This window comes from Phyllostomus hastatus, unplaced genomic scaffold (genome assembly GCF_019186645.2).
Source record: "Phyllostomus hastatus isolate PE091 unplaced genomic scaffold, TTU_PhHast_1.1 phas_contig_17, whole genome shotgun sequence".
In the NCBI taxonomy this organism is placed as follows: Eukaryota; Metazoa; Chordata; class Mammalia; order Chiroptera; family Phyllostomidae; genus Phyllostomus; species Phyllostomus hastatus.
The window spans coordinates 4,247,684-4,536,041 of record NW_025333664.1 but is presented as its reverse complement, the minus strand read 5'-3'; positions in this window follow the sequence as shown (position 1 = coordinate 4,536,041).

Genomic DNA, 288,358 nt, shown 5'->3' with positions numbered 1-288,358 from the left:
CTGCTGTCGCGTGAAGGGAGCGAGTTCCCAGCTCTCAACACGAAACGAGCCCAGGCAGGCGTCGCTGGCACCTGCGGGCTCCGGCAGCACTCCAAGTCCAAAGCCAGCCCCAGTGTCTCGCTTTCAAGTTCGTGCAGCCACCTTCCACTAACGAGAATCATTCTTAGTCTTTCGATTTTTTTTTTTTTAAAGTGAAAGTGTGTGCGGAAAGTCGGGCATGAAAGCGGATGAGGCCAGCACCAGGCGGAGAGCCAGGGGAGCCGGCTGCTGCACTTAGGGGACGGCTGGAAATTAGACGAATTAATATTTCACTCTCGGAGTCTTTAGGCGTTACAGCCAGCGATGCATACTGAGAACCTGAGCCCTGGCCTCTGTGGCTTTGACATTTCGTAAGTTGTGTTACTAATTCGTACAGATCTTTCAGCCGTCTTTGAACACTGGCTCACCTAGTTCCACGGCTCGCTAGCTGCGCATGACCTTGGGCGTGCTGACCTCTCTGTGCCTCAGTTTCCCGATCCTTAAAATTAGCATGAAATAGTCTCTGCCTTGTGGAGTGATAGTAAGGATTAAATGAGAAAATACATAAGATGCCAGGAGATTCCTGGCTACTGAAAGGGACTGCAAGCTAAAACATTTAGCTCTTATTATCGTTAGTATATCCTAATCATCTTCACATTTAATCCTCAAAAACTGCTGCAAAGCGGGTGTGAATGAAAGAAGAAATGAGAGCCCTGAACTCTAAAAGGACTGGCCAATCACCACACATCCAGTGAACAGCAGAGGCTGTTCTACATCGTGATTGACGGCTCATGAGCCTGTAAGCACACGGGCTAGAATGGAATGGCGGCCCTGCTTTCTATCCATTGGCTCTGCAACTTTGGGCAAGGTCTCCACCTCTCCATGCCTCAGCCCCCTCGGCGGTGAAATGGAGCTCATAGGATTGTCGTGACAAGTCAGTGTAATGAGCAAATGCTTGCAAAGTACTCGGCACAGTGCCTGACCCACAGGGACCGCTGTCTAAACATTGCCTGTTATTCTTAGTCAACCCAGGGCTGACTCCTGAGTTCATCCTCTTTTCATTTTACTTATTTAATCCTTGAGACTTGCCCACTTCTGAGGATCCCTGGAGCGTGCCTATTACAAGTATCAATCCCCAGGTCTCGCCTTAGACACTTTGATTCAGCAACTTTGGAGTAGATCGTAGGAAAATCCATTGTAAGGGACCCTGGTGGTCCCCTCTCCAACCAACCAGGTATTTTATGGCCCAACAAGGGTAGCAGACTCCACACCGCATGTCCTCACCCTTAGGAGCTTGTGTAGAATTAGCTGTAGAGTTTTGGAAGGTCCACACACCTAAGCCCCACCTATGGACGATATAGTGTAAATGAGGAATGGGACACAGACAGCTGTTCTTGTTGTTTTTTCCATTTAATTCAGTAATCCCAACTGCCTTTGCCAATGGGGAACATGCCACTCTACCCACCCAGTAACGTCAGTTTGTGTAACCCTTGGTCTGACTTGCAGGCCCTGGCTGGGTTCTCAGATGTGTGACCAACATTCAGAAAATAATCCCCAGATCCATGCAAATGGAGCCAGCATCTTGCTACTTTCAGATTCTCTGGGTTGTATACGTCAATGGGAGGGTATCAGAACCAAACCTGTAGACCACTCAGCTTGAGTTAGAATTCTAGAAACATTCCTTGCCCAGTGAACGAATTTGAGTAACAACATCGACCTTCCTGGCATCCCTTTCTGTTCTGCCTCGCCTCTTAGAGACTGTAGAGATTTACAAAAATAAGATCTACAGAGATAGTGGGGGGTGCTCATAATGCTCTCTCTGTAACGTTCCCACCCTCAGTGCTCTGCTCTCCAAACTCCAGGTCAGGCAACCGAGGCTACCTCCCTGTAGCGAGCCTAAGACCCTTTCACCCTGTGGTTGTGAGCCTTGGCTTCTCAGAAAACACCTGATGGGAAACTGGAAGGATATTTTATCTATCACATGATGATACCCCATGCCCCAACCCATGAAATCCTGTAACTGCTAAGACTGTCTTATGTTGTCTTCAAAATAGTCAGTCACAGAAACACACAAGTGCGTGTGCAAAGGAAGTCCAGGGGTTGGATCCAAAACGAAGGGCATTCTCTCATGACTTACCAAGCGTCTCCCTGTTATCGCCAACTCAGTAAGTTCTCAGTGAACAGTGATGGAGTGATGGTTTGATCTGCTAGCATGACTTCTGACATGTATTTCCAAAGAGCATTTTCCAAACTCTGGATAAGATGGCTATCTAGAATGTGTTAATGCTTTACAAAATCGCTTTTCTTTCTTAAGTTAAAATACATTCCGTTAAGCCCCGAGAATTTATTCTACGTTGTAGGAATACCAAGCAAAATAAAAAATACATTCTCAGCATTTTCAATCAGATACTTTAGTCATCATGGCCTCAGTTTAAAGTGATGATATTGAAGTTTTCAGAACTTGGAAATTATGATATTTTGTTGTTGGAACTTGAAGGTAAATTAAAGATGAGGACCATTTTCTCTATGTTCGTTCTCCTCAATGGGGGGCTGTTTATCACTTACATGGAATAATTGGAGAAAAAAAATAAGGGGCAGCACTTGTCCTAAAACTTGTTTTAAGACAAAACTACCTACAATTTTAAGTTAGAGATTGATTAAAACTAGGACCACTGGCCATGATTCCTTCAATGTGAAGGCTGCCTCTCCACTCAGACCCGCCTGCTTTCATTTGTTGCGTGTGGGTCACTGGCCAGCAGTGACCACAGAAAGCTGTGGATGGCTCAACGATAAACACACGAGAAAAAACACACATGCACAGAGACAAACTAGTTTCTGTGGGGAAGTAGGGACGAAATGGCCACCCCCCCAGTGGGGAGCGCGCTGATTTACCGTCCATACCTGCTTTTATTAGGCTCATTTTGCATAATAATTCAGGTAAAGTACAGTACTCATTAGGGGGAAGTAAGGAACTATAGAAAACAAAGAACTGTGCCGGTCTATTGAGTCGGGGGGTCGAAGAGCTGTAAGACTGAGGAACAAACTAACTTCCTCCTAAGACCCTTCTCATTCAACTGAGAGCATTCTAAACAAAGAAGGTTTCACAGTAATGTACATGTTCTTTCTTAGGCCTGATCACCCCGGGGAATCCGCACTTCTCAGTACCGAGCTGCATCACCCTGTCATTGTTTCAGGCTTAGGTGGAGCAAGGGAACTAAGGCAACTGGGAGACAAGGAGGTTTTTTTCCCAGATTCTGAGAACTCAGGCTATGTCAAAGCCGAGGAGCGAGGGTCCATCACCCCCTTTTTGCTGCAGCCCCCCCCAAGTCCTTCTTTGGGGGGCCTCCCAAAGTGATCGTGCCTGTCTTAGGTTGTTCCCCCCGTGGGGAATCTTACCCGTCTTTGGCTAACCGACCAAGCTTTTTGGGGTTCAGTCATGAATAAAGCAGCAGAAGCAGCATTCCTGCCAGGAAGATAAGCTTTTGTCTCCTTGCTGGCTTAGGGTTCCAAGGGCGTTCCCTTAGCCTTAGCCTAGGCGGGGATTTCAGCTTCTGATACCAGTCAGGGTGGTTCCCAACATTCATTTATATGTTTTCATTCTTTCATTTATTCATTCTTTTCTCTTTCAAACCCCGTGCACTGAACATGAGATTTAGTGCTGGAGACACAGGTGAATGAAACCTGTACAAAGAGGGAACCAGAGACCCGAAGCACCCTGGGGTAAATGTGAATTCGGCCGATATTGACTGAGCGGCTCCTGATGGTCAGTGGTGTGCTAGGCTCTAAAGAGACAGCTGCGAAGAAGGGAGACAGAAGCCCTTGCAGAGCTTACAGAACTTAGAGGAGAGTGGGACAGAAAACAGACACCTGAATAACTAAGCAAACAAACGCCACCAGTTTCTATGAGTCCTACACATGGTCATGAGATAGACTGTGGCTATTTTCAGCCAACGGGGTAGTTAGAGAAGATCTCTAGAGAGGTACGATGGGATCGGAGAACTGAAGGAACTCAAACGCCAGGACAAGAGAACCGTTGAAAAGACAGGGAAAGAATGGTCCAGGCTCACAGAAGCACCTTTGCAAAGACGCCGTTCCATGAATGGTCACAGAGAACGGAGACAAGCCCGGATAGAGTTCAATACAACAGGATGGGGAAGGGACGATCCCATAGATATCGTATGTCTTAAGACATGACAACAAATTTGATGTTCATTTAGATTAGAACTATAATATTCATGGCTGGTGTGATATATCCAACAGCTATTTACTGTATAAAGGATCCGAACAACAGGAAGTGATAGATATTTTATGTAAGACTGTAAAAGGTACAAAAATGATTTCAGGTTTGCCGACGAGTTGAAAGCAGGGTACACAGAACTCCCATTTATCCTTTGCCCGGGGGCCTCTTTCAAGTTTCTCTAATCGGCCCTTTGATTCGCTTGGAAGAAAAAGCGCTCTGTCCACGATCCAGCCCAGCACCGGCTGACAGCCCTCTGATCTCCTCCGGTCTGAGACGGGCCCCTAATCTCCCCTTGACGTTCATTTTCAAAGCTTACAGGTCTGTTATTTTGTGGAATGGGGTTTCTTGAGTATTTCTAATTAGACCAGGGTTTTCTGTTTGTTTGTTTGTTTTTCTTTATTTTGATTTTGCCAGATTATCACAGATGGGATGTTTTGTTCTTCTAGATTTTTTTTTCATTGCCGGTACAGACTCGGACCCCCTGGTCAAGGTGGGGCCTGCCTGGTACTATTGCACCTACAAAGAACCCCTTGCAATGAATACTATTTTGTGGAGAAATACGTTGAGACTAAGTAAAATCCCATTCTTCGTATCAATTTTATCGCTGGATTCAGCACCACTGATAGGTCTTGTCTGAATTATCAGCATGATTATGACTATGAAACGGACCCTTTCTAATCACATTTCCTTGTACAGTTATTAGTTTGTGTTTATGATATATTCAAACATTCGTTTCTGTGAATATGGACTTGTGGGTTTATTTACTTCAGTGAGTTATTATCTCTTGCCATCTTTGTTCATTTTGATGCTCAGGTTGTCCCTGATTGGGAGGAGCCTCATCAAGCTCTCTATGCATCTTTTCCACGTGTCTTCATCCTTCTTTGAACATTGTATTGCTTTCTGGCTCCAGACTATCTTGTTATTTTCCTGACCTAGACCTGGGAATATGCCATTTCTCTGATAAGCTTGCTCCCTTTCAGTAGAGAAACGGTGTTTAGGAAACAAGGTCTGGACGCTAGGGGTGCTCATTGTCCCTGGGATGCCAGTGATCTTAGTATCTCAAGTCAGAGAATCCACATCGAGGCCCCCAGTCCCAATCTAACAACACAAAACCCATTCCAGCTCTTCCTCCTTCTGTATCTGGTCCTCCCTGCTTGGGTAGCGAGAGTCCTCACTGGATTATTTTTTCATCCCACTGCCAAGCCCAGCTCAGATGGACCACCACTGCCCATCAGACTGAAAAAAAAAAGAAAGGAAAAAAGAAGGGAGGTGGACATGAAGTTGCTGTTGCCTAATCACTAAATTCATCACTAAATGAATGAATTTGGTGATTCCACAGTGAGAGTGTTCCTATGGAATTTATTTTCTTTCAGGATCATTCCATTTCCAAACCACACCCAGCCTCTTTTAATCCAAAAGTGTTAGTCAACCACTAAGTTCCCTCCTTAGAATCCTTTGGAGAGCAGTATCACTGCTATGTCATTCTGACCTAGCCAATGGCTCCAATGGCTGTATCTTCCTTTCAGGAACTCCTGTGCTAAACATCGTATGTGGGCAAGGTTGTTGGGAGGTATTATGGAGAGTACATGTCGGTTTTTCAACCAGACATGAAGGAATGTGCTTTAGCAGAAAGACTGAGTTAATGACTGTGTCTCAGGAAAGACTGTGATGAACATCGTACGGATAAACTGCCTCCAAAGTATGAAGGAGGGGAAATGGCTCTCTCTTGAGATTATCAGCGCTGTTCCTACCAAGGCTCAGTTTGTATTCTCTGTTTCAGTTTACCTGAAGAACAACTACATACCTAAGAAAAGATGAAACTGTTCGACTTAATGGAATTTGTTGAAGGCCTCAAACTAAGCACATCTAACAACAAAAAATAAGATCCATGATGGAAGTTTCAATTTCCTTAACAGCCTACACTATTTTATTTTCTGATGCCAGACACAAATTTACCCTAAACTCTGTCCCAGGGATTTAAAAGCATGTGTCTGAGATATTGACTGTAGCTCAATAATGGATTTTAAGGGACCATTGGTTTTCAGGAATGTCCTAGAGAGGAAATTCGTGATTCACTGGACGGGTGGTTCACTGACGAATGCGTTGAGCTCCTTTTATCACCAGAGCCAACGTTTGACCCCAGTGTCCCCGTTATTGATGTATCCTATCCAGTTCCAAGTCCTGCTGCTTTGTTTCTCTCTTTGCACGAAGGGAGGGTCAAGTCAAAGAACGTGTACAAAGGACCCATGGACAAAGAGAATGGGGTGGGGGGAGGATTCAATGTGGGAGGTGGGGGCGGGTAGGTCAGGGGAGAGTAATGGGGAAAAAATGGGAACAACCATAATTGAGCAATAATAAAAAATATAAAAAAAGAACTCATTCGGCCATCCACTCCATCAATCAGTCATTCAAATACCAACAAATTGTATTCCATCCTATCAGCGTGGATATAAAGATGATCATGAGACATATATATTCATTCAAAATGCTCATGAGTACTTATTACATGATGGGAGCTGTCCTTAGTGCCAGGGATGCCACAGCGAACCAGGCAAATGAAGTTTGCAAGGTAATGAGTGCTTTCCAGAAAACAATAAATGCTATCGAGACAATGAAATGGGCAACGTGAGAGGTGTTGAGGAGCGCCTCTTACAATTTGATGGTCAAAGAAGGAAGCGCTACTGGATCTGACCAATGAGAAAGAGTCCCCCGTCTGAAAAGGCTTTGAAAAGAGTATTTGAGGCAGATGTAGAGTCCATTCCTTTCTGAAGAAAGAATACAGCACAGCTGAAAATTCCAGTCTAGGACAGAGAGCGCTCTTACAGAAGGGTGTGTGGGGAATTCAGGCACACAGAAAGCAGTGCGTTTTGACGAGGGGCTGGCAGAGCAGGAAACAAGTAATGGAGATTAGGAAGGCCTCACAGAAGGGTAATAGTTCAGAGATCTTGATGATGTATTAGAGCTTCTTAAGCAGTTAAAAAAGGAGAAAGACATGAAGTCTAATCATGCTGGAGGAGAGCTGAAACCACCCAGCACGTCCATGCCTGACCAGCGTGGCTCAGTGGGTTGAGCATGGTCCTGCAGAGCAAAAGATCGCTGGTTCGATTCCTGGTCAGAGCACATGCCTGGCTTGCGGGTTCAAACCTGATTGCGGTGCATATGAGAGGCAACCGATCAGTGTTTCCCTCCCTGTCTCTTCCTCCCTTCCCCGCTCTCTAAAAAAAATAAAATAAAAATAAAAATATATCTCCCCCAACTCTTTCTTAAAAAAAAAAAAAGAAAGAAACTGGTAAGCACACTCGGAGCTTGTAATGGCAACGAGTGTGTGAGTGGAGCCGCGTGGAGAAGTTGGCACAGGAGGGCGTGTTATTTGTTCAGATCTGCACTGAGGACTTACCATTCAACTGAGATGGAATGTGATTGCCGAGATGTTTGAACACATACAGGAATGAGCCCCCCAAGTCCCTGAGGTCTGTGGGGTTCAGCGGTTCTCACAGTGCCCTAAATTCTTAGGAGGGTCCCAGAGGCTTACGCTAAGGAAAGAAGGGAGGGGGCCCGGGAAGACATCAAGCATTCCCACCCCAAGGGAAGCAGAGCTCCTGATTTTTTTATGTTTTGGGCATTTGGGGGTTATGTTATGCTTTTTCAAAGAAGGAATTCCACTCTTCAATAAAAAAAATAACATACAAAATGACACAAATCTAAGGGTCTCACTCCTGGCTGTGGCAGCACGGCTTCCGTGAGGCCCGTCTCGCCCTCCCCACCCACCCACTGTGCCCTCGTTGCTGCGGAGCACCGCTGTCGCCCTAGAACGCATTCTCCTTCGAAAACACTGGGAGGGACCAAGGTAGCTGGGACTCCATCAGAGATTGGCCGTGATCGGTGTCGCAAAATAGTCAGTAGCAGAAGCACCTTTTCCCCTTGCCCTGTGTTCCTATTTCGTCCCTGAGTAGGAACTTCTCCCGTTTAGCAGTAGGAATAGCAACGCCCGGTCTGCTATCCAACGCCACGCTTGTTGGGTCCGTGCCACTTGGATCTGAGCATGCGTGGTGATGGAGCCTCTTCTTGCTGCTTCCCTGGACAGGCCTGTGCATTTATTTGCCCAGGTTTCCGCTCCAGGACTATAAGCACTGGATCAGTACTGTGTGCGCTGGAGGCAGGAAGGTTGTGATTCTGACTATCCGCATGAGTGTTTGCTTATCCAGTGAGGTGTCCGCTGCACCCGTGACACCCGTCTCTTCTTGGGGACAGACTTCAGGAGACACCGCAGGGCTCGCCGTGGCTGCGGTGTGAATACCACCCTCTGGACTGCAGCTCATCATTGTGGAAGTCCAAGGCAAAGGCTAGAATTTTGTTTTCTATCCGTCTGACTCTTCTCTTTGCTTTGCAGTTTATGCAGAACTCAGAGGGGAAGAGAAGGGGCATGGTTTATTATCTCCCAAATCTCAATACATGACACAAATCAATAGATAATTGGTGCTGTAGCCCGAAGAAGAGAAATTTCGAGGTCTAAATGGTCGCTCATCCCTGACTTGCCTTCCACCATTCTGCTGTAGACACTGAGAAGATGGGTCATCTCACAGGATTTATGTCAGCAATCGTTACTGAGTCCTTCTGTTGGCCGAGTCTTGTGCGGAGTGCTAGTGGGATGTAAACATTTTAATAGTTCGGCAGAGGAGGTCAGATCTGTGTGAGCGGGCCATTTCCGCTCCATAGCAGGGCCGTTCTTGACTCCCTCTCATAAATCAGCCTCCGCCCGACCTCACTCCCCACCCATGCTTTTGTTCTCTTTCTGTTTAATCACATCACAGTCGGTCCTCCGTATCCGCTTGCTGCATCCTAGGATTCAACCAACCGCGGATCCAAAATATTTGGGAAAAATGTTATGTGGCTGTTACCGATGTGTACCGTGTGGTTAGGCCTACTGTAGTCGAGTCGGTGCTGAGTAGGTACAGACTTTTTTCCTTGTTATTATTCTCTAAACAATATAATGTAACAACTCCATGGTGCTGAAGTTGCGTTAGGTATTATGACAAGTAATCTAGACAGGGTTTCAGTACACCAGAGGATATGCAGAGGTCGTGTGCTAATCCTGTACCGTTTTGCATAAGGGACCTGAGCATATGTGGGGTTCGGTGTCCTGGGTGTTCCTGGAACCAGTCCCCTGGGACAGATGCCAGGGGACAGCTGTATTCTACTTGCTTTGCTCCATTTGTCACGATGAACCATCACCTCGTTTATTTCATTGGCATGTATGGGTGGTCTGAAATGTCAGCTCTGTGAGGCCTCCCACACGGCCTGTTTCGGTCAGCCCTACACCCTTCCAAAGTAGAATTGGGTAGTATTCGGTCACTGTGTCTACAGTTCAGAGAATTAATGAACTTTAAATTAATAGTAGAACATTGCTTGATAAGAAAGTCAGTGATGAGGTGTGGTGACATGTTGCACTTCCTCCTCGGAAACTCAGGAAGGGCTGGGAAGAGCAGGCGGCATTGCAACTGGGCTGGAGCGGGCTGGGCTGGGGAGGGCAGAGAGGGAGGCACGCCGGGTTATAGCGCAGCCTGAGAACAAACACGCCCTAGAAACTGCAACTTGTGCTTTGATTCAATGTCCTGGCACGTGATTAACCTTGACGTCTCGCCGATTTGTACATATTTCCGGTGGTATGAATCTACGAGTTCTTTCCAGTCATGCAAAGAAATTTTAAAATACAGTCAAATTCTCTTCTTGGGTTCACGCAGAGAAGACTCATGGTGCCCAAGGTATATTTTTTTCCTCTTTTTTTTTTTTCTTGTAGAAGCAGCTCTCTGTCTGACATTGAAGTGATTCTGTCCCAGCTGCAAGATTGTGGGTCAGGTTTGAGCAACAGTTCACTGAACAATAATTTTCTTCAATCGAATCTCGCTCTTGCTGGGGAAAAGCGCTCTGCAGCGGTGATACCGAGAGCCCGAGAGGAAGAGCTGTCCGTCCTTGCGCTTCCCTAGTCAACACGCAAGTGCTTTGTGTGGCCGCCACGGAACACCATTCATTAAGCACCCAATCGTCTAGGTTTGGCCAAGGCTTTGGCTTTGGACAAAACAAAACAACTAGGCATTTCTACCCCTTTATACCAAGAATCTATGAACAAATCCTATCATAGTGTTTTTAACACTGTGTCACCTATTACTCATTGTTATGCTTGACATCCCTGTGGGATGATGGGCCTTTTCTGAGTGTGAACTTGTTTTATTCTCCTTGGTAGTCCAGGTGCCTGCCACCCAGAATGGCCTAGAATATTTGCTGGATGAATGGGTTTTGTAAATGGAAACATGAACAGGCATCAGGCAAAGCAAATCATCATAAATACCGAACATATAAAGTATATTTGCATGGTTTCTCAAGGCTAAGGAAGAAATTCTTACTGTCCATCATAAAGATAGCTATTAAAAACCTTGTTTAGGCTTACCTTTAAAAATGTTGCTATGTACGCATATAGGATGAGACCTAGAGAACTGACGGGTTGGGGAGTCAGGAAGAAATGCGAGCATAAATTTCCTAGCACGCACACTACGTTTTGGTTCCCATTGAATTTTTATTCCCTTGTACCAAATGCACATTTAGTAACTATAAAATCAACTTTGTATTCTTTTAGTTGAATGTCTTAGAATTCAACTACACAATTGATATTTTTACCTTGATAATGTATTTTGTGACAAGTGTCCCCATTCAGTGATCATGTCATGTCAAAAAATTTTTAAGCTGTTGAGCACATGCTGTATGGCATACTATTCTGACAGGTGTGATACCACAGGGAAAAGGTAGGCTCGTGCTTATCATTAAGCGGCCGAACACGTTGTTAAGTCTAAAGACACCGAGCAAGTATTAAGCAGCGTGGCGCTTGCACAAAGATGTCTGCAATTAGCAGAAGCTGGAAATAACGATCGCAGACCTGAATGTCTCTTCTATATTGGGTCACTATAAACTGAAATTCTACTTACGATTCTCAAAAAGAATTTGTGAAGCTTGCGTGATTGTCATTCTCTTGACCCAGCCCGGCTAGAAACTGGAGGATGTGTGCGTGCAGCCCTCCCTGATGGGGTCCAGCTGGGGCCCCGGGCGGTCTCCATGACGACTGCCCGAGGGCACGGGTGTTTCTCCAGGGACCTCGCCGGGACTGAAGGCTAGGCGACAGTCCTTACTTCCTCTCCCCGCGGGACTAAGCCGAGCCATCCTCCTCTCTGAGGTCCGAGGGCAACATTCGTTTTCGTCAGCATTGCAGAAGCAATGATCTGTATCTCTCAGATATCAAGACAGTCAAGTTTTCTGACTCAAAGCACAAAACACCATTTGATCTCACGAAGACCGGAAAGGAGACTTTTCCGTGTGGCAGCAGGGACAACTCAAGGGGCCGAGGCAGGAAGACAGCTGGGACTCAAGCAGGCGAGAGAATGGGGAGGTGGCCCGAGGACCATCTTTTCTGTGCTCACACTGACTTCATTCGGTTTTGTTTCCCTTCCCTGCTCCGCAGAGCGGGTCCGGCACTGATACCCTGCATGTTCTCCGAGGCAGCCTCTTGGTCTCCCTCCGTGTCTCTCCCTCTGCCTTGTGACAGTCACTCCTACATCCATCTCCCTGCTTTCCCAGGAACAGATCCCCTCGTGCCGTCCGTGTATGGGCCGGCAGTAGGATCAGTGTGTGTGTCAACCTCGGTTGCACTGTCTGTGGCATGGCACTAACCTCTGACAGGCCGAAGGTGTAATTTGGGAGAAGTCACCTGGTGGCAGCCTAGTGGACTGCCGCCCGCGCGCCTCTTACTTCCATCGCGAGCTTCAGGCTTCACCGGCACCAAAGCAAGGTCCCTGGGGCTAACGGGACCCTGGGGTGAGACGGTAAATGAGCCAGAGTGGGGGCCCGGGGCCCCGACACCACGCAGCACTGTGACAGCCCTGCAAGGCCAGCTCCCGGAAACTCCTGTGAGAGTTGAGTCCTATCTTTTATAAACTACTCTTAATTTTTTTCTCCTGTATTAACTCCTTAACTTAATACTAACTGATAAGTATACTTTCTCTTGTAGTATTTCTACCTTTTCATCATTTTCAAATTCCCTGGGAAAGACCCTTCTCCCTGATCCTTACGGCTGCTTGCGAAGCTCCCTCCTGTTACAATAACATACCCCCCGCCCCGCACCTAGAGAGGGAACTGGCCAGGAGGTCCCCGTGGATGGCCGGGCGTCCCAGAGGTCCCCGCGGGGTGCACAGGCCCGCGCGTGCTGAAGGGGGACTCAGATGTACGTGTTCACTGCGTTGCAGGGATTAGGCCCTGAAACCTGGAAAAGGTTTCTGCCCGGTTCAGAAAAAAATATTCTGCTGGGGACGGAAAAAACCTGGCATTGTGTTACCCGAGAGCGTTGTTCTTAGAGAACGCATCACCCGTGACGTACAATTACTTCCGAGGGTCAGCGGGTTCAGAAACAGTTTAGCGGCTGTCTCGGGGCTCAGTCAATAAGACGTCGTCAAGGGCTATCTGGGGAGCAGCCTTCATCTTGAGCTGGAGGCCCGGGGATGGCCATGACGTCTCTTCGTTGTTTATCTGTCAGAGCCGCCACCGAGGGAAGATCCTCGGGGTCCAAGGGCCAAGGCTTTAGCCCATAAGGATTCTTAAGTTTGCACCACAACTTCTCAGAAGGGAGAAAGGGGAGAGGTGCTTACTTCACAGCGCGTGTCTTCCAAGGTTTAAAAGCGGGACACGGTGAACCAAGTTCATCTCAAAGGCAGATCGGGTTAGGCTGCGAACCCAGCTGTGTGCTGATGCATGGGCATCAGAGAAAGTCTCGGCCCTATTATACTTAATAGGGATGGCGGGGGGCGGGGACCGCTAGGGAGTTTATCCCATCACTCAGCCACTGCCCTCACCCTTTCCCATCATCAGCCACCTTTCACTGTATCTTTTTTATTGGAGACGGTTTCTTTGGTTCACCGATAATTGGAATGCTGGCCCTCTTTGCCGGTCTATAAATTTGGCTGTTAGCACATTTATGGCTGTGTCAGTTTGACACACTATTTCAGCCATAAGGACTGCTGCATGAGCTGATTTGTTGAGGGAAGGCAAACATTTGGAATACCATGCATGATCAGGGATAACGGAAAAATCGGCCGTTCAACATTGCCTGTGTCTGCATTATCGCTCCTACGTGTCAGTAACAGGGGCAACTTGATACGTATGAAATAAGTATCAACTTGATACTGAGAAATAAGTATCTCAGGGCCATTCTTGTATGAAGTCTGCACTGGAGAAAGAAATACGTGGACCCCAAAAAGTAGTGGACTTGGTTTGAATTCTGTCTCTGTGATTTAATATGCTATTCACCGGTCACTTACTAAGGCTACTTAAATGTAAAGACTCTTTAATGTTTGTGTGTCTGATGTAATTTTGAGCTCTCTTTATTTTTCTCATAATTTTCGTTGCTAACTTATTGGTCAATATTCAGAGAGGTGGGCTAACCCAGTGGCCAGGGTCAGTGGGCTGAATTCATCCAAATCCAACTCCACTTCTCGCTGTTGACCCTGGGCAAGAGCCTTCAGGACTGTGAACCCCAGTGTCTTCTTTGCAGCGCAGTGGTGCCGACTGCAGGCCCTGCGGCCTGGGTGTCCTGGGAGAGGTAACTGAGCTCAGAGAAATACGTGGCCCCTTGAATGCAAACTGTCTCGAGTGCTCATTAGAGACTTCAGCTGAGCCTTTGTTTGTGGCCGTTGTGCAGGGTCATGAGAAAGCCTCCCAGAAGGTATTCACCTGCTCGCCCGACACAGAACTGAACTTGACCCCACGGAAGCGTGGGGAAGTGTGAGTCACAGACCCGTCTCAGCGATTTGCCGTACGTGGCCAGCATAAAACTCAGGTGGAAGAAGTGTAGTGGGACCATCACATTGTTACTGAACACAGACTGTGTCAGCTCTGTATTTTCTGACAAAGCGGATTCACAGGGCCCAGCCCTGCTGTCTTTGCTAAGACCACCTGAACGCTTAGCCCACGGGACAGAAGTTAAAGACAGATAGACTACTGGGCACAAAAATACGCTGTTACCCACTGTGGGAGAAATGGTGTGTTTTCCACTGTTTTTAATGTTATTTTTATTTATTTTTCCCTTTTTATTGAATGTATTGGGGTGACACTAGTTAACAAAATGATATCGTTTTCAGGTGCACAGTTCCTCCACTATGTTCTTATTTCCAACAGATTTCTATTCTTATAGAAAAAAAAAATGATCACTACAGATGTCCAAGGCATTCACTTCTAATAAAGTGCTACTTTTTTATTTTTGCAATGTGCCATAATCATCCAACCACAGATGCGCTTGTCCATCCACCTACCCAGTAAGCGTTGCTGGAGGAACTGCTGCATCGTCGGCCCTGGGCCACGTGCTGGGGATGCAGAAGTGGGTACCGGGCCTGGTCCCCCTTCTCCTGGAGCTCCTCTGAGTGAGGTTTGCAGATGAGCTCCTCCACCTAATGTAATGGGACAAGTAGTTAATGGTGACAGCTGAAGGACCCTCCAAGAGCAGGGAGGAGATGTCCTCTGTGCGCCTGGAGGGGTAGAAAAAGCAACACAGGATGTGGAGACTGAGTTCTGCTTTGCACAGGCCGGGTAGAAACAGCGGACAATGCACAGGGATGGGTCCCACGGGAGGCCGTTGGCTCTGGGCTTCCTCTCCTCCCCTGCCTCTCCCTGTGAGACTTACCTCCAACCTCATCTCTCTTTGGCATCTTGTTTTTCTCATCTGTGCAATGGACACAGACTGACAGAGACAGTCTCAGCTAAGGATCCCCCATGTGGCGCTGTTAAAATCACCTAAGCCCCAAGTCAGACAAGTTCTTTTTCCATTCATTAACTCACCCTGTGTTCATAGAGCCTCGTGTTTATGAAGCAGCTAGTCTGTGCCAGATGCCATGCTGGGAACTGCAAAGGAAACACACCATGTTCTTGATATCAGGGGAGACGAACATAAATGACCACTGTAAAAAAATAAAGCAAATATTCCAAAGGAGTACTTATAACAGAGGCAGCCAACTTACTAAAAGGACACGTCCCCAGAGCAACTGAACTGCAATGTCAAGGACGAGGTGGAAGAAGGGGAAGCTAATTAGGGAAGAGAGGGAGGGGCCGTGCCTGGGAGAGAAAGAACGTGGCCGAGATTCCACAGATTCGGACTCTCCGCGGGTGGGGCCAGCACAGCAACGTTTTAAACGCTACGGGTGACCTGGACGTCCCTACGTCTGCCCATTTGGGTTGAGAAGCTCTTGTTAATGATCCTCATGTTTTACAGGGCTGTTGTGTTAAGCCAATAAAAAGAGGCTGTAAAAGTCCTTAGAAATGCTAAAAAATATTTTACACCGGCCGAGTGCTGTGTATCCGATGGCCCTCAAGGACCATTGGAGAAGAATTGTACTCGGGGCACTCAAATGGAAGAACCCTGGATGCGACCATAAATTTAGGGGAGTACTCATTTTTCAAACCCAGATCGACATTTTATGTCGTTTTAGCCACAGTGACAGGACTTTTACACTATTTATCTATAGCTTCTCTATTTCCCATGTAATAGGTTTTGTTCTTCAGTGTGAACACGCATGGTGTGTTGGGAGAGCGAGGGACAGTGTCTGGTGAGGAGGATGGGGCCAGGAATGAAAAGGGAAGCTCTGGCTCCTTGCCAAAAGAAATTGAGCCTTGCAGTCCTGAATTAGACACCTGGTAAAAATGCATACACCGTCTTGTTCTATATATCCTATCTCAGACCTGAGGCTCCTATTAGTACTCGAAATGGACAGGTGAGCATGTCCAGCCAATGAAAACAAAGAAGTCCAAAAACATATGCATCCAGCAGTGTAACAGAGCTTTGATTTTTACTGATGTATTTAGACCTCGAACTTTACATATGCAAAAACTAAATCAACCGAGCATTTAGGTAGCTTCGATCCTTAGTTAATTGTAACACCAAGCTGTGTATCTAGATCTGACAGGGTTGGGCTAAGATAATAAAGAGGTACATAAGGTCCCGAAGAGCTCAAGTAAAATACCAGGATGGAAATGCCAACCTCGGATGAAGAAGAAGCAGCACAGTGACCAGAGTCCCTGGCATTTTCAGGGGTGAGGGGCATTCTTCACCAGACAGAAACCAGACAGGCTGGAGGAGGCACCATGTTATAGTTCACGCGGGCACAGAAATATAATATGGGCATTTGAATGCCAGACTACAGTATGAGTAACTTGATTTGCGAACGTGCGTGAGTAACTTCACCTCTCAGTGCTGCATTTCTCTTACGTCAGATGGGGATGGTAGAGTGATAATGAGGATTAAATGAGACATGGAAGTTAGAATGCTTGATCCATGCACAGGTGCATCCCAAATAATTTATGTAAATACTCCCTCCCTCTACCCCCCGCCAAGGGGGTGGAACAGAACTCCCTACCCCTTAACTCCATCCAGCGGCCAAGAGTGGCTTCTTTGCAGAGAATACACTATAAACAGCAGGGAAATAAAATGTCATTTTCCCATAGAAAACACTGACCAACACTTCCCACATTCAAGGTCAACATCAACAGTAGATCAAGGTCAGAAGATCAAGGTCAACATCAACAGTAAGAAATTATAGAAACAGTATTTACCGTTTATACGATAGGGTAAGAATGGCACTTCACCCCCTCGGTCTCCCTCTCCCCGAATGTGCAGCCCCCGTCTATTTGTAAGAACAGCAGACAAACCCAAATCCAGGGTATTCTACAAAATGCCCGATGAATAGTCCTAAAATCATCCAGGTCATCAGAACGAGGGGATGTCTGAGCGACTGTCACAGCCTAGAGCAGCCCCAGAAGACACGACGGCCCATTGGAACACAGTTTCTTGAGTGGGATCCTGAGACAACGAAGAGAAGGAGAGCAAGGAGGAGGGGGAGAAGAAAAGGAAAACAAGGACCTTAATAACATGAGATGTCAACAATGCAGGGAAATAGATGAGGGGTGCATGGGACTCTCCGTACCATCTTTGCAAACGTTCTACTAATCCACGCTAAAGTAGGAAAGTTTATTTAAAAAAAATCTTGGCACGAGGCTCGGGCCATGGTAAGAACTCAATACATGTTCTCACCTTCGCTTTCATTTCCTTCTTCGCCTTTCTTTTCGGTTTACAGAACTTGCAAACTTCACTTTAATTAGCTTTTAGAGGTCGCACCTCAGTAGTCTAATCCCACATACGTACACGTATATGTTTCTCAAACTGAATGCATATGGAATTAGGTATGCTGACTTTGCTGGCCAATACAGTGGCTTTAAAGATAAAACCATTTTATTACCTTACTTTAAAAGAAGTCAATAAATTGGACCTCCTCTAAATAAAAAAAAAAAAGAACTTTTGTTCTGGAAAAGTTTTTGTTAAAAGGATGAAGACCCAAGCAACAGGCTAGAAGAAAATATTTGCAAGTTACTTACCTACTGGAGGATAAAGGATATATAATGAATGGTCAAAATGCAACATTAAAATGAAATCCATTTAGAAAATGGGCAAAAGACATGCAGAGATATTTCACTAAAGAGGCCATACATAAGAAAGAAGCACATAAAAAGATGTTTGTCATTTTAGCCATCAGAAAATAAAAATTAAAGCCACAATGTGATGTCGCTACACAAATATTAGAATAGCTAATTTCTTTTTAAGTGACACAACCAAATGCTAGCAAGGATGCAGAGAAACTGGGTTACATGTATGTTGCTACTGGGATGTTTCTTGAAAAGCTCAACATGTGACTGTACAACCCAGCAATAGCATTTATCCCGGGGAAAAGAAAATCTATGCTCATGTAGGAACCTGTGCGTAACTGTTGATGGAAGCTTTATTCCTAATAGCCCAAAAGGGGAGATAACCCCAGTGCCCTGTAGTGGGTGGGTGGTTACACTGTGGTGTGTCTAGGGAAAAACTACTCAGCAATAAAAAGAAAGGAGTGATTGGCACACACACTCACCCAGAAGACTCTCCAGAGGAACATGCTGAGTGGAAAATGCCAATTCTAAGTGGGTACATATTTCTATGACTTCAATTGTGAAATATTTGAGATGAATGATAAAATTATAGAAACAAAAAAGAAATTGGTGGTTGCCAGGAGTTACAGAGGGCTATGGCAGTGGGAAGGAAGGGGGCGTGGCTACACAAGGGCAACGTGGACTCCCCCTGTGGTGATGCAATGGTTCTCTATCTTCAAGGTCAACGCCAGTGTCCGTGAAAGGTCAGCATCCTGGTTGCGATTCTGTGCCACGGTTCTATAAGGCGTTACCAGACAAGAAACCAGGCAAACACACAGAAGATATCTTTGTATTGTTTCTTACAACTGTGTGCAAATCTACGATGACCTCAGAGAAAAGGTTAAATGTCTCAACAGTTATACCAGTGTGGGTCTTAGTGCATTGTTTATGCAATTAAGTTCATTTTAACCCACTGGCATTTATGGACAGGATTTTTTAGTACAATGAGGTACCCCAGGGACCCACTGACATGTGTGTGATTCGTCTGCTACAGAATGATGAGGGTAGAACGTGGGAGACCCAACCCCTGGACCGGGGATAAAGGCGGGCGAACCCTCTTCTTTTCCCCAGCCCCAGCCCCAGCATCACCCTCATTAGCAGAGGGACTTCCAGGGGCAACACTTTGACACTTATGACATCTTGATGACATCCCTGAAGTAGAAATGACCTTTTCCAACTCTCCCTAAGATAGATTTAGATATAAATATAGATGTTACAGATACAGAATTATAATTTCCAGTGAATTTATTACAGTGATATGAACTTTAGCTTCTTTGCTGGTGAGAAATAGCCTGAAGTAGTTAAGTGATTAACAACAAAGACCCATTTGGGTCCAGAGCAACTGATTCGGGACCCGGCGGGGCTGTTCACGAGCTGTGTGACACTGAGCAGGTTAATCGCCCTCTCTGCCCCTTTCTCTCCTCCTTCGTAACATCAGGACAATACATATGACGTCAGAGGGTCAACATGAGACTTGAGTGAACTCATATCTGTAAAGCCTACGTACGGAACCCTGCCCCCAGCGGTATTTGTAGAATGAATGCACTGTCTGGATTTCCTGTGTACTTTCTTCTGACCCTAGTTTAGGAAAGGAAAATAAATTCACTCTCAACTTCTAGCCTGGCCCACTTACAGATGGATATGCCTACTTGCAAATGCTCACAAAGAATTGGAGTCCTTTTATGAGAACAAATCAAGTAACAACAATACCGCCATCAAAACATAGGATTCGAATGCTTCGATTTGTCAAAATGTTGTTCTTCATTTACACTTTTAGCAACTTGGTTTTGTCTTCCTCATTTCCATGCTCACGTTCACGATGACCGCCCTTGGGCTATATTTCACTGTGATTATGTCGCCGGTGTCGAGGGGACAGATGCTAGCATCGGATCTGTCCGTGGAGCATTACCTCCCAGTTTGCTGGGACCCCCACTCCGCTCCTCATTTTGGACCCATAAACTCCCTGGGACATATCAATCAAACTATCAACTGTGTTGTATTGAATCAGGAAAACAGGATCGAGATATCAAAAATAAAAATATGTACAATTACTCACAGCCGCAGAGATGACATTAGCGCCGGCAATCTGCTAAACAGCACGGTTGATAACCAGAAAATGTGGACCCCTTCGCTGTCAACCTCGAACAGTGTCATTTCTCAGCGTGGCAGCTGAAGGGATGCTCTGAGATAATCAATTCATTCATCTTAGCCTCGTAACTTTGCAAAGGAATAATGAGATGTGAGTAAGTGGCGCCAAAAGATAAAAAGAACTCACCACCAGATGTCTCTATGTTGTAAGGCAATTAACAAAACAAAACAGAAAGAGATTCAAAAAGAGAGTTGATTTAAGACCGTGGCTCTTGTCTCTGGGGGTGGCTTTGCACCCCAGGTGACATTTGACAATGCTGTGCACGCATTTTGTTTCTTACAACTCGGAGGAAGGGAGGATTTCACCGGGATCTAATGGGTGAGAAGCCCGGGGTGCAGCTAAACATCCTTCTTAACGAAGAACCGTGTATTCCCAAAACGTCAATAGTGCCGAGGTTGGGAAACGCGCTGGGGGGCATTTGATTTGCTTGATTGGCATTATAATGCACCACGTCTCGACTAGCCTTCTCCCTTTTTCCGTGTGGGAGGGTAGAGGGCGGTGAGAACAATAGGAGACAAAACGCATGTTCTTCCAGCCTCCCGCAGACACCTCTAGTGCAGGTCCTGTAGTGCAGTGTTCTTCACAGCGTAATTTTCTTCCGGCTGCACTGTTCTCCTGAAATGATGATGCCTCGTTGAGAGCCTGGCAAGTTCGTTTCCATCTTAGTGCACCTCGTGGTTACACGGATCTGCATAGGGACTAACATGCATAGAATTGTGCACTTACGTTGCGTGGCTCGTGTGGTACTCAGTAGAAATTACATTCAGTGTTTGCCACCAAGCAACCCTTTAGCCAGTCCTCCATCTGAAGTTCTTTATACAGGTTACAGTTTGAAGTGGCTGGAAGGCTGGATGGTACTGCCAAGTTGCTTTTCTTGTTCTTAAGGAGGAATTCAGAGGCATTTCAAACTGAGAAAGCCGGCCCATTCTCTTGTCCTAGAATGACTTCTAGATTGCGTCTAATGTCTTGCTTGACATCCTCCTTCAAAACTTTGTTAACATCCCAGTTTCTTTACCACTGCAGTTGGGTGCTTGCTGAAGCCACAGCCTCCCATGAAACAGGGGATCAATGGGTCCTGAAGCAAATGTTTAAACGCAGTTTCCTCGCACCCCTTTAGAGGTCATGGCCTATTACGATGAGCACTTCAGATCATTCATTCAACATATACATATACATACATATATATACATATACATATATATATGCTACAGATACATATATATGCTACAGGTACATACCTATATATCTATGTATATCTGTATCACAGAGATCCATAGGCATGTGTGTGTGTTTATTCCAATGTGAATACAAATTAATGATCAACTACAGAAATTAAGTTTAGAAATGTGTATAGTGAACCTAGCAAAGTAAAAATACTATGATGAATGAACAACAAATTAGAAGGTGGCAGAGGTTACTGAAAGAGGTCTTTATTCATAAAACTGAGTAAATCAAAACAGTAAAACTCTAAGTGAAAAATGGCTGGTGTGGCTCAGTAGATTGAGTGCCTACCTGCAAATCAAAAGGTCATGGAATCAATTCCCAGTCAGGGCACATGCCTGGGTTGTGGGCCATGTACCCAGTTGGGGGCACATGAGAGGCAACCTACTGGTTTTTCTCTCCCTCTCTTTCTCCCTTCCTTCTCCTCTCTCTAAAAATAAATAAATAAAATATTTTTTAAAATGACTCCTGATACTTAATGTTCTGTTTACATTTTCTGAATTTTAGAGATATTAGAAAGATCTGGTTTTTGAAGTGGAATAATTTATTTGCCTTTGAATAACTTTTCTGTACATTTTTCTGCTTGTTTCTCTAAGTTTAACAGAATATTTAATATTTTGTGTAGTAAAGTCATCTATATGTCCCTAGAATATTTCTCTTCTCATCTTCCATCCATCCACTCACCCATCTGTGCACGCGGGTTTGTAGAGACATAGCTGGAATAATATTTACACAGTGTTGCTTAGGCTATTTATGCATGATTAGATTTGGGGCTGATTTTAAATGTCATATTTTTATTTTCCTTCCATTATTTCTTCATTACTTTAAGAAATATTGTTTGAGGAAAATGAACCTTATTGTTTTAGAAAAATCATGGGCTGACACTTCTCTTTTTAAAACAACTTTCTTCCCAGTTTTACTGAGCTATAATGACCTATGTCATAACATTATCCTATACACCTTAGACTTACAGTCTGTATATCAAAACGTTACTTTTAAAATACAGTTAACGTTATTTGTTTTTAGTGTGCAAGTCTATGAATGTTAGCACATGTGTAGATCTGTGTAACCACCATCACTATCCAGGTCTGCAAAAAACTGCCTCATGTTTTCCTTTGCAGCCACGGCCTCCACCCTCTCAGCCCTTTCAATGACTGACCTATTCTTTATCACCTAATTTCAATTTTTTGCAAATGTCTTTGCAATGGAATCATAGAGTGTTTGGTCAGGGTTCTCCAGAGAAGAGAACCAATGGGATGTACAAGGATTATGAGGAGTTGGCTTCCATGACTATGGAAGCTGAGAGTCTGAGAAATCCCACGCCCCACGGCGGATGAGCTGGAGACCGCGGAGAGCTGATGGTGTAGTCCCGGTTGGAAGGCAGGAAAGGACTGATGTCCCTGCCCAAGGCAGTCAGGCAGGGAAGTGTCCTCTTACCTGCAGAAGGGTCACCCTTTTTGTTCTCTTCAGGCTTTCAGCTGATTGATGAGGGCCACCCGCCTTAGGGAGGGCCATCTGCTTTCTGGGTATTGACCTCATTGCCACACTCAAGCCAAATTTCCTGGGCCTCACCTGAAGCCGTCTTTTGGAAACTGAAGCTACCTTCTGGGCTTTGTGCTACCATATTCTCAGTCCTAGATATACCAGAAGAAATACAAATAATATAAATACAAATATAAATCATAAATGCCTTCCACCATTTCTTCAAACCAGTTTCAGGACCCTTAAGGAGCTGTCCCATGTCTTCTGTTTAGGTTTGATAGCTACATTCAACGGGAGAGACCCCGCGGGCTGGGCTTACACCATATTGCCTGGAACGGGAGCCCTGTTGCTTCTTCAAAAGATTTTGAACACACCTGGGACAGAATAGTAACAGTGGTTAGTTATGTGTAGTTCTGGCATGAATGATCTTTTTCTTCCCGCTACTCTTGTATATTTTATTTTAAAAATATAAATTCCCTAAGAGGGGAAAACAATGAGTAGATCATTCTACAATCTGTATGTAAAAAGACAGGAAGGACTTCTGTGACTTATCCAAAAGACAAAGTTGAGAACAGAAAACAGAAACCATAGGCCTTCTACAGTCCTGCTTATCTCCGCTTCAAGTCCACAGAGGTAATTCCCCGGAATGTCATCCTGGTCGACCAGATGTCCTCTTTAACTCTTGGGCTAAGTAAGGGTATCATGAAGTCTAAGGGAAAACACAGAACTGGAGAAGGGTGACTTAGAACAAAAGTTAAAGGAAAGCATGAGAGCAAACACACTGTATTAAACCCTATCTTTCACAAAGGAGTGAAACAAAGCCTGCACACCCTGGAGTGATTGAGAGGCACCCGGCTTTATGCTGGGCACAGTCATTTCTCTCGGCTATTAAAGATCGTCGCGTATCGCTGTGCTCTTTGTTTTGCCTCTAAATGAACTCCCTTTACTCCCTTTAGATTCATTCATTATGCAGTGAGATGCTAGTTTAAAAAAATTCTGTGGAAGAAGTGACTAATATATTTGCCCAGACCAGCTTTTGTGCTAACTGGATTTATTTGTCTGTGCCAATGCACACTTACAAAGGTTTTCTCTAGTGAAGGCAAAATCTACAGATAGGTGACCGGGGAGGACTCCTAAGTCAAAAAAACCACTGCAGGTTATAAACTTGAACTGCATGGGTCTAAGGCAAAGCTTTGAACAACTAACTCTGGGGCAGAACTATTAAAACCTTTCATTCTTAAGGGCATTGATTTATAATGAGTATAAAATGACAATGAAGGAACTTGTCGATTTTACTTGGGAATTTAAAAAATCATGACCTCTCTTCCTGGTTAATAACTGTTTAGCATCCACGTTCACTGGATGTTGTGGAATCTTCTGTAGTGAAAAGAATGTGACCTGTGCCTCCTGAGCTTCAAATCCTCTGCTGGATGCTGGTGGTCACTGGACCCAGGCACCCTTTTATAGACCAGTGAGGGTCCTTCCTGATGAGGCCATTGCTGGACAATGGAAGGAGGCAGGTGTGACCAAGTTAGAGACATTGAAGAGTGAATTTATCCTGGGTTATCCAGGTAAGCCCAGTGTAATCACAAGGACCTTTAAAAATGAAGAACCTCCTTCAATTTGCATCAAATAAAGGGTTATGATTATGATAGAAGAGGCAGAGAAATCCTATGTCAAAAGGACTCAACCCACCACTGAGGATGGAGGACGGAGAAAGGGGCCATGAGCCGGGGGATGTGAGCCATGTCTAGAAACCAGAAGAGACAAGGAAACGATTTCCCTCTAGAGCTTCTGAGAAGGATATGGCCCTGCCACCTCCCCAACGGTAGCCCAGTGAGACCCATGCCGGTCCCCCAATCTACAGAATTGTAAGATAATAAAGTTGGATGTTAAGCTACCAAGTTTATGGTAATGTGTTATGGCCCCAATGAAAAACTAATACAATATTTTTATTATTTTGTGTGAGTTTGTGCCTTTTGACATATTTTTATTTTAAATGGGTTTTTTTCTGTGAACTAATAGAAAATAGTAGTGTGTGGGGAGGCTATTTTCTTCCTTGCCAAAATAAAATAGGATCATCCTTGTTAGTCCTCTAATCTCCCTGCTTCATTACCTCTGCTTTCCATCTCTTCTTCCCTTCTCTCCTTCCTTCCTTTTATAAACTGTCAGGACATTCCGCTGTTGGCATGTAGACAAAGTCCATGCGTTTTTTCCATGGACACCTTCCACCTGTGTCCTTTCCAGGCTGGTCCTCCCCCGCTCCCAAACAGAGCTCCATCCCCTCAGACAGCGGCTCACCAGCCTCCAGGAAGCCACAGCTCCCAGAGTTCCTTCCTGGGAAGGTGCAAACACCCGTTTCCCACCAGGCACCTGCCTACTGGATCAGCATCACGCAGGGAAGCTCTGAAAATCTGCACGTCTGCAAGGAATACACCCATCAGGGAAGCATGGGAAACGCCCTTCCAGCAGCACCAAGCTGTTGATGTTCCCTGTCCTTGCTACGTCTTCCCGCCCCACCATCCGTACTTGAGAGGAAGCACTGCCCTGCCTGGAATGCCCTCCCTCTGCCCTGGTTCCCTCCCAGACTTCCACTGGCCAGCTCACGGCCTCAGCTGATGTCAGTGGGTTGCGTTCTCACCCCTAGGAGAGCTGCCCCGCTGACCCGGGCTCCTCCGACCACACAGAGCACTGGGCATGAACTACAATGACGGCACTCGTTGACGTTTTGTCGTCATCTGTTGGCCTTCGTCAGCAAATTCCAACCTTGCACATAGGCATTGTGCCTTATGCATTTTTCTCCCGGGAGGCCCAGCACCCACGCTGAAGACCTATGTGATGCTCAGTAATCCTTATTAAAAAAAAAAACAGTGGGAAGAGGGAATACCTGAGCAAATTAAACAGGAGAGGCATTGCGTCAGGAGATAATTCTCGACTTTCTTTTAAGCACTGTGCTCACTTTCACTCGAGTGCCTCGGGGACCCAGTGTAGAGAGTCTGTCACAAGGGCTGTCTGAGGAGAGAAATCTGGTATATGGGTTTTCTGTGTTAGAAGGAAGTCACGCCATGTCAACTTGACCTTCAAAAAATATTTTTATGATCACTAAGCACTTCTCACCATTTCCACGAACAGCACCGTGGTCCAGGCTCCCGTCCTCTCTGGGGCCCCCGGCAGCTCCTCCAATGTGACAGGCACACGGACTTTTACCGTCACGAACTCCGCTGCGGGAGATGCTCTCCATGTATCAGGGCACATGTGTTTCTTGGCTCAATCCCTCCCAAAGAGGTTTTGCCTGACCAACCTTATCTAAAATATTGCTCCTACCATGTGCTATGAATTAACCCTGTGTTATTCCTTTTCTTTTTGCATATTTACATAAATTATCTATGATATATTTACTTGTTTGTTCTTCATTTGCCAGACCAATTAGAATATATGTTCCATGAAGGCAGAAATGTTGTCTGCTTTATTCACTGCTCTCTCTTCAGTGCCTAGAATAGTTCACTGTATGCAGGAGGGATTCACTACCTGTAGTAGGCGATACATATAGTAGGCGCACTGAACAGTCGGTATTCAAGAACACCATGTGTTGAATGTTGCATCTGGGCGTAGTGGAATACCCCACAATAACCATGCAGCCTAGCACCAGACACAGGCACGCAGGACACATCAGATATATTTTTTAAAGACTTTATTGATTTATTTTTAGAGAGGGAAGGGAAGGAGATAGAGAAACATCAATGTGCGGTTGCTGGGGGTCATGGCCTGCAACCTAGGCATGTACCCTGGCTGGGAATCAAACCTGCGACACTTTGGTTCGCAGCCCACGCTCCATCCACTGAGCTACACCAGCCAGGGTGACACAACAGATATTTTAGGGCATCATTCTGAATGCTCCTCAGTGTCTGCCTGCGCTTGCTCAGATACAAGAATTGGATGGATGTTCTAGTTGTGTATGGTTATTACCTAGGAAGGCATGTGCTCTTTCCCTTGCGAGGGTGGGCCCCAGCTTACTGTCCAGCACAGACTGGGGGAGGGGGACATGGCTCCCAGATGGGAGTCCAGTTTAGCATTTCCCACTCCCCTGGGATGCTGTCAAAAGCTGATGAAAAATCACGTAAGCCGAGAGTGAGCAGTGGTGGGGCCTAGACAGTGCGAGGCACAGAAAGCTTGTGTTTGCGCGAGGGCTGCGTGCCCCATCTCCAGCCTCTTCGAGACATTCTGTTTGTTTCAAATCCCTGGAGTGGAGGGAACCGCCCATCTGCATGGTTAAAAAAAAACTAACTGCATAGTAACTCTGTGATATCAGCCCCAGGACTTCTTGCTGTTGTTGCTAGTTGTGGGCCCTTGCTGTCTGTGTTCTCTCCCCACGGAGGAGTCTCTCCCTTCATTTCACTGCTGCTCTGCGGGGATCACTGAACTCGGAAGGGTTTCTCACCTGGAAGCCTCTTCCTTTTTCATTTTCCTTGTAGGCTGTAAATGTAGCAACGGTAGTCGTATCTCTTAGACAATGACTTCCATTCTTTGCCTTCCTCAGTTTTGCCTTCTGTCTTTGAAGGCTCGGGTGTTGCCTAATTGCAAGAATAAAAAGTATACTCTGGGGAAGAGTGTCCTAGGCTGCAGAGTATTGTGTTGGGAGTTACTTTTATGTTGGTCCCCTGACCAACAGAGTGGCGAGGGGAAGCAGAGTTTGACACCCCAAAATATGCCTTTGGGGAACACTGAGTATTTAAGCCGGTTAGTTTTTTCAAAAACCCCAAAGGAGTCTTTTATCTCCCTCTTACCTGCCTAAAGGAATTTAGATTAAAAAAAAACTGCTTAAAGAAAGGAAGCTATCCCTTAGAATGACTCGTGAGCAAAGTGTGGCAGGCAGGAAGGAAGCTGACAAAGTCTGTTCTTAGACTCCCCGCTGCGCCCTGTTGCATGGGGCCACCCCCCAGCAAGAATGTGTTTGCAAATGTTTGCTCCTGCTCACCTGCTTGTGAACTGCTCACCCCCCTCTGAAGTCCTAACACTCCCTCCCCCTTTCTTCTCAGCTCAGACTGGAATATGAAAGCCTCGACTGACCAGTTTGTCCTGGGGTTCCCTGTTCTCAAGACACCCTCTTATGTACATACATAAAAAATGTGGTTATTTTTCTCTCGTTATTCTATCTCATGTAAATGTAATTACTAGGCCAGCAGAAAAACTGAGAAGGGTAAAAGGAAAATTGTTTTTCTTGTCCTACAGTAATCATACCTTGGGTGCCAGAGTTATCCGTTCATTCACTGGACGTGAACAGCTCTCCGACAGTGTGTATCTGATGGACTTTCCCATAATCCACCCTGCCTTTGAATTTGAAATTATATTTTGAAAGCTCTTAGGTGTCTGGACCCATATTTTTTTGCCTGTAAAGGAGTAAAAGAAAGAAAGAACATGTCAGAGAGATCCAAGAGCAGCCCTTCCTTCTTCCCGCACCCATCAGTCTTCCGTCTTCAAGTGCGCCGTCCGCTGAGACACAGTGTCACTCGTGCTTTGAACTTCCCGGTTGGAAGGACAGGGGGACTGAAGGGAGTTGATCCCGTATGAGACCTTGGTTATTACAGGGCGCTAGTCTGATGAAACCCGGCTTCCAGAACATTTCAAAGTCGGTGCATGCTGTGGAGAAGGAAGAAACTTGCCTCTCCACGTCCAGGTTCTCCGGGCTGGTCTAATGATCAAGTAGACACGAGACCGAGTAACAAGAGAAAGTGACCAAATTTAATATGCATGTACCTACGGGAATCTCACAGACACGACAGAGTCCGAGACCCACAGACGGGAGAGGTTCCCGGGCAGGGAGGGACGTGGAAGTGTACGTGGCACCCTGAGTTAAGGACGGGGTGAGGCCCCTTGGAGCTTCAGGGGAGACAAGGTCATCCGCAGGACAATAGGAGCAGATGTTCAATAATTAGAAGTTTGCCCTTCCTTAGAGACAGGTCATAAAATGTTCTTTCTGGCGGTAACTCTTATTATAGACAAGAACCCTAATTAAAATTTTGAAAGAGACGCAGGAGTTTCTTGTGAGCCCTGAGCTGCTTGACGGGTTTTGGCGCAAAATAATTCACGTGAGGAAGTGGCACGTCTTGTCTGTACCCTTTAATGCTAGTCTAAGGGGACCCACTCGTTCTAGTGTCCCTGGCATTTTCTTGGTTTTAACACTGAAGAGCATACATTCTGGGCAACCCGGGACAGTTGGACACCCTACAAATCATTCAAACACAAATTTAACTGCCTACTATGTGCCAGGTCTCCCTTAGGGAGACTCACGGGGTAGGGGGGGAGGGGGCTGGTTAGCAAGTCCTTTGGCTCGTCCTCATCTGCATTCTTCTTCCTTATGTTTACATAAACCTTCAGAGGTCGCCCTTTTGTTAACGATTTCACATTCCTGTCTGGCCTTGGCTGTCCTGAACATCTGACCCTCTGTTAATTTGATTCCATTCTCTGACATGACCTTGTTCTTCCATAAATCCAAAATGAAAATGCCGTTTGGAGTGACAATGAAAATCGGACGTGGGCGCGCCCCGGGGAAGACAATAGCTCACCTGGGGAAAGAAGGGCCGAGTGCGGGGCGGGCAGTGGGGGGGGCAAGGTGGGACCGGGCCCTGCCACGGTGCACAGAAGGTGCCCGCGGATTTGCACAAATGCTAGTAAAATGTCAAAAGCAGGTGTTCCTTTTTTTCTTCCGTCTGAACTTCAAGCTAACGTGGGCATTGAGCTAAATCCCTCCCAGGTGCTGGAACAGTGTGTGGCTGAGGATTTCAGAGGTAATTACTGCCGAACGCATTGTACAGCCAGTGCGCCTGCCGGGTAGGCGTTAGGAAAGAGCGTGCGGCGGGGGCGCAGAAGAATCGGGGGGCGGGCACGGTTCACCATCCATCCCAAGACCTCTTAGAAAGCTCACGGAGGCCACCAAAAGCCAGCCGCGGAGCTAAACATCTTCACAATATGGTCAACAACACAAATGGTGCAGGAGGGAGCGCGAATCCCAGGAAGACCAGCAAAGGGTTCTGGGTCAGAGAAAAGGCCAGCACGACCCTGAGAAATCCAGACTCTGGACCACCAGTCCCGGCCCGCATCAGGCTCGCAGCGAGGTCTCTTGTAGTGAGGCTGCATGTTCAGGTATTTAGATCTAGATATTTAGGTCTTGGCCTGGGTACCTAAGAGATACATATACCTGGTCTGATTGTCTGAAATGAAAGGGTGAGAGACAGGGTTATTCAATGCGGTCATTTATTTATTAAAAGGTAAGCATTTCCCAGGCTCGGCCTCGGGCCTCGGCAAAGGATGGAGAAAAACAACAGCAACCCCAAGCGCCCCGCCCTGAGGGAGCCCAATGGCAGGGAGGCAGGGCGAGAGCCATGATGCAGTCAAATAGTTCCCCAAGTTCATAGAAAGCCACCCACGTGAGGACCTCACGGGGGAGGGAGGCCAGCTTTTGAAGCGCGTGCTAGAAGAACTTGAACTAGCTGGGTGGCCTCTCTGAAGAACTGGAAATCAGGCCGAGGGGCTGCCAGCTGTGCTTGTTCAGCGGGCAGTCTGTGTTTGGCTCTGCGCTCGGCTCTGCCGGCGATTTCTTGGTTATCGCACGTCAGAGTTTGGAGGTGGGTATTATCCTTCATCGATCCCTCCCTCTTATCTACAACCTTAGGAGGAATGTCCCAGCATCATCAATAACCTGAAGGAAGAGTCTGGAAGGAAGGTAGGAAGGTGAACGGGAGCAGAATCTGTCACCCCCAAATATGCCCGTTGGCAGAGGATGATTTTAAGCGAATCATTTTCAGGAAACAGCAGGTACAGGGAATGCTTTGAGAGCTGAGCTACTACCCGTTTGTAAGGGGCATTTCTAAAGGAAGTCCCCTTCTGCAAGGGTGTCTCCCTCTCTACAGCAGGAGGAGTAAGTCTCTGGAAATGTGTTCATGACAAAGCAAGGACTTTAATCCGCGTGGCAGCCACGCCGCTGTTTGCCCCGCTTGGTCCGGTGACCTCCCGACAGTGACTTTCTCTGCCATTCCCAGCCTTCGCTTGTCCTTAGAAACGGCTTGGGCCACTTCCGAGAGTTACTCAGTTTTCCTGGGAATCTTCCACGTACACAGGAGATATGCACATTATCAAACTGCTGTTTCTTTTTCTCCTGTCGTTTATCCCGTGGGGATCTCAGCCACGAACCACAGGGGGCAAATGATTTCCCTCCCCTGAGCCTCTCTTTGTACCTCTGTCACTAGGGCCTCCGATACTACAATCGCCCCCACCCTGCAAAGACTAACAACTCAGATATTAGTTGAATGAACCGGTTTGTTCCCAGGACGCAGATTGGAAAGTCCGGCTGGGAGAGGTGAAGCCGTGCGCGTAGTGCCACAGAGCTAGTGAGAGGCAGGCAGGGCCGAGGTCGGAACCAAGCCCTCTGTCTCCAGCCCCAAGGGCAGAGCAGGAATGCATCGTGCCCAGAGGACACAGCAAGTGCATAATGCACGCTCCTGCCGAGTTCAAGGCTTCGATGCCTCTCCAGTGCATCCTGGAAGGGATGCAACTTCCCGTGCCCAGGCAGTGCCTTCTGCCGTGGCTGTCCCGAGAAACATGTATTACGAGGGGTAGAGACGGGGGTGTCGTCCTGGAAACATGGTCTCTTGAGACCTCCTGTCTCGCCGATAAAACTGCAAAGAAGCGTGTCCAGCCTCCTGGCTCAAGACTGAGACCCCCGGTGTTGAGTTGCCTGCCTGCTCACCAGTCCTCTCGGAAAATCCCACGAGCGCCTTCGGAGAGCCACGCCACGCAAAGCCACGCCACGCCACGCCACGCCACACCACACCACACCACGCCACACCAAGAAGCTTCTGCGCAGCGCAGAAGCCCGAGACCTTGAGGCCTTGCCCCATGGACTCAAAACATTTCTTTAAGACACGCCGCAGCTACGTATGAAAAACAACTACATAAATTAAAGTGCTGTTCAAAGTGCCTTTATGCTTTCCCTCTTCCTCTTGCTTCAATAGCTGCAGATGCCTGAAACAAGCAGCTCCCTTTACTAAAACTCGCTGGGAAGCGTATGGAGACGGGCCCCCGTTGACCCTGTTTCAGGCACCTCTTTGGAGCCTCCCACTTCCAGCCCCGTGAGTGCTGAAGGGCTTTGGGTTTGGCGCCACCAGAGTTCACGTTCCGTGATAAGTGTGTGTGTGCATGCGTGTGTGTGTGTGTGTGTGTATGCCAAGTCCCCCGTGCGTCTATATTTCTAGGGTTCCCCGTCCTTTGCTTCCAATAGTCTTCCCTGTACCCCTGGAGGAAGCTGTCTCAGCTTCTATTATAATGAGCACTATCATATAGCAAACACGCAGTTTAATAAATAACCATGCATTTTTAAAAATAACAAGCTCCCCAGAATTGGCCTTTACTTAATAATCACAAACACCCAGCTTATGAATATTTCATACTCCCTCGTTTCTGCCGACAGCAGAAGCACCCTGCATTTCTATAGCTCCGGATTATGCGGGAAACAATGGAAAGCATATGTTTTGTGTGTTTTCCTGAACAATTTCGCGATGGAAGAACACCTGGCGGCGTCGAGCATAATGTAAGAGACAGTCGCCTCTTGTGAGCCGAGTGCTTGAAATAAAAATCTCAAGTGGCAAGTTGTAATCCAAACCACAGTAATTATAGGAGACTGTAGAGAAAAGGTATACATTTGCGATTCATAAATCTAAATGAGCCTATCTGCAAGTAAGTAAACTTTATTCAATTTTCCACAGCAACTACCCCCTCAGCACCGTCACCCCCAAATACCGCAGGCACTGCGCGGCTCAGATGCTGGGAAGCGTCGGTTTGCGGTTCAGTGACGCCGTTCTTTGTTTTTCCCCGTCTTCCCTCAGTGCGTGAGCGTGAGGGTGGTTGTAACTGAGCGCACACACACGCCGCTAAGCGGGCGTGCGGAGTGGGGAAGCCAGGTGCACGTGGGCCACGGGACAGCCCCGCCCCCAGAAGGGGCGTGTCCCCCCCTCATTGAGAGTCTCTGCGGTTCACTGCCAGGAGGGTGGGGCGCGGGGGAGGGTACAGGCATCGGAAGACACTGGGCACTTTCTAGAAGCTGGAGAGAGCCAGCGTGGTGACAGCGTAGGGGAACAGCAGCGCGAGAGGGCCCCGGAGCCGGATGGGGCAGATCCTGGGGAACCAGGACCTTTGAACCAGGTGCCTAGGAACGGCCACCCGCTACCGAAGGGCGTGAGGCCAGGAAGACGGGATGTGAGTCACATTTATAAGGATCGTGAGCATTGCAGCTGCTGAGTGCTGAGTGGGGAGCGGGGAGAGAGGAGGGAGTGAGTGAGTGAGTGAGTGAGTGAGTGAATTCAGGGCAGAAATGCGGGAGGCCCAGAGGCCTGGGTTAGACGAGTGAGAGCGAGCCGGGAAGAAGTGGGGGGGCGCGGGGGGCCCTATGGGAGTGACGCACACAGACAGACGTGAGGGACTAGACGTCGGCCGTGAAGGAGGAGAGTGTCCAGGGACTTCGGCATGAAAGACGTGGCACACCAGGGAGATCGCGAGTTCTGTCTGGGCCTTTGTTTCACATTCTCCACTTGACCTCCGGGGAACGCGCGGCGAGAGGGGAAGAGCGTGTACATTAAAGGGCCGCTTCCACGTGGTGCTTCACGATGCCGGGGCTTCCGTCCACGCGTCCACGTCCACGGTGAGGGCCAGCCTTATCTGTGAGGCTCACGGGTCTCTTCCCAGAGCTGCGACGTGGGGACACAGACCAGGTGCCCCAGAGTGAGTCTCTCCCAGCCCACGAGCAGTGCTCCGTTCTGCGTTCCAGGAGTCCTGGGGTGGGGGGCTGTTCTTTCCTTATCCTTTCTTTTTCCCTCCCTTCTTTAAAAAAAATATTTATTTATTTTTAGAGAGAGGGAGAGAGGGAGGGAGAGAAACATCAGTGTGAGAGAGAAACCTTGATCGGGTGCCCCCTGCATGCACCCCGCCCAGGGACCAAACCCACGGCCCAGGCATGCGTCCTGACCAAAATCGAACTGGGGACCTTTCCCCTTACGGAATGGCACCCCACCAACAGCGGTCAGGGCATCCCATCCTTCCTTACATACCTCTAAATGCTTGCCTAAGTTTCTCACCTGTGAGCTGCTTTATGAAGCTAGACAAACTGATGTTCAACTTCATAGGAGAACACACGTCTGTAAGAACAGCCAGGGGAACGAGTAAACCCCGAGAAGGAAAGCTCTGAGGCGCCCAGCCCTGGCAAACGTTACAGCCTGGAGAGTCTCAGCAGTCGGGTCACTGTGACACGGGTGCACGCACAGACTGACAGGCCAGCAGGATGGAAGGGAACGCCCAGAGAGAGTCCCTAGTGCCTGTGAAAATCTAGTGTATAATGAAGGTCGCATCTCGGAGCGCTGGAGTAAAGAAGGACTTTTTAACAAATGATGTTGAGACAACTGGGCAGCCACTTGGAAAAAGATAAAATTGGATCCATATTTCACACCATGTATAAGAATAAACTCCAAATAGATTAAAGACCTAAATGGAAAACAATGAAACCGTGCGAGCGCTGGAATCAAACATGCGTGAGTTCCACGTGAATTGTAGGGCAGAGAAAGCCTTCTGGCTATGACCCCAAAGCCAACGGCAGAAAAGACTGATACATTTTACTGCAAGGAAAAAGAAGTTCCGTGGAAAAAAACAATCGGAACAGCAGAAATGAAGTCAACGAGAAGTGAAAACTGGGAGAAAACACACACGGCATATGCCACGGTCACAGAGCTAATGTCCCCAATAGATTTAAAAAAAAAACCCTCTTAAAAATTGATGCACAAAAGGCCAAAAGCTGATTTTTAAGATGAGGGAAAGACGGGGACCATTCACAAAAAAAGATATAAAAATGGCCCTTAAACTGAGGAGGGCGCAGTCACTCACAATGAGAGAGGAAAACGAAAACCCACGTGGAATCGCTCCGCCGTGCGCGCGGCACAGGTTACGCGGCGTGACGCTGCATTCGCTGCTGCGGCCGTGGGAGGCAGGGACCCGCGCACACTGCTGCTGGGAATGCCGGCGGGTGTGACCCCTCCGCGGCGGGACCAAGCAAAATCTATCAAAACGGCACCTGCACAACATACCTTTTGCACTGTGGTTCCTCTTCTAGGAATCAACCTCGGAGGGCCACTCCCGACGGTATGAAAACACGCATGCACGAGGTTATCCACTCCGGCCAGGTTCATCATTGCAACATTTTGGAGAAAGCCTTAAGGCCCATCCCTGGGAAGGGTGTGGCGTAAGTGACAATGGAGCCGCCACGTGGAGTATTGTGCCACTGCAGGAAGATTGAAAGCAAGGTCTAGAAATGGATTTGGACTGGCTTCCGGAATGGGCTGTGAAGTAAAAGTAACAACGTGTAGGGAAGGATCTATAGTATAGTTTCCCTCGTGTAAGAAAAGGGCACTATAAACGTACACAGGTACCTGCTCATAAACAAAAAATGCATAGGTTGCATAAACCAGAAACTAAGTAGATCGGTTACTTCTGTGGAGTAGGTGGGGTGAAGCTGGAGAGGAGTGGAGAAAGGGAACAGAGTAGGAAAAAGAGAGAGACCCTTCTCCGAGTATACCCAATGGTAGTACATTGACCCCTAGAGCCATAGTAATAAAAAAATTACACACACACACATAAACAACATGTAAGCAAAAAATATAAGCAAAATCCACCAAGATGTGAGGGGAACCCAATGGGGAATATAAACAGTAACAAATGAACCTAATTGCATCACAATGAATACTAATTAATAACACAAATAAATCTTGGAGATGCAATGTACCTCATGGTGACTATAGTTAATAATAGAGTAGTTTATATTTGAAAGTTGCTAAGAGTGTAGGCCTTAAAAGTTACCACAAGAAAGAAAACCAACTGTGACTATGTGTGGTGACGCATGTTAACCCAACTTCCTGTGGCGATATTTCACAATATACATGTACATCAAATCATTATGCTGTGCACCTTAAACTGGTACAGTATTACACATTAGTCACATCCAAACGGACACGTCTGTATGTGGCTTTGAAAACTGGATTGACAATTTTGAAAGAAAACAGAGACAGAAGTTGAAATGTCAGTTTCAAAACTTCTTATCTATAAATTGACAGCTATTCTCCCCACTATGTATGATTTCCTAGTAATATCACATGTAGGCACCCTATGATGACTACATTTGTTATAAGAGAAAATGGTACCAGTATCACGAAGAAAAGAAAAACAGCGTAGGATCATTCAAAGGAAAAGTGTGTTCCCAGTACCGTGTAACCCTGCGGTTGGCAACGTTTTTCTGTAGAGACAGAAAGTCGTGAATATTTTAGGCTTTGTGGGCCAAGAGACAGAGTCAATATTATTAGGTATTTTTATCAAAAGAGAGAAAGTAGTTTTTGACAAAAGTCTTTGATGAATTCCAAAACATAAAAATAATAATTTTGTTATTGAATAACAAAATGTTACTGTTAAATATATATATACGTATTATTTTGTAATTCAGAGTCAGTGTCCCCTCACCAGGGCCAGGTGGCCCAGTGGGTGGGAGCGCCGTCCCATATGCCGAAAGGTTTCGGTGTCACTCCCCAGTGAGGGTGCACACACGTCAGCTGAGGGTTCCATGTCCAGTCAGGTGCACACGGGAGGCAGCCAGTCAATGTTTCTCCTGCTCCCTTTTCTCTCTCTCCCTTTCTCTAGCTCTAAAGTCAGTGGACATGTCCTTGGGTGAGGATTAAAAAATGTTTTAAAGTCAGTGTTCCCTATCATCATACTGATTGCATGTGTTCAACTGTAAGAAAACATTCTCAGGCCCTGGCTGGTGAGGCTCAGTGGACTGAGTGCTGGCCTGGGAATCAAAGGCCGCTAGTTCAATTCCCAGTCAGGGCACATGCCTGGGTTATGGGCCAGCTCCCCAGTAGGGGGCGCACAAGAGGTAACCATACATAGGTGTTTCTGCCCCTCTCTTCTCTCTCCTTTGCCTTACTTAAACATAAATAAATAAAGTCTTAAAAAACAAAGAAAAGATTCTTAGTTCTCCAAAACCAGGTGGCTAGTGGCTGTTGCCCGCCAGGCCATAGCTTGTCAGTCCCAGACCTGACCGTGAACACCGACCCCCGCTCTCACTCAGCTCCAGCCATGGTGGTGGCCTTCCCTCGCTGAAGCCCCAGGTTTCTCCCGGCTGCTGGGCCTCCAGGCGTGCTGCCCCTCCCAGGGGCGTGACTGTCCAGCTCCCCACTTGGTGGGTCACGTCATTCACATCTCAGCCCTAATGTCAGCTTCTTGGGTGACACCCAGAACGCAGGGGCCAGCCTCCAGCTCAGCCACTTTTGATCCCATCGACAATGTAGAGTCCCTACAATATCACCTTATGTATTTGTTTTAATGTGTTTCTATCTGTGCCTCTTGTTGCAAGTACAACGTGCAGAGGGTTAGGGTCTGGCTGGATCCAGGGAACTGACCACAGCTCGGCTGCACACAGTGGCTTCTGGATAAATACTTGACTCAGTAATGACGGAAGAGAGAAAAAAGGGATGCATGCAATGCCCATGTTGCATATAGAATATAAGGAACATTGGGCAGAAAAGACAGAAGCCACAACAGGTACTTCAGATGGGACGCCCCCTACTAGTCCGCTGGGATCCTGCAGAAAGCGGCCAGCCGCAACCGCGTAATTGTGTGGTCAGAGCATCCGCGTCAGGCCTGTAGTTAACTTGCCTTCGGCCTGCAATCACTGCTCGTGTTTCCTCAAGTTTCTGGACTGACCATCGGAAGTGAACGACCATCAGATCGGATGCCAACATTCACATGCGCTTCTCTGCGTTCTGTGCAAACCGCGTCGAGGAAAAGTAGCCCAACACATTCTCATTTACAATGGCATGACCCTCCAGCCCCTCGACTGACCAGGTTGTCCAGCCTCATACGCGAGTTTCTATGCAGAAAGATCAGATGCTGTGCTGGTGACCGGTTGCCTTGCGAAAGGAAAGACTCGCTCTTCTAAATGGAAACCCCGTTTCATTCTGCACGGTACAATGCAGTCGGCTTAGCACCGAAACTTAGTATAAAAAGCTGCTAGGTATGCAAAGAAATGAAAAGGGAACGGGAGGCTAAAATTAGAAAAGATTCTAAAATTATAATTGTCACAGGCTTCGGGGAGAAAATGAGCCACCTTACCAGACACTGCAGGGAGGAGCAAACTTGCAAATTAGGTGTATAAGGAAGGAACCTCAACCCAGACAAAAGATAAACAGGAAAGAACAAAGTCAGGCACGGCTTCTAATTAACCTTGAAGAGATCGGCTCTTTGATGGATTAAGTAGCCTGCCGGGAGTCTGTGTCTGTCTAAAATGATCAACGACTGGATTGAACGTGAATTTATGTGAACTTTAGGATGCCCGTTTGTAAGAGCCACACACATGAAAACCTGTATAGAAGACCTCTGTCTATGAAAGTCAAATAAGGGAGATTTTGCTTCCCTTCGATGAAGCTGTGAGTGTCATTCAGATTGTTACAGTGCCTGCTTTGTTTCAGAGTCATTTGAACAGTGTACGTTATTTTACAAATACCAAAAGTAAGGGAATAGTTTTGCTACTGTTCAACTGACTTCCTTGTCTGAGCCATGTTCCTGCCCTTGTTTTATGCATATAAAGTATCACATAGTTATGATAATAGTTACCATAAGTATTTGTGTATTCTGTGTTTTCTTACCGCATCACAAACATTCTTAGGCTGCGGTGTCGTCTTTATTGTTCTCAGTTTTTTACGACAACTGAGTAGCCCATACCGATATTACATGATAGTTCGTCTTATGTTTTCTCCTAACTTTTCTCTACGAAACTATCAGTAAAGCTTTTACATTGTTTTTGAAGGGGAACCATTTTCAATGTACTGCTTGATGACGGACTAGTCTGAAAATAATAGCCGTGCGAGAAGCGAATGGCCCACAAATGTCATGCCGAAAACACCCGTGTTCTCTGTATGTGCATCTTCACTTTCACGTCATAAAAAAACAGTTAGAGGTTGAACACTGTGTTCTGTACGTTATAGTGACATTAGGCCCAACCTCGCCTCCTGGTTTCTCCGTGAGTTTTGTTTTGACACAGTCACTGTGGCTCCTGTTCCTCTGTATCAGTTTCTTTAGGTAACTTGCTGTTCTCTGAAATCAGTATCCTGATGAACTTGCGTTCTGGGTGTCAGCTGTCTTCTCCCACCGGCAGGTACGTGTGCTGGGGGCCAGGACCGGGCCTGGCCTGGTCACGGCTGTCTGTCCAGGGCCTGGGTGTGGCTCAACATAGAGTGCACACTCGAATCAATCATTGTGCCCTGCCCTGATCAGGAGGCAAAGGTCGTTTGGAGCGTTGGCCTGGACACCTAGAGGATGTGGGTTTGCTCCTGGTCAGGGCACATACCTAGGCTGCAGGTTCGATCCCCAGCTGGGGCATGAATGGAAGGCAACCGCTCGATGTTTTTTTCTCACATGGGTGTTTCTCTCTCTTTCTCTCCCTTCCTCTCTTTCTCAAAATCAATAAAAACATATGCTTAGATGAGGCTTAAAAATAATACTAATAATCGTGCCCAAATGACTAAATAAGAATTAGAGTGCGCGCTGAGCGAACAATTGAGCCACGTTACGAGTCCCAGAGCTCAGACTGCAGAACTGCTCTCTCCATGCAAAGTGGAGCAATAAACCCCTGTGCCCTCTCCTTTCCTCCAGTCCCCCGCTGTGGCGACATCCGCGAGTCTTTGTTTCTTAGAAGAACTATAACTTGCTTTTCCCTGTTGCAAGGGACTTCCCAGCTCCTCCAGAAACAGGCAGAGTTTGGTTCCCAGGATCTAGCAGTAAACGAGGCGCAGTCTATGGGCGCTTGGTTGTTCTCAGCTGCAGGTATCATGACACGCGGTCGTATGGCACCATTTAATAACATTTCGGTGCCGTGAACAGGATGTGGGTTTCGAAATCATCTTGGCTAATGCCGTGATCTTAACTCCACAAATTACCAGCGTGCATAATTTTGTGCAAGCTACTTGGTCCTCTCTGCCTCAATTTCTTCTGCAAAATGGGGGAAATCGTAAAGTCCTCTCTGATGGTGGTGGGGAGGACTGAGATTAAGATTAAGATTAAGTGTGTATTTTGTTGTGTATAATGTACTCCCATGTATAGGGCACACCCAGGTTTTTTGGCCCAAACTTTCAGGGAAAAAAATTTTTGCCTTAAATTTTTAATTCAATTATTTATTTATTTACTTATTTATATTTAGAAGCAAACTGATCATCATATTCCAGGGTATTATTTTTCATATGGATACTATTATTGCTTTCTAGAGTTAGCACTTTTTAAAAAGATTTTATTTATTTATTTTTAGAGAGAGGGGAAGGGAGGAAGAAAGAGAGGGAGAGAAACATCAGTGTGTGGTTGCCTCTCATGACGCCTCATACTGGGGACCTGGCCAGCAACCCAGGCATGTGCCCTGACTGGGAATCGAACCTGTGACACTTTGGTTCACAGGCCTGCACTCAATCCACTGAGCCACACCAGCCAGGGCTAGAGTTACACTTTCAATGCATATGCATAAATAAAAGAATGAAAAATATTTATATATATGTGGAATTTGTACTACCCATGTATAATATGCATCCTTATTTTTCCCTCAAAATTTGGGCAACAAAGTGCACATGATACATGGCAAAATATGGTACATTTTATAAAAACTGCTTATACAGCTGCATTTATAGCTAATACTTGGAGTGGTGCTTTGCATATAGAAAACATTGTGCAACTAATAACCATCATCCTCATCGTCACGACATAAGGGTCAGTTGTTCTGCAAGTAAGAGATTGCAAGTAACTTCACCAATAGAAGGGAAATACCAGAGTTTCCAATGGCCCTTTAAACACAAACAGGACACGCCCAAGGCTCTCCCTTGAATGCCCCTCCTACTTATTTGCATTGTAATGTGCTCTCTTCACTGGGAGATGGAAGGAAGACCAGCGGCATTCGTGCCAGAAATGGTGCATAACTCTGAGTTTGAGGACGAAAACGCCTCCTCCATGCGCATGTCGCTCGCCGTGTGTGCTCGGGAGGGGCTGGGCATGTGAAGTGCCACCACTTTTGACCATAAAAATCCCAGGAGCCAAATTATGTACATTCTTGTGGAGCTCCGGAAGGAGTGCCCCGCCAACCAGTGGACATAATGCATGTTGTTGATGTTGTCATGAAGATTCTTAAGTTTCTGATAAAATGGCTTCTTTCTTTAGGCAATCACTTTAGGACCCAAGACTTCTCCTTGGAGGTGAAGGAGATGTACGTGTTTACCTAGACTCATAAATTTAGTGAAAAGGAAAAAAAAACGACCCGAGGCAAAGAAAGACTCCTTCCTCCGACGCAGAGGGCACTCAGACGCGGCAGCACACCCTCCCTCGTGCGGCACGTGCTGGAAACCCTTTAACGAGAAACACAACTTATTGTGCTGACTCCCCTCCCAGCCTTTCAAAAACAATGTTTTTTCCTTCTCAATACTGAGTAAGTCCTGAGGAGCTGGTCGAGTCTGAGCCCGGATTAAGAACCTGTGGCCGTGGCTGGGGGGATAATCCGTTCTGCACGCGTATCATCTCAGGCCATAGAGGAAAAAACGTCACCCACCGTAGTTTCCCTGGGGATACAGCGGTCAAGTTCAGCTATCCGGCGCTGAGCAGCCTACTCCAAACCAGAAGAGCTTATTTGCCACTCATGCAAATTCCACTCTGGCCATGTAGCCGTGAGAGGCCAGTCTCTTTAAATGCTGACTCGGTAATCCAGACCCGTCCCATCTCTCCACCCCAGCACCTCTCCATGCGTCCCCTGTGGTCAGCCCCGGAGGGAAAGACGGGGCAGGACGGGGCCGGGAGAACACACACCCATTCTTTTATGCTTCCATTTGCTTACGACAGCCGGCCCAAAGGAGACATGTCACACCCCACCCAACCACAAGGAAAGGGAAGAGGTTCGAGGGGAGAACCACACAGCTCCTCCGTGAGCAGTAGCGTGTGGTGATACAATGAACCGAAACGTATTCTGAGAGAAATGAGGGCTATCAGATGTTCTGCAGGGAAACGCAAACAGGTAGGACGTTTCGCTTAACCTGAGCACTGTGGATATAATATGGCCTTTTAAATTCCCCGCTTGGAAATCCTCCACCCACACGAGCCCAGTGCCAGGTCTGAGAAACCACTCTACCAAGAAGTGCGCTTCTCTCCGCGTCATTCAGGGTCTGTTTTTTGTTGTTGTTGCTGTTTGTTTATGGTTTTTTTGTTTTTTTGTGGGGTTTTTTTTTGCAAACTTGATGGACCGCAGAATAATTCCTTTCTATTACCCCCATAAACCTAATGTCTCATTGAACCACATTAGGAAAATAGTGCATTAGGCATTTTGAAACACTGTAAAGAATGACAGAAGGGGCACTTAGTAAATATTTATTGACAACATTAAATGAATGAATTGGGAGTCACTTCTCAGACTCGGGGACACACGTTAAATCAAAAGTCGGGAACCAAGGTTCTATATGACACCTGCATCGAAGCTGTACAATAAAACTCCGAGGTCAAACACCTAGCTTTTGATTGTGAGATGCTCCCTACTGATTTTGATGGGGTTTTGCTGTCTCCCCCCCGGATGACTTGAGGGGTGGTTTGATGTCATCAGCCCATGACGTCATAGTGGGATCATCAGGGCATTGTGCTCAGCGTGTACCGTTACCATCGACCTTCTACTTCCCTCCACGCCTGAACCTAGGGGTGGAGAACAAGACCCCCTGGAGAGCACAGCATTGCCTGGGGCAGGAGCCGTGTGCCAGAGGGAGGTCCACGCTGAACCCTCACTAGCCCGCTGTGGGGGGACTCGGCTGCAGAGCACTGCTGGAACACCAGGAACACACCGGTTCGGCGAGGCCCTGCGCGGCCATCGGGCACCGTTGCGGCGGCTAATGGCCTGCCTTGGTCCACAGAGTGGCTGGTTGTTGGCAGCCAACCACAGAACCTGGGAGGGGAAACCACTACGGAAGCAATATTATTTCCCATTTCTACGCTCCAGAAGGGTGGTTACGCTGAATGATACCCCACAGAGGAAAGATTAAATATCATAACATAATGTGCATGCTCTGCACCAGAAGTTATCACTCTTGGCACCGGAGCGGCAGATGGCTGGCACTGGCCATTGCCAGGCGGTGTTAAGTGGGTAAGCGGTAGTGAGGAATCGAGTCATCTGTGCAGAGAATGACAGTAACGAACTGCTTGTAATGCTGTGAAAACTCAATGAATTTGATTAAACACAGATTGCAAAACTGTTTCCTGGGCGACCACTGGACGCAATCAGTTATGCTGGAAATGTGCTCTCTCCCGGTGACAAATCTGACAAGAAAACCACTGCTTCTGTTCCCAATCTGTTCGGCATCTTGTCTAAGGAAGTGACAAAAAGCCCCCCCACCCACCCCAGCCTCCTGTCCTCAGCAGGTCCATGTGCCTATAGCTGTCTGACTCTGCTGGAGGGTTTTCTAGAAGGGTCCAGTTCAGCCCAATAACACATCATCTCGGCCCTGGGGGACACATTTGTGTACAGTTGTCATCAGATCTCCCTCCTCTCTTCTCAGAGACAACACTAGCTGTATTCCATCAAGGTGCACACAGTATAGTTTATTCCAGATGCGGAGAACCAGTAGCAATAACGCAGTCACCGGGTAGTTCGTGTCTGAAGTTTGCCAGCTTGTGTCGGGGGTGCAGAGAAGGTGAGCCTGGGGAGGCATTTTAGGCGAGGGCAGCATCATACCAAGTTCCAGAACCCACACTGGTTTGCCAACCCATATTTCCATGTGACAAATGCAGAAATTGAGTCACCATTTTGATGTTTAGCAGTTTGATGATTCTGTCGACTCTTAACGCTGAGCAAGTGGACTCTGCATGATCGGTGCCTTTGGAAACTTTTTATGTTTCCAGTCATTCATTTTTATTGTACTTCACAAAGTTCTGTGACGGGTGGGGAATTTTCCTGCAGACCGTGGGAGAATGGATCAGTCGGAGCTGCCCAGGCAGACTTAGACTGCATTTCTTGCAAGATTTATGGCTTTACACAAATGACTAATCTATCTACATTTCCGTTTTCTCAATATTTGATAAATATTAGATCATATCATTATTAAATAACTAGATACAAGAGGAGCCACTCACATTGACTATTGAAAAATCACTAAAATATTTAGGTGTTCCATCCCTTACTCACGGGAGCTGGGTGCGAGTCGATTGATCGATCACGCTCAGTGTCTCAGGGGGCTGAGTGGATGAGTCAACGCACAGACCTGCTTCCTTCCCGTACTCGGTGTCCGCGACAAACACTGTTCTGAGCATGTGCCTGGCTACAAACGTAGTTCCGGCTGCTGAGGACGTGCAGGTGAACAGCACTCGCCAAGATGCTGGCCCACAGGCAGCTAGCATTTTAACATGGGCTACGATGGATGCGGAACAGCTATGACTAGTGAGTAAGCTCCTGGATCTACCTGAGACTGAAGGTTGCTGTGGGAAAATGGGAGACCCGAGCAGGTCAGGGAAAGAGGGGGCATCGCCAGTGCGGCGGTCCCATGGAGCCTCTAGGTCAGAAAGCGACATTAGCAAAGACGTGGAGGGGGTGAAGTTAGCCACGTGGCTGTCTGGAGAAGTGACATTCCCAGCAGAGGTCACGGCCAGGGCAAGGTCGTGCGTTGACAGGTGTCTAGTACATTCGAGAAGCCGCATGGAGGCCAGAGCAGGTGAAGGAGAAGGAACAAGAGAAAAGCACCTAGATGAGGACAAAGAAGCATCTGGAACCAAAAAGGCCATGTGGGGACTTTGCTTTGCACCCCCAGTGAGATGGGCACCATCGGGAATTTTCAGAGAAAAAGAATGACATAAAGTAAAAGAGAACTGACATGGTTTTACTTGCAACGTGAAAGACTCTAAGGTTACTGCAGCAACCCAGGCACCAGGTGATGCTGGATCCAATCAGGGTGGTAGCAATGCAGAAGGCGCAAGGTGGTCGGATTCTGCTTCTATTTATAAGGCAGAATGAACAGGATTTTCTGACATATTGGGTATAGGGTGTGAACTTGAGAGAGAGAAAGATAAATCAAGAAAACGCTCAAGGGACTTGGCCTGAGCAATCGAAAAAGCCCTGTCGCGCGGGCAGGTGCAAGCGGCGGGTCGAGCAGATTATGCGGTGGAGGGTGGGGGAGACAGGGGACAGTGTCAGTGTTGCTTGGGACGTGGTACGTCACACAGTCTGTGAGACGGACATTCCAGTGTCTGACGATGTCAGCCACGCCACTGGAGTCCAGAGTGTGCAGGAAACATGAATTGGGGAACAGCTAGAAATAAACAAATGAAAAACTATGAGGCGGAATGAGGTGACCAGAGGGGAGAACGCAGGTGGAGAAAAGGACCAGAGGCCGAGATGGGAGACCCTCAGGCCTGAAGACACTGGGGGGAGAGAGGAGAAACTGATGAAGACCTAGAAGGTGTGATCGATGGGGCAGGAGGGCAGTCAGTGGAGGGCGGGGCTTGGGACGCCACGCGGAGAAAGCGCTTTGAGGAGGAGGAACACATCCGCTGTGTCCGAGGCTGCTGATGGTCGTCTTGGATGAGGACGAGACCTCAGGATTCAGAAACTCAGCGCTCACCGACGACTGAGTGGCGGTGGGATGGCTGGTGGATGGGCAAAGACAAAAGTCACACGGCTACAGATTCAAAAGAGGGTGGCCAGTGATACATCCAAGACGGGGAATATAAGCAAGTCTTCTGGGGAGTGTCTAGCACCAAGGAGCAAATGCTTATTTGTGGCAATCGCTATTAACAGAATCGGGGTCAGGAGAGACAGTTCAGGGACATGTTTTAAGAGGATTTCTTCTGGGGAAAACACCCAGTGAGTATAAGAGAACAAGTCGCAAAGAGGGGAGACGAACCCCGAGGTGGAACTCGGGTGAGCACGTTGGGGGACTAAGTGGGGGGGGCTGTTAGGAGGGGACCGTCGCAGCAGAGAGCAGCTCAGAAACCAGATCGGAGCCCCCATGTGAACGGCCGGCGGGACTGCCAGCGCCTCTCTTCTCGAATTCTCCAAGGGTTGTTCACCGGGCACACGGCTCAGGTGTTTGTCTGTGAATGCAGACTTCTCTGTAATCATCACCGAAACATTTATGTAAAAAACAAAATATAAATGTGCACATACATATACACACACACAGATATCTTTGCCAACTCGTGTACGTATTTTATGTGTAAATATACATACATATTTGTGTTTTATAATATGTGTGCATTTTTACTTTGGACATTTGAATTTCGCTATGCATTTGTATGATGTACAGTATGTTTCGATATCATGGTACTGACTTACATCAGATATCACCTCGGGCATAACACGACAGGGAGAGTCTGGTCGCCCACGCCGCGGTCCATTGCAGACCTACCTGTCGGTGGGTGGTTTTCCTCAGCCGTTCAGGGTCCCAGGCTTCTTCCCTCTTGTGCCTTTGCCTTCCTCTAGGGTCTTGGAGAAAGTGTATCTTTTTTTTAACTATGCTGGCCTGTCACACCTACACACCTATGTCACCTCTACTCACACCCAGTCCCACGGCACCTCTCAGATGCAAGGCAGCGAGGAATGCAGCCACGGTTACTCACGCTGGCCCCTCCCTGCAGAACTCCGTGCCGTGCCAGGAACCACGGTCTTGTCGCCCAGCCAGCCCTCTGCTACAGAGAATGGACCCTTCGGGGCCAAAGGCAATTGTATCGCTATCTGATGCTCTTTGCCTAGGTGATACTTGAAAGAATTTTGAGGCCTCCCATACCGAGAAAAGCAAAGACATAAGAATGTTCCGATGCGACTTAATCTTCGATCCATTAGAGCCCTCTGAATACCCATTAATGTGAGAGAGTTTTCAGTCCTTTGGTTTTGTAGAATTTGTCAGCCTGGAAGTCTGAAAATGAATTGCGACTCTTGTCTTAGCCAACCTCTCATGGCTAGCATCCGTTATGTATTTGGGCCACATGGCCTTTATTGCTTTCCTCTTTACAAGGTCGCATTAGTGACCAGTGGCGATAATAAAGACCAGTTGACACCAATGCCATGCAAAAGGATAATAACAGGAAAAGCATGTCCTGGGACGGCCACTAAAATCAGACGTGGGCTGAAGACTGGGAAAGTAACCTTGCCTCTTATAACTGCGGTCACATAAAATATTAAATGTTTTCTCCATTTTTGTTCTTTAATCACATCATACTCATCACACAGACATCTTTACTTGAATGGTTTTGTGACTTCTTTACTTGATTAATTGATAGAAATACATAGTATAGAATAGTTTAAAATATTAAATTAAAATCTTCACTTTTCACTTACAATTATAGATGTTAACTTCCACGCCCCAGGGAAAGGAAAGGGAAGACCAAAGTTCTGTGGTCCACAGTCCAACTCGAGGCAATTTTTATTTGTCCGTCGTACCTGGATAAACTGGGAGAAAGCACCTGGGCTTCCAGAGCCCCAGCCGTTCCTTCTCCTGCCCCCTCTCCTGTCAAAGGCCTATTTTCATAAACAGCCACACTCTCTAAATCTTGGAGGAGTGCAATATTAACTAGTCTTATTTTTTCCTAATCACTGGCTCATTTAACATGAAAAAGTAAATGGCATCCTGGCTTATTTCATGTATTTTTTATATTGCTTTTTTTTTACTAAAACTGTAAAAGAGAAAGGCCTTAGGTATCATAACCCACGAGCGTGAGTGATGAGCTTGGGGCAAACGCTCCGTTAATCGTCGGGGACACCGTCGCGGGCTTTACACGCCTTCTTTATGGGGGTAATAAAGACGGGGGATATTTGGGCATTAATTTTTCACATAAAATGTTAATGAGAGGCATAATTGATGACTGTTCTTCCCTCTCTGGGTTTTGAAAGATAGTCCACACTGCACTTCTGTTTACCCTGAGGAGGATTTCTTAAGCCATGGAATCCTAAAGACTAGCTAACAGCTGTTTTCATGTTTCTAATAGATTTTTGCTTAATAGGTGGCCAAGAAAACACCATAAAACAACTCATAGCTGAGATGTAATCATTGATAAGTATTATCAACCAAAGGGTCATGGCATTTCGCAATGGCAACTGCCCGCAGCCTCCTGATGCTCTGTGCTGGGTTTCATTTGACTCTACACATGTCGTCGTACACTTGTTGACTGCCCATCTGTTATAAGTGTATCGATACCTATCAATTGGTAGGGTGTGCTGCAGTTGGCACAGCACGGGGGGTGTGTTATCTCGGGCTGGGCTCCCAGGCAGACAGTCTGAGATGCAGGCAGAGACGCACCCCAGGCGCGTGCTCGCGGGAAGGAGAGGCAGGCAGCTGGGCCGGGAAGCGTGAGAAGATGGACTGTGCCGCAGTCACAGTGAAGGTCTGAGCCAACCTCCTGGGGACTCTAAAGCTGAGATGGCTCTTCTGGGGTGTCCTGAGCTGGGGTCAGGCCGATGGGCCTTTGCGTTTCCCTATTGACCGGTCATGGAGGGTGGGCAGCCCTTGGGAGGAGGCATGAGCTCGGGGGCGTCTCAGCTGAGGCATTTGCAACAGCCCTGCAGCATGTGGGTATTGTCCTCCGTGCACCACCGTGTCTGTTTGCCCAAGCAACTGGCCACAGATTTCTTTGGAGGGTAACTGGGGGGATCACTACTGTGTGGTGGTGGGGGGGTCCTTCCTCCCAGGAACCCGGCGTCTCCTTCTATCAAAGGGTTCCCCATCGGAAGACTGGCTTTGTTGCAGAAACTGGGCAAAGGGTCATGGCATTTTGCAATGGCATCTGCTCTCAGCCTCCTGATCCTCTGTGCTAGATTTCATTTAATTCTACTCATGTCCCTGTACACTTATTGACTGCCCATCAGTTGGACGATAGAGAAAAATTCTATTAATTATCTCTATCATTCTCTGGCTCTGTGGTTGACACTGAACTTGCCGCTCGTTACCACGCTCATGTTCCCTTGGTTTCTGATGGCTAAGCTCTGCTCCCTGGCTTCTATGTTTGGAGGTTCCCTTGTTCCTGTCATTATCAACTGCCTGAGTAGTGTATCTCTTCCCACTAACCTCGGTCTACTGAGAACGGCCGCTGCTGAACCTCTCCATGACCCGGGCGCCTCTCTCAGCAGTACATCCTCTAGAGCCTTGGTAAAGGGCTGACACTTCGGGGGCTTCTTACCTTCTGCTGGGCCTTGCACATCTCCTACGCCAGGGCACACAGCCTCAGGGCTAGCCACGGGCACGGGGCTGCCTCCGGCCCTCTCCGGACTCAGCTGGGAGCTGCTGCCCTGAGTACGCGACCTCAGCTGGTGTCTCCATGGGCCCTCCGAACTTGACCAACTCCTAGACAGTCGCTCTTGACACAAGGCCTCTGGGTGTGGCTGTCCATCGCCTGCTGCTCCGTGTCTATCAACGGAGGGCCTCCAACCGGGGCAGAGAAGCTGCCAGTCCCCGTGGACTGGCCCGCCTGGTGTCACCTGCATGCCTACCGAGCGGGGGTAGGCTGAGAGCGGGTCCGTCCCAGAATGCCATGGACCCCCACCCTCCTTATCCAGAACTCCAGAACCGAGCGTGTTTGTCAACAGCAAACACTTCTCAGATTGTTACGTGGTGCTGGTTGATTTCCAGAGTGCTTCCAAGGTTAGTTGTTTCTTTTCCCCTCTCCATAGTGGCTCTTCCGGGAAAGGATTCGCTCATTTCTGTGCTTGATCATGACTCACCTCTTGGAGTCTTCTTTTAAAATTGGGGAGCTAGCCCATAATCTTCCAAAAGGTAGGTTAGAGCCAGTTTTGGTTGCTTAAAAGCAGAAAACCCTGATGGATAAAACGATTGATGGGGGGGATTGTTTTATGAGTTAGCACTTCAGAAATGGGCTTTGCTCGTTTCGTGTTACAAAGCACTTCAGACAAACACATTTTCTCTCTATTTTAATATATATTACCCTTTTCCTGGTGGGTAAGCTCTTGAGCAAAGACGTCAGGAAAATCCCAAGGGAAACTCCACGGTGATGTTAAGTATCTGCTCCCGTCAGGGCATGTGCATTGTTGACAGGAAGCTCCGAGAACTCTTGCAACGCGACCAAGTGGGGCTTCGCTAAAGACTGCAAGTGGGGAAATGCAAACCAGACACCAATCCCAGGACAAAGGTAACATTGGAAGACCCATCTGAAAGGCTAATTCATGAGAATGCTCAACGCTCGAAGCAAGAAAAGCGTTGGAAACGTCTCCGTAACTACTTTGTTTGGAACGAGATGGAAGCCGACGTCACTCTGTAAGGCAACCCAGAAAGACGGAAGCTGACGATCAGTTTCCGCAGATCGTCAAAAGCGGGGTGCAGAGGTTGGTTTGAGATTGTACAGAGGCCCCGGCTGTGGAGCGGGCAGCTGCCTGCCAGCAGAGGAAAGCCAGCTGCCCACACGTCACACCTGATCTCCAGAGAGCCGTCAGCTGGGGTGCGAACGGCTGGGAGGCAGGATGACCTTGGAGTGGATTGAATCGGCTCTGACCTTCCAGCAGAACCACCCCTCCGCTTGTCAGGCCATTCGAAAGGCAAAGGGGAAGGGCCTAAAATAATTGCACTGGAGTCTCTTCTTTTCTTTCGGCAAACTAGGCACCCCCATGTCTAGAGCCATGATGAAGACACCCTTCCTTTCTTGGATTGTATCAGAGCCCCGCGTCCTTGGAAGCCAACCAGAAGTTCCTTTTCTTTGCTGTGAAGGTCAATGGACACAGGAATAATCATTTTTTTTTGATAGTTTTGATGAAAAAAGTGAATGGTTCTGCTCAGAAGCTACACTTGAGCCTTCCTCTGAGTAATAATCACCCGGAGATCAGAACATTTCCTGGCCGCCCTTTTAGGATCTACAGGAGGGAACTCTTCAAAGGCCTCTCTCGGCAGCCAGGACTTCAGCTGGCTGCCTTGTTCTTGTCCAACTAAGTGGATGTGGTCCTCACACCCCAACATGCTTCCGGCTTTGCAGGGAAAGCGAGCCTTTGCGGGCATGCTCACATTCCAGAATTTAGTAGATGCTTCGGCTTGAGGAGGGGACTAGTTGTAACGGTGACAAACATCGCTTTTGATTCTATCTCTTCTCCCAGATATCAACTTTTTTTTCTATACCTCCCTTATATCCGCAGATTAAACTTCAGCCACCCCCGGTCTCCCCAGCTGTGCTGACGATCCAGCGGTACTTCCTGTGAGCATTGGTGGAAAGAGGGAAAATAGCTCCATCTTGAAACCTGGTGTCGGAGGCAGTTTAGTTTGATTCTTACAAGTACATGTGTGCACGTGTGTGGGTATACGTGTGAGTGTGCCAAATGGTTACATTCTAGTCAGTAGATAAGGCAAACATCCTCTAGTGTTGGAACAGTTGCTACGTCTTTGGATGGACGCCAGATAAAACAGGTGACTTGTGTTTAGGGACCAAAACAAACACCTTAAACATTAGAATCCTGCGCACACAAGGGTTCTAAGATTGAAACCTGAGGAGGAAACACCAGATTCATGATTCCCATTCTCGGCCCAACTCAAGGCTGTCGGGAGCAAAAGAGCCAACACCATTTTCTTCTTTTTTTTTAAGATTTTATTTATTTTTTAGAGAGGGAAGGGAAGGAGAAAGAGAGAGAGACAGAGAAAAACCAATGTGCAGTTGCTGGGGGTCATGGCCTGCAACCCAGGCATGGGCCCTGACTGGGAATCCAAGCCAACACCATTTTCAATTAGCCATTTACCCACTTTGGATTCTTCCTTTTCCATAAGCTGGTAAGCACATACAGATGAATTGCATTGGTTTAAATATGTGTGTTGCACCTACATGCTATATTCATAATAAGCACACACAGACACACACACAAACTACAGAGCAGCGGTAGCCCACTCTCCTACCGTGGTTTTTCCCTGTGTGTTATGGTGAATAAAGAAAAAAAACCCTCACCGAGACATTCCAAAGTCTCTTTTCTATTAAACACGCAGCGGTGAACTTCTCTAGTCAAACAAATTCGAAACGGGCCGTTGTCAAGAGCCCTTTGGTCAGGTAGGCGCACCTGCCCCGCCCCACGCATTAGCCTGTTTGTTTGAATGGTTTCATTCCCACAAGGTTTGTGATTGTGTGTCTATGTGCATGTGTCATAAAGGACGGGCGGGGCAACATGCTCAGAGAAGTCAAGAATGCTTTCAGATGCTGGATGAAAAGCCGGGATGGATTCCGTCAAGTAATCAGCCACTCAGCTTTGTTTGGAGCTCAACACAACTGGCCTTGTCACGACTAAAAACTCATCTGCCATTAACATCAACAAGGAGGAATCATTAAAAAAATTTCTTAATGAGTGTGCCATTTAACCTTGCATTGTCAAGGTGAGCACTTTGATTAATGACAGGCGTATTCAGCAGTAACTGCAAACCCCTTTGAATTCCCATAAACGTATTGAATGTCCCACCCTTTTGCCGTCGCAAACAATGGCGCCCTTTCGGAGACTCGCGGAGCTAGAAGGAGGTTAGGCAACGCAAGTGAAGGGTCGCTAGCAGATTGGCAACCTTTCTTTCCCGCTGAAAACACAGGTGAGTTCACCATCCGTCTTCACACTGTTCGTGTTTCTGGGGTCAGCCTGCGGTGACTGTGATTTGTCTCCCGAACCACTGGGGGGTGGGACAATATGCACATTCTGGGACCTGTGCTCAGATCTTTTTAAAAAGATTTTATTTATTTATTTATTTGTTTATTTATTTATTTATTTATTTATTTATTTATAGAGAGAGGGAGAAGAAAAGAGTGAGAAACATCGATGTGAGGCAGAAATGTCAGTTGGTTGCCTCTTTTATGCCCCTCACCGGGGACATGACCTACAACCCAGGCATGTGTCCTGAGCAGGAATCGAACCGGTGGCCTTTTGCTTTATGGGATGACGCCCGGCCTACTGAACCACACCAGTCAGGGCCCTGCTCTCGGATCTTAACTCCATAATTGGTGGGTGGTAAGATTGGGTACTGAATTTTTATCATTCTCCCAGGGATTCTAAGTCAGAAATACTACCTGTGACCGCACTACTCACATTATTATTACCTGTAATTATTAGCAGAGATTGAGTAAAGCCACCATCGGGACTCAGCTGTTTCTGTTTGCAAGCTCTCCGAGGGGAAGTCCACCTACTGCTATTTTTTATGTGCTTTCCTGATGAAGTTTTAGCCTCCATTCATTCATTTATTAAACAAGTATTTCTTGGGCACTGACTATGGGCAAAGCTGTCTGAGGTGCTGAAAACTAACAAACAGAAAACGATACCGTGAGGGAGTTTGTATCCTGGTGACAAAAGAGGACACAGCATTACCCATGGGTGTGGAACACCGGTGGTGAGGGACAGAAAGCAGGGTCAAGGGTAAGGTGGGAGATATCGGCTTTTCTTTGAACCTGGGCCAACAAGTTGGAATTCCCTGTTTACCTGCACCTCGGCCGGAAAGTACAGGACGCATGGAGGAAAGCAAAGACAGAGAAGGTGGTTCGGGAATCTTGCTGCACAGCCTCAATGCAACCATGCCTCTCTCTTCCAGTGAAATGGGATAAGCTATCCCATCTACTCCCCTGTTTCTGGAAGTGGCATTGCAGGCTCCGGGGGCATACACATATTTATGGCCTTTGAAATGAAACCACCAATTTGCCCTTATTAGGGTTGTATCAGTTCTGACCAATGTTGCAAGTGGATAAAAGGGTATACTTCTTTGTACCTTCACCAACACCAAGAAATAGGAAAAAAATGTTAATATCTCTTTCTCTTTTCAAACCAGTGACATCACTATTATATGTAAATATTTTTTATTCCTAGTGAGATGCCTCTTTTCCCCATATTAAGAATTTAATATAGTTCTTATTTTTAGAACTGCCAGCTCCTTGATTCTAAAGCCTTTCAAATATTCGGGTGTCTATCATTTTCTTATTGATTTTTAATAATGCTTTATATATTAATGTGTTCCCTCGTTGACAATCAAAATTCAAATTGCAAGCATTATTATTTATTGAGCTCAGAACAATGCTCAGCTCTTCACATACTATTTAATTGTCCTACTTGAACACTAGGACATGTTATCATGCTTTTCTCTTCACCCTCCACTCTGCAAGACATTCCCTCCGCGAAGGACGGACAGCAGCTCAGGGAGATGGACCTGTCAGGGCCTGCACGAGAGCTGGTGTGCAAAGTCAGGTCTGCTCGAGCCCGCGCCCGCCTGTAGGCGTGCTGCTAAGACGCATGGGTTATGATTCCCTCTCTACCTCCCAGTTCAGGGCTCAGCACACTGCCACCACCTGATTCTGTAAATGAAGCTTTATTGTAACAGCCATGCTCGTGCGTCACCTGCTACTTTCCTGCTGCAAGGGAAGACTTCAGGGGTTGGGACAGAGACCCGATGGCCTGCAGAGCCCTAAAAGATTTGCTGTCTGGCCTTGGCTGGTGTAGCTCAGTGGGTTGAGTGCGGGCCTGCGAACCAAAGGGTTGTCGGTTTGATTCCCAGTCAGGGCACATGCCTGGGTTGCGAGTCAGGCCCTCAGTTGGGGATGCGTGAGAGGTAGCCACACATTTGATGTTTGTCTCCTTCTCTTTCTCCTTCCCTTCCCCTCTCTCTAAATAAATAAATAAATAAAATAAAAATTTTAAAAAATATTTGCTGTCTGGCCTTTTCCGGAGAAAGCATGCCTGCCCCTAGCAGGAGCTTGTCAACCCCTGAAAACCATACAGATGCTGGATCTCCTAGGTCTGCCTGTGATCGCTTGATATCTTGTTTCCTCAAGATTTCTACCTGCAATTAAATAAGCAAGCTCATCATGCATGCGTTTTAGCTGTGCACTGTCCAAGAATGTGATTCATTACCGGTGCAGATGTTAATTCAAAAGCTAACAATTTTTTATTTCCAGAATGCCCTACCACGGTCCTTCTTATTTATCAGTACCCTGTCTTACTTTAAGGATAGAGTATCCTCTTGACCATCATTAAGGATCATTATTTAACTTTTTAAGGATGTTGTTTTGAATGAAAGCCGTTCTGTCTTCGAATCAGGCGTTCCTATGAAGGTCTACATTTGTCATTTCTGCAAGTGACGTGGAGCCCTTTCAACAAAGGTGTGTAGGTCCCACTGAACGGCTCAGACAGACTGTCCTTCCGCTGGCGTCCCAGCCCACCCCCGACACAGGCGAACCTAGCAGCCTGTCCAAATGCCCTGCCAGCCCCACCCTGCACACTGGCGTAGGAAAATGGACCCTGTGTGTGTGTGTGCATGCACACACGTTGTTATGTCTGGGTGCTCTGCCGCCTCCCTGTCTGATGGGGGTGAAATTCCTCCGGGTCCCCACTGCCATGAAAAGTCACTGTACTTACAAGCTGGATGGACATGTTTCCTTTCATCTGGTCACAGTGGAATTTATTCTAGCCAATCGTCTCTGGCGTTTGGCCGTGAGAGGCTGGTCCCTTCCTGGGCATCAAGGCAGGTAAAGCCCTGGTCTCTTTTTTTGTTTTTTTTTTTCCTTTTCTGAGTTGGATAGGAACAAGTTTGTGAGATCACGTGAGCTAGAAGACTACACTACACAAGAACTGATTGTTCTTAGTAATTTTTAGTACTTCAGATGAAGCGCAATGGAACTTGTTAGAAAGTCTCATTTGCTAAATAAGCTTAAAGCGACAACCGGACTCCAGAACAGAACGTGGAGTACAAGTCCATCATAGCAAAGGCCCCTCACACGTGTGCCGGGCAGAGCATGCTGGGAACATCCATCCCCAGTCTGGCACATTTCAAAGGGACGGTCATGAGCTCCCCTGCATCAAAAAGATAACAACCTACATAGAAAGGAGGCTGGAAATAATGTCACATTGTTGACGGTGGTCTTCAGGCTTTGTCACGGCTTCCAAATGGAAGAGAGAACAATGTGAGGGTGGCTCTATTCAGCGGGGGAAAATAGTAATGATGAAAAGTCATAAGAAGGCATTACTTAGTTTAAAGGATGAAATATCATTCTAACAATTAGAGGTGTCTACAAATTGAATAGGTCACCTTCTGAAAATATTAGATCATTTTAGTTAAAGGCTGAATTTCAAGATGAAAATAAGCCTTCTTTTGAATCCGTAACTCTGTGACCCGGAGCAAATTACAAAACTTTGTTAAGCTACAAGTTCTCAATTTTCAAAGTGACATGAACAATGGTAATATTTAAAGTAGGATTATAAAGATGAAATTCTTTTATAATGAGATGTTCCTAGAACAGCACACACTCCATAAACACGGTCACGCTGCCCTTGATGAGCGGTGAGCTGCCCGTCCTCCAAGTATCCAGATGCAGCCCGGACGCTCTCCCACCTGGAACAGCATACAGGGGATTCCAGTTTGCGCTGGAGGCTGAGTTAGGGTGTTTGGTCCAGTCAGTTTTGCTCGTCACCTATGAACTGACTTTGAGCTTCATATCATTTTGAGTTATTCATCTCGACAAATATTTATTGACTACCCATATGTACCAGGACCAAGCTAGGTGCTAGAATGCCAACTGATGAGGAGATAAGATAAATTTTTGGTCTCACAGAGCTCATATTGCAAGGGGTAGAAGAGGTAAGAAATAAACCTTAAAAAGCAAAAAAAAGCATTAGTGATAAATTCTATAATATAATGCAATATCTAATCTAATATTAATATCATATTAATATAATGTAAAATATATAATTAATATAATATAATAGATTGTGACTGGGATGCCCTCTCTGAGGAGGTGGCATTTGCCAACGGTGAGGGACCACCTTTGTGAGGAACATAGGTAGGAACATCCTTCTCAGATCGAGGATTTGCTCTAAGTGTCCCTTGTGCACAGTCTCCTCCATTGATGGGCACCACAGAAGAGCTAGTGCAAAGATTCCTAACAGAGAAGTAAGCTTGGAGCGGTCCCGAAATTAAAGGTCAGTGTGTCTGAAGCACAGAGGACGAGCGGGTGTGATGTCCGCCCGCCCATATCCACTTCTCCTCTTCTTCTGGGCGGACACAGAGATACCACTTCACAGGATTAGACGGAGGCATCAGCCTTGCCTGTCCAATGAAATGCAAACAACAACAATGTGTGTTCTTCCCCCGGGGAACAGGGAAACACCACTTGGGATTCCTCAGTCTCATTCTGTTCCTGTGGGTGTGACTGGGAAAGGTCTTGTGCTGAGACAGCTCATTCACCAAATAGAAAACAGATGTCTCAGAAAGAAACTCTATGAACAAGAAACAAATGTCTCTTATGTTGAGCCACTGAGAAAGTGGAGCTGTTTGTTACCGCAGCACAACCTACCTTATCCTGACTAATTCAGGGAATGACTAGTATTAGAGAATACAGTTAGAGATACAGGCCAGGACCTATAGTGGGTTTTGTAGGCCAAGATAACATGAGGATGTGTAAACAAATGTAATGAACACCTCTTGGACAGAAGGTGAGTTGGGTAATCTATCAGCTACCGATTCACAACCTTGTCATAACTCAGCAACTCTCAAGCCCCAACTCTCAAAATGTACGTGATCGGCTGGAGGATGGTCCTGCCTCCTCACCCTGTATCAACTACACCATGACAGAAGAAAGTCAGCTGAATGTGTTTTGTGGGTTTAAGGGCAAAAAGAAAACAAGAAAGAAAATAAGAGACAGATGTCATAAGTCTTCCAGGGATGCCTTTCTATATCCTCTTCACCTCCTTAATTGTTTTTTTTTTTGTACTATAATCATTTTTCTATTTTTGTTTTGTTTTTGTTTTTTGACTTTTGTAACGTATCTTGCCAAAAGATATTTATCAAATGAAGAATTAATTTATAAATATTTGTTGTAATTTTCTTCTTCTATCTTTGGATTTCCTCTCAAAGAAGGAAAAATTGCTGAGTTCCAAATTTAATTAAATGTACACCTGTCTATGTTCTAAATCTGACTCAAAATTAACAGTAATTTAAAAGAAAATAAGGTAAATACCATATTCTTCTATTATCAACAATCAAATCACATTTTACATCATGTATAGAAGTCATTGGACACATGACCACATTTAATATTAGTTTTAAAATGTGTTTGCTGTGTCCTAGAGCAAGGGACATAAAGGAAAGAATGAATAAATGGTACTTCATCAAAATAAAAAGCTTCTGCATAGCTAAAGAAAACATTGGCAAAATGAAAAGAAACCAACCATACAGAAAAAAATATATTTGCAAATGGTACCTCCGACAAGGGTTTAATCTTCAAAATATACAAAGAATTCACACAACTCCACTCCAGGAAGACAAACAATCCAGTTAAAAAATGGACAAAGTACTTGAACAGACACTTCTCCAAGGAGGACATACAGAGGGCCCAGAGACATATGCAAGGATGCTCAGCATCACTAGCCATCAGGGAGATGCAAATTAAAACCACAGTGAGATACCACCTCACACCGGTCAGAATGGCCATCATAACCAAAGCAACAAACAAGAAGTGTTGGTGAGGATGCGGAGAGAAGGGAACCCTAATGCACCGCTGGTGGGAATGCAGACTGGTGCAGCCGCTGTGGAGAGCAGTATGGAACTTCCTCAGGAAACTGAAACTGGAACTGCCTTTTGACCCAGCAATTCCACTGCAGGGACTATACCCTAAGAACCCTGAAACACCAACTCAAAAGAACCTATGCACCCCAATGTTCATAGCAGCATAATTTATAATAGCCAAGTGCTGGAAGCAACCCAAGTGCCCATCAGTAAATGCATGGATCAAAAAACCATGGTACCTTTACACAATGGAATACTACACAGCAGAAAGAAAGAAGGAACTCCTACCCTTTGTGACAGCATGGGTGGATCTGGAGAGCATTATGCTAAGTGAAATAAGCCAGGCGGTGAGGGACAAATACCATATGATCTCACCTATAAGTGGAACCTAAGGAACACAACAAACAAGCAACCAAAATATAAGGAGAGACATTGAAATTAGAACAATCTGACAGTAACCAGAGGGGAGAGGGAGAATGGGGGAAAGAAGGGGAAAGGTCACCAAGGAACGTGTCTAAAGGACCCGTGGACAAAGCCATAGGAGGGAAGGATTGATGGTGGGAGGTGGGGGTGGGCAGGGTGGAGGGGAGTGGTGGCAGAAAAGTGGAGACAGCTGCACTAGAACAACAATAAAACATTTTTTAAAGGAAAAAAAAATGTGTTTGTTACGCTGATATTATTGCCTGAACTTTATAGTGGATTTAGTATCGGTGGGCACTGACACACACCAGGCAGAATGCTAAGTACTCTATCTTCTACGTCATTGAACCTTCACGGTCATACTGTAAGGTACATTGCTTCGCTATGCCATTTACATGCGAGGAAATGGGGCTCAAGGAAAGCTTAACAAGTGGTCTAAAGTCGCACAGCTCATCAGTGGTTGACCGGAAACTGAGTCAGGCAGTTTGACCGAAGATCCTACGGCGTTCCTGATTATGAAAACCACGTGATAATGTGAGAAAGCTGTCGAGGAGAGCGCTTCCCTGAAGTCAGGAAGGCGACGCACTTCCAGAGGGACCACCCTGTGAGCTGGGGAGTTCTGTGACATTTTCTCCATCCTGACATGGAAAGCGAGCTGCGGGCCCTGGGGACAGATGTCTTACTGAGAATACCTTATTTCATCTCTCCGAATCTCTATTTTCTTGCCTGTAAAATGGGAATGACCACAGCTAGCACAGAGATTCACGATGAACACCAAATGAGGTCAGGTAGCATAGACAGGGCGAATAGGAGGCATTGAATAAATATCAGTTCCATGAGTGAACAAGCTCTTTATTTCCTCCGCACCCCTCGCTGGGACCTTGGGGACGAGTGGTACCTGTGTGTGAATCGTCTCACACTCCAGGGACGGAAGTTGCTGCGTGTATGCAATGTGATCATTCTTTCTGGAATCCAGAAAGGTAAAAAAAAATACTTTTTTAAAAAGATTTTATTTATTTATTTTTAGAGAGGGAAGGGAGGGAGAAAGAGAGAGAGAAACATCAATGTGCGGTTGCTGGGGGCCGTGGCCTGCAACCCAGGCATGTGCCCTGACTGGGAATCGAACCTGCAATGCTTTGGTTCGCAGCCCGCGCTCAATCCACTGAGCTATGCCAGCCAGGGCAAAAAAAAAATTTTTCTTTGATTTATTGTCTCCACACACACAGGCCTGTGCCCTGAAGGTAAAGCAGGCAAGGCAGTCATTCCCGCCCACCCGGTGATGGCGGTTTCCTGAAGTCACACAGCGTGCCCCACTCACAGCTCTAGTAAGTCAGAGGGGCAGGACCAGAAGCCGTATTCTTGCCTCCTTTTCCAGGAGTTATCCTACTATATCCCCTCGAAAAGATACTAGTTTATTTTTTAGTTTCTCTCAGCTACAAATCACTTTATTTTTCCTTTCCCCCCTCAATCATTTTAATGGACAACAGGCTACAGAGGAAGTCTGTGGCTCACTGTCAGATCGCCTTTGGCACATGTTTCTGTCTAAATGAATCTGCAACACGGACGGGAGAAAAAAAACATACAAAGTAGAGGTCCATATTGACCCTTCCAGGGTGTCGGCTGACACCAGATGTCGGCTGAAGGCAGCCTTGGGAGGTGGCTTCACCGGGGCACCCTGCAAACAACTGGGAGGTGCCGGGTGCCTCTCTGGGTTCCAGGCCCTTCTGCATTCACATGAAAAGGGCATTTTGCTCTGTCTCTGTCCCGGCTTTCATTCCATTCCTGCAGTTCATGGCCGCGGCAAACCCTGAGCACCATTTGATGTTGAATGTGTGCACAGTGTCTATGGCGTCTTGACCTTGACCTGGAGGCTCTTCTCAGCCCTGGAAACAAGCCATACTGGTGTGCACTTATGTGGAGCACAAGGACGTCAGGAGCTGTTTTCAGGATTTCTGGAAAATCAAGGGAAGGAGCTAGAGCTGAGATGTTTGGAATGATTGCTATACCTGATCTCAAAGGGCTCTGTGAGATGTTGGTCCAAGAACAGTATCAATGTATCTCTTAATACCTACTTGCATGGGCCTTTGGCGAGTAGAGAGGGAGGTGTCCTCTCTTCCCGAGCCTGCGTTTGTCAGGGATACGAGGGGAGGGAGGGACCGGCCTGCGTGCTCCTTACCCTCCATCCACCTGTCCAATGATGCTGAGGTGGTCCATGACGGAAGGGCCGGCAGTGTCACCCACTGCACGCCCACACATTTTATTTTATTTCAGACGCACCAAGTCTCAGAACGTTCATGCGTTTGTACAGCTCTAGCTGACAAAATTCTATCAGGGTCCCAATGATAAGACAAAGGACAGGGGCCAAATAGGGCGTTTTCTGAAAATATTTCAAGAGTCACCACTTGGTATCCAGTCTCAGGGGCACTGTCCTCTGCAGCAGCGATTTTTAACCTTTTTTTTACCACATGACACTTATAATCTATTAACTTAAATTCTACAGCACACTAAAGAATATATTCTATTTTGCCGATCTGACCAAAAACATAGGTGCAATTTTGATTCATTCATACTGAATGACTGTTGTTGGGTTGGCTGTTGTCATTTTGTTTTATTCCACAATCTAAAGGAAAAGAGGTCAGTGCCCCTGATTAAGCAGTGATATTGCATGTGCTTGTGCAATTTAAAGATTCTCGTGGCATCCTGGTTGAAAATCACTGCTTTGGAGACAGGTCTTGACTTGAAGGATAAATATGGGGATTTATTACAAACACAGAGGGAGCAAAGCGAAGATTTGTGCTCTACAGAAAAAAAGAAGGAAAAAATGGGGAGTCCACAGCCAGAGTGAATTTGGATTGATTTGCAAAGCAGTTGGTCTGGGGTCTTTTAAGACTGTCAGCCCAGGAACTGGCCCTTTCTCTGCAGACTAACCTCAGCTGCCATTGGCCCCATGTAGGCGAGGCCGTGAGAGATTTTTAACAAAGTTCTTAGAGCCGGAAGACAGGGAACCAGAGTCATATGTCATCCTAACGCTGTCCCGTTTATCCCCTGTGCCAACCTTATTGTTGTTGCTGTTGTTTTTATGTGTATAAAGTAAGACTTGCACTGTGAGCGGAAGTTCTATGGGTTTTGACAAATGCATAGAATCGTGTATCCACCACCATAACCATGATACAGAAAATTCCCATCGTTCAAAAAACTCCTTTGTGTTTCTCTTTGTAGTCAGTCCTTCCCTTTACCATCAAACCAAGACAATGATTCACCTGTTTCCCACCCTACAGTTTTTCCTGTACAAATGTGTCATGTAATTGGAATCGTACATTTAGCCTTTTCACCTGGCTTAATGCCTTTAATATTCATCCATGTGGGTGCCTGAATTAGTAGTTTGATCTTTTTATTACTGAATATTATTCCGTTGCATGAAGGTACCACAGTTTTTTATCTATTCTCCAGTTAAGACAGTTCCCACTTCCTAGAGATGACGAGTAACACCACCATAAACATTTCTGGATAGGTTATGGTGTTAGTATAAGTTTTCATATTGCTTCAATAAATATCTAGGACTGGGATTGCTAGGTCAAATGGTAGGTGTGTGGTTAACATCATAAGAATCTGCCAAAATGGCCCTAACTGGCATGGCTCAGTGGATTGTGCATCTTCCCACAGACCAAAAGGTCACCAGTTCGATTCCCAGTCAGGGCACGTGCCTGGGTTGCAGGCCAGGTCCCTGGTTGAGGGCGTGCAAGAGGCAGTCAGTGGGCGTATCTCTGGCACACGGATGTGTCTCTCCCTCTCTTTCTCCCTCCCTTCTCTATTCTCTAAAAATAAATAAATAAAATCTTTAAAATTAAAAAACAGAATCTGCCAAAATGTTTTCCAAAGTGGGTGTGTCTATACCCTTTTTCTCCCGTCATCAAGGAGTAAGTGCGCTGATGGCTGTGTATCTTGAAAATGTCAGGTTAGTTTTTCTTTCTTTCCTTTTTTTTTTGTTGTGTGAAGTGTAGTGTAGTGTCTCATTGTAGATTTAATGAACATTTCTCTAATCACTAGTGATGCTGAGAAGCCTTTCATGTGCTTATTTGCCAACTTGCCAACCCTCTATCTTCTTTAGTGAAATATCTGCTAAGACTTCATTGTCAAACGAATTGTTTTTGTGCTGTTGGAGTTTGAGAAGTCTTTACATAGTCTGTATAAAAGCCCTTTGATATGTTTTGCAAATATTTTCTCACAGTATGTGGCTTACCTTTTCATTCTCTTAACTTTGTCTTTCAAAGAGCACAAGTTCTTGATTTTGGTGAAGTCCAATTTATCAGTTTTTTAAAAAATGGTGTGGATCATGTGTTTGGTGTCATATCGAAGAAATCTTTGCCTAACTCAAGGTCATAGAATTACTCCCTTGTGTTTTTTTTCCTAGAAGTGTCTTGTTGTTAGATTTCATGTGTCAGACTAAGGCCCAATCTGAGTTAATCTTTGTGTAGGGTGCAAAATATAGATCAAGACTCGAGTTTTTGTGCATATTCTAGAAAAATTTGTTGAAGAGCATCCTATCTGTACTTAATTGCCTTTGCACCTTTTTGAAAGTGAATCAACCGTAATGTGTGTGTCTAGTTATAGACTTTCTAATCTGTTCTATTGATCGACATGTCTACTTCTCTCCAATACCATGCTTTCTACGCTTACCGTTGGGTACCTTCCTGCACGTATATTGTCTTTCACTGGAAAACCAAATGTCATTTTTTCCACAAAAATCTATATCTCTCACTTTTTTCACTGCATGTATTTTTAATAGTACTTTGCTCTCTCCTTTCCCTGTTTCTTTAATTTTTACTTTTAGAATTCACAAGCCAACCAGTCTTAAAAAGCTATATACTATTTGGTTCTATTTATAAGACTTTCTGATAAAGGCAAAGGTACAAAGACAGTAAACAGATCGATGACTGTCAGAAGTTGGATGTAGGAATGGTGAAATAGGCAAAGCGTGATTTATTAATTTTTTTAGGGAGGGAAAACTGTTCTGTGTGATGTTATAATAGTAGCTCCAGGACATTATGTGTTTGTCAAAAGCCCATATAACTTTATTTATAACACAAAGAGTTCATGCATGCAAATTGAAAATACAGCATGTAAGAGTTTGAGGTACCCCAGGATGGAGTAGACCATGACAAAAGAACCTAACTGTGTCACGAACATATGAAACAGGATAGGAAAAAACGTTGCTAATCTGAGTGACTCGGGATGTGAGCAGGGTCTGTAACACTAAAGGCAAAAGGAATTTCAGGTCAGCACCGTACTTGCTAAAGGCATTTCCCACAGGAATGGTAGTTAATTCTGAAACCACTACATGAGTATCCTGGAATGGAATTATTAAGTAAATGAGTGGCGGATGAGGAAGACCAAGGTTCTCTTTGGTACAGTAGGAAGTTACCATCAAGCAAGGGAGAATACCAGAACAATCCAGGTGGTCATGGATTTGACTTGGAGTTATCAGCATGAACTCTTGTTTGGCTCAATTTAGATACAGATAAATACACATATAGGAATTTTTATAGATATGAGCATATACACAGATTAGTATGTACAAATACATTAGAATCAAATCTTTTACAGAAAAAAGGGTGTTATAAATATGCCAAGATTCCATGTTTTAAAATCATCAATTAAAGGCTCAACAAGTTAACATATCTGCCTTGGTGAGTGTGTTGTTATTATTAGGTTTTTCTGAAATTCAGTGGAAATGGAAAAGTATTGCTTAGTTAGAACGATTTCATAGATACCCTTTCTTTTTTTCCAACAGGGGAGAAATGCGATCATATGCAATTCAAGCCAGCAGCGCGAGGGAAGCAGTGAGATGACTTGTGGATGTGAGCTTGGGAAGGAGCCATCAGCCCGCAAGGTGACAGATGTCTTCGCCTGACCCCAGAGAAACTCAGAGGGAAGCCTGGGAAGAAGTGTTGCATCCGGTGCAGCCATGAAAACCTCCTGTCCTTGAGGCAGAAGCCCACTTCTACCCGCCACTCACCAGCTCTGTGACCAGAGAGCCTGAAGCAGTCAGAGAATGACTTCAACAAATGTATGTACCACACTTGCCTTTGAGGTTTGGGGGTTACGTTATGATTGAGCTTGGAAAGCTCTTAGCAGAGCCTGGCATGGACCAAGCAGGGGTGATCATTCGCAATCTGTCCATCAGGTTCTGAACTTGAATCTGTCCATCAGGGTCCATGACCAGGCTTCTCCTTTCATCCCCCTCTCTGAGGAGAGGACACCAGTGCCTCAGATACAGTCTCAGCTCATTGAGAAGGAAGCTGTTTCCTCTGACCACCCCCACTCCACCCCACCCTGCTGCTGCTTTGGGAAACCATGGTCCTGGTCAGAGCGATGGCATGGGGAACCATCTCCTGGGCAAGTTAGCTCGCCCAGCTGTGCCTCGGTTTTTCCATCTGTAAAATAGGGATAATACAATGTCCACCATATAAAGGCAAATAAGAGGGTGAACTAAGATAATGCATGCAAAGTGCCCAAAACAGTGTTTGGCACATAGAAAATATTCACTTTGTTATCATTATGTTTTAAGAGTCATTATTAGTGTCAAAAATTATCATGAAGCACATACCTAATACCCTGGTTGCCTGGTAGCCTTGCCATTAGTCTGCTCCCTAACCGTGTTTTCTCCAAGAAAGTATGCCGGAATGCTAGGAGGTGAACTAATATTGATAGGGTAACAGAGAGCACCCAGTGTATCTTTGAGAGGCTATTGCTTTCATTGTAAAGGAAAGGTCACGTGGACTGTTGGGTGAACTATTGAGACGTTGGCTAGCAGACCTCAGACACAAGCCTTGTCTAAGAGATCATGGAGAATGCTGCTGGGGGGGAGGAGGGGAGAGTGCAGAAGGACCGGGAGAGAATGGAAGGCCAGAGGACTGAGTGTCAGATGGTGTGAGGTCGTAGCCTGGGAGCCAGCGTGCCATGGAGGGATGCTTGTGCGCTGAGAGTAAGCGTGCTCACATGCAACGTGTTTGCTTTCCTGTTAGAGCCTCCTGCCCCACGACCCACCTCCGTCATGAGAAAGTGCGTTGCCCTCATGAATATGTTGGACCTATAGGGGCCTGTAAGAAGGTGACCATGTTGCCTGGGTGATGGGATGTGGGCAAATAATGGCTCATGCACAAAAAAAGACATTCGGGGCAGGTAACCTCTCGACCTCATTTCTTATTCAATGCAGAATTATAGAGGAAATATTGAATGTTTCAAACATCCATAAGGCATGGGGTGTAAGACTCATGCTCCTCACGCTCATTATTACTAGATCTTACATGATGTCTCTGTGCTGAGGCAAGGAACTGGCATATAGAAAAGTGAATGCATGAATGCCTGAATGAACGAATGAATGAATGAATGAACTAATGAATGCATGGATGAATGAATGAATGAATGCCTAAGTTCACAGCTGACATCTTGGTTACTTCTGTCTCCTGCATTGTGTACGTAAGTAGTATTTCCTTGCAAACTACTCAGGCATCATTCGTAGTTCAGGCAGTTTTCTAGCTGGTCTTCGTAGCTGAATGAGAATGTGTGTTGGACCAGATTCCTTGAAATACATTTTACCCACACATGCTTTTATCAGTGTATTTTCCCTTTAATGCATTTAACATGCACTCTCCCAGGGAGTCAGCACTGCCCTCCTGGATCCCTCTCGTTGGGCAGCGGAAATAGAATAGACACAGGGAACAAACAGAATAGCGTCACCTGTGCTATGAAGAGTATTGAAGAGGGTGTCAGATGGCTTTGGGGTCGATGCATGAGTGCATTAGCCATAGGTAGTTTGGGGCAGAGCCGTCTAGATGGAGGAGCACGGGGACACGGATGGGGTGGGTGAGACAGAAGGAAGGTGAGGGCCCGTACTGGATGGGGTACGAGGAAGAGGGACGCAAGGCGGGGTGAGAGATGTAGAGAAAGATCGGTGGAGGGCTAGATTTCTGTTCTGGGTGCAGTAGGAAGCCTGGGGGGGGTTGAAACAGGAGACTGGCACTATCTCATCACCAGAGTGTGTGTTTTCCAATCAACAGCACCCCTCCCCTCTGCCGTGCATCTGTCCGTCCCCACAGAACCGGGCTCAGCTTTCAGAGCTGCATCTTCCAAGGATGCACCTGGTGCTCGGAGCAGATAATAGCCTCCTCCAAGGTCATGCGGGTAAATGGAAGAACGGAGGGATTTTACAGCAGGGCAAGTGAGCATTGGCCGCCTCTCGCCAGGAGCTCCGTGTTTAATAGTTGATGAAAGGGAAAGAGGACTTTTCAAATGTCACTGCCGAAAGACACAACGCGGTCCTGTGATTTTTTTCCAGTACTCTCAGCAGAGTAAGCGAGAACTCATCTTTGGACAGAACGGGAGTGAAATGCTTTTTTCTTGTTTTTCTTCCAAGTCTATCTTCTACCCAGGTCTTTGCTGAGCCTGCAGAGGCACCAGCCAGGCCGGCTCCTGGGGCGGTTAGTTAGCTGATGACGTGCCACCTGGGGAAAAGGTCGAGGGAGAGATCAGGGCCGAGGGAGCGCGGAGGGGCTGTAGGACTCAGAGGGAAGGGGCGAGCCACACCGCGGGTCTCAGATGGCTGGGGTCAGGGGTGCCGGAGGCGTGTAAAAAGGACTTTGCCATGTTTACACTTTTGTGAAATTAAATCGTGTGCCTTGATGTAACCTTGCCTACTTTCTGGAACAGTTCAAGTCAGTAGTTTTCAAGTTAGCTTCCATACGACTATTTTTTTGATTATGTGAATTTATTTCTGTGATAATATTATAGTGTGTGTTTAAAACATTTTATTAAATTTCATGCTGTTTTATGGAATTCTTAAAGTAACATTCCGAATCGTTTATGAACTCTAAAAACAAACGTTTACTTAATTTATTTTATAAAGCATTGTTGGTCTTTATAATTCAGGGTTGCTTAATTTATTCCAAACCATATTGAAAACAAACACAATAAAAACACTCTTTAAAATCTGGCGGCATTAAAACACTCACTAAATAGAATACATAGAATAGATCCAAATGAGATAAGAAAAAGGCCGTGTTCCCTCTTCTTGTTCACCCCTCAATTTCATTCATCGAGCTTTCGGTGAACACACATTGGTTGAGTTTCTTCTGGGTACCAAACAATGTGGTAGGTGGGGTGTAGACATTGGTGAGTAGAACAGGCCTTGACCCTATGAAGGCAAGGAACAAAGCACAGGTGATAAACGAAGAGACTTAAAAGCAAATGAGAACAGGGTTAGAAATTGGGTTGAACGCTAGAGCACAGTAACAAAGACGGTGGTACCAGCCTGAGGAGGTGGCATGCACTGTTCATTGCCTCCTTCTTATCCAAACCTCCCTTTCCTGTGTGAAGACTTATCGAAGTAGTAAATGCTATGTACTCACCAACCACATATTAAGAACACGCAATAGAGGTAAGATCCACCTAGGTGCGATTAAGTTTCTGCAACTCACACAATCACACAGAAATGGCTGATGTGGCAATTTGGAGGACACCTGGGAGATGGGCTTGTTTAACATTCAGACCTTGTGAGATGCAGAAATGTACTTGAAGAGCCCCGTGGAAGACCTCTGAGAGCAACGACCATCATACCTGAGACGGAGTGCAGCGAGTCACCCCTGTGAATGCATTGGAGGAAGGCACGTTGTATTTATCAGGATGCTATTAAAACATGAGAAGAAATTTTAAACACTATGATCTCCAATAGGAGCCTCCATGGAGGGAGCCCCAGGCAGGCCCACCCAGGTGCTGGCTGTGGTTCGCAAGGCCCCGCTCCTTGGAGGACAAACCTGTGTCGCTCCTCCACGCTGGGCCGCAGCAGGAATGTTACTGCCTTAACCACAGGGAATGGTTTCTCTGAGCGACCCCGGGGAAGCCAGGCAGCAAAAGCTTCTCATTAGGAGAATAGGACCATAGTCTTAGAGTTAAACACTTTCGAACATCTACCCTGACCTGTTTAGTTTAGTATTAAAATCCACCAGCTGTAACTTAAGCATCTCACTCTAGGCAGTTGATGGAGGGCAGTTACATGTCCCTAGGTTGGCCAATGTCAGTTCTGGGACCTTTGGTATTTCTCTTATAATGGGCCTTCCAGCACAGCAGCTTCTGAAGTCCTGCCAGGTGGCTAGTTTTGAGTTCAGAGGTGTCGTCTCAGTCCGTTTGGGCTGTGATGACAAAGTGCCACACAGACTGGGTGGCTTCTAAACAACAGAGATTCATTTCTCCCAGTTCTGGAGGCTGGCAGTCTGAGGCGGGGTGCCGGCCCGGTTCCGGGTGCTGGACGGCTGCCCCCTCACCGAGGCGAAAAGAGAGTAAGGGAGCTCTTTGGCATCCTGTTCATAAGGACGCTGATCCCATGCATGAGGGCTCCACCCTCATGGCCTACTCCCCTCCCAAAGGCCCACCTCCTGATACTATCGCATCGTGGGGTGGGGTTTCAGCAGGAATCCGGGGCGGACACAAGCATGCAATCCATGACACCCAGACATCCGATTCCAGAGACAGCGTGAGAGCAGGAAGCACGATGTTACTCAGGCTTACGCTGATTACGTGCTGCAGTGATCATTTGGGGGATATACTAGATTCAATAAAAACGGAGTTACTTTCTTCTTTTTACTATTTAAATGCAGCTACCAGAAAATCTAAAACTACGTCTGTGATCCCCATTCTGTTGATGTTCTGCATCTCTGTCTCCGATCGCCAGCACTGAGGTACAGGAAGTTAAAGGAACCAGGAAACCCCGTTTACAAGTTGCACAGCCACTTGAAAGCTGCGAGATGCGGTCACAGAATACAGGGGGCTCAGATCTGGGTGGTCGGGTGTGAAGTTCTGGTTGTGTTTTCCGGAGAGCTTGGCTTCTGGAGACATGGAAAAGTCACTCACTGGAAGAAAAAGGCCATGTTCACTCAGTGTTTGGGGGCCAAAAGTTATCCACACTTATAGGCTTCCAGCTTTTCTCCTTTCGGTATGTCTTTCTTTTCCTGTGGGGCAGGTTTATGACGCATAGAATATAACCCTTGAACTGCATGCTTCTTAAGACCATTGACAAATAGTTTCTGACTAAGCTCACGGAGAAAACTTTAGTAAATATGTTATTTTTACCTAAAAAAATGCCAAACAAAAGTGCTTTTTTTCTTTAAAATTTTTTTTCTTAAATGACCTTTTAGTAAAATTGACTTTTTATGTATGTTCGTGATGCACATTTCTGTAGCAATCAGCAGTAGAGTTGGTAAATGTGGTGCTATAGATTAGCTGATCTTCCTTTGCCTTTTCTTTTTTTCATGGAGATTTATTTCGGTCAGGCTTACGAGGAAAGTGCAAACCTGTACCATTATTCATTTGCATCACAATAAATAAGCTTCATTACAAGGGGAAGTTTTCATTTATTTGTAGAAATACATTCCTTGCTGATTAATTTCATCTTTCCTTCATTTTTAAACTCCAGAAGATTTGCTTCAAAACCCAAAGATCAGGTATATTTCATTCTTTATTGAGCAAGTCACAAAAGAAAACACATTTATATTCCTCAGGAAGCAATCATGGAGATACTTTATAGCTCATTTATACCAATATCAGACTAATTCAATGACAAGTCAAACATGGTACCCTTTAATCATGGGAAATGCTAACGTATTTCAGTTGAATAAATTAAGGGCAATTAAGCAAAAAAATGAGCCACACACATGAAGCTCATTATTAGGTTGAGGGATCCTTTTAATTTACTAGAATGGTTTGCTTCCATCTGCCAGCTGCCTGTTTTGCCCGACAAAAATCAAAACACCTCAAAGCACTGCGGGTGTTGGGTAAACTTGACTTAATAACTCACGTTGGCCTGGTCCTTGGCATCTATTATCGTGGTGAAAAATAATATGCCTTGTCTGAAGGAAAGATGCAAGTTTAGACCTTCCAGAAAGATCCCGAATAATAAAACAAACACAAATCGGGTTCCATTGTCTGATTCATGTTGGAAAATCAGCTCAGATTGGGAAGAAAGAGGTTGGACATCGGCCGTGGATTCCTGTTAAAAGACACAAACACCGTGTTGGCTGCCTTGTAAATATGGGCGAGACACAGAGGGGCATGATTTGCACAAATGCCTGTTTTGAGCACAGATGTGTGTGAATACGTGCCATTTTTCCTGAAACTGTTCAAAAAGTCTGTAAATATTTATTAACACTGCCTTAGTATTCTGAGGGTGCTGCCAGCAATACTCAATGAGGGTTTTTAATGCACGCGTGTTAGAGGAAATTGAGTCAATCATGATTTATTTTTACCAGTGGCTGCCGTGAGTGGACTCGATAGCATCGATTATCCGAAACAGTGGGTGCATTTAAAACCGAGTGGGTTCTCCAGTGCACCACGCTGGTTGGCGCCACACTATGCGTGTGTTAGAGGCCACTCGTTAGCCTTTCTCTACGTTCACACGCAAAGGTTTGCATTTCCTGAGAGTGTGGCAACTTTCGTAGTGACAAACATCTCAAAACCGTGTTGGGTGACTGATACGAATTTTCCATGGACTAAGATTTTCAGAAATTATTGATTGAGTGTCTTTCCCCATCGTGAGTGTTGGGGACACAGGGGTGAGGAAAACGAAGACCGCATGTGTCTTCTCCTCGGGAGGCACAGAAGATAACGTCACAGACGCAGTACGAATGGTGTCCTGTCCGTGAAGATGCCAGTGGCGGAGGGCAGGCACAGCTTCGGCCACAGTGGGTCAGCCTCTCTAGGGAGGCGATTTTGATTTTCTGCAACTATTTATTTTGAAAACCCATCCAATCTACAGAGCTGTTGCAAAAAATAGTTAACTTTGTATGTTTTTCACTTTGCCTAACCAATGGTGAATTCGTCACCATGTATGGTTGCTGTGCACCTCTCTGTATCTCTCTGTATATCGTTCTGATCCAACTAACAGTTACAGGCACCTTGACCCTTCACTTCTAAATACCTTAACAAGTATCTTCTAAGAACAATACCATTATAGAAATCTCGACATACCGACATCCTATTTGGGACATTGAATATGGATCCAAAACTAGAATCTAAAATACAATCCCTATTTTAAATCTGCCAATTGGCCCAGAACTGTCTTTTCCAACAAAAGACAGTGACTCTGACGAAGAGCTGGATGATGAGCCAGACACAGCCACATAACACGGGCCTTCTGGGAATAAACACAGGAAGGACAGGCATTTATAAAAATTATAAGAAAATTATTTTAAGAAGACTTAAAAAGATAGTTATTAGCCAGTACTCTGGGGATTATAATACTAATAAATAAAATCTGGTTTTAAGTATACTAAATAAATTGTGAAGTTTTATGTAAACTATGTAGTAAGTCAGATTGTCAAAATCGGGTTTTGCTCTGCTGTACCCACCCACTCCTTACCTGCTCCTTGAAGTAACCTGCCCAGGAGCCCCGTGACTGGGGTGTAAGGAAATCATTGGCTGAGGGGTCCCAGGTACGGATATGAGGCATCTGGCAGCCATTTCTGATAGGGGAGCACTACAAATTGCCACCCTGAGCTGCACCTCGCACATTACCCAACCAAATGTTTTTCTTTCAACAGGATTCGGAGGGAGGAGGGAGGTATTAGCCACAGAACTTAATGGACTGAGGTGCCATTACCTATTAAATAGGACAATTTGTATGAGAAATGAACATTTAATGTACACGTGTAGACAATGTAATCCACTTTACCTTACTTACACACACAGATGATTCTGATTGTAACAGACCTGAGGGCCCCGTTTCGCCCATTTCATCCACGGAGCACTGTGTCTGCGCTAATAACAAGAGTGTATTTCCCCAAATGAACGTAGACAGGAGGCAGCCTGGCCCTCTCCCAAGGACGGAGGTACCCCTCCAGGACCTTGACAGGGACCGAAGGTCAGCACGCCCCCGTCGGGGCCGTGGAAACTTTGTAACGTCTTTTATGTCCAGCAGAGGAGCAGCCTGGAGTGTCTGAGTCTTCCTAACCTTTGAAAATTATAAACCAAATTCGAAGCATCATAAACCATCTGCTACTTTCAATGCGATGCCTACAGAGAAGCCTGAGCAAAGGGCAGATGGAGTTCCCCCGCTGGGAGAGAGCTGCAGTTAGGTTTTATTCTCTTGCTTTCGCCTGAGCACTACCAAAGATGTAAATTCCTCCTCCTTCGACACAGCCCCCTCCTGCCACTCTTGACTTGGTCACTATTCTTGACGGTGTATTCTGTATTTTTTTAAAGTACCAAAATATGAGAGTGATGGGAGCTCTAAACATGCAGATGACTCATGTACATTTTTAAGTCTTGTTTTTAAAGATTTTATTTATTTATTTTTAGAGAGAGAAGGGAGAGAGAGAGAGAGAAACATCAATGTGCGGTTGCTGGGGGTCATGGCCTGCAACCCAGGCATGTTCCCTGACTGGGAATCAAACCTGCGATGCTTTGGTTCGCAGCCCGAGCTCAATCCACTGAGCTACACCAGCCAGGGCCATTTTTAAGTCTTAATGACACTTACAGCAGCATTGAAAATACCTAAAAATGACCCGAAAGAGCAGCAAGACTGGATGACTAAAAAAATTAACCTCGTAAATATTAAGCTACGCTGACCACAATACAAGGGAACGTGGGTCCCCTCCCCTGATGCCAAAGGGGGTCTGTGGGCCAGGGGAGGAAAGAACATGACAAGTTGAACACGAACCAGAAAACGGAGTGCAGGATTACACTGAGAATGGTCCCTTTTGAACAAAGCCAGCGAGAGCTGTGCATGTCTGTGTGACACTAGAAGTTTATTTGTTCGTGGGCATGTGTGTGTGCGCCTGTACCTGGGTGTGTGCGCCTGTACCTGGGTGTGTATGTAGAGCAGAGAGGTCCCTCCATGGAAAGACGACATGGTTCATACGTGTTCTCTTTGATACGCGGTAGTGAGACCTGCCAGGGGTGGGGAGGGGTCCCTTCTTACACTCACGCTTGTGTGTTTATTGCTTTAAGTTGGGCCTGTAAATTGCCATTTAAAAACAAGGGATAAATCTAAGGAAAGAGATATAAATGGAAGGGCAGCAACTCCTCGAGTCAAACCCCGTATTCGTTGATCATGTCCCATGGTGAACAGGAAGTGAAAGTTGAATGTGGTCCAAACTCCTGAACTCTCCAAAAGGTCATTTGGGCAATTATTCGTTTAAATAAAACAGCACCGCCAGCAACCCACTTTCCTTTCAAACATGTGGGTATATTAGCACTGAGATTTTGGATGATTTAAATGAATGACTTGCATGGCCTAGGCCATTTAAAATGAGGTTCTAACCATCGTGATGCTAAGCTTAAGTTATTCAGAGCCATGCTTTCGTAAGTTTTCATTTACTGATGGTAATTCAAGGAAATTTTTTAAACTTCTCATAAAGCAGATTTTCACGCAACTCATTTTCAGTCGAAAGCCAGAGGATGACCTCACCATTGGTGGTGAGAGCGTCTCGAACAAAGGCTTCAAGACATCGACTCGTTAGACCCATGACGTTCATGTTTGTGCCTTCTTTCTGGGTGACCTGGTGTAGGAAAATACAACTTTGTATGGTTGTTGTTGCCTCCCTGTTGTTTTTCCAAAGCTTCAAAAATTACAAGAGGCGTCAAGTTCTCTCCCATCCTCAGTACCGGCTCCAGCAGCTGAGCAGGGTTGGACAGGAGGTCATGACCCTGAATGTCCTACCAGCAGTAGCCTATTGCCCAGCCCACAGCCACACAGAAGAGACCGTAGTGTCTGAGGTTATTGGTGGCTGTGCTGTGGACTCTATGGCTGCACCCTACAATGAGGAATACACAAGGGGTGTCATTGTCCACCTGTGTCTTCCTTGAGTTTAGGGGACGTAGGAATCAGCGTTGGATGCTCCACAGTGGAACGTTGGGAGGAGAGAGAGGCCAGCAGGGGGCCGAGGGAAGGGCCTGTGCGGCAAGCAGATCATGCCTGTGTCGTGTGCACGACAAAGCTGGGAGCTTCCTGGGCCCAGACGTCAGCGGGCCTGAAGGGGCTCTTAGTCAGAGACACCCCCAAGCAGTCGTGGCTGACCAGCTGAAAGGCAGCTGCATGGATGTTCATGAGACAGGAGATCAAACCACTTTCCATTTTAATAAACTTTTCTAAGCCAGAGAGAGGTGGGGGAGAGGCCCCCCAAGAAGACCCACAGATCCTGAGGTGCCACAGAGAGGCAGACCCCCGGAAGGCCAGGCACTGAGGGCGAGGCCGTCACTCGTTCCAAGGGCACGTATTTGGAGGCTCCCCGTGAGACAAAGCCCCCCATAGTGGTCCTCCACTCTGCGGAGAAGGTCCGAACCCAGATCAGACAAGTAGGGCCTTTTCTTTCCTTACAGCCTCTCTGTCCTCCGTGTCCCGAATCCTGTAGCGGTTGGATGCAGCATCTGGTGAGGAGGAAGGGACAGCAGACAGGAGGACAGAAGAAGCCACTCTGCCCGGCCCTCGTAAGGGTGACAAGCATCACAATTACGGACAGATTGGGGGTCTCCTATAGCATGGATGAGCCTTTTCAATAGTCACCTGGCTGGCGTAGCTCAGTGGATTGAGCATGGGCTGCGAACCAGAGTGTCGCAGGTTCGATTCCCAGTCAGGGTACATGCCTGGGTTGCGGGCCACAGCCCCCAGCAACCGCACATTCATGTTTCTCTCTGTCTCTTTCTCCCTCCTTTCCCTCTCTAAAAATAAATAAATAAATCTCAAAAAAAAAAGAGTCTTTAAAATAGTCAAGTGACCATTATTCTAAAGGAAGGGCCAGGAAAAAGCGACGTGTCTTTCTAAAGACTTCATCCAGGGGAGAGAAAAAAAGAGCTATATACAGAGAAGGAATTTGAAGGAGCGGAGGGAGAAAGGATCATTTTTTTTTCTGTTAACATTCTACTAAGTCCACCTTGTTCGATTCGGAGTTATATATTGCTGGTTTAATGGAATTCCTACAGCCTGATTTAAAATTTTTATTCTCCTTCATACATTTCTGAAAACTGCTCTGAGGAAAATCTCCAGTTCTTTAAAGTATTGTGGAATCTTCCAGGAGAAAAAAAAATGTCTCCTTCCTCAGTCCTTCGGTGAACAATAGATGCACGTCTGCAAGAGAACCCTCGACAAGGGAGAGTGACATTAAGGAAGGGGCTTTATCAGCAGAGATTCAGGTGCTTATTCAACCTGTAATTTCTGCCGCGATGAAGAGAAATTATGTGTGAACAGCAAAAAAATGAGTTCTGCCTTGCGTGCCATCAGCTGCACTTAAAAATGGTAGATTTTCATTAAAGCGTCGCACAGAAGCCATCAAACCCATGAGAAACAGGGACCCGGGTTGGGCCTTTCAAAAACGAGTTGGCCGCGGGGCTTGCTTCGTTTGAAAGAAGTTGCCAACAGGGCAAGCGCTGCCTGTTGCGTTTTCGTGGGGAAGGTCGCGATCCTGTGCACTTCCCGGGAAGGAAGTCTTCCATCTGGAAGTGGGGTTCGGAGACTCACCACCCCGGGCTCCCCAGGTGGGGCCTGCCTGGCTTTTATTTTTTTTTAAAACGTGTTGTTGTTTTGTTTTTGTTTTTTTTTATTTTAAAAAGCTCTGTGGAGGTATCACTGACATTCAGTCCCAGAAATATTTTTAAAGTGTAGTTTGGTAGAATGTTGCGTACGTGGCCCCCTGCAGACCCGTCACCGCAGTCACAGTAGTGGATGTGCCCTCCATCCCTGTGTGCATCCTCACGACGTCCCGCCCGACCCTGCTGCCCGCCCAGTCCCATCCCTGCACAGCACCCGGTCTGCTTTCCGTCGCTGTGGCTTGTGCTGCACATACACTGAATGTTCAGTGTTTGTGTCCCCCCTAAATTCACAAGCGGAAGCCCCACTGTGATGTTATTAGGGGGTGGGCCTTGGGGGGAAGACTAGGTCCCGAGGGTGGAGCCCTCATGAATGGGACCAGTGCCTTTGTCCGAGTGCCCCGAGAGCCCTTTGCCTCACCTTTCCACCACGTGAGGTCACAGCAAGAAGAAAGCAGTCCGTGAACGAGGAAGCAAGCTCTCACTGGACACCAGATCTTCGCCTTGAACTTCCCAGCCTTGAGAACTGTGAGAAATAGGTTTCTGTTGTTTATCAGCTATTCAGTTGGTAGGAGTTCTGTTACAGCAGCCCAGATGGACAAAAACATGTTAGTCTACATTTTCTGCAGATTTATAAAGGATTTATACAAAAGAGACCCCTTTTCTCTGTCCTCTTTCACAGACATAGTCATTTTGAGAGCCTTCGGGGGGTAGCAGGTATCAGCGGTTCATTCCTCTGGATCGCAGGGTAGGACTGTATGGATGTACCACTGTTTGTCCATTCCTGCACGTGCCGATGGATATGTGGATTGTTTCCATTTTTTGGCTAGTGCAGATGAAGTTTCTATAAGTATTTATGTATAAACTTTGCATGGACATGCACTCTTCTATCTTAAATATATATCATATCATAGATATATATTTAGGTTTTCAAGAAATTACCAAACTATGTTTCTGAAGTGATTGTAATCTTTTAATTCCAACATCAGGTTATTAGCATTCCAGCTTTTTCACATGCTTACCATCGCTTCGTGTTGACTGTCCCTTTCATGTAAACCATTTCAGTAGATTGTAGTGGTATCTCACTGGGTTTCTTTATGATGTGCTGATTTATCTGTATATTTTCTTTAATGAAGTTAGTGTTGGTGCAAATCTTTTGCTACCTTTTTTTTTTTGGTTATTCGCTTTCTTCATTATTGGGTTTTGAGAGTTCTTCACATATTCTGGACATAAGTACTTTATGAGATATGTGCTTTGCAAATATTTTCTTCCAGTGTTTTTATTCTCTTAACATTGTTTTTGAAAAGATGTTTTTCATTTTAATGAAGTCACGTTTATCCACTTTGTCTTTTGAGGATTTTCTGTATGTTTCCCGTCTCTCTAGGATTATTGTCTTTCACTACCTGTGTCCAGTGATTTGAAAAACATTATTTTTTAAGTATTGTGTCTGGTTTCTTGGTTCTTTCAAGGGAGAATGTCAATGCACTTCCTATTATTCCATTTTGGCAAGAAGCAAAAGCCTGGTGTGTTACTTTAAATGTATTTTATGGCCAATAGCTCACAATCTAAAGACTTCACATAATAATCCACATATTTGGCATCCCTGGAAGTCATCTGGCCTCACAGTGGTCGCATTCCCACATGCAACAACAGGCTGGAGCTGTGTGGCCTCCAGTGTGGCCACCGACCCACTTACCAAATTCAACTTTCTGATTCAGTTGGTAAAAAACAATATTCATGACTACAAGATTATTCCGTTCCTATATGCACCCAAATATAAACAGATCTCTACATCATAAATTGGATGAGAATTTTCGTCATTCAATAAATAGCCATCCTTTCCTATTAAGTGAAAAGAATGCCCATCTGATTGGCATGGTGCAGTCAGTACTACTCTCTTTACTTGCAAAGAAAGGGAGAAATGGACATTTTAAAGCCTACCTACCAGGCATTTTCACGTGTAACAGTCAGTTGAATCAATGCACTCAAGTCCTAAAGCAATGCTATGATTTATTCATTCAAATGCATATGTATTAGCACTCAGCTCACCGGGAGATTGAGGTGGAGATGGAGAGTATTAAGATGCTGGTCCTCCCTGGCGGCCACCCCATAAGACACTCGGCCTTCCTCCTGTCAGGTCCTTGCCTCCAGGTCTGAGGGCTGGCTCATTGACAAAGAATATAATTACTTTTATCAATGAGGATGTCCTGGGGCGACCAGATTAGGCAAGTGAGACATCACTCTAATTTGGAAACAATGCAAGTATTATCCAGTTGCTTCAGAGACCAGTGGGCTCTCGCCTTGGCATGTGTGGATAGAAATACCTTCTCTACTTCCCTCCTTAAGGGGTCTGGCCTAGTGACTGTGCCAGGACTGGGGAGGGATACAATACAGACCGAGTGGCCCCCAAAAGACCCGGCCCACCTGGGCTCACAGTCTGGTGGGGGGAGGACAGCCGGGGTTTCTATTCCATGAACTAAACTTGAGAGGGTCTCAGCGTCTAAGATGCGAGCCCCCCATATACAATGGGCAGTGATTTCTTCCCCATCCTACCCGATTGTGTTAGGATCAGCCTGGACAAGGCACGTAAAAGTATTGTACAAAATGAAAAATACTGCTGAGTGCAGAAGCAGTCTGGCATGCTGTGAAACGATAATGTCGACGACAATGAGGGTAAGTAACCCCGAGCGAATGCGCATGGCGAGCGAAAGCATCGCCCAAAGCATCGCCCAAAGCACTGCGCAATGAGGAGCTCAGGGAGTCCTCACAGTAACGTGATGACGCTGAGCTACTGTGACCATCCCATTTTACAGATGGAAAAACCGAGTCACGAAATGACTAAGTCATTGTCCAAAGTCTGAGCAGGAGGGTGGCAGAAATGGGACTGAGGCCAGGCAGGAGTCTCTGAGTCCAAGTTCTTAATTACAGCACCCTGGTCCTCACAGTGGGAGAGCTGGTTTGTCCAAAAAAGAGAATTAGAAAACATTTGTTTTAATGGAAAAAAAATCAAGTGAGCTGTTAAAGGGTTTTAGAATACCATCTCAACAAAGTTTTTTTTTCCTTATAGCAATTTTAATAATAAGGTGTGTGTTTTTTTGTTTTGTTTTTTTAAAGGTAGTCCTTTTTTAATATTTCTTTTTTTAAGATTTATTTATTTATTTTTAGAGAGGGGAAGGGAGGGAGAAAGAAAGAGAGAGAAACATTAATGTGTGGTTGCCTCTCACATGGCCCACAACCCAGGCACGTGCCCTGACTGGGAATCGAACCTGCGATGCTTTGGTTCGCAGCCCGAGCTCAATCCACTGAGCTACGCCAGCCAGGATAAGGTGTGTTTTTTTGATAGAAAAAATCCAGAGCAAAAGTAATTATATTGGATTTTAATTATCTGTTTAAAATTTTCTCCAACATACCACAGTCACCTTTAGACCAAAATTTTTTTTCTAATATAATATACATTGAAAAAAAAATGTCAATTACATTTCTTCAGCTACAGTTTTATATTAGTTTCAGGTGTCCAGTGGTTAGATAATCATATGATTCACAAACTGGTCCCCCAATATTCCCAGGACACACCTGGCACCGTACATAGTTGTTACACTATTCTTAATGATATTCTCTGTGCTGCACGTCCCATCCCCAGGACTATTTTGTGACGGCCAATCGGTGCTTCCTAATCCCTTCACGTTTGCCACCCAGTCCCCGAACCCCTCCCCTCCAGCAACCATCAGTCTATTCTCTGTATCTCTGAGTCTCTTTCAATTTTGTTTGCTTGTTTATTTTGTTCTTTCGATTCCACATGTAAGTGAAATCATATGGTATTTCTAACAAAGGTGTTTTAGTAACTGCACCCTCAAGTTAATTTAAAGGACACTGTGGGCACCATAAAAACTCAAAATCATTTCAGCAGCACCAACGACAGAACCAACTCACGCTGTTCTTCAGACGAAGCCATGGGCCCAAACCTAACTGCCACGTTTCACGTCAACTGCCCCAATATTAATGGCGTGAAACAGACTCGTGAAACATTACCATCCAATGCTATAACTGGACATTGGGAGAAAATGGTGGGACAGAAATACATCTCAGGAACAAGGGTTGGTCTCGTTTAAGACCACTCTAGTTAAACTACTCCTGTAGTTTAACGTAACGAGCCATGTTCAGCCTTGGTGAGCAGCCAAAACATGCCCATCCTCCTCGCCTAGGCAACATTCGTCAGTTTCCATTCAGAAAGCGCATCATTCTGTTGTGATGTTTGCAGCAGGAAATCCCGCCACTCGTTAACCAAGCGTGTGTCTTAGCTGCCAAACTTGGTAAAGCAGAGGAAAAACATGCTGCCACTGTTTCAGGATCCAGCTTTCTAGGGATTCTTGGCGTGAATGGAATCCTAATTTCTGGGCTTTTTTTTTACGCGCAGAGTTGACACTAGTTAGAGTGAAATCTGGCCGAAGCTGCGCAGCAACATCTGGCAGCTGTTCAAGAGCCGTGTTGTTCGAGATAAAAATGAGAAAACATAAGCAGAGGACACAGACGTGAAGAATATATCAAGTCACAGTAAACTAGAATGAAGCTCTGTGGGCTTTTAGGGCTGAATGGGTTCTGTTTACAGGCTCGGAATTATATAGGTCAAGGAGCCCATTTAACTTAGGAAAGAGGTCTTTGCATTCAGTGTACCAAGGCCAATAGCCTCTTCCTTTTCCTACCAGTTCATTTTCCACACAAGGGCAGGTCATTCCGGGCCTCGTAAACACGGTAGGAGTTGAGCTCTATCCGAAAGCACCAGGAAGCCCTGGCTGGTGGTGCCTGAATGTGACTTGATTAGTATCATGTCTCTCAAAACATCCCTCTGATGACAAGACTCGGGTTTTGCATGTGTAAAAAGAACATCATACAGCGAAGTCACTTAGGAGCATTAAATAAGATAATTCACAAAAACTGTAGCGCATTTCCCATTCATCACCTTCACCCAGTACTTATGCCCATTTCCAACATGGAAGCATCTCTGTCCTTGCTCCTACATTAGTCCCTCCTCCACGGGACTGCAGCTCCGTGGGGACAGGGGACACACTCAGCTTGGCAGACACCATGATCTCGGTGGCTTGCACAGAGTAGGAAATGAGTAAGCAGAACCTAAAGGAATGAATGGATGAATAAATAGATACATGTGAACTCCTTGAAAATATTCTTGCTGAAACTCTCTTCCATTACATGTGAATGTTTGATTACTGACGGGATCTCTCACCTGGCCTTGGTCCCATAAAAGCAGCCATTGGTTTTTCTTGCACACTCAGTTTCTCTTGTCCACCCGGTTTTTCTTGCACACTCATTGCTACTGTCTCGACCCTCTTGCAGTCTCTGGCGCACAGCCCTTAAATACAAACGCTTATAGAATACGTTAATGTGTGAGTCGCCCTGTTATAGCAGAGAACATCCCTTGAGTCTTTTAAATTGTTAGTAAATACTTCTTTTATTTGCCAGTCTCCTCCTCCAGGAGAGGGGCTCCCTGAGGGTGGCCCCCATGTGTCTGTGTGTCCCCTGCCCCTGCAGGGCCCCTCAGAGGGCCTATGGTTTAGCAAACACCCAAAACAAATTGTTCTCCAGATGACGTAGCAAACAGGAGTCACGTGCGCAGTGAATTCATCTTCAGGAAGAGTTTCGAAAAGAACTCGCGTTCCGTTGTCAGTTTCACTTGTGTGTTGCTTTATTTGTTCTGGAGGAAAAGCCTGAAAAATCCAGAGGTTTAAAAATGTTGTGCCTTTTCAATTCACGCCCTGGAAAATCTCAGGAGGCCCTCCCTCCCCCTTGGCGTTCAATAGGCCAGTGACATTATGGAGCGGAAGGGGCACCTGGCGCGAGTTACTCAGAGCAGCGGGCCAGGCAGCTGCTCGCGCTCTCTGTCCCCGGTTCGGAAGGGTGGGGGATCGGCGGGCGGTGGTGACAGCGCCAGGGGGGAAGACAAGATGAATCGTCGCCCTAAACTGCATAAGCTGTAACATCTGCAGCCCTGCCTTTTTTTTTTTAATATTTTATTTATTTATTTTTTAGAGAGGGAAGGGAGGGAGATAGAGAGAGAGAGAAACATCAATGTGCGGTTGCTGGGGGTTATGGCCTGCAACCCAGGAATGTACCCTGGCTGGGAATCGAACCTGGGACACTTTGGTTCCCAGCCCGCGCTCCATCCACTGAGCTACGCCAGCCAGTGCAGCCCTGCTTTTGATGTGGCGGCGGAGCCCACGCTGCCTGCTGGTGGCAGCCGGGCACAAATGGGAGGGGGAGAGAAAGACGGCCCATTCTAGAAAGCTGGAGGGCAAATTCCAGCTGAAGAATAATACAGGACTGGAAACACCGTCTTTCGGTGCAGAAAAGAGCTCAAGAGAAATATAAAAATATAGAGGTGGATATAAAGAAACATATTCATAGATTCAAACATGTAACTGTGTCAAAGTACAAACACCCTGCCATTCAGTGGAAGAGATTCCTTGCTTTCCGGATAATTCCCACGTCTTTGACCCACAGGCTATGTGGGAGTACTTCTCATCTCTTGGGGTCCAGGAGGAGAGCTCGTAGGAAAGCTCCATGGGAGAGAGGGTGGGGTAGGGAACTTGTAGTTATGAATATAGACCGTGGGACCCTAAAATCCCAACACTTTAAAGCTGGGAAGCACTTCACAGCTCCTCCTCCATGCTCTTGAGTTTTGCTCATAGAATTTGAGACACGTCCGACTTTATTCCGGATTGAAATGACTTGGAGATGATGGAAGTATTGATGGTTGAGAGGCAATCTTGACTCTATAAAGTTTTACTGAAAATCACCCTGAAGGCTTCCTGCCCACACCCGCTGCTTCCTCCCGTTGCTGATCAAGAGCGGGTGAACGGAGTCAGTAACGGGGAGAGAGCCCGCCCGGCCGCGGGCGGATGCTTTCAGGTGAAGGACCAGCAAGGTGATGAACTCCGCTGAGGTTAAGAACCAAACGATGCCCATCAGCCTTCTGAAAGGGGGCATGTAGAGTAAAAACAGGGGTCGCAAGGCACGGATGCTGTGACTTGTATTGAAGGGAACTCAACACCACGGCAAACACAAGTTTTCTTGACAAGCTGTACATCCGCACGCAGGCACGCGCACCAGCATCCTGATACCCCAGGGAGAACGCGTCAGGTTTCTCTCCTTAGAACGGTGGTCCTCGATCAGACATGACTTTGACATCTGAAGACATTTCTGGTTGTCACAGCCGAGGGCAGAGATGTGTTATTGGCATCTGGTGGGTGGAGGGTTGGGATGCTGACGGTCACCCTACAAAGCCCAGGACAGCCTCTGGATGCCCAGAGGCTGAGAGAGCATCCTGAGCTGACCCCACCCCACCCCCACTAGAGGAGGAGGCAGTCCACACACTGCCGAGCAGCAGGGAGGAGCAGGGCTTACAGGGCTACATCCAAAACACTGAACGGTGAGTTAATCCCTGAGCACGGTTAAGCCACTGGAGCGATCAGAAAAGCTCCAGCCAGAAAGCACTGGTGTGGCCACCATGGGGGGCTGTCCCTCAGCCCCCCTTAATCAGTCCAAAGCTGGCCCAGGTTGTGGGTGCAGACATCCTAACTCTGAAAAGAGCTTGCAGGGTTTTATTACTATTGTCATTATTGTGGCGTTGTACAGAACACATTCATTGCTCAACCAAGATTGTTGGTTCATGTGGCAGTGTAATGACTAGGCATTTCAAACAAGTAATTATGAGTAATTAATTTGTTAGGTCATTAAACCTGCTAATCCTTAGATCAGTGGTTCTCAAGCTTTATGGGCATTGGAGGTACCTGGTTGAGCTACGGACTTCTGAGTCTCATCTCCAAATTTTCTGATTCATTAGGTTCCGGCTGAGGCTGGATAATTTGCGTTTCCAACAAGTCCCAGGCTTTGCGCTACGCGGCTCTGGGGACCACTTCTTGACAGCCACTTGCAGGATGATGCGTTTGTCCGGGTCCCCCCCCGGGGGTCGTGGAGTTTCAGGAGGAGATCGTTTCTGCGCCATTTCATACCACACGTGCTCCGCTTTCTCTTCGTGCCTTAAAAAATAAGCAGAAACCAATCCTGGTTATTTAAAAAATATGATTCCTATTTTTAGAAGCAGATGTATTTTCTGAAACAAGAGGATAAGAACGTGTGATTAGTTGCTGGTTAGAACACCGCCTGTGTTTTCTTCACAGGAAAGGCTGTATTCACTGGCATTCCTGGCTAAAAAGAAATTATACTTCAGTCTCAATATGTGAACCCACACACACACACAGAGAAAAAGACTTGCGAAAATTTTCGATGGTCTACGTGTTAAGACTAAGAGAGCAAAAATTCCGTTTCCCTCGGATGAGGGTGTTTCAGATAATCCTTCTCAACAGTTAGGACATGAACTTGTTTTAGAGCAGAGTTGTAAACATTGTTCTTTCGAGCCAGATAGTAAGTATTTGAGGCCCACAGCCCATGCTGCGGTAGCAGGAAGGCAGACATTGGCAACATATAAATGAATGAGCATGACCGCATTCCAATAAAACTTTATTGACAAAAGCACCCAGTGGGCCAGACTTAGCCTGTTGACTATGTTTGCAGATAACTATGTTGGAGTGAGAGACCCCCATCTGACACACCAGATATCTAGTTGTGGTACCCAGATCTGAGTAGGTGCTTTAATAAATACCAATGCCCAGGACCTATACCCGGGTAACCTGGTTTCCTCCCTCCAAGGTAAGGCCTGAGCATTGCTCTATCATACTCCCCCCACATTGGACTCTGGGTGCTGGTAGACGTCTCAGGGGCAGAGGTGTGGTTCAGAAACTCACTCAGCATCCACCAAAGGCTGATCCGTGATGGTGACAGGCTCTGCTTTATACCAGCTGGCTTCCTCCCAGTCGCCGTAGGGACTGCCTCACTGCTGGAACACACAGCGCAGAAATGCCGGAGGGAGCCAATGACCAACTCTGACCAGCTCCCTGGCCTCCTGAGAGCCAAGTTGGGGCTCATTTTTCAAACCATTGTTAAGGTGTGCAGGGCATCTTCATAGATACAGCAAATCTCCTCTGATGAGACTCACACCAGCTCTTAGAGTCAGTAGGGCCTCTCAAATTTGATGGGAAGACAGGTCCCCGAGGGATCACACTAACACGCTGGGCCCGAGTCAGCAACCTGAAGTGGGCCCACGACTTTGCACTTCAGACAGGCTTCCAAATGGTGCCAGTGCAGCCGGTTTGCAGACCACGCTTTGAGCACCGATGCCTCCGAGGGCCACTCTTTGATCTGCTCTGGGGGGGTGGCTGCCATGACCTTGACACGCCCTCCCCACCACCATGTCCCACAAAATGTATTTGCGGATGCCACAACCCCATAGTTAAGCCAGAGTACTGCAAATGTACTAACCCAGCATGGTGAAAATCCACACTGGGTGTTTGTTTGTTTGTTTGTTTGTTTGGTCCTGAGTGGCGTAACAAGCCAAGACAGGCACAACAATATACTGATGTAGACGGAGTGTTTTATGATTTGTAAATGGCCAACCATGATTTATGAGGTCGTGTTGGATAAAATGGCTCTTTCCCATGTTTCGTTGTGTTGCTCTAGCCTGTGTGTGCCTCTGTTTTTGCTGAGCATCCATAATCAGCGGAAGTTTTTGCCAATGCTACAAGACGACGCTGTCCCCCCTTGTTTCCAGTGGAGACTTGAGTCTTTAATGCTTCCATTGTGGTCTGCAGTGGTATCATGGGGAAAAGGTTGACTTTGTAGCTGGGCGTGTTTTCTATGCTGTGTAACAAATTGCCGCAGAATTAGTGAATTAAAATAATGATCCTTTATCATCTCACAGTTCTTGGGCCTCGGTAGCTCAGGCACAGCTCAGCTGGGCCTTCGTTCCAGAACTTGGCCATGGTGCAAGGCAGGGGTCAGCCAAGGCTGTAGCCTCTTTAGAGACTTGACTGAGGAGCGATCCACTTCCAAGCTCCCTCAGGTTGTTGGCAAAATTCATTGCATTTCTTTCCTGGCGATCAGCCCTGGGTCACCCTCAGACCTGCGGGTCCTAGGGGCCAGCCACAGTGTCTCAGCGTGGGGGCTTTCTCAACTTGACCGCTCCCTTGATCAAGTCCCCAAAGAGAAGCTTTTGCTCCAATCTGAGAAGATAGAGCCTTATATCATGTGCTCCAGTCAAGGGAATAACATCCCATTACCTCACCTGTAGTCAAGGGGAGGGGCTTGCACAGAGGCGGGATTCCAGGAAGGAAGGATTACTGGGGGTCATCCTAGAGTCTGTCCATCACAGTGGTGGACAGGCTTGCCTTTCATGCATCATGGACAAGTTAGAGACTCAACCACTTTGGAGAAACAAAGGAACGAAAAAACTAAAGAAATAACGGTCAAGTATTTCCCAAATATGGTGAGAAACATCAATTCATACGCTTAAAGAACTCAGCGAGCCCAAAGCAGAGTTGGCACAAATAAGACCACACCTAGGCACATCAGAGTTAAGCTGATAAAAAGCAAAGATCAAAAGAGAACTCTGAAAGCAGCCAGGGAACAGCAAGGCATCGCACGCAGAGGAACAATCTTCTCACTTCTTACTCACTCACTTCTTATCGCAAACAATAGAGGCCAGGAAACAGTGGGACAACAGCATTCGTGCTCCGACAGTGGGGACTGTAGTCCCGACAACACGAGTTAAAATCTACCTCCGCTGCTTAGTGTCTGGGTAGCCTTGAATAAGCTGTTTGATCGTGCCATGTCTCGATGCAGTGCCCTTTTAACTGGTAATATTAAAGTTCCCTCTCTTAGTGGGTTGTTGAGGAGATTAAATGAGTTACTAATATGTGTAAAACACTCAGCACCTAGTACATAATGCAAGCAATATCAATCTTTGCTACTTATTATGAAACTAAAATCATTATGATCCATTTCAATACTTTTACTTAAATTTAAATATTCATATATAATCTGCTTGTATAAAGATAAAGAAACACATGTTTTTAAAAAATATTTAAGAAAAATAAGAATAATTCCAATTGCCAACAGCAGCAGGAATTTTCTGAAGAAAGAATGGCTTCCAAAGTGACAATTACTCGGTTATCCTCTCAGGCTGGAGTCAAAACATTTTCACAGCAAGCGGAACGTCCGTCCGCCCCCAGCAGCTCCCGGTTGATTCCCACGAAATCTCTCACTCTCTCACCTCGAGCTGATTCCCCGGGGAAGGTTATCAGCAATCAAATTCTTAATTGCTCGATTAGTCCAACTCACAAGGCTCTCTTAATAGGCCACCGAATGCACCTCTCACAGAAGCGCTCGTATTGGCAATGTAAACACAGAACATTGTCCCAGCAAAGCAGAACTGAACCCTGCCGACTCCACTTGACCATGACCCCCCAGGCCAGGGTGGAATCCACGGGGAGCCTGACAGACACAGAATAGGCCTCCCATGAAGGGCATTTGGGGAAGTGGGGGCCAAAGGATGCGTGGCTTCAAGTCACCCAACCTTGGTGACTGACTTTTTAATTTATTTTAAATTTTACCCTTTGCAGCAGCATGGATGGACCGGGAGAGTATGTGCTAAGTGAAATAAGTCAGTCAGAGAAAGACAAATGCTGTATGGTTTCACTCATATGTGGAATCTAATGAGCAGAATAAACTAGCAAACGAAATAGAAGCAGAATCATAGATACGGAGAACAGACTGACAGCTGTCAGAGAGGACAGTAGGGAGGCTGGGTGGGAAGGTGGAGGGATTAAGAAAAAAAAACCTCATAAACAGGTAGCAGTGGGGTGATTACCAGAGGGAGAGGGGAGTGGGGGGAGGTAGGAGAGGGCAAAGGGGACAGATGGTGACGGAAGGGGACTTGGCTTGGAGTGGTAAACACATCATACAACATACGGATGATGCTTTATAGCATTGTACCCCTGACACCTGTATAACTTTATTAACCAATGCTACCCCAAGAAACTCAATAGAAAATAAAAATGTTTCATGTATACTTTATTTAATTGTGTAAATATATGTTGTGCTTTGTGCTAGCTTTTCTGCTAGACCCTTTGGTGTGCACAGAGAAGCCTCTTCTTTTTATTTTTTTACTTTTTTAAAGATTTTATTTATTCATTTTTTAGAGAGAGAAGAAGAGAAGGAGAGAAACATCAATGTGTGGTTGCCTCTCACACGCCCCATACTGGGGACCTGGCCCGCAACCCAGGCATGTGCCCTGACCCTTTGGTTTGCAGCCCGCACTCAATCCATTGAGCCACACCAGCCAGGGCGAAGCCTCTTCTATTGAAGGTTTATCTTAAGTTTTCCTTAATTTGAAAGTAGAGAAGACAGTAAAACTGACGGGCTTATAAAATTAATAAGATGAACAAAGAAAGAAGAAATGAGAAGGGTTCAAGGTTAGAAAGCAAAGCTTATACCAGAGTCTACAGTGGGTGTTTAGGGTTCTGTTGAAAACTCTGGACACCCTCCCAGGGAACACATGTGTACAGAGCATGCACACAGTTAAGACAGTTCGCCCGAACACGAGGGTGTGTGTTTATTTATCTCTAAGGCCAGTAGGTGAAAAGTCAGAGATCTCTTAGACCCAATATGCAAGGGTGGCAGCTTTTGGGAAAACTCGGCTTAAAAGGCTTAAAATGATGTCCAGTGTCTTAGCATCATATGGCCCCGTATTATTCGCATAACTCCCTCATGAGGAGTGACTTTACAAAATCCTTAAACTAGGTTATCAAAGGGAAACATGAAGCTTATATGTAAATGTAGGTTTAATTTCAGACAAAGCTCCTAATACAGTCTCAGGTGCGAGTCTCCCTCTTAACCCTGCTGCCTCTACTATGTTGGCCTCAGATTTAGGTTCCACTTGGAAGCAAGATGGTACATGCCAGCTTCACACCTGAATTCTCTCAGGTTCCAGTTACACTGAGGCCACAGTCCTGACTCTTGTTGGGGGTCTGCCCATCCTCCACTGGCTTCGTATCTGAAGCTGACTCTAATCCCAGTCTCAATTGCTCATGCCCCACACTTCTGGCCTAACTGAGACTAATTCCTCCAGCCACAGGGATTGACTTAGAGATGAGTATGTGACCTACCACAGTCATTGAGATGTCATGAGAATCTGCTGAGGCTTCCAAGAGGTAGCAGACACTCTTTCCCTCTGGATGAGAATAGGAGAACCATGTAAGGGTTGGAGCTGCGGCAGCCACCTTGCAACCTTGAGGAAAGCATCTGAGTTTGGAACAAACATGTGGGGGTGCGAGAAAAAGAAGAGGAAAACGTGAGAGAGAGGGAGGGAGAATATGCTAGCGACATAATTTGAACTTCTGATCGAGCTGTGCCTGAAGCTGAGAGTTCAGATCACGTTATTGTGTGACCTACTTCATCTCCTTTTTGTTTGAGGCAGTTTGAATAAGACATAAATCAAAGATGAGTGACTGGCACACATCGCCTGTCATGGATCCTCAGAAATATTCTCATGTCTACAGGTGTTCCGGAACAGATGATTTTGAGAGCCTTCTCCAGCGCTGAACTTTTTTGTAATGCGTGTGGTAAAATGGCTTTTTAAAGTTGCAGGTGTCCCATGGATTAGTCCTTTATTTCACTGTGGCTACCATGCTTCTCGGAGTCTACGTAGCTGAATATGTCAGGAAGTGCCTGAGGCCTTTAGGATCCGTATCTCTGGTTGTGCAGACACCCTAGTTGCTGACTCCCCATTTTAATTTGGAAATGAAAAGTATTTCAAAACTTGACTTTTTTATAATCATTACAGGCTGCTCATTGCAGATCAATTTCTATTGCTTTTGCTCCATATTTTAAAAAATTATTTATGTAGCATCTACAATTAATTCACAATGCTTTTCCATCGATTTGCAGGAAGCTGAGACGCATCTGAGTTCATAGACCGCGGGGCCATAAAATGAAATACGAATCAATTAGTGATTTAGGCATCACGTTAGCTGGGGAAGAGTTAGACCAGGTGAGTGACAGGGCATTAAGAATGACTCTGGGGGCTGGAATCCACAGGAAGTTCCTTAGGCAGTGAGGTTCTCCATGGGATGTAGCGCTTGACCAAGGAGTGAGGGGCAGACAGAGCAAGGCGAGGAGCACCACGTGGACAGAGCACGGGGCTCACCGGCCTCCCTCCGCACCCCTCCACGGCTCTCCTAGTGAAGAACCCCTTCTGCACTGACCTAGGGCACTGAGCAATTTTCCCCAACAGTTTTGTGCTAATGTAACCTGATTATGTTTCCCTTATTTGTGCTTTATGTCTCCTGACTGTAAAACTCACTCCAAGGCTCCCGTGCCTGAGGATGCACGCATGCCTCATTTCCCTCAGCTGGGCCTCGTCGCCCTTCGACGTGATGTATTTCAGACAGGACACATCTATTTCCTCTGGTCTGGCTGGAGGTGGCGGTGACATTGTCCTTGTGGACGGAAGGGGGGCATGTTCAGACATGCAAAACAGGCTGCTCCCCAATCAGGGTGCCCGGGATTGGGTCCCCAGTGTCTCTATGAACCGATGACGTGGCTCTCACGGCTCAGGGCCTCAGTTTCCCCTTCCCTCTCTGAGGAACTGTTGAGACCCGGCGTGCTTCCCTCACAGGTATGGGGGTGAAAGCTGAGTGTACGCTGAGTGAAAGCTGAGTGCGAGTGTGTCGCACACCTGTACCTCTCTGACGGGCACATGTGCTGCCATTGTTCACACACGCGGAGAAGAGGTGGGCGTTGCAGAGGAGAAGGGCATCCCGCCAGCCCCTCATCTACTTTCTTTGCGCCATTTCTCATGAAAGTCAAGGCGGGAGACAAAATCGTCCTTTGCAAGAATCTCAAACCATTCTGCATGCGCTTGTCTTTCAACAGTCTTGGTATCTAACTCCAGAGACTGTTTCTGGCTGCCAAGCCCCATGCATAAAGTTCCCATCTGGTTCTATACAAACCCCAGAAGGCGCCAGTCAAACCAAATGCCAAGCAAACATGGAAGTGTCTGGACGAGGACACTCTCTTCCAGGCTGCTTAGCGGCTCTGTCCACTCTTGGCCACGTCGCCGTCCAAGGAGAGACGTCGGGCCAGACCCAAGGGGCTTCTGTCCTGCGTGGGGTCCTTCCTTACAAAGCCCACTCAGCGGCACTTTCTCCGGTTCTTCCTCCTCCACTTCCCTCGTAGTCGTGGGGATGCAGCCTGTGGACGGAGATGACAGAGATGCTTTATGGGGCAGGAAGTGCATTGAGGGCCGCGTGCGGATTTGTCGGTGTGAACACTAAAGCAAGCCCAGAGGGGACTCACTCTGGAGACGTGCCACAGACACGCCCTGTTTGCTTCGTTTACATCAAAGGACGATGCCGTGGCTCGAGGCAGAGCTCTCTTTCTCCGGTAGGTTCCGGAACGTTCCTCTCCTGGTTGGGGGACAGCTAAACCTGCAGTTCAGGGACTTGGAATACCGTCGTTCCTCTGGGCCCTGACGCATTGTCTCAGTTCCCACCTCCGCACCAGCTAGTCATGTAGCACCCTCGCCTCCTACAGGGTTCTGCGTGTTCATAACTATGTCCTGCTTTTGCCATTTTTAAGGCCATTCTTTAAGGTGAAGTGTATTACTTAAAATATCGGAAGGAACACATTAAAAAATACTTATTTTAATGATGAGTGCATTGCAAAAGAATGTTATGAGTCACGCGAGAGCTATATCCCAGCTCCAGGCCACGCACCATGTGCTCTGTGGGCCAGTGGGACTGGGCCGCCCTGGGCCCCGGGCACACCTGCGGGGGCTCAGGCCCTGCCCCCAAACTCAGGGTCTGCACCTTCACGAGGCCCCCGGGGATCTGTGCTCACCCTGGAGTCAGAGAAGCCCCGCCTGAGAGGGTTCATGACAACCACTTTTAGTATAAAATTAGAGCCCCCGTTTCCCATAATAAAAAGAAAATCTCCATGTGTGTTCAGCTCTGTCTTTGGCTTCCATTGTGACGGTGTCAGAGCAAGACATGTTAATGGGGACATAATGCAACTTGTCACTCTATGGCATTCTTCTGTCATTCTTTTCAAGCCGTCACTGGGAACAGATCTTTTTTTAACGTAATTCTCTAGTTTTATTTTTATTTCTCTCGTTGAGTGTATTGGGTGACGCTGGTTAATACACGTATATAGGCTTCGGGGGTGCGATTCCGTAATACGTCATCTGTATCCTGTATTGTGCGGCCACCGCCCGAGCGATGCCTCCTTCCGTCACCATTTCTACCTGCCTCCAGTCAGCTGACGAACGGTGACACGTGGCCCAGCGAGCCCGGGCCGGACGTGACCGCTGTGTGCCGTGGCCCCACTCCTTAGGTTCCTGCCTCAGCAAAGCTCACCCCGTAAACTAGGGGTGGGGACCCCCTCTTTCCCACAGCAAGCAGGGTTCCCCACCCCCTGCCGCCGCTTCATTCCCTTTTCTTTTGAGTGGCGGGGAAACCGCTTAGTTCCAGTGCCTCCAATTTCTCGAAATCAGGGAGAAAAAAAAGATATAAATGTGAAAAAATATGTCTGTCCCCACATAGGTTTGTTTGTTTGTTTGTTTTTCAGTCCAGGTATCACACTGATTCTATTAGGGACAGTGAGTGCTTCAAAGGTAGCCTGGTGAAGAAAAGTAAAGAATGCATCACTCTAGAAGAGCGAAGCAACGTGAAACTCTCTTGTTCTATATTTCTAAAAGAAACAAAGATGGAAGTTACCGTATTTGAGTAACTGTGCCAACAGTTACCTGTGTCAGCGTGAGTTCCGTTAGAACATCTAAGACAGAACAAAAGAAAACCGACACTACAACAAAGATAATCACTCGCACCCACAGAGAAGAGCCGGGTGCCGGGTTCTGGGAGAAAAGTCAACGCGTCGGATGGCGGGAAACTCCTTTCCCGAGTGTGCCTCTGTCCGCTCGGCCAGGGACATGGAAAAGAAAAGTATTCACACACAAGTGCACACAAAATTAATATGAACTACCATGAAAAAAAAAAACAAACTCAGAAGAACGTTGCTCAAGAATTGCTCCCTTGCAGACGACCGGCCCAGGGATTGGAGCAAGCTTCCCCGATGTGCCCTCTCCCCAGGCTCCCGGTCCAGGCTGGCGGGGAGGGTAAAGTTGTCCCAGGAGGGGGTGTGCCCAGCTCCCCATGTCTGTCTGCAGCGTCTGCGTCTGACAACGTGTGGGAAACGGGTGCCTTCTGTGTCTTTCTTGCTCAACAAACGTGACTTACCAGGGGTTTATTTGGTTCCTTCCTGTGGTTCTGGCTCCCACCCCCACTCACTGAAAATATTTAACAGACTAGAACCTTCTCTTCTTGCCTTTAACTAACATAAAATGATTTCAGAGTAACAAAGTGCACACTTGGATTTGACTAAGTGGGCGTATTAGCAGAAGAGCATGTTTCGTGACCCATTCCCTGCAGTGGCATTTCCACCCCCCCCCCCAGCACAAGACAAGGACAGGCAGTGCCTGTACTGAAATGACAGTCCATCCTGCGCCTTGCTGGCGTCTCGCTGGCTCCTGATTTGCTCTACAAAGGATCTCTTAGAAGGCGAACACAGACCTTTGTTTATTTTCTTCTGGGCATTGCTTAGATAGTTAAACATTTGCAAGTAGTGATTCAGCTTGATCACAGCTGCTGGGATGTAGGAGGAGCCATTTCGGGGAGACCTTCTGAGGCGGGGCTTTGGGAGTGGCTGCACCCCGAGTCCTCCGGAACACTGCCTTTGTCCCCACCGCCGTCTGCCCCGGGATGTCGCTGGTGGTCAAGATGCCGTGTGCTGGGCCTCGCTCTCTCCCTCCAAGCTGTGAAATGCTCCAGTTTCCGAGTCTGGGTTTTGTTGTGTTTTATTTTATTTTAAGGAAGGACATTTTGAAAAGAGTTCTCTCTGTTCCGTGACAGTCATTTTCGGAGTGTTCTGAGTCTCTTATTAAGCCATTGTGTCCCTTGTCTCGGAGCGCAGTGTACCGGCGCCTTAATGAGACGTCCGAGACCCTCCGAAACGCTTCCCTCCACAAGGACCTGACGTTCAGGGCTTGTCAGTCACGTGGAGTGGTACTCGATAAAGAAGTCATATTATACATTCCGCCGGTGAGTCTGTGTACAGTGGAGGACGGGGTGGGGTTGGAAGGGGAGAAGGGAGTCAGTTTAATGTATTTTAAGATGAGACAAATTATGTTTGGAATTAACGAAGCACGCCATCATAATCACATGGCTGGTACGCCACCCCACCTCCCAAACTGGGCCTGGAACCAGCTGCCACGTGGGCCTGTGTAGCTTGGAGTGAGCGTTCAACACCTTCACCACCGTGGTCGATAACAAGCTAGTGCTCTAGGATGAAAGAAGTCGGGCCCTGACCCGTGAGGTTGCAGCAGAACTAAGAAAAAAACTAGACGTGTCCTCTGCCCGTGCGTCCTTTTCTGGGGGACGTCACAGATTTGGGAAGGTGGGGCGACGTGGAGGAAGGCATCCCCAGCCCCCCACCCATGGTCTCCTCCTGGCTCAAAGTAGCGTTGGGAGAGCGAACACAAAGGAAACGGGTGTCTGTGAAACAGCTGGCACGCAGCCCCAGCTCTCGTGCCTGACTCGCTTGCAAAAATAGGCAAGCAGAGAATTTCACACAGCCAATATGCTCAATAAATATCCGAATAAATGAATTTGTGACTGAAATATGTATGTGTTTATACCCATGTGCGTGCACACACACACACACACACACACACTTAAAATGTGTCTGGAAGTCTAGAGAACAAAAGCATGATGTTTTGCACTCGCTGGACGTGAGCCCATGCCCAGGCAGCACCTAATTAAATACCTAGAACTACGACGACCTTTGTCACGACATTTTCTTCCATTTCACTACCGTTGACCTTCTCACCTTCGTCTCGTCACTCTTACTTCCCTGTAAGAATCCCCAGGGAAGAGGATCTGGTCATTTCCCTGGAAAAGCCACACCCGCGCACGAGCCCCCAGATTCAGGCCCTTGTGGGGGTCCCTGTGCAGTGAGATGTTTGGCCTGGTCCCCTTGGGATGACAGTGGTCTGTTTTCTCTGCCTGCGGAGGGGAAGTTTGGCGAGAACACCCGCTGTGCGCCGACAGCCAAGATGATCCACGGGCACCGTCCAGGGCCTCGCGGCCCAGGACGGGAAGCCCAGTCACGCACGGGCTCCTGCTCCGGGACCACGGACAGCTGTCCTCCGCCCCTATGCATTTGCGCCCCTGATCTGCTGTGGCCTGTGGGGTTCTGACTATCTCAGTGTTGCCCAGACTGGAGAAAAGAAATCTCCCTGCAGGAGGCCAGCGGAAAAACAACCCTTCCATATGGAACCGATCCCTGGGAAACCCCACCGTATGGAACCTAGCACCTTACGTGACTTTAATAGTGTATGTATTTGAAGTGCTGGTTTTAAATTAGTTTCAACACCATACCTTTTCAAGATAGCTCTTAGCCCTGGGTGGCATAGCTCAGTGGATTGAGCGTGGGCTGCGAACCAAAGTGTCGCAGGTTCGATTCCCAGTCAGGGCACATGCTTAGGTTGCAGGCCATGACCCCCAGTGACCGCACATTGATGTTTCTATCTCTCTTTCTCCCACCCTTCCCTCTCTAAAAATAAACACATAAAATCTTTAAAAAAATTTTTTTAAAAAGACAGCTCTTGAAGTCCACTTTTAAATTTCTGGAGTATCTATATGTTACTGAAATCTGACTGATCAGGTGTTTTGAACTATCATTGCTGACATGAACCCTCGTGATGCCCCTAACCTGCCACTGTAGGGTGCCCATCCCCTTTTATTATGAATTAGTTTGGTTTACATCAGATCTCACCTATACCAGAATCTAATCTCCATAAGGACATGTGTTAGAAGGGACTCTTACAGTTGTCAGTGATAGAAGCCCAATTCCACCAACATAATCAAACAAGGAAGATATTGATTCACATAACTGGAATGCCAGAGCTAGATTTTGCTTCAGGTAGGGCTAGATCCAGAAGCTCAGCTCAGAAAAAAATATTGGCTTCTCAGATCCGCTTTCCTCAAGGTTGAATTAATCTTCTGGCAGCCTTTCTCCATGTAGCGTGAGAAGGTCATTTACTAGCCCAGGCTTACACTCTGCCAGTTTATCAGCCCAAGAGATAGCACCTTCTCCTAACAGTTTTCGTGAATATCTCTGGTAGACCGTGGGCTCAGCTGGGGTTCGAGTCCCAGCCATCGATCGGAGTTGGCGTCTGAGGAGTGTGGTGCTCTGATGCTCTGAAAGGCTCTGTTGGAAGCACACGGAGTGCGAATGGAACTGAGCAAACCATCTGCAAAGGAGGAAAGGAGGAAAGGAGGAGTCCTTTCCCAGGAGGAGGAGGGAGGGGTGAGTTGGCGGCAGGCGGAGACGTGCCTGTCACGGAGCAGAACTGTGCCCGCTCCCACCCTTCCTCATGCTGTGCCCCTCCCCCTCCAATGTCTCACCACTAACACCCCACTGATGATTTCCGTGATTTCTGATGAGCAATAGTTGAGAAAATACATGTAAATCATATAGTCCAGGTTTCCACGCTTTTTAAAGTAAAAAGGGCTAGGAGCACACTCTCCACTAAAATGCTAGTTCTTTTAGTAGTAGAATTACCATTTAAATGTCATCTTTTTGAAGTTTAGTATTTTGCCAGTAAAGCCTAATCAAGTATGGGATGAAATAATACAATGTGTTGTCGATTTTGGTTCAAATGTGTAAAATGCTTTTTAAATCAACATCTGTATTTTCTAAAATTAAAAGTACCATTTAAAGACATTTTATACTTGATCTATCTTCTGACAAAAATATGTGCCCCCTTCAATGTTAGAAATGGATTGGTAATTTTGTCCTTTGATGAGAGCATGTAAAGTAGGGGAAAAGCAATTATATTTTGCACTTTGAGACAAACATTTTACTCTTCCCATTTCTGAGTCAGGAGATAACGCTGTGGTCGAGTTATTATTTGTATACACAATATTAAAGGAAGAATATTAAATCTGTCGCCTCCCTTCCCGTTTTCCTTTCTATCTGCCCGTACGTCCCCAGCGGTGTCAGCTCTGATATGTTTCGCTATGACAACCACCCCCCACAGTCCGCGGGCTCAGCGCGGTGACCCGGGGAAGCTACCTGTTGACAATAGCTCAGCCGCTGTTTGCGAAGCGAGCACAGGCCGGCACCCAAGTGTGACCCTTCAGCAGCTGCTTTGATATTAAATGTCACCGAGCACAGCATTTGTTCGCGTGCCCTGACAACAGTGAGATTACAGAGTGCCGTTCGGCGCATGCGCTGCCTGAAACAATAACCGTGCCCTGAGTAGTGCTTGGCTGGGTCCCCCATCAGAAGTAGTGCAGGTGGGTACGTGTTCAAGAACCAACGACTGTGTCCCGGCCACGTTCAATCCTATCCCCCCCCATGCAGGTTTCGGAAGAACCAAAAACGGAAAAGATAAAAAACAAAACAAACCAACCAACAAACAAAGAAACCCCTGTATTTTGGAAAAGGCCAACATGCATGCTTCTTGTAAAAACCAAGTGAGACCCTCAAACAAGAGACAATAGCCAAGTCCCTGCTGTCATCACACAGAGAGGTGGCCCGGGGCAGCGTCACGGGTGTCAGCAGTCCTCCCACATGTTGCCTGGCTTGGTGTATTTTGCTGCTTCTTAACCGTTTCCATGAACAAGCCTCCAAGAAGAACAAACTTGCAGGCCCCCCTGCGTGGGAAGATTAGCCCACAGCAATGGTGTATCCTTTCAGCTTTATGTTTTGGTTTTTAGAGATGCTGTCGGCTGTTTTATTTTTTAAGTTAATAATTTAACTATAGTCGACGTAAAATATTATGCTAGTTTCCGGCCTACAGCACAGGGATTTAACATTTGTGTGCCTTAGAGAGTGATCCCCCCCGTAGTCAGGTAGGGTGGTTGCTGACCGTATTCTCTCCGTCGTGTGTCACAGCCCCGTGACTTACAACCGGAGCTTCGTACCTGTGAGTCCCCGCCACCCTTCTCACCTGTCCGCCATCTCTAAGCTTTCTATTCTATCCTAGAAGCCACATACGTGTACACCTTAAATATGGGCATTTTTATTCATCAATTCGACATCAATAAAGCTGGAAAGGGCGATTGAAATGTCTCACTCAATACAATAAATGTGCTTCTTAATATAAACTAGCGTGCAAAAATATTTATTCGCGTTTATTCCCACTTCACTGGCTTTTCCACCGAATCTTTAAGGAACAAGTCTTGCAGCAGCTGGGTCTGTGTGACTGTCACTTGACTCGCCATGTCCCCCACCACGCGTCCTGTAAGCACCGAGATCCCGGGGACCGGAACTCTTCACGGCTGAGTCCTGGGGCCCAGGCGGGGCTGGACACAGGGTCAGTGCCGGGTAAATGTTTGTTGAGTGAATGAATCAAGTCATTAACATGCCGCGTTTATCACCTGGCTTCCGGTTTCCTCTCCCCAAGGAGCTGCCTGAAAAGCACGCTCACCACAATGCAAATTGAAGCCACGGTTCGGAATTCACCGAGACAAATTAATGAAACAATTTTCTCTTCGCTCCTGTGGTTTTATTAGGTGGATTACGGGTGCGGATGATTTCATGGATCAAATGACCACATCTGCTGGGTCTGTAGACTCTGGACTCAGCAATTACCCCGCTCACATGATGAATGGGGACAGGGAAACGGAGCGTCAGCGCGGCCGTGGGAGCCTCCTGCTTCTGAGACCCGAGACCACGCGGGTCTGCGGGAGAAGGGGTCTGGGGAAAGGGCTCCGCTCTGGAGGGCCCCTCGTCCCTCCCCGCCCCCTCCATATGTCCTCTGCCCTCTTGTCCCCCCCTCACGCCCCCGAGCCCATCCATCCATATTTTTGCACACCTGCATTTCCGCTCACGGGGCCTACCTGTCGTCTGCCTGGATCGCTTCTCGAGCTCCGGAAAGGTGAGCTGGCGCTGCTGCCGCGGCCTGTGTCAGAGTACTGACCGAACCCCGAGCGTGGCGGAGAATTGCCGGTTTAAACTATTCCCATAATTCAGAGACACTTTTAAAGGGAGAGTTGCCTTCGAGAAATTCAACACCAAAATAAAATAACAGCCAAGGGAGTCTGGGCCTGCCTTTACTGAGCACATCCCAGGTGCTCGGTGATGGGCACCGCTCACCCAGTTACCCGTCACCCCGACCTGGGGCGGGGGGTGGGGCACGTCGTCCTCTGCGCCGACGCCGGGACAGGGAGGCCGGGGAACGTGGGGCCTCGTGCCCTGCATCACAGGTGAACCTGGGCCGGGTAAACCCCTGGCAGAGGAAGGGCCCACGTGCACACCTGCCCGGCTCGGGAGCCCGAATCCCATCACCGTGTTCCACGCACCGTGACTGTGTGTAGCCAGTCCAGGGCGGCAGGACGGAGGGCACCCCTGTGAGCACCGTCTAACGGGGGGACCTGGAGTCTGCTGTGGAGACGGGGGCTGCGTTCAGGTCTGTGTGGCCAGGTGACAATGGCCGTGAATCGTGCTAGGACCCAGGTCCGAAGACCTGAACAGACCCAAGTGGAGTACTGTCACCCTCGGCCTCTTGGTTGGGTTTTAACACCTCCAAACGCTACAGCCAGCCTCTCATTGTACTGGAGTAACGTGTCGTTGAAATACTGTGATTGGGAGGCTCCAGTTAGAAGGCCCCTCTTAGAGGCACCGCCACCCACATGACCGAGCTGTCACCTTGGGTGAGATGTCACCAGTGGGCTGAGACTCATTCTCATCTTAAATCTCCCCTCACAATGCGAACATTTCCCACGACGGACCACACGTCATTCTTTAACCACCATGTTCCCGCTTCAACCCGGTCCCTTGGGGTAATGCCAAGAGTTCCAGTTTACTTACATCCAACCACCTCAGGTGGGTGTTGACCATCTCCAGTGGGAGGAAAGTGAAAAGATTCCCCAGGTGCGCACAGATAGGATGCAGCGGAGCTGGGGTGTTAGCTCCGGTCCTCAGCTCGTTCCCCTGGGAGCTGCTGTGCCACGCGAGGGGGTTTAGAAGTGAGTGTCCCGACAGATTCTTAAGACGGGCACACGGAACAGGAAAACTTATCGGTAGGAGGTAGGAACGAACAACCGCTTTCAGCAGAGGCGGCTGTGAATCCATTGAGACAGGGAAAGTTGGTCAGACATCCTGATAAAAAAACGAACCACAGTTAGGAAAAACGGCCATTAAAACAACGAGAGGGGAAATAGCTTTAAGTTCTAGGTGAACCAGAACTGTATTTCAGCAGCTGTTCCCTGGGAACGTGGGCATGCCCTGGCTTCAAATGAAAACGTACATTTTCTTAATCACGTCACCTTGCCAAAGCCGTCCACGGAGGACGGAGCAATTGCGTGGTCCCTGCGCACGGTCAGAGGCGTCTCCCCCGGCAGGCCACGCCTGCTTCGCCCCGTGGCTCTCCCCGTGGGTTCACTGCTCCCTTCTCCCGGCTTCTAGAAAACACAGGCAAGAACATCTTCCGGGCCCTTGATCTCTCCGAAGGCCCACTTTGACCTCTCAGCGGCTCCTCTTTCTGAGCAGGTGAAGTTCCCTTTCGGAGCTGATACTCAGGCTGCCCTTGACCGCTGCTATTGCGGCTCTCCGCTCCGGGTCAGCCGCGGCGGCAGCCTGCACTTCCAGATGAAAAGGCAGACTGTGGCGGGAGGAACTGGCTGTGGAGGGGCCACGGTTCACCTGAAATCTAGGGGGGCATTTTTTCCCCACGGTGTCAGTGTCCACGGTTTCTTTCTGGGCTCAGATAAGGTCAAGCCGCAGAGGGAGGCAAAGGCGTAAACAGAGGCCCCAAGAAAGAAAGCGACTGTTGGTCTTCATTTTATCCTCTTCCTCCTCTTGAAGACCTCCCCCCTTCTCTTCATTCCTCCTCTAAAATTTGCCCTGAAATTGAACTCGGTGGATGGCAGAGTTAGTGATTCATTATTCTCTGGCCAAAGAACATTTTTCCTTTTAGCTGCAGGTCTTTAGAAGTCTCATTTTAATGTCCACAGGCGCCCCATGGATAGAGTGAGACAGAGGATGTCGGCAAATGGCCACTTAGCCCATTGCTGTGCGTGCCGTCAGAGGGGTTCAAAGGCAAGCTGAAGTCCGTGGGAGAGGGACAGGGGAAGCGGTGCAGACCAAAGCTGTTCGGCCCAACCACGCGGAGGGCCGCGCTTTGAGGACTGGGGACGGGAGGAAGGCACCAGGAGACAGAGACCTCAGCTCGTGATTGCTTACCCTTATTCTATACTAATGAATTGGAAACTCTTAGTTACATGGATGGTGTTCTCAAAAAGTATAAAGTTCCCAAATGTAGCCAAGGAGAAATACACAGTGAACAGCCGCATGGAAAACAATGGAGGCAAAGCACTGGGAGATGAGTGAGCACATCTCTAAAGGGCTTTGTGACTGATCCACTCCAGTTCCCAAAGCTGCGCGATCTGCTCCAGCGCAGAGCAAAGGAGTAAAATATTCCTAATTTTATGAAGCATAATTCTGAGATGGAAATGAACAAGGCTATACATGAGAGGATACAAGATATCCATCTGATGTGTCAATATTGACACAAAAATAGATATTAGCCAGTTCAGCCCATTACTAGGTAATAAACATGATTATTTGTTCGTTTGTTTGTTTGTTTCTGCATTTGTGTCAGGGCTACAACATAGCAGTTAGGCGGTCATATGGTTTACAGAGGGATTCTCCGATATTTCCAGTCCCCACCCGGCAGCACCCATACAGGGTGGCACAAAAGTAGGTTTACATCTGTGAGTATGCAAAACACAGAGGTTATTCTCATGATATTGTTTATTAATTACCGTGTTACTTTCCATACTAACAGCTGGAGGCCTGTTTGCCACACCACGTCGTTATTACAATATTCTTGACGAGGTTCCCCGTGCTGCTCCGTACACCCCAGGCCCGATGCGTGACTGCCGGTCTGTACTTCCTAACCTCTCTACCCTTTCCACCCAGCCCCCCGAACCCCTCCCGTCCGGCAACTGTCAGTCTGTTCTCTGTGTCTATGAGTCTGCTGCAACTTTGTTCCTTCATTCGTTTTGTTCTTTAGATTCCACATATAAGTGAAATCCTATGGCATTTGTCTTTGTCTGACTTACTGCACGGAGCATAATGCCGTCTAGGTGTGTCCGTGCTGTAGCCAATGATGCGATTTCATTCTCTTTTTTATGACTGAGTCACAGTCCATCGTATACCTGCACCAGCACGATTTTATCCACTTGTCTGCTGATGGGCACTGGGGTTGCTTTTGTATCTTGGCTACTGTAAATAACGCTGCAGTGAACGTAGGAGTGCAGGTATCTCTTTGAGTTAGTGTTTTTGTTTTCTTCAGGTAAATACCCAGAAGTGGAATCATTGTGTCATAAGGCAGTTCCATTTAAAAATTTTTAAAGAACCTCCATACTGCTTTCCACAGTGGCTGCACCAATCTGCACTCCCACCAACAGTGCACTAGGGTTCCCTTTTCTGGTGTCTTCGAAACACTTGTGTGTTGGTTCATTGCTGATAGCCACTCTGACCGGTGTGAGCTGATACCTCACTGGGGTTTTAATTTGCATTTCTCTCATGATCAGCGACATTGAGCATCTTTTCGTATGTCTATTGGTCATCTGTGTGTCCTCTTCAGAGAAGTGTCTACTCAAGTCTTCTGCCCATTTTTGAAAATGCATTGTTCATTGTTTTGGTGTTGAGCTATATGAGTTCCTTACATATTTTGGATATTAACCCCCCATCACATGTATCCCTGGTGGATATCATCCTGCATTCAGTAGGGTATCTTTTCATGTTGTTGATGGTTTCCTTTGCCGTGCAAAAACATTTCAGTCTGATGTAGCTTATAAGACACATGTTATACCGTGAAGTATGGTTGATATCAAGAATATTAAGAAGCCCTGGCTGGCATAGCTCAGTGGATTGAGCACGGGCTGCAAACCAAAGTGTCGCAGGTTCAATTCCCAGTCAGGGCACATGCCTGGGTTGCAGCCCATGACCCCCAGCAACTGCACATTGATGTTTCTATCTCTCTCTTTCTTCCTCCCTTCTCTCTCTTAAAAATAAATTAATTAATTAAAAAATCTTAAAAGAAGAATATTAAGAAGTCTGTATGTTATATGTCTTAAACTAATGAATTGACCAATTGATGGGTTGATGTGCCTGAAAATCACATTAAGATGTGAGGAAACCACTGTTGGAGCTGGAGACTTCAAAGATGCCATCCAAAGATGAGAAATGGTGAGGAGTTTCTGCTGGAAAGTTATAGAAAGAACTAGAATTAGGGGACGTATTCCCACCAACCCTGGGGAGCTGAGCTACTCTGTTGAACACAGCCCATCCCGGGGAGAAGCTGTGTGTGGCTGGAAAGGCAAAGGGAGGGAGGGATGCAGGGGGAGAACACATAATTAAACCTACTGATGAATAAAAGGCATTTACAAAATTAAATCTACTGATGAGTAAAACAATTAAATCTGCTGATGAATAAAATCTACTGATGAATAAAAACACATAATTAAATCTACTGATGAATAAAAGGCATTTGGTAAAGTCTATTATCATTATGATTTTAAAAATAGGAATCCACAGAGGCTTTGTTCACAGGACACACCACATCAGACCCCAAGCCGAAACAGGTGGGCATTATCCGTAGAAGTGGAGGCAAACCAAGGGACCGCTGTTATACAGCACCGTTCTGGAATTCCCAGCCAAGGCAACAAGCCAAGGCGTGAAATGAGACTTTCTGATCCACGGCCACTGCGGTTGCCGGGGGTGACAAGCTGGTGTCGTCTCTGACCCGGGAGCCTGCCACCCTCTCATAGCCAGGTCCCGCGAGGTCCTGTCGCTCCCCATCCTCGCCGGCACTTGCTGTTGTCGGTGACCTGCATTTGGGCCACTCTCACAGGTGTGTGGCAGTGTCTCACTGTTGGGTCCATCTGCATGTCCCTGACGACGCAGGAGGCGGGCTGTCTTTCCGTACACTCATTTGCCGTCTCTGCATCTTCTTCCGGGAAGTCTGCCAAGGTCTCCGGCCCGTTTTTATTTAACCGGGTTATTTGTTTTCCTATTGTTGAGACTTGGTTTTTATCAGACGTGCCTTTTGCAAATATTTCCTCCCAGCCTGTGCTCTGGCTTTGCATTCTTTTGACGGGGTCTTTCTCCGAGCAGAAGTCTTTAGTTTTAACGAAGCCACCTTATCAATTCTTTCCTTCAGGGATCATGCTTTCGGCGTCACATCGAAAAAGTCATTGCCAAAACCAAGGTCATCTAGATTTTCTCCCGTGTTAGCTTCTAGAATCTTTACAGTTGTGTGTTTTCCATTTAGGCCTGTGACTCATTTTGAATCAGTTTTGTGAGGTGTAAGATCTATGTCTAAATTAATTTTTTTTTGCATGTGTGGCTGGCCAGTTGTTCTCAGTCTTCCAATTTAGGGGGGAAAACGGCATTTAACAACAACAAAATAACACGTACCTACATAAATACCATCTAGATTTTACGTCTGTTAACATGTTGCCCTAGGGGGACTCTCTCTCTCTCTCTCTCTCTCTCTCTCTCTCTCTCTGTCTTTTTCTATCTCTCTCTCCCCACGTTCTCTCAGAACTGCACCCTCATCTCTCTTTCTCCAGAAACAAGACAATCTTCTCTTTTGTGCCTAACACGCCCATGCATTTGTTTTCACTTTTCATACATATGCATATATCCACAAACACCATCCAATTTTGTGTTGCCTGTTTGCAAAATTTACATAATGATATCCCCGTAAACTGTCTTCTCTGCAGTTTGCCTGCTGTTGGACCCCATTACGCTTCTGAGAGTCGCCCAGGTTGACACCTGTAGATCCGGTTCATCCCTTTTATCTACAGAAAAGCATCCTCCTGTGAAGAGGCTACAAGCTGTTTCCCCACCTTCCCTTCGAGGGGTGGTTAGGTTGTTTCCACAAATACCAGTGCCATTTTCCAAGTGGAGAAAATTGGGCTCACACACAGCACTGGCATTAAACAGCAGTGAGAATGTTTCTGTTTTGCACTTTACAGGCAGAGAATAAGGTCATCTGGATTGACAACAGCGGTTAACTGGGTCTGAGACTTTCCCTCAACAAAGTGAATTTACCTCCTCGTTATTATCTCCCTGGGAAGTTAATAAAGGTCAATTACACCATAGCGGTGCAATTGGTGGAGGTTGGCAGTGTTCAAACATTTGTTTTTCCTTTTTATGTGAAATTGAGTTGTTTCCTTTGTGAGATCTAAACATCCCACCGAAGCCAGTTTCTGTCCACTCTCCCGCGTGTCCGTATGCATGCAGGAAAAGGGAGACGATTTCTTCCAGCCCCAGTCGTGAGGTGCTGAGTGATGATAGGCAGGTGCTGGAATTTTCTGATTGTTTCACCGACCATGAATATTATCAATTGATTTAAAGCAGCAGTTCTTAACTGGGGGAAATTTTGCCCCCCCCCCCAGGGAGGAAAAAACCATGTAGCAATGCCTGGAGACATTTTTGGTTGTCATGACCTGGGTGGGGAGGCTGCTATGGGCATCCGGTGAGGAAAAGCTGGGGATGCCGCGGAACCTTCTAGTGTGTGGCACAGCCCCCATAACAGAACCACGCTGCCCAAAATGTCACTAAAGCTGAGGTTGAGCACTTCGGATTTCAAGAAGCAGGAGACAAAATCACATATTTCTGCTGCCGTCTTTATTCCCAGAGGCCCCTGGGCGGCGACTGACTTCACACCGGATTTGGGGGATGAAATGCATTGCTACAAGGCAGATGGAATATTCTTTGTGTCACCTGCCCGCCCCTGCCCAGTTACTGCCCCCCCTCCCCACCACCACGGTTTTAATTCCTCTCTTTCTTCCCTGCTGTGGAATGCCCAGCTGCCGATCAAAGCTCTGCCAGCCCCAAGCCTGGGACCCTTTGCAGATACACCCGCATTGCCTGGCTGCAGGGGCACAACTTGGCAGGCTCTGCCTTTCTGAATTGGGATCCCCCGCCGTGGGCTTACCCACCTGGCAGCTGCCAGTTGCCCAGGTGGGCAGTGAGAGTCCAAGGTGCTCCCGCCGCGGTCAGTGGGCCGTCCGTTCAGGTTTGGTTCAGTTTGACGGGGTCTGACTTCCTGAGAAGGTGACACCAGCAATGATTGTGGTCCCACAGTCGAGGATGGAAAGGGAGCGAGGGAAGACCTCTCCAAAGAGTCCACAGTACGAAGGGTACGAAGACAGAACTTAAATGGGGCCTGGTGATGCCCTCACGCCACAGAAGATGATTCTAGGCAGCAGGACTGGCAACCGCCAGAGGCCCGAGACGGCGGCAGACCCTCAGCTGCAGGAGCGGCAGAGAGAGCCGCGGGGCGGGTGGAGGACGGAGCCAAGACGGAGGGCTGCTCGGGCCTGTGACTGTGTGGGTTCCGGGAGACCACGGCAGGGCCTGGGCTTCTCCTTTGTTCGCCCTCGTTTCCTCCCCCCTGGCTAGGCGAGCGTTTTATTTTTAAACTCTTTTCCGAGTGACCTATTTTCTTTTCCTTCAACCATTTTTATTCCTCTTCTCCCTTTAGTATCTGGGGGATAAAACAGAATGCCTAAACTCTAACAAGCACCTGACACTTGTAAATATGTTGAAATAATTTATTTCCAGCTCTTACCCATCCGAATTCCATTCAACTAGCCTGAAATTAATGAGCTCCCCCTACCCCAGTGGTACAGAGATATAATCGACATACAGCACTTTATAAGTGTACGGTGTTTGGCAGAATGATTTACCTTCCATGTATTACAAAATGATCCCTGCAATAATTTAGTTAATATCCATCATCTCATATACATAAAAGAGAAGAGTAATGTTTTTTTTTTACCTTGTGATGAGAACTCTTGGGATCTACTATTAACAACTTTCCTGTACATTCCACAGTGCTGTTAACCATTTCCATCCCCAGCACTTATTTATGCTAAACAGGGAGTGTGTCCCCTGAGTCACCTTCATCCAATGCCCCCACCCCCACCTCTGCTAGACACAGATGTGCCCTCTTTCTCTCCAAGTTTGGGGAATGATGCGATTGGGGCTCTGTTTTCTTTGGGGGGGCGGTGGTTCCTATGACTCTGACGGCTGCGCACTGAAGATGGAAGGGGCCCCCCCAGGCGAGGCTGGCAGCTGAGGGGTGGGCCATCGTCCCTGGGGACAGGAGGGGGACCCAACGAGGGGGGAGCAGTAAGAATGCAGAGCAGCGGGTGCACGCGGCCACGTTTGGGAAGCAGAAAGAGAGCGCTACAGACTCGCAGGGGAGGACCGTGGGGCAGAGAAGGACCCAGGACGAGTCCAAGGTCTCGCACGTGACCAGCACAGTCAGGAGTCACTAGAAGGGGGAATGCCAAGAAGAAAACAGGTGTGGTTCCATCTTGAACGCGCTAAGCTTGAGGAAGGTGTCTTCCTGCGTGTGTCCCGAAGGCGCTAACTATAAACGTCCAGGACCCGGGAGAGAGCTCAGGACTCGAGACAGAGCTGTGGCACTTCTCAGAGGAACTCGAGAGCATCGGAGGCTCAGAACAGAATTTCCAACACGAGAAAATCCCAGGACGTGCCTTTACAACCTCTGGGTTCACAAGTTTCTTCCCATCGGCGGCCCCTCCTAGGCAATGGGGCTGCGTGTGGTCAGAGGGAAAAACCTCCTTCTTTCTCCCCAAGTCGGTTCCCTCACCCAAGAGCCAGACCCGGCGTCTATGCTGTGCCGGCGCAGACTCGGACACGGCCTGAGCTTCTGTGAAGACATCCTGTGTTTAACGTGTGTTGTGAGTGGGGCCCTAAAACTTTACCACCTCCCATAAACATGTATTGTTCTTCTGGGTTTCCGACCGCAAGCAGAAAGTGCTAGTTAGTGCCCCGTCCTGTATTCCTTGAAGTCCGTCACTGTCAAAGACGCAGAGCATATTTAGCTCGTGAGCTGGGGCATGGAGGCCCCCAGAGCAAACAGGTTTGGAAGGAAAGGGGCGTGAGCCAGCGTTCTCTGCAACGATTCTTACCTGGTGGACCGGTCCCCATCCTCGGTGCATTTTTCTGTTCAGCTCCAACAAACTCTGCCCGCCACATGGTTAATACAAATTCTAGCGACATACTTCACTCCTTCTATCGTACAACTCAAACCTCATTACGCGTTCATTGTATTGCAGTCGGGATTTGGGTTTTTATAACCGTTTTCTCAAGTGCTGAGCACTTTACACATTTATGACTTTTATGACCAATCAATAAATTTTATCCACCTATGATTCGGCAGGGGACATACCTTACTGAATAAACGATGCCATTACCATTAACTTCTCAATCCAGGGGAAATTTTTAAGTTAAAAAAAATTCCTCATAAAAAGAAGGGACCAAGGGGCTAGAGAGAGCAGAGGTGGGATTTGGGGATACAGGAGAAGGATTCATGGGCACCACAGGGTTTCGCTTTTCCTCTGTGATACATCAAATCACCTGAATTGTTGGTTTGGGACAGTGATTTTCAACAGGGGGAGGTTTCCTGCCTTCCCTCCCGCGGACATTGGGCAATGCCTGTAAACATTTTCGGTGGTCACAGCTGGGGACAAAGTTCTGCTGGCAGTTAGTAGTTAGAGACCAGGGCTGCTGCTAAACACCCTCCGATGGCCAGGACAGCGCCACAGCAGAGGACTCTCCAACCCCACAAGTCACTGACGTAAGAGCGAGAAACCCTGATTGTGCCCCAGTTCACACGCTCAAAAGGAGGTTTCAAATTGTGTGTGTGTGTGTATTTATATTTTTTTCAAATTTAAAATAAAGGATTAAAGATGCCTTTGATATATAGCTGCAGATGGCTAACATTATCCTCTAACTGGAGGGGAATATGAATGACCTCGTAATACTGATTTAGCAAAATGCCAATAAATGGTGAACGTTGAACTCCCCAAACACAGTCTATACACTCAACGTTGCCCATTCAAACGAGGCTTGCACGCCGCACCTGGGGCTGACACTGTGGATGAGGAGTGTATTTAACGTTGGTTCCTTCATAAACAAATGATTGGCTGATTAACCAGCAAAGAGTTTTCTTAGATGAACAAGAGACATTCAAAGTGGTTCATTTATTCACTGTTTTAAAATTGCAAATCTGCCCATTTTATTTAATTGGGCCAAGCACCTGCATATCATTTCAGGACAATTACCTGCTACTTATGCTTTAAAATTATATATAATATTTTGTGTTTTGTTTATTTCATTAACCCCCAGCTCTTATGCTAATCTTAGGAAGTAAAGAGTTTGCCTCAAACAGATATTATAAAAGTAAACTCTACCAACTTTCTTAAATAGTGGGGAGAATTACAGTGGCTGGCGCTGCAAGTGTTCAAATCAGTGTCACGCAATATAGATGCTGGAAATCCCAGTGGTCTGCAGAGTGTCTGAAATGGGTCGCCAATACACATACCTTATCACCAGCCATTTAATCATCAAATCAATTATCATTTGTTAATCAACAAATTGATTATCACTAGTACTACTGAGCAACAATTATGTCCTAAAAGCCTTGAATGCATCAAATCATCTAGCCTTTATAACAACCCCAGTAGGCTGATGCTATTCCGTCCCCATCTTGAAGACAAGGAACCATGGGTGCTAACAACTTACTCTGGGTCTCAGGGCTGCTTAAGAAGCAGAATTAGCCCTGGCTGGCATAGCTCAGTGGATTGAGTGCGGGCTGCGAACCAAAGCATCATAGGTTTGATTCCCAGTCAGGACACATGCCTGGGTTGCAGGCCACGGCCCCCAGCAACCACACACTGATGTTTCTCTCTCTCTCTTTCTCCCTCCCTTCCCTCTCTAAAAATAAATAAATAAAATCTTTAAAAAAATTTTTTAAAAAAGAAGCAGAATTAGTCTCTCTATCCCAACCCTTAGTTCTTTATCACTCTGCTATACTTATTTTGCTTTTTGGTGACGCTTAAGTTTACAAATTTGAAAAGCATTGCCGAACAGAGAGTACCCTTTCTTTCCTTATGACCTTTCTCAAGTCTTTTTGAAAAAATAAGGCTTCATACCAAGTTTGAACTGCACAAAGACTGGGAGCCATGATGCTAAGTCTTCTCCCCGGGGATTTACTTGTGTTTATCAATTATTCACGCAGCATGTGGTGCCAGCGATGGTTGATGAGATCCTGGATTCACACAGACGCGTTCAGTCACTTAGTCATTGATCACGAAACGATACACGGACTAGTCTGCCTTGGTCTCTAGCTTTAACTGTCTACTTCAATGCATGCCATTTCCAGACATATCAGGGTACCTATTAAAAAATAAAGAATTTTTTTTGCAGAGCTGTGTAATGTAATTGAAGCAGGATATGCGTCCCCTTTACAGACTAATTAGTTCCTCGGCCACTGTTCTGTGTGATGAGAACATCAGGACTCCAAACGGATAGAAATCCATCGGCGTGGTGAGCTGTGCGGTCTGGGTGAGCAGCGTGACGCTGGCTGCTGGGAGCTGGGACTTGGCGGTAGAAGGAAGTGGCATGGACACGTTTCCCTGGGCTGGAATCCCCCATAACGTTTGTGCTGTGGGGTCTCTTGGCCCATGTGTGCAAAGAACCAGCGCAACTCCCTCTCCGCCTACTGACGCACCTGTTCCCTCCCCGGGCTGCATCCCCTTTTGATTGTCCTCGCCCTGCGCTGCAGCCTGACACAGGTGCCTGTCTGCTCTTCGGCTACAAGCCCGAAGGAAGCCGCCTGATTAGACCAGGCTTAAATCATTAATCTCCTCCCCAGCCTCCGAGCTGACCCAGCTGGCGCCAGGCGCCACAAAGACCAGCGGTCCCTTCCAAGCCCTGCCCGATCACAGAGACTTAAGCAAAGGAAGTCGTCTTGGCCTTTAGCTACTAAGTTTTGGGGTGATTTGTTATCAGCAATAGCTAACTAAAACAAGTAAGCTTGTGTGATTTTTTTATCATTCATTTTGTCATCTGTTCAGTAATTGTTTACCAAGTGTCTACTAAGTGTGTTGTTCTAGTTGCTGGCTATTTAGCTGTGAGGAAGAGAAGTCTTCTTCATGGAGGTTACATGGTAGTGGGGTGCTAATGAACAAACACAGAGAGGGAGAGATGAAAAATAGAAATACTGACCACGAATGCTGGAAAGAAAATAGAGACCGACCCAGGTGGGGAGGGATGCTGCCTCCTGTGGGGCTATTTGGAATCGAGCCCTCAGTGACATCCAGGAGCAAATCAAGGTGGCATCTGGGCCCAGCGTGTTCCAGGCATGAGGGGAGCAAGTGCAAATGTCCTGAGGCAGTCACGCGTCTGGTGTATCCCAGGGAAAGCCAGGGAGCTGAGGTGACCACAGCGTAGTGGGCAGGAGGGGGAAGGATTAGAGATTGCGTCAGAATGGACGCCAGAGGCCAAGTGACGTAGGGCCTTGAGGAGTCTGCGCTGCCTCGTGAGTGAGGTCAGGAGCCGTGCGGGGATGAGGGCAGTGGCGACTTGGAATAACCTGCTTTAGAAGGAGACTGATGAGGACCAAGGGCAGAGTCAGGAAGACCAAGGGCAGAGGGGTCAGTGGGTGGCGGCCGGGGAGGCCAGCAGCAGGCAGACCCTAAGAAGTGATCGGTTTGCCATCCTCACAACCACGGAGGAATTGTCGTACTGTAGGAAATGTACACTCACATACACTATGGATCCACACCTCCCAGAATCCCTCAGGAGAGTCACTGCCATCAGCGCTCTTAGCAACTCCCAGGTGAGGGTGAAGGTGAAGAAATGGAGGCTCACGGGAAACCAGTGGCCGTGCCCAAATCCCACAATGTACATGTTTCTTTCTGTCTCCTCCTATTAAATAACCCCAGTTAGGATTCAAACCTAGACTTCCCAACTTCATGTCTGTTATATTTTACTAGGTAAATAGATAATACTGCTTTTCGAATTTAAAATTCATGTTTGGTGCATTATCAATGGAAAAATGCACACACAAAAAAGAAAATGAAATGGTTCATAATCCTACTACTCTAAGATATCATTATTGGCATTTTATTTTGAATTTACACTCTATTTTTTATGACTTTTACATATTATGGAATATGCTATTGTGTATGTACTGCTTAATAAGCAACTTTTTCATTGAACAGTGTTTCCCAAGATTTCTTCATGAGTTTGGAATTATTCTGCAACGTGATTGTGAGCACTGCGTGGCCCTCGTGCATTTGATCTCCCATGTTAGGGATTGGAAAATTGTTTAGTATTTTCTACCAGAAGTAATCGAAGATGAGCACATGTAAAAATCTTGCTTATACAAGCAATTCCATCTTTGAGGATAAATTCCTAGAAACAAAATTTCTGGATCAAAGATGACACGAAAGCTTATTGTCGAAAACACCCACCTCACGCTCTGCCACAGCCCTGATATTGAATTCCTGCCATCGGGAGTTGGAAAGTGTCTCATTCTCGGTAATCACATCAGCACTGAACATGACATTCATCTCTGCCAGTGAGAAAGGGAAAGTAGTTCTTCAGAGCATTATTTACAGCAGCAAAACTCAAGCAAAGCCAACCATTCTGCATATGAGACAATAGAAAATTAGTTCTATCCATTGCGGGATATTCGAGCAATATAATTTCACCCTGACACATTAGAAATAGACCCTCAAGTTCTAACCCTTTCTATAGTCACGCCTGTTAAGACTTAAACACGTGTCACACGCCCCTGGTGGTCCCAAGGTGGCTTTAGGTGCTCCGAGGTCACGGTGTGACGTAAAGTTAAATCAAATAGCGAGAAGTTTGGCCCCTTTCAGATTCCCTTTCAATTTCTGCGGTGCTAAGCTTCACTCCTTTCGAATGCCAAATAATCTCCTTTTTGATCGAAGAAGGCTTCTTATTAATAATTATTTAATCTTGAATAGTAAGAAAACAGTGAACGCTAGCAGAGAGAGCACTTTATCAGACGCTCGGCCTCATTCCCAGTTCTTCCTTTGTTACCGCGTCGAATCGTCACCACTGTCTCAACTCGCCTGTAGAAACGCAGCACTGTCATCTAATTTCATTGTCAATGTTTGTGTGGCCCCATTCTACACATAGCAAATGAGGCCTCTACTTAGTTTTCAACAAATATATTTATAACATCGATGAAATAATAGCAGCTGGTTACATGTGCATTGTGCCAACGGTAGGCAAAAACCTAGACGTTTTCGAACTAGTGCACTAGACCCCCCAACAGTTAACATGCATTCGCTTCACCTAAAAAGCCTGTTCAGCCACAGGCCCTGATCCCGGTTAGGTCTGGGGGGCCGAGATTCCGCATGGGCAGCCCCCACGTGTGCCAGGTCACTGGTCTGAGGACTCAGCGTTGGATCCAAGAGTCTTCCAGCGACCTGACCAGAGCCATTCAACAGGAGACGACAATGGGGGCGGGGGGGTCGAGTTAAACGCTGGTTGCTTGCACTCTGGCGCAGCATTCACTGCATACGAGGCTAACAACTCATTTGCTAAGATTGACACAATGTAGCCATCAATAATGTATCTGAAAAAAGTCAGCGGACTCTTTTATTTTCCCATTGCGCTGAATCAGGGAAACCTTAAAACCACTTTTAAAAACACGGATTCGCCCAAACGATATCATTTACATCAGCTCCAGACACTGATTTCCCCTGTACTGACCGAGAGTTCTTCCTGTGGGAACCTGGGACATGGCATTTGAGCAAACTCACTCCCCTTTTAAGGAGTGCATTAGGACAGCCATCTCTTAGTTACTTTTCAGTTGAAGTCTCTTCATTCCTTGCTCACCCTGTGAACCAATGCCTCCGGGTTGTAACCAAATCCCCCGTCTCTCCGCTGGACACCCAACCACCCCGTCTGCCCCGAACTCGCCGGCTACAGCCGGTGACAGCGCACCACTCGCTGCAGTGAAAGTGAAGCAGCGACTCTCGCGTGTTCCGCCGCCGCCGCCGCGTCTCCTTTATGAAACATTCATTCGCGCTCCGGCATCCTCTGGTCGGCTGCCAAACGCGAAACCGCCGAGAAACCTTCGCGTCGCGAGCAGGTGGTGGTTGCGCAGGCCTGCGCCAGTATCCGCGCGTTCCGAGTGCAGCTGGGGGCGGGGCCCTTGCGCTGTTGTCAATAGTTTTAAAGATGATGGGGACAGGCTGGCCGTACCTTCGGACCTTCCTGGCTTTCATTCACCCGCGGCGGTGAGAATGCAATCATATACTTCGGGAAGAAAACAATTTCTAGTAAAATGCACATAATCAATTTTACCATCTTAAGCATTTTAGGCTGGGTTGGGTAGTGTGGGGGCAAGCTGCCACCTCTGGAGTGGGCCAGGATACACCCTGGTCTGGGGCGACTCTTCTCCACGCACCGCCCATCCTTCTTGGACCAGGGGCTGGCCAGACAGGTGCCCCCTGTGGCAGCGGCCGACACCCGAGGGGAAAAGCAGGAATGTGCAACACTCAGACCAGCCATAGGACACTTCCCAAGGGACACTGGCCAAAGCAAGTAGACTCAAGGTCAAAGGCGAGAACAATGCCAATGGGGCAGATGCATGGAGGAGAGGAGAAGAGGGCCCGTCCTTCGATCAGCTGCCTTCGCCAGCATTTCCGCCCATTTCGTCTGCGGAGACGGAATGCGGACTCCATGCTGCCCGAACCCGAGGCCCCTGAGGGTCAGACTGCTCCAGCCCCACCTCCTTTTGTGGGCATGCTCCTTTCTGCTGTTTAGGGGATTTTTTTCATGAAAACAGACCAGCTCTCAAATTCAAATAATTATCGACTCCAGTGTAACACAGAAAATATTAAACTGTGTGCAGAGGAGTAAATGCATTCCTCCTTTTTCCTTTAAGAACTTTCCCTGGAAAGCAAATGCTATGTGTTCACTTAGGTCCGAGCTTCTCCCTCAGTCACTATGAGCACCACGCACAGCAGCATCTCGTCATCAGGAACCTTCCGAATGTTTAAAAAAAAATCCTGTATGAGAAAGTCCACATGCAACTCATTTTCCATGCAGAAGGTGCATCCTTAGAACAAGGCAAATAAATTCTTCCAATGGCCCCCAGTCTTGGGACATGCGTCTAGAATGTGCTGGTTTTGCAGAAAGGTTTACATTAATAAGTGTGACCTTCCAGTGACTTGTCCCCCTGTTCTCATAAATTTGCTCTGTTTGCTAATAGTGCCCCGGTGAGAGGCACTCTGGAAGTTTCTAGCACGAAAACCCACAAATTTGGCGTGCTTTTATAATTCTAGGGAGTCTGTTAAAAAAAGTAAAATAAAGCAGGGACTGGAACTTACCCAGGCACCTTTGCGTGTTGGTGGTGTTTGGAAGTGATTCACAGAATAGATTTTGGAGCCAGAATCCCACATCCTTCCAAAAGCAGATCCTTGGGCGGGGTTAGGAAGCCCCAGACGGGGCCCTGACCAATGGCTGAGGGAGGCTTCCTGCAGACCCAGCTATCCAAGCACCATTGCTGGTGGGAAACAAGAATATCTCCTGATGCCTCTGGGGGCCCATGCTGCCCAGCTAACATTCCTGGGTTCAGTTCTTTCTATCTGCTCCTGTTGTACATGACACTGGAGGCGTAGCAGCGGGAAGTGGACGGCGAGGGAGTATTCAAAACACAGACAAAACGGCTCTCTCCTCTCTCACACGCCAGCTCATTTCTGAGAGCCCGTCAGCCACCGGCAGCAACCCCTGTCTTTGGCTTCACAGTGGTGTTCGCACTTCTTAAAAATAAAGCTGACGCGCTCTGTACACGGCGTATGAACTTCCACACCGGCGCCTGGTTGATCTGCATTATCCCTCCCCTCCCTGGAATGCAAGCTGCCCACCCTCAGGGCCCCTGCCCATTTTCTGCGTTCTCTATCCAGTGTGATATCCCATATCCAAATCTCTGAATATGGAATTCGGAGGAGGTTTTATTTTTCCTCGTGTTCTTCTGCTAGTTGTTTAATTTTCTGGAATTAGAAAAACGGGATAGGAGTGTCCATTCCATTTTGCAACCTGTAGCCAGGATAACCCAGCAAAGGAGACAGCTGTTGCCTCCAGAACCCTAACAGGCCCTCCAGACTTTGTGCCTCTTCCTCGGCCACAGGAGGGGGGCGATGCAACAACTTAACCTCTCCCGTAGAAGGGATGGTTTGACGCGCCGCGCACACAGGATCCCTCGGAATTGCACACAGGCGGAGGGCCCCTGAGTATTAGTCAGTTTTATTCCCATCCCCTGACACTACTTCTTGCTCACGGGGTCCAGTCAGCACGCTGTCATCAAGGCAACGGCCCAGGGCGATTGGCTGTGGGAGGGAAGAAGTCGGTGAAGATTACCGCGAACTAAGTTATGATGCAGGGCTGAAGAGTGGACGTACCTCTCAGGTAGGGGGGTGCAGGTGTGTTGCTGGCCTTGGCAGCTGAAAGCAGAGTGCTTCCGGTGGGCCTTCTGAATAGGTCTGCAGAAAACGGTGTTGGCCGGATCAGTAGCTGTATACCAGGTCCCAGGGGTGTGTGCATTTGCTTGGGTGATGAAATCACTTCTGATCGAGCGGCTGCAATTGGAGTCACCACCTGGTTAAGCTTATGACAACCCGCTGTCATTCTCCAAGGTCCCTTTGGCTTCTGCGTGGGCCAGATAAGGGACTTGCATGGGGATGTGGTGGGAATCGCCGGTCCTGCATCTTTCGGTCCTTGAGCGTAGTGCTAACGCCTCTGGAGATGCGGCGTTCCTTCTGACGCACTGTTTTCCTAGAGTAGAGGCAGCTGTGGGGGCTTCCACGTGGCCCTTTCCCACTCATTCCACAGGCGGGAAACCAGTGTGGGGATCTGCTGGCGGCCACATCTGTTCTGCCTCTGTGCGCTGCAACTGGGGCAGGACACACGGGCTGCACTAGGGACCCGCTGGCTCCGCACTGTCCTGGACCGGAGCTAAAGTCCCACTGATCAGTTGACCTCCATAAGCTCCAACTCTTGACTGCAGGGCCATGGTGACAGCTGGGGTCTCCTGGAATCAGTGTCAGTACAGAGCCAGTGTCCAATAATCCCCCAAATGTCTTGTTTCTTTTTCCCCGATGCACTCGCTGCTACCCTGAAAAAAGGGCATAGGTCTCTGGGGAAGGCTGGGAGAAAGATTAATAGTAAGTATCTTTCTATCTATCTATCTATCTATCTATCTACCTACCTACCTATCTATCTGCCTACCTACCTACCATGTATTTCACTGGGCTAAGGGGTGCCTAGATGGCTGTAAAACATTGTTCCAGGTTGTCTACAGGGTGTTTGTGGAAGAGATTAGCATTTAAATCAGTAGACTGAAGCCCTGGCTGGTGTAGCTCAGTGGATTGAGCTCGGGCTGCGAACCAAAGTGTCGCAGGTTTGATTCCCAGTCAGGGCACATGCCTGGGTTGCAGCCCACGGCCTCCAGCAACCGCACATTGATGTTTCTCTCTCTCTCTCTTTCTCCCTCCCTTCCCTCTCTAAAAATAAATAAATAAATAAAATATTTTTAAAAATCAGTAGACTGAATGTAGGGGCATCACCCAATCCATTGAGAGCTCTGAGCAGAATAACAGGGTGACGAAAGGGGGAATTCACTCTCTCCCCTTGAGCTGAGACAGGCACCCCCTCCTGCCCTTGAACGCTGGCACTCCTGGTTTTTGGGCTTTCAGACCCAGACGAGGACTTGTGCCATCTGTCCCCTGATTCTCAGGCCTTTGGACTCGGACTAAATCACACCACTGGCTTCCTGGTCGTCCATCCCACTTACCGAGGACAGACGGTGGGACTTGGCCGCCAGGACTGAGTGAGCCAAATCCTACAATAAACCCCCTCGTCTATACCCATGTGTATGCTGTTGGTCCTGTCCCCCTGGAGACTCTCGACTGTACACGGAGGCTGGGAAGTCTACGATCCAGGCACCTGCAGACGTGCTGTCTGGGGAGAGCCCGTTCCCCGGCTTATAGATGGCCATCATTTCGTGGTGGCTTCACCCGGCAGAGTGCGGAGAGTGAAAGTGAGCTCTCCTTCCAAATTCGTGAGGGCTCCATCCTCATGACCTAGTTACCTCCCAATGGCTCCAGCTCCAAATACCATCACGCTGGGGATTAGGCTACAGCATGTGAAATTTGAGGGAACGCAAACATTCAGTCCACAGCAGGAGGTGAGTGGAGGAAGTTAAGGTCCAGACCATTCTACTGCAAAGAGGCGATGGGAGAGGTTCTGTACCTGTGTCTATACAGTTTCTGTCCCCCCACGTGAATTCAGGTGGCAAGTCTGCTTTGGGTAATAAGTGAACCTGGGCCGAAATATATAAATCTACTTTGAAATATACCAGTGAACAATGACACATACGGTTCATACCTACTATGGGTAGCCATTGCATTAGGATATTAGGACTTGCGTTCCTTAATCTCTATATATTGTTGAGTGGGTGATAAAATTTTAGATGAACTCTGACAAGCACCATCTATGGCATTTCTTTAGTTAGTAAGCTGAATAGTTGCCCGTCGAGAAAATGCACCCCATTCTCCCTTCAAAGGAGAATAGAGTCATGAGCGGCAGAGGACTTTTTCTGCGTGTGAAAAGCAGTTGAGTTGGTTCGCCTGCCACACCTTAATTTCAAACCAGATTGTGTGTTATTTTAAACTTGTTTTAAAACCACACAGGTGCCAGTTCCCAAAATGAGTTGGAATGCAATTAATTACTCACCAATGACTAAGAAAACTTTTCTTATTCCGCCTTCCTCTACATAAAGGTTGACATTCATTTTAGTGCAGAACAATTTTGAGGTTTGGTTTTTAAGCTTCCTAATGGCATTTGCAAATAAATGTTATACTTTCTACAACTAAATAACGGAAACAGGAGGTGTTGGTTTATCTCCAAATAAACATGATCATTTTTCTTCTATTTCCCTGGAAAGGATAGAGACCATTATAGCACCTCATGTGACCAGCGTTACTCCAGCATTTCATTAAAGAAAATGCTGGATCGACAGAAGAGACATAATGAATATTTTACAATTCTAACTGGACTCCATTGTAGGTAAGAATCTTCCCATCTGTGCCATTTTCTGATCTCAAAGCCCTTTCCTGTGTTTGGGTCTTATATCACCTTCAGGATCAGAAAAATAGATTCTTATGTCCAAGATTTACAGAAATGAAAACTGATATTCTGAATGTTGAAGGGGCTGGCTCAAGGTCACACAACAAACGAACGATGAAGCAGAGATTTAAATTTGGGCCTCCCACTTTAGATGGGTAGCTGCCGTCATAAACCAGACTCCTCCCATTAGAAATGACAGAAAAACCCAGCCCAGCCTGCCTGAAGCCCAACTGGGAATCAATTATTTGAGTAATGTCAGGTCCACAGGCGAGACTTCTGTAAGGCTGGACTTGATCAGGAGGCATAAATGTTATCACGACAAATCAACTTCTCTCCATCTCACATCTGTCTTCTGCATTGTTGGCTTTAGTTTCAGGTTGCAAGTGGAGGCACTTAGCCAGCCCAGGGCCAGAGTATTAGCATAAAGCCTAGGACTGGCTGTGATTGGATGACTTGGATCACGTGCTCACCCCTTAACCAATCACATGGATCAGGGAGGTGAAATTCCACTTCTTAGCCAGACCTATGTCTCCACCCAAACCATGAGGATTGAAAATGGAGAAGGTGAGTTTCTCCCAAAAGGTTCAGGGCACCGTTACAAAGAGAAGGATGGTGACTAATAGATTGGAAACACAAGAGGCATCTACTACAAAGTTATGATGCTGAGACAATTATGCTTGACCTCCCAGAAAGGCTTTGTTTTCTTTGTTTTCTTTTTCAAACTAAAGCACAGTGGTAAGCAGCAATTAAACCTCAATATGAAAATCTGTGACCGACCAATCAGTTAATAAATCTGTACTACTTCCAGTTAATGCCATTCAGGGATGCCCTTTAACTGCATCCTTCTCTCTGGTGGTCTTCTAAAAGGGAAGCAGGCCAATTTGGGTTTAAATCACAGCTCTGCCACTCTCCTTGACTTGGAGAAATTAAACAACTTCTCTGAGCTGTAGTCCTTTTTCTCCATCTGTAAGGAGATGAGAAAGAATACTCACGTCATGGGATTGTTGGAAGAATTAGAGATAACGCACAGAAACTGGCATGTGTAAGTAAGTGCTCAATAAACAGTTGATGTGGTTATTCTGATTTTGTATGATTATTGTAGTCAATATCCTTAGCTCATTGGCACAAACCCTGGCACTTAGTAAGTCATCAATAAATTAATGACCAATGGATTTCTTTGCTTCCTCCCCTTCACTTAGGCCTCTCTTTATCTTTCCCCAGACCCAAGGAAAAATAGACTGAAAAGTTCCCTTTTACGTAACATTGAGGCCAATAAGTGCAAGATGAAGTCTTCACAGGTTAGTGTGAGTGAAGCCCACACAGATGGCTGTTTGGCCATAGTTCTCATTGATCACCATAATGCTTTCAGCAAATAATTACTTTCTTGCAAACAAACTTTGCACTTGGCAAAGAGAAAAATCAATCTTGTATTCTGAATGGCTGAGCTCTTTTCAGTGTAGAGAAAAAAATGTTCAAAAATGAAAACAAACATTAAAAGAAAAACAACAGGAACCCAGAGACAGAAAACTCAGGAACCCAGAGACAGAACACACCGATGCCATACCTCTGGGAAATTAAAAAGGGGGCCTCTTTTTGATTCATCTCTCTTTGCCTCTAAAGATCAGCTTTACCTGCTTTATTGTGCAGAAAAATTCAAGTTACAGTCTGAATTAAATTTCCCGATAGCTGTGTGAATGTGACCCTTGCCCCGGCTCTTACTAGCAACGGTAAACTCGGTCATACATACTTGGATGCAAATGTGAAATAAGTGCCTTAGGCGTGAAGAAGAGGCAAGAGAAGTTGACTCCAGCTGTCTACGTCAGTTATATCGATGACCAGCTTGGGATCATGTCGCTGACCTTTGCAAACCCCCAGTGACTGCGCTACCCAGTACCTCCAGTGAAGCCAGGTTTTTGCGTAGCTGTGGTTGAATGTCAAGTGGATAAACAGACTCAAAACAGGAATTGAAACCCGATGCCCCCATACCAATGCGGCACTGTTCTGGTGTTGCTCTCAATACTCTGTGTGCGCAGAGAACTTCAAGAACCACTCCAAGTCCATCACGTCATTCACTCTTTAAAATAACCCATTAAAGTCGTTGACCGTGTTCATTTTCCTGGAGACGGAAACCGCGGTTCACCCAGGCTGAATTGTGTCAGTTGTCCGGCTTGTAAGAAGTAAGGCAGGCAGGCAGGCCAGGGCAGACACAGAGTCAGTTTAGTGTCTCGGTTAACGGGGTGACGTTGGGAGGTGAACTCCACCTGCGTGCTCTGGAGAACGTTACTTAACCCTTCAAGCCCCAGTCCCCACCTCTGCAAATGACTACAGTGAGGCCTGCCCCGGGTTCGACGAGTCCCTGTGTGCAGGGCATGCGCGCCTCTGTGCTTAGTTCACAATAATGGTAATTGCAAAGCGACTGCAATAAACAGTGGCTTTCGGTATCCGTTATTTTCACCGTCACTCTAGAATTTTTTTGCGATGCATTTTTGTTTTCTGTAACTAGCAACACAGGTGTGTCGTCCCTGGCATGAGCATTCTCTACAGACTGATCCAAACAACCTTTTCTATTTCTCCAGCAAAAATGGAGCCTTTTCAATGAGTTCATAACAATAGACACATGACAAGGAAAATCTGTCACACTCACGAAACTACCGTGCTTGAGACCCAGTGTTCTGGGATGCTAGGCGTGGGCATTTGCCTCATCTCCGTGGGGAAAAAATATCATCTCCTTTCAGGACACACATGTTCAAAACAACCAGAGAAATGTGTGAGGAGCCTCCTAGATTATTGACTCAAAAAAAAAAAAACCACACAAAACACTTTTTAAATGTCGAATCGCCTCTTGAAAGCTCTCTGACAAGTTAAATTTTTCACAACACAGTTTGGCCTCTGAAACAATCAGTTGCAAAATGCCAAGGGAAATCAGGAGGGATGATTCACGACCTCTGCACCTGTTCTGAGGGGGCGTGAACAGTGGGCCGCAATTACCCCAAAGCAGCCATTTGGCTGCTTCCTCCTCCCTGGCCAATTAACTCTGAAAAAGATGCTTTGAGTTTGGGGGAGTGGGGGGCGGAAATGACTGGGGTCTAACTCTTAAAAGAATTCACAGGTTGGCATCCGTGGGTACATATTGAAACGTTCTGATCATCAGGAAAAAGGAGAGACAGAGACAGAGAAATACTGTAAATAAATTGGCTTTAATAAAGCCGGCCATTTTTTAACAGTCAACTCATTATTTACAAAGATCATCAAGCGTGGCTCATCTTTATGAAGATCGGCCAAGGTACTTAACATAAATTCAGAGTCCAGGGTCTTGTCTCACATGTAGTAAATCGGAACCTGCGAGCATAGGACCCTGACATTTTTATCCCTGGAAAGGACCCCAAGTGAGACTCACACATACTCAATCACACTCGCTGGCTTTGCAGCACAAAGTGGAACAGACATCAAAGCCAAATGGCCCGCATCGGCATCTGGATCCGCGCACACGCAGACCTTTGCTGGGTATTCCATTTAAAAAGCCACCGTCTGCTTAGGTTTCAATTCCGACTAGCTCAGACCCTGTTCTGAGCAGGTGCCCCCTCCCAGAGTGCCCAGGCCCGGGGTTCGTCCTCACACCCACGCGCAGAGCAGAGCACGCCCAGGGCCGCGGCCCCAGTGCGCCGGCGCAGAGCGAGGCCGGGCCGCCTCTCTCCCCAGCGACGGACGCCCCGCTGAGCCGGAGAAGGTATTTCTCCCCCTTAGTGGCCGTGGTCTCCTCTGATTTCCCAGGTGTTCGTGGTCCTCAGTCTGTTAGAAAACGAGGTTAGAGACAGAACTATGAAGTCTACCTGTCATGATTTAAGTACGTCATTAGCAAGCGCGGTAAAATCCTGGTACGTTTCTCATTTGGGCAGTGTGCGCGTCCTTAAAACACGCACGGCTGACATGCACTGAGTAGGTGCACTAAAAACACGCCCTAGTGAGACCGCACGCGTGCCCACGCAGCTTGGAGATGTCCAATGATAAAACCTAAATATATACTAGTGTTAAAATAAATTAGATCATTGATTATTATTCTATTATTACATTGTGTAACTAATTCTATGATTCCATAGTATATTATGTAATTACATATTACATGTTATAATTAACTGTGTGTTATAGATATCTGAAAAAAAGACAATTTTCCTCCATCTAGTATTTTTAAATTTCTTCATGCCATATTCTACCATGTATAATGTGTACTTTTTGCCCCAATTTTTGAGGGAAAAATGAGGATGCGCATTATACCTGGGTAGTACCTGGAATACCTTACATCTGTTCTTGTGTTTTGTGTTATTTGTTACATAAAATTTCTTGCACTATGGATATGTTAAAAAATAAGTGCTAAAATTCCTTTATAATACAAAAAACAAGTATCTAAATATAAATGAGTAAATAATTGAATTTAAAAAATTAAAAGATTTTGTTCCTGGAAGTATGGGCCAAAACATGGGTGCATATAATCCATGGCAAAAGCTGGTATTTTTATCTCACACTCCCACAGGGATGCCCCAAAGGTCCAGACAGAGGGACCCTTTCCACGGCATGAGTGGGTTCGGGTGTTTCTCCTCACTCTTGCTTAGTAAAGGCCATGCTGTGTACCCCCTCCTGACACAGAAGGTAAAACGGCCTTTCCTCTCACTTGGTTAAAAATGAAATTCATTTTTTTCCAATCACTGAATGAACGCAGGAGAGAAAGAAAGTTAAAGCTGTGCCGTGGAAGGAAGACAAACACTCCCCAGGTCCTCCCGAGAGAAACGGCAGGTCAGAGGTGCGGCCAGGACCCTCGGCCCGTCTCTAGCGAAGCTGCACCGAGTGAGGGGCCGTTCTCCGGAGGCTGGCTCGTGGGAACCCTCTGAACCCCCCACCCCAGGGTGGTCCTGCCTGAAGCTGTCCAGCCAAGCCACCCTGACCCATCGCACCCACATGCCACACCCCAGACAGGACAGACCCTCCCTCCCGTGGGGCACACGGAACTGAGATGATTAAATTTGTTGACCATCTACCTCCTAACACACATGAGTTGTTTCACTTAATCCTCCTAACTGCCCTACCAGGCAGGGGTGATTATCTCTGATAATGGGAAAATCGAGAGAAGTTTAGCTACTTCCTCCAGGTCACAAAGCTGGTAAGCATCAGGGAACAGTCCGTCCCAGGTCGGTCTGGTCAGGACTTACCCTGCCTGCCCCTCTACCACGGAGGCGTCACACCCATGACATTGCGTGTTCCGGCCGTGTCCTTCCCCCACGTCCCTGTGTGGAACCACACTATCGTTTCCCACCCATGTTCATGGATTGGCAAACTAAGGCCTAAGCCGGGCCATTGCCTGTGCTTGCAAATAAAGTTTTATTGGCACGCAGCCTCCTCGCTCATGCGCACTCTGTCTGTGGCTGCTTTGGCTCTCCCCCTGCGGGGCTGAGTAGTCGAAAAGGCAGGACTACAGCGCAGCCCCAAGATCAGAGCGTGCACTCCGTGGGCCTGCGCAGAGCGGGTTTGCCAGTCCCTGCTCTCGTCACCCTGGTCGCTGCTCTGCCCCAAGGTCAAGCCAGTTCTTTCTTTCTTTTTTTTTTTTAAGATTAATTATTTATTTATTTTTAGAGAGGGAAGGGAGGGAGATAGAGAGAGAGAGAGAGAAACATCAATGTGCGGTTGCTGGGGCTTATGGCCTGCAACCCAGGCATGTACCCTGGCTGGGAATCGAACCTGGGACACTTTGGTTCCCAGCCCGTGCTCAATCCACTGAGCTACGCCAGCCAGGGCTAAGCCAGTTCTTTCTTTTGCCTTAATCTGCCCCACTTGCTATCCCCTCGCCCGAAGTCACCTTCCCTGTATGTGTCCCTGTGAGGACTCTTGCTGTCTTTCAGGCCACGGGTCAACTGTCACTTCCCTGAGGGGTCTCCACGCATCGCCCGGCCAAGTGGTGCCGGCTCATTCCTTGGCCACGTGGTCGTGTGTGTGCTCACGCTCTTTGCGGTGCTGTCAGCCCTGGGGCGGTGCTCCGTGCCGTAGGGATGGGGTCTGTTCTTTCATCCCGGCACACCCAGGGCCCAGCAGGCGCTCTCTTAGGGAGCAGACGCCCTGGTAAGGGAGGAATGTCCTCAGAGAAATTCGGCAGAAGATAAACAGCAGCAGATATCTTGTCTCTGAATTATATGAGGAAAGCGCTTCCCTGTTCCAAATGAGAAATGCTCTTCCAAACCACCATTGCTTATAGATGCAAACCCAGACAGAGTTCATCATCTATTTATAGATACAGGAACAGACATACGAATGAGCTGTGTCTGGAAGGGATTAAGCTACTTGTCCAATTTTAAAAAGAAGGACGGGTAGCACCAAGGATCAGATTAAGATGGGTTTTAAAAGCTGGCATCTTAGAACCCCAACTGGGTTTTTCCATAGCCTCAGTGTCATGCCTGCTGGTTAAATTTCAAATCAACTCTCAAAGTCTGTTTAATTAAAAAGGAACTAACAATCGTAGTAGTTGAGGGGGAAGGCAGATTCTCAGGGTCCAACAGAAGCTCCTGGTGTCCCCGTCCTTGGGTGGCAGATGCCACGAGCATTTTTTTTTAGTTGGGTCAAAAGCAGACCTTCTCTTGGTCAGTCTCTTCCACCGGACACTGTGGTCCCTTCCTACTCTCTAAGCAGTCCCCCCCACGACCGCACTCACGTACGATTCCCTGTAGCAGACAGGAGCTGAAGAGGTTCCCAGCTTGGTGACGTAGAGTCAGCGTGCATTTCTGTGGGAGGCAGTGCCCCTAAGAACGGTACCAGACAAAGTACAGCAATGGCTAAAATGTTAGACTGCCGAGCGGTTTAACATGTAGGATTAGATTCAAATCCACAAATTGGAGCGTGTGCGTGTTCGCGTGTCTGTGTGTGTAATGCATATTTGGTTAATATTTTTGCATAAATGTTACATGTGTTATATGTATAACTCTGCCCCAGTGTTTCCATTCGGCAACATGTTACCATGCAGTTTTAGACATTTTCCGCATTCTTTTTAATGGCTGTCTAATATTCTATGGTGAATTGATGGACACTCGGGTTCTCTAAAGGAGTCGGTGAGCCCCGTGGCTGTGGGGCAGAGCTGGGGAAATAGTCCCCCAGGATCTGTTTACAGGGTCTATGGTTTTAAGTCAGGGACTGCATGCACTTGAAAGACTTAGAATTAAAAAAACAAAAACAAAAAAAAACAAATACATAACATCTGACTATATAGTTGGGGATGGAAAAGAGCGTTACTAATGGACGTGGCTGAAAGAGTATTTTGCAGAAAGAGTTGAGGTCACGATTTTGTTTGGGCTCCAGATGTAAACCTCAAGTGCTTGGCAGAGAAATACTTTTCCAGCAAAATTCCAGTGCATTGTTAAACTCTGCCCTTCCTCCATGTTCTAGCTCCCAGCAGTGTCAGGATAGCCCTATGATCCTTTGTAAATATCCATGTTATTTCATCGCACTGCCTTTACCTGTCTCGTGTCTGCTTCCTTTAATCAGTTCTGAGCTTATCTGAAGGCATAGTTGTTTGTGTAGCGCCTGTATCTCACACAGTGCCTGACACAAACAAGGTCTATGAAGAAGTTTTTAAAGTGAATGAATTAACTAATCAATGACTCCATACAAATGTAATTGATCCCTATGAAAACCATCTTGGAGAGACGGTTTGCTTTGGGAACCAGCAAATCTAGTTTGAACCTGCTCTGACATTTGCCAGCGTTGTCACTTTGGGGAAAACGACCTTTCTGAGTCCAGTGTCCCACCTGTAAAAGTGGGGGCGGTGATCACACCCTAGTATTACATGACATCACGCATCTGTGTTGGTTCCTTCTGATGCATAGTGAGCCACCCAAAACCCAGCGCCCTGGGACGATAAATGCTGGTCCCTTCTCCTGAATCGGGGGCCAGTGGGTCTAGGATGGTCCCCCTCGCATCTCTGACCCCTAGCAGCTTACAGCTGGAGTGCCTCGGATCTCTTCCACCTGCCGTTTGTACCAGGCGATCTCAGGCTCCTCCTCACAGTGGCCTTGGTGGGTGGTCCCAGTGAAGCAGAAGACCACCAGCCTGGAGGGGCAGGTTCTGGCCAAGCCCCGCCTTGAATCACATTTACTCTTATCTGATTGGCAGAGAGAACCACGTGAACAGTGCCAGAATTACTGTGGGCGGGGACTGTCCACAGAGTGGGTGGAGGTGGGTCATTTGCACACAATCTCCCCTGGCATCCTCAGTGCCTGGCGCATAAAGAACATTTCACTTGGGTTGCCAGTAATAATCCCAACACCACTGTTGTTGTTACATGGAGAAACACTTTTCCATAAAGCAAATTATCACCATCAGCAGTATGAAATATTATTTCTATGGTGCTTTCTTGGGATTCTTAGCTTCTCACTGCTCTGCCTCTCAGCCTGTTCCCTTATCAGGAATTGTAACTTCTTTCCCATCCAGTGATCACCCCCACCAGCTGTTGGTGATACTTATATATTGAGGTGGAATCTAACTTTGGGCTGTCCCCGGCCCCAAAGTCAGCGTAGGGTGAGTGGGGGCAGTCTGGCTTCCTCACCCAGGTGTCTGGGCAACTAAGAGAAGCGGTTTTCCCATGGCCTTGAATGGGCCTGACAACCAGTGTTCTCATAGTCTTGAGACTAGGTCTGCTAAACTGTTCCCATAACATGAAGTGGACTGGCGTGCGCAGAATAATGCGATGTTATATAATTTTCTGGCTTTTCGTCAGCTTTGTTCTCCTCTGGTACTTAAGGCAGGAGGGGCTCCCTCCTGGGTTCCTCACTGGGGAGCAAAGGTCACAACGTGTGCCATGCAGAGACAGGCAAGGGGACAGGCAGCTTGCAGCGTGCGTGGGCTCGCCCACCTCTGAGTAAAGGCAAGTCAGACGTTCCCACGGCCCCGTGAATGTTCTTCCATCCGCGCAAATACTGTGAACCGCTCAGGCCTTGAACAGTCGCAACACAGTTAGAATCTGAGCAAAGATTCGGAGGCAAGTGGATAGTTTGTTTGTTTGTTTGTTTGTTTGTTTGTTTTGATAGCAGGGGATTTGTGGTGAGGCCAAGTAAAATGGAGAAGGAGGAAAAGCCAATATAAGGATAAGGTTTCCGTGGTGTTGTTGTGGCAAAGGCAGACTAATTTCTTAGGACCTCTGAGAAGTGGAAATCAGGCTTCCCAATATCGTCCAGCCAATAGACAGGGGGCTGGAGCCTTCATCCCCTGACTCTTGCCTCCCATTGGTTAATGGCCAGACACCTCATGCTTGATGGCTGTGCTTGCCCATGGACCTAGGGGACTCTCAGGTGAACCCCACCCAGGACATGATTCACACAGACGAGAGAGGCCCACTTTGGGTGGGACCCTGTCAGTGGGAGGGGAGTTGAGAATGACCATCTCACCAGCAGCTGAAACCAAATGTGGGCAGAGAGATGGGACAGGGATGCTGGCAACATGGCTGCAGAGGGTCATGACCCCCTCCCCCACCCCCCACCCCCGATCTGGCCCTGCGGGAACCGCGTCCAGGAAAACCACAGTGAGGACAGCACATCACAGAGGAGGCGGAGCCCCCTCAGTAAGCTTCGGTTCATTTCACAGCGCGACCCACGCAGGGTTTGTTGGATGCAAGGCTCTCTTCAAATACCTGCTGAGACACTGCACGTTTTTAAGGTTTCGGATCCTGCTCTCTATTTGTTCTCCTCTTTGAGCGGGTGTCTCTAGAAAACTGTCTCAGAGAAACTTGGCCACCAGATTTTTCACACAAGCACTCAAAAAGAAAAAAGAAAAAGAAACACATAGAACTAAAGCTTGGAGCTATGTTTGTTCTAATAAGTTGGTGCTTAAGGATTCAGCATGGTTTTCTTTATTGCCTTTTAGTGACAGCAGCAATGAAAGCCAATTATGGCTTGTCACACCCTTCATCGAGAAATCCAATTAAAGATATCCTGCATTTAGGGCTCCTTATGTTTGCGCGCGGCGATTTCCAGCGCAGGCATCACTGACACGGAAATGACACCCTGTCCCACCGTCTTGTAGACACAAGGGACCTCGTGGTGGGAAGACTCCATGCAGTCGGCTCATCCATAAAAAAAAAAATAAAAGGAAGAATGAAAAAGAGGTCAGATTTGTTAACCTGGCCGCATCAGACAGACACCTTGACGTGAGGACAGAAAAGGAAAGGCAGAAGTGTCAGGACACAGCGGGCACTCTTATCTTCCTCTCGGCTGGCGCAGGACCGGATGGAGCGGGTTCCCTCTCATAATTAATTGCAGCTGAGTCAGGGGGCGCGCAAGTGCCCAAGACTTGCTCAGAAGCCAGCAGGGACCAAGCTGGGGTGGGAAGACTGTGAGATCGAGCCTTCTGTGATTGAACTTGGGAATGAGCTGAAAAACGACATGTGTAGTAGCCCCCTGACTTAAGGAAAGCCAGGTTGTATCTTGGCAAGTTACAGGATTTTTATAAACAGCTCTGAAAGGATTTCTGATATATTGCCTGCTCGCCCATGAATTTTGTGTAAAAAAATATGCACACTTGGGTAGCCTGATGTGTTTGTGTTATTTCTTTTTCTTTTCAATTTGGCAAAACTATGTTTTCCGTCCAAGTCCTTCTCACCGAAAGATAGATGAGAAATGTGCGTTTCGGTTGCTCTTTTGATTTGATCTGAAATAAAAATAGTGAGATTGCCTTTTCCTATGTAAATATGATTTTTTAACAAAGTGAAATATACTTAGATTTGAAAATACAGTATTACGATTTCAAAAGTTACATTATACACACGAAATCTCCAGAGATATTGATGGAAACGGAAAGTACTGAAGAAAGGAGGTTTGAGGAAGCAGGATATGAAATTCTGCAATGATGCATGATCTCATAGACAAGAACTCCATACGCCGGGGTGTGGACAGGGAATAGTTAGTTCTGATTAACATGTCGACAAAATGTCGCTCATGTGCTCCCTCAGTGGCAGCTGACAGGCCATTTACTGGGGGTTACATCGGAATTGTTCAAATAAAGAATCAGTGTCAACTAAGGCATTTTACCATATTTCCTATAAGCGGTATTTCCCAGAAAGCATCAGTAGCAGGACGTAGCATCAGGAAGACTTTGCACACAGATGCCGAATAAGAGGATAGAGCTGATCGTGCAAATACAATGAACCAAAATGCATTACGTGATACATAAATGTACATATGTGTGTGGAAAAGGAGATTACAATTTCTGCTCACAGGTGGCTGTGAGCAGAAAATGCAAAAGTAAATGCAAAATGCATATAGTAAATGCAAAAAAATGTAGCTGAACCAGGCAGAGTATATGTCATGACATTGTTTGAGTTCCAAGATGGAACTCTGAGCTCCTGAAACAATTTCTTCCTCTCACTAAATCTTTAGAAATGATGGAGAACTTATTTTTTTCAAATAAACCAAGAGAACTTTTAAAAACAATGTGTTTTCATACTTAGTATGTCTTTCACTATATTTTTTTCAGTGTGTTTAAAACATCATACTAACACTGTAAAGAAGAGGAAGAGAAAATGAAGATCTTACTTATCTCGGCAAACAGAGAGGGGGCCTTTGTCATTTCCAGGCTTCAGCGGGGACTTCCTGTGGCTTCGCTACTCTTGAACCTGTCTGACCACCACGCCATGTCTCACAAACTGTCTGAGGACCATACCCACGCTCCCGCAAACCCTCGTCCCGTGTCCTTACCCTGCATGCTCCTCCTTCCCAGCAGGCGGCTTACAGTGTCAATCTGCGTCCCGTGTCTAAAATGCGGGACCCAGACACCCTGCTGTCTCACCGTGAAGTCCTCATAGTGCCTGGTGTTCAGTCCCCCCGCATGGACACATCCTCCCGTGCTCCTTCTGAAGCTCAAAGCAGGAGTACAAGGTGCTCCCTTCGCGGGAATCCACAGAGCGTGGCCTGGACAGACCGCCGAGGACAGAGATCGGAGGGAAGAGGGGAATGTATGTGCCGGGGCGAATGGAAGATTCCCCATGCTGCTCTGTGTCCTGCCCCGTATTCCAGCCTGAGCCGTCCTCCCCTGGTGTCGCAGGGACCTAGCAGAATTGGCAAAGTGAGGAAAGCGCGCCACCACCGTCAAGTTGAGGTTGTCTTCCATGATGCTGAAAGCCTGAAGACAAGTGAAAAGGAAATGACTGCCCCACCATGATATCAGGTGTTGTTTATTCTATGCCCAAGTGCTATTTAAACGATCTCACCATTGCCTCTACTTTGGAATATGTAACAAAACCTCCCAGATATAGCAAGAATTAAAAAATCATATATATATATGATTTTCATATATTCATATATATATATGAATTGTTGGAAGCATCATCCTAATGTCCCATCCTTGACAAATCACAAAGAACAGAAGTTAAACACAGACACATCTGAAGAACAGAGTCCCTAAGTATAGAACATCAACATGTCTCTAGAAAGATAGAGAATGTAGCTTCTTCTTAAGTACACACAGGTTATTTATAACTATGGACCAGAAGGTAGACGCAAAGCAAATTCAAACTTCCACAGAGTAGAAATAAGACATATCTGGTCAGCCGCCCATTGTTCTCAAGAAAAATGCAACACTCCCAGAAACACATGACATCACAGGAAGCCAAGTCTCTCAGCCAATGGGAATTTAAGAGGTAATACTTTCATTTAAATCATGAAAACTCTTAGGCCGTGGAGATGAAAGTACAACGTCTGAGTTATTGGAGCCCAGTGGTACCGAGAGCATTCTCTGTAAAGTGTGGCATGACGCTACAGGTTTGCTAAAACGGAAAGCAGAACCATAAACACGTCCTTACCCCAAAGCAGAAAGATTGAAAATGAGTAGTGTGTTTAACATAAAATTTTAAGAAAAAGAAGTCAAAAAGCTAAGAATAATAGAATTGATAAATACATAAAAACATAAATTCATTTATAGGAAAAGCGAAAAAGTACAAATGATAAGTACATGAAATAACTGAAAATAAGAAAAATGGAGTTAATACATATAAACATAGGCATTGATGTATTGGAAACTAGAAAAAGGAGAATTGATAAATGCATAGAAAATAATTAGTTCTTTGACTAAGGAATAGATAAACTCCTTACTAAGAGGGAGATATTAACACACAAACTAAAGGGTTCGTAAAGTGGAACTGATTGAAAGGATTGTAAAGGAATATTCTCTAAAAAATATGCTAATAAGTTTGAACATGTGAATAGAGCACTTTCTATAAATATAAAAGTACTGTACTGCAAACGGACTCAACAAAAGTTAGCATATTTGAATAGACCCAAATCCAAGCAAGAAACTGAGAAAGTTTTCAAAGATCTACTTCTCAATAAAGTCCCAGACAATTTCATGCATGAATTCATTCAAACCTTCAAGAAACAGATAATTCATGAGCTTTTCAAATTGTCCTAAAGCGTGAAGTTAGAGTGAATGGTTCCTAATTCTCCTTACAGAACCGCTAGAACAAATGCCTGAGCCTGGCAGCGATGGCACCGGAAACAGAACCTGTGAACCGAACCCGTGAATGTCGATTCAGAAATCACAGTGTCAGCAAGTAGAACCCACCTGACATATCAAAAAACAATACACCGAACTGAGGGGGCTTTCATGCAGCTATTGGAGAATAATCCAATATTAGAAAACAGCATTTTCATTCAGCATATAAACAGGCAGAAAAGGAAGTAATAAAATAATATGATTATATCAATAAGGGCCAAGAAAGTTATCTGATAGACTTCAGCAGCCAATGCTATAGTTATTAATATAAAATACAATGTCATTTATTTAAAAAGTAGACATGGCTGCTAAAGTTTTATTTTATTTTTTTTTAATGTTAGCCAGTAGAGGGGGGTTGGGAAGGAGCGGGCCGGTGGACGGGCACTCGGAACCGGAGGGACATGCGTTCGACCACTGTCAAGCCAGTAAAGTGACACAAGTCACTAAAAGTGTAGATCAGTGACTAAATGTATGTACCATGATGGTTTGTGCCCATTTCCACAGCCTTCCGTTTTGTCAGCAGAGAGTCACTCCTGGAAGGAAAATAGAAGCCTGAATAGGAACACGCGTGGGCTCTCGAACTTGACAAACACGGGTGCAGCAGGGTTAGCCAGCCTCTGGCTAGGCGGTCGGGCCCAATTGCACAATCTGTCCCGGTCCCGGTGTTTTATTAAAAGTGACAAGAGGGCAATAAATCACATCTTGCCAGGTCGATTTCAGGGTTATAAATAATGTATGCAGAGTAGTCAGTACACACTAGGTGTTTAATAACTGCTCTCTCCAGTGTCCCTGTTGCTGGCTGTGATACTAATAATTTGCACAACTCGAATTTGAATCTGACTTTACACAGGCAGTATTTTCTTCAAAGACCTCGACCTGCCCCACCACCTCTATTTGGGGAGAAAACATAAGTTAAAATGTCTTTCCATTAAAAAATAATTCCTGCTTTTTTGGCAAAATTGGGGAGGAATGAAAATACACAATATAGAATTAATTCTCATTCTCTTTCATGGGCATCTTTACATTCTGACACATCCTTTTATGCTTGGGATCATACTTGGAATTATACTCTTTAAATGCATTTTTAAAGCAGAACCTTGAAGTCTTTAATAGAAAAGTCCTTAATTTGAAATTTCCAATTCTCACATCATTTTACAGTCACCCATTTATTTTTCAACATCAGAACCAGCAGTGTCTTTGATCTGATCAAACATCATGTACTACATGCAACAATCTGTCCATATTTATAAACCTGGGTCATTGGGCCTATGTGGAAATGTCCCAGGACATTTTTGGCCGAATCAATGACATCTCTTCCCACTGGGTTTACCAACAAACCAGTTGGGTGTGGATGCCATGGGGAAAAGTTTTGTGATGGCCACTCTAACAAAAAGCAAAGTGAAAGTTAGATAATTTTCCAGTAATTTCATCAATATGGAAGATTCAACTGTACCTTTGATTCTCTCAGTAGCAAATAACACTGATGAATCATCTTCCCTCCTCGAACCTTGAATTGTCCGTGGAGCTGTCCACACTGATGGGATTAACCAGGCAAAGGCCAACCTTCCAATTTCCACCGGGCCGTTGAAAACTTCAAATGTCAGATAATACTTCAAAGCTTTTGCCTGTTCAAGCTTTTTATGTTGTCTATGGTTAAAGCCAGCTGCAATTAAATGCAAGATTATTGTCTAAAAAGCCCATTATTGTCCTTGTTTAGCTGCCTGATTTCCCTCCATTAATATGTTCTTAAAGCTGTTGCAAACCACATTGCCAGGCTAATTTGGGAAACACATTTTACAAAGAGCAGGTAATTTTAAAAGCATTATTCTAATGTTTGTCTTTTGTTGTTTCTCTAATAAACAACATAATAGGTGGAGATTGGAAGACACCTACAAATCAATCTTTAGAAACTGGTACCGTATACAACCTGGTATATTCAAGTTACAAAACTTCTTCCCGAGCCCAATGGCATCATCTTACGGGAAAATGTTGAGGAAAGATTAAAGTTGTCAGATGGTTTTTCCTTGTCCCCCCCGCAACCCACTCCAACCCCTATAAAAAACGTATTTATTGGTCCATGTCCTGGGGAATCAGACATAATTGCAGATCCAAGAAGTGAAGGGAGAGGCCTGTCGCATCCTATTTTCATCAGCTTTGTTTTGAAAGCTTTCGATGTGTCGCTTCTTTTATTAGATGATTCCATGCATACGTTTTCTACAAGAAGAGACTAAGGCGCGTGTGGGCTGTCTGCTGTATCGAGGGGTGTCATTTGGAGAGTCGACCTCAATTAAGTCTAATTACATCCCCCTTCAAAGGGAAAAGCATTAAAAGGGCCCATAAATGTTGCTTGAACTGTAAGGCCATTGCATTGTCCAAGTGCGGAAGAGCTATAACGTGGTCACGGCACAGACACGCGGCATGCGCCATAGATGCTCCATGAACCAGTACCATGGTCCCCAAGGGAGACGTGATCCCAGGTCGAAAGACACCCTTGTTGCCTACAGAGCAGGATGAAAAATCCCAAGCAAACCGCTCATCCAAGCCCTGGGCAGGGGGACAAACTCAGACGACCAGCCTCACCCGCGACGCTGAGGATTGACATGTACGTTCTTTGGTTTTCATAGGTTTCTGGGAAATAACCCAAACAACAATCCCAGGGGCGTGTGACGCTGCAACTGGCCAGGCGCCAATCAGGTCATCCCACCTGCAACTAAGCACCTGGGCCGAGGGGTGTCCCCAGAGGGAGGGAACGTGGCACCTGGTTAACAGGAGAGAGGGAGTGGACTCAGAGCAGCGTAAACGACAGGCACCACTGTCCCTGGCTTTCTCAGATTGTCCCCTCGATTAAAAATGTTAACGGGGATTTCAGTGCCTGGACGGGATTGCTTCTTCTCTCTGCAAGGCTCTCTGATGGAACCGGTCTATTTTATAAGGGATGAAATGAAACAGCCTCCTGGAAATAGTCCTCATGTTTATTGTATTTTGAAAATATTTTTCATTTAGGGGCATTTTATCATGTTTTTGAGGAGTGCTTTTGGTATGTCCCCCACCTTTTTTTTAGAATCCACGTGAGAACTTCATATCTGCCCTTAGCATCAAGAACAGTTATGATTCTTCTGATAAATACGTCTTCTTTCTGTCTTCTGGAGACTGTGACACTGTGACTTGTGCAATTAACTATGTTTCCCTGATATCGCTTTATTTTTAACTCTACCAGAGTATTAGGGCTCTACCCTTCGCAAGCAAAGCACAGAAGACTTAGATGAGGTAACAGTCATAGCTATTGTTGTTACATGAGTTTTTCTTTCCCCTCTACCTATCATGTGAATCAGTTCGGTGAATTTTGTATTTTCTTATAAGACACAGCGCATATTCTCTAGAACAAACAGTGACCTAATATATCAGGAGTAACAGGCTCAGTAGCCCACAGGACCCCGCCAGGTGATGAAGACGGTGAAGCCTCCACATAGAAACTAGAGGGGGCACGGAGTCTCTTCCTAAAGGAGCAGCGGTTCGCCCAGCCCAGCCCCGCGGCACCACGTGGGGGAGGGAGGCCCAGGTGCAGAACTCCACCCTCACCCCACAGTGCGTTCAACCATACGAACATGACATTGGCGTATAAAACAGAAATATATTCACTTCCTTAAGTGAAAGCTATTCTTTTTAGTTTATTTTTGCCTTTATTAAAAACATAACACATTAGGAACGGTTGGTTTATTGAAGCAGAAAAGGGATTGGCGGAGAGGGTGCTGGTTAGTTCCTGGAGACAGTGGGGAGTCTGCAGGGCCATGCTGGGGAAACGGACCAGAGCCAAGGGTCCGAGCACACACCCGACGACAGGAGCGGGGCGTCCTGGTGCGGCCACCCCTGGAGACTCGCTAGCGTGCCGCTGGGCCCCCAGGCTGCCATCCCCTTTCATGCAGGATGCCAGAGACAGTCACGACCTTAGGAATAAACCCTAAACCCTGCCCTTTCCGGGGCATTCGGAAGGCCGGACTGAGCCGTGTGCTCTAGATGAGGCTGTCCGGAGCAGGTGAGCATTCATCATCCATCGCTGGAGGCCTTCTGAGCGCGGGACAAGCGCAAATCAGGGCAAACATCCATGACACACCCCGAGAGCAGTACCCAATTAACAGTTTCTTCAAGTGAGGACAACAACAAAATTATGTTAAGGCATATTTTTTTTAAATCCAACTTAGCCCTGGCTGGCGTAGCTCAGTGGATTGAGCGCGGGCTGCGAACCAAAGCATCGTAGGTTTGATTCCCAGTCAGGGCACATGCCTGGGTTGCAGGCCATGACCCCCAGCAACCTCACATGGATGTTTTTCTCTCTCTTTCTCCCTCCCTTCCTTCTCTAAAAAATAAATAAATAAAATCTTAAAAAAAATAAAACATCCAACTTAATCTATGCTTTTAACAAAGAGGGAATAAGATCAGTTTGATCTTTGGGGTTCCCAGTTACAACCCACGAGTGCTAAGGTTCTCTTTGAGAGTTTTACGGGGCTGTAAAATCACAATATGCTCCTTGTCGGGGTGACTACACAAAAACGCAACGATTTCTCTGTGGGAGATGACAACAGACATACCTAGACGACCAAGCACAAGCCCGACAGCCAGCCGCCTTTGGAGAGAATCAACTCTAAGCCCTTGGTGAGAGCCTCCAGGTGGTTTCAGAAACCAGGGCCGCGACCTTGTGTGTCAGAATCGCCGGGGCTGAGTGCAAGGGCTTGAGAGTGCTGAGACCCCGGCCTTCCCACCGCGAGTCTGATTTGACTCGTCTGGAAGGAGGCCCAGCATCGGTACCTGTGAAATGTTCCCCAGGCGCTTTCAGGGTTGAGGGCCACCATCCCGAGACCAAGAGCAAGGACTTAGTCCCATAAATAAAGACAAAGAGAGAAAAGATGTTTTGTTTTTTTTTTATGGAGCCACAAGATACCGGTTTTTCAGAAGTGCCCATCCCCCCGGCATAGAACCAGAGCCCTTTATTTGGGGAAGAATGGGAGGACAGCGGGTTTGGATCAGGTCCGAGGATCCCCCGCGGCTGCCGAGCAGGAGGAAGCGCGGTGACCGCCCGCCAAGGCCGTCACAAGGGCAGGCAGAGCGACTTCGGGCGGGCAGGCCAGGCGTTTGCATCGCTAGGTGCGCGCGTTTTCTACAAACGGGCCGCCTCAACCCACGTGCAGGACCTCTGGTGAACGCCGTGGGCCCACGCGACAGGCTCTGACGCAGCGGAGAATCCGGCTCGACGACAAGGCCAGAGACAGCGATTTTGGGGGGACAGCCGCAAGCCGGATGAGGGCTGGCGCAGAGCTTCTCCGAGTGTGGCCTGCAGACTCCTGGATGTCTGCCTGTGGGCAGGCCCGTGAACTTCAGACTACGTTCGTGATGGTATTGATGAGCCGTTTGCTTTCGTCACCGCACCGCCATTTGCACTGATGGGTAAGAGCAGGGAACCGGTGGGACCAAGCAGGACTAGTTAGCAGCCGCTATGGGTGCTCTTGACCTCCAAGCACTCACAGTAATAAAAAAAAGTCTGTGTGTGCGCAAGTGTGCAAGGTAGCTCCTGATAGGTGGAATCCACCTAAACGAGAACACGCTAGTATCCATAAACAACGTTAAGGGTACAAAGGGGCCCTGAGACCAAAGAGTGAACTGGGGTGTCAGAAGCTGCCCAGGAAAGGCAGGTCCCGTGGGGAGGCCCCAGCTCTGTGCAGAGACAGCCAAGAAGCAATAGAAGGAAGCCAAAGGGAGGGTCCTGAAGGCGAACTGACTTGCTCCACCGTTTTGCCCAGAGAAAACGCGTGCCCACCTGTGTGTGTGTGTGCCCCCGCCTCCCCACCCCCTTCTCCTCTCCGAGAGGGAGTGCCTCCTTCAATTCTGTGCCCTCAGCCCCTCCCTGGCCTTCTTCTGTGACACCCCCTACTTTCTTCAGAGCACTTAATCGCTGCCTGAGATCATCTTGATTATTTGCTTATTTCCTCCACCTCCAGCGGTTAGGTGTCGATGATTACTGAATGGGAGATTGATTGCAAAAATGTTCCCAGTTACTTCGTCTCCCGTGTCCACATCCCTCGCAGTGCATCTTTGCACCTCCCCCCAAAAGAGGGAGTCTGCTCCGCCACCCCTGAACTTAGGCCGGCCTCCGGTTTGCTTTAGGCAACGAGAGGCGAGGGAGAGACAGTGGACCGGTTCTGAGCTCAGGCTGAAGCACTTTCCGTGTGAACTCTGGCTTTACCCCGGGAACAAGCCCGGGCTAGCCCGGTGTGAAGGACCGCGTGCAGAGGATCCCAGCTGTCCCGGGAGAGGCCGTCCCGGACCCGCCGACAGCCAGCCAGCGCCCAAGTGGGGAGCGGCTGAGCAGCCTGCCCGCCTGTGGCTGGCAGCACGTGTGAGAATGGGCCGGCGCGGGAGACGCCCTACAGACCTGTGAGCCATAACACTTACTGTTTGGAACAACTTTGTGTTATTCTTGATGACTCACGGCATCCTTGTGGTGGTGGATAGACAACAGATTTACCCCCTCTATTCCGACAGACTAGAGTGGTACTTGATACATAGAAAAATATTTCCATTAAGGAAAAAAAGCAGGCAATGGGTGAAAGAATAAAGAAGTAAACTGAAAAACACCTTCTTTATACGCCGGCCTAATTCCGTTTCTCCAGCTCGAGTAGAAGTAACCCAAACAATATAATAAGATAATAAGTTTGCTCGTGCAACTAATTCAGTCCTTCCGGGCACCGACACCAATTCCTGGAAAAGACGAAAACCAACATTAGAATAGACCCTGCTACTAAATAAAAGGTATTCAAATATTTATATCTGCTGTCTCTCTGAGCAGAGACTATAAATACTGCAGCCCAGGTGAGCCACTGTGTTCAGATACAAATTATTTATATTCGTATTAAATATTTATATTTAAATACAGGTGAGCATTCTCCAGGTTGGTGGAAGCAGGTTGCGGGGAAGAGGGAGGTTTGCTTCCCACGCGTCTTGGGGCTCCTGCTCACTCACATCCAGACAGGGTCCCGCTGTTCGGTCTCTGCCTCATCATGAGTTGTAATGCCAAAGGGAAGGAAATAAATCTTGGAAACTTCGGCCACAATCGGGTTAGCATTTCCATTATCACGGCAGGGAGGGAAAACACGGGGTTTTCATTTTTAAGGTTACGCTTTCGCCGAGGGTGGACAGCGACTGGCTGGGTCTCAGTCTGTGGTACTAGGAACATGTGAAATGTTTCAGACCAGATGCGGAGCCCTGCTGGTTTCCGCCCGCAGCCCGTGCAGTCTGCGGGTCGCCGGTGGGCCCGGTCACTCAGCGGCTGCCAAAGCTCCCAGCCTGGCAGACGGCCCGCGCCGGGCCCCAGCGTGGGGAAATCGGGGCTTGGAACCTTCGCAGATGAACCGACTGCTTAAAGATGGCTTACTGAGTTTTTTTAATTAAACAAAATAGGTATCTGCTTTGAATGCAATCATCATCTTAGTTCATTTCCATTCATAGCACACCACCAGTTAATTCCATTAAAATATTGGGGGTACTCAACTCAACCCATAACACTTAGTGTGTTGAACCTTTCAATAAACGTTGGCTACTATTATTACTATTGCTACCGATATTGTTAGAAGTAGTAGTCTTATTGCACCACGATAGTGCGTAGTTGTTTTTAACTTCATTCAAAACAGTTTTGTTAGATGGTGTTGTTATAGCTGTTATATCAGTGTGCATTTTTTTTAAAAAAAGCTTATCAGACTTGGTGAATTTTTATGCAGCCATTTTTGGTGTATTATCCTGTATTATTTTAAGAAAGGTAAAAACGCAACTGAAATGCAAAAGAAGATTAGTGCAGTGTGTGAAGAAGGTTCTGTGACTGATCGAACGTGTCAAAAGTGGTTTGCCAAGTTTCTTGGTTACTATTGACATTTTGGCAAAATAATTCTTTGCTGTGGGGCTGTCTCGTGCACTGGAAGATGTTTAGCAGCACCCTGGCCTCTGCCCACTGGAAGCCAATAGCGGGAGATAGTTGACATATTCAAAATATCCAAGTCATTGAAGCTATTGGTGAAAATGAAAAATGTGTCTTTTATTTTACAGAAAAATCATACAGACTTTCTGGCCAACCCAATAATTTCAAGTCATGAAAAAAAACAATAAAAAATGTGCTTTTTCTTACCAGGACCTTTGTGATTACATTGGACTCAGCTGGATAATTCAGGATAATCTCCTCATCCCAAGATCCTTCACTTGATCGCATTTGCTCACTTCTTTTTGCTACATAAGTTCACAATAGCCATGCGTTTCCGAGGTTAATGGGTGGACATGTTGGTGGGGGACAGTATTCTGTCTACCGCATTATTTTTGTTGGATGGGGAAGCAATACTATAAAGATATGACAGCCCCCCAACTTTTTCATAAATCTACTTTCCTTCCCATAAATGTCCCATTAGGGGAGCTCGTCCCACTAATAATAAACAGAAGCATCCCCCAGCAGAAATACGGGCAAGTGAAATAAATGGGCAACTCACAAAACTAAAACATGAAAACATGTTTGTATGAGTCAGAGTCCAAACAGAAACTGAACCAGTAGGAGATGTATGTGTATGTGTATATGTATACATATATGTGTGTGTATGTATACATATATGTGTGTATATGTATATGTGTGTGTGTGTGTGTGTGTGTATATGGATTTATTGCAACGAGGGGCTTAGGTGATTGCGGAGGCTGGTTAGGAAAGTCTCGAACCCATGGGACAGGCAATTGGGAGGGGCTGCAACTCTTGGGCACCTGCTGAGGCTGATGTCCACACCTGCTATTTCTTCTCCGCCAGGGAGACCCAGCTCTGCTCTCCAAGCCTTTGAGTGCCGTGGATCAGGCCCACTCAGGGCTAAAAAAGCTTAGTAAAGTCAATGAGGTTCCTTCCATGACATCACCGAGATGAGTGTTTGACTTAGTTACTGGGGACGGCAGCGTTAGGCCTGTGGACACATCAGTGACACAGACCATCGTGTTCTGTATCACGTTCATGTTCTGTAACCACCCTAGTAATCTAGGAAGAAAACGTTAAATTTGAAAATATATTGTTTTCACCTAGTGAATTACAAGTTGTCTTACAATACTGAGACCAGTCGTTAGAAGGAGGGTGAGGCGGAAGTCACAGCCGAAGGGGACCACCTGTGACCAGTTTTCCGTCTGGCAGTGCGTCGTGATATGTCAGGGGCCCTAAAATTCCAGAACGAAGTTTCACGGGCCAGAAAATAGAGGATCGGTTCAACAGGTCACTCTTCATCTCCGTGAGGGATGCCGGACAACTATGACGGGTTGAGCTGAGGACAATATTTCCTGGAAAATGTCCACAATATATCCAGTCAAAGAGCACGCACATAAATACCACGCACATTCAATTGTGAGTAATAAAGACTAAAAAGGGTAGAAGCATATATGTCAAATTGTAACAGGAATCATTTCTAAGGAACAGCACAAGGGCTAAATTTTAATTTGTGACTTTTAGGCATTTCCAGCACCTACAGTACATACGCACTGGTTCTGAAGGTAGGCAGACCATGGTGGAGGTTTGTTACAATAACTGAGGAGTTAAATAATGCCACTGTGTAGGAAATCTTGAATACATAATGGATTTCAGGTTAACGTCCACCCATCCATTTAATCAATCTACCATGATTTCATTCAACACCCGCATTCTGAACTTGCAGTCTGTGATAATCACCGCAGAGAACAATGGAGACACAATAGTGATTGAATCACACCCAGGCCCCGCCCTCATGGAGTGTGGGGGTGAGGAGGAGGGGACACTGAATCAAAGAATCAAATAAATACATGCGTGATTACAATAAACGAGCGCTCCGAACAGTGCCATGAGTGTTCACGGCAGAGGTCCAATACTTATCCTAAACAGTGCCATGAGTGTTCACGGCAGAGGTCCAATACTTATCCTAAAAACCTGAAGTTTTATCTAATCAAAACAGAGAGAGCTGTTTGTGTGTGTGTTTGCGTTGCCACCAGCATCGACACCTCAAAACAACACTCCAAAACTGGGAAAACAAAATTATAGGAGGACACACCTAGAAATACCTGGAAAGGCTGGAAACTCTTCAAAGGCAACGCTGGGAAAAGACATTGAACCGTCGCCTAATGAATCCTGGATAACTGGCTGGGGCCCTGAACAGGCCACCCGCATAGATGGAGAGTTTTCCGCTGTGTCCGTGGTGTTCACGCACCTCCCCCAGAATCTGAACGATAAGTCTGCCAAGCGCTGGGTAAACACTGGCTGAGGCCCCCCGTCCCCGGGTGCGGGAAGGGGACGTGACTTATCCCCTGTTATCACCGGGCCCGCCATCGGGCAGGCTGGGTGAGGAGTCTGGATGGATCAGCATGTCTAGCTGGGGGCTTGGTGATAATTCAGTCTGGGGCTGAGCAGGAGCCGCCGTGCGTAGACGCCTTTTAAAGTGCAGGGGACGTGAGAAGAGCAAGAGAGTTCTAAACCCCAGCGTACCAAACTAGACCACACAACTGGACACTCGCCTAGGAAATTAGACCAAGGACGCCGTTTCCCTCTGGGTGAGCCTGAACGGTGCCCCTTGGGGACGTGTTAGGAGTGGGACTGCAGACAAGGATTCCAGCACAGTCGGGAAAAAGCAGATCTTGTCGGATACCAGGGCGTACGAGACTGTAGGGACTGCTTCCTCCTCCCCTCCCAGGTGCAGTTTGAGTGTGTCGCCTCACCTTACGCACCCAGAGCACAGGGAGGCGTCCTATCCTTAGGATGAGAAGCTGGGTTTAGAGACCAGCCGGGGCTTTTTGCCTCTCTGTCCACTCTTGCTTAGATAACTAAGCACACTTCCAGTAATGATATGGATTTTTAATTGCATTAGGCAGAATTCTAAAATGTCCCCCAAGGACCCCATGCCTTGGCGTGCACGCCCAGCAGAAGACCCTCTCCATGAGGTGGGCCTGACATTAATTTGCAGCTGGGCCGTCTAAACAAGGTTCTAAACCACAGGTGGCAAACACGAGGCCTGCAAGCCAAATCCAGCCCTCCACCTTGTTTTATCCGGCCCAGCACCTTGTTTCTACCCAGCGGCAGTGCCAAGCTCTCATTTAACTGTTAAGGAGTAGTTACATGTCTGCAGTCCTAAATTACATCCGGCCCTTTGAAGGCAACCACGAGGCTGATGTGGCCCCTGGTGAAAATGAGGCTGACACCCCTGCTCTGCAGTCAGAGAGCAAAGAAGTCAGCGGGATGAGAAGCAGCAGGAAACACTCTTCTGCTGGCCTTTGAAAGGAAACTGCCATCCTGGGTGGACTGCGTGCGTGGCGGGGACCGTTGTGAGCCGAGGCCCCCAGTCCTGCAACCGCAAGGAACTGGCTGTTGACAGCAGCCAGGGAGCCTGCGAGAGGAGGCCGGCCTCAGGTGAGCCCCGCCCTGGCTGACACACCTCGACTGCAGCTTTGGGAGGCCCCAGCAAAGGCATACCGGACTCCGACTCAAGGAAACAGAGCGATCATACAAGTGCGTTGTTTGGAGCTGCTAAGTGAGTGAGAATTTGTTAGGCATCCACAGAAAATGGTACAGACATCATCCCTCTCCTGTTCTGTTTCCTTAATGCAATTCGTTGAGTCATTTTTCTCCTCCACAGTCTTGACTACCATCATGAGGTGCCCACAAACAGCTGAATTAAGTGCAACAGGAATGCAAAATGACCCCCAGAGATTGTCTGTGTTCACGGGTTAGGACTGATATTCAAACTGAGACCATTTCTCTGGGCGGAACCGCATAGCCAGGACATCACTGCAGTCAGCTTCTAGAACTCTGCTATCGGAATGATGTTTTAGATAATGCACATCCCTGATTCTTTCTCTTTGTCATTCGTCATGCTTAGTTCTCCACATCACCTGGAATCTGGGGCAAGTGGCATGGTTCTAATTTATGGGCCATGACACTGAAGTTTAGAAAAAGGTGAGGAACTCGCCATGGGGGGCACTGTTAGCAAGTGGCAGAGACCAGATCTATCCCCCCTCCCCCCACCGACCTGCTACCCCAGCTGCATTTCCGTGAGAGGCACCGGCGAGCCTTCGACCCTACTCCGACCAGCCACTCTGACCTTGAAATGTCCTTGTATCATCATAGCACAGGCTTCCTGCCTGATTAAACCACAGGTGGAGACAATTCTTCCTTATTTTTTCCCTCTGTTCCTTCTTTAGTAGGATCCAGTTCTCGGGTTTCTTGCAATGATTCTGCTTATGTTATCACTCCAACGTGTTTACTTAGTTACAGTTTTTTTTTTTAAAAAAAAAAACAAGGACAGAATAAGAACCTCCCAGCTGGGGTGAGACTCTGCAACCGGAGAGGCCCGCAGTCCTGCGTGTTGTGCTGGCCTGGGCTCCGGCCAGCTCAGGTGCATTTTCGTGCCTCCCCGGTTTCCTTAGGAAGCAGATTCACCACTGTATCCCTTTCCAACATCAGTAAAGCAGGTCTCATTTTCCTAAGTTGATGAGGGCCTGCTAGATCCGATGCCCTTTGGTTGGAATGTCATTTACAAGTATGATTACCCTCCACAGCCCAGCCGATACCCACAGCGGAGAGATCTGCCTCCAGAGGCAGCCGAACCCTGCCGCACCCCCACCCCCACCCCCCACCGCTCTATCCTCTCACGCTTCCCCGAGATCTCTGGCAGGCAGAGGGCAGATTTGCCGCTTCGGATTCGAAAAGGTGACGCTGGTGATGATGACTTCCTTCTCTTTTCAAATCTGTTTTAGCCGATATCATTTTTTCCCTCCAATCTGATTAACTCGATCTATCTGTATGACTGAACCTGAACGGGCTATTTGTGCGTTTAATCTGGTAGGGGGAATGGAAAAAATCAAAAGGATGCCAGGCAAATTTCGCAGACTACTTCTTCCTGGGAAATCAGGAGAGTAATGGGCATTTTTGGAGCATTGTCTACTTGTTATGTTAAGTGTTGTATCTGCATTGTTTTTATTTCATCTTGACCCTGACACAATGAGATAGGATCTTTGCATTTAGCTCATATTTTGAGGGCCTACTGTGTGTCAAACCCTGTTCAGGTACCTGGGGAAGCGGAGAATACTGCCCTCATTGCCTTTACCTTGACATGAGAAAACGAGACACAGAGAGTGGAAGTGGGCTCCCCAGGTGTCTGCACTCTGTGCCTGGAACGTAGCTGGTGTTCAGTAATGCTGAAGTTACAAAACAGCATCTGGGCGCCCCAGGTCTGCCCGTTTCCACAACCCACGCTTTGTCCTCTACCCCGTTCGAAGAGGGATGAGGGGAGGCACGTAGGAGGTGACTCAGTAACCAACAACAGAACAGCCTCAGTTTCCGTCAACAGGTGACTGAGTAAAGAAAAAGTGGTGAAGCCCTGGCTGGCGTAGCTCAGTGGATTGAGCGCGGGCTGCGAGCCAAAGTGTCGCAGGTTCGATTCCCAGTCAGGGCACATGCCTGGGTTGCAGGCCATGACCCCCAGCAACCGCACATTGATGTTTCTCTCTCTCTATCTTCCTCCCTTCCCTCTCTAAAAATAAATAAATAAAATCTAAAAAAAAAGAAAAAGTGGTGTATACATATACAACGGAATACCACTCGGCCACAGAAAAAGGGAATCCTGCCCTTTTCGAGAACGGACAGACCTTGAGGGCATTATCCTAAGTGGAATAAGTCAGACAGAGACAAGCAACGACCGCACTTGTATGTGGAATCTAAAAAATCGAACTCATAGGAAGAGAGCTCAGACCTGAGGCTGCCAGAGCAGGGGGCGGGGCCGGGGGTCCGGGGTAAGTGGGCGGACCTGCTCAGAACGCACAGACGTCATGGGTTCGGATTCCCTCGCACCGAAGCACACGGTTTAACAGTTCCTTCTGAGTAAATTTTGGAGACATAAACTTTCTTCATGTGAATAGATCTGAAAAATGCCTTTTTGGCCTAATTTTTTTTCAGTAAAGCTATTTCATTGGTGTACACAAACATACAGAAATAGCACAAATCATAAGTGTGTAGCTCAATACATTTTTACAAATAATAAAAAAAACACTTGGATAACCAGCGCCCGCACCGAGAAAGACGAGCTGACCAGCATCTCAGAGCCCCCGCCGTGTTTCTGAGTTGCTGCCGGCTCTCCCTCCCCAAAGAGCGTCTTTGCCCGACTCCTTGCCCCACGCCTTAGTTCGCCTGTGTTTGAGATTCAGTGAATAGTGTCATTGCGGTGGCCACTACTGTGGGGATTCGTCTCCAGGGCTTTAGTGTTCTGTGGGGGAGACACCCTCCATCCACTGAGCAGCACTTGTTGACTCTCCCTGACGGTGGGTCCTCTGTCCTCACGGAGTTTTTGTTGGGAGCTTCTCTCTGATAAAGACATACACGGCGTTTCCCCTGGGACTCCCAGGCGTCCTGGGTTTGGAAGAATCTGCCTGGCAGGTTTCTGCGTGTGCTCCGACTTGCGCTGACCATGCAGAACGGTCTAGGGTTCTACCAAGTGGCCAGCCAGTAAGATTTCAGATCCCACACCGGAGCGTGTTGCTCGACATCAAAACATACATATTCCTGGCTGATTTCTAGCACTTTCTATAACTTGCTTCCCAGAAAACTTCTTCAAGCTGAACCACATCTCTTCTTTCCATAAATTCAAAGCCAGATTCTGTGTGATGACACAGATGTCAGATGGGGTAGTGGGTTTACCTGACCAGTGACCCCAAGACCCCCCCATTGCATCGTTGTCGCTGAGAGCGTACTCCCAGCCAGCCCAGGGATGTGTCCTTTGCTCACAGGGTGCACTATGCAGGAGCCAGAAACCCGAAAGAACGGCACAAACTCGACAAACACATACAAAAAGAAAAATAAACAACCAGGGCTCCCTTTGGGTTTTCCTCTTTTCGGTTTCGTGACCCCTCTCTCCTTTCCCAACATCGCTGTCTCCTCCCGATCTGCATACTTTTGAGCTGTGTCCTCACAGCTTTCCCCCGCTTTCAGCGCATGCCAGCCCCCCGCCTGGGCTCGTGACAGTCCCTTCTCCGGAGAACCCTCTCATCCCCTCTCCAGCCATCCTTCTCAGCAGTCCTTCAGGGCTGTCGCGACCCTTCTTTCCTGAAGAACTGTGATTTTCCTCCGACTCTCCGGGTCTATGCCGGGACCACCGGTGCCTCCCGAAGGGTGGTTTAGCTGTGAGTGTGGCACCGTCACAGCAGGGTCTGCTCTGCAGTCTCTGAGCTCGGTTCGGGGGAGCACGACACGCTCCTCCATTCCCTAAGGGGAGAGCTGGCATCTCCGCTTCCTTCGGGACGACGATGCGTGTGCCGTGTCCCCTGCCACCAGACAGTTACCTGTGCAGAGGTGCGGGTGTGAGGCCCCTGTCATGGGGCGGGCGCTGCCTCTGGGCCAACCAGTGCGGCGCTTGGAGCAAATGGGGTCCCTCCACCCCAGTGAGGAGTGCGGTGCTGGGCTGAACACAATAGCTCCCACGTGGTAAAAAGCATCCTTGACTCCTTCAGAGCGCCCTTTTGTTCCTTTCTGCACCTGCCTAGGGCCTGCCAGGGAGCGACCTGCCAGGTACCAACCTGCAAATTAGGCTCACTCTGCAATCTTACCATTCTCTGGGTTAATGTCCTGCTTGCCTTCCTATTTCCTCTAGTATTCTAGAACTTTCTGCCTCGTACCCATTTACCCTTCACACCATAGTCTTCATTTCTCCCTTTGCATGGAATCCCTTCGGTTAGGGAGCCGATCTCAGTTCATTAGCATATGACTGCACAACTTTTTAAAAAAATAATGATTTTTCTCTTCTTCAGGATAAGAAAATCCAATCTGCAGCCTAGTCTCTGCTCCTCTTTCAGAGAGGGCCACTCCATCCTCACACCTCCCCGACGGAACAACTCCTGTGTAGGGGATAAAAAAGAGATTAAAAAAAAAATCAGCGGGTTGCTCATGCGCTAATGTGGCTGGAGGACATTAACAAACACACACGACCGTCCTCCATAGCATCCGGCACAGGCCGACTCAACACTGGCGAGGCAGGGCTGCGTCTCCCATCCCACAATCAGCTCCCAAGGATGAGAACCACGTCGTGGTCACCTTTCAAAGTCCGATTGGATCCCCACCCAAGGTCTGGTGCAGAGGTCAAGGCTGCCGCACCAGGCACACGTGGTCATAGGCTCCCCACTGGCTAAGGGAGATCAGGATAACGTCATCGCTGACTCCACCAGTAACTCTGCAAAAGGAAGTTGCGTGTCCTTCACCCACCCATGGGGGGGGGGGGAGTGGGTGGTGGAAATGGACACCAAGCAGCAAGGAAGCCCGAACACCTCGAAATGTCCCAAGGGCACAGGAGAGGGATTCCATTGTTTGATCTGATCAACAATCATGGGGACTTTTTACGTTCTCAACATCTACCACTATAATCTCACTACAGGCCCACTGAGTATGTTCCATTTTGAGGAGGAAATCTGCCTTTTTATGTACTGTTGACTCAAGACATAGTGAAGTTTCTTCCCCAAGAATAGATGCCCATTCTTCCCCTAATCTTGTTGAGGAAGGTTAGTAAGCAGAACGAAAAATAGTTAAAGTGAGGCAGACCTCTTGGTCCATCCTACGAGGGTTTATTTGCTTACCTGTCCGAGGTCCCCTGCTATCACAGTAGATGCTCGCTGATCTCGCCGCGAGACAGAGCAGCGATTGGGAAGGAGAGACCTGGGTCTGACTTCCGTCTTTCTTCTTCACTAATTACATGGCTGGGGCTACTCAGCAACACCATTGCAGCCTCTTTTCTCATCTTCTAAGCAGGAACATGATACTGCAACATGGGTTTGCGTGGGAGCAAATAACGAAAGGCCAGCAAGGAGGAAGCGCTTAATTAACTACATCATCTATTGCTAATCACCAGCACTGGGTGTTCGAAAGACAATCCTCCCCATCCACCTAGCGTTCGTATCAATGAACACTGACCTCTCGAGGCTGAGAGCTAAGAGACGCTCTCCACTGACGCTCCTTGCGCCCGAGCTGCCGACTCTTCCCGTAGCGTTGTTTGCCTTCTGTGCGCTCACTGTAAACTGTGTTTGCATGCACTGCCACAAAACTGCGTTTTGCAAGTTATGTGATGCTTATGTTTCCCATTGACATTCAGTGGCCTGAGGGGGGGCGGGGCATCGGGCAGATGATGCTCGTTTTATAACCACCCCAAACACTCCCTTGGCTGCCAGGAATGGTAAGAAACATTGACAATCTCTGAATAGCTTTCGTCCATTTGCTTGGGGAATTTAGACCTTCTAGAAATTTCTCCTTTGCATTCCCACTATTTTCTTTTTTTTATATTTTTTAAATTTATTTTATTTTATTTTTAAAGAGAGAAGGGAAGGAGATTAAGAGAGAGAGAGAGAAACATCAATGTGTGGTTGCTGGGGGTTATGGCCTGCAACCCAGGCATGTACCCTGGCTGGGAATCGAACCTGTGACACTTTGGTTCACAGCCCGCAATCTACTGAGCTACGCCCGCCAGGGCTCCCACTATTTCCTTTACCTTGCCACCATCTCCTGTTCCAAAAGTCATTATTTATTTTCCAAAAGAAACACATGCCTTAAAGATGACAAAGCTCTTCAGTATTGTCAGTGGATCTGATGGCTGGAAAGGCTTTCCATGTAACCACAGCGGTGGTATGAAACCCGGGGCCCCACCCTGTGCCGGCGGAGTGACGTGTAAGGGACGGCTTGCAGTGCAGGGGCCCCCAAGGAGGGGCTGCGGTCAGAGAGCTGGACCCCACACCATGGGCCTCGGTCCGGCGCTTCTGTCACTGCTGGATGCTACAGCCCCTCATCGCCCACCCTGAGGCCCTCTCCTCCAGTCGGAGGTGGAATACCCGCATTTTTGTATGGGTCTGACTCCAGACATAGTGAGGATATTGGTTAAGAACAGTCCAAAGTCAAACCGTGCTTAAGCGGCCGGTTAAGGGCTGGCCGCGTTGTTGGGTGTACGCACAGAGAGAAGGGAACAGGGACAATGACGGCGAAGCAAAGGGGCAGACAGCAACATCTGGACATCACCGCGCGTTCACTTCTTCCATCTTAAAATATGTGAGAATTGAACCTTAAGCCGGTGCTTAGTCGTCCACTTCCTTTACCCCAGGAAGTAAAAGTAGAGAAGTTCACAGAAGAGATTCGTAACAAATTCGCCGTCAACAAGAGCCATCCCGAAACAAGCTCAGCAAATCAAATCAAGTGCACCAGAGACCCAGACGGCCCCCCCACCCTGGGCCTTGTCACCGTGTCCTCCCGCTCTCGGCTCCGGAAGCCCACCCACATCCGACGTGGCGTTTGCTCTTCTTCTTGAAACCCCATTGCCACCAAACCAGACCTCTTGATACTCATGTTTTGTTTCTTTGTAAAATTCTCATTGCTGTGCATTTCCACTGTGACTGGGTTTAAAAGAATTTCGAAGACTCAAGCTTCAAAATCAAGCAGGCACTTGACTCAGGTTAAGTTGTCTTCGTTGTTTTGTTTTCCACAAAGTCGCCAAGGTCAGGGAAATTGAATATTCTCCCTGAGTAACGATCGCTAACAGAGTCAGCTGCCAGGACCCCGCCGGCTGTCTCCACACTAGCAAAGACAAGGATGTAAAATTGTCTGGACTAGGATTGTGCTTTTTTTCCCCACTACCAGACAATCACAATTACTGTCTTCTTCTCCAACCGGGGACCTTGCTGCTTAGATTCTTTTAAGAACTTATTTTGCCTGGCTCTCTCTCGCCAGTTATTCGTCTATCTCTCTGCCCCTTAAACTCGCACGGCAAGGCAGACAACACATTTTAGGCATTTCTGATCCCCAGCCATGAAAACACCATCTGAAAGCAATGAGGAAAGAAAGAAATGGATGTCTGAATAGTGAATGCTAGATTCTTGGGGTAACGGGGAGGAAGGAATATAGTCTGTAAAACTGCAATGAGCGTTGCAGTTCATGGCAGGGACTTCACCCATTGTGGGTTATGAATGGAGAGTATATGGGTTAATGACTTCCTTTATCATTGTTAAGATAAAAGACCACCCATCAGAGTCCTCACTGATGCAGAATAGCAGCTCTCTCTCCCCCGAAAATACACATCTGTGTACACATGACAATATATTTCTTTTTATTTTTAATCTTGTATGTTTATTTTTATTTAATTCCCTTATCATTTGTAGACTGCTTTGGTCACTTCAATGCCTCTGACCAAGGTTGAGACCATCAGTCAGGCATTTGCGATTTGTACGTTTTGAAAGTTATTTTAAAAAGGGGGGAAATTCGAAAGCTTTCTCCTCAAACGTGGAGGTTGAGATGAAAGAAGAATGTAATTGCGCTGCAGAAGGTGACAAGGTATTCTTTCTGGTTTTTGGAGACGTGCCCTGCCCTTTCCACTTGCAGACGTAGAGTAGCAGAGTCCCATGGTAGAGAAGTGAAAACCATCTTCCATCTGAGAAAACTGAGATTCTGTCCCGGAGGAGCGCCTACAAAATAGCAAAGCAGAGACCGACTCGAAGTTCAAGGCGACTGGAAGTCCCAGCTGCAGCCACAGTGAAATCTGTCGAGGTGCTTTTCTCTCCTTGCTCGGGGCTGTTCTAAGGTGACAGCCAGAGAGAATATGGCACTTCGATGCAGTTAGGCGGTGACACGGCTAATATTTATTGTTTCAGAGCAGCATCCGTGTGACTTTGATTGGGCCATTTGTTTTTAAAGCCACTGTCGTTGGGATTTGGATTGGCTGCTGAATCACCGCTTTATTATCGACTTGTGTATTGTTAGGAGGTTGATAAAAAATGTTTGGGTTGGTTACAAGCTCCAAGGCGCTGCCAGCAGCCCTGCAGCACAGTCCCCATGCCCCTTGCGGTCGTTCATTTCCTCGGTGTCAGGATGGGAGAGACCTCGCCGGGCAGAATTAACCATCGCTTGCGCCTACGCACCCCGGGCTATTCTTTTCTATTCCCCACTGCTGTCTAAAACATTTAGTGATTTTTAACGTTATAAGAAAAAAAAAGCATTCATCGCTTCAGGAAAAAAAAATGGATAAGGAAAACATTTTGACATGTCTTAAAAAATCACGGATGACGGCAGGGGTCTTCGGAGTCCGCCAGAGCTTGTTTTCCGCACGGAGGTAAGGAGCAGAAGCACACTTATGTGGCTGGTCTCATCCTCGCCTCTGGTTTGTTTTTTTTTTAATGCTTTTTAGGCTATATGATTCAACAAGTACGTATCTAGCACTCTCTACCTCTACAGCTTAAACCGAAATTTAAATGAACCTTTAGCCATCCTGTGAGAACACCTTCACTCATTTCCTTCAAGACAGGTCTGTTGCTAGACAACGGGAAATCGCTACCACGGATTAATGCATGATGCTCCAGGTCCAAATAATGAGTCCCAGAAGGTATCGTAGGTGGGTCATCGGGCAAGCCTTTCGGTTATCTTTAGCTACTGTCGTCACATTGTGAAAAGTTTCCTGTGTGAGGTCCTGGAGGCCAAGGTCACGAAATGCCTGCGGCGTGCCGAGTACTGACGATGCAAAGGTGAAGCATCCCATCCCTTCCTGAAGCAAGAGAGGAGGGTGATATCCAAATCATCACAAATGTAAATGGTGAGAATGACCGCTGCCTTGCAAGTCCGATGAGTTTACGTGAGATTTCAAAGGTGCTTTTACTTCTTCACAATGGTCTGGTTCCCACCGAGTCCACTTTAGTTATTTTTACAAAAATAAAAATTTGAGTTAAAAATGAAACAATCCAAATAGGGACGATAAGACGTGTTTCAGAGATGACTTGGAAGCAGAAACAGGAGACAGCTTAGGAAAGAGGCATCTACACCCAGGCCGTAGATGAGATGTCAAAGGTAAGAGTGACACGTGACACTGGTAAATTAATTATTCAATGAATACGAGCAACAAATCGAACTAAATTGTATTTGAGAAAAGATGTCATTGTTGTGTACGCAGAGTCACTTCTAAACCCATGTAGAAATTAAAGGATAATTGATTGTGGATCTATAATGAAGATCAGAGAATGGAAAGGAGAAGTAACTGATATCAAAAACCCGATTCAAGTGGTTGAGGTTTAAATCCCTACTCAGCTTCTGTGCCTTGGGGAGCAGTGACGACCAGGCCACTCCCCATGAACCCAGGACCGGAGTGGCTCAGGGTGGGGGAGGATGGGCAGGTCCGCTCACGCCTCGGGCACAGGCAGCAGTTGGTGTCCTGAACATGAGCTGGCAGTTGGGGGATCTTGCCTGTTTCTAGGCCCCCGGGAGGGGCATCCTTGGTGCAATCCCCCCCACCCAGAAACATCAGCATGGTAATCCCAAAGAGCTGGGTTTGCCAACCCAGGGACAGGCTAGTCAAGGCTCACGGGCTGAGGAAGGATGAGGAAGGGATGAGAGTAAAAGAAAAGAAAAAGAGAAGAAGTAAAAGACAGGGAGGACAAGCATGGTGCAAACCAGAGGGAAGCTGGGGAGACGCTGGCAGGTCTGTTTGCATGGTCCTCGTCAAGGATTCAGTGGCTGTCCCTGAATGAACACAGTCATCTCCTGTCCTTAGACAACACAGAGTCATCGACTCCAAGAAGGCATTGGAGTAGACGATCTCCAGCTGGGACTACTCACATGTACGAAAGTGCTGCAAGACAACTTGGGTATTGGAGAGCGGAAAATCTCAGCTTCCATGCGGAACCCGGTGTCCCTTAAGGCACCAGATTTTTACTTCCTGCTTTCTAAAATAATTCATTTTTAGGTTGCTTTGCTGTTGCTTTGTTTTTTCTATTGGTCAGAATGTTGGGGAAATTCAAGATGATTTAACCAGAGGAAGTTGGCCATCAATCCAGGTATGATATAGAATCTGTGAAGGAAAAAAAAAACATAAACAAGAAGAAGCTGCTTTTTCAAGAAAATGATATTCCCACACCAGGGCAGGCTTTTTCCAGTTTCATTTTGTTAATGTCTTACTCAGGTAAATGCAACATTTATTGGTGTGAAAGAGTAATATCAGTTTTTACTAGGGCTGTTTACCATAGAGTAGCCTAGGTACAAATAATCACTCTGAAAGGGAGACAGCCTCCCGTGTTAATTAGGAATTTGCTGGAAAAGTCATTTTTATAAAATGATCTATGGATCCCTTCTACAAGATTATAAAAAAATATATAAAATATTTAGAGTGTAATAAAAATGCAATGTTTTTGTTGCCTTCCTTGTACTAATTTCTACATTTATTTGGGTATCCAGAAAAATTCATAGTTTTGAAACATGAAATTCTGCATAAAGAGTAGCGGGGAGAGTTAAGCATGAAGAGGGTTATAGGATGGTTCTGGATGGTTCTGTCATTTTGGATGCCATCTCTGAAATTTAAAGGGAGGTACTCTATGCCTACTGTGGCTTCAAAGACCACTAGTAAGAATAGATTCCCAATTATTTTTTAAACTCATGTTCCCCTTTGTTAAAAAGAAAACGTTATATGCTCTTCTTCTAAAGCTTTTTGGATTTTCTGAATAATAGGTTATTATTATTCACTATGAATCAAAGCCAAGTGAGGGGAACACTTTTTATTTTCAAATCCTACTTTATCTTCCAAGAATACAATCCGTCTTGGGGCCAGGGGGTGGGACCAGCTCTCTATACCCCTCCAGTCACATAAACCATTGCTCAAAACCCCACAGATTTATGGCATTCATGAGTTTTTTTCTTGGCTGTCCTCAGCAATTTGGGGCTAGAGCAAAGCAGGTGAAAAAGTATTGAGTCAGCTGCAAAAGGCCACCAAATTAAATTCACACGGGTGATCTCCAGTGCATCCTAATAGCCACAGAGAAAAACTCACTGACCCTCCAGCTTTGTAAAGAACATCCTCCAAACACTTTTCCCCCCTGGCTTCATAAAAGACCCAGACTCCCTGGTCTCCTTTAGACCCCACACAGGTCAGAGTGTAGGTTGACCAGTTAACCGGTAAAACATGCATTTTTCAACAGTTTTCCAATTATCAGAATGAAACCCAAAAAGTCGTGAGAAAGGGGATTGGGAGGCTGAAGGAAAAAGGGATGAAGTCACGGAGGAAAACACAAACAGATACATTCATTGGATGTGATGAGTTCTATTCCTGCCTGAAACACATCTAGGGTTGAATTTCCCAACACCCTAAAGAGCAGGAGCTCAGATTTGGGTTTTATTTCATTTAGAAAATTGTAGGGCTTCTTTCCCCCTTCTACCAAATGCTTCTTAAACAATATACAGAATTATATAATTATTTTTTAAAAATCAGTGATTTAGGAATCTCGGGGGAACACAAAGGAGGATATTTGGAACCAGGGAAGGATGCATGGAGAAAGGTCTCAAGACCCTGAGGGAAACCAAGGGGGCTCTTCATAGTGGGGACACCCAAAACAAAGGGGTGGGGACTCCCAGATTCCTAGAGGAAAGCAAGAGTAGTCCCATTTCTGCTAATGGATGGAACTTCACAGCAAATGGGTTAGTAGGAAACTTAGGACCTAAGACAAGTATGAAGACAGATTCTGAAATGACCCCCAAAGATCCCACTACCTGGCTTCATATCCTTGTGGAACCCCCTCCCACTCACTGGAGGCTGGACTGAGGGACTCCCCTCTAATGTGGCAAAAGTGAGGGGTGTTCCTTCTGGGATCAGTTTATAAACATGGTGACTTCTGCTTGGCTAACACTCTCTCTATCACTTGTTCACTCTGATGAGGACAGAAGTGGCCACTTTCCCCCGTGGTGAGGAGGAGGCCTCCAGCCCACCTTGAATGAGGACCTAAGGTGTCAATTCAACTGCAAGGAATTAAACCTGACCCACAACCACAAGTGAACATAGAAGCAGATCCTGTCCCAGCTGGACCTTGAGACAACGGTGGCCCCAGCTGACACCTCGACCACAGCCGTGGGAGACAAAAGCCAGCTAAGTGGCGACCAGATCCCTGACCCACAGAGACAACGAGATAACGTGTGTTATTTGAGACCACTAAAGTTGAGGGTTGCTTGCTGTACAGTAGGAGATAACCAAACCCAGGCGTCCCAAATGTCGTTCATTCAATCGTACATTCACCTGATGGCTTTTTCTTACAGGGTGTGATCTGCTGCGTAATGCTCTTCCCCACAAAGATGTCAGTGTCTCATCCCAAGAACTAGTGATTATGTCACCTTATATGGCAAAAGGGACTTTGCAGATGTGGCTAAGGCAAGGATTTTGAGATGGGAAGATTATCTGAGACTATCCAGGTAGAACCAACGTAACTCCAAAGGTCCTTGCAAGAGCAGGCAGGAGGGTCAGCATCAGAAAAAGGAGCCGTGGCCCCTGAAGCAGAGGTGGGAGCTGGATGCAGTGAAGGTGGAGGAAGCGGCCGCAGACGAGACACGTGGGCACCTCCAGACCTGGACGGGCAAGGAGACCATCTTCCCGGAGCCCCCAGAAGAATCACAGTCCTGCTAGTCATTGTTTTTAGCCCACATGACCCATTTTGGACTTCTAACCTCCAGAATAGCAAGACGGTAAATTTGTGTTGTTTTCAGTAACTGCGTTGTGCAAACTTATTACAGCAACAAAGAGGAAAATTTACCTATATTTGGACTCTGTTCTATTCTTTCCATTAAATCAGCTCTTTGTGTACATACATACATACGTGTGTGTACTTTTTAAAAGACATACTGTGAGTTTGGTGCACAGGGTTGCCCCCCTGCACACTTGTTATCAAGGTGAACACATAACTAGTGACATTTAAAGGCTGACATCACGCCAGCTAAGATGACCTTGTGCACAGAGCACGTGAGGCCCACACGTTGGGGCACTGGCCCAGAAGGAGAGATGCCGCATCAGACGTTTCGGAACTCAGCCCTGTGAGCAGAATAAGGCTGTGTTTGCCCAAGTTCTTCCCGGCTGTGAGTGCAACAGACTTGGAAGTGATCACTAACAACTACAAATCCTCCAGCTGATTTCGCTGATTAAACGAGGCTTTTTCTAAATTGGAGAAGAGACTTCCCTGGGTCCCCATCTGCCGACTCCGGGTAGGACCTCCCCTTGGAGAGCACAAACACTTGCCTTCGTCGTGAAACTGACCCAGGCTGCCATGCGCTTCGTTTTGAACGGGCTCCCTTGGAGGGGCAATGGCGGTCTGCTCAAACCCATGATCCACAGACGAGTGAAACCAGCCCAACAGGGCTGGCGGCTTTACACTAGACCAGTGATACGCAGCTCGGAGTGATAATGTGGCCCGTGGATATCTGGGCATGTCTGGGGATCCTTTTAGTTGTTGCAACTCAGAGTGCTCTTGGCATGTAGTGGGCAGGCCCCAGGGACGTTGTCAAACATCCTACATTGCACAGGACGCTCACCCCACACATGCACACATGCAACCAGTGATTATTCTGCCCAACATGTGGTCAGTGCTGAGAAAGAGAAGCCCTGCAGTAGACAGTGCACCTGCTGGGTCTACTACCAGACATTGCTAATCAATCATGGCTGCCAGGCATTGCTAATCAACCATGGCAGTCTTTCCTAGGCAGCTCACCATCAGCCTCAGAATTTCCCCTAGGCCAGAGTTTCAGGAAGCCACTCCCAGTCGAGGGAAGGGGGTAGACCTTGCATATTGGCTACTCAGAGTAAGCTGCTCAAGTAAACAGAACCACATGCTTTGGCCTGTTTCTACTTGCGTGCTTTTTAAAATTATTTTATTGTTTTATCCTCAGCTGAGGACACTTTTTCAATGCTTTGCTTTTTAGAGAGGGAGTGAGGGAGAGAGAAACATTGATTTGAGAGGCAAGTGTTGAGTGGTTGCCTCCCGGATATGCCCACACCGAGGATCATACATGCCCAGACTGGGAACCGAACCCGCAAACTTTCGGCTCTGGGATGGTGCTCCAACCAACTGAGCCACACGGCCAGGGTAGCTTTCATGCTTTTTTTTTTTAGTGTTAAACTTCATAAATTGCATACTGGGTTTGCCAATGGGATTTCTTTTTTTACTTCTCATTTACTTAAAGAAAGAAATAGTTGTTGAAAACAACCAACTAGAGTAAAAAATTAAGCCCAAACCCTTTATATTCCTTTTTAAAAATATTTTATTTTTAAATTTATTTAGAGAAAGGGGAAAGGGAGAGAAACATCAATGTGTGGTTGCCCCCCACATGTCCCCAACTGGGGACCTGGCCTGCAACCCAGGCGTGTGCCCTGACTGGGAATTGAACCAGTGACCCTTTGGTTCGCAGGCCAGCACTCAATCCACTGAGCTACACCAGCTAGGGTCTTTTTCTGTATTTAAATCTCTCACTCAAACATCCCTGAAAAGTTTGCAAAGCCCTCAACTGGACCACAGACCCTGAAGCTGGGTCACGTCTGAGCTCTGCAGAGTGCAAACACCCTCTTTGCCATCCAGAAAAACCCTGCTTTTGCAAGGCTTTTCAGGAGCATTGTGAATGGCTCCACACTGTATATAATCATGCTGTATTAGGAGCCATTGGACTATATCATGGTGCCGGTTCGCCCGCCAGTCAAATCCTATCTTCTGGGCCCGTTACCGTGAAAATCTGTGGGACAGCTCTTTCACTGCACGTGTACGTTGCAGACGCACTTGCTTATTTCTTGCACTTCAGCGACTCTTTCTCATGCGTCTCCTGGAGCATTGTACTCGCACCATTGGCTGTAGCTTCTAAAATCCCAAGATCTAGATCAACACACAAAGGGGCATCCACGTTTTCCCGGGGATGCCGAAACACCCCATTTAGCCATTTACGAATTATCTAGCGTCGTTTAGAAGATTCCACAGAGTAGGACTCATTCATCTAAACGCACAGCCGATTATGACCACGGAAAGATGGGGAGATCGCCAGTTACCGGGACTGGCTTCACTGTGTACTGTCAGCCAAGTCAGCTGATGAAACCGTGGTGACTCTGAGTTCTACCGGCCGGAAAAAAATTCTTTAGATGTATACTATACTAATCTCAATGAGTCCAGGCCGTCATCCCTCCCATCATTATTTATTTTATAAGGCAATGCCATAGCCTGCTGGCAACGGGTCATTAAGCTACACTTGTGTCAGCCCGTGTGAGTCTGAGGGCCATTGAGCTCAGTAAATTCGCCCTTCCGTGCCCGAATTGAATAAACATCGATACTAAATAACACTGTGGTGATCTTCCAGGATCTCTGGTGGAGAAGTTAATAGCCCTTGGAATGTCTCATTTCCTTTGTGACACGGCCAGTTCTGAGCCCATCGGAGCGCTGAGTAACATACAGGCTGGTTTGCCACTTGACAGTCAACGGATGGTCTTCTTCTTTCCTGCACGTTATCGTTGCTCATGTTTTTCGTTATTACCGCGTCACACCAAAGGAGTCACAGGTCTGCTCATTGCACCAATGAGGCATAAAAGACCCACCTGCCAGAGGTCACCCAATAGCAATCATTTTAAATGTGTATTTTTAATTCACTCACTCCACTGGTGCTTTTGGAAGCTTGGAAATCTTTGCCAACACTGGTAGAGAGCTCTTCTATAAAAATACAAATGGTCTGGAAAAGCCAGAAGTGCAGCAACACTCGACTTGTGTAAGGAGGCAGGGAAGGAGGCTCGCATTCTCTCCAGTTCCCACAGCCACGCAGGCTCTGCTCCCAGCAATGTGAATGCAATGCAATCACGGGCTCGCATGGAAGACTTGTCACCGGTTTCCAGCCTGAGTCCTTGCCACGCGCACCGTGGCCCCTGAATGTGCACTGACAACATCACCAGGGAGATGGGTAGCCACGCAGAACCCCAGGCCCTCCGCACTTTAACGAGATCCTCAGGGATCCATCCACGGACCTGTTAGAGAAGTTTTGGGAGAGACTCCTGTTGAGACTTCCAGGCGGGAGCCAGATACGTGCTCGCTTCCTCTCGGGTGGCCTGGCTTCTCGGGTCTTCGGCTTTTGGTCTCCCCAGCACCGTCCCCCTTTTCTTCCTTTGTTCTTTGATTTTAACGCTTGCACTGATGCAGTCCAGTCCTCTCCAGGCTCCCCTTGTCCCCTAAAAACATTCTTATGATACTGGTATTCTAAGAGGGCAAAGCATCCCCATTTGTGCATTAAGAGTGCTATTAAAATGTACGGTTTTCCTATTCAGTATTGTAGCATCTCTGGCTTGAACGGGATATTGTGAAGGTTATATAGTCACAGGGTTCCCTTAGTGGGCTGAATGGTGACCCCCCAAAACACAGATCCATATCCTAGCCTCCCAGAACCTGTGAATGTGACCTTAAATAAAACAAGAGTCTTTGCCAACGTAAGTAGCAAAGATACACACACACACACACACACACACACACACACACAATCTCCCCTATTGGTTAGTTTCCCTAGAGAACCCTAATACAGCCCTGTGTCCGATGGCGAGTGTCCTTCAAGCAGACACACTGGGGAAAGAGCAGCCACAAGCCAGGGACTGCTGGCAACCATCAGAAGCTGGAAGGGGCAAGGAATGCAATCTCCCTAGAGCCTCTGGGGGGCGCCCAGCCGTGCCGGCACCTTAGGTTTGGACTCTGACCCCCAAGCCTGTTAGAGAACCTGTTTCTGCTCTCACAGGGCACCTCGTTGTCAGCAATCCGTTAGGGCCACCCCAGGGCACTGCTGCGGTTTCCGGGTCCGGTCGTCTGTCTGCATCGCCTGCCGAGTCAGGAGAGGGGGACAGGAAAGCCAGGGGGACATCTTCACGGCCGCGCCCCCGCAGCGCGGGCACCGCCAGGGGGCGTCTGACAAATGTGGCAGACACACGGAGGAGCATCTGAGGCCCCAGAGACCCACGGAGTCGGAAACAGCGTGGTCCCCAGACCTCTAAGCAGTTCACTCACAGGTTCAAGTGTGCACACCCTCCCTAGACAGTTTCAGTTAGCGGCCTTGGCAGCGCGTCTCCCGCATCTCGTGTCTGTGTTCCCCGGGAGGCATAAGGCCCTCCCTCTCTGTCTGGCCTGAGTCTGTGTGATGACATCGGTGGAAACGATTTAATAAAGTCTGTTCGTCGGGGCGGTGATGCTAAGTTGAAATGAACGCGTTGGCAACCCTTGCCTTTGTTCTCAGGTTTCCAACAGCTCATTGGGCGCGACATTCATTTCGCTGTCAGAGTGTCCTGCTAGGGAGTTGGAAGGACCCACACCCCCTAAGCTAGAAAAGATTCGGGCATCTTTTTTGTTCTGACTTCTCCTGATATGTGTGTTTACTTTAAAAGGGGTTTCATCCGACAATTCAAAGCCACGAAAGTGCACAGAATTGCTACTGGAAATTGGAACGTAAGGAATTTTCACCTAGGACTCAAAATAACAGCCTATGAAAATTACATTGGGAGAGCAGGTTCCAGGCAAAGTGGACGATTAAAGGAAGTCCAGAGCTGGGGAGGTGGCAGGACGAGGAAAATACAAATGCACCTGCCCCTCCTCCACGGAGAAACGCAAACCCCGCAAAGCAAAGCCAGAAATAAAAGAATAAAAAGCTTAATTCTTTCCAGCCCTTCACCATGCTGGTATTGCCCACTCTCCCTGGATAACAGATCATCTGATATAACAATGAAGGGGAAGGAGGAAGTTCTACACCACCTGCAGATTTGCATGCAATGAAATAGAGACACATAAAAGGCACAACTAGAGCAAACATAAGAGATTCAGTAACGCAAGTTAAGAGAATTAGAAAGGAGACCCAACCACTTAAATCATCCGCGGTGTGATGGGGAGGGACAACAAGGACAAAAAAGGAAAAGAACAAAACGATAATCACATTGTAAGGTGTATAAATGTTGAATCACTATGTTATACACCTAAAGCTAATATTATATGCCAAAATAGACTTTATTAAACAATAGGGGGAGTACAAAAAATAATAGGAAAGAGTTTAATACCTTGTACATATTATGTGCTGAACATACTTTATACTATCTCATTTATCCTTATAAACTGGGTCAAAGTGGATAACTATTGTCTCTGTTTTAGAGAGGAGGATTTGAGACCCCGAGACGCAGTGACCGGGTCACACAAAGCACAAATTACGGAGGAAAATATAAATAACACGTATTTCAAGAGTCCACGGTGTGAAATGCGGGATTAGCGCCTTTGTTAGCTTATCAAAAGGTATTGAGGTGATATCAATAGGAGAATTTAAGTGCATTTGTGTTATTCAAAACACAACGGCCTCTGTCTTCTATGTAAGAAATGCTATTGCTTTCAGTGAATAAGAGAGTTATTACGGGAGGTTTTTTCATTCCTCAGGAGCCTGGGAGTTAGCGTTAGTTCAGGAACATGTAAATGAAGAGAGTTGCTGACACTGACAGGACAAAAAGGCCTGTTTCATACCATTGCATCCCATTCACTGAGGCGCCGACTCGTATCGAATGGCTGTTTTTGGTGAGCACTTTGAGGCAGTGGAGATGCAAAGGGAAACACGACAAAGGCCTCCTTCTCCGAGGGTCTGCTTTAGGGGGAAGGAGGAGGGGGTCTGAGCATCTCGATGTAATGTGAAAACACGAGGCCGGAGATAAGGAGCACAGAGCTCACGCGCAGAAGAACCGAGACGATCCATTCCAGCGTCACGTTCGAACCCCTAGGAAACTGGGGCCCTCAGAACAATGGAAGGTTATTCCACCTGCTAACAAGGCCGAATTCTGAAGAACACAAATGAAAGGACAAGCCAGAGAGAGGGACCGAGATTCCACGTGGAAATAACGACGCTAATGCCCTGTGCTCCTCCGCTTCCTGTCTGAATACGACAAATTCTTATCATCATCTGCTTAGCTGCTTCCTTTGGGCATACAATAATCTTGGCTGCTACAGATCAGCAGCTTTGTAATGGGTCTCCCCACACCCATCCTGGCCCAGGTTCAATCCATGCTTCACACGGGCCCCCAAAGGCTCTTTTTCAAAATGCCAATCAGATCAAATCGCCCAGCTGCTCATTGTTTTTCAAACTTGAGCCCCTTCTCGTGGCTCTTAGAATAGCGTGAGGTCCTCAGCGCCATCTGCAAAGCCTGCAGACCCCTCCTGGTCGATAGCCCCATCTCCCAGCACCCCCCACCCCGGCCATTCTCCAGCTGGAACGGTTTTCCCAACTCTCGGGTCTGCGACAGCCTCTCTCCAGCCAGAGTCTTTGCATGGGCTGTTTCTTCACTGCAAACGTCTCCACAGGCCTCCCTCCCCTAGCCCCGTGTATCCTATCGGAGGCCCGACGAAGTGTTACTCACTCTTTAAAAAAATATACTCCTTTAGAGTGACAAGGTAGTGGAGGAGAATGGCCACATCTCGGCAGTTGCTCGACTCAACAGACCTGAGTTCGAACCTTTGCCCTGCCAGTTGTCAGCTGTGTGACTCTGACTTCAATTTCTTCATTGCTAAAAATTGGTGGTAATATCAGCACCTGCTCTTGGAATTATTATCAAGATCAGGTCAGATAATACATGTAAAATATTCCTCCATGAGATTTCTAATTCGGAATTTACTTTCTATTGGTTAATAGTTTTTTTCCTTTACCACTCTTTCGTCCCTTTTTTTTTTTTTTTTTTTGCCTCTGCAGCATTCGCAGTTTTCCTCTGATGTATCAGGGCGAAGCTAATTTTTTTGTATCTGTTCTCAGAGCGAAATATGGGTTTGAAGACTCATGTCTTGCTTTGATTCCGGAAAATAAATTCACTTATTCTCTTTGTTCTTTTTTAAATTTTTATTTATTTATTTTTAGAGACAGAGAGACAGGGAGGGAGAACCAGAGGGAGAGAAATATCGATCAGGGGCCTCTCGCACACACCCCAAGTCGGGACCAGGCCCACGAACCAAGCACGTGCCCTGACCGGGAATCGAACCAGTGACCTTTGGCTTTGTGAGACGGTGCTCCAACAACTGAGCCACACACCGGTCAGGGCAAAATTCACCTATTCTCTTTGAACATTGCCTCTTTACCATTCTCCCCATCCTTCTCTTTCGGAACTCTGTTATCCGCCTCGAGAGAATGTGGCACGTCAGCGGAAAACCGCACAGCTCAGAACAGGGGTCAGCAAACTGTGTCTGATAGTCAGGGTTCCAGGCTTCGTGAACCACCCGGCGTCTGTTGCCACTACGAGGCTCTGCCACTGTCGTGGGAGAGCAGCCCCAGACCACACGCAAATGGTGCGTGCGGCCGCTTCCAGGGAAACCGGAGGCTGCGTTTGGCCCAAGCCCACAGTTGGCCAACCCCTGGCTTTGAGCATACTCTTCTGGGTAACGAGATTCTCGCTTCCATTGCTTTTGAGCTATTTTACACCTCCACCAGCTGTCAGTGACAAACAGCAATGCCAAGAATTCTTTCCATAAACACGAAAATTCTGACCCAGGTGGGTTCAATTCACTTGCCCCTCAGTGCCACATGGAAAAAGCTTGTGATGGCATCATCTATTGGTAAATTAATTTCAACATTCCTTGACTCAATAGAAATTTGCCTTTCTCTGGCATTTTCTTCAAACAGTTGTAGCCCTTACAAATTCCCTTATTAATAATGAATTAAACCAAGTCTTTAACATGTGCTCATTTTATATCTGTATGAGAGTTAGAATTTTGGCTTTTTTAAGAATTACCCTTCCACATTCAAATGTTGGAACCTCTTGTATTCATAACTTTGAGCTGGTCTTCCCTGGTTTTAAACCTGTTTGTTCTGCATCACGGTAAATTCCCAGTGTTATGTTGGCAACACAAATTCTTTTTTTTTTTTTTTGGCCATGTGCATTCTGGAATTCAGCCATTTCTAGAATGCCTCCTAAGCTCGTTTCTAAGATTTCTACTTGGCTTTCATGTTTCCCATTTTTATAGGCTTTTCCCCCCTTCAGGATGCATTTTCTGTACTTACCTTTGAGTTTCTTAAATTCACCATAAGAAAATAAATGTCATAAGGTTAAGGGGTCACGGACAGCACATGTTACACACTCAGGAAGCGGTTGCTGCCGTACTGCTAGGTTTTTCCTGGTGGATTTAATTGATATAATTGTTTATTTTGCAGCTTCCTTTGCCTCCGATAACTTCATGTGCTTGGTTTGCAAACCGTTTGGGTTGAGCGTGTCTGCACTGACTGGGCACGAATACAGAATCTTCTCATGGAATGACTTATTTTATTTTTGTATTTTGTACTTCCCATCTGTCACCACACGCGTGCGCACACACACACACACACACACACACACACACACACACCCTTTGTGTATGCCTTTACCTAATCCTCTGAGTCCCCAGTAAAGCCCTGGTCTGTTCATGGCAACTGAGACTCCAGGCCTGCAGACACAGAAGGTGTCCCATGTCCAGCCCCTGAGCTGGGGATGGTTTTGTTCAGTTTCCAGTTTCAGGGCTGAGACGGCAGCCTCATAGTTCTAGGTCTTTATCTTCCTGAACATCCCAGCCCGGGCTCGATCTGCACCACTCCTTTCCTACCTCTCGTCCAGGGTAGACCCACCCCAGCCCTTGTCTCCAAGCAACGGACAGATCTCCGGCGTCCTACGTCCCTTGCAGTGACCTTGCCTGTTACCCGTAGGCAGTGTCCTGCCGCCAGGCCAGGAGCCCTGCTGTTTGGTGTTTCATCCATCGCTGCTGAGCTTTTGCAGCTGAGAGACGGAGTCAAAGTGTGAACGTGCTGTGCCATCTTGACCACAATTGTGTGTATTGTTCACATGGCATAAAATGGTGCATTTGAATATCTAAAAGCAAAAGAAAATGAAACTCTGCATCTATATCTGTGGAAGTTGACAGAAGAGTTCATTAACACTTGGAAGATGTAAATAAATGGGAATAATTTTCAATTATTTGACGACTGGTATGCGATAATTACTTTTGAAGACCCTCTCGCAGAGGCTAATGAGTGGGGTGCTAACACCCACAGACCGATCAGGAGGCTTTGAGCCTCCTTCCACAATGCAACATCCAAACCTTGAAAAGTTCAGAATTATTCCGAAAATAGATTCAACTCTGGTATTTTTTCCCTAGGACCCTCCAAATCTCAAGGTCAGTCCACTAGTCTGGGGTGCACGGCTGAGCCCACCCTGTCTACCACCTATTAAAAAGATAGCACCTTTATTTAAAGGAGTCGCACACACAAAAACGGGAAGTTGAATGTTTACTGAGTCTGCAATGACTCCTTCCCGGGCATCCACGCAAGGGGTCTGATTGGAATTTGTCCCTCGAGGCCCAAGTACAAACAGGACAAGCAGACCTTCTCCCACCACCACGATGCCCACAGATGCCTCGTGTATTCCTTGCTCTCTTATCGGTTCTGGTGGTGCACACCAGCGATGTTGAAGACAAGACTGGTAGATGGGTAGTGGCCGAGGCAGCTCTGACTCCAGCATACACTTGGAAATAGCTGGAGACATTTATGGTGAGAAGGGGGCAGGGATCTCCTCCTGGCACAGAGTGGGTGGGGGCCGGGGACGCTGCTAAACATCCCACGATGCACAGGGCGGCCCCCCAGCAGAGATTCGTCTGGCTGGGGTCGGCCTCACCATCCTCCTCTGAGACGTGTTTAGTGAATGTCATCTGTATTGTACATCACCGCACATATGCATGTATGCACATACTTCTAAATGTATGCATTTCACATCACCGTGAACGTGTGTGGGGGGGGGAGTTCTGCCTTGGAGGAGAAACATGATATGGTCGTGATAGGATGTCATTAAATTATGGAAATTTCCTGCCACAGGTGTTGGTGTTTCCCGCTAGTTAGTGCTTCCTGTGTGCAAGATACCATCCTCAGCATTTTTTAATTAACTCACCTTCATAGCTACCTTGCAGGCGAGTGCTGGTATTATTCCCACATTACACATAAGAGAACTAAGGCCCAGAGAAGTCCACTAGCTTGTCTGAGTCACAGAGCTTGTAAGTGGAGGGTCCAGGACTCCCACCCAGCCAGCCTAAGTGATTGTAACCACTTTGCAATGTCATCTCATTGCTGACCCCAGAAGACCTTGAAGGCCTTTCCCCTGGAAACCACACCAGCTGCTCGCCCCAACTTCCTTTCTGCAAATGGCGGGCTCGGGCGTGGGCTTGCATGTCTGCAGTGACGAAGCCTGGATCATTAAAAAAAAAAATGGGCAGGGGAAGAAGACACGCACATCAGAGCCATGGAGATGAATGCTGATGCGAGGAGTAAACATATGAAACTGCTTCCCCCCCCAGAAAGCTATTCCTGTGTCCCTGCCAGGTGCTGCTGCAGATAAACCAGGGTCACAGCAATGCCCTCCCTGCATGGGATGAGCAGGAGGTGAACCGAGCCACGCGTTAGCCTAGGGTGCTTCTCACAGCTGAGTCGAGGATCACACTTGACTCGTGGTGGCTTCCTCTCTCAGCAGGAGCCTGGCATGCCCACAAAACACTCCAAAAGGCACACTCGGGCCATGATCAGAAGGATTTCAGTATCCAAGTTGCAACATGCAAATGTCTTCTTTGCGTTGAGCTTTCTGCAAACACAGAGTGGAAAAATAAGGAGGAAATAATGAGAAAGGAAAAAAGCAGTACAATCCATGCTCCACCAAGTCCTGTAGGTTATTACCATGTTTTAAATTGTGAGTTGCAAACACAAGCTGTTCTTAAAGGAGAACAAAAAGAAAAAACAGATGGTTCCTTTTTACATCCTGTGAAACTTTTTTCCTGAATGCGAGCGTATGTTCCCTTCTCCCCAGCTGGCATTCCCCATGCAAATGATCTGTTTTCTGTCACTTTGAGAAAAAAATTCTTGATCCCCATCCCCCAGCCCATTCCAAAGGCCAAAATACCTAGAAATGAGAGCAGGGGAAGCAACTGCCAAAATATTTTCGGCAGAGCAAGCCCTTGGGGCCCCGTCACGCACACCTGCTTAGAAACCAGCTGCGCCTAGGACGGGTGTCACCGTGGCGTTATTATTATTACTACTATTACTCTTTAGGTTATGAGTGTTTTTTCAACATACATCGTTATTGATGGGTGGTCACTTGCTTTTGTTCTATCTGACACAGGCAAAAGAATGTGAGATTTGTAGTTACATGGAGTGAAATTCAAACTCCAACTCAGGGACATATTTAGTAACTATGCACCCTCCAGAAAGCTCTTGTAGATGTCTTAAAAATCACTTATTCTCTGTGATTCTCAGTTTTTTTCACGTGCAAAATGGAGACTGTAACGTTTGCCTTTTCGGGGAGATTTTGAGGATGCATTTCAGTTTGGCAGCACTGAATCTTGCTTGCCTCGCTCATGAATAATGAGAGTAATAGTGCTTACTACATGGAATTGTTTGAAAATGAAATATGACAGAGTATTATTTGTGCATCATTCATGAAGTGCCTAGAAAGTATGAAGTTCTAAATAAATGGGAGCTATTATTGAGTTGTTTTATTGGTATTGTTAATCTAGAGGCAATCCAGGGGCCTGAAGTGTCTTGAATGGTGTTCAATTTTACTCAATTATCTGCATTGTTTTAAAACAATTTCCCACAGGTGGTCATTGTATCCTGACTTAGGTGAAGAGCAATTGTATTAGCCTCACTACAAATCTTGGCAGCCGAAAGAGTGTCTCTCTGGTTACTACTTACATTCTCCTTGTGCCCTGAGTTTAGGAAGAGTTAATTCTGACTTTTCTGATCAGGTCGAAAGCTGCATGCAATCTAATATTATTTATTGCTTTGTAAAAAAAATTATCCCAAACTTAGTGGCATAAAACAACAAAAACAAAAAACTGAAGTTGCACAATTTCTGGATGTTGGGTAGACCTTCGGGATAGAGCAGGAGAGCTGGGAGGTTCTGGGTTGGGGTTTCTCCTGGTGGTGCAGCCAAGTTGTCAGCCTGGGCTGAGGCCACCCAACAGCTTGACTGAGGCTGGAAAACAAGCTTTCAGTATGGACCACTCACACAGCTGAATAAGCCGTCAGAGAAAGACATTGAGAGACAGAGAGAGACCAGGCTGTCTTCTGTAACCTGGTCTCAGATATGACATACTAGCATTTCCCCGGGATTCCATTAGTCACCAGATCAACCTGGTATAACCTGGTATAACTTCACAAAGGGTATAAATATCAGGAAGCACAGCTATTGCAGGTGACCTTGAGGGTGGGCTCCCACAGCCCCTGACCCAGTAATTCATACTGGGTGTGCCAAATGAGGAAGGAGAGCAATACCACCCCCCACTTGAATTCACAGTCTCACCATTCATTTAACGTCCCACTCAAAGTCTCCCTCATCTAAGAAGCTCCCCTGTGATACAATGTATTTTCAATCGCCTCCTTCCTATGAGTGATAACTGTATTTGTTCATGCCCCATTGCTTTAGCAATGCCATTGACTCAATTTTTATTTCACGAAAGTGACTCTAGTCACCTGAGGGCAGGGATTAATGCCGCACCTTTTTTGGATTCTTTAAAACTAATTACTAGCATGGACTAACTACATGATGTTGGTATATAAATTCGATCCCAACTTGGTGACCTTTCCAATGTCCAGGCCTGCACGAAGAACGTTTGTGTTTGCATTATCCTGAAGCTCTCTAAAACCCTTGGTCATTACATTAGAGTCCCATCTTGGCCATCATATGCAATGTGATAAAAAATGAGCCCCACACTGACCCTCCGCACACTTCCACCTGAAGCTCTTGGTCTTGCCTCCGCCTTTGCCGACATGCTCTATCGCCTCCTCAAGGAAGTGCTTTGCTGGAAGGCAGCTCCTCGGTGGAGCGCCAACCTGGACCATAATATTCAATACATCCATCAGTCCCTGCCCAGCAATGGTCCTCCTCACCATGACCTAGTACCAATCACCTTCCTTAAAAAAATAAAATGAAATAAACAGTAGATTTACTAGTTGGTTATGTTCATTGTCTGTCTTCCCCTCCAGAGTGGCAGCCCAATGAGGGCAAAGGACCTTGTCTGTTTTGTCCCCTGTGTGTGCCCAGTGCCTGGAACATGCCAGATGCTTGCTATGGAATTCCTGAGGAAGTGAACTGTAGTCTTATTTTTCACAACAGAATTTGAAACAGATAAAAAGTCTTTGCTGGAGAGTCTTGAACCAGGTAAATATTTCAGTTAACAAGGACAACTTTCCCAACAACTCTGGTTAACTGTGGTTTATCTTACATAAGTCATCGATAAACTACTATACAAAGCAAATGCAAGTTCCCGAGCATATCCAGCCATGAAATATGAAAAATAGAGACATTGATTGAAGAAGATACAAGATGCAAGAAACATTGTACATAGGACAATGACACCTCAGTCCCCTTCAAAGTAGGCCCCTGGGGACCTCACACAGTTCTCCCAATCGCCATCAGCTGCCCTGTCGTATTTTCCTGAACCTCAATGGCAGTCTGAAATCTCTTCCCTTTCAAACGTGATTTTAGTTTTAGGAAAAGCCAGAAGTTGCAGGGCACCAGATCTGGGCTGTAGCGGAGCTGAGTCAGCTGGGTGATTGTCTGTTTTGCCAAAAAACTGCATGAGATGTGATACATGAGCAGGCACATTGTCATGATGAAGCTGCCAATCACACATCGCATGGTCCCCAAAAGTCTTCTGAATCATTTGAATAGTTTCCATGGGGAAATGTTCAAGCTTAATGCAAAATTTGATGCAGATTCATTGTTCTACTTGCTCAGTCATTTTTAATGTGATGGCCACATGGTACCCACACTCACTCAACAGCATCTACTGCCCCACTGACTAGTACGGTGAAGTCATCATTGTTCACGCGTGCGCATTCCAGTCCGCTCTCCTTGGCTGCCAGGTAACATTGATGTCCCGCAAACCATTCTCATTATAGTAAAAATGGCTAGACTTTTTCCCAGGCAGACCTCATACACTATAATCAATAATCACCTAAAATAGGACATTTTATTTTAAACTTTTTAGCCTAAGATTTATAAAATTGACAATGCAGAATTTGACAGATTTTATTAGTCAATTCAGTTAAAATCACTTTCAACTCACTCAAGCAACCGGTTTAAGTGAGTTGAATTCAATGCCTGAAATAAATAATAACAGAATTGATGCACATTTTCTTTCATTTTAAAGTATGTTGATTGTTCCAAAGCTCTAAATAATCATGATATTTTTTTCCTTTTTAGCTTTACCTATAAAACTCTAAGTATGACTGATATCTGCTTTCTAGATTGGGGCACACGTTGAGAATTCACTCTTCCTTTTGTACTCAAAATGGTACTTCCATGAGAGGTTAAAACCAATATGTTTTTAGAAGAAATGATGTTATAATAATAATAATAACACAACTTTGTAATAAAATATTCATGTTCCTTCTAAATGTTTATTGTGCTGTTAAATGATTCCATGCATGGGCAAGATAAACTAAACTCTACATACTCTGCCCCAAGAGAAATGGTAACTCCAATATCTGGCTATTTAGCATTTTGTCTGCTTCTGGTGTTTGTCAGCGTGTTCACTCCTAACTGACTCACTGGAAGAAAGTTCAAAGTACAAAGCAAGAATGAAAGAAAATGCTCTGGTGACAGGGAGACTTACATACTAATTATGTAATTATCAGAGTCCAGAACTCACAAATTATATCTCGTGGTGATGTTTAACTTGCTTTAATAACCTTTCATTCGTATGAAAGCTTAATTAATTAGCCCTCGGTGACAGCGTTCCCTGCAGAAGACTATGTTTACCACTTGCATTAAAATTCTGTATCTTTCTAACACAAGCAAGGTACATATAATTAAGGCACCCACTTTAAAAGCCGTATGATCCCACGAGTTGACATTCTGTGCTTATAATTTATAACAAATTGACGCGGAACTTGCTTGGCTGCCACTTACTAGATGGTCCCTTATTTAGCCTGTCACTATGTAGAGAAGTTCAAGGTCGAATTCTGAAATGAACATTTTTTGAAAAAGGGATTTAGTAGGTAAAAAATCCAAAGAACTTATTATTGGAAGGCAAGTCCCTGATACATCTGAGATGGAAGAAAGGATGCGATACCGAAGGTGCGGCCATTAGTGTAGAACTATTCCACTCTTACTTAAGTTCGGCATGTATTCTGAAAGTGTCATAGTCTCAACATCATTTCCGATCGAATGGGTGTTGTGCATCTGCTACAACATTGCTGATGGCAGGAATGGTAAATGTGTTATAGATGACATTCGCTCTGATAGGACGATGGTCTACATACCCACCTCTCATGGAGGAAGCAGTAGTGGATGTTGTCAGAAAACTAAGACAGAGGAGGCAAGGTTGAGAGTGGGAGTCGAAGGAGTAAAATGGTCACAAGGGTGCCCACATCCTGGCATTTACATTCTAGGGCAATCGCCTTCCCTTGAGTGTGCATGGGAGCCATGACTTGCTTCTAATAAAATAGGGCAAGGTGATAGGAAATCACTTCTGTGACTAGGTTAGCATGGGCAGTAACTTTCATGTTGACAACAGACCATTTGCTGCGAGCTCTCCCAGCCCCAGCTGCCTTGATGGAGAAGCCCACGTGGCCAGGAACTGAGGGCAGCCTCCAGCCAGCACCCAGAAAGGACAGAATGAGCTCCACCCGACAACTGGTGAGGAAGTGAGTTCTGTTAGTGACCACTGAGCAAGCTTGGAAGCAGATCCGTTCCCAGGTGAGACTGCGGATGAAACTCCAGCTTGGCTGACCCCCTCGATGGAAGCTTTGTGGGGGACCCTGAATCAGAGAACCACGGAGACTGTGAGGCAGCAAATATGTGCAGAGGTTTGCTGGGGCAGGCTCACAACAGCGACTCTCACATGTTCAGGAACTTTATGAGCCAGCTGTTCAATGGTTGGTGGCTTGCAATGGAAGGAAGATTGACACCATGGAAATGGACAAATGCTACAAATTGGGATCTTTTCCACATTTTCCCAGCGGGTTGGTGCACCAGCACACCACAGTGTCCGTGAGAGTGGAGACCACTTTCCTTTGGCACTGTGAACACCTAAGGGTGGTCAATACTGAGTGTGTGTTGTCCACAGACATGTGACTTTTATTACTTTGGACAGTGTCTTGTTTTTGTCCCGAGTCCACAAAAAAAAAAAAAAGATTTATTTGCACAACTGGAGTAAGGTGCTCATGCAAATGACTTATTTGCACAACTAGAACAAGGCGCCCGTGCCAGAACAATGAACTACGGTAAAGACAGCAGGACCACGTCCTAACTGGAGGCTGGCCCTCTGAGAGCCAGCTGCGTGGATGGGGCAGGGGCTCCGTCTCCAGAAATGGCTCTGCGTGAAGCAGCCCCGGAGAAGAAATATGTGTGACACAGGCCTCCCCCACTGCAGCAGGGTCCAATCACTGGAGGCCAAAAGGGCGTCTCATTTCACCCCAGAGCCCCTCTGCTCACCAGTACACGGTAGTGAAAAATGGATGCGATTTATTTGTGTTAAAACGTAGTTTTTTTCTCATGATGGAGTTTTAGACCAGCATGCTACGGACGCAAATAAACTCAAAGGCTTTCCCCACTGACCAGCAATGCTCTGTAATAAAATGACAGGAGGATGAGGGGAGACCTCGCAGGATACCCTCCTCTGAATGCCCCCTCGCTGTATTCAAGGCAGCCAGCAGAGGGGGCCAATCCCGGAACAGCCCTCGGCGGCCTAACCCGTGAGAACTCCCCAGGCCAGAGCCCCTGAACACGCCCCCTGGACTCTCATCTGCATTAACGAAGCACATCCTGTGTGCAGTAATGAAAACGACGAGCCATTTTGGATGAATAACCCTACTTTGAATGTTGCCGTTATCCAAATAGGCAGCATTTACGAGGGTGATGCAGAGTCTTTGGACCGTTCCACCCCTGGGGGCGCGGCATCGCAGCTACAGCCTAATTCTCTCTCCCTTCGAGGAGCGCTCTCAAAGCGCTGTGTCTCTGAGTGGCTGCTTTACTGCCTGGCGGAATGCGTGGTTTGCCTTTTTCTCCACAAGGGCTCTCCGGCAAGTGCTCTTGGGAAGACCATCTCGACGCGGTTCTGCAGGGAGGAGAGCTGCTCGAACACCAGACAGCCTGGGGTTCGGCAGCCACGCCGCACTCACAGGCGTCCTTCCCATTCATCACAGACCCACAGCTAATTACGCGGAGGTGACTTTTCTCAACCCGGTGCCATCGATCGCGCTCCGGGCTTGGTCCGGAAGCAGCTTCTCCTGTGAATTGTGGTCTGCTGGAAAAATCTGTTAATGGAAAGGTACTTGAAAGTTTTCTTTTCTGCAGCCCCAGAGCAGGTCAAAGCACTTCACAGAAATGATGGCGATCTCCGAGGGTCGGTGTTCTGAAACCGGCCTGCAATAAACCACCTGCGGAGGCTGGAGGGCCAGGTGGGCTCCAGCTGTAAACTGCCCCCCGCCCCCCACTGCCACCTCCCAGGTCCCTGAAGATCAGCCACCTGCCTCCTGGCCCTGAGACTGGGCGGGGGGACTTGTCTCTAACTGCATTTCCAGGCACCTAACAGACAGTCAGGGCTCATTTTCGGAGGGTGCTGCACATTTCAGCTCAGAAAGCTGAAAGAATCAGCTCAGAGAATCACAAATGTTCCATTAGGGGTAAAGTTTGGGAGTCGGGGGGAGCAAGATTAAGAACAAACTTGCTCTGAAAAAAAAAAAAGCTTTAAAATCCAGTTCTGTGTCAAGTGCAAAAATAATGATCCCTGGGGTCTTAGGACCCCATTAGACAAAGTGAGGATCTTCTGGTCAGGAACTGGTCATGCTATTCTATTTTATTTCTTTCCCATTCCTTGTTATGTGATATCCTTTCATTGTTCCAATAAAGACAAAGGCAGGCCAAGGGCAATGTCAGCCAGTTAGAGCTGCCGCTGCCCCGGGGGGCAGGAATCCGAGGACCACAGCTGGAGAGAGAGTGCACAGGTGGGGGGTGCGCCTTCTCGGTCCCTGGAGTCATCTTAGTCTCCACACGAGGCCAAATCCATCTCAGGAGTTACACTCTCTGAATTATAGTCTGCCCTGTGCCTGAAATCAGCAGAGAGCTCTTTCATGATGAACCTCGACCTTGGTGCACACTCAGAATGGCCTGAGAAGGTCAAGGGCGTACCCACACGGGGCCCCAGATCCCAGGGGTTTATTCAGCTGGTCTAGGGTGGAACCACAGCAGCATTATTTTTGAAAGCACCACGAAGCAGTCGGTCTCAAAAGTACCGGAACAGGAAAAAAGCGCAGACTCGTGGACTCGTGTTGAAACAAGCCAGCTGTGTGCATTGAAAGGAGAGGAACCCACTTGCGTGGGCACTAAACCCGGGCGCGTGGCCGGAGATGCAGCTCAGCGGCTCCGTGCGCCAAACCGAACCTGGGACGCATAACTTGAGCCTTGAACACGTGACCGCAGGTCCCGGCCAATGAGTGACGAGGTCCTGGTGGGCGCGGTGGTGGATGGAGAAACCATGCGTCTTCCTAAGGAGCCCAGGGATCCTCACCCACCCCCCTACAGCGGAGCCAGGGAGTGGGAGAGTTTGCCAGATGGCCCAATTTTTTTTTTTTTTTTTCAGAAAAAGCTGAGAATTGCATTTCTCTGTGAAATCTCTTGGGGTTTGTTTCTCCCCAATATCGGCTCCTTGTCCTTTTAAACGCAGAGCAGGTGGAAGGAAGTGTGTCTCCAGCCATGCCAGCTGTGGGGCGTCTCCAGGGGCAGGCATCTGACCCACCACTGGGACGCTTTCTCTTCGATCATTTCATGGACGCTCCTTTCCTGGGCATCTAACGCAAACGTGAAACTGACATCTTGCCAAAAATTCCAGCCATGAGACATGCATTTGAATACAATAAAAAACTTTTGACCACCCAAGTACTGCCACACGTTCAGGTGAACTGGCTCACTACCATGAGCAGGGTGGGAAGTGGAATTGTGCGGAATAACAGTGACAAAGGAGAGGTCGTTTCGCCACCCCATGCGCCGTGAGAAAGCAGCGTGGCTGAGAGGTCCTGGGGGCCTGGAGATAGCGGCAGGTGGGAGATGAGCGGAGGGTAAGAGGGAAAGAAATAATAACAACACTGAGCTACCCAGATAAACACAAATATGTCCCCGCCTTCCTGGAATTAACAGCTTTGGGGAGGAGGCAGACAATACACAAAAATACACTATGTCAGGAGTATGTGAAGGGGTAACAGGGTGTCTGTCAGGTTGGAGCAGTGAGTGGGGACAGGGGTGAGCAGGAGGACCCCATGAGCCGTCACATAGGTGACACCAGGAGGCCTCTGTCCTCAGTGAGACAGGCGGGTGCTGCGGCTTGCAAACATAGGAGTCATAGGACAACACAAATGTTTCTAGTTATGTTTGTGGGGGTGACAATGGTTAAAAAGACTGTGCAGGTTGCAAGTGGACAATTCTACGATGTGTCATCTAACATCACACCTATAGACCGAACACTGCAAAGTGTCATTCAAAGAGACTGAAAAAGACACATTGAAATGGAAAGATCTTGTGTTCATGGATTGGAAGAATCAACATAGCTAAAGTATCCATATTACCGAAAGCACTATACAGATTTAATGAAATCCCCATCAAAATTCCAACAACATCTTTTAAAGAAATAGAACAAAAAATCATCAGACTTGTATGGAACTACAAAAGACCCCAAATACTCAAAGCAATCTTCAGGAAAAAAAAAAAAGAACAAAGCCAGAGGTATCACACTCCTTGATTTCAAGTTACACTACAAAGTGACAATAATCAAAATGGCATGGTGTTGGCAGAAAAAAAACAGACATGGAAACAAATGGCACACAATTAATAGCCCAGAAATAAACCCACATGTATACGGGCAAATAATTTTTGGTAAAGGAGCTAAAAACATAAATGGAGAAGAGAAAAGATGTGACGTATTTTAAAAGTCTCACTCTGTCTTGTCGTGTTGAGAATGTGCATAGGGGCCAATCCATACTTAAAGCTGGGAGCTGATTTAGGAGAATATTGCAACTGTCCAAGCCATGGAGAACGTCTCCAGAGCCAATCAGAGCCCTGCTGGCAGAACATCGGGACACGCTGATGGGGGAGGTGAAAACAGCAGGCGCCTCATACACACGGGCCTGACAATCTCCCACTCACCGGACAACTAACACTGGCCCCCAGCCAGGTCCTGAGCCCAAGCGCCGAAAGGGTTATTACATTCTCCACCAGCCCCCTGGTGAGGGGGAAAAAAATTCCTCCACTCATGTTGCAAAGGTCTCAGGTTGTAAAGTCAGGACAGTAAAAAGAGAATGATGGCTTTTCCTCCGTAAACAGCCACCAAATGTTTGAGTTACGGATAACAATTAAGTCCTAATTGGCAATAATGTAAACCTCTTCTGGGTGGATGTGGTAAATATTGAAACAAACGAGTTGCTATTTTTCAGACCTGAATGGCAGTCAGTCAAAATGAAAAGCTAATTTTCAGCCTCGGAGGCAAACTCTGTATTTTAATCAAGTGTGACAGAGTGGGGACAATCAACTGACATTTAAGGTGTGGGCGATTTCCTTCCCTGAGCAGACGTTGGGTTGCACGACCCCCTTGCAAAATGACAGCAAGCTGTGGCTTTGGTCCAGGGCGCAAAGGAGCATCTGGGGAACTGGGCAGAGGCCAAGTTCAAAGACAGCCGAGGGCGGAAGGCCAACAACCCACCTTCCCAGATGCCGGTGCTGTGAGGATACCTCCTAGTACCTGGCTGTCCTCTCAATAGCTGGCCAAATTAACTCATCAGAAGTTTACGCTGAGAATCATAAAAATAAACACATGTGTGTGTGTGTGTGTGTGTGTGTGTGTGGTGTATGTGTACTCTCTACCCTACTGCAAGCCAGAATCAAAATCTGATTACTAAGGATTTAAAATATCAATTTCATCATTAACTTATTCCAGAAGCATCAACAACATGCCAATTGTGTCCAAGGCTCTGTTAAAGGCATCAGGGAATCGTCAGTGAGCAAAGCATAAGAAGTCTCTTCCCCAAGTAACTTACATTCTACTGGAAATAATAGCAACTCAGATTTGGAGTTCTCCTCTGGTGATCTGGACTCTTCTAGGTGTGCTATTTGCATCGACATGTGAATCCTCCATAGTAACCCACGGCTTATCTTCTCTCACTGTCTCCAATTTCCAGAAGAGAATGCTGAGGCTCAGAGAGGTGGAGTACTTTGCCCCAAATCACACAGCTCTGGCCGCTGAGCTACAGCAGCAAATCAGCCAATGTCCTTTTCTGGCTTCACATTTAGTGGGGGAGAAGCATTAATTGACAAATTGTAGGTGTTACAGTTGTTACAAAAGAAATGCATGGAGTTGGGGCCCAGGAAGGTCATGAGACCCAACCGAGTTTGAATTTTTTATTACAGCAGTAACTCTGGGGATATGGCCTCTCATAACCACGCAGCTGCTTTCCCGAGTAACACGTCTGACTGATTTGAGGACAATGGTTTGCTTTGTTCTTCGCTAAAACCAGCAGCCTGGGATTCACATTTTCCTTCTCCGCGTTCACTTTAACCTCCCTCTGAATTCTACGAGGGGTGGGCTGAGCATGGGCGGGAGAGATGGATGTTTTCTAACCTTAAACTTCTTGAATCAGATGGTGTCTATAATTCATATCTGTAATGTTCTGAAGACTTTATGTCTTCCGCGAGTGTCTCTCTCCACATACATTATTTATATGTTTTAATATTTCAATAAAGCCAGTAAGGTTCATGTTGCTTTGAATGGCTCATTTGAATACTCAAGAAAGAAAATGAGCTTGCAAAATATTTGCTTTATTAATCGGAACATATTGAGGGGGTTTTCCTGATGGCACCCGTTCGAGAGCACAATTAAAAGAGGGAAGGAAAGATGACCCTCCAGTCCCCGGGTCTCAGGTGTCTAGCAGATGACCCAGGGCTGTGTCCCTGCATAACTCTTCCTCTGAGTCTCCAGCGGAGAGACAAAGGTGTCAAGAATTTTTTAAAAAATGAATGCTGACTTCCTCAATACGCTTTGTTAATTACTTGAAAAGGGGATCGTGAGATTTCTCACTTAAATGGGGACAACCACAACACAGTGAAAGCTCCAAGTTCCCGGACCACGTTCTCCAAGGCACCCGCGGGTGGCCGCTGGAGCTCCACCCACAAACCCCCCAGCCGGAGAGCGGAGGGCTCGAGTCAGTCACGCCGTCAGCACGCTCGGCAAGCTATCCATCCTCCCTGCTTCTCAATTTCCTCGCGCATTAACGGGCATAATAATTGTATCCGTCTCACAGAGCCAACATGAGAGTTTAATTAGTGAGTGTGCAGAGACCTAGCGCAGAGTGAGCCGCTTGGCTGCTGTTGTTACGCGCTCATTGCATGCACGGCCGTTGGAAACCCACTACGGTCTCCTCCCGCGCAGAGGGGAACAGCAGCAAATAAGACACGGCCCCTGGTCGTCCCCCTATATTCTCCTGGGCAAAATGGACAAACAGTCGATAAACAAGATGATCCCAGCGTCCCTGAACACGCGGGAAGAAACTAAAAAGTATCGATGGGAGAGGTTGCCTCCTTGGGCTCCACTCCATCAGGGCACAGAGAAGCTTCTCTGCGACGTGGCACGGGAGGGGGAGGAGGGGCCGCCCCAGGGAGAACCACAGAAGAGTGACGGACACACAGAGAACAACCAAGCTGCAGCTCTTGCCCCAGGCGTGTCGGCTTGTTGCAGGGGCTCAGAAGCCCCCTGGACTCAGGGGCCGGGTTACAGATGGGGTCCCCGAGGGGAGTTCAGACCAGATCCAGTCCTGCACACCCTGGTGACAAGTTGGTTTCTATGCCAACCACCCTGGCAAACCACTGGAACTAGACAAGCTTGGAAAAAACACCCTCAAACCAATACCTTGGAAGACAATTCTGACTGCCCTTGGGAGCCCCTGACCCAGGTTGCCAAGAGGGAGCACGTCTTTCCCAGCCCTGGCGGGGAGGGAGCTTGAGGGATTCACCTTGAATGTGAACCTCGCAGGTGTCGGGGCTCCGGGGGGCTTCCAGAGGATGAAGTCCAACATGGTTATTTTCTAGAGGAAGAAAAGGCGCATCTCCCCATACATCAAGCTCAGGCGGCAGGGAAAGGTTGATTGCTTTGCCAGTGCAGGTGCTGGAGAAACGCAAGACGAGGCCCGAGAGCAGAAGCTGCACCTGCATGCCAGGAACGGGACCCTGGCCAGGCTCTTTATCACCCCGCGCAAGCCAACAGCCCTCTTTTCCTTAAGTCTCCCTGCACAGAGTCCTCCGGCTGCCGCCATCCGTGCTCCATGCCGGGAGGAAGCTGCAGACGCAGGCTGTGCGCGGGGACCCGCTTCCGTTCAGGTGTCGGGGGGGGAAAAAGAGGAAAGGGAGAGACATCGGGGAACGCCCGACCCGCCTGCGTTAGGAAGGACCCGGGTCTCCGGGGAGAGCAGAGGAAGAACCCCGAGTGCCCACGGCCTCCTGCTGCTGCGTGGCCCCTCCGTCTCCAGAGCGCGGCAGATGGGAGCTACAAAGACGCATGCTGGTGCCTGGGGCGTGTCTTAATTTGTTCCCGCGTTCCATTTATTTCCCTTCTTAATGGTTCACTTAGCCAAACCCGGGACGGTGGGAGAGGAAAAGAAATCAATCTTCGAAGATGCCCAGACTCTTTTGAAAAACGTGTCAGATGAAGGTGGTTAGACAGAAACGAGTTTGGAATGGATTCGACTATTTAACTCCCGCCATCTGGAGGATGGCAGGAAGCAGCGCTGGAGTGCCCAGGAGGCGAAGGTGGCACAAGCTTGGGTCCCGGCGAAGGCACGGCATTCATCTGGTGAGGGGCGGAGGCGGGGGGGGGGGGGCGGTGTTAATGCATTGACAGTCTGCATGTTAATAAAGCTTACTGGTCCTTTTGACCTTCACATGAAATAGAAACTTAGGTCATAATCTTCTAGGAGCAAAGGTATCTAGAAGGCTTCATCTCAGGAGCTCCTACCCTTTGCAACAGCGTGGGTGGAACTGGAGAGCATTACGCTAAGCGAAACAAGCCAGGCAGTGAAAGACAAATACCATATGATCTCACCTTTAACAGGAACCTAAACAACAAAACAAAGAAGCAAGCAAAATATAACCAAAGACACTGAAATAGAGGACAGGCTGACAGTGACCACAGGGGAGAGTAGAGGGAATTTCAGGGGAGAATGGGAAGGGTTCACGGGAACAAACTTAAAGGACACAAGGTCAAAAACTAGGGGGAGGGTGGTAATGGGAGGGAAGTGGGGAGGGGTGAGAGGGGGGCTGGAATGGGAGTAAAAGGGAGAAAACTGTACTTGAACAATGATTAAAATAAAATTTTTTTTAAAAAGAAGGCTTCATCTCTAATGGCTGTGATAAAGAGATGATGAAATGACATACTTGGGTTTACCCCAAAGACCTCGTCCTTCTCTCCCCCTCCTCCTCCCAGCCCAGCCCACCTACCTCGCGCCCCAGAGCCCCCCGTGTCATTCTTCATCTTACAGATTTAACTGCGTTTCGGAGGTCATCATTGATTTGATTTTTCACAACGAGCCCGGAAGGTAATCCAGACTAAGAGGCTCTAGAATCGAGGCATCATGAATGGCACGTTAGAGTCATTTTTAAAATATAAGCCGAACTGCTTCTTCCTCCTCTGTAGGTTTCAAAAAAAAAAAGGTGGGGGAGGGTGTGGGAACTTGGAAGTGATGTACAATGAACGCAAATGGTAAGACGGACTTCACAGACACTTCTCACGACAGTTTTGGGCCACATTTTCTCTAAGACAACTGCTGCGAGGCTAGAGTCACTATAACCCAAGTCTTGGGAATGAAGGTTGGAGTCTCAGATTAAAATCTAAAACATCTACATAGTCTGAGAGCTTAATGTCTCCTAAAAGGTTTATCTTCTGTGCCTGGAATAGGAGAAAACATGGGAGATTATCTAATTTATGAAAGAGAACTGATAATAATCAAATTTCATTTTACTTGGAACCAGTTTAAATGTTCTGCCCCCTCCTCCACCCTGTGTACAGAGGAAAACGCCACTCATCGGAGCACCTGAATAAAGAGGTATTTTTAGGCCCTCAAGATTGTTTCCTCTCCTTGCAAAATCCCTTGTTTACCTTATGATTCCCTTCACCAACGCCAAGATATGGAGACGGAGACGGGGAGGTAGAGAGAGAGGTCTATCTGACATGTCCTTCCTCAGAAAGGAGACTTAACTTTCTGAGTCCATGACGGGAGGCAAAAGCGTTACAAACCTCATTACACGGATCGGGGATTTGCCCAAAATCTCGCAGCCGGACCACCGCTGTGAGCGATGCGAACTCTGTGCCTCCCACTCCCCGAGATTTTTCAGCCCCGCTGCACCACGAACTAGATATTCCCACTAATGCTGGATCCAACGGTGCTGTCTGGAAGGGCGGAGAGAAATGTTCATTTTTCCAAAGTGACATGATCTTGACTATGACCTTGAGAATCGTAATAGGGCCAGAGTGGAAAGCCCCTCCCCCTCTTCCCGTGTCAGTCATTTCCCCGGAATCCCCTTAAACATGTTGCCCTTCTGGTCCCCAGCTTGCCTTCCTTTGGTAAAGCCTGCTTCTCCCCGACGACTCCTCACAAATCTGTAGCCCCATTTCTCCTTCACTCACTCAGACAAACGTGTAAGTGCTCACCAGCACCAGGTGCTCCTCGGGGAGAGGGCTGAAGTCCTAGGATGACCATCGCCCTGCCTTCTGGAGCTTATATTCCACTGTGAAAAAACAGGTAGGTGTGAAGTGAGTGAGAAGGGAAGAGCCAACACTGCCCTGGACAAAGGCCAGAGGGGTCACGGGACCTGGAGGTGTCGCCTGCAGGGGGAGTGCAAGGCCTCTGAAGGTACATACCCCCCCCCATTACCTGCTTCCTTTGCTTCCTCTTTGCTTACCTTCAGAGTCACCAGACCTAGGGCAGCAAATATTATAAAGAGAAAAGCGGGGAAGGGGGTAGCCTTCAAACTCTTAAGTAAAATGGAATCCTGAGTTTAAATAAACGCAGCAGATAAAGAAGAGCTGTTTTGATCGGCGAGAGCGTGCAGGACCAGGAGCCGTACCTGCTGGCCCTGCTTCCGTTTCCCGCTACCCCGTGGTGGCAGCGGGGCGTGGTGCTGAGGCCCGGGGCCCAGGAGCCTCTGGAGAGCCAGGCTGGAATGCACCGACCGCCTCGGTTGGGTTGTAGATCTCGCCCAGGGAGGAGAGAACAAATGTCTGGTCGGCTTGTTTTTAAGGAAGCCCTTTGCCAATGGAGCTCAGCCTGACACTCCAGGGTCGGGATTTCTACATGAGGGTGTGGGCCATACACTCTCCCCAGAGCACCTCTTCGCGTCTCCTCCAAAACAGGGGAGTCCGATTTCTATAACTGCTCAAGAATTCAGGGACTTGGTGTTCTAGCCAAATAGGTTTTCATCTCCACACAGCTAGTACAGTTGGTGTTATATTCAAACGGTGGCTCCTTCTAAGATGCTTCGCATAAATGCTAGACCCACAAAACAAACGTGCATCCTATTATTGCTGGTTTAGGCTCCGTATGCTTTCGATAAATCACACAGAAAGCTTTACCGCCTTCCCGCTCTATGACCCAGAGCAACCAATTTAACTGTCCTTTGTTCGGTTTTCCTACCTAAAAATAGGATAATAATAGCATCAGCTTCATAGGGTCGTGGGCATTGGATTGAATGAGTTAATATATGCTAAGAAGCTCAACCCATGGTCTGGCATAGTAAGTGTTCGATAAATGGTAGCTATTATTATATGTAACATGTCCATTGTATCTTTTCTTATTTTTAATCTTGACATTTCCCGGCACAGGATTTCATCAATAGTACTCCAAATTTATCAGTTATTTTTGGCTAATAATTATTAAGTTAAATATTCAGATGGGAATCAGCCAAGTATGATTAAACACCCACCCTGGCCAAGCCTGTGTCCACTAGGCACTGTCCCATGAATCATCCCCTTTCACTTTACAGGCAGCCCTGTGAGGTCTATAGGACAGGCTGAACCCGCAGCCTGGGATGAAGACTGTGTGATTGACTACCAGAGTCAGACTCTGTACTTTTTAATCCGAACCTTCCCATCAGCTCCGTAGCTTTTGGGAAATTCCTTCCCTCATCAAGTTACATTTTCTGTATTTGCTACAATTTCCACTTAATAGATATAAATGGGGTAGGCAGAATAGGGGTCACCCATGTCCTAAATTCACAGAACATGAGAATATATTAATTTTATATGGCAAAGGGAAATTAAGATTGCCATTGGGATTCAAGTTGCTAATCGGTGGACCTTGAGCTGGAGAGAGAGTCTCGGATTAAACGGCTGGGCCTAACAGAGTCATGAGGGTCCCTACGAGTGGGAGAGGGAGACACAGAGGAGGTGGGGGCGGTGTGCCGGGGACGAAGGCTGAGTGAGAGCACAAGCCTAGGAATGTGGGCAGTCCCTAGAAACCGAACCAGGGGAGGAGGTGGGGCCTGCCTAGAAGCTTCCAGAAGGAAACAGACTTGATAACATCTTGATTTTAGCTTCATGAGACCTGTGTCAGACTTCGAAACTACAGAACTGTAAGATGATAGACTTATGTTGTTTCCAGATGCTAAGTTTGTGGCAATTTGTTACAGCAGCAGTAAGAACCTCATACAACAGACACGCTAAGGTCCAGAAGGTTTAATAACTTGCCCAAGGTCAGACCTCAATACAGGTTTCTTTCTACTCTTCTCTACTTCCTTGTTACAGATAAAAACAAAAACTGAAGTCAAAAGTTCTATTTCTTAACTACCATTTCCTAAATGCTTAAAATGTGCCCTAAACTACATGAATTACCATTCCCTAAATGCCTAAAATGTGTCAGACCTATTAAAGTCATTACCTGCAGAACTATTTTTAATCCTGAACTCATCTGTGAAGTACATGTCCTCTGCAGAGGGGCAAAGCTCAGAGTTTCAGAACCTTGCCTAGGGTGGCCCAACAAATGACAGAGATGAAGTTCAAGCTCAGGTCTACCGGACTCCGAACGCTGTGGCACGAAGCCCTCGGTGTGCTTTGAAGAACTTGGCCTGCTCTGCCTTCCTCTCCCGGCTCTCTCTCCTCTGTCAAAGTGGCCAGCAGCGTCATAAAACTTCTTGAGCCAAGTCTCTCTCTACTTGGGTTAACACTGAACAGTGTGAATAGCCCCTAGCAGAAACTTAAAAGGTTTCCCTGGAGGGAGCCTGAATTTAGATGCAGGTGGGAAGACAAAGTTAAATAAAGCATCGTATTGACAGAGAGCCCTCGCTTTGTAGAGTCTGAGTGCAAAGAGCCTCATTTTGGAACATGGTGTCTCTTGCTCAATACAGAGTAAATGGCTTTCTTACATCCTCGGGAAGAAATGGGAAATATTGAATGAATTTATCTAAGAGCCCCACACACTGAGTGTGAGCTATTTTCCTCATGTTGTTATGACTATGAATTGTACACTTTAATCATTGAAATCTCCGAAGTGCCTCCCGCTTTAAATTCCTTTTTATCCACAGTCTGTTTATTCCTTTAGATCTCGCAAGCCTTCTTGCAAGACTGAATATATTACTCATTTATAATATGGTTTTTAAATGACCTCTGTTTGCTTTTTCCTGCTAATCTTATCTTAACCTCCTCCCTTGAAGTACCCTTCTTGCATTTCTTCAATCCGGCACAAACCTAACCAGGTGAACTTAAATTTCCATCACTTCATTGAGAAATAGTTATTTTTAAGCACTAATTTTAATTAGGGGATTCAAAACAAAAAAAAAAATCCCTGAGCAGAGTCCCTCCCCTCCCCAAAGCTCGAAACAATGGAATTTGCTTTATTAACATTTAATGTTTACTGTGCGCTAGCCAAATACACCATCGTGCATTAAGTTCTGCTGCTACACATGCTACCCTCCTGGGTGTTCCTAACCCAATGATACCGTAATCAAATTTTCCTCCATGTCAATTTGCTTATCATACTTGGCACATGGTCTTGTATTAACCACAGAGTCTACTCCAAGGGGCCGAATTCTTTTCTCCTGGCCAAAAAAAAAAAGTTGTTTTCTTTCTTCTTTAGAAAGACAAGCATGGAGATGAAAGAGAGGCTGTGAAATAAATTATACAAGAAAAACCATTTTCTTTTTGTAAGTTGAATCATCTTCAACCCAATAAATACACATGAGTTGAAAATTCTGAGTTCTGGGGGTTTTTTTTAATTTTATTTATTTTTGTAATTGTTCAAGTACAGTTTTCTGCCTTTTCCCCCCACCCCAGCCCAACCTCCCAGCCCTTCTCACCTCCCTCCCGTTTCCACCCCCCCCCACGTTATTGTCCATGTGTCCCTTATTTTTTTAAAGCATTTTTTTAAGATTTTATTTTTTTAATTTATTTTTTAGAGAGGGAGGGGAGGGAGAGAGAGAGAGAGAAACATCAGTGTGCACATGCCTGGGTTGCTGGGGTCATGGCCTGCAACCCAGGCATGTGCCCTGACTGGGAATCGAACCTGCGACACTTTGGTTCACAGCCTGCGCTCAATCCACTGAGCTACGCCAGCCAGGGCCATGTGTCCTTTATAACTGTTCCTGCAAACCCTTCACCCTTCTCCCCTGACATTCCCTCCCCTCTCCCCTCTGGTCACTGAGTTCTAGTCTTTTAACCAAAAGTCTTCCTCATCGGTGCCCAATTTCTTCAAGTGCTTCCCCTGCAGGCTCTCCTCCAGCGAGCCTCCGAGTGTAGACGTTTATTTTAACGCTCTGCCAGCCTGTGTTTGCAGCCTGAAAGCAAATATTTACTTACTTGTCATTTTCTTTTCCCTCCTGACTCCCCAGGCCACTGCCACCCTCCCGCCACTCACGACCCCTGCGCCTCAGGGAAGCCCCCCATTCCCAGGGTTTAGTCTCAAGGTGTCGCATCCACACTGCTGAGCAGAAACTTAAGCTTTCCATCAGAAGTCACCTGTGTCTCGTCGGGGCCGTGCACTCCGGCCTCATATTACACATTTCAATTTCTCTCTTAAATCCTTCTCGTTGAAAGCCACGTTCACGGACTTGGAGAGGCAACTGTTTACACTGCTGATGATTTCCAGTACTGAAAACGTTGGACCGAAAGGAAATCAAGAATGACCCATTTAGAATTCCTTTCTTAATTTATAAATTTATAAAACAGAGCCAGGCCCTGGCCGAATGGCTCAGTTTGTTGGAGCCTCATCCTGTACATCAAGAGGTTTGATTCTTGGTCAGGGCACAGACCTAGGTTCTGGGTTCGATCCCTGAGTGGGGCATGTACGAGAAGCAACCGATCCATGTTTCTCTCACGTCGATATTTCCCTCTCTCTCTCTCTCCCGCCGTCTTCTCGCCCTAAAATCAATCAACATATCCTCGGGTGAGCATTTCAAAACAAAATGGAGCCAGTATGATTCTATCTGTCCCTTCCTTCTCCCTTCACTTCCAAATTCTTCTTCTCTCCCTCCCACTTTGCTTGCCTTTCCTTCCCTCTTTCTTCCCCTCCATTCTAGAAACACCAGTGAGTGACGCCTTTGTGCCAGGCACGGCTCCAGGTGCTGACGCTAAGGCGATGCCCAAGGCAGGCAGCCCCTGTCCTCCCTGGACTCGGTTCTGGCGGAGGAGACGGACGTAAAGCAACACGTTCAGGTTCATTGACAACGGAGAAAGGCAGCGCATCAAAGAGTCACAAAGGGGTTGTCGGCGCGAACCTTCTCAGGGACAATCTGCGGATCGGTATCAAATCCTCCAAAAGCTCACTTCTTCGCATCTAGAAACAACGCCGCTGAAAATGCGTCCTGGGGAAACGGAGACGCACTCAAATGCGTCCTCACAGGGGCCGCCGCTGCAGGGTCACTCACGCTGCAGAGAAACCGCACCTGACCTTCGTGCCAAGTCAGCCCGGGGTGAGTAGAACACGGTGTCCCCACATGACGAGCTAGCATGCGCTGGTTCAAAACCAAGCCGTGGAAGAAGGTCCATCGGTTTGCTAAATGTTAACAACAATAAGTGGTAAAAAAAAAAAAAAGGCTATAAAACATTATGAATAAAAGGATCCCATTTTGTATAATTTACAAGATCAAGAGAGCGATGCAGATAGATGATGACCCAACGTCGGAAGGAGAACCGTCCACACGTCGCCAGCACCTATCTTCAAGGCGTGGATCGAGGACGATTCCCCACTTTGTAAGTTCTCGGCTGCCTAGATTTCTGTCACTGAGTGGGCGTCACTCATGTCATGGAGCCGCACGGCATGGTTGAACGGCGGGGGCTGGGGCAGACGTCTCTCTCTGTCTGCAGTAGGTAGGGGACGCGGTCACTACATAACTGCTGAACAACTTCAAGATATTCAACAGGGGAAGTCTGAAGCGTGTACGTGCCTGTGAGAGGGAGAAGAATTTAATTCTAGTGAAAGGTTGGTGACGTTTCGTAAATATCATGTGAAACAACTTCATTCCATAGGAGTTTTTCAAATGCCTCAGCGTGATGTGATATACTGTGTAGATTCAGAAAGGGGAAAAAAAGACTGGTTGTTAAAAACACATAAATTTCAGACTGGACATGTGGGTTTCTCATAATAATAATAATGATGATAATAATGGCTTGTTACATTGAATAGCACTTGTAAATGCAAATTCATTTTCACGTCCATTCACATTATCATCCTCAATACTCTCTGTCCTTGGGGTCCTCACGTTGCATTGGCCCCTTCCAAGTCAGATAAAGTATTTATGGATCAGCTAAAAGTCTGTCTCCAAATATCTAAACAGCTGCACCTTTTCCATCAATAACCTTTCAGGGAATTCCTGTTTCCTTCATTAGATGGTTGAAAATTTCTGAAGTTTCCTTTGTCTGCTAACTTCTTCAATTTGAGAACAAAATCCATGAACCACAGCTCTCAAAGATAAGGAGGACATTCTAGTTATAGCAGAATGCAGGGTTAGAGTTAGGGTCAGGGTAAGGGTTAAGGCCAGGGTCAGGGTTTGGGTTGTATAGATTGGAGATTCAGGCCACAGGGAGAAACGTGGGGATTTAAAATGCCTCATGTTATACTGTGAAGTCATGATTTTCTTAGTGTGCAGAAGCCACAAGCCTTTCGTCCCACTCCAGTGAGCTTTCTGGATTTGTGGCTATTTTTTTTTTAATCTGCTTCACTTGAATCCATCTTTGGGAGAAAATAAAATAATGAAAGACGGTATTCTTCTCGTGTTGTATTTTTGTTTAACAAAATGAACAATAATCCCGGGCTTTCCTCTGACAATGAAGATCACGGCATTTCTCACTCAGATGGCGCGTTCATCCCGTTTGGGCATCTCCTTCGCCGCACGCGTCCTGCGCTCTGCCCACCCCTTCGCCGCCGGAACGGGCACCAGTTGTGTGACCACACAGTGACAGCTCTTTCCCAAAGGCCTGAGGCACCACAGCCCCCGAGCAAGCCTCGGTCCACATTACCGTCCCAGCCACACAATCACCTCAACACACCTCAGGCGCTTCCTGCAAACCTTCTCAAGTGTGTACTAAATAGCTTTCCTCGTGCTGCTGCTCTCAGTTCACAAAACTATGCAACGCTGTGTAACATCACTGATTGGCCACATCCGCCTGCTCAGGCTCTAAAGAATAAGTTCACCACAGATCTCTGAATCATCCTACCACACCAATGAGCGCAGGGAAGGGGACGGTCGGAACCGGGTGCGTCAATACTGGTGCCAGGGTCCTAAGCACCCTTTGTCATCGGCCTTTACAGGTTTGTTTCAAAACTGCCCTAGGTAAGACATTTCAGCATGAAGGTTTCAGCCAGGTGTGGCCAGGGTAAGAGAGTCCAGTAGAGTCGGACCTCGGAGAGGAAGGGACCCCAATTTACAGGCTGACAGTGAAGCTCAACTCCCACGCCCGCCACCCAAGGCCAAGATGGGCTGTAAGAGCCTCAGTTCCATCTGCCAGAGGCAACGTGGTCAATGTAAAATGCTGGTGTTGTTGTCATAGGAAGGAGGTGATATGAGTACAAAGCCCTCAGCACGGTGCCTCACACCCGGTCAGGTTCAAAACATGTTACAGCATCATCACCATCGTTATGATTTATACGCTACAGTCATCTCGTTTCCTACCCGAGGAACCCAAAGCGCAGACCTTCCGATTTTCACGTCGCGACCTGTTCCAAAACATCCCGTCACCTCTTGGTTAAAAAATGTATGTCTCGTAATCAACGAAAGAAAAAAGCAGACAAAATATAACCAGAGACATTGAAACTAAGAACAATCTAACAATAGCCAGAGGAGAGGGGACAGTGGGACACATGGACAAAACCAAGGGGAGGGTGGAAGCAAGGGAGGGAGGAGGGTTTGGCTGGGGTGGTGGGGAGTGGTGGGGAGAAAAGGCAGACAACTGTAATTGAACCACAGTAAAGTAATTTATAGAAAATAAAATAAAAATAAATGTATGTCTCAGTCACGTGTGTGCACATGTACGTCAGTCACAAGTATGGCTGGATGTTACACTTCTCTCCTCACTCTGTGTTACTTATAGATGAAGTTGACTCGTCACGTTGGCTCTCTGAGCTCCTCCTAGTAGTGTCCTCCACAGGACACTTGTACGCTGTTTGCAGAGCACTGTCCTGCACACTTCGCACGTAACAGAGTTCATCTGACCCTCACAGGAGGTGCATGAAGAAGGCGCCCCTGTCATCCGATTTTATATGCAAAGAGACGGAAGAATCAAGAGGCCATCAGCCAAGTGCACACTGTTAAAGGGCAGGGCTCGGGTAATCTGGCTCCAAAGCTCTCCCATCCTCCAGAAAATTCTAGAATCAAAATTAGAATCGAAAATCCTAAAGTAAATGGGCACCGTTTGGAAGCGACCCTTCAAAGGATGCTCCCCAAGTCTGAAGGGCTTTGAAATGTCCTCTTGGGTGTCCACCTAGGTGACAAACTGTTCCAGAATCTTCTGAGCCTAGAATCTAATGGCGCTTCACATTCAAACCTCAAATACCTGTTTCACAGTTTTAAACATTCCATTTCCCAGGAACGTGATATCTGTGGAAATTTATGTAAGATTTTACTTTGGCTTATAACTTTCCTGAGGCAGTCATTCATCATTTTGGAAAATCTCAGTATTTTCCAAATATCACCACCAACACAGTATATCTGTATTCGTCGTGCAGACGCGTATAAATAGCCAAACCCATACATAAGTGCAAATGTTGGACTATTACATTTTTGTCTTCCAGCAAGGTCAAACCTAAACATTCCTGTATTGAAATATACATTATATTATCATTGTTGTCATAAATCACAGTCATTTTCTTATTTCTCATTTATATTATCATGAGGACATTCTATTTTAAAGTTGTATGGTAAGTGGGTCATATTACCTATAAATTTTACTTCATAAAAGATACATTACTAAACATTTGTTATAACAATTGACTTGATTTGAATCGTGTTAAGAACCCCTGGTGCACTGCAAAACCATGGGAAACGCCAGTAAGAGCACCAGAATTCCATGCAGTTCCGTGCATTTCTCTACAAATCCCCCACGTGTGCAGTAGTGAAAGCAGTGTGTTTGTGACTTCCTGCTGACCGCGAGAAAGAACTCATTTTCAAAACTAAACCACGTGTCTCCATACATCAGGGAGGAGTCACTTGAACACAACTTCACAAAACATCTCGGAAGCGCAAGGCACTGCCTGAGCAATGAATGGGGCTCGTTTTCCTCCCTCTCTCATCTCCTCCAACCGCGGCCACACCCAGCTCTGAAGTCGCCATGGTCACAAGCCAGGCAAGTGAGACCGGAAGGTCGTTCATTCGACTTCGAGTTCCAGTTTGGGCATCAGATCCGTTCTCCCTGCAACCAGGTTTTCTTGTTAAAGTATTTTACAGGTATTTATCTACAAACATTTGTCCTTTTCCCCTCCTTTTTTTCTAAAAACGTTCTGTTTGTGTAGGTACGTGGCTACATGATAAATATTTTTTGATTTGTAGTAGCATCCAAGATATAAAACAAACCCGAGGTCCTATAAAAGTTTTAAGACATTGGCGATCATTTGCTAAATTATTGAAAACAATATCATTTGGAAGACTTGCAAGCTGAACGTGTCTATTTAAGGAGATGGACAGTAGATGTGGGATCCCGTAGGCTCTGATCTATCATCTCGTATGCAGCCTCATCGTCATAGAACACCCTTGGGAACCAGTAGGGTTTCTGCCATGTTAAGGAGCAGGGAGCCAGCCTCCCATTGCCACATGTGGGCCACGGGCCCCCCAGCTCACGAGGGACCCCACGCCACACGTCTGACCGCAGAGTCAAGCATTCGTTCTTCCCCTTCTGTCAAGGGACTGAGGAAACCTTCTTTTTCAAACGAAAAGTCAGAAGTGTCCAAGTTCAAACGCATGGCCCTTCCGAAGTTGGGTTATTATAAGCACTGGCGTGCTTAATGAGCTGAAATAGAGATCAGCTCTGGCACCATTGTGAAGGATAGTTCATTTCATGTGTCACCTGGACGGCACGAAGGGATGATGCGCAGGCAGCTGGTACTACATTACTTGGGGGCGTGTCTGGGAGCGCGTGCCCAGGAGAGAGTAGCAATGCGGGTGGGGATCCACCGCTCCGCTGGACGCCTGGATGGGACAAAGGGGTGAGGGAAGGATGAATCCTCTCTCTCTTCTCGAACTGGAGTGTCCATCTCTTTCTGCCCTTGAACGTTGGAGCTCCTGGTTCTCAGGCTTTCAAACCTGGACTGAGTTATACCACCGGCTTTGCAGGCTCTTCAGCTTTCGCAGCAGATTGTGAGACTTCTCCACCTCCATACACGCACGAACCAATTGCTGTCATCAATCTTTTCTCTGTCTGGATCTGTGTCTAAGTTCGTACCTGCATCTCTCCTGTTGGTTCTCTTTCCCTGGAGAACCCTGACTAATGCAACCCTCTTGCAAAAATAGGTCTGTCTTCCGATGAAACACTTCAAAAGGTTGACTATTAAAACACAGTGAGTGCTTTCTGATTTCTTAACACAGTGAGGACTGCTGTCTTGCTCCGCTGCCGTAACACCGCCCGCCCCCCGCTGTGTTTGCCGGGGCACTTTTACCTCGCAGTCCTTACATGAAAGACTTGCCTACTGTTGCCCCCATCCCCACCCAAAAATACAAGTGTTGGGAACCGCCCTGACTGGTATCAGAAGCTGAAACCCCTGCCTAGCTAAGGCTAAGGGAATGCCCTTGGAACTGTAAGCCAGCAAGGAGATAAAAGCTTATCTTCCTGGCAGGAATGCTACTTCTGCTGCTTTATTCATGACTGAACCCCAAAAAGCTTGGTCAGTTAGCCAAAGACGGGTAAGATTCCCCACGGGGGGAACGACCTAAGCCAGGCACGATCACTTTGGGAGGCCCCCCAAAAGAAGGACTTGGGGGGCTGCAGCAAAAGGGGGTGATGGACCCTCGCTCCTCGGCTTTGACATAGCCTGAGTTCTCAGCATCTGGAAGAAAATCTCCTTATCTCTCAGTTGCCTTAGTTCCCTTGCTCCACCTAAGCCTGAAACAATGACAGGGTGGTGCAGCTCGGTACTGAGAAGTGGGGATTCCCCGGGGTGATCAGGCCTAAGAAAGAACATGTACATTACTGTGAAACCTTCTTTGTTTAGAATGCTCTCAGTTGAATGAGAAGGGTCCAAGGAGGAAGTTAGTTTGTTCCTCAGTCTTACAGCTCTTTGACCCCCAACTCAATAGACCGGCAGAGTTCTTTGTTTTCTATAGTTCCTTACTTCCCCTAATGAGTACTGTACTTTACCTGAATTATTATGCAAAATGAGCCTAATAAAAGCAGGTATGGACGGTGGATCAGCGCGCTCCCCACTAGGGGGGGTGGCCATTCGTACCTACTTCCCCACAGAAACTAGTCTGTCTCTGTGCATGTGTTGTTTTCTCGCGCGTGTTTATCGTCGAGCCATCCGCAGCGCTCCGTGGTCACTGCTGGCCGGTGACCCACGCGCAACACGCAAGTTCCCAAATGAGAAGAGTTTTGTCTGTCGCGTCAATTTGTGACTCTCCCATGCCCACCCACAAAGCCTGACATAAAACAGTAAGTGTCTGGTAAACAAATAACTCAATGTAGTCCCGCCTTACACACCAAGAATCTTTGCTGAGGCACAATCATAAAGGGGGGAAGCACAGGTAAGTAGAAAAACGTGTGGCGGCATCTTCTGAGACGGTGGTCCTAGCTTACCCAGTGCCCGGAAGGAGCTTACAGCTTTTGGAACTTGCCAGGGTTTGTAAAGTCCTGGTAACCTGTGGGAGGCTGATTAAAATCAGCGCTCCTTACAGCTACGGTATGTGTTGATAGAAACAGAATATAGACTATCGTTTTCTGTTCAACCTCCCCCACCTACTCTTTGGTTCTAGGGACAGGACTTCTCAGAAGTGAGTCACCCCAAAAAGAGAGTCTTCTCGGACTGATCGGCGAAACTGGGCTGCTTCAGGGACCTTGAGGTTATTCATTAGAAGGCATGGTAGGTCCTTGCCCAGGCTGATGTGGCTCAGTTGGTTGGAGCTTTGTCCCACAGATTGAAAGTTCATGGGTTTCATTCCTGGTCAGGGCATAGAGCCAGGTTATGGGTTCGATCCCCAGCAGAGTGTACACGAAAAGGCAACCAATCAATATCCCCCCCGCACACTGATGCTTCTCTCTCTTGCTCTCTTGCTCTCTCTCTCAAAGCAATGAAAAAAAAAGTCCTCTGTGAGGATTTAAAAAAAAAGAAGGCATAGTAGGTCATGTTGAAAGTGGATTTTATGCTCTGGGTGGAGACAGCTATGAGCAGGGGTCCCCACCTCTTCCTGCGTCCAGATGGGGAAACAGTCTCAGGCAGGAAAGTCCCCCTTAGGATGCTTTTGTTTTTATTCAAGTCTCTTAGAAATGGCCTTGCTATGCATTCACCTGGCAAGACCCTTAGACACTGATGATCTTGTCCAACAGAGGACTTTGGAAATATCTAGGCTTCTCCAAAGCACTGGGGGTGGGGGATGAAAGAGCCAGCTAACGTTTTACTGGCTCTGCTTAATGCATACTTAGAGCTAAGACAGTTCACGATGTCAGTGAATAAAATGGCTCTATTTCGGGATACAAATAATAAGGCCAGAGAGGTTTACACAGAAAGGTGGATGTTTCAGGTACTCATGATGTTCCATTACTATTTATGGCATAAAAATGAAAAGATGGATCTTTAAAAGAGGAAAAGCATTTAATTTTATAAAAACATGCTATTAGAAAGAAATGCTATATTTAAATTTTGAACTTGATGTTTTTCTGGCATAATGGGAAAGACGTCAACCTTCCTAGTTTTGGACTAATTGGAGTCCAGGTGAATTATAAAACAATTTCAATGAGATGCAGTTTCTGGGCTGTTGAGTGCTTTAATAAATAAATGAGATGTTCCCTGGCAAAATCCTTCATGTAACATAGTTCTTTCTCTCTGAATAGAAGCCAGAGGTAAATATTAGTTTAGCTAAGGTCAGAGCATAATGAAATCCAAATTAGTGAATAGATCACTTTTTACCGTTTATCTAAATTTCCCAATACTCTTAAATAAGGATATTGTCTATGGGGGGGGGGTTCATCAAACTTTAGCATACTTCTTCAAACTATTTATGCCTGGATCCCAAATCTTCAAATGATACTTCCCCGCTCTGTTCAAATGGTCAATAAGGGGTTTGTACATTCTGTGGCTGTTATCAATGTATTTATATATGTTCAATCTCCTAAGAGATGTTGAACTTGTCCTCCCAATATATAAAACAAAGCATCCTGCATTGGGACTGCCTCCACCTTCAGCATCATCTGCATTAATAAAACAAAGTTGCCAGGCCTGGGCCCCTGTGTGCCAAGTCAGCCGTTGAGGGGGGCAACAGTTCCATGAACTCTCGCAGGCGTCTGCTCTCGGGCTGGCCTGTGAGTCATACAGGGAGAAGGTGGCTTCGCTGTGACTCCACGGGCGTCCTCTCTGGGGTTCCCCGGCAGCTCGCACACACACACGGCGAGGGCGGCTGAATAAGCAAGCTTCCCTTCCTCCGTCCGCTGGAAATACTGTGCGGTATAGACGCCCAGCAAACAACCATCAACCTGGCAGATGCTCCCCGCGTCTGTGAGGATGGGGCGGTTCTCCCCAGACAAGCTTTGGGAAACCATGTATTGATTTCTGATGGCAATTTATTGTTCTTGGCAGCCAACTGGGCTTAGACTGTGGCCTTAAATTATGGGCCTTCCTCTTTCTTCCCCAGTCTTTGGAATGTGAAATGAGAGAGTCAGAAAGCTTCCAAGAGGTCACCTCCAAATACATGGAATTTAGATCATTTTTTGTCATAAAATGTCTATTCACTCTGGCCTTTTTCTCAAGAGACTCGTATTAAATGACACAGCATTAACTAAATGTTGGGGTGTCAACCGAAGCACATCCACCCCATTCAAAGCCCCAAAGCCCCAGGCCTCCAGTCCCCCCAGGGCACGGACCACCGTTGTCATTTCAGTGGGGGCTTGGATGACGTAGGCTTACAAGTGTCTCACCAACGAGCAGGTGAATTTGATTTGAGTCGTCATAAAAAAATAAAGGAAGAAGAAGGAAGAAACAAAGGAAAAGAGTGTTGAGAAAAGAAGCGCTAGCCCTGGCCAGTGTGGCTCGGTCGGTTGGGCATCGTTCTGCAAAGCGAAAGGTCACCGGTTCAATTTCCGGTCAGGGCACACGCCAGGGTTGTGGGTTCGGTCCCCAGTCCAGACGCATGCGAGAGGCAACTGATTGATGTTTCTCCCCCTCTCTTTCTCCCTCTCGTCCCTTCTCTCTGAGAATAAAAAATAAAATACTTTTTAAAAGCAAAAGCTCTCCAGGCTTTCTTTGCTCTGGCAGGGATGAGTAGGAATTGTTTCTGAGATCCCTTATCTACCAGCTTGTCCGAGCCTTTGTGAAGTGAAAACCTGGTCCTCTATCATCTGGGGCTGTACGATGAGAAGCTACAGTCCCAGGCACAGTTCTGGGTTTCTGTCTTTCTTGCTCTCGGGTTGGGTTCCATAGAAGCGGAGCGTGAGCCAGGCTCAGGCACACATTTACTGAGATGAATGTTGAAAGACAAACACACCTTTGCCTCCGCTGGACATAAAGCTGGAGTAACGTAGATATGGCTTTCTGGGCGCCCCCCCTGCCGTCACAGGGCACCTGGGCATGCGGTCAACATGGCAGGGAGCAGGGACAAAGACGGAGAGCCCTGGGCCCCTGGTGCTGTTGTCTAACGCCCTGAAAACCAACGCTCATTGGGATGTTTTCATTCTATAAACCAAAAAAGCCAGAGTTCCTTCTGCTTACGTGCATTAGAACGAGAATTTCTATCATTGGCACTCAAAAGTTTTAACTAATGGCCCTGGCTGGTGTGGCTCAGTGGATTGAGTGCCGGCCAGCAAACGAAAGGGTCACCAGTTCGATTCCCAGCCAGAGCACATGTCTGGGTTGTGGGCCAGGTCCCCAGTGGGGGGGGCGTGCAAGAGGCAAACACACATTGATGTTTCTCTCCTTCTCTTTCTCCCTCCCTTCCCCTCTCTCTAAAAATAAGTAAAGTCTTTTTTTAAAAAAGTTTTAACTAATGGAAGCCCTGACCAGTGTGGCTCAGCTGATTGGAGCATTGTCCTGGAAACCGAAAGGTTGCAGGTTTGATTCCGGGTCAGGGCACATGCCAAGGTTGCAGATGCTGTCCCAGTCGGGGCGTATACGAGAAGCAACCAATTGATGTTTCTCTTACACATTGATGTTTCCCTCTTTCTCCCTCCTTTCCCATCTCTCTAAAATCAATAAGCGTGTCCTTCATGAATATTAAACAAGAAAAGGGGGAAAAAAGGTTTAACCGCTACAGACATCAGGCTGACTCCTTGAGAATGCCAGGCTAAGGAATACCAAGGAGCCCCTGAAGCTTCTGCAACCCTAGGCTCACCCGTCTTCCAGAAAATTCTACCTTCCATCTTCCAGGCTTTTGCCATAACAGGGCTAAATATTCCCCTACTTATTATGGCTGACCGCTTATGTATTCCTACTCATGTCTATAAATACCTTAGGAAAAAGCAAAGCTTTAAAAGGAATCCAGTGATAAGAACCACGCCATCCAGAGAGAAGGCCCAGAAAGCCAGGTGGAGGACCACAGCGCTTCAGCAGCGGCCGGGGAGCCCGATGGGACCTCGAGTCGTAACTCCTCTTCTGCGCTCACCTTCCTGTGAGGAGCGCGTTGTGCCACACCGGGCGTGCGTTCCGAAGTTCCCCACAGTTCTCGCTCTCACTTATCCCACGCGGGGATCATCTCCATTCAGGTCAGACACACGGTACCGCATGGTTTTGCTCAATATCCCTGATTTTAACATTTATATTGCTCCTCAGTAAAAATGGAAATGAATGCTTCTTGATATGATCTTTCATATTGTCACTTGTTTACAAGCAAACACAATGGCGGCCAGATGAAGCTTTGCCAGTGACAAAATAAATAATAAGCAAATCTAACTCCCTTAGAGATGTACAATTTTGAAAAAGGAACTCAGGAAAATTAAAGTGCCATATCAGTGATCCACGGGGAGTGGAGGCAGAAATAAAATTGGAGGTACGTTTGAGGACAATTCCCAAATCTCCGGTTAAAAGTCCAGCCTTTTCTCTCTTTGGAATCATAATGCAAGTCATTATTTCATTTGAAATATAATTGACTATGTTTTTTAAAGCAAATGATTTTTTAACAATCTTGGGAATTCTATACGTTACCGATCATTGATACTACATCTCAAAACTGACTTCGGCAACCCAGGCATCAATACATCAGACTGAGAACCACTCCCTTAAGAGACGTGATGAGAGAATCCTTCCCCAAAGTTCAAAACCAATTTTTGAAAGAAATCAAATCAGAACCTATCCATCACTCCCCTCTCCAAGCATTTATTGGAGACTGACTTATGTGCTGGACCAGCAAAACTCAAAATTCTTCGTGAAGCCATTTATATTAACGGCATATTTCCAGCAAGAAAAATATTATCCCATGTAATACTCTCTTGCTCTCCTATTGTGTTCTATTTGCAAAGACCTGAGAGTTCCTTCATGAAAATGCAGTCTCCCGAGGGCAGAAGCCTATCCCGTTCAACCCTGTCTAAGCCAGTGCCTAGCAGGGTGCCTGGCAAGTAACAGATGCTTGCGAACTAGTTACTGAATGAATGAGCGCATCTCAGAACTCTCACATATTCTTAAAAAATAAAAATAACCAGGTTATTACTCTATGATTTACCCACCACCTGCACAGAGAGTTTTTACGGGTCCTGGCAAGTTCGACCTTGACTGAGACAGCAAGATTTCCCTGTCCTCGTCTCTTCTCAGGGGTCTATGTCCCTGATCCTCTCCCTGGAGGGGTTTAAGGGGATGCAAGGCTCAACCTGGCCAGGTGGCTCAGTTAGTTGGAGTGTCATCCTGTGCAACAGCATGTTGCAGGTTTGATCCCCGGTCAGGATGCACATGGGAGGAAGCCGATCGATGTTTCTTTTTCTCCACCCCCCTCTCTCTCTGTCCCTCTCTCTCTGTCTCTCAAATCAGTAAGCATATACTGGGTGAGAATTAAAAAAAAAATGAGTACACAAGGCAATTGAATCCAGGTTCTTTAGGGTGACTAATAGTAACTCCGAGATCTTTCACTCCCCTCTTGATTTACCACAGTGGAATATCCTTGCCCTCTCCCCCCCGTTCCCAGAACCCGTGGTCTCTCCCAGCCACCCACCTGCTCTAGAACGTCAGTCTTTTATCCATTTTGTATCTTTCCTTCCTCCAGCCTCTGAGAGGGGAAACACTGCGTCTCCAAGCACGGATCCCAACCTTTATTTCTTCGTTAGTCTTTCGGGTTATTGGACTATTTCTACTTCTGTGTGGCCTTGGGTAGCAAAATACACAGATAACCAGCAGACTCAGACATTGAGATACAACTCTACCTCACCCCATTAATGATTTTTATAAATAAGATTTCTAATGGTGGCACACTGTCATTACATCGAATCACCATTATTTCTCTGTTGTTGGGCATCACTTTTTAAAGTATTGTAAGCACTTCTTAAATGAGCTTGGTCGTGCCTAAATGTTGGTGAATACCACTAATTACTTACCTGGGATATATTCTTAGGAAAGACTAGGCTAAAGGACTGAATTTATTCGAAGACCGAGTCCAGCCTGAGATGGACTAGGGAATAGATTACCACTTGGTCTGAAAGAGCAAGGACTATAAAAAATGTGGCGATAATGCCCCTTAAGCAAGGACTCACTGAAATGTGGCCTGCACATCCCAAGAATGTTCCTTCTGGAAACTTTGTTGATCTACAGGGAGAAGCTGTACTACAGCCCCCTCAGAAGTATGATAGGTCAAAGGCAATGGCCCGGCGCCGAGGTGTGTGGGAGAATGCAACTGACACACAAAGTTCCTTCTTGCGCCTCTCCCTCCCCTCCCCATTAATAAGGGCACCGTTCTGGCAGGGCACAGACTTGGAGAGGATCGCCTTCCGCTGAGAGCTGAGCTTTAATAAGGCAAGAATGCAAACTAACAAGCATCATACTTGCTGCATTTGGGGGAGCCACAGAAGTCAGAGCCGTTTTATTTCCTGCCAGTTTCATTCCAAAAGCCAGCGAGTAGAAGGCCTTTTCTTCTTGATGGGCATCTGGAAAGCTTATGAATGCAATAATGAGAACGCCGAGTGCCCATCTGGACCCAAGGGAGTTATATAACTTTATCACTTTGAGGGGGTAGAGGGAGGATAGGAGAACCGAGTGATGCCTTCCATTACTTCCTACGCATGGCCACCTCCTGCCTGCTCCCCCTGAAATGTTCCTGGCGACACAGAAGCTGGTGCGAATGTACCTAAGCTTACAGCTTAGAAAATGAGGGCAATTTTACTTGACTGCCCCTTTGGGGTTTCCAAAAACACCATCTTCTTCATCTGCATACTTGATATCCTAGGCCATCAGTTTCCAGAATATTCCCACCTAAGATCCCTGTAGAGCATATGTGAGGCCCAGTGCAAATGAAAATGTGGGGCCTGGTGTCCAAGACTGATTGCGAATTCCCCAACAGGGACAGCATGGCGGTGCCCAGAGCCAGGGACCCTTCTCAGCGGCAGGGCTCTGGGTGGTTGTAGAAATCCCCCATCTCAGAGAGAGAAGGCACACGGCCACCTTCCTCAAAGAGTGGCCCAGAAAGAATGGCCCTTTGCAGTCAACAGTGAGAACCTGGAGAGACTGGCTAATTTCATTCTGACGGAAGAATACGCTATAGATAGTGTGTCCAACCCTACAAAACGGCCAATATCTTTTACCTACAAACACAACCATTCTGTGCAGTTCAGCCTAGTTCATAGTAGCTGTCATGGTGGCACATTGTCCTCGGGATTAATGAACTTGGAGTTGGCAGACGGAAAAGGGGAAAAGGTGATGGTCAGGGTTGCCGCACACAGGTTCTTTTGGTGATTGATGATTGTACGAAGGTAACTTGCATTGCTGTGCATGTGTGCGCTCGTAAAAGTAACACCTCTGCATCACAGGCACCTGGGAAACCTTACAAAACTACTTTTAAACAAGCAGATATACCTTAACACTATCGCTTTAAAGTGCGTGGGTTTTATTCTCACTTTTGGTAGGTGGATGGTTGGATGGATGGGTGGATGGTTGGATGGATGGGTGGATGGATGGATGGATGGGTGGATGGATGGACAGATGCATACATTCATATAGACACACACGCATGTACAGGTAGATATATGAATACATCAACAGATGAGTTTGATTACAACATTGGATCATGCACGTGAGCAGTGTTTTGTTCGCTCCTTTCTTCTTACTCACTGTCACACGGTGACATTTACCTGCGTCCAGTCACTAACACAAGACTGTGCGTTGTGCACTATGTCATCATATGGAATTACCACCACTTAATCAGTCATTGCCCTATTGCTGGGCACCATTTTGTAAGCTATCACAAACGAGGCTGAAATGAACGTTCTTGAATTTCTCTAGCACACGGTGGGTTACTTCTCCAGGCTGATTCCCACATGTGAAACTGCGGCTTCAAAAAGTTGAACTTTTTAAAGCTGTGGACAATGCCCTCTAGAAAAGTGAGACAAATTTGCAGGCCTAGCATCAGGGCAGGAGAGAACCTTCCCCCGCTGTCCTATACCCGCATCAGCCTAGGGATGCACTGATTATTTCTCATTGGTTTCTCCCTTTTAAATACAGAAGTAAAATGGGAATACAGTCTCAACGTGGACGATGCAATAATGCAGAATAAAGTACTACACGTGCCCTTATTCTCACCTCCCCCCAGATACACACTGGCCCCTGCCCGGCACTTAGATTCTTGACCCAGAGGTAGCTACTACTATTAATAGTCTCACGTACAAGCCTCCAGATGGTTTCTGAACAATTACAGCGATGTATCTGCCCATAAACACATATTTTTACAGAGTTGTGACCTTACTACTCACATTGTATTGCAGTGGGATTTCTTCATTTTACAGTATGTCTTGAATGGTTTTTGATGTCATTCTTTTGTAATATGGATGAGCCGTGGGTTCTGTGTCCATTGCCTTGTGGACTGTTTGACACGGTGACCTATTAGTTTGTTCACTTGTTTACCGTGAATCTGAGCCCCCCCACCACCACATGGGAAGGTAAGTAAGCCCCACAAGGTCAAAGTTTTGTGTATCTTGTCCAGCCTGAATTTCCATAAGCTGTGTATTTGATCTGTACTCAGAGAACATTTCTTGAGGGAAGAAGTGAAGGACTAGAAGAAAGTGTCCATTTTTCTCTGCTTCTGCAATGAACACTCTCGCACACATATCTCCATGCACATGGATGGGATTTTCTTAAAATAACCTCCTAGAGGGAGAAAACCTTGCTCAAAGCATATACAGTGTTTAATTTTTGATATACTGCCCTCCTCAGAAACTTGAACAATTTTCACTCCCACCCATGATACGGAAGCATGTCTCCTTCACTACATTCTTGCCAGCACCAAGAATCAATGATGGACGTACAAGGGGAGGAGCTTGAGAGAAAAGTCTGCAAGCACGCACCGGCAAGAGCTCCGTGGACACATAGCCGCTCGGGCTGGGCACTGCCCAACGCTGGGGCACCATTCCTACAAGCAACAGCACAGGTGCCAGCCGTGGAACCCTCCAAAGCAGCTCCCCTCAGGGGTGCAGGGGCTACTCTCTGAGCGTTTGAACCTCTCTTCCTCTGGTTCATATGCTGACAACTGCCAGCTGGTCAACCCTGTGCTACTCACAGAACCTAACTAGATAAAGGCGCTGCTGACACAGCTCATTGTCATAGAGACAGACACAAAGTCAGCTCTCCCCAAAAGCACTGCCAACTGAGACAAATTCAGCTGTCATGCCCAGTGTAAAAAGGAGGAGAAATAATATAGTAGAAGCCTTGTTATCAGAGCTGGTGGATCACTCGGTTAATTGACAAGGTCATTTAAAGTAAAAACAGAAAATACTCATACATACTATATAATTACACATACATAGATAGATAGATAGACAGATAGATAGATACAAAGGGTGTGTTGTAGTTGGAGTACAGTCTACCCTACTATAACAAAGAGACCTGAAAATACAGTGGACCACTGAAGACAGAAACTGATTTCTTGCCCACGAAACAGGACAGGCATGGGAAGCAGAGGATGCCCAGGGTGGATGGGCTACGTCTACCCCAACACAGGCCTTCTGTCATCTCCAGTTCCCCGCAGGTAGCTCCAGCTCCCACCACCATGTGAGTGTTCCAGCCGATGGGAAGGGAGCACCAGTGTGGGTGTGTGCCTGTTCCTGCTAAGGGCGTGATGGGAAGGGGCCCCTCCCCTCTGCTCACATCCGTTTGGTGGAGCTTGGTCACATGGCCACATGGACCTGCAAGGCCACCTCAGAAATGTATCGCTTGATGCCGTGGGCCAGCTAGACCTCAGGGTTTCTATAATTGAAAAAGGAAGTAAGGAATAAATACGACAGAACAATCCCCAGTGTTTGCCCTAAGCAGTGTATTTTAACTTTTTAAAACATACAAATTTACAGGCTCACCATTTTCTCATGCAGAATACAATCCCTGAGTGTGGATCTGTTGATTAGAACTCTACATTTTCTTCCTCATAATAATATAATATATAACTCTAATTTCCACTTTTAGTTCCTTGAAAATGCTAGAAGACCTCAACAGACTTTTAATGTAATTTGAGTCAAGACTACTAGTTTTTTATATTTTCACTATCTGCACATTTGAAAGCATTTTTTAGATAATTTCGTTTCTCATTGTTTTCCAAAGCATTCAATTTAGTTTTCATAGAAATAAGTCCCTTTTTACACTCATAATATGTCAGTTTACACAATACTTAAATTATATAATTATAAAAGCAAGTACGATGATCACAAACAGCTTTAAGACAATAAAACTAGCACTTGGTTAGCAGAGAGCTGAACAGAAGAGGGCAGGAGACGTGGGGACCAGCCTGGCGGCCAAGTGCATTGAGCACAGAGGTCAGAGCAGGCAGCATGCTTTTCAGAGGGAACCAGAGGGTCAACGAACCCCGCAGGTTGGTTGAGTGCTGTTCAGTGAACAGAGCTCCAGCTACACCTTTCACAGTGCAAGCCACTGTCCCCTCCAGCCAACCAGTGAACAAATGATCCCAGAGCAAGTGCAACATGGGAACTACAAATGTGTCATTTCTTCCCCTAGCCCCTTCTCATGTTTCATAGCATAAGTATCTGTGGGGTTTAAAGATGCAAAACTCCCTTTTCTGTAGCATTGCCTGAAAACACAAACCGACTACTTCCCGTGGCGCTCGCCTAGAAAACCAGATCTCGTCCTACCCAAGAGGAAAGCGGCCAGTTGATGTCATCGACCCATGGTTTGTCAGCTTCTGGTCTGATGCCTCCTAAGGGGCTTTTCAAAGGTGGTTCTCTCTGCTGATGACTTTTCCCTCGTGGTCAGACCTTAGACCTGCACCTCCGGTAGAAGGAGAATCCACGGAGATGGCTTTTGCACTGAAAAGGTGTCCGTGCTTTGCAATATCATCTTAATGTATAGATAAAATAGTGGAATCATTTCTAGTGCTGTCGGGCTTACTCTGACATTTGCAGAATTTATCTGTTCCCCACAGCCCCGTCAGATCAATAAATTGCCACCTCATCTCCCCCCGACCCTATTGAAAAATATCACAGGGCTCGTATAATGCTGTTCTAGGAGAATGTATTCCTAAATAATTGAACAACATTGATCTTAAAATTGAATTACCCGACGCAGCACATTCCCTTTGTGTTAACAAAGGGTGACTGATTCCCATCGAGAGCCAGCCCATGGGTACTTTTAGCTACTCCGGGATTCCTGGTTATTCTGGAAGTAAGGACACACTTCATTTTATTCATTTAAAGCTAAGATCCAGCTACTTTCGTCTTTTTTCTGATTTTTTTTATTTTACAGTGGGTAGTGAATAACTTATATCAGAATAAAAAAGTAGTTTATCACTGTCTACTGATGTGAATGCATCTTTCCTCTGAGGAACAAAACAATGTTATTTTTCCTAGTGGATTAATGTCTTCATAAATCGTTGTGAAAGTATGCCTGTGTTTACAAACATAGAGCGTGTTGGCGAGCCTGAAATATGGAAATAGTCTGCTATGTATGTCTATTCATCAAACATTCATTGAGGTCCTACTTTGTGCTCCTTTTGTCCTGGGAGCAAAGGGTACAAGACAGAGAGAGCCTGTGTCCTCACAGGACCATCAGCTGCAGAACAGAACAGATGACAGCAGGCAGTTTAAACACTCAACACAGAGGACTGAAAAGTGTGTGGCATATTGGCAGTACCCAAATGCAGCGTAGTTATTTAGGACAACACATCTGTGGTCCTCTTGGATTGCCTTCCTCTCAACATCCATATGGAAATCATGACTCTCACCTTAGGAACTTAACACATTTTTAAAATTACCTTCCAGAAGATTCTTTATGATACTTTGCAGAAGGATATCACAATTGTCTCAGAGGCAAGAGCAACTGGGTATTTGCACTTTGGCCTAGAGCAGCGGCCCCCCTACTACTGGGGCTCGTAGGCCAAATCCTGCTCCCAGAGAGGAGGAATCTTTTGCAAACGTGACGATTGCATGAAACGCACATTCTGGTGTCTCTACATAACGTCCTGCTGGAACACCACGCCATCATCGTCTACGGGTGCTCTCGCACTGCCGTCGCAGGTTCCAGTTGTTGGTGACCAACACCGAGTGGTCTGCAGGCCTGAAATATGTAGCATCTGGCCTTTTGCTGGAAACATGTGCCCAGCCCTGGCTCAGAGAACCCATTGACTCTGTGGTGGCAGTTAAAAAATGAAAGTACGTGGAATCCTAACGTTCAGCTGCACGTCCCAATGAAGCTTCCATCAGCAGAGCCCTCAATCTGCCGCCTCTTTCTGCTTATCAGCTTTCAATCTGTGATCCCCAGAAAGATGCAATATTTTTTAAAAACAAAAACAAAAGAAAAAAAAGCCCTGGCTGGCATAGCTCAGTGGATTGAGCGCGGGCTGCGAACCAAAGTGTCACAGGTTCGATTCCCAGTCAGGGCACATGCCTGGGTTACAGGCCACGGCCCCCAGCAACTGCACATTGATCTCTCTCTCTCTCTCTCTCTCTCTCTCTCTCTCTCTCTCTCTCTCTCTGCCTTCCCTCTCTAAAAATAAATAAATAAAATCTTAAAAATAAACCTGAATCCCAAAACATCACAGATGAAGAAAATACCACAATTCTTTTTTAAAGCAGACATAGTATTACTAATTCCTTTTGACTCATGGCTCACCGTGGCTCTACTATTGGCCCAGCCTTTCTTTAAAAATTTGATTTTTTTCATTCATCGTGGATATTTTTTATTTTGCTTTTTAAAAAATATTGCATTCAAATATTTATCTGGATTACTGAGTTTTCTGGCCCCCTTTACATCTTGTGCTTCAGGTAAATCCATTTGGGCTGCTCTAACAGAACATGGCAGCCTAAGGGGCTTTCCCAACAAATGTATGTTTCTCGAAGGTCCTGGGAAGTCCAACATCAAGGCACAGGTAGGTTCAGGGTCTCTGGGTGCTGTTTCCTGGCACATGAGAGCTATCTTTTTGTGGTGTCTTCACCTTTAGGGGCGGGAGCTGTCCAGCATCTCTTTTTCAAGGGCACTAATCTGGTTCATGAGGGGGCCACCCTTCTAACACCATCCCATCAGGGGCTAGGTTTCAACGTATGAATCTGAGGGCACACAAGCGTTCGTTGTTGGTCCTGCTACCTCTGACCCAGGTTTGAAATTCCCATAAGGACCGAGGGAGTTGCACGGGGAGGAAAGAAAGAGAGTAGTTCCTAGCATTTGAAGTATAAAGCAGAAAATATCAGTTTAGGGAAAAGCCACATCCATAATCCTTAACATTTTTATAATGGAAAAAGTAAAGTCCTTCCAGGGTTCAAAATTCATACATTCAATGTGAACAGGAAGACTCGAGCCTTCAGGTATCACATGATAACAGGAGGCCCACCTGTGCCTCTCTCAAGGTTATGGACCAAGTGGAATTACTGTCCTATGAAACTGCCATGGGCGGGGGCGCTCCCGACTCGAGTCAGCAGAGCACTGCGGAGCCACACGGGACAGGCTGGGAGAGCCGTCCAGGGCATCTGTGGGAGGGAGGCCAGGCCCTGCCAGCTTCCACACAACTCCAGAAATCCATTCCAATCCAAATCTCTGAAGTGCGGAATACAAAACCTTCTGCATCAGGCGCTGGCAATAGGTAAAGGTGAATCTGGACATATGCCCAGGAACGAAATGACCTCATTCAGTTCAACGAGTAGTGACCAAATTTCCACCGTGACCTGGGGACCATTCAAGGCAGTTGACATGCTGATGTATTCACTGCTCACAGGAACCTTATAGAGACTCCATTTTACATGTGGAGAAACTGAGGCACTGAGATGTGAAGTGATTGCTCCAAAAGGTCACAGAGCTAATGAGCAGTGTGGCTGAGTCACACCCAGACTTCGAGCAGCAATGGAGTGACACTGACACCAAATGACCAAGGCGGTACTGGAGGGAAACTGGATTAGCAGGGTCTCTTAATGTCCTGCTGGGAAAGTCAGTTATTTTACCCATTTATTAGAAGAACTTCCTTGCTATTAAATACAGGGTCATTCAGCACAATTAGAGCTCCTGAAATCTAGAAGTTTGAACTGGAAGTTCAACCTCCCTCCCCCACTTTATAGTTAGAGTCTGAGGCACCAAGAGTTAATTAGCTTGCTACAGTCATAGACAATTATTATCTTTTAACTGCCCCCCAAACAGGATTCAGTAAGCAAGAATGTTAAATAAAAAATAGATGATAGATGATAGATAGATAGATAGATAGATAGAAAGAAAGGATAGAGATAGAGAAGTGGATGGATGGATGGATGGATGGAAGGAAGGAAGGAAGGAAGTAAAGAAAGATGGATGGATGGGATGGATGGTGGATGGATGGATGGAAAGATGGATGAATAGATGCATGGATGGATGGATGGATGGATGATAGATAGATAGATAGTCAGTCTGAAGAATGATAACCCAATCATTTAAAAAGAAACTTGTTTATTGCCAGGAGCTAAATGCAAGAATGATTAAGGTCTTCTACTGAATTGAAGCAAAATTGTGCCCCGGATGTTTGCATACCGCTGTATATATTTCTCCAGTTAACATTTGCCCTCCAATCTCCTTCTAGTTGCCCTTGAGAGCAAAGAAGCCTGATTGTACAGCTGAATAAGTCTACTTTAGGGCTCTATTTTAGGGAGATTATACCTTGCCAGTTAGAAGTAAATCCCCTCACCTTGTTTGCTATTACTTAGACCTTTCTGTAAATTCAGTGTTTTCACACATCTTACAGTAATGGGTCTAAGACATTTGTAGCAAAAGAAGATTGCTTTTTCCTTTTCTCCCTCAACTCTGTTTTCTTACTGAAATCCATGCAGAGAAAATCACACTCAGAAAGTCTTGAGAGAGCATTAGAAAAAGTCTAGGTGGTTCAGTTAATGTGTCTGCACGCGGTGCACAGCACCTCCACCTGCGTCACGTATCAATACGAAGGACAAGAACATAGCTTTCTTACAACTGAACACTTTAGGAGAAGGCCCATGAATGCTTTGGTTCAGAATGAACCTCGGCCCCAAAGTCAGAGAAAGAACACTTCACTCAAGTTCCTTTAGGGCAATGGCTCCTGGTAGGGGCAATGCCACCATCGAGGGGGCATTCTGAAAATCGGGGGGGGGGGATTGTTGCCGCCATACTACGTAGGGGCACATACTATGTTGGGTGTCCTCCGAAACACTGGACAGTGCTAATCTAATGAAAGGTCATTTCCACATCTACATGACTTTTGAATGAAGCTATTGAATAGATAGAAATAATGGACTTTGGGATGATTTTAAAAATAGTGGAATTCCCAGAAATGGAATTGTTGTGTGATTTTTCCTTAATTTTGTTAAGGAGGCATGTATGTTGTTGGGAATTTTACCAAAAGTTAGTTGTTCACCATTTTTGGAAAGTCGTGTTAAATGACAAACCCACTCAGGGTATTGCAGAGACCATACAATCGATCCAATCAGTCTGCATTTGAAATGATCACAAATACAATGCTTCTATGTAGATGTACATGTATGACGTACGTATAGATGTACACACTGACTGATCAATTGATCTCTCTATCTATCCCTAGAGCATCACTGGACCCCCTCTGCCTCCTGTGCCAGTGCTGCTTCATGGGTGAGAAATCAACTTCTGTCTTCACTGATCCACTGCATTTTGAGTGTCTCTTTGTTATAGCAGCTTAGAACATATCCTAACTACCTTCAAACAGTCTTCAAATGATATGAACATGTTTTCATCACTGCAACCTAATTCCTCTGCCCCTCAATGCCCTCAAATCTTCAGTAAAAATATTCTGTGTTAAGCCCTGGCTGGTGTAGCTCAGTGGATTGAGTGCGGGCTGTGAACCAAAGCATCGCAGGTTCGATTCCCAGTCAGGGTACATGCCTGGGTTACAGGCCACGGCCCCAGCAACCGCACACTGATGTTTCTCTCTTTCTCCCTCCCTTCCCTCTCTAAAAATAAATAAATAAAATCTTAAAAAAAATATTCTGTGCTGCAAGTGCTTATGTTATATGGACTCTTTTTGAAACTAGAAGGCAGGGCTGCATTTCTCACCCAGGTTAGACATGGTGCGGGACAGAAGCATCTGTTATGGAAGTAGGAGCTCGTAGAGTTGCCCGTGTGTCTGCCCTCAAGCCAGTCCTGGTTTTTACTTATGATCAAGTTCAAAGATATCTGGACAGGAACTTGGATGTGTTCAAGGCTGGAAATAAGGACTGAAGCCATGCTAGTGAGCTGAATCACAGGATGTTGCTGATAGGCAATCACACTTACCCTAAAAATCTCAACCACTAGTTTCTCCCTGACAAAGAGCGAGGGTCCAGCAGTACTTATCTGGCACTTGGTTTAGAGCAAATTCAAACTCTCCAGTAATCAGATCTGCTGGGCTACCGTCATAGGTGAAATTAATCAACCATGTCCTATTTTTCTTTGTGTACCCAGCACCTAACACAAAACCAGGAACACAATAGGCCTTGATAAATATTTGATTCATTAATTAAATAAGTAATGATGGACTCCACAAACCCAGACGGACTCAAGAAGGAGCAAGACAAATAATTAACAATGAATTTGTAGAACTCATTTGAGCTTTGGGGAATGGGACGAGCGTGGGCAGAGGGGGCTTGGATGATGAGTTTAAATGTCACACCTTATATGGGAATCCTTGGTAAATGTCAAAAATTACCATCTAGAAGGCATCATTTAAAAGGCTTCATCTGCAAGCTTAAATGATAATGAAGGTCACCTACAACTCTATTATTCTAGACTGCATGGTTAAAACAGGGACTGTCCTACGCAAGTGTCCTGTTTTCGAGCCCAGTGTGTCCTTTCCAATTATTCATTTTGCCTATTTTCCAGCTCATTGTGAAGTTAATTGATTTCATGGTGCTGGGGAAAGGAGTAATCATCAATAAATTGAAATATTGTTTCTATCCACCTGGCTTTTTCAGAACATAATGTGGAATTATAGGATCAATGTCAGCACTCTGTAGTAAACGACAGTACTGGTAAACCTGCTTCCTCTTTTTTCCCCTTTGGAGAAGCCAGAAAATAAGCTAAGTGTAGAAGTACAAAGAAGAAGAAGGAGGAGGAGGAGCAAGCCGTGTGGCTAGGGCATTCCGAGAAGAATGAAGCAACGGCATCTTATAGGAAACTGGCTTCTGTGTTATAGGAACAGTTGAGACATCTGGTGTGACAAGAGTGGAATGAAGGTAAAGGGAAGTAAAAAGCTAAAAAAAAATAAAAGCCAGAGAGGAAAAGGCACAGAGCAGACTGTCAGCCTTTGCAAGGACCTTGCTTTTTTCCCTGAGATGAGAAGTTACTACTTAAAACCTTAAAGATGATCCCACCTACTTCATAGTCAGGGAAGCAAACACGTCTGAGTGGGAGAGTGAAGGGGGGAAGGGCAGGGAATTGGGGGGAGGGAGGTCATGGCGAGGCTGTCTTGACACCGTAATTGTTGCTTTGCCAGTTTCCTCCTTCGCTTACTTGTACCCAACTACAACTCAATGCCAGAGTTTTTCCAAGGGGTTTAATCACTTCCTTTTATTTCCTTATTACAATCAAGTGAATGTATGCATTAAAAGCATAGGATGATAATAAACCGTGTGGGTTTTTTATAATGCAAAACTGTGGTTCTGTCTTTGGACTCATCCATTTGGGTTCATCTTCATTATAGTTCTTTGGTGGAAAGCTAAGTACTTTTGAGGGGGGAGAAAAAGAATATCTATTTGAATGAAACACATTGGTTCAACGAATTATTATTTTTCTGTAAGGTCAACACGTGAAACTGAAATCTCCACTCTCAGCAATCAATATTTTAACCTTTCAAGGGCATTTTTTCCGTAGAAAGGAGTAATTATATACAATCAGATTTAATTACATTAAGTGGAATGAGATGCAATGTCCATGCCCATTAAGCTAGCAAGTTGCTTGCCTGGCCTTTTGATTGTGTCAGCAAGAATGTCTCTAGCCACCAGAAGAATCCTGTTGGAGGCCATTTCTCAGAAAGCAGGAAGATGTAATTATCTTTTTTAAAAACTTCTCCCTTGAAGATATGTGTATTGATTTTAGAGAGACAGGAAGGGAGAGACAGAGAGAGAAAGAAAGACGTGACAGAGAGACAGCAACCCGTCATCTCCCGTACTCATGCCCCAACTGGGGATCAAACTTGCAACCTGCAACCTAGGTATGTGCCCTGACCAGGGATCCAACATGCGACCACTTTGACACATGGGACGATCATCCAACCAACTGAGCCACCCGGCCAGGGCAGATGTAACGATCTGTTAAGTCAAAGACAATATGACAAAGAACTCTTCCTAGATGCCAGTCGGCTGTTTTCATTCCACATTAGAGAAAAACCAGGGAACTGTCCCTCATAATTTCAATTCCAAATTCCAGGGCCAGGAATGCTTTCTTGGAATTCATGTACCAGGAGATGCTCTGCCTAATCCAATAGCAACTAGGATCATAATCTGAATTGCTCCAATTTCTCAAAAACTGGGTTTATTTTTTCAACAAATTCATGGGAAGAGGGGAAATGGATCTAGCTTTTTGGAGCTGGGCTTTATCTACAAGCCAAAAAGATCATGAAGGTCACCTTCGATCCTATTACTCTAGAACTCTAAGACTACGTCTATCATTAAAGATGATCAAACTAAGACCCCAGTAAATCAGAGATGCCCTAGAAACTTACCTCAAAGAGCCAGAAAGAGTGGAAGGCAATGTGGTGAGACCATTCTGAAGGGAATCACGTGGCTATCACTGGGGTTCCCGGGCTCAGCTCCGCAGTGGGAGGGGTAAGGCATCTGAGGATCCACAGGCTTACTCATCAACCCAGTGCTGCTCTGAGCCTTGGTTGCAAAGTGAGGTTAGGGCAGAGGTTGGGGTCAAGGTCACTGAGACTGTACTCCTGGTGTTTATATTTTCTATCCCTCTCACCCTAAGATCTCCTCATGGTTCTGTGTTCATGATGAAAAGAAGCCCAGTTGAAAACACATTCTCTAGTGAAATATAACCAAGTAAGAAAGCAAAGAGAGTCATACTATTACTAGTATTACTGAGCATCATTATTAACAATAATAGATGAGCTACCGGGGATTAATCTTACACTAAGTACTGTGGGCAATGTTCTATTTAATTCTCACACCAATCCAGTTCACAGATGAGGAAGCATAGATAGTTGTGCCATTAAGTATATGATTTACCCCCAAGGAAAGTGGAAGGGTGCAAGGCAGCAAGAGGGGCTAAGAAGCAATGAATATGAGACTCTCTTCTAGGTCCATCTGACCCTGAAACCTCAGGTCTTAACTATAAAGCTGCTCCCTAGACACACACACACACACACACACACACACACACACGTCTATCAGTGCACATAGTTAAACATACATGTTAGCGAACTTCGTGTGCTATGGAGAGTTTTAACCCGTGGGACTGAAAGGGCCCCCGGCTTCTAACTGGTCTGAGATGATGGGCAGTTAGGAACCTTGAAGCTGTTTCTATGGCGTCGTACATCGATGGGGATGAACCCTGCGGACTGAACACTCTGCACCAGGTAGCCCAAAACATCATCACTCCTTGCAGTGCTGCGGCAAACAGGGTTGGCACGAGCCACATTTAACGGTGAGAAGGCTGAGTCCTGGGAGGCCACGTGGCACCCAGGACGACGCGGCCCCAGGATAGGAGATGTCGGGGCTCTGTGCCCTCTGCACGGCATCCGCTGGGCACCGCGTGACAGGTCCCTTCTCAGAAGAGCTGGGTTCGTGTCTTGGCTCTTCCGCCATTTATTCGCTGCGTGACCTTGGGGAAAGTCCTGAAACTTCTCTCAACTCCAGTTTCCTCTTACGAAAGGGAAGTAACACCTCCCCCGAGCATGGCGGTGAGGGTTGAATATGTTAACATACACCCAGCAGTTACTGAAGTGTCTGGCAGATACAGATGCGCAATAAATGCTAGTTATTATTATTATTATTATTATGGTAATTTTAATATTACTTATGGATAATGTCTCATATTATATTCTTGAAAATCAAAGTTATAAAGGTGGGCAACTGTGAGAGATGAGAAACTCCGGAAGAATCGGCAAGAATATTCCCTAGAAAATGAAACAAGAACTGCAAGCTAAGTAAATAGCTAAAACCATTTTTAGAGAGGTAAAAAAAAGTTTATAAATGAACCTGTATCATATTTTGGGGTGGGTTCCTCCTTTTTTCTTATTCATTCCTTCAACCAATATTATTTTGTGCTTATTACATGCCACAGACAATCTTCTGGATATTGGAGATTCAGGGGTGAACAAGACAAATAAGATTTTGCCCCAGAAGGAACTTATATTCTACAGGAGGAGAAAGCCAATAAGAAAGTAAATAAGTAAGCAAGAGAGTTTCCGTTTGTGATGGGGCTGCGGAGGAAAGACAAAAGAACACAATAAAGGCTTTGGGAGAAGTGGCTGTGGGGACGGGAACCAGGAAAGAAAAGACCTCATTGAGGAAATGAGATTCGAGCTGGGGCCTGAAGGACGAGGAGGAGCTTGACACGTGACAATCTAAAGGCCAAACCAGTGGGTAGAAGAGAAAATTCTCTGCAAGCAAAACGGCCGGAGGAGATAAGAAGCTTAGCATGTCTGAGAAATCGAGAGGTGGTTCGGGACAGGTGTCCTGAAGCCGTGTCGACACAAGGGCTGTCGCAGCTCCGGTTGGCAGAGAGACAGACCCGGAGACTGAGAACTGCTCCAGGAACGCCCTTGAGGAAGAAAACTGGGAGAAATGCGGGAAGCAGCGCTGAGCAGAGGAAGTAGCTGTGGGGGCCTCGGGGGACCCCCGTATGCGGCTTCGAACTGGAACGGCCTGGCTGAGTTTGTCCGTCTTTGGTCAGTGAAGTCTTACCTCTGCGCGGGCCCCTCCTTACCAGCCGGCGACCCCTGGGGACAGCACATGGGCTTCTGCAAACTGGTTCTCTTCCAGGTACCAGCTGAGAGGAGCAGGCCACCAAAACGCCGGTGTCCTGCAGGGAATCTGGGTCGCACACTCCAGCATCCACGAAACGATGACCGCACGACAGTTTTGAAATTGTAAGGGGTTCTTATTCAACACGAAGCTGGGGGGACAGGCACGTAGCAAGGCCGTCCCAGATACACTGAGATGCCAATCCGCAGGCCAGAGGAAAAAGCCTAGATTTTGTTCTCAGTGCAACCTGGGAAGCCAGGTTGCTTATGCACGTGCATACCAGGCCTGGCCACACGCTAAGGAGCCTCTAATCTACCCCCTCGAAAGACCTGGCTGCAGGTCTCTCGGAAAGAAAATAATGTCCCCCGGAGCCGGGGTGTGGCTGCTGCCCCCCTAATTTGCTCTGGCTGCTCTGTTTCCGGGTCCTCCGGGTGTCTCTTCCCACAGCCTCTGACCGCCTCCTGGATGGAGCATGGATAACCGCAGCGGATCTCACAACCACTCACCTGATTTAAAGCTGAGATGGAAACAGTTCGATAGCAGCAGAGATGTTAAAAGGACCTATCCCGAGGCCCTGGGCCGTGCCAGGGAGCAAGTGCAGGCGTCGGAGCCACAGGAGACAGGGCCGTGGGCCCAGGGGAGCAGTTCCGCCAGTGCTGGGAATGAGCGCGCCGGGCGCGGTTACCCACGGGCTGCCGTGGGTGGGGACGCAGGATGTCAGACTCGCCCGGGTGCGGGTCTTTGGTAGGGATGAGCCGGCGCCCAGAGGGCAGTGAACTCCGCTGAGGACAGAAACGGAGACCCGGACCTGCCAGCAGGGGGCGTGCATCATAGACATAGACCTTCGATGCCAAAGCAAACAGCCTACCTTTGGTTCCGCGCTCTCTCACTTACATTTAGCCTCTTTGTGGCTAGAAACGTGGGCAGCAAACCACGCGAGAAGAGGGGCACCTATACCTTTCTTACCAACCTAAATGACATATATGTCCATATCATAACACGGTTCTCACAAATATCTCCAAGTACCTTTCACTCTCGTTATTCTTTAATTATAATAGTTATCAGAGCGACTACTAGATCTTGCTGTTCAGAGTATCGATGAAAAAAGTACACATATCATTATATAATGGATGTAGCAGTGTAAGTGGTTTGACCATTATGTTTTCATGTCATTGACTTGTCTGTAACCCTGAGTAGTTATGTATGCCCTGAAGACCTTTATTCTGAGCCCTGGCTGGTGTGGCTCAGCTGGTTGAAGCACCAGCCCATAACCAGAAGGTTGTAGGTTCGAGTCCTTGGTCGGGGCACATGCCTCGGTCAGCGGGTCTGATCCCTGGTCTGGGTGCATGTGGGAGGCAGCCCATGGGTGCTTCTCTCTCACAGGCATGTTTCTCTCTCTCCCTTCCTCTCTCTCTAAAAGAAACAAAAAACTGTCCTCAGGTGAAGATTTAGAAAAAAAAAAAAAACAAGCAAACCCTTTATCCTGAAAGGACGCCCACCGATTTCACCAGTCCGCCTGAGGGGTCCATGAGCACAGATTGCGAAGAGCTGGGACTTACGCTCCTGCGTCCGGGGGATATGGTGTCACGTCATCGCTTACTGGTAGACTCGGTTTCCAGCCCACAGTACAAGTAGACGAGAATCATGACATTTCTCCAGGGCGCTTGGGGGGTTAAAGTTTGGGGTCGGTTGCAGCCTACCTCTGTAGAGAGAGTTCTGTATGGCTCCCCTCCTAGGGGTGCCCAGTGTAAGGGAGCATGGGGTCTAGGAATGTGTCATAGTTGATAACAGAGTTCTACACACACGGGACTCATTTCAAACAGCCTTAGATTTTAAAATCTGTTGTGAGTGTGTGGAGGGCGATGGTGAGAGGAAAGTTAAAAGGTGAATATTAAGACAGGTCATTGGGTTGCCAACCTAGGAAAGTAACAAGAAATGTCTGTTAGAAGGCCGTCCTCAGGAAATTGTGGTTAGCTTGGAGGGGAACAGCCCCTTTGTGGTGCCACTGGGGTGTTACTCTGGCCTCCCCTCTGGGGTCCCAGAGCCAGTTTCAACTGTACCCTCTTTCTGGCAGAGAGAACCCCAAGACCTCAGCCGTTTAAAATTCTTTCTGCCTCTTTCTAAGAACATGTACCTCTTCTGTTAGCATTACTTCATCCTCCCCCAGAACCACTCTTTCGGAATCCATTTCACTCACTGCCCTTAAACACTCAAATTCTGTCGCTACACAACAACGCAAACCTCCCTTTAAAGCACGTTTTCATGGCCACCAAGCACGCTGATGGCCTTCTCACAGCAGCACCTGCGAAAGGCACCACGGAACTCCCTTCTGGGGACTGAAGACTGTCTAGTATTGCTCTCTGAAAATCAACTAAGATACGAACTCCCTGTTTCTTAGAGTTGTTTATCGTGCTCAAGTGTCACGTCCCGGCATGCCTAGATGGTCCCTGTTTGTGCCGCTGTCCTGGCACAGCGGCCCCTTTCATCTTCAGGTGTGTCCTGGTCGGCTGATAAATTTCACGATCATCCTGGTCGTCACTCCACACTGGTTAGGGCTCCATGCCCCTCCCTGTCCACCCGGGCCTTCTAGGTATAAGGGCTCTGCTAACCCTGTGCCACCCTGGGGAAAGCCACCTCCCCTGAGACCCTGGGACACCAGCACAAGACCTTGCCACCACGTCCTGAAGGGTTCCTGCTTTCCTGGCCACACGGCGGAATCCCTCCTCGCCTCCCCTACTGGTCCTGGACTCCAGGTCTGACCTTTTTCCAGGTGAATGTTTAATATGTGTAAGAAGAAGAAGAAGAAAACAGCCAATGGCTAGAGGTTTCGAGTCCATGGAATGTAAACTTCCAATGAGGCAAAGAAACACAAAGGGATCCTCCGTGGAAAAAAAAAAAGTGAGACTTCGGAGCGTCTGAAAGAGATTGTACCCCATGGGAGCTGCACCTTGGTTTCCGCTCAGCTACTTCACAACTGTGCAGAAACAGACCCAACTTGCAGAACACGAGTAGCAGCGTGGATGTCATTTGTTTGTACACGTGCAAATTCTCCCCACAGCAGAGGGAGGTTCCCAACCCCCCCGCGGGAAAACGGCGTTTTTGCCCATTGGGAAATTTTATTTGCAAATAAAATAAGATGTGATTTTACTTCACCTACCTGTAATTTTATTTGTCAAAGTATTTCAGCAAAAATGTGCCTAATCTATACAAATACCATGCTCTGCATTCCCTTTGAAGCCGTTGCAAAACTTTATCGGTTCCTTGGTTGAGGAGCCCAGTAAAATCCTTGGCAGGTGCTCGTTTTAAGTCCCTACGGAAGCCATGACTCTACCTCTTTTGAACATTAGCCTTTAACACCCCGTTGCCTGCTTGGAACAAACCACCGAAAGGAGGGAAAGAAAAGGACCAGACACACACGTTCACAGTCCAATAAACCACCTCGTCCTGCCTGCCTGTTCTCTCCTCTTTCTGGTCACACAGACAGTGTAGGGGTGACATCTCTATGGCACGGCTTTAAACCTGAGCCTTGAAGTCTACCTGTTTACTTCTGGATTTTCCTTCCTGGTTCTTAAGGCGAATTCTCTCACTCTGCACTCTGAGCACAGTTCGCAGGGAGTGGATCGACTGCCCCCTCGGCGGTTGACGTGAGCATTTTCCCCAGAGGGTAATCGTGAAGACCATTTGTGCTCCTTTTTGCATCACAATGACAGATCTGAATAGAATTTGCATAGGCATCCCTCTGCCAGCCTGGAACTAAAATATTACCCTTCAAAATCCCAATTCAAGCAATTTTGAGTGGCTGTCCAAAATCTGCCGCTGAGCCTGTCGCCGCTCCTCTCAGATGGCTTCCAAAGGTCCCCCCCATTGCCAGAAAAGTAGACTCTAAATCACCTGATGCATTCAAAGTCCTCCAGCCTCTGAGTTCCTCTGTCCAGGGCCACCGCACCGCCCCCGGACACAGATGCTCTACAAAGGACCCGTCATTTTGAAACTTCCACCAGGAGACTCCCCTTCTCTGTCTTTTGAAATTCGACTCGCTCTGCAAACTGAACTCCGATTCACTAGACCATCCCTGCCAGCCTTCCCCTCCCAGAAAACTCAGCGGCCCCCTCATCTGTAGTCTTACGACACTTTAGCCATGTTGGGACGATGACACACTTGGTCACCGTTAGGACTGGTTACGACATCTGCGGGACCCAGTGCAAAGCCAGAATGTGGGTCCCCTTGTTCAGAGTTACTATTAAGGCTCTCAAGATGGCAAGGGCGGCACTGGGGGTTCTCGTCCTAACTCCTCCTCTCGGGGGCGCACCGCACACAGTGAAGCAGAGGGCGTGCGTTCTCCCCAGGTTAACCCAGCTTGCTCTCATCACGAGGTCGCACCAGGGACACTCACCAGCTGCCACCTCCTTGGGGAAAGCCCCCAGGTTTAGACGGTAAGACCGAACTTGGAGAAAATCCAAGGGCTTTTCCGTGGGCCCCGCCTGTGTCGGGCAGCACAGCGCAGCAGCCTGTCTCGGAGCTGGGTTACGGGCGAGGATACCGGACCTGCGCTGTGCACTCTGGGGCAGAAGACCTGTGCCGCGGGTCTGCACCCTGCTCAGTGCGTACGCCTGACCTGTGCTCACGGCTGCTCACTACGGGAGTGAAAGGACGGGTAAGGAGGACCAAAGAGACACGACATGTTGTGGAAGGAAAGATCTATAGGACAAAAACTGGTGATTCTGTGGGAAGCAATGTTATATCCAGAGTAAAACCATCTGGATCACCTAACTGGGATTCTGTGAGAATTATGTACAGCTCTGTACATTGAAGCCAATATTTATAACTTCATTACTGAGGGATAATTCATTGTAATGAGAAAGAATTCTTACGGATAAGTATCCAAATGTTGTTCGGCCACGATCCTGTGGACCTCCCAGCCCCACCGCAGAAAAGCTGTCACTTGCATGTGCACACCCATTGCAACATTCCTGGTCCATAAATGTCTTCTGTTCCTACTTTCCTTTAAACCCGTTACAACATCTGCCTGACTTCCCTGTTTATTAGCTCAATAAAGAATTCTGGATTGAGCGCGGACTGCGAACCAAAGTGTCGCAGGTCCGATTCCCAGTCAGGGTACATACCTGGGTTGCAGGCCATGACCCCTAGCAACCGCACATTGATGTTTCTCTCTCTCTCTCTCTATCTCCCTCCCTTCCCTCTCTAAAAATAAATAAGTAAAACTTTAAAAAAAAAAAAGAATTCTAACATTCATACCTTTTTAGATTTATGTGAAAATCAGGATTTTACCTCTTTGAAATTACTCTTTAAAAAAAAAAAAGAAGAAGAAAAGCCCTGGCTGTCATAGCTCAGTGGATTGAGCTCGGACTGCGAACCAAAGCATAGCAGGTTCGATTCCCAGTCAGGACACATGCCTGGGTTGCAGGCCATGGCCCCCAGCAACCCCACATTGATGTCTCTCTCTCTCTCCCTCCCTTCCTTCTCTAAAAATAAATAAGTAAAAATCTTTTAAAAAAGAATAAAATTACTCTTTAACATGGAATCTTTATTTAAATTCATGGTCTCAGAGAGCCCAAGAACAAATTGGTGGTTGCCAGAGGTGAGGATTGGGGAGGGAGGAAAACTAGCTAACAATGGAAGGTACAAACTTCCAGCTATAAAATCAGTGAGTTCTGGGGGTACCATGTACCGCATGGTGAGTGCCGTTAACGGCACTGTGTTGTACATTTGGAAAGTGCTAACATAGTAAACATTAAAAGTTCTTACGACAAGAAAAAAATTGTAACAGTGTGAGGTGATGGGTGTTAACTGATCACTTTGCTATATGTACAAATATCAAATCATAATGCTCTTCACCTCAAACTTATACAATGTTATATGGCAACAATACCGCGATTTAATTAACTGATTGATTAATTGATTGATTGATTAAATTATCCTTTAACGAAGTCTAATCCTGTTATAGCAAAAACTATTTGGAGTTTTTTAAAAGAAGGAAAGAAGGGAGGGAGGAAGACCGAGATGGCTTCCTAAGGGTTCCGTCACTGGACTGAACTTGACACCAGTTGCTTGCAGACCGCAGGGCCCCCCACCACCCCCACACCTCCCTCTTCCTTCTTAGAGCATTTCCTTTGGAGGACTTGCCCTTGTAAATTCTTCCTCTGCCCCTTTGAGATGTAAATCTTCTCCAAGCCTCTGGCCAGTTTTACAGCCCAGAAACGTCTTTCTCAAGGATCTGGGAGCCATTGCTTTGAAACATAACCGTCAAGAAAGATGGGCTGGGTGAAACAGGCCAGGCTCAGAAGGACGAAGACTGTACGATTCCCCGTATGGGAGGGGTCTTGAGGGCCAGACTCCTGGAAACAAACGGTAGAACGGTGGTCGCCCCGGGAGACAGAAATGGGGGAGGGGAGGGGCTGTTGTTCCTGGGTCTAAGGTTTCAATTAGGTAAGATGAATGAACCCTGAAGACCCATTGTATGACACTGTGCCTGTGGTTAACAGTGCTGTATTAGGCATCTGCATTCTTGTTTAGAAATCTCAGAGCAAGTGTTCTTACCAGAATTAACACTGGAAGGAAGGAGAAAAGTAGGAAGGGAAGGGAAGGGAGGGAAGGGAAGGGAAGGGAAGGGAAGGGGAGGGAAGGGAAGGGAGGGAAGGGAAGGGGAAGGGAGGGAAGGGAAGGGAAGGGGAGGGAAGGGGAAGGAAGGGAAGGGAGGGAAGGGAAGGGAAGGGAAGGGAAGGGAAGGGAAGGGAAGGGAAGGGAAGGGAAGGGAAGGGGAGGGGAGGGAAGGGAGGGAAGGGAAAAGACTCACTCAGTCTCTGTGGAAGGTTAGGAACCTAACTTAGAGTAGCGCCAATGAGCAAATGCAGCCGCCTGAAGGACACAGACCGCCCTGGCCCTAATGCCCCTCCCTAGTTCACCCCAGCACTGAAACACTCTCCCTCCTCTTGTTTTATGTGGTGACAGGGTTGAGTCCACCCTCTCCCCTAGCACAGCCTTGCATAAAATCTGCCTTGCCTGTTCCATTCAGTCCAGGGCAACTTCCTCTTCAACAATGGAGGGAAGGAGGAAATCAATTAAAGAAAAAAAATCCTCACCCTAGCCCAGTGGCTCAGTGGTCTGGAGAGTCGTCCCATACACCAGAAGGTTACGGGTTCAATCCCCAGTTGGGGTGCATATGGGAGGCCACCAATCAATGTCTCTCTCACATTGATGTTTCTCTCTCTCTTTCCTTTCCTCTCTCTTTAAAATCAATAAATATATCCTCAGGTGATGATTGAAAAAAAGAGAAAGAAGAAGAAGAAGAAATATCCTCAGTTACAAAGTCCCAACTGCATATTACAGACACAAATAGCGCGTTGCAGAGAGTTTTATTAATTTGCACACTGAGGCCCTGCACCTCCACCGTCAAGCCCGGTAAGAGCTGTGCTTTTCACAACCGCGCTCTCTCTCTCTCTCTCTCTCTCTCTCTGACTCTGTGCTTTGCAGAACAGACTGAGCAGAAATGCCAATTTGTAAGGGCCGTTCTCAATTTTTGACTGTGTTTCATTCCACAGAAATCCCGCAGGCCAGGTTGTCGGCTGCCTTTGCTGGCAGACACGCCAGGGCCCGCACGGCAGCCTGTCCCTGCTCCTGTGTTCAGGGTGTGCAGAGGCGGGTGGCGGATGAAACCTCTGGGCTGTCATCGCTGCTGGCGGATCCGCGCTGCCGGGGAGGAGGTCTCAGGATTGGTATTCCAGCCTCGTGCGGGACCGAACAGCACATCAGAAACGTGACAGTGCGGCAGGCTGCTCTGTAAAATATTTATTCAACATTGGCTTGCAGGGAGCACCCCCCATTAAGTGACGGGATAGGCAGCGCCTGGGCTCCAGAGGAAGAGAAAAACAAGCGTGCGCATGAAAACATTAGGAGTCAATTAAATTTTCTGAATGTTGAAATCACAAAAGATGTGCACTGTGAACACTCAGAAGGAGAGGGAACATGATTTCTGTCATCACGAAAGAAAGAAAACCAGTGATGAGGTCAGCATTTTGGAGGGGAAACTATCTGAACCCGATTGTGCCTTTGCGGAGAGAAGGGCGGTCTGACGAACAAGAGCTTAGACGCGGCAATTAATCTAAGTATTCCAGGTGAATTGCAATTCAGATGGGACACACTATGTTTTTTCTACGTCCGTGACGTTTGGGAGAAAAATATTTTCATTTGGGGAGAAGATTATTTATTCATTTAGCCGATATGTACTGGGGGACTTGTGTAGCTAGGTGGGAGCATATACTATTTTTAATAAATGATTTAGATTTATAGTGTAGCACAAAAGACGGCTATTAATAAAGACCATCACACGAATAAATATTTAAACACAAGCCGATGTCAGGCGCGGCAAGAAAACGACTTGTCCTTGGAAAGCGCAAACATAAGCGAGCGTGCCCTTTGTCTCAGGCCTCCCCGAGAAAGCGATTTGGGGGTGAGGAGCGCCAGGAGGCTCCGGCCCCACGAAGGAAGAGAGACCGGGGCCGCGTGGGCGGAAGGAGCCTGCACACTGAAAACGGAAGCTGAGGAACGGCAAGCGGCCGGACCCTGCAAGGATGTATAGGCCAGAGTGAGGATTTTGACCTTTGTCGCAAGAGTTAACGGAAGTCACAGAGGGGTTTCGAAAGGCTGCCTTGTGGAAGGATCATCCTGGCTGCTGTTCCGATAGTGAGTGGTTCCAGGGTGGCTGAGTGAAAGGGTGTAGCTGCGAGGTGGTGACCAGCTGGTCAGGGGAGAGATGCTGGTCGTTTAGACAGAGTGGCGGGCATGGATACGGAGACAGATGAACAGACTTGAGTAATATTGTGAGGGCGGGGGGGCTGTTAGACCAGTGTCCATTAAATGAGTCAGTCAAAGCCGGTCAGAGCCCCTCCTAGCAAACTGCACGGCTGGCCCACATGCATGCCCGCCGTGGAATTTTGCTGCACTGGGCGGGCGGCGAAGCATCACGTTCTCCGTCGTTCGGAAGTCATTCCCACACAGCCAGTTCCCGACCCGTGTCTTCCAAGGTATAAAGCCATTCTCTGACTAAGGCCAGGAAAGGCAATCGTCGTCCCTGATTACTCATCTCAGAATCTTCATTAACACTGAGCGGACAAAGCCCTTCGGCCCTGGACAAGTCAGCGAGGCTCCGACAGGCTATGTCCTGCAGAACCGCCCACGGGCGGGCAGCAAGGGAGGCAGGGTGCTTGCAGGTGCAGCAGCAAAACGAAGGTACGGGTGTTGCATCATCAGATATAAGACAGGAGAACATCTGTCAAGCGGTGGAAGGTGCTCTCGCCCTGGAATCTTGTACCTTTACCCAGGTGTAATACATTTGTATAAGTTCACTGTGGGTGGGACATTATGCAGGAGACGAAAAGCTGTCTAGTGAAACACCACGCAGGGAAGTCGAGAACTCTCTACTGTCCGTGGAAGCTAAGCATCACCTTGGTGCTCTGGCCTGGGCTGCCCTAACCCCTGTGAAGCCAGTGGGTCCCATTGGCCTGGGAGTCCTTTCCTGGAAACGCTGCATCCACAGCTGAGACGCGCCCCAAGGGCCTTTTATAAGCCCTCAGCGGAGCCCTGGCTGGCGGCGTAGCTCAGTGGATTGAGCGCGGGCTGCGAACCAAAGTGTCACAGGTTTGATTCCCAGTCAGGCCACATACCTGGGTTGCAGGCCACAGCTCCCAGCAACCGCACATTGATGTTTCTCTCTCTCTCTTTCTCCCTCCCTTCCCTCTCTAAAAATAAATAAATAAATAAAATCTTAAAAAAAAATAAATTAAAAAATAAAAATAAAAGCCCTCAGCGGAATTCAAGGAGAAGGCCCAGGGACTCTGTCGAGTGTAACACTTGGGATCGTACAGAACCTCTGGAAACTGGATGAACCATAGCAGATGCTGAACTTTTTTAATTTGTTTCACAGCGTTGCTGTAATTTTTTTTTCTACAGATGAAGTGTTTTCTGAGTACTCTGTCTTTCGAATTCTACACAATCCCGTGTCCACTTCACTGACTTAACACAGCCCTCTTCATAAACTTCCATCATTGTTGATGCATTTCTGCATAGAAACATTTTCACTGGAATAAACCAACACTTCCTGCAGGGACCATGGGTTTAAGAGAAGAGATATTTTTAACTAAGAGAATTTCAAAATGGCAGCTATGTTAGTATCTAGTTATTCCTCCTTAAGCCTTGATTGACAAGAAGGTGCTGAGTCTTGCCCACAGCCTAAAAGATGGGTAACAAGGGCCTCCAAGAGCAAGAAAGCAGAATCCCATGTAACTGATGAGGTAAGCTTTCCATAAGAATCAACCTCAGTGTGTCAGAAGATACCGCTTAATGAATGCTAATCCAGTTGTATTTCTTAGAAATGATTTTTGTGTCCTAAACAATTCAACTGGGTTCCTCAGAAATGGTTTTCATGTCCTAAATAAAAGGATATAAGCATAGACCAGTGGCGAAATACGTGACCCACACTCTAGCCACTGGCAGTGTGACTGTGGGGATTAGACAATTTCTCTAAACTTCACCCCTTATACTGGTAAAATATGAAAATAGAAATAATTACACCTGACAACATTTTTGTGAATATTAAATAAGATCTTAAATATAATGTACTTAGGCACTGCAAATTTTATTTGATTACTTGGTATTCTTATTGGTTTGTATTGCTTTGGCTTAGAGGCTAATAATATTAAAAATCAATATCTTTTCTATATACTCATTTAACCAATAAATTTATATTATGGAAAAGATTAGCTTTGTATATCAAATATCTGGGAATGAACTTAAAAAATATCAAAGTCATAAGGAGAAACCATAAAGCTTTACTGGAGGAAACTTAAGATGAAAAAAATTCAATATTGCAAATCTATCCATTTTTAGAAAATTAATAATTAATCTCAGCAATGCCAATTCAATAAAATTCCCATCAAATCCCCGTAGACACTGAGAGATCGACTCTGAAGTCCATCTAAAAGAGTAAATATAGGAGAAGCAGCAAAATGATTTTGATAAAGAAGAGAAAGGATTTACTAGCATCAGCATAAACTATGTAAAAGCCACAGTATTTTAACAATGTGCCAAAAAAAGTACATAAATATTTTCACTGAAGCTAGCTTAATAAGAATTTCTCATCTGCACCTAAAACAAAGGAGACACAATGTCGATAAATATTTGGTGCCCAAATTCTGATGTCATGAGACTCTCTTGCAGAAATATGCCTTGAGATGCATTAAAATAAGTACAAGGATATCTGTTAGGACATTATTTGTTATTGGAAACACTGGGCACATCTAAATGCCTGAGAATGAATCTAAGCCCAAATACTGGGAGGCCCCATTCAAGCGGACAGCACCCCAGGGCGCTGGACTCTCTCTCCAAACCCCCTTTAACATCCAGTGAAGCTTAGCCCACACAAATTCTTGTGACGGTGGTGATGACAAATATTTGTCGAGCGCTTACCATGTGCTAGTCACCTTGCTTACTCCACACTCTCTCATTTATGTGTCCCCGAAATCCCAAGCCGTAGACCTGAGCCATCCCGGTGTTCAGGTGAGGAGAACACTGACCTTTCCGACCTTTCCGAGGGTCACGCAGCCAGGGCTCGTGCTGAAGTCCACGAACATCAAAGCAGCACTCCGCACCGCGTCTGGATGGCAGAGACAAGTGGTGCATTATCCAAGGCACTAATTAAACTTCTTAACTTAGATCCTGAATAACCCTCATACCTCAGAAGTGGAGGTTATATTAAAACCTGCTGAGCTTTGACCTCCAGAGATGACGCTAGTGTTTTCTCTCCCAAGTCACCATTTGTATTTCATCCTGCGGAGGGAATATCGCATCCATTTTTCTTGAGATACGCATGTTATCTATCATAGATATTTAGTATTTATACTATGCTATCTTGTATTATTGGTGATTTTTCCATGCATATATTTATGTTTGAAGCATGTACCTTATACTTCATTATGACTCCTATCACAAAAACATGAGGAAAAACAAATACCTGATAATAGTGATAATGATGATGATGGCAATTATAGTTGATGTTTTATTTCAAGTTCCCGTCATTCCAGAGGCAGGTTCAGGACAAAGTTAAAAGGAAAACATGGCTCTGGCTGGCATAGCTCAGTGGATTGAGCGTGGGCTGCAAACCAAAGTGCTGCAGGTTCGATTCCCAGTCAGGGTACGTGCCTGGGTTGCAGGCCATGACTCCCAGCAACCGTGCATTGATGTTTCTCTCTCTATCTATCTCCCTCCCTTCCCTATCTAAAAATAAATAAATAAAATCTTTTTTAAAAAGAGAAGAAATTAGTACAATTAGCAAAAAAAAGGGAAAATAGACCAAAAAAAAATAAGTGTTGAAAACATCCTTGGTTCCTTTTTTCCTTAAGATTGTATGCACTTTTGTTGTAACCTAATTATCCCAAATGTGAAGAGTCTAGTTTCAGTTTTTCCCATACTATTATTCTCCTATCTCCTGGAAAGATGAAAGTGAATGTGTATAAGTTTCTTCTTTTAATTACAGTTTATTTCTAAACACGCCTGTTGCCTCCACACCAGGAAGCTGATCTTTCCTTCATTCTCACATGCTGGTTTGAAATGACTTTGCACAGTTTGCTTCGACAATAATGCTGCTACCTGCAACCTACCCCAACCTCAAAGTAAAAGTCATTTGATTATATTATGCAGATTTGTTTTCTCTCAGGTTTTAATATCAAGTTAGCATTTTAGGGTTTTCTCCACAGCAGAAAAATTAAACATGCTGACTATGTATAAATTATGTTCCTTTAATAGTTAATATAATTTCATCCAAACCTATTACTAGCCTAATTGGGTTTCCCTGTGCCTTGGCTTAAGGTCTAGAATATAACAAACTTAAAGGTCTGAACACGGTGAGGTTAATTATGCTTAAAACCTGCAAAATAGTTCGTTTTAGGTCTGTAACACACACAGACCACGAGAAAAAAAGAGCCAAAGAAATTCTCCCAAGAAACAATGAGCTCACACCTTCCTTCCTGGGCCCGCATGCTGCCTGCCGTAGCTCGGGCTGTGAGAGAGGGCGTGCCCCCTTGTGACCTCACCATTCAGTCTCCCGCCAGAATTTGTTCTCAAGGGCTGTTCAGCCCCCAGTTCTGTGCTCAAAATGCCTCCCCAGTACCTATGAAACTAGGTATAAAGTCCTCACTCTGGCCCTCAAGAATTCTCTATTTGTACCCAATTTACTTGCACAGAATTACCATCTTCCGCTCCGCTACACGGTCATTAGTTTAACGAAGATAGCTTGATGAACGCGCCCCAAACACTGAACCAACTTCCCACCTCCGAGCCACTGCGGACGCTCTCCCCTTCCCAAGCTGTCTCCAAGGTCATTGGCATCCCCTGAAATTCTGCTCGTCTCCGTTCTCCTGCACTGCAGGGGGCTGGGCTGGGACCCACGGGGGAGGGAGACGGCCCGGGACACAGTCATGCCAGGGGGGCCCCCAGAACCAGAGCCACAGCCCAGTGTCACCGGCCCTAAACACACCATCAGTCGATGCCTTTGCGGTGCTTTGTTTGCCTTACTGGTATATTTTCTAACATGAAGCTTTAACGGATTCAATGGTTCGCCATAAAATACTTTTTGAAAAAAACCCTCACTAAGGATGCATTTATTAATCTTAGAGACAGAGGAAGGGAGAGAGGGAGAGAAACATCCGTGGGTTGCCTCCTGTACACACCTGACCAGAGATCAAACCCGGGATCTTTCCGTACATGAGACAACACTCCAACCAACTGGGCCACCCAGCCAGGACTAGAACTGTCTTAATGGAAACAATTCCGTGTCAAGAAAGCTCAGAGGCGGACGATCACAGAGCTTTAGCCTGCGCACCGTCCTGCACCCACCAGTTGCCGCGGCCAGTGCCTGGGCTCAGAGAGCAGAGCCAACGAGGACCTGTGTAGGAACGGACCGGATCCCGGCAGGCAACGAAGACCGGGGCATGCCTTTCTGCTGGGTCCCCTTCTGGACCTTTGAATCCCACAGGCAGACACAAACTCTTTCTCCTTTGCAAAAACTAGGGAGGGAGAGTATGAACCCAGCAATACGATGGAATGAACGACCGACACACAAAACAACACAGACGACTCTCAGACACAGCACGCCGAGCAAAAGCAGTCACGTGCCAGACAGCACACACGGCAGGGGTCCCTTTGTCAGACGTCTCCAGGCGGGGCGGACAATGGAGGTAGAAATCAGAACAGCAGACGTTTCCCTGCGGGGTGGAGAGGTTGGCCGGGAAGAATGTGTCGGAAGAGGAATCCCTCTGGGGGAGGTGACGTGGGTGGAGACCCAGCAGAGCAGGAGTTGCACAGGTGTGAGCACTTGCCGAAGCTCCTTGAGCTGAACCCTTAAAATTCCCGCATTCCACAACCTGGATACGATTGTTTGGTATTTAAAATGAGATGTAGAAGATCAATACAAGCATGGTGTTGCTTTCTTCCTACCTAAATGAAGTCTCTGGTTGTCCCTGGACTTTGAGGATAAGGGGCCCCGTGTGTAAGGGGGGCCTCCGCAGTCAGACTTTCTGGGTCCGAATGCTGGTTTTTACCACTTTCTGGCTTTGTGAGTTTGGACAAGTCGCCTCAGCATTCGAAGTCAGAGGCAGCTTTCTCCAAGTACAACCATCATTATCATCATCATAAATACCTTGCGGGATTAGTGTGAAGATTATTGTAAAGCTGGAAATAAGATGGTGCGTGCCAAAGCCTTGATCTCAGGACCTAAGCATCCAGTCACCGTGAGCTGCAAGGACCCAAACCAGATTTGGGCACCTCGGGGGAAAAGCCTTGGCTTTCTTAGTCTTGGTGTCGCTCTCAGCGCACCTCCCCCCGCCCCCACGTGTCCTAAGCTGGGGTGCACCTGGCAGGGGTGTGAACACTAGATGTGGGGATTTTTACAACTGTCTTTCAACAGATGAAATATTGCTGAAACGGCAACGTGGCGATGTTTGGGGGAAGGCGTAAACACCCTATTATCCATGTGTCACATTTTCCTGGAAGAGAAATGAAACCCCCGGGCCCAGCAGACACAACGCAGAGGGTTCAAAGTGGTTCCAGATGCCCCCTGGCATCTCCTGCTGCCCCCGGGACTGCCTTCTGTTAGGTTCAAGTTTACCCTCCGCTGATGTCAGTGTGACTTCAGGGGAGAATTTTGAAATGCACCATGAGACAAATATTTGCCAAATTCAACTGAAATACATTATAGCTCACTCAGGGTCACATTTGGAATAAATACCTACCTGTCTTTTCTCCCTCTGTCTGTTCATCTTACTGTATCGTCTTGACTATAATCATTCACCGAGTCTGTTAATTCCTTGAATTTTAAATGAGACAAGTTAGGAGCAATTCCCTTATCCCACAAAAAGAGATAGAAGCAATTCCATGCACTCTGCTGGTATTTTTTAATTAAAAAAAAAAAAAACACAAGAAGCGCCAACTACAAATAGTAAATGTGTCACCTTCTGGCTTCTTCGGCGTGGTGGTGGCTGTTGGGCACCATTTGACCATCGACAGACAAGACCCACAATCCATGCTGTAAAAAGGCCAAATTTCTCCAGTGGAGACTCTCTGCAGACTGGGGTCCTGCCACCCAGCTCATGCTCAGTGCTCTCAGAAGTCACCCTGATTCAGCTTGTCCCCAAATACCTTGCCCGCTGCACACACGAATTCCCTCCAGCGATTTGCAAAAGAACTTCTAAAACTACTCGGGAAACTTTCTACTCACTGGGAGACTGTATGAGGCAGAGTCTCACCCCGGGAGTGAGTTGAAGACCCAGGCCCGTGTGGATGGTCCTCCTTGATCTGAATGGAAACCACCCAAGTGTGAAGGCTAGAGAAACACACGGCCTTGGGGTTACCTGAGCGGCTGTGCTTCTGGGTCCCCAACGCAAGGGCCCCGAGTGGACATCTGTGTGCACAGGCGTCCTGCATGGCTGTGGGCACACTCTCAGGACGCAGGAACACTGCCGCGTGTCCCGGCTCACCATCTCCAGCACCACCTGCTGCACCGTGACTGGCTTTCCAAGGGATGCATGTAGATGCATTACTGAAGAGCATCTGTTGGGTTTCCAGACCCAATTCTAATGTGTGCATGTGTGTGTGTGTCTGCCTGTGTCTTCATGTGTGTGCCTGCGTGTAGGCTTCCCCACACTGACAAGCCATTCTCCGACACCAGCAGGGCGTCTGACGATTCGACTCAACTGGGACACCTGGCGATGGCATCAGAGGCCGCAGAGAGCTCGGTCCCATAAAACCCCTTTCCACCTCAGGCCGCCAATCGCAAGCCCAAGGTACTGCCAGCGTGTCTGACCTGCGGGCTGCCCGTCGGCGGTTCCCACCACCCTCCCCTTGGCTTTGATTCCAATGTGGTGGAGCAGCTCACAGAACCAAGGAAACGGGTTTACTCGCTAGGTTACCGGTGTGTTAGCCTACTTCTGCAATCATTCATTCTTTCTGCAGGTGTTCGTTGACCTGTCTATACTGTCTGTGCGGAAGGGTTGGGATCTAGTAGGGAAGGCCAGGGCAAGACACTCACCACCCTACAGTGCCCGGGACAGACCACCGCCCACCCCCAGACCCACAACCACGAGTTATCCAGCCCACGGTGTCATGAACCCCAAGGATGAGCAACGCTGGGACTTTGCTGAGTTTACAGTTCAGCTTATAAGCCTGCTTTTGTGTCTGCTTTACTAAAAATGTATCTATTCAGGCTGAAATTGCTTGATTTCAATATGCCACTGTAGATCAGGGCTGTGGTGAAGACTTACAGCTTTTTTTCCTGCTTCTAACTATGGAAGATTGGTGTCTTTTTAAAAATTGACCAAACTGCCTCGGGTCAACTTGCATAACCTACCACACATTATCCTTCACCCATCTGGACTCTGCCACATTCTATTTGACACTGTCTGTGCTTCCAGTGGCTAAAGGTAGGAAAGGAAAAACAGCAGAGGGGGAGGTGATATCTTGCTCCATCGCTACGAGATTCGGCAGTCTCCCCAGGATTCCATTGTTAACGCTTGAATATTGCATTGTCTTATTTTATAGAGCACGAAATTAAACATAAAAATAATTTGAAGTACTGTATTTAACTTTAATCTGATTATTTTAAAAGCAACCTACCAATTGATTAAATTAAACAGATATTTCATCAACTGGGGTTCCTGCTAATTATGCTGTTACTCCCATTAAAAATTACTCACCGTAGCATCTGCTCCAATTTCTGTAAAACAATGAAAAGCTCCGCTCGCATGTTTTTATTTTTAGAGTGAACTGTGCAGCAAAGGGAACACATGAGCATGTCCCATTAAAATAAGTATTTCATCATGAAAAGGCAAATTACGGGTCCTGTAAAGCTAGATTTCAGCACATCAAGTGATTTAAACTCAATGACTGACTTAGGATGCATGTAACAACTAGCCTTCCGAGCCAAGAAGCTTATTTAATTATTTACAAGCCTGCTTCTTTGTAGCAGCTGATTCGGGCCCTTGTTTGTCCTTTATTTTGCGGGAAAGCGTGAGTGTTGAGCAACGGAGCCAACAGTCGGTACGTTGTGGGAACGGCAGAACAGTAAGCACCGTGACTGTCAGCACTGGGCAGGGAAATTGGAGCCCTGAGATGGGACCCGCCTGGGACCCGCAGGACAGCAAATGGGTGGCAAAGCTACAAATACTATCCAAGGTGGGCAGAACTTCAAGACGGCTGCCAAGGAATCATACTCTCGTTTACTCCCCTGCCCTGGGAACAGGGTATGGCATCCTTCCGTCGATTACATTATGTTATGTGGCAAAAGTGAAAACTTTGTAGGTGTCATTAAAGCCAGTCGGTTGATGTGAAGTTAATTCAAGGGAAACCTTCCCAGCTGGGTTTGACCTAATAAGGCGCACTCTGCCAAAGAGGGTCTGGAGGTCAGAGGCTCGAAGCGACGAAGTAGAGACGCTCTCTTGTTGACCTTGAAGAAGAACAGGCCAAGTGTAGTGGGGAAGAATACACGGCAGGGCAGGGCGCAGCCTCCAGGAGCTGCGAGACTGAGTCCTACGGTCACAAGGAACGAGATCCTTCCACCAACCAGCGGCCACGGGAGAGGACCCTGGGCCTCGGATGAGAACACAGTCGCATCCAACACCTGGATTCAGCCCATGGGACGCTGAGCAGAGAGCCCAGCCAAGGTGCACCCGGACTCCTGACTCATGGAAACCACGAGGTGGGTTTTTTTTTAAAGATTTTATTTATTTATTTTTAGACAGGGATGGGAGGCGGTAAGAGAAAGAGAGAAACATCAATGTGTGGTTGCTGGGGGCCGTGGCCTGCAACCCAGGCATGTGCCCTGACTGGGAATCGAACCTGCGACACTTTGGTTCACAGCCCGAGCTCAATCCACTGAGCTACGCCAGCCAGGGCAGGATTTTTTTTCAGTGTTATTGTGGTAAGTTACACATCATAGGAAATAATACAACAATCTTGTTCTGTGACTTTCCTGTACTCAGAAGTGCCTCTCTCCCCTCTCTGGGGCACACGGACCATTCCTAGGTTCTTTGGTTGGGACAAGGACACAGATGGACAGGGACGAGCCAGAGGACTTCGAGTCCCTGCAGTCCTCCATACACGACAACACCCTGCTGGGGAGCGCCCCCAGTCTAAGCCCCGCTTCCGGCCCTCCACCGAGGAGTGGGGCAGGAGACCTCGAGAGTCCTGGGCCTGCCGCTGACCCTGCTCTTCTTGTCACAAAGTATCAATAAGGATAATAAGTACAAAAAATTAAAACAACCAAATAAATTTAAATCCATGAATTTATACTGATTCTAAAGACAAAAATCAAACCAAATAAATTCTCATTTTAGCCTTTGCCGAGTAGCTCAGTTTCATCCCAGTATGCCACTGGGCAGCTCACTTGGTTAGAGAGTCATCCTAGTAAGCCAAGGTTGTGGGTTCAATCCCCAGTCAGGGCACGTATAAGAATCAACCAATGGACGCATAACTCAGTGGAGTGACAAAGTGTTTCTTCTCTCTCTCTCGCCTCTCACTCTCTTTGTCTTTCCCCCTTTCCCTCTCTCTCTAAAATCAAAAAATTTCCAAATGTTTTAAAAAATCTGCACTTTCCATCTTCGCAGTGTTTTAAGTGACCAGTTCATTAAGTTAAGAGGATAAAGCAAAGAGAAAGAAGGAAGCGTTTCCCCTGCCTCTTCCGTGTGGACTGCAGCGCGGGGGGCCGCACCTCTGATGAGCACAGTTCTGTTCGCACAACATTTTACCCGCTGCATGAAGGAAGAATGATGGAGTTCACACATCACTATTTTAAAAACCTCAGCAAATGAATTAAGCAGACAATGATCATCCATGGCTACTAATATCACGGAAAGAGGAAAAGCACAGATAACGTGCCTTCTGAAGGTGAGAACACAACTTACAAGATGGGTCTGCCTTGAAGGGACCGGCCCCCGGAGACCTGACTACGGACTTGCAGGAGGTACTCGGGGCAAAGGAACAAGGTAAGGGCACCGTGGACATGCACTAATCCAAACTCAGACAGCGGGGAAGGCGACCTCAGACACGACACACATTCCTTAAAAATAAATTTCAGGCCCTGGCTGGCGTAGCTCAGTGGATTGAGCTCAGGCTGTGAACCAAAGTGTTGTAGGTTCGATTCCCACTCAGGGCACATGCCTGGGTTGCAGGCCACGGCCCCCAGCAACCGCACATTGATGTTTCTCTCTCTCTCTCTTTCTCCCTCCCTTTCCTCTCTATAAGTAAATTTTTAAAAAATCTTTAAAAAAATAAATAATAAATTTCAAGTAATAAAAATACAGAAGGTAGAAGAACGTACAGTTAACAGAGACCTGAGGTACATCTCAGTAATGGTAACGTGTACATTTATTTTAACCATGATTCAAAGAAACTGTAGACATATAAACACATGCACACATTATACATTTATGATACAATTGGAATAACTTGAACACTGGATGTTTTATGCTGTTAGGAAATACAGATTATTGCTGTGTTTCTCTCTACCTCCTTTTTCCTACTGAGTAAACAATTCTATTAAACAATCTCATAGCATCTCGTACAACTCCGCCAAGGCCTCTATAATGGTAGTAATTCCATTTACATCTGGTTGAGGATTTAATTAACGTGCAACTCCCGGCAGGGGCCCGGGCGCTTTTGTTTCAGACCTCACTCCTAAGCCAGTGCTTGAAACACTGGAGCGCCAAAGGAATAGAATGAATGACTCAAGGACACCTAACCCATGGCAGCCAGGTAATGCATGTGCACAGTGACACTGAAGAGCACACACAAGCCACAAAGGGCGAGCGAGTGGAGAGAGGACATGATAATGCTGGTGGTGGATTTTCTTCCCGGGTCTTTAAGGACGGACACGCCCCCATGCAGCCATCACACCAGGGTCCTCACTCGCTCCGGGGCAAGAGAGGAACGCAGCCCAAGGGTTTGTACGGAAGCAACACGTACAGCAGAGGGTCTGTGGCCGCTGGAGGGGTTCTCAGGGGCCAGCACCCACGTGCGGTGGCCCCCTCATGAGGCTCGACATGGAAAAAGCCCCCAACCCACCACTGGGTCATCAGCAGCGGCGAGCTGGATCTCACCGATTTTTCTTTTCTCTGCTGGGAATGAAACTGAAATGGGTGGAAAGCGGGAAAGAGAGGGCATCTCGGTTCTCTTGTTGGAAGTGTTGCCTTTAAGCAGAAATGAAATGTGAACCTCTCCCACCCTCTTTATTGCACACTGTGTCTACAAATTTGGAGAATTTTCACGCAAATCCAAACTTCTGCTGGTCTTCTGTCTCCTGTGCAGGAAGAACATGGGTTTCTCCCCGTACGTGGGGTGAGTTTTGGGCAGTTTCAGTGAGCAAGGTTACATAATTAGGGACCAGACCACCCTGAGTCCTTACTCGGGGGGAGTCACACTTTCATAAATTAATTGGGAAAACAAATCAATAAGGTAAAAATGACTCTAACACACTGACGTTTAATTTTTACATGTGAGGAAGGTGCCACAAACCCATAACAACATCCAGACAACCTCGTTTCTGTGTTTTGAGCTGACACAGGTCTAGTATAAAAATTTTAAGAGACTAAACTCTTCGACATATTTCTATAGAAGGTAGGTTGTTAGGGACGGGATGGGGGTAAGGGGAAAAGACAATACCAAAAGAAAGGTTTTCTAGTCCCTATTTTTGAGAAATTAAAAACAGAGAAGCAACAATTAACATGAAAAATAAAAACAAAATGCGCAATGAGGATCCATTTCTTCTAGAGCCCCGTAACCCCTCTACCTACGGTCCTGTCCAATAAAATCTATTGCTTCCAGGCTTCTGAAAAATCAGACCTGTTGTGTGGTCTCGTTCATTTGAGAGGGCATGCTGTGTTCAAGCCCCGGAAGCTTATACAAGTAACCCCCCACCCCGAGGGTCACCTTTTTAATGATAGCAATATTCAGTAATGGCAACAACAGAATACGACGAGAAGCCTCCTACTCTGCTCACGCCGGCGGACATTGGCAGCACTTTCTGAAAAACGCCCTAAGAGAGCCTCAACCTTGAACCGCTTACTCCAAGTGTAGCAATCTATTCTTACCCAACCGTGAGCGAGGGAAACAAAGGCACACGTGTGGGCCAGGGCACTCGACCCGCGTGCCGCAGGACAGGGGGCCGCTGCAGGCCGTGCTGCTGCCTCCGCGTGGTGTCCTGTCACACAGCCGCAGAGGACAACGTCTCCCGAGAGCATGTATTGGCATGGGGAAATAGTTCTTACACAATGTTGAATAAAATAAAAGCAGGACTCGAAATACAATGCGCTCTCAATGAATATATACCTATGTAGAAAGAATTATATATGTGCGTGTGTAAAGAATTTAAAAGGTACTTGTACATCTGTAAAAGTTTACCAGGAAATTAACAAAAGCGTTATCTGGTGCTGTAGGTATTTTTCTTTTATATTGTTCTTTTCTCTTTTTTCCCCAATATTTCCCACAATAGGCTTTGATTGCTTTTTATAATCAGAGCCAAAAATAACAATTATCAAAGAAAAACTGGAAAATACTACATAGAATATATAACCGTCTATTAATGAGAAATCTAACTTAATAATAACATTCTAATAATGAGAAAACTAACTTAAAACAGACTATTTCATTTTTTAACTATTACAGATAATTGGAATTCTTTTTATATGTGTGTTTTTATCTGCCACCTACTTACCAAGGAAATTTCAGACATTTAATAGGGAATTCCCTGAAATTGGGTTTATTTCTAGGCACTATCCCTTAAAATCAGCTAAACTCTTAGTAAAAAGCTCTCAGGCACCTAATTTGCCTACAATGTACCAGTTCCCAGAGTTCTGAGCTAAAAGGCGATAGGTGGCCGTTTCAATTAACGAATTGTGAAAAAAATGAAAAACTAAAGTAATATAAAAAAAATAGTAGGGATCTAATCCGAGGCTTGCCAACTAATCAAAAACAACAATGAATCATATTTATCCATCTATTCCTCCACCCACTCACTCACTCATCAGCATTAACTGAGCACCTACTGTGTGCCAGGCTATCCACTGTGACTCTAAACACATAAGTATGCGAGTTCTCAAGAGACCGTTGCGCTCACTCACACTGTGCAAGGAGCTAAGAAGCATACAAAAGACGAAGAAAGCACGCCTGCCTTCACGGGCTAACGGTTGCGTTATGAGACAGGAATGTACTCAGTGGAAGGGGAGGTCAGCTGTGGGCGGCTGAGACACAGCCACAGAGTTCCAGAAGAAAAATGTCTGTATTTACACGAAGTCCAATGGGGAATGATCACCAAGACGCTCTCAGCCAAGTGGGGCATCCTGCCAAGGTCCCAGATAGACCTGATTTAAAACAACCAAATGATAGGTCCCCATTATGGAAATAAGTCTCACCAGAAACAGGGCCCAGTCGATGGCCAGAGTCACAGCACAGCAGCCTGAGAGCTACGAGTGATGCCCGTGAGCCCCGCGCCCTGGGCGGTCACCAGGCACGGGCGCAGACGATCGAGGGCGGTGTATACGTGATGGACTGAGTCACAATTGGTGTGGAAAAGCTTCTGATTGCACACGGCCACAATCGGCCCCTTTGACTCGATACGTTTCTCATCCAAACAGCAACCACTCCAAAACCAATCCGCGCGCTGCCAGATGAGTAAGAGCAGGCGCCATGGCAAATATGGAACGAAGAAATCTTCAGAATGAGGAAGGAGGGGAGGGGAGGGAGGGAGGGCGGAGGGGGACTCAGGAAAAGTAAACAAAGAAACACCAAACACTGATCCCCTCCCCCACCCCGATTACTAGTTAGACACAGTTTCTGGAAGGCCCACATATTTAACCCTGGACTTGTTTTCTCTCTGTTGTTACCCCTGCTTTGCTGGTTCCTTGCAGGTGTGCTGCTCAGCCACCTGCACGGGCAAGGCCCCCCACCCCCGTGCCTCAACCACACCTCTGCTCCCCACCCTAGTCTGGGGCAGAGGCTCTCAAACTCTGGGCCGCCACCAGCAGCAGCAGCAGCAGCAGCTGCTGCGCCTCCAGGGCAGGGTTCCAGAGACTCTTTTAACAACCCCCCGTGGGCCATCCTGATGCTCAGAAAATGAGATTCCTGGAGCCCGAGCCAGGCAGACGTGGGCAGAGGGCACCACTGTCTGTGGGTTGTTACCTGGCTGCAGGGAAACCAAGATGGGAGGGTCATGTGCCAGCCTCGGCTCACAGATCACTGGCCACGTGCTTCGTGATGGCTCAGCCGTTCAGCTCCTGAGGGCAGGGCCCGGAAACTCTCACACAGGTCCAGAGGGGACATGCGTGGTAAGTTTCCCTGCCAGAGAATCAATCTAGAATCTAAGAATCAATCTATGGGTCCATCACTGGGAGATGTAGAAGGCAAAATGTGAGAAAAAGAAAGTGATACAGATGGATCAAATGAATCCCAGTGCCAAGGGAAGAAAGGTTAATTCTGAAAAAAAGAACCGTATTGATCCAGCTGTGCTGTTATCCACATATATTAGATAGATAATCTACATCAAGTAAAAATGCATGCATGCTCAATAATACTAGTTTTGCAAGAAGATGTGAAAAAAAAAACAGGTTAAAGTTTAACACATTTCAACGGCTGCCCATAGGCTGAATAGGCAAGTGGGAGGGAATTGTGGGGATAAAGGGATGGATGGATGGATGGATGGATGGATGGATGGACGGATGGACGGATGGATGGACAGACGGACTAATAACGAAAGAAGAGCCTAGTGAGCACCAATCATAATGATATACCATCAGTTGAGGAATATGACTGATTCAAAGCTTTTCGAATATAGGGATGAGAGCGAGAGGGGGGAGAGAGACACCACACCCTTCCCAGAGCACGCAGCTGCTCGGAGACAGAGCTAGGATTGGAGCGCAGCTTCTGCACCAGAATTTGAACTTGTGACCCTGTTACCTTACTCAGGAGCCAAGCTGCTGTCTTTAAGTGTTGCCTTTGACGAAGGATTTGGGTCATGTAAGCTTCTCCAAATGTATATGTGTCGTTGCACCAATATTCATTGTCTGGTAGGTGTGTTCCAGGCTGACAGATACGCGAGGCTGCCACTCGCGGTCGAATGGGGGTGCCATGACTTGGCCCTGGAATGCTCCTTTGTCACCTCCTATGTTAACTGTGTGCGTCACCGGGGCAAAGGGCAATAAACGATCCAAACGGTATTTCCTACCTATCCAGGCGTTCATTCGTATCTCCTCTGACAACCAGAATCCCAGTTGGAGACGGGAGAGCTCATACCTAGAGCTAAGAACATCTCCAGCAAGAAGACGCAAAGACATTCACCCACAGAAGGACCAAGAACAGGAAGTCACAACTGGCCTGTTCCCACGGAGCAAGAACGCACAGACTCAGAGGTACACGGCGCGTCGTTAAAATGTACTCCACGCTTGTTCTCGGGCTGCAGGGGGGATTAGTCATCCTCGTGAAGGCAATCCCTTGTTCTAGACGGCCTTTTACAGCTGGAGAAATATTCTCTCACCCTGTTTCACTTGAACTTCACCATTGGCAACGCAGAGCTGCTTGTGTCTACTTCATAGGCTCTGAATGTGTTTAAAAGCAATTATTTGAATTTTACCCTTTGCGTGTTCTAACTGAGTGCACAGGCATCTTTCCCCAGCTCTCAGCCAGGGCTTCCTACTGGAGGCTGTCTGCAAAAGCAAAACGAACAAACAAACAAAAACAATACAAATATACTTCATCTCCATCTCATTTTTCACTCCCGCCCTCCTCACACACATCTACCATAATTTTTTTTTATCCCAAGTAGCTGCTGTTATTTTTCCCTCTACCTAAACTTCATAAAAGGTCAGTGTTTTCAAAACCAGTGAAATCACGGACATGACCCTTGTTTACTGCCCACCCGAGAGTCCTTATTAACCAATGGCAGAGCGTTGCAGCTCACGGGACTTTTAAGGGACTGACAGTTCCGGTTACTGACCGTGACTGCAAACACAGCACAGAGACGTTCCGTTTGGCAGACCAGAGTCACAGCTCTCAGGGCATCGCCTTGAACCCAGGCTCGTTGTGGGGCATGAAGTGGCGGGCCAGTTGGCAATTTTCTTTCCAAGTCCATCTCCCTGCGAGGCTGCTGGCCACTGAAGTTACTTGCTAGGAGGCCAGTGCGTTGCCAAGTTCAGCGCTGAGCAAAGGGAGTCCATACTGACTCACGGAGCGCTGACCCGGCGGCCCACCAGCGCTGGACTTCAGCGGCTCGTGGACACAAGGGTAGAAAAGGCACGTGGACGCCTAGGAATCCCTGCGGGATGGCCGGGTAAAGCCCTTAGCCACAGACTCTTCTAGATGATATCATTTTCTTGGTCCTTTTCCTTTTAACTATCCTAATAGTTTCTTCTAAAACTACATTTCTGGGCTGGGAACCAAAGTGTCCCAGGTTCGATTTCCAGTCAGGACACATGCCTGGGTTGCAGGCCATAACCCCCAGCAACCACACATTGATGTTTCTCTCTCTCTCTCTCTATCTCCCTCCCTTCCCTCTCTAAAAATAAATAAATAAAATATTTTTAAAAAATAAAAAAAATTAAAACTACATTTCTTCAGTACTGAAGTTTGATGACATTCCCAAAATCAAGTTACATTTGACAATCGACGTGTTATATTTAATGTGGCCATGCCCAGCGCCACCCCCTAGGGCCCACGGTCCATCCCCCAGGGCCCACGGTGCACCCCCCATTCCTTCCTTCAGGCTGTTTTCTTTTCCCGTCTCGGCTCAGGCCTCTGCTTCTCAGGCAAGCGGCCTTGACCTTCCACAGCGAGCACGTCCTCGGCCCCCCTCGTGGGAGCGGGCACTCATGACTGCATTCGGAATGCTCTTTTGTTTACTGAGGGCTTTGGTGATTATTCGATCAGTGCCTGTCTCCCCTGGCGGTCTGTGAGCCCAGAAGGAAATGGCCTGGCATATCCTCGGTGCCAGGTGCTTGGTTCAAGTTCAACAGCCCCCTCTTGAATCATTCCATGAATAAGGCACGTTCCTATTAAGACTGACACATGTCCTATGTAAACCCTCACCTGCCAAGCTAACCACATTTCCCCCCCTTCCTGTGATGGCGTACCTGTTTACAGGCAGACACGCCGGTGTGCACACAGGCGCACATACACAACCACTTCATTGGAGCCGCAGCACGCACGCTGGGGGTGAGAGAAGGACAAAGCCATGAAGAGATGGCACGCCCGTGGCGGATGCCACTCAGGGGTCACGTGGCTCCTTCTCATGCCTGGCCTGCTGTGTATGTCCCTCTGGTCTCCGCCTCACTCAGCAAATGACCACCCGCTACCGACCCCCGCCTTGGAGACATCGGGGGAGCTGTTGACATTGAATGGCAGGACTGCAAATGCCAAGGGTCAACCGTGATTTCAGATCATTTTAAGCCACCGCATCTATGGGCAATCTGGGTAGTTTATGAGACAAATATATTTATTATTTTGATATAAGTCTCGGTGTTCTCACTTTCAATCTTTAGTGTTATTTAGGATGTCATTTCTCCCCTCTAGAAAGATTTTACATGCCAATAATATCCCCTGGATTATACCACAAATAATCAGATCATTTGATTACAACATTAAGCCTTTTGTAAGGTGTTTTTTTACAACTTCATCAAGATGTGATTGAAGTAAATTGCCCGCATTTACATTGTACAATTTGATCAGTTTCAACAAGTGTATACGTCTCTAAAGCCATCACTACAATCAAGATAACAAATGCTTTCATCATTCCCCCAAATTTGTCCACGCCCCATTGTGATCCATCCCTCTCCCCACCACACCCCGAGAAATCACTGGCCGGCTTTCCACCCAGAGGGATTAGTTATATGTTCTACAGCTTTTCTAGAAATGGAATCACACAGTAGGCATTCTTTTCTTATCTGGTTCCAACCATTAACCAGTTTAATTATTGTAAAGTTTAGTCCTGTTGTGTATACCAATAGTTTGTTTTTATTACTGAGTACTATGCATTGTATGGATATCCTCTAACTTTTTCCCATTCACCTGCTGAGGAACACCTGAATGGAAAAGAGTTAGAGTGTATTCACAGTCTGGGGCTACTACAAGTACAGCTATTGTGAATATTCACATACAAGTTTTGGCGTGATGTTTTTTCTCTTCTCTTGAGTAAATACCGAGGGGTAGGACTGCCAGTTTGCATTCCCCTGTTGAGTATCGACATGGGGTAACCTCCCCTTTGCTTGCAGACCATGCATAGGGGTCTCATGTGAACGGACAACAGGTTTGCGAAGTGTCTCTTCAAATCTTCTGCTCATTTTTTTTTAGTTAGCTTCCTGCTTATTATTGTGCTCCAAGGTGCTCTTTATATATTCCAGGAGCAAGTCCTTTGTCAGATATTCAACGTGCAAGTACTTTCTCCCAGTTCAAAGCTTGCCTTTGGTTTTCTTGGTGGCGATGTTTCAAAAAGTTTTCATTTCAATGAAGTATAATTTATTCATTAAAAAATACTTTTGTGTTGTTTGATTTTTGTGATTTTTCAAATGTTTTCCACATTTTAGGAACACTGGAAATGTATTGGGTTCTTCCCATTTGTTTAGGCAAAGGCCAATGACCTCAATTAACTAACCGTTCCTGTCCTCCAGCGAGCCGGGTCCTGGCAGCCCCAGGCCCCGAGGCCACGCCTGCATGCGGTGCAGGGCCCGGCCACAGGGAGCGTGCTGTGCACCCACTACCGCAGCTCGGTCCTCACAGAAGCTCTCAGAGCCCCTGTCTGGGCCGCGGACTTCCTAAAGCCAGGCACCAAGTGACATTCGGCCACACACCTTTTGTCCTGGCCGTTTCCCTTAAGCGAAGAGGAAACATCCAGAGGGCACACTGAAGAGCTGCGTATCTTTTCTGCTTGCTGCTTCCAAAGAGTTAGCTTCAGAGCCATGAGCTACGGACATCTGTTCGTGAGGTAGGCTCATTTTCCTCTGGGTCTCCATGCCTCTCACACTACGCACACTCCGTAAGTTTTTCTTTTCTAATGGAATGCTATTTTCAAAGTGACTGAAACCAATTTAGCCTGTAGGTGGTGGAAGGGTCACCAAGCTGAAGGTCGTCTCTGAAATACCTGTTGTCCATCCCTTTGAGCCAAAGTAGCAAGAGATACGACCTGCCGTAGTTTACCTGCAGCAACATTGAAGAAACCGCTCTAGGTAAGTACGACTGAGGTTACAAAACGCTCTGTGAATACTGGCAGGAATTCTCCCTAGACCTGCCAGCAATCCGTGGTTTGTTCTTTTTGCTAAGTCCCTGTGGGACTGTGTATCTTCCAGGATTTGAATGTGGGGATTGTTTTTTTCCAAAGAAAGCAGGAAGACTAGCATTTGAGACCAGTCTTTCTCTTCTACAGATGACAACAGGAAGACGTTGCTACAATAGTTTGTTGTATAAGCACATCAAAGCACAAGGACCAGAGGGAATATCAAGACCACTCTAGGTGTAGATTTTATTATATCGCATGAGGGTTGATTTAGAGAGCAAAAGTACTCGAAAACAGATTTTTAAACAAGCTTATAAATTTTCCTTGCAGAGGCTTTCAATGTACTATGTGTAGATCTTGCTACCTCCAGACGATGAAATCTCCATCCCTTCCCCCTTGAGAGTGGATTTAAGGGACTCCTTCCAAAAGATTGGAATATGGAAAGCTAAAAATAGTATCACACAGTGGGGAAAGCGGGCAGGTGCCACCTCTAGCAGGTGCCACCTCTAGCAGGTGACAAAGGTTGACATCATCAGAGATGTCTTGTGGATGTCATGTGCAACCTGGCAGGATGTGAGCAAAAGGGCTCTTCATCCCATGCTGTCCTTCCCCCAAACTCATGACCTCCATCAAATCATGAAAAACAAGACCACCAGACAGGCCCCGACTGGGGGATGTTCCGCAGGATAGGGGTCTGTTTTCCCTCAGTCATGAAAAATAAAGCAAGACGGAGAAACGGTCACAGACCAGCAGGGACAAAGGAGACATAACAACTAAACACCACACGGTAGCCTGGATTGGATTCTGGAACAGAGAGAGGGCATTCATGAAAAAAACCGGTGAGATACAAGTAAAAACCAGATTTTAGAATTCCATTAAAAATGGGTGTGTCCATAGGAAATTGTGCTTTTTTCCTGTTAACGAAAACCTCAGAACTCCTGGGGGATATGAGTCACATCCCGGGGTCAATAACCTCCCCACATGCTCTGTTTTCATGCCAACCCACAACAAAATATCTTCACGCCGTCACAGCGAACACGGTTGCTGGGAACAGAACCGTGAGGCTGTGGGCTCCTCCCGCCTCGGAATGCCGACCGCACGCACAGAAATAGTCCTAAGAGGTCATTTGCTCTTTGACTCGGTAATTTTGAAAATGAAGTGAAGGGCTGGGAACCAGAATGGAAAAAAAAAAGCCCTGTGTAAATTCCGGTGACATGCCAGGTTCTGGGTAACCGTGGGCACGTGGTCAAGATTAGACCCAGCGCTCCCTGAAGGAGACCGCTACGGGAATACCGCAGGAGAGGAGAGAAGGGAGCGGGGGGCGGGGGGGGGCTGGCGTTCACCCCACGGGCCATATACTGGACACTCAGCCCACTGTTTCTCTGAATGTCCAAGTCAGTGGTCCCCAAACACCGGAAGCCGGTGCTCTAGGTTTCATCCACCCATTTCACAGACTCAACAACTGAGCTTCGGTGAGATGGAGTAACGCTCCCAAAGTGTCTCACCGTGAATCTGAGATTCAAACTAGGATCCGACTCCGCAGATGCATATTCTGTTCACTGAAATGGTATTTCCCAACGCCAGTCATTGGTGGTTATGAAAATACCCACATACCACCTAAACGACCGTTTCCTTAACGCCTGTCCGAACGACCTCCTTCTCAGTCCAGACCTGCGCCGGAATGAATGAACACACGAGTGTGGGGTGTGTTGCGGGCGGGTGCACTCAGCCCGACAAATGCGACCGAACACAAGAGGACAGGCTTCCCGGAGGAAAATTCAGACAGCGAGAGCCCTTGGTGACACGTCAGTGAGGCAACGGGACAGACTCGGACAGAGGTGCCCAGACGGGCAGGTGCGGAGCAGGGATGGCGGAGGGGTGGAGACGTGGCTGGTCAGGGCGCGTGGAGCCTGCATGTGTGAATGGATGCAGAGGCAGAAGCAACGCCTGGACCAGGACGACGCCTTCACCCAGTGATCGTGTAATCAAAATATATGCGTGTGTTGACAGAGCATTTGGCCCTCTGCTAAATGTCATGGCAGATGTAGACGAACAGGGGTGGCAATCTGGTCGAGGGGACACAACCAGGTCATACAAACAGAAGAGAAGGTGACGGATTTAAGGCGGTGTATGTAACTCAGTGCAGAATGACCTGATTCACGGGAGTCAGAGTGTGCACAGGTTTAAACACTGGCTTCTACCATTCAAAAGGGACGCTGAAGGTCAATGTCACGGCCCTCTTAAGGACCGATGTGTGGAACCGAATCGCCTGGGCCAGTGCGGGTCTGTGCTCCGTCTCGTGCATCTCAGCACAGGTTACTGGCTCTCTGCTTGTCTTCCCATGTGCAGCGACTCTGGTGAAGGGCCACAACACGGCAGATCCAGGTAAGTTCGCGGCCAATGTTAAAACCATACTGACATAGTATGCAAGGGCACAGAGTTCGTTTGGGGGACAGAATTCACTTTAATCACCTTCTAAGGGACTGTACTCTGAGATACAAGTTTATAAAGAAGTCACTAAGATTTCTGTTTTACTTTACTCTGCTTTGTGGGGAAAATTGTGTGCTGTAGGATAAGGTTAGCAAACTACATTCAGCCCTCCACCTGTTTTTTTTAAATAAAGTTTTATTGGGACACAGTCACCCACTCCTTGACATGTTGTCTAAGGCTGCTTCCATGCTGCCACGACAGAGTGGAGTTGTGTCAGAGCTACTGTATGATCCACAGAGTTGAAAATATTTACTCCCTGGCCCGTTACAGAAAAGGGTTGACCACGCCAGCTACAGAGATGCTCACGAAGTTCACAAAACCTTACATCAGATCCCTTTGGGATACCGAGAATCCATTACCAAGTTGGAGGTTCACAAGCGGAAGGGGTTCATAAGGGCCAGGGGAGAAAACAGATGAGGAAAGAATGACGGGAAAGAACTGCCGCTAAAACGTTGGTTACAAAATGTGGGTGAACCGAACGAGAAGACCCAGTTCACCCTCTACATGTGCATGCACTTAGAAAAGAACAAATCAGTTGCTGGTGTAAGAGAGAACTAGGTCAATGTTGAGGCAGGGAAATAAACTTCTGTCTCTGACTTCCTGTGGTCCGAAGGGCTGGCATGCCATGTCTCAGCCCCAGAATCACAAACAAAAGGATTTAGGCACCCAGTCTGGCTATGTCAGACAGACCCTCTTGTGCCATGGGTGACGCCCACAGGTTGTGGGCATTAAGTGGGCAGTCAGTAATTATTTATAGAATAAAATAAGGCAAAAAGCATTGTTACGCAAGTAGATCATCTTTAACCTCCCCTGTTATCATTGAGAGAAATTTCGGAGCAGCAGACTGACCAGAATCCGGGGTAGGAGAGAGGTTTGCAGAGGAGAAAGAAGGAGACAGAATCGAAAATTTTAAATAATAGAGTAAACACGTCCTAATTCAGTCTAGACAAGCCTTCTTTATATCCTAAAATGGATATAAACCAAAGGACATCTACCAAAAAGTATAATTGCGGCTACAGACACCTGGAGAGAATTGTAGAGAGAACATCTCATAGGAAGTGTTGTCCAGTATTTTATCGGATCTTGCTGCAGAGTTCATTGGCACTAAGAAAAGTTACATCTCCAGCTTTTGCATGGGATTGGCACTGTCGTGTGTAAGACATAAAGATCTGGAATGTAAAAAATCCATTACAAAGTCTGCGTCATTAAGGCAGGAAACCAGTGCCAACCATGGAACTGAGTCATGTCAATGCAAGGTCAAGGACTCCCTGCAGCTCACATTTCGTTTCTGGGTCAAGGAAATGGCTACCGGCTGGGCTAGGTGGACTCACATGTGGTGGATGTAGACAAGTCAGGCCAGAGAAAGATCCAGAAGCAGCTGGAAAGAAGGAATGAGTCAGGAGCAATAGAAAGATTAGGGCAATGCCTTCACCCAGCGATTTTCCACTGGGTGCCACAAGAATTTTTAAAACCTGCACTGCCCGACTACTTAGTCAGGACCACCGACCTCTTTTCCTACAGATGGTCAAATAAAAAAGTGGCAGCGTCCAACACAATAGCCATTTGGTGTGAATCAATCAAAATTATCAGCAAGAAAAATGGTTTGGGATGTGAGGCAGAATGTTAGTAATTAGTTTATGTGCACTGTTGGATGGAGAAGGGGGGAAACCCCAGCCTTACTCCTGTGGTTCTCCACCCTGGCGGCACAGAGGAGTCACCTGGGGGCTGTAAAGGGTTTCTGACACCCATATCCCGTATCCCATATCCCATATCCCGAGACTCTGAGTTTACTGTGCCAACATCCGTATCTCGTATCCCGAGATTCTGAGTTTATTGGTCTGGGACAGAGATTGCACTGGTGTCTATAAAGCTTCCCAAGGGGTTCCAATAAACAGTGAGGTCCGAGAACCCCTCGTCCGCCCACTTCATTTGATGGGGAGCCTGGTAATTAACACTCTCTCATGACAATAAACAAAGAGTTTCCCAAACCCCAGTCATCCACGAGACCCATTAGAGTTTCCCTCATACTCGTAATGCTTTTTTTTTTTAAATCAACTCACTGTCTAAAACCTTAGATCTGCTTTAGCCTCATGCTAGGCAAAAGGTTCCAAAAAAAAAAACCCACAGGTTTGGTGTGCTGGTGGTGCTGTTCTCTAACACATAAAAATGTGCAGTGTTACCTAAGTCTGACTTCTGCATACAAGGAGCTTTTAGGTAGTTAAAACAATTTAGACAAATGAAGCAATCTATTGCCTAACCCAAATTGTATGTAGATACTGCAGAATGGGCACTGCTAACCCCTCCCCCCTTCACAGTGGCCCCAAAACCCTCCAGAGGCTCACCATGCATGGTAACTTTTCGTTCTGTTTACTCGTTGATTTGAATTGCGTGATGTGTAACATCACCGCCTGGAGACCGAGCTCCTGAGCAAACGAGTAAGCCCAGCTCGTCTGCATCTGTGCAAGCTAGCTCAACGATGCTATGCTACGTTCTCCTCAGTGCCTGCGCTGTAACGCTTACAAATTATGTTGTTCTGGATTTTACAAACAAAATAAGACGCTATAGTGATATGCCGGCATCTGGGGCTGGGCTTTATCCTTCAGAAAGACAAAGGTGTAGTGCTGTTACCAACCTGCTCTTGAGAGTAAAACGGTTGGCAGTGGCCACGTGTTCCTTTGACAAGTACACCTAGAACACAGTGTCGTGTGGTGCAAATAAGTTTGTTATTTAATTGTGACGGATGTTAATCAGTTCTTCTAGTTGGCGGGAGGTTTCTCTGGACCTTCAATATGCAGGTAAAATGTGTGGACTTCCAGGAGACTTAGCATATGGGGTTTCCCGGGTTTGGCTGAGGACAAAACCCTTCTTCCTTGGGCCAGCAGCTAAGAATCCCTAGGACCCAGCGTTGCCTTGAACATGGTCTGGGAAATAGAACTCCACTGCGTCGCAACACCAGTTATCCCGGCACCGAACTCCAGTTCCATCCGCAGAGCAGGGGCATCCTTTCTTCTGTTTTGTCCCCACAGAACAGAATCCGCTTTGTGCTTTTGGACCTCTGAGCTTTCTGCAGAAATCAAGTGCCTGGAAGGATCCTAGGGGACTTCTTTGTCTGTATGACGCCTGTGACACAGTGGGGGTCAAATAATGCTCAGGGCCAAGCCGGACACCGGAGCAGGCGAGTCCCACTAAGAGTGTTTAAGCTCCACCTTCCCAGGCCTGTGGGATTAGCTTCCGTCTGTGGAGTGCGGAGGGCACAGAATTATTCTAAAGCAGTTCATGGGAGCAACAGAAAAGGAGAGAGATCACGCCACCTCATTATCATGGATATACCAGACTGCGTTTAAAACAGCCCCTCTGTTGTTTAGCCGTTGGGTTCCCCTCCCGAGCACCCCCACGAGCAATCTTCAGTGGAAATTCTATGGGAAAACTTCTTATTTTTTCACCGATATGAATGTGTCTGTTGTGCGTGAAGAATGGCATTAGGCACTGGGAATTCTATGATGAGCAAAAAACAGTGACATAGTCCCTGCCCTTCAGGATTTACACAAATGCATCTAAAAATTTCAACCTTGAGAACGTTTCTAATGCAAGGCAAGCTGTGCTGTGAGAAGGAGAAACAAGAGCCTTCTTTGGGGGACAAAGTGGGAATAGCTTCTCAGAGGAAAAAGGAAGTTCTCTGCCCCCCTAAATCCACTCCATTTGTATCTTCATGTTCAGACTTTAGGAGTGTTAATTCTTTGGTTTAGTCCATAACTCAGGCTGCATTCTCCTAACACTTTTGTAATTCTAACAAGCACCCAGGGGAGTAAGGATTCTTTGCACCAAATGGGTCACCCTTTCTTGCACTAGTAGATGGTACCTCCTCTTAGTTTTTTGTGTGACTCGTAGGGACTGTGTTGGAAGTGTCCACAGAGATCATTCTGAAACTTTCTCTGTCTCTTTTTTTTTTATCCTTTGGAAAAAACAAAGTTGATTTGTGTTTGGTTGTGGGAGACCACCGTTCCTCCTCCGTGGCCGCTGCTGAGGGTGCGGGGAAGGATTCGGAAGAAGCCACAGGACCATTTCAGAACAGGCGTCTGAAGTGTGGGATCTGATAAGCCTTCCGCCTTCCTCAAATTGTTCCATTTGTCCAACAATACCACCCACTGTTTTTCAGTTTTAGGTGTTTTTACTCCTATCATAGTGTATAAATCAGGTTCTGTTGACTCGGTACAAATAGTACGGTTTTTGCTGAAACAGGATGGGAAAAGATAAGAAATGGTTTCCCACCTGATGAGAAAAGGGATGGACAAAGGCACCCACGACAGAGGAGGTGCAGAATACAAATGCGTGTGTTAAATGGCCCAGGGGAAACTGTCAAAGGAAGACTTTTCTGCGGGGGGTGGGGGGGTGGGGGGGGCCGATCTTGCTAACACAGCATCCCAGGCTGGTTCTCCACCTGCATGCCCATCATCTCAGAGCTTTTCTCTGGAAGTCAAATAAAGGCTTAAAACTTGTCTGCTGGGGAAAATATTCAATGATGGAAGCTTTCCAACCAGAAGACACAATGGTGAAAAACTAGGGGGAAAATCCAGTTCTGCGTATTGCCTGTAAAATGGCCATGACTGTGAATATGCAAAAGAGACAAGATGAGGTGACGTGCTGATAGCAGAAGATGAAAGCACGGACTGTCCCTTAATAACAAAAATGCCTCAAATTGGTGTGTTTTTCTCTGAAGTTACTATTAAGCATAAATCATCGAAAGACTTAATATTTCTCTCGGACTCATTTGTGTTTAATGTTCCAAGGAGACAGAGGCGGAGACGGGATGTTTTTGTAAAGAAAATGATCCCGTGTTTAATGCTTTTCAAATCTCACCCCACTAACAGTGTATTTTTCCCTAAATAGCTCATATTTTTATGGCCATTCCATCACCATGAGTAGTCTTGTTGATGGATAAGACTCTTATTTATCATGTGTTTAAATTCTCAGGAAGTTTACGTAACAGAGGCAGGTGGTTAGGTCTAGGTCTTTCCTTACTCCTGTGAACCCCCCTTACCATGTAACCATTTAGGCTCTAGAACCTAGATTTTTCTGGATTGTGAATTTTCTGGATTCTAGCAAATGACGTTAGAACACGCTTATCATTCTATAATCCTCTGCCGGAGATAGCAGATCTGACTAATCTCTTTTGGTTGCCAGTGACAAAGACACACCGCACATTTGCTTAAGCTACGAGGAAATTTCTTTGTTCTCTTAACTGAAGAGTGCAGCGTTTGAAAGGACCCACCAGAGGCCGGCATTCAAGGTGTCAAATGATGTCACCCGCGCCCAGAGTCTCTGTCATCTCTGTCCTCCTCCTGCTTGGCCTTATTTTCTGATTCTATCTGGTGGATAGACCCAGATTTACGGACCCTTAGATTCAAAACCAGCAAAGAAGAGAGCGCCTCTCAACTCACATTTTGAGGAGATGCCCTGGACTTCGTGGGCCTACATCTAATCCAGTCCCCGAGACAGGAAGAAAAAGCGCCAGGGTCAAGTCACATGACCACCTCTGGAGCTGGGACCAATCCTAATTCAATGTCATTCACGGAAAAGTCTGGCTTTCCCCGATGAAACTTGGTGCAAAACCAGAAGAGAGGTGGATGGCAGTTTGGCAGAGAATAAAATAATACGCACAAAGACATCAATGAATTAGAGTAAATAAAGCCAAAACACACACAGAAATATCCACTGCAATCATTTTACCCCTTCACTCAGCAGGAAAACATCAGCCTTCTTTTCAGTATTTCCCATGGAAAATTAATAAAATCACTTGTGAAGGATTGGTGATGTTCCAGGTACTCACCCCCCAGCTGAGCTGGGCTGTGGAGCCCTGGTCCACATTGCGTGTCTGTTCTCCATGCCTTGCCTTTCCAGTTCGATAAAGAAGTTGCCCATAAGGGCGATCGCGGGAAAGCAATGACAAAATAAAAATTTGTTTTTGTTTGTGGAGGTTAAAAGTAAGTGTCCTGTAAGCCAATCCCATCACAAACTTTTTCATTGTCCCTTGAGTCTTCTACTGAGCCAGGAGAAGGATTGAACCAGCTCACCGGGCTCTGGGCTGCTGCGCATTCAAATGTGCAAGTGCGCTGTGCAGTGAGGCGAGCCGGAACCCATTTACTCCAGAGCTGTGGGATCAGGCTGGCTGTGGTTGGGGTGCCACCGCGGGTCAGAGCGACTCCAATTTAGATTCTGGTCATTCTCAGACTCCTCCAAATTTGAAAAAAAAATCTCTGTTCATAAAAAAAGGAACGAAAATAACTAAACAAAATTCACTTTATTCAGAGAACAAAAAACTTGGGACATTTTCTACTAAGCAGTTTGGTTAAAGGTAAGATAAAAAAAAAAAGAAAAGAAAAAAAATCTGGCCAATAGGGTACCTAAAAAAAAAGGCAAGATCCAGCAAGACCTCTGTCACTTACTCTTTGACCTAAGAGCCACTTTCAATGGTTCTTTCCTACAGGTTGAGAAAGTTACAGAGTCTTGTAGTCTATATTTTCATTCTCCCTCTATCTATCTAAGATTTATTTCAATGTATTTTATTGACAGGTGCAGCCACTGCCAGCTGGGGCGGACACGCCGACTCTGTTCTCCCTCTCTCCCCTCCTCCTCACTGACGTGCTGTCTTCTCCTGAACTCCCATCGCCTCCAGCGTGTAGGTGGCCACTGAAGGTCTGGGTGCGACTGTAGAAGAGAAGGTTGGAGGAGAGAGGACAGGAGAGGAGAAGGGAGGGGAGGGCACTGGTCCCCAGCAAGGCATTCTGTCGTAGAGCATTGTCCCTGGGGAGGAAGTGAGTGATTTCAAACTCATCCACCTCTCATTAAAGCTAAGGAGCGGAAGCCCGGGTGATGCAGAGTGTTTGTAAGGGTGTGGAGAGCAGGGGGCCTCAATAAATGGATGTTGGGACTATCAGTCATTAAAGACTTTGGAGGACCATTTAAATGCATATATGCTTGGACACCACGATTCCTTTTTACACTATACGATACATTCTAGAGGTTTATAAAAAACCCTGCATAAGCCCTGGCTGGCATAGTTCAGTGGATTGAGCTCGGGCTGCGAACCAAAGTGTTGCAGGTTCGATTCCCAGTCAGGGCACATGCCTCGGTTGCAGGCCACGGCCCCCAGCAACCGCACATTGATGTTTCTCTCTATATATATACATATCCCTCCCTTCCCTCTCTAAAAATAAATAACTAAAATCTTAAAAAAAAATCCTGCATAGACCTTATGTGAGAAGGCTCATGGCAGGGTTTTTCCTTTGTAATAATCACAAAATGGAAACAAACTACATGTCTATTCGGAGAGATCCAGACTAATAAATTGTGCTGTAGTCGCATAATCCAGCACCATGAAGCTATTAAAATGAGTAACCAAAATCAATATATCTCAACATTAGTAAGCATCAGGAAATAACTTTATAGCGTGCATCACAGCACCCTATTTTGTATGTAATACAAATATGCAGACACAGAGAGTCACAGATACATATATAACAGCGTAAAAAGAGTTTAAAAACATATTGATAATTACAGTTGCCAATGAGGAAATTAAGAGAAAATGGAATTGAGTTTGGTATCAAAGGGAACTTTACATTTATCTAAAATGTGTCATTTCTAGGGGGAAAAAAACATGAAAGAAGATAATAAATTCATAACAATGGTCAACTCTGAATCCTAAGAAAGCAGCTGTTCTATTACTCTCCGAACTTTTAAAATTACTCAAAATACAAGCCGATAACATTTTCCAAAATAAAGGAAGGAGTAAAAACTGAACAAACCGTGCTCCGCTGTGGGTGAGCTCTCTGCCCCCCATGTGGGCAGATGCGCCTGGGTTCTCACGTCCAAAGTCATTCGGAGTTTGAACTGCAGCCGCTCGCTCCTTTCTGAGTAAATCCACAAATGGGACCAATTCAGTAAAAATCATAGCTTAGCATCCAGAGCGTACATATTGAGAATTTGGGCATTTTAGACAATGTCATATGTGGAAATGCATTTTAAGACTGCTTACCTCTCTCTACCCGAATTGTGGGAGGGCCTTGTGGCGATTTCATATTTTCTACTTAAAAAAGGAAAGAGCGCGGACATTTTAAATGCCACGACCTGCGCGCCCCCCACGACCACTATTTCCCACCCATCCCCCTCCCGATCATCCTCTTAGATTAGAATCCTGAAGTGGCTGCCGCGAGTCTGGCTCAGCCCCAGGGGACCGCTTCAGAAAACGGCCCCCTGGCCCACCCGTGGGTGGTGATTACGGGTCTGAGACATTTTCCTCTGGCGCTGGGTTGTCTTAACTTTTTTCGCTGGTCTCCCTTAAACTGCAGGGCGACCCGCTTTCCGTCTGGAAGTTAGAACCAGCGGCCAAAGAAGAACAAGGCTTTCCACCAAAAATAACGGAAGAGGCCAGGATTCCTCCAAGACTCTGGTGCACTGAGAACACCGACACAAAATGCAGCTGTGAAAATGAGAGACGCAGCCAGGAAGCTTTTAACCACAATAGTCTTTTTGCATCAAAATGTGGTGCTTCTACCTATCGATCCATAGATATTTCTATAACCATGCCTGCGGCTGTATTATCAAATACACTTGGACTTGGAGGCACGGAGCATAAAAGGGAAGGATGATCGGATTATCTAGGTGACGTCATTGTACAGTTTACCTTCTGGGCCGGTGGCGTTGAGGCACCGATCAAACAGGTTCCTGCGAAGATAGTTCTTTGCCCAGGGTTCACGCAGACCCTGGAAATGTATTCACGTGTCACAGCGGCAAATAAAAATGTAGCCGATGAGCAGTGGAGCTGAGGTGCCGGTCGGGTCTGGCACTGCTGTGGCCAGCCGGCACGCACGGTAACCGGGAAACAGGCTCGGGTTGTTTCAGAAGAAGCAAGCTAGGCGTGAGGACAAGCAACACGGCTTTCCATGCTAATAGGCGCATAAATTAGGAGCATCGTCGGGAATGAGAACTCGGCGGGCGCGCCTCCCGCACGTCCCCTAAAACGCATTAGCCGTCCCCGGTCCCCCAGCTCGCCCTTGCTCCTGCCGGCGCTCCCGGCTCCGCACGGCCGCGGTCCTTCCAATGTCGTTTCAAACGGTCATCCCCAAGGGAAGCCCTGTAGGGAACCGCAAGCTCCGAGCGGTCCAGCAGGAAACAAATGGCAAATTTTAAAGAAATATAATTTAATTTCAGATTTAAAAACAAACACCTGAACACATCCAGTGAGTTAGACACAGTTACATGGGTAGATAATATTATGTATTATATGTGCATAATATATACTATTGAAATATGTGTATGCATATAAATGTATGTGTACTGTATAATATTAATGTATAATACGTTATATAATACAAAACAGGTATAATATATGTAATATTATATAATATAAATACATGTATAATGTGTACATGTAAACCATGTGTATATATGTACCTGTGTTTTTACATATATATACGGAGAGAGACATAAAGACAAAGAGGTTTCATATACATATTTATACATGTATTTATATATACAGAGATTCGGAAGGGAGAGAGAAAGAGAGAGAAAAAGATCCTCTTTATTCTGCCTGGAAGGTACACCCACATTTCTGGCAACATTTTAAGTGCCCTCACTAACATTCTTAGGAGGTCCCAAAGGTCAACACTCTCTTTTGACAGAAAACTGAATGTGAAGGTTACACATCTGTCCTGGGAGGTGGGGTAGGTCTGTGTGTTTGTCAGGGGGAGAGTCGTCTGGGAGACAGAGATATTTAAAGTCTATGAATTGGAGGGAAACACTTAATTCAACAAATATAAATTGCTCGGTGAACGTGTTCCAACGTTGAGCTTGTGAGACACACAGGAACAAACAAAATAAAGTGAATGTTCCTTCAGAAAAGGAGACATTCATTCATTCCACCAGTATTTACTAAAGATCTACCAGGTATCCGCCTCCTGAGAAATACTACGGACACCAACGTGCCTGGGACAGAGTGAGCGGTAGAAAGATGGGTTTCAATTAATTCCAGGTGACCAGAGCTACGTGACGTGGTGGTGTCGCTTCGGTCCGTGCACGGCAAAGAACAGCCCCAGCAGGAGCTGCCTGCCTTCCTAAATAACTGGGTGTCCTGCTAAAGTCATAGTAACAACACAGAGTGTTAATACCGACTTCACTGAGGGCTTACTAGGTGCCATCCAATAAGCCCAACCCTTTACGCTCATTACATCCCTCCATGTTCACAATACTTTGAGGACGATATAATTACCATCTATTTTACACGCAAGGAAACCACGGATTAGTAACCCAAAGTGCAGTAGCTGAGGAGTGTGGATGGCAGATCACTCATAAAAACGGCCGCCGGCCGCCTGCAAGGCACGCCCTCTGCCGCGGCACCTGGCAGCTCCTCGGGGGAAGAGGCGGGGTCTATTTCCCCACGCTTGTCAGACCTGTGACTTGTCGCGGCCAACTGAACACGGTGGAAGTGACAGTGAACCAGAGCCCAGCCTCCTGTCATCCCAAGAAACCCTGCAAGCTCTCTTCCGTCTCGTGGACCCCTAAGGTCGCCGTAGAAAGTGCTCAAGCCAGCCTACCGGAGGATGAGCGAGCCATGGGAAGGGCCTTCCAGGTGAGGGCGTCCTAGACAGCCAGCACAAAACGATGTGTCCACTGACCGCAGAAACACAGACGGGCCGGGCAGAGCACATCAGAGACGCGCCCAGCCCTGCCCAGGGGAGAGCAACCGCCAAGCCGACCCATCGCCCTGTGGGCCATATAGTCAATGCTCCTTGTTTTAAGCCACTACGTTTTGGGGTGGTTACTTCTGAGACTGAAACGCACGATCGTCTGACCCCAGATGCAGCACGCTGAATGGCTGAGTTGCGTCAACTATTGAAACACAGTCCTCCACCTTAGAATTACAGGCTTTTTCTCCTTCAGGTGCCCTGGTCACGCATTTCCACCGATTTTGCTTTTCCCCTAATCTTCCCAAACCAGAAGTCCATCTTGTTCAGGCAATTGATTTTTCTGTTCTAAGGTTGTTTTTTTTAGTCCTCCCTAAATCCTCATTTCCAGCTGCTCTGGGTCAGGGGTAAAAACACAGGCTTCCAACAAGCCTTTTGGCTTTACGGAGGCCAGAGCCATCTGTTTGGCTCGGGGCTGTGCTCACCGAGGACCAGGCCGGTAACACGCTTCTGATCGGTGGTTGAAATTTGATAGCTCATCATTACCCAGTAAATATGCTAATCATCACCCCTCAAGTGAGACTAACACAGTGATTTGATTGCAAAACATCTAGTACGTGTCCAGAAGATCCAGAATGAATGCGATTCAGGCTTCACTTCATCAAACTGTCACTTTCGTTATTTATCCCGTCTCATTGGCACCCAAACTCTGACCCATCCGTGGTCGGGCTCGGGAGATGAACTGCTACTCTGTTACCTGGTAAATGAGTAGGTGTCCACTTTCTTTGACATGTTATCATTTTACCCCTTTCCCATCTGGATTTGTCCACGTGAGTTTTTCTCTTCAGTGGCTCTAACCGATTAGCCCAGAAACCCAGGAGAGAAGCATGAGAGAGAAGTGTGGGTCGCAGAACCACTTACGCACCCCCCCAAAGTGGGACCCCCCAGATCCCTCAGTGAGTGCCTTCTCTTTGCAGCACGGCTCAGAATTAGATTCCGGAGTCCATTAAGCTGCTGCAATTGGATAAATGTTCTTCTTAATTAAGCAATCCTCCTGATGAAACCTATCTAATACTTGAAATAATACGAAAGTGTTTAAACCACTTACTTTCCTATTCATCATTTCATTCCTGTTTTTAATAATGATAAAGAAAATGAGTCTGAAAACCAATGAAGTATTTGTTCCTCATCCCACTCTGTGCTTTCCCTTTTATTTAAGGGTTGGTGTTGTGAACAGAATCACAGAGAATGAGGGCCCGGAGCCTGAGCATCCTCCCCGCCTCGGCTGTTTGTATTGTCATCCGGGAGCACCGTGCCCTGGAGCTGGGCAGCGTGCAGCCCGCGGGGCTGGACCTGGCAGGGCCGGGAGACGCTCACAGACTCGCAGGAAACAGAACGGGCTCACAGTCGTTCATACTGATCTGTTCCAACCTGTAGACCCTTTACAAAGTAAGTCAGCTCGATGCTGGAAGGGAATAAATAGGGAGCGGCTAATCATTACTGAGTACGCTTTGTGTGCCGAATGTTGGATACGCGTCAACTCATGTAATCCTTGAAACCGATCTCTGAACAGTAGGATACCTCCGTGTTGCGGAGAAGAGTGGGTCTCGAGATGCTGGGGAGGGCGGGGCTGTGACCCGACGTGGGGACGGAGCAGTGGTGACCGGAAGTCTGCAGGGCAGGGAGACGGAAGTGGCTGTTTCCAGAAAGAGGCAGAATCGAGGGCGGGGAGTAAAATTTCCAAAATAAGTAGCAGAGACCAAACCTCGGGGTTCCCAAATATAGTGCTTCTCCAACTGTCTGGTGGAGACCGAGTGCCCCCCAACCCCAGTCCATCACAGACCAACTTCTTTTTTGCAAAATACAATAAAAGCAAAATCCTAGAAAACAAAATTTAAAATAATTAAAAGCCACAAGACTCCCATTTTTATTATTAATTTTTAAAAACAAAATCATTCTAAGGCATGGCCATAAAAGTCTCTAAACACTTGTAGTTTCTGGCCTTCATTTGTGGGTAGAAAGGAATCGGTACAAATCAAAGACCACACACTTCTAAGGGACGCACAGCTGCCTCATGGGAGTTTAGGTTGTACACTCCCCCCAAAATCAACTAGCGTCCTCCAGACCTTGAACTCCACCCTACGCATCTGGAGAGTGAAGTCCCAGTTACTGGAACTGCGGTAGTAGGGTACCGTCCAGTGGTTATGAGACCCTCACAAGACAGAGACTATCAAACACAGATGCTCGTGCAGCCCCTTCCAGCATGATCATAGAGCCGAAACATGTCTCAGTGGCCTAAGGAATGGAAATCTTCACAGTCACATAAACAGAAAATGAAAAATGTCATGCCTAAACAGAATCTGCATCTCATAAAATTTAACTAGTTCCCTTTCCTTCCTTCTCTGACTTTCAAACATCCCTGCAGCCGGAGCATGCCGGGCGCGATTTCTCCCTCCATAACCTCGGCTGCACGGGCTCCCCCTCCATCTCCGCCTCGACTTCCCAGCAGGGCTGGGATAGATCCATATCGGTCATTTTTAAGTGTTCAAGGACAAGAATCAAGAAGGAGCACAGACTCCTTCATGATTTCCTGAGTCACTGTTTTAGTGTTGGTGGTGGGGAGGGAGCATTCCTCTTACAAACCGAAGGCTAGCTTAGGAGGGTGGGAAAGGTGGGCTTTGGGCATCGCGAAAAGAAAAACAAAACCTGGGGGTGGCTAGCTAGCTAGTCAGTTAGGTGGGTCGTTAGCTAGTTAGCTGGTTGGCTATCTAGACCACCAGCGACACCGAAGAGAAAAGTATCCAGGAAGAGGGAGGCCAACGGGCTATTTCCAGGGGCAGACTCGCCCATGACAGGGTGGGCGGGCCCTAGCCGCTGCCCACGGTGTCATCCCAACGGACTGGAAGCAGAATGAGGGTGGGTGAATGTGACCAGCAGCCACTGGGGTCATCCAGGAAGGGGAGGTCTCTGAGGACAGTGGGTGGCAGCTACAGCACGGTGGTGACAGATGGACCTCAAATGTCTCTAAGCCCCTCCCTCTCCTCCTCTTCCTCTCCACCTGCTTCCACCTCTTTGCTTTTTTGTTAACCTTTCATTTGGAAAAAATTCAAATCTACAGAAAATTTGCAGAAACAGTACTCCATATACCAAAAGACACTTCATACACTGCTCACCTACATCATAATCTCGTCACCTTTGCTTTCTCTCTGGGGAGGTGTGCACCTACACAGGCCACACGCGCGTGTAACACACATGCGTGCTGCCATGATGTAGTTCAACAATTTGATCTTTCGTCCCAAATACATCAGCGTGTGTCTCCTGAGACTATATTATTTGGCACGACCCCGATTCAGTTACTGGATTCAGGAAATTAATATTGATATATTACTGTTAGCTAATATATATTCCATATCCAAATTTTAATTGTCTCAATAGTATATTTTGCACCATTTCTTTTTCTGATCCTGGATCCAACCCAGGGTCACACGCCACATTTAATGGTCTTGTTTCTTTAGTGTCCTCGATCTGGAACAGACTTGAGTGACACTGACATTCTTTGAAAGGCACAGGGCAGCTGTCTGGTAGAATGGCCCTCAGTTTAGGTCTGATGGTTCGATCCGAGGTACACACGCCTACCGCACCAGCTGTGTGACTTCCGCAACACACATATTGATGGTGTTAACTTTGACCACGTGGGTGAGGTCGTTTCTGGGAGACTGACATGCTTTAAAGCTATCTTTTTCCATTTGTAGAAGTAAACTGAGGGGAGACAATGTTGATATTATGTAAGTATCCTGTTCTCCGATAAACTCACTCAGTGGTTTTAGCACAAATGGCTCTTACTATTTTTGTTTCCAACGATAGCCACACACTCATCTAACAGCTCTGGAACGGAATCCCCGGCTCGCCCAGGCCGGCCCCGAGCTGGTGTGCCTCATCCGTTCCCTGCATCCCACGAGCGTTTTCATTCATTGTAAAACGACTGCCGTTACATCCTAGCGTGGGAGAATGTGGAGAACAGCCCGTATTCACAGTTCACACCAGAGGCCAGATGGCGCAGGAGGCCGCCATTATTTTGATCCATCTCCTCTTTCCTAATTCCCTCCGTGGACACAAAGAAAATTGGCTCCGCCTGGCCCCTTTCCACGGAAATCTACAGTTGCTCCAGAAGGCCTGGGCAGAGCAGAGGGTGTGGGGTAAACTCCTACATTCAAAAACCCAACCAAGTTCCCACTAGTCCGGGAAGCAAAATGCCCATTCAGGCTGCAAGCCACAGCAAGGCATTCTGCTGACTTCTAAGCAAAATTAATTGCAAGAACCTGGCAGGTCTCCCAACAACCATGGTCCCTCTCTTCATAACCGCACACCTCTGCTGTCACTTCTTAATCAAAGCTTCTTTTGTAATTCTATAGACTGCATTTGGATTGTACTCAGGGGGGCTGGTGCAAATACTGCTTTTACTCAGCAGTTATTTTGCATAAAGGTTTAAGCTGGAGCCTACAGTTTGGCAAGATCTGGAGTTCAGGCAGCAAAACCCCCTCGGGGTGCTTTGGGAAACAAACCAGACTCCTGCCTCCATTAGGTAGGCACGTGGAAACTCTCTCTCAAGGTCAGGCGGACACGCCCAGCACATATGGGCCCATGTAGTGCAATCAGCGAGCGAGCTCTCCCTTTTTTTTATTTTTGTCTTTTTTGCTAGTCGAGCAAAACTAAAGCAGACCGATAAAGAGCAGCTGGTCACAAAGGGGAAATAACTCGAGCACATACCGGGAAGTTTTTAACTCGTGAATTGTCCTACTTGCTATGGGAATATGACAAGACAAGATGTAACGTGTTTTTTCCTCCTTGTCTTTACGTGCCAATCCTTCCCTGATCTGCAAAAGCAAATGCAGTCACACCTCAGCACCCGTCACCTCCAGACCTCGCCAAACCTGGTGCTCGTCGGATTATAATGAGAAAAAATGTCTCAGCGCTCAGCACTCACCCGGGACTCGTTACACTTGCTAGAACTTGTATGAGCCATGACGCTGCCCCGAGAGAGAAAACTTCTTATGGGAAAAATCCGTTCAGTACTCGTCAGCTTCGGCACTGGTCATGAGTTCCGGAATGAATTCACGACGAGTACTGAGGTACCACGGTCATCGTTAGCATAAGGGTTAGCATGCCCACTGATGCCGAATATCAAGCAAATTAACTCGAGGAGACGGGAGAGGGGAATTTTAAGGGGTTTATTCTAATGACATGGCAGGGAAAGCATGTCATACCTACAGAAGCTGGACGAACTGGGGGTTTAACGAAGACATGAATTGAAATGAAGAACAATCTGACAATAGCCACGGCGGGAGGGGACAGTGGGGAGAAGGGTTTTCAGGAACTACTAGAAAGGACACAGGGACAAAACCAAGGGGGAGGGGCGAAGCAAGGGAGGGAGGTGAGTTTGGAGAGGGGAGGGGGAGGAGGGAGAGAAAATACAGACAACTGTAACTGAACAACAATAAAATAATTTAATTTAAAAAAAGACATGAAGAAGGCCTCTTTTGATAAATAAGATAGGTAATCCAAAACAAATTTTTATTGATTGATTTTAGAGAGAGGAGAGAGATAAACACCAATTTGTTGTTCTACGTATTCACACACTCATTGGCTGATTCTTCTACGTGCCCTGACCAGGGATTGAACCCACAGCCTTGGCACATCAGGACAACGCTCCAACCAACTGAGCTACCCAGCCAGGGCAGTTCGAGGCAATTCTAATTTTTCTGTTCTCACTGGGAAATTGTCTTGATGCTCTGATGCTTAGAGAAGTCCCGTAGTCCAAAACCCAACTTTTCAATGAAATGGTCATTGTCTCAGACCCATTTTCTTAGAGATTCTTCTGGGATAAATATTCAATAACCTCTCTTAAGAAGAATGACATCACCCTGGCTGGTGTGGCTCAATGGATTGAGCTCGGGCTTCGAACCAAAGTATCGCAGGTTCGATTCCCAGTCAGGGCACATGCCTGGGTTGCAGGCCACGGCCCCCAGCAACCACACATTGATGTTTCTCTCTCTCTCTTTCTCCCTCCCTTCCCTCTCTAAAAATAAATAAATAAATCTTAAAAAAAATGTCTAAAACCCAACTTTTAAATGAAATGGTCATTGTCTCCAACCCATTTTCTTAGAGATTCTTCTGGGATAAATATTTAATAACCTCTCTTAAGAAGAATGACATCTTCCCTGGCTGGTGTGGCTCAGTAGATTGAGAAAGGTCACCAGTTCGATTCCCAGTCAGGGCGCATGCCTTGGCTGCAGGCCAGGTCCCCTTGGGGGGGTGTGACCAGCAACCAATCGATGTTTCTCTCCTTCTCTTTCTCTCTCCTTTCCCCTCTCTAAAAATAAATATATAAAAATATTTTTTTAAATATGAAAAAAGAATGAAATCAAAGTAGGTCTGACTCCAAGGGGTTGGCGGCCATGCTCTGTTTATATAAAAGGATGTAGCAGTTTAACAGGCATAACTGAGCACACACGGAGGTTACGTTGGCTTAACGGCATTTGCAAGGTCCCGGGACACCTGAACCTCGCTCATATATTTGGCTAGAATCACATCTGTAGCTCACACTTCTCCGATGGTTCCTTCTCTTCATGCTTAGGATAGCATCCAAGCGCTTTTCCAAGACACGTGGTGCCCCCTGGTTTGGCCTCTGCTTTCGCTGGCCTCACGTTTAATCACCTGCCACACCCCGCAGCTCACGCTCCCCCAGGCCCGCGGGGTTTCTCCCGGTTCCTGGGGCGTCTGTCTCAGGAACTGTGCACGTGCTGTTTCTCCTGCCTGGATGGCAAGAACCTGGCATGTCTGCTCCTCAGGGCTCAGCCCATCTGTCGCCTGCCACGTCCTCAGAGAAACCTTCCCCGCTCACCAGACCTAAACCCCCCTGCCCGGTGGTGACTCTGCTCAGCTGTCCTCCCGAGGCCGCCGCCCAGCACCGGCAGGCAGGCTCTGCTCATTTGCTTCTCGTCGAGTCTCTCACCTCCTCCCGACAGGAGACCTTTCGGGTCCTGTCCACTTCAGTGTCCCCAGCGCTCAATAACATGGAGCTCCGTAACCACAGGATGATATAACGAAAGGCCAAACCAAAGGCTCTCAAACATATGAAGGGCAGAGGCTACGAACAGCACTGGATCCTGCTTAACACTGCACTTCTGCCCCGGGTGAGGACCCTGCCCCCTAAGCATGCAGCATCGAGTTTAATGATCTCTGAGAGACCATGAGCCCGTTGAGGCCAGGGATTCTGCCTGCTTGGCCCCCTTGCTCGGGAAAGGCTGCCGAATGCCTGCACGAAGGGGAGGAGGGAGGGAGGAATTTGTCACCAGATGGGCACTGACTCTTCCTGCAGCGACACGCTCAAGCAGGCCACCGTGGGTTTGCCGCCGGGACTTGCCGCCGTCAGATTCCACTCTCAGTGTCAACCCGGAGCCCGGCCGTGCTGTCAGGCGTCCGAGGGCGCGTGCAAGGCGGGCTCGGGGAACTCTCCGCGGGGCCGCTCCTCAGCCACGGGGAGCCGGAGCTGAGCAAGTGAGAGACGCGCCTTCCCAGGAGCCCAGGGGAGATCTTCTAAGTCAAGAAGCCAGATGGTCTGCCTTATTAAAGGGCAACTCTCAAAGACAAATCCTCTTTTTTTTTCTTTCTTTCTTTAACACTCACCTTGGTGAAAGGTGAGCTTCTACGTCGGAATGGATCTCTCCCAGGTCCTCCGTGCTCAGCCTCTACCTCTGTCCAGAAGCAGCACAGTTAACCTCTGCTGTCCTCACGGCGTTTAAGTCACAATTAAAGTTACGAGGCGGGAGCAAACGTGTCCCCGGCTGCCCAAAGGCACCAGTTAGGCCCAGAGGAGGGAAACTGTGTCTCAGAGTTGGGGTGCAAATCCCATCGACATCTAAAGCTTGACTGCAGGAAAAAGCACCCGAACTGCCGCCTTTACTCTCCGAACATCCGCCATGTCCCTGAAATTCCACTCTCCTCCCAGGATGCTCTCTGCAAAACGCCCCGATGTGGCCCCCCGCCGTCCACCCCCCGGAAGACAGCACGATGCGCCGAAAAGAGGGGGCTGCTCTGTGGCTGGGCGCCAAGTAGCTACGGGATCGTGGACAAGCCCAGCCGTCCCTCTGGGGCCATTCCTTCGGCTGGACCAGGTGAATTCATGTGTCTTAGGGAGAGAGAAAAACATTCAAATCATGACTTAAGTCACAATTAAAGACAGCGACTTCTGGGTTCTAAAGGAGTCCCTGAATTATTTCAGTAACAATCCTTGCTTGTTTTTTGTTTGGTGTGTTTTGTTCTGAACTAAGCCAGTGACTGTCAAAATTTCATCCCTTGCCCTGGCACTAAAGGTAATGAGTTCAATCCCCAGCCAGGGCAGGTACAGGAGGCAACCAATTGATATGCTCCTCTCACATCGATGTTTCCCTCTCTCTCTCTCTTTCTCTCTCTCCCTCTCTATCTCTATCTCTGTCTCTCAAATCAATAAACATATCCTCAAGTGAAGATTCTTTAAAAAATGCTGTCCCCAGACTGATGTAAGTGGCACCGTGATGTGGGGAATTCATTGGAAATGAAAACTGACTGAGTATCTACTAGGAGATACAGGAATTAAAGAGGACAGGAATAAAATGTACAAACTCTGACTCAGACCAAGTCTTCTCAACTTCAAGACCATTCACATTTAAGACCAGATAAATCTTTGTCGGGGGAGAGAGTCCTGTCCCTCTTGGCAGTTTAGCAGCATCTCTGGCCTCTACTCATTAGATGCCAACAGCAATGCCCTCAGTTTTGACAACCAAAAACGTCTCCAGACGTAGGCAAATGTCCCTGGGGCACGACATCACCCTGGATTGAGAATCACTGCCCAACAGGGACTCAGCATCTCATTGAAATTACCGAATGACTAAAAACGTTACAAAATCACGGTGGTAGACATGTGTCGTGCTTGGGCATCGTGCCCATCCCCTCTTTTTTCAGGAACAACTCCCAGACTTCTTTAAGGGAGACGACAATTGTTCTTCCAGATATTGTCGATCTGGACTGTTGATTGTTGCATTCCGACTCCTCCCCCTTCCGGCCAAGGGAAAGGCCCATCACCCACTTCTGGGCCATGGGGCACACCCTCCCTGCAAGGTTTCTCGTGGCAAAAACAAAGCGCCAAGTTCACTGGAGTCGCTCCCTGCAGAAGGAGCAGCTGAGTGAGACTGTCACCAGTTTCTGTAATAAACACCTTCCGGAGCTTTCTAAGTTTCTGTCCTTTCCAAGTCTAGTTAGAGGCATCCAACAGCCGTTCAGAAAAATTCCCTTTTGGTTCTATCAGTCCGAGTAGGTTTCTGGTGCTTGCCACCGAAGAATCATCACAAAAAGAATTGCTCCTATACCTTAAAGGGGTAGAAAATAGGAAAACAGCAAAGCACTAGCATAACCTAAAAGTAAATATGTAAATATATATTTATATGAATACATATGTATTATGATCTCCATTAATATATCTGATTACATATAAATATTTGTGTATCTAGGCACAAAGACGCATATGAAAAAGTATACTTAACTATTACTGTAAAAAGCAGTTGTAGTTTGGACATGACATTACAGATCATTTTTATTAAGATATTTTCTGTATTCTTCCACATGCTAATTTTAATATTTTCTTGCATTTTATATATGGATATATTCATTTTATTTTATTTTTAATTTTTTTAATTTACTTTTAGAGAGAGGGGAAGGGAGGGACAAAGAGAGGGAGAGAAACATCCATGTGCATGAGATACATCAATCAGGTGCCTCTCACACACCCCCAACCAGGGACCTGGACCACAACCCAGGCATGTGCCCGGACTAGGAACCGAACCGGCAACCTTTTGGTTTTCAGGCCAGCGCTGAAATGCCCACGGCTATTATGTATGACATTATGCTATTTTACATTTCATTGATCAAACATTTAGTAATCTACTGACAACTGAACCTCATTTGAACCAGATTTATTTATCTTACTTACCTGAAATTACAATGAATAGCGCTAATAGGTTTGAACAATTCTACATTTTTCTCCACTTTTACTTACAACCCAGCTTACCATACGACCTCAAAACACTTGGACTTGGAGGTCAGGTGGTTGCATTAATTAGTAAAATGTTTTTCTTAATTACTAAGGGTTTGCTGCTCTAACCCTTAATAACTTAGGATGTTCAGAAGGTCCCATCAGTGAAGTGGAATCGGGAAAAGCCGTGATAACAAACGCAAATGCAGAAGGACCACGTTGCAGACAGATGCATAATTAACCAGCCCCTTTATCTAAATTTTCATTAAATGCAAACGATCGAATGTTGAGCTATAAGAGACCTAGTTTTAATTAGAGTGTAACTTCAAGAACTGCTGGGCCCTACACAAGCATTTGCCCGCACAGGTCCCAAACATCGCTCCTTCCCAGGGCGGGCGGCCGGCGTTTCACCCACACTTTCCGATCAAGGCCAACAAGTTAAACTGAGGACTGGAGTATAATGCTCTGTCACGTGCACACACAAAAATCTCTCTAGAGAGCTAGAAGATATTTAAATACTCCGTTTCCAGACTCACCCTCTGACAGACTTCCGTGAGTGTCAAGGGCAAACACTGTCTCATGCTTTTAATTATTTGCTTTCAAGAACTGGAGAGGAAAAGCCCTACACTTCTATTTATTAAAAAAACATTTTATAAGCCTAAAAATCAGGTTAAGATAGAGAAACAAAAATCATCCAAACCCAAGGCCAGGCTGCATTGGGAGAGGACAGTAGGGCCCCTACACAGAGTCCAACCCACCCAGAAAGAAGGCATCCCTCGGATCCTTCCACGGGCGTGAATATTCCAGCTCCATCCCATCCTGCCCCCGCCCCTGCCCCTCCCGGGCTCTGCGTTATTCCACGCGGGCCCCCAGCTGGCTCCGTTTCCTCCTGGACTTGGTGTTTTCCCAGGAAGTCCCCACTGGGTAGGCGTTAACTCCCTGCTTGCATGCAGCAGGCTCTGTCCGCAGCGGCCTTTGTCGCGTCCTCAGAATATCTTTCCTACCCAAACCGGGCAATATCGCCATTCCACTGCATGCCCGGAGCACACAGCAAGCTGCCCTACCGTCTATCTGAGGACTTGGAGTGCACAGATTGGATTAACTACCTACCATGTTCCTTAGCCTCCGCGTGTGGCCTCCGGGCAAATTCCCTACTTGCCCTGCCTTTGTTCCTGCCTCCGTCGGAAGGGGAGGGTGAGACCGACTTGGTGGGAGAAAACACAAGGCTGAATCGAGGGAAGCTCAGCACTGGGCCCGACACTCAGAACTAACACCCGGCAAATGGCGGCTTCACTATTTCTCATTTGCACGTTTAGGTCAAGTGCTATGCTAGACAGACGCTTGCCTTCATGTGATTGAAGGGTTGCCAAAGTTGCTACCTCAAAACTTTTCTAATCTATCTCAGCACCCCAGATTCTCATCCCTCAAATCCCCTGAGACTCCTATCTAACGCAAAAAAAAAAAAATGTGAATCAGGAAGAATGGCAGAAGAAGCTGTTTTCACTCATTAACGGCAATCAGTTTATCAAATGAGCTGTCCCAGTCAACTAACAGATTCCTGTCCCAACTCAGCAAGCCCATGCTGAGCACTTACCACTGCGAGGGACTGCGCTAAGAGCTGAGAAGAGAGTGGAGCTCAACAAGAGTTGGTCCCTGGCTCCAAGGGGCTCACAAATCACAGGCAGACATGGATGTATACACCCCAAAATGTCAGGCACCCCTCGGGTGTGGAACTGTTGTGCATGCGTGTTTTTATGGGGAGGAAGTCGCTATGGGCTGAAAATGCGTGTCCCCCAAATCCGCATGTTGAGAACATAGCCCCTGATGTGATGCTCTCAGGAGGTGGGGCCTTTGGGAGGTGACCGGTTTATGGGGGTGATGACGCGGTGAGAAGATGGGAAGGCGGCATCTGGAACCATGACGTGGGCCTCACCAGACACTGAATCCAGCCCCTCAACCTGGGACTTCCCGTCTCCAGAGCAATGAGAAATAAACACTTGTTGTTTAAACTACCCCACCTATGGTGTTTTTGTTTACAGCAGCCTGAACTAAGACAGGGGAATTCCCTTCTACATCAGAGAAATGGCATTGGAGCTACAGTACACATCCATCCATTCATCCGGTCATCCAGCCAACCTGCATTTATTAAATGCCAACTAGATGCAATGAACGGATTAGGCCTTGAGCCTAATCCTGATGAGAATGGTCAACAAAATCAGCATTAGCTCTGCCCACATGAGAGCAGGTTACAAGGGAATCTAGAAAGGTCTTCTTTTTTTTCCTGGACACATTTGTACCCCAAACAAACTCATTCTGTGGGTAAGAACAACGGAGAGGCTGTTGTTGATCCGGAAGGACCGCACTCCGTCCGGAGCTGGGGGCAGGGATCAGACCATTTTCATCCCTCAACCCCTGTCTTCTAACCCATGAAGGTAGTACAGCTCAGAAACGGCTGGTCCTGAGCGTTTGTTCTAGAATCACTGTAACAAAACTCGCTGGGATAGGAGTGCTTAAAAGGTTCCAGAATTTTTCATCTGTACACGCTGTACCCTTACCTACATTTACTCCCGTGCTTTTTAATAATAAAAATAATGCTTTGTCCTTCTTTGGCTGTTTTCTTTCCATCTCCACCCAAACAGATTTCTCAGAAATAATCAAACATGAATAACCCTTCAGATCTTCTAGTGCCTTCCTTAAAAGCCCTCCAGTGGCACTTCCGAGAGAGAGACAAAAACACGGACATTGTCCCCCGGGCCAGAGGGTTACCCAATGCCATGCAGGCCTCTGGCGTTTCCACGCAGAATCTCTCGGTTATTCGGACAACACGGATGAGTTTCTGACGAAGAGAAACCTTTACTCCTGTTTTAAAATAAACAATAAAAATCTGTAACAGTTACTTTCAGTTGCTTATTTTTTCCCCCTACAAAGGGCAGAATAGGTTTAAAAAAAAATCAGTATCAAACTTTCTAAAGAACACAGCTTTTATTTAATTCTGCAAATCAAGGGAAATTACTGAGCACGTCCAAACGGAGGTTGGGTTTCCTTTCCCCTCACTGAGGTTTGGCCTGCAGGCAAAAACAGCGTCACTGGGGTTGTGTCTGTGTTTCTGCTTATCCAGTGCAGGGGGTTATTGGTGGGCAAAGGAACTGGGCGGATCTGATGGCTCAATGGCTGGCTTTGCAGCCGAGCCACAGCCACGGTGTTTCAAAGCTCAAGGTGGGAGCTTACCTTATAATAAAAGGGGGAATACCCCCACCCCCGTATATAAGTCTCTGACGATGAAATAAAAATTCAGCACTGGTGTGTGTGTATATATTTGCACTTTCTACATTGTCTATCACGTATTATAATTGTCTTTTCTGAAAAAGATTACTTAAAAAAAGACTTGGAATGTCTCTCACAAACCTAACGATAATTATCGCCACCTGTTTAATGTGTTCCATCCTTTCGGTGGTAATGGGACATTGTTTGCAGATTTATTTTTCATTAGGATTTTAAAATATTTTTCCTGCTCTTAAGTTCTTCCCAACGTGTCAAGGAAAATTCCCTCACGACGAGGCCGTGCAGGGCAGGGAGCTGTGTATCAGGCAGTATTACCGGTTGCTTTTCAGCTGGCTTCCTGGGAGGAGAATGAATGGCACCGTTTCTTACAGGAACGGTACCTGGCACGGGGAGGGGCGAGGCTGGTGGGCAGGGGACATCTGTTACCGCCTCGCTAGCACCTGCATCTCGAGAAAGGGAGGCCATCGGGATAAAATGTGGCCGGCGGCCCATGCAAATCAGCCCGGGTGAGCGAAAACCCAGGAGACACTTGCATTTGTCTTGCTGGTGGCGGGCACCCCACGTCAGCCCAGAACACGTCATGGTCTCGTTCACACGGTCACGGGCACTTCATTCCATGTGTGTGGCGACGTCTTATTCTGTCCTTAATGAAGGAGGAAGCGTTCGCTAGCGCACAAGCGAGTCCTGGTGGCATGTCATCGGGGATAACTCTTTGCAGGCAAAACGACAGCCAGGCCCTTCGGTGCAGATTCAGACTGGAAGCCCGGCATGTCACGTCATGGAGCCGACGTAGCAGCGCTGATCTCGGGCTGTGGCCTCGGTCCCTCTGTGCCACCTCGTGTGGCATTTTGCCTTCATCGTGTTCTTTTTCATCTGTGGCCACTTGGGAGGAGACTGCAGCGTATTAAATTCCTGGCTAGTTACGAGCCTTGGAGAATTCCATTTGTCGGTTGATCTGCTGTTGCTGAGGACACACCCCGCCGCGTCGTTAGAGTCTCAGGGCCCTTGCCACGGCTTGGGAGCTGGCACACGCATGCACGGGGAGAGTCACCCCCAGGGTGTAGTGCTCCAGACCTCCAGGAGCTCGTTGGCCCCCACCCTGGTCCTCCCGCCCTCTCTGGCAGGGAAGGACACACGGCAGTGGTCGTGAGCAGACTCCAGAGCCAGAACGCCCGCCTTCACGCCACACCGCCCTGACTCGCCAGCGAGGCGACCTTGAGCAAGTCACGTCCCACCCCAGAGTTTCAGACACGCGCCTGCACATTGGGGACAACGAAATAAACCTACCTCGAAGGACTGTCACTAGGATTATATGAGGTTATCACTTTTAGGCACATGTATATGTAGACCTATGTGTCTCACTTATAAGTGAGACATATACACATATGTGTATATGTAAGAGGAATTTTACACTCTAGAGAGAATTTTTAAGTGCAGGAGATGTATTTCTTCTTCATGAATTGGTTCTAAAAGCTTATCTAGTCATGATTCCTCTTGAAAAGTCCCTTGGGTCACCCACAAAGGATGGAACTATGACACCTTTTAAGAAGTGTGAACTCACTCGCTTTCCTTCAGTCTTACCCCGCGGCGCTGTGCTGTGCTGTTGGCTGAGCCCGAGAGGCAGAGACTGGCTCACAACCGCTAGCAGCAGTGCAGTGTTCGCACTCTGTGGGGCACGGAGACCCCAAGAAGAACCCCAGGGAAGCAATGTGGGGACCCCTCCCATGCTCAGGCAGCCAGCACACCTTAAATCCTCTCCCTCTCTCTCTCTCTCTCTCTCTCTCCTCCCTCCTCCTCCCCCAGGTGTAAGTTTGAGTTGAATGCCTAGGGAATGGTGCACATAAATTCACACGAAGAATAAACAAGAAACGCGACTGACCACAGCACTGGTGTTGGGCTGCCTGTGTACCTTGTTTTGGTTTGAGATCTGGCCCTGGGCCGGTGCTTCTCAGACATCGGCATGGAGCCCGTCACCAGAAGAACATACTGAAAATGCAGATTCGGGGCCCATGCTCCTTAAGAGCGGATTCGCCTCCCTGGAGTCGGCCCTGGAGTTGGGCCAGAAACTGGTGAAAACCCTGGCGTGGGGTGATCGTGTGCTTAAAGGTATTCTGGGTCTCGTTTAGGTTCGCTCCTCACAGAGTGTGAGCCCTTGCTGAAACTCGGCACCAGTGCATTAAAAACGAGAGGCTTCCGCAGAAGCAGATGCATGCGGCAAGTAGAGAAGGTTCAACATTTTTCAGGGATTGTGTTCGGTGATGCTCGCATTGTCCGATAACAGCCCCAAGTCCGGGTCTTCATTCCCAGTATTTATATACTGGCACTTGAAAGCTTTTTAAAAACCTTTTTTTGTTGTTGTTGTTTTTTCAACTAGAAAAAGCCCAAAAGCAAACATTGCCTGTATTAATTCCAGAAAAGCTCCCAACATGGAAAGAATTCTTTTATAAAAGACAATGAAGCTGAATTCAACAAAGTATTCTGGTGAAATGCAAAGGAAGTGAGGGGCCTAGTTCGAGGTGAAGGACCGAGCACGAGCTCAGAGTGTTGACACGTGAGCCACGGTCATGTGACACGCTGACGTCAGAGGAGGCTGGGGGAGGGGCATTCAGGAGCTCTCTCTCTCTGTGCACATTTTCTATGAATCTAAACTTACTCCAAAACTAAAAGCCTAGTGTGTTTTGTTTTGTTTTGTTTTTTAACGGCAGTAGAGTCTAACATTTCTGAGCAGCAGCTTTAATTCAGACTGATCTCCATTTGGATCTTGGACCCAATCGTAGGCTCATCGATCACGGGCTGCGTGGGCTTGGGTGAGTCACTCTACGTACCAGGCTTTAAGTTCTTCATCTGTTAAATGGGGGTAAGAGCTGTGCCTGCTTCTCAAGAGCGTCGTGAAGATTTGAGCTAGAACACGTGACGTGGTTAAAGCATGCCTAGAACATAACGAAGACCCACCAAGGGTTGCCTACTATTAACCCTCAGCAAATGAGCCTCAGCTCCTTCCCGCGCCAGACGGGGACAGTAACAGCACCCACGCCCAGTCTTGCTGGGACGACTGGATGAGAGGAAGCCAGGAAACACTCAGCACAGCGTCCCTACGCAGAGAGCTTTAAATAGCACTCGACACAGATTAAGCGACCAATAAACGGTAGCTGTAATTATTACCATTAATATTACTAAAAGCTGGTGGGTGACCTGCCCCAGTTCTGGCTTCCGCGAGACGAGGGGTTCAGCTCTGACCTCATTCTCTCCTCCTGGGCCACCGCTCAGTGCGCGTGTCTAAAAACAGAACACCGCGGCAGGGCGTCCAGGCCCACGGCCCTGCCCCCCTTCCAGAAAGCAGGAGCCGTCCCTGGCGCAGGGGCCTGCTTGCAGCAGAATGAAGACACAGTGCAGGCTGGCCGCATAAAGAAGCGTGCTCCGTGACCCACGGGACAGCCACAGGAGGCTGACTCGGGGCACTCCAAGCGTCTCTGTTTCTAGTCTACGGTCTTCTCCACGCTGGCTTCCTTCTCAGACTCCACACGAAAAGAGACACCTGCCAAGAGCTCTAAGTAGCAGGTCCCTAAGGGTGCAGATCCACAAGGAAAGAAAGCCTCTCTCCCCTGCAGTGTGAACCCACGTCCAGAGCGTGACTCTCAAGGACGCAGCAAGGGCCATGTCTCCCCGACACCTGCCTGTCCCCAGGACTGGGCGGGAGGGGCGGGGCGTCAGCCTCGCTCGGACCAAATGGACTGGGCCTAGGGAGGCGGGCTGCTCCCCAAGAAACTTCAGATACTGCTGCCAAACGCAGAGGTAACGACGCCGTGTGGCTGTAAAACAGCATATGCTCCCTATAACCCTGTGAAGTTTATAATTGATGATCGCAGTTGGCTAAGCAGATGCAAAAGCTTCGGGAAGAGGAAAGTCAGGCACCCTGCTCCCCTCGGTCCCCAGCTGGGCCGCCAGGTCCAGGGGCCTTGGGCGTCAGCCCTGAACACGCTCAGACCTCTGCAGGCCTTGGAGGGTGACTTTGATCCGGCTCGACGCACATCCATCAAGCCCTTAGCACCTGCGGGGCAGTGTGTACGGTCCCCGCGTCTGAATCATTTACCCTTAAATAAAAGAGGCAAAATACTCCATGGCGAACTCGAGAAATTTATAAACAGCTTTACTGATGCGTTATTTCCATCCACCCGTTTGGAATTCGCCCGCTGTAAGTGCACGACTCGGTCCTTTCTAGTGGACGCAGGGCGTCGCGCAGCCAGCCCCAGACTCCGCTCTTCCTGCGCTCCCCTCGGCCGAAAGCGGTCCCTCGTGCCCGCGCAGGTTAATCCGCACGCGCGCCCCTAGCCCCAGGCAGTTTCTAGCAAATCGACTTTCTGTCTCTACAGACTTGCCTTTTCTGGACATTTCACGTGGATGGAATCATACCTAACATGGTCTTTTGTGTCTTGTCTCTTTCAATCAGTATAGTGTTTGGGGATTCAGCCTCACAAATGTTGTGGCGGGCCTTAGTAGTGTATTGCTTTTTACTGCTGAATAGTATTTCATTGTGTGCGGGGACCCCATTTTGTTGATCCATCCATCAGCTGATGGACCCTTGCACTGTTCGCTTTCTTTTTTTTAGATGTTATTTATTTATTTTTAGACAAAGGGGAAGGGAGAGAGAAAGAGGAGGGAGAAACATCAGTGTGTGGCTGCCTCTCATGCGCCCCCTACTGGGGACCTGGCCCGCAACCCAGGCATGTGCCCTGACTGGGAATTGAACTGCTGACCCTTTGGTTCGCAGGCCCACACTCAATCCACTGAGCCACACCAGCTGGGGCTGCACTGTTCACTTTTTGAGTGTTATGAACAATACTACTACAAACATTTGAGTATAAGTTTCTGTGTGGACACATGTTTTCATTTCTCTTGGGCCAACACTTAGGAATAACATATCTGAGTCCTGTAAACATCCTCACAATTTCCTAAATAAAAATTAAAACACAATACTTATTTTGTGGCCATTTTTCTCTGCAAATAGAAATGTCCAAAACTAAGCCTGCAGTACTTGAAAATTTAAATCAGGTCTTCGCCCCTAGCAAATCTTAGTGCTATGCACATAACCCTAATAAAGGTTAGAACCTATCTAGACCAACCTTTCAACCAGGTTATGTACAAACAAAGGAGACCAGCAAAAAACTATAGCACTGAGTGGTGCTAACAGTGAAAATTTGTTATCTAATTTCTACCCCACAACACTTTATAAAATCTCCCTTCCTTCTCTTTCTAATTTACAGTTCAGTCCACATGGGCCTTCTGTCTGTCCCTTCCTCTCTCTTTTCTCCCATTCAGTAGGGGCTCTCTGGTTTGCCCGTCCAGGACACGGTACGAGGAACCCAGGGACGTGGCTGTCTCATCAGTGCTAACCCTGGCTCAGGAAAACAAACATCCCACCTGTCATTCCGCTGACATCCCTGTGAAACCCTGCCCAGCCACTCGCTTGGGCAGATTCCAGGGAGATTAGCTTTGGTATCTTTGTCCACAGTTGGGTATTGGGTCCACCCACATGAGCCAGGTTCTGCTGCGGTAACAGACAATCCCCAAATCACCATGGTTTGTAACAACTACGTGGGCACTGCGGGTTGTCAGGCACGCTCTGCTCAGAGCTGTCACTCGGGGTCCGGGTCCACAGTGCAGCCCTCCTGTCAAATACCACCAACGCCATGGCAAAGGGCACTGGAGGGTCTCACACTGGCAGTTAAATATTTATCCCAGAAATGATGCTCATCACCTCTGCTTGCAACTCATTGGCAAGAAGCAGGCCATGGTCCCACTCGGTGACAAGGATGGCAGGCAGAATCCTGGCACATGCTCAGAAAATGGGACAATGGGGCGTATTTGACCAGCAGGACTAAGGACTGCCCCGCTATCAGATTCCCCACAATGCCCAGCATTTGTCAAAATGCGAGTGTTTACAAGTAGAGCATTTGTTAATTTTTTTTAAAAAGGCTGAACTCATATAGGCTCATTGGCTGGATCCGGAAAACTTGGGTGTAATATGAATATTCATGAATCACATTTAAATTGGGGGGAAATTCCTTATTTAAAGAATTTTGGCAAATCTTTTTTTCCTCTCTCTTTTGAGAACAATTATTCTGTAAATGAGTTCTCAAGTTGTGGGCTTCACCACTACGGGGCACATTCAGTCATTGACATGGTGGATGGATCACAATATTAGTGGGCAAACCATTCTCTCTAGGTTGGTCCTCCAAACTCCAGGAACACCTTTTGGGCTCACACGCTGAAGAGCCTTCAGCTGCAGCCTCACTCACCAAACTTCTGTTGCTCTGGGGCCTCGACTCTGCTTTCCTTTCACCTGCTTTGTCCTGTTACTCCTCCTTTCGAGGGTCACCGCCAGCCCCCAGGGCTCAGCTCTGGCTAATTCACAGGAAGCACGGGAGCGTGTCACTCCCAGTAGCCATCCCAGAGAAAGGGAGGAACAGAGGAGGCACCTCTCCCAGAGTCCCCAAGAGTCACCTCCTCCCACACCTCCACCTGAATTAGGGCACGTCCATGCCTGAGCCAACCACCGGGGTCACCGGAAGACGCCTGCACCCCTGGGACTGAGCGGGAGGTCGGGCCTGTCCTGACGGCAGGGCCCACAGGGGAGAAGGAATGGATTCCCAGAGGAAAATACAGACACGGCTTGCAAAAGGGAGAACAGGCAAGGTAATCAACCTGTGTCTACCACCTGACGCCACGGAGGAGCCCAACTCTACCACGACGTTAAACCGTGAGAATATTGTGCGCTCACTGATCTTTAAAACCGAACTCTTCAGTGTGCCAAACAAGTGCCTGCTGAAAACAAAAAATAAATAAAAGATGATTACGGAAGATGGTGGCCTTAAACGTCAAGAGGGTAGAGCATCATCAAGATTACCGTTGTGGCATCAATGTTTAATCCCCCACTTGGACAGAACGCCAGCTGCAGGATTAGATTATTTCACGCAGGTGACCACGGCACTGTGACATCAGGACCTGACAGAGACACATGTAATGACTCAGCCCTTTGGCTTTCGACGATAATCACCAGGAATTAGAGCCAAGCCCCGTCGGACACAGAAAATATTTATTTTGGGCATCTTCAGAGAACTGCCCAGGACGCGGTCCAAACCAGGGCCATTAGACTCCAGTTTCTATCTCTGTTTTTACATTTCTGCCGGTGCAACTAATTCAGTCTCATCCATCTCTTTGGGATGATTGGGAAACCTTCAAAAGATAAATACTGACTGTTGTGAAATGTAGCCAGAGGAGGAAGCAATTCAAATTAATCTTACTAAATATCACCGTTAGTGAGCAATGATTTATTTCACTCACTTAAAAAGGAGGGGTTTTTTTTTCATGCCTCTATAAACTGCTATTTGATACTGTGGCTAAGCCCTAGTTGACAAGAACTGTTTTAAGACATGAACACAGCCAGCCGGCACCAAAGCTAATGGCTGTTTTCCGTGTAATCTTGGGTTTGCTCAGCCTGTTTGGAAAGCATTTTTTTTATCTGAATTGCAATTGAAGACGTGGCATCGGAGATCTTACATTAGCATCTGCTGTCTGAGCAATGCTCAAGGCTAGATAAATCCAAGCACCCTCGATGTATACATGCAGTCGGGGCGGGATGCAGGGCAAAGCACACTTCAGCACAAGCTGGAGCTCCTGGAAACGTGGCCCGAGCCCCGCCGCTCGCACAGTACAGGGTGTCGGGACAGTAAATGACATCAACGTCTTCCCATTTAAAACACGCTCGGGACGCCTGCTCTCCAAACAGCTGGCTCAGACAACGGGGAAAACAAGCTGCGCCCTCTTCATACGGTCTCCTCCCCACCGAGGAAAGACACAAATTGAGTGACAGACCTCTGAGGTCAGGGACGTTTCCACGTGTTGAAATTTCTCCCCGTCGCTGTGCAGACCGGGAGGCCTCCTGGCGAAATGTCGTTGGTCTCCAACACCCAGGCTCCCTTTGGGAATCCACACTGGAGGGTCGGATTCCAGGCTCATCCCCCGCAGCCAGCGCCGGGACCTACATGTAAGTCATTTTGGCCACCGAGTTATGTGGGTGAATTCCTGCGATGAATTTGTGCGAACTTCAGGAGAAAAATATGAGCACAGCAATTGCTAATTCATGAGTGGGAGCTGAGCAGATGTTTCCAGAGCTATTTAAGGTAGAAAAATGCCAGAGGATGAAAGTCCCGGGACTGTGGGCATTTAAACGGAAGCAACCCCTGATCCGGAGGGTCTGGCCATTTGGACTCTCTAAGCCTCCCCTTTTCTGTGGTCAAATTGAGGAAGAATAATTGGGACAAATACCTGGGGAGGAATACTTCTGTTTGTACCCAGCCCAGCCCTCACGCTCAAGGGGTCATAGGGACCGCTCAACCTAACGCCCATCTCTGACCCCAGGGATGTGCCCCGGACGAGCCAATCAGAAGCCTTCCCCAAGATTCTCACAGTGGGGAGAAAGGAGGAGGGACCGTGTCCGAGGCGTGTCGCAGGCACACCCACATCTCCCCTGTTGGATGCGGCGGCAGCGACCAGCTCTGTCCATCAAACATTCCTTCACTGAGGACCCACCTGCCAGAAATCAAATGTTCCTCCTTTTCCAAATGAATCAGTTTCCCAAAATTCTGTCTCTCGAAACTCTTGATAAGGTTTACCGTTAACTAGTCCTGGATACTTTAAGATCATCTAAAGATCTCCACCACGTTTTAGCTGAAAGTTGTTTGTTGAGTTAGAGCAGCATTTTAGGGACATTTGTCTGCATCCCTGTGGCGCCCCTCACCCAACGACATGCCCCCAGCCTCAGCTCCATGAACCGCCATGAAACCAACCCCAGCACGGGGCGGTAACAGGCACAGACCCGTCGTGGTTTACGTTTTACCTCCCTTTTTAAACTGGTTACTGACAGAAGCCCAAACATGCACACATACCCTTCATTTCATGCCCCAGTCGGGCCCAGTCCACAAATTCCAGCACCCACCCCCCACCACAGGGGCCTCCGAAATTCATGACCTGGCATCAGAAAAGACCCTGGTCCCTCACCTCCTCCCTAAACATGTTCTTCTCCTTCTGGCTCTGCCTAAAGCTTGACTGGCCTGTTCCCTCCCCGGGGAGCCCCTTGCCTCATTCCACCCGAGTTGGAAAGTCACCCCACTCCAGGGCGCTCCTCCCACCCCCCGGGTCAGCCTCGCTCACTCACATGCTCATCTGTTCTCCAGCTCCCCCCTTACCAATTCCTTTTTTTTAAGATTTTATTTATTTATTTTTAGAGAGGGGAGGGAGGGAGAGAGAGAGAGAGAGAAACATCAATGTGCGGTTGCTGGGGGTCATGGCCTGCAACCCAGGCATGTGCCCTGACTGGGAATCGAACCTGCAACACTTTGGTCCGCAGCCCGCGCTCAATCCACTGAGCTACGCCAGCCAGGGCTCCCTTACCAATTCCTTAATTCCCCGAGGGTGGGGACTTGTTTGCTTGTTTCATGACAGTACTGACAGTGTCTAAGATGGGAAACAGCGGGTACATATTTGCTCAATGAATTCAATGAATGAATGAATGAATGAATGAATGAATGAAAGCACTGCCCTCTGAGCGCAACCTAGGTAACTTAGCAATTTCCTTGCCCAAAATAATGGCTTCTTTCTATAAAATGAGACATCAGTCTAAACGTTTTCTACGGTCCCTCCCAGCTCAGACTTCTAACTTTAAGACTCAGAAGAACAGTGGGGGAAAAAGGAATTTTATGCTGGACTCAACCTGCCTTCGTTCAAACACAGTCTCCACCCACTAGCAACAGTTTTCTTTCCTGGGTGTGTTTCTTTATCTCATATGTGGGGGAAATAACGATACATAATGATGCCTGAGGATACCAGCCAGGAACCGGTTAGAAAGGCAGAAGCTGTGCCAGCTGCCCACCTTGTGGGACTTTATCCCCGGGAACTGGCGACACTCTGGATCCACTGGTCTTGTTGATGATGACGTCATTGCCAAGGTCCTGGCACAGGGTTAGTACTCAAAAAACACAAGCCCTGAATGCAAAATAAATAAAATAAAATAAAATAAAATAAAATAAAACAAAACAAAACAAAATAAAATAAAATACAGGTGCCTTTAAACTGAGAGAGGTTTGTTATTTCTATTGCCAGATGCCTAAAAGGGACTTCTTTGGAAAATAAGGAAAGGAAAACAGTAAGAATTCAATTAGACATTCAAAGGACTTTTAATTAAAAGAGGACAGTTGGGGTGAAGAGCGGGGTAACAATTGTTTGACTGATCCATTCTTTGCTCCTGAGAGAATGCAAGTGAGAATTTCGGTGTCACGGGGAGGAAGAAGAGAAGCCAATCTGCGCCGTCCGACTCCGCAATGTTTCGGCCCCGGAGTCCCCTGGTGAGCATCCGGTGCTTTTATTGCCGGAGTTCATCACGGGAGCTCACTCGATAATTAGATAATCCCGACAGCAGTCTCTTGTCGTCATGTCTTAAAAGGACCCCTTATTGCATCTCCACCTGTGTCGATAGCTTTCATAAACCATAATTCAGTCAGATATTGCTGGCATTAGAGTTTCACGCAATTAATGCTAATCAATACGAAAGCCACAAGATTGATGTGCCTGGGCTTTTTCCTCTCTCCGTACAAGGAAGACGCCGAAACTCTATTTATTTGAATTAGTTCATCAGCCTTTGAGATTTGTTTAGCCGAAGTGACAATTACTGTCCAAGCATCATCATCATTTTCTGATAATCTTTCTGCAAACCTAAGCTTGCATGGCCCCGTCTGAGACTCTGTGTGTGCCTGATCTCACAGCTCACATTCATGTTGGGTGCTGCTAGAGAACCCAGTCACAAAGGCAGGGACAATTCCAGTAGCTCCCGAACACCCTACAGTACGCCGCTGGGGGGTATTTTAAAGCACAGGGATGGACATTACCGCATCACACAGTCCTTCGGATTAAAACATAGACAAGAGTATGGCGAGACTGGGCCAGGTGATTAGTGTGGGTCACGGACAAGGGGAAAGACGTTATTATCTGCCCTGGGAAAGAATCTTGCAGACAGCAATGACCTTGCATGCAGACCTTCTGGCTCAGGCACTGCAGACGGCCTCCCGAGCATCCTCCGACCTCTCCCCACTTCCCAATAGGATCCTGACTTTGTTCCGGGGTTCACCTCCTCCAGGCAGCCCCCCATGCTTTGGAGAAGCTGACATCTCTCTCCTTGCCTGGGGAACTGGATTGAATAAGGGTCCCTCACCAGGGACTGGCTTAGGAATTGGCATGTGACTTATAGGTGACCCATGAGGCATGACACAGCCATCTCTTGAGAGGCTCTTGAGAAGGGTTTTCTTACTCCTGAGAGGAAACCACAGTGGGGGAAGATCTCCTTCTCCTAAACACTGTTTGTCTAGAGGTCATGCCTGTGGCCTCTGCAGCCATTTTGCTGACAGCATGAGAATAAATTTGGAACAAAAGATGGCAAAATGGAACAAGGGCAAGAAAGGAGTTAATGAACTTGACAGCCTCTGGTGTCACCGTGAGGTCATGCACTTGTTCTGTATCGTCCCCGTATTTGCAGCCGAAGGGCCGCCCACCCAAACCTGCACTCGGGGTACAATTCTCACTTCACGAAGCAGCAGCTCTTCTCACTTTGCCTTCCCCAGACTCACTAGCCTTCCGACGCGGGCACGGATTTAATGTATTCCACTGTGAATGTTAAAACGGATTAATTCACACGTCATCTCCTCCTGGAAGGCTCCCTCGAATCTGCAGAATGATTGGCCCCTGTGCCTGTGTCATCATAGCGATGATACAGACCGCTCCCCTAGCGTGCATCGCTCCAGACTGAAATCATCCCCTAACCTCCTCCCGGCATCACCCTGACTTTCACGGGAAAGTCAGACTTTGTCTCCCAGTTTCCTTCTGATCACCAGGTATTCCCATGGACCCCTTTACTCAGGAGGTTCCCAAAAATTATTCGTGGGTGAATAAATCGACAAGTGAGCTCCGGCTCACAGACACAACTCTCTGCATACTTCTCCTCACTCCTGCTTTGTCTTTTCACCTTTATCGAGCATAATACCCGCTATTTCTAATCACGCCTACCTCCGCTATGTCAAAATGAGTCATTCTACAGGTACTTTATTTAAATCTTCCTAAAACACCACGAAATGGTACCTGAAATGTATGTGCTTCATTAAAGGAGCATGATTACACCTCCAAGAACCCAGCAAAGGCCACCCATATGCGCCAAAGAATTAAAGCTGAAATGACTGGGTCAGTCTTTCCAATAAGGCGTTCCTCAAAAGAATGACGTTTTATGATGCGAACAGGCGTTTAAGGAGATCTAAGGTCAGGGAATTCAGACAGCACTGCCTTTAAAAGATTTTAAGCAGGTTCTCAATGCAAAATTGCTCAGCGCTTTCTAAACACCGGCCATTTTTACCCAGTGTTCCACACGAATTTTTAAATATGTAAGACTATTTAGTCAGGGACACTGATCTCTTTTCCCTTAGATTGTCAAGTTAAAAAAAATGACAACAGCCAACACAGTAGTCGTCCGGTATAAATGAATCAAAATTATACCTACTTTTGTCAGATCAGAAAAAAAAATATTATATTTTGTGTGTGCGTACCATAGAATTTTAGTAATCAGCGCATGTGTGTCGTGGGATGAAAAAGGTTGAAAATCATTGCCATTCACCAATGCGCTCCATGCATCTCAGAGAGCTGTCATGCGGGAGTTTCCCCAAAATGCATTTAAAGAGTGAATCAATTTTCCAAGGTGCAACTGTTAATATATCATCACAATTGTTGATCTAGCGGCACTGTTCTAGACGGAGTGAGCCTTGAATACAACACCCAGCTCTTTTCCCATTTAAGGGAAAATGAAAAACTAAAGGTGAATCAGAAGTAAGAGATTATCCTTACCTAAACATTCTCATACATTTTTATATTTTTATACTATTAGGCTTTCGTTGCAACTTTGAGAGCCTACAGAACCTTGGATGTGAGAGGGACTCTTCAGAATTGGACGGACGGGTGATTACTGATTGTGACGGATTCGTGGAACCCCCGTGAGGACCTCATGAACACAGCACACGCTCATCCCGGAAGGACGTGCCTGCACGCAGAAACTCCCGAGGAGTTTACACACTGCTTGGTGACCGTCCATGGACCCCACGTTTGGAATGTCCTGCCTCCTACTCTGCCAGGGCCACCGTACACACGGAAGAAATCAAGGCCCAAAGGTCACAGAGCTTTTGAGGATAACACCAAGGTAAGAATTTAAGAATTCTAACAAACTCTCTGCTCATTTTTGTTTTTTAAAGATTTTATTTATTATTTGTTTTTAGAGAGGGAAGGGAGGAAGATAGAGAGAGAAAGAAACATCAATGTGCGGTTGCTGGGGGTCATGGCCTGCAACCCAGGCATGTGCCCTGACTGAGAATCGAACCTGAGACACTTTGGTTCGCAGCCTGCGCTCAATCCACTGAGCTACGCCAGCCAGGGCTCTCTGCTTGTTTTTGGATTCTAGCCAGCCCCAAGTCATTTCCAAACCTACTAGAGGAGTTGACTGAACCCATCTCAGGACACACGAAGGGCAAGGCAGTTGGCAGTGTTTCCCAGATGCCCAGATTAATTCCCTTGTGTCAGACTCTGAGGACGCCACCACTGCTACGAGTCAGCTGGTTTATACTTGTTTCTAGCCGGTGAAGTCACTTAACCAGTGTGTCCTGGACCTCCTGCAGCACAAAGGACAAACAAATACGGGCTCAGAAGCCCGACTTCGCTCATAAACCCCAGAAGATGAAAGACAATAGATGTTCTTAGCATGCCTCTTTTTAAACAAGTCTGATGACTCTCGCTGCAAAGAAATTCACACGTAGAAAATATTGCTAGTGATAGTTGCCACCACAGCTTTATTTATGTATACACATACAGAGAGAAGATCACTGTGCGTAGACATTAAATGCTTTGATGCTTCTGAAATGCTAGAGCTATGGACAATGTTATGAATGCTAACGAATGAAAATTGCACGCCTTTACTCAACAGTTAGGTCATAAAATTAATTTATTAAGCAGAACATAGGATGGCACTTTCCCATCAGGGACTGAGATTCCGATATTGCCCTAGAACCCCAGCTCGGGAGGGAACATTTTTCATGCAAATGTAACACCCCTCAAACGGAAGTCCGTTTCGAGCTCACCTTGGCCAGGGCAGCTGACGCTTTGCCTATTTGCCGTAACATCTACTGATTCCTAACGACGTGCCAGTCACCCAACTAACCGCCGCACCGCCACCTCTCCATTCAGTCCGCACAGCCCCCGAAGGAGGTAGGTGCTCACCACTCTGCTTTTGCAGATAAGAAGGTGGAGACTCGGAAGGTTCAACAACCTTCTCATGGTCACATGGCTTGTGAGTGTTGGAGTTCGGGTTTGAACGCTTAACCATTTGGTTCTCGTTCCCCACTCGCCCGCCCACTACATGCCCTACCCAGTAACCGCTGGCAGCTCTATATGCAATGTTGCCACGGCCAAGGGCACGCTCCTGGTTCACATTTTTATTCCCCCTATGGCTGTGAGTATGGTCAGGCTTTTTTGCTAAATGATATACCCTTTTCAAAGGCCAGCTATTGCCGAATCTCCACTTTAGGCAAACTCTTCATCCACTGTACATCATCCTCCACGTTTTCTTCGGCCATCTTTCCTTCGCCCTCAGTATGTATACATTACAAACCATGCAAAGCAAAGTTGAATAATATATGACTCCTGCCCCCTAAACACTTGGAATTCAGCGCAGGAACAAACGATTAACTAGTTAGCACAGCGCAGCCCGAGAAGTCAGCGCGTGGGCAGCTGGGCCCTAGCGTGGGATGGTATTCCTAGAGGCGCTGCTTCCCGAGCTGAGATTTGAAGGAGGGTGGGAATCCGCCGGATAAAGGACCTGGATAAGGCTCCAGGCACTGTAGGCAGAGGGAACAATGTATATGGAGCCTCCATTCACAGAATTACAAATAGTTCAGTATCTGGAGTGGCTGCGAGGCCTGGGGGCCCTGGATGTGTCTGTTTATGTGGATGAAAGCGCCATCACCAGCGACCCGGGGTGTGGCCCAGAAGTGCGTGCTGAGTTCTCCTGTGGGAATGTCCTCTCTCTCTTTCTTTCTCTCTCTCTCCCTCCCTCCCTCCCTCTCTCCTTCTCCCTCTCTCTCTCTCTCCCCCTCCCTCCCTCTCTCCCTCTCCCTCTCTCTCTCTCTCTCCCCCCTCCCTCCCTCCCTCCCTCTCTCCCTCTCCCTCTCGTTTCCGTGCACACTGCATGTGTGTGCATGTGCTGTGAGTCTCCCCTCCTCGTTTCTTGCACAGGATCCCGCACCATCCCATAAACCCCAGCTCGCCTCCTCCTTTTGAGGAAGGCCCCAGAAACCACCTTCACAGCCATGGCGGGCCCATCCCTGTATCCCCTCCTCATGTCTATAGGTAGGCAGACGGGTCAAAGAGACTAACACCACAAAACAAAGCCTGTTCAGATCTGTGGCCCCTGCCTGGGCGGCACGTCTGTGACACTAGAAAAGACGTCTCTGACATTCCTGCTCAAAATCCCTCTTTGTTCAGCAATTATCTTTGCTTCTTTCATTTTAAATCTCTGCCAAAGGACAGAGAGAGACCAGCTCCTCGATATCCCCAGCGAGACAGGTGACTTGGGAGCAGGCGCCCCGGATGCTACGGAAGTAGCACAGGCGGGAAGGATGCTCCGCCCAGCCCTACCCTGGGTCTCTAACGGTCCCAACACACCTCCAGGGACTGGCACGGGCTCTCTGTGTCCGTTCCCAGGGACAGGCCAGCCGCCTTACCCCTGTGAGCAGGACTGCAGGGACTGCCGAAGAGAGTGGCCGCCGAGCACCATGATGTCGGCAGGTGACCCACACATGGAAAACCGTGGGCGGGGTGCCGCGTCTCCCGTGTCCGCAGTTCTGTCGAGATGCCAGCCTGAGGCAAAGGGCTGGACAAACCCTGAGACCCGTCCCCACGGCTCGGTCCCTCTCCCCGCACACCTAGACTTTGGAGAGGAAGGCTTCCCAGGCGGGGATCAGGGCCGCACAGAACACGGCTTCCCGCTGGAATGATGTTTTAAGGCCAACAAAGGGAGAGGAATCAAAACTTTCATCAGTCACATGGGCCTAGGAAGATTCTTCTGGGTATGGGACCCCTCTTTTCGTGAAAAGCTCCAAGGGCTGGTGTCCTCTAAAAGGTTAAGCAGCCCTGATGAAGAGAACTTCAGAGACAAAAAGGGAAAAAAAATTCTGCTTCTTCAGAAAAGAGTGGGTGGGCATCTGTCATCCCCCTCAGATAAGTCTGATGCTAATTGCTCATTCAGATACGAGTTCCCCCCATCCGACACCTGGCTGTTTTCTGAGGTACCTGCAACTTTCCAGATTTTACTACCCATGCAAAGTGACGCGTGCTGCCTCCAGCAAAAGGCACGAGCTATTTATGGCCTCATTTTACAGATGCTGCCTGGAGACCACGTTGAACAATACAAATATCACAGAATTGGCTCTGGGTGTCACAAGCTGCCAAAGCGGAGCTCAACCAGCGCCTGATCACCTCGCCCGCAAAACTCTATGCTAATGATTGTACACGCGTTCCGGGCTTAATGAGACGGGGCCGAGGCGGAAGCTGGCTCCCAGCGGTCGCACCCTTGCGTCTGCACCGAGACAGGAATGTTTATCTCCTGCTTTGTAACTTGTCTGGCGGTGTACGCAACTGCAGCATTTCAGTCCTGGAGACGAGTTTCAACATCTACCGCTTCCGTATGCAAAACTGCACTTGGCAACTCTGCCTTGGGGGATGGGCAGGCACCCCCAAACACACGGAAGTTAGTCTTACCTGGACATTCATATTTCACTCCTTAGGAATACACACATACACACACACATGCATGCAGCCCCACCTCTAACCCTTGCTTTGTGCCGAGGTAGCTCCAAAAATATCTGAAACGGTCTAGGTTTGCAGGGAGCGGCCGGCCAGATGGGAGAGTTAAGGTAGCAGCCAGCAGGTACGCAGGGACGAGGCTGCCTGAGAAATCTTGGCAAGCTACTTTAGTGCTCCGTGCCTCAGTTTCCTCCGCTCTAAAATGGGGTAATAAGAACTTCAGAGGGCTATTATATGATGATTAAGTAAAGTGAATGAAAAGGCGTAGATTCCTTAGACCAGAGCTGGCCACTGCATGCGTG